Source organism: Ictidomys tridecemlineatus, chromosome 2 (assembly GCF_052094955.1).
Source record: "Ictidomys tridecemlineatus isolate mIctTri1 chromosome 2, mIctTri1.hap1, whole genome shotgun sequence".
Lineage (NCBI taxonomy): Eukaryota > Metazoa > Chordata > Mammalia > Rodentia > Sciuridae > Ictidomys > Ictidomys tridecemlineatus.
The window spans coordinates 187,816,151-188,052,502 of NC_135478.1; the positions used below are offsets into that span (position 1 = coordinate 187,816,151).

The following is a 236,352-nucleotide window of genomic DNA, read 5'->3' on the forward strand; positions in this document are numbered from 1 at the left end:
TTATGTCCACCAAAAAGTGAAAAATAAATATTAAAAAAATTCTCTCTCTCTCTTCTCTCTCTCTCTTTTCTCTCTTTCTCTCTTTAAAAAAATGAAGATGAAATAAATACCTTTCAGATAAATAAAAATTGAGAAAGCATGTTACTGTCTAAAGGGAAATTCAGAAATGTTCTGGTAAGTCTAGCAACTTTGGGGCCATGTCGCCCAAAAGTCTATTTGCAGGGAGAACTGACACATCCTTTGGTAAGAAAATGCATTTTAAGAAAAAAGGGAAAGGGATTGCTCCAGCAGTGAAGTTCAATGGTAATAGGAGCAAGGACAATATTATAGCTGTAGTATAGAGTCTTAAATTTTGCACAGGGCCAAGCCACCATGGGATTTATATCTAAAGTGACTAATGAAGACATAGAGCTGACTGTAATTAAAAACTGAAAAATAGATAATCTCAAAAGTTTTATGAGACTTTAGGGAGTAATCAAGACCATGTTGACATTCTTTTAACATGCAAAAAAGTTGAAAAATATTGTGTCCATGGAGGAGACTGAAAAAGTTTCCCCAAATGTTAAGGTTTTGTTTTGTTTTGTTTTGTTTTCTGTAGGGATGAAATCTTGTATCTGCTGAGGCAAAGGAGCTGGTAAAAGCACTTTATTTTTTAATATACTTTTGCAATGGAAGTAACAAAATCCACTGAATTCTCATTATTCAGAGTATTTCCTGTATCCTGTACCACCTCCTAGGATAGAGACCAGACACTTCTTCTAACCTTTCTTACAGCTAGTGTATAAATAGTCAGATATACTATCATAAAACTTTAATATACAAAGATGTGTATATGAAGAAGCAGGTACCAAACAGAATCCATTGTCTGGAAAAGGTGAGCATATCAACAGCTGTCTTGCAGAGATAGCAATTATGAAAAGTTCTAGAATGCAATATCTGTTATTGCATTTGTTTTGTTACTGGAATTTACAAACACATTTATATTCAGAAGATTTGAAAGGAGAGGAATTGTTCCTGTTTGATGGGTTGGTCTTGGTGTTAGGGAGTCATTCAGGTGACACATCTTGGAAAGGTAGAGAAGGAACTCATACTGATGATAAACACAGCACGTTTCTACCACATAACACTGCATCATGCAGCACACTTCACACATACAGTATGAGATGTTTACAAATACTGAGCTAGCTCTTATACAAAGAACATGCTTTTAAGGAACTACAGAAGCATCACAATGATCAGGAAGAAAACAAAACCCCTTATGGGTAGGAAAAGATTCAACTCCTCATTTTACAAATATTTATTGAACATCTGTGTGTAAGGTCCTAGACTAGGTGCTTGGATCCAACAGTACACAGGGTCAATAGCATCTTGTTCCTCCCAAAGCTAGCCTAATTATAAAGAGAATGAGAGCAGTTGATCTTGTTAGCAGCAAATGTTTAGACTTACATTTGCTTATTGCCCAGGCTGATTACTTGTACCACTCCTCTATTACCCACAACATTTCCATATTTGGCTAGTTTTATTATTCAGGTTTATTCTAACTTGTTTTGGGTCCTAGAAGGCACAGATGACACATTTTTATAACCACCATGTCACAACAAGGGAGGGAAAGGGAGGGTAATGTGTGAAAAATTCCTGGGATAGTTCTCTATAAAGGGAGTTGATGGCCATTGGATGAAATGTTAGTGTTGACCTCCCTAAATCACTGTGCCAGGCCCCACTGGAGTCATGTGTTTTCTTTGTGTAAAATGATTACCCAAAAAAATGTGGGGAGTTTAAACATTGAAAATGTGTTTGAATCTATCACAGCAATTTGAACAAAGCATTTGAGTAATTCATTCTATGTAGGCAAGATGTAGATCTCTCTGAGCTGCTACCTAAAGATATCCATATGTCTTTCTGTGGCCATTAGTGGTATAAAATACCTATACACCTGCATGTGTGGCTTTCTTTTCTCTGTATGAGGTGGTAGCAAATAGAGTCCAGGTGCACAGTCATAAGGTAGAGCCAACTGGCCTTCTGCATCTTCTTCTCTTTTCCATTGCCAGCATCTGTCATTATTGGTTACATTTAAATATTTGAGTTCTGCAAGCCTGTGTACATACCTTCTATGTGCCTGCAGCCATGGTTCTGGCCACTTTCCATAAAGAGCTTCTCGTCAATAAGGGAGAAAAGAGATTCCACACAACAGAGTACTCTGATAATTATTAACAAAATGGCACAGAGGCAGATGGAAAAGGAAGGAAATGTCAATAGTGGCAAATAAGTTGGGGAATTAATAGGCAAATGATTAATTTAAGTAGTATATATTTATTGTATAGTTTAGGAATTTGGGTAGTTTTTGGTGATACAAAAGAAAATAAAACAAGCTAAGTCTTTGCCCTGATAAAATTTAAATTCTAAAGGAAGAAACAAAAATTTAATAAGCTATGAAGCAACTAATGTCACACAGTACACCTTATTTTCAATGAACTCTAGCATGTACCCCATACTACAAGCCTCCTGACTTGTTTCCATCCTAAGTATAAGCCATCTTCATTCACATCTCTCAGCCATCATCTCCTAACATACAAAAATGTCCTCTGTTTTCTAGTCTTGGAAGGTTTTTGCATCTTCTTCAAGGCTCAGCTCAAAAGTCATCTCTCCCTTCAAGATAATCCCGGGAAAATGTAATGTTCTCTCCTCTGAGTTGCCATAATATAGTGTACCTTGGTTCTCAATTTCTTTATGTCAAGTATTTGTTATATATGTCTTTTCTCTCTGTGGATTAAGAGTTTTCAAGAGAGAGGACCATATCTGATTTGTGTTTTCCATATCCTTTGCCTAAAAGATTACCCATACCTAGAACCAAGCTATAATAAGAATACCAACCACAGTGATAAAAAATGCACAAACTCTGAGTATCAAGTCGGCACTAAGTACTGTGCTAATTGAGTGAATTTTAAATAATCCTCTGAGCTATCTATTTTATTATGATCTTTATTTTATAATGAGAAAACAGATCCATAGATGTCACGTGATTTGCTCAAGTTCTGAAAATTAGTAAGGGATAAATACTTGATAAATGAATAAATAAATTGATTTTTGTTTTATTGTAACAAAGAACTCTGTGCACAAGTGTTCATATTAAAAACTTGATATTCATAAGATGTAATCATCTGCTCAAAAGTTTTTTTAATTTGAAGAATATTGATAATGATTATTATCATAATTTACAAAATCCACTTATATATCAAGTTCCATGAGCCTAGGCAATGTATATAGTTTTATAGCTTAAAGAATAAATTTTCCACATAAAGTAACTCTTGATGAATATAATTCCTAAAGAAATATTTGAACACCTTAACCTTTATTTTATCCTGCACACATTTTTTTTTCCTTCAATTTCAAAGACAGCTGTTAGAAGGAAATGAGGCAAGGGATTTATGGGCAGTTGTGACAATTAAAAATAGAAAATTACATTATACAGTGCCGCAGTCTGGCTGCAGCAAAATAACCGGGGGTGGGGGGGTGACGAGGAACTTGTGTAGATTGATACAGCAGGAGTGGAAGCCGTTTATTGTAGGATAGGAGCGGTATTTATACATTCCACACAGCTTATCTTAATTAGCATAAACTAGATACATCAGTCAACCAATAAGAAATCTCCACACTTAATGGCTCGCTGGCCTTACTTCACAAACCATTCCCTCTGGCATTTTGCCAGGTGCCATCCTGACTTGTTTACAGACTCTAACAATACAGTATAGTATAATATAACAGAGAACAGGATACTACCTTTGTAACCACATAGATTACACTCATCAGATCTGAAACAATCATCATAGAAATGGTAACTTAATTTTGTAGTTAATATAGAAAAGTTGGACCAAAAATATTCACATTGGGTTGGGGATATCACTCAGTGGTAGAGCTGTTGTCAAGCCTGTGTGTTGCCCTGGGTTCAATACTCCATACTTAAAAAAATTGCATCATCTAACATATTCAATTTGCCTGTATTACAAAAATCCCAGGATTCATCAACTTATTGTGCATGACCGTGATTATTGAGCTTGAATACAAACTGTAAAGATAAAAACCTAAAGATGTTAATTCCCATTGTTTGAAGTACTATACTAAATTTCTTTGTCAAAGCCTCAATATCTATATAATAATATCATGAAAAGGTAGAGCACTGCCACGTTTCATTTTAACAATATCTGCTGAGATCCATTTCATTTCAGCAAAACTGATCTTTCCCTGTATAGAGATTGGGAGTAAAGCAAATTTTGACCATTCTCTCTAAGGTCATTTTAATCAGCTGACTGACTCAGCATTCAGGACAACAGCAGTATTCATTCTGGAAAGTTTCTTCTGGTCATCCTAAATAAATGAACTGTGAGAAATGCAATCAGTGATGATGAGCGTGGGTATTATAAACAGTCATGCTGTGAATATTGATATTCTTAAAATATTCACAGTATTGGGCTAGGAAAGTGTTGTTTACTAGCAATATTAAACTGATTATATTTTTAAATCCATATAATTTTGCCTGTCAGCTAAAAATGTGAGGAAATTGGGACTAAGCTATCTCTCAGCTAGGAAGAGGGATAGCCACACAAGACAAAGATGAATCCATTGCTCTGCTTCTTGTTAACCCTGAAATTAGTTAAAAAAAAAAAAAGCCTAGAGAATGGAAAAATTAATAGAGTGCATATTAGTGAGCCCCTCCCCTCTTAAATAAAGAAAATCCCCAAAGAATCCTAATTCTTTTATCAGTCAGAGCCAGGAGCTGTGAGTCAAGGACCAGGACTATTAAGGTTTTGTAACCTTCTGGGAACATTTGTAAAATCTATGTTAGCAGCATTTGTTATCCTCGGTTTGTCTTTTATTCTGAGTGGTAAAAACCTTACAACTAGGTGAGAGAGGCATAACTGGGAATAGAGGGATAGAGAGGAGCCTCAGAAAGAAAACAAGTGATGGCAGTTTCTGTTATTGCAAGAAAAGAACATAAACCAAAATCCATCAGGAAGGGAAGACTAAACACTCTTGAACAGGGCTGATGTTAAAATCCACAAGTAGATTTTCTTCTTCCAGAGAAGTCTTGGATCTGTGATGAAAGACTTTTAACTGACTATCAGGATCATATGGATCATTGAGGATAAAATCTCTACTTAGAGTCAATTGATTGTGCATGTTAGTCACATCAACAATACACCATCACAGATTCACCAACTTCAATATTTCAGTAAATGTTAAGTCGATAGCAGTAAAGTTGACCTACAACGGTGACCTTCCAGTCTACCCCTTGTCAACGTAGCACCAACACACACCTCTGAAAACCATACTTAATCCCCATAAAGACAACAACAAAGGTATATTTTTGCCTAACATGATACAGCTATCTTCTATAAAACTGAAAACACAACTTTTTCTCCAGAAGAGGATACAAAGTCCATAGGTGAAATTCACTCTTCTCCTTGATATCCTGTTACTTGGATATAAAGTTAACTTATTAGTATAACTTATTTTAGATGGTAAAAGGACAAAAGAGGGAAGAAAACAAAATATTTGCCTTTTGTTTTATATTTATATTTGTATGTCCCCTACTGACTATTTCTCTCATGGAATTGGATTTTCGTATCAAGAGTGGGATGCTGTATTTGAAATGCTATTAGGTTCCTATAACCTGAGTAAATATGTCTTTAATTTTTAATGTCTTAGAGGTTTAACTACTTCTTTAATTTTAGGCACTCATTTTAAAGATTATAACTACATTTAATTCAGAGTTCCTTGTGATTAAAACATTCAAGAAAAGACAGGAGCACTGATTTCAAAGGAGAGTTTTTATAGAGGGGATGGTATGAGGGTATTGCAGTAGATTGACACTATATGTTGCCACTGTTTATATGCTCATTTGTGTGCCTCATTGGATAGCAATGTCTCTCAAAGTTGATCAGTTGGAAAAGTATTTAAACCTATTTTTCTTAAAGGAAATTTGGTGATGCCATCAATAACTGGAAATGGTAAATGATCTTGTTTGTTGATGACTTGAGCTGTCTTTATTTTACCTTAAATGAATATATACTTTGAAAAATTCTGTAGGCATCTTTAACATAGATGAGAAAACCATGGTGTTGTTTAATGATAAATACATTGATATAGGAATGGAACAATACTTGCATATAATTTTAATATACAGGGATTTTGTGCTTTTTTAAAAAAGTAGAGTGTTTATTTTATTTTTTTGCCTTTAAAATGATACCCAAATCATGGAAGTGTCTTTGGTAGAGACTAGAAGAATTTTGAGAAAAATTATAGAATTTTGAGGACTATTAAATTAAACAGACTGCTAGAAAAATATGGTTTTTAAAGAAATATGGTTATCATGAAAGCTCAGAAGGAAATAAAGACATGGTAGAGGAAGCATTTATCATTTTAGAGAATACATAAATCACTATGAATGGGATATTGGTAGAAATATAAACCTTAAAAGCCCTTCTTATGTGAACTGTCAAGAAAATTAGGAATATATCATTAGAAAATTTGAGGGGAAAAAAAAACCATACATAGTCTCAGACACCCCAAGTCTGAATTATGTTCTACAGTTCTACAATTGTGTGGAAAGTAGAACTTGCAAGTGCTGAACTGGATGTTTAGATGAGATTTTCAAGAAATGTTTTGGGGGTGTGGTCTGATTCTTCTTGCAACTTATTGTAAAATGTTAGAGGAGGGAGGTAATTTGAGGCAGAAACTATTAAGTAAAAAGGAATAAGCATGTGATGATTTGGGAGATATTCAGCCTATTCAGATTTCAAACAAGTTAGAAATTTCACTAAAATTAGAAAATTCACTGTTCAAAATGCATACTCTGAAGGCAAATCTACAAGTTTGGCTAGATAATCTTTTGCTGAACAGATGAGGTATTCCACTCATGGATCTATTCAGCCATCTTAGCAAAATCCAGAAATTAGATCCAGGAAAGATTGGTGGATTAACTTCTTGACTAATGGTAGATTCTCTTGATATACATAGGAAACCTACATGCTCACACTGAAGAGGATAGACAGGATAAGTGAAAAAAGGATGCTGTACTCCCAAAATTGTATACACAGGAAATGGCCTGATAAAGTTACTCAGCTATAAACATGAACCCTCCAATAAAAAGGAGTAATGATTCTGGGAACAGCAGTACACGTACAGAAACAGAGACTAAAAGTGTAGAATAAGAAACTGGAACTGAGTGTATAAAGACCTGCAAAGCTACTGAAGGCCCAGAAGATAGAATCTTGAGCCACAGAAGCTGAACAGAATTGGTCTGCTAGGTTTCACACTTGTGTGGGGCTGATTATTTCTTATTCCTGGGAATACCAATGCTGTTCTATGTCTGGCCCACCAATGCACTATGAAAGCAGATAACTTGTATTCTAGTTTCACAGGTCCACAGGTGATTTGGGATTTGACTTCATGAACCAAAGTCCCACCCATACCTGAACTGTATGATTTAGATGAGATTTGAAACTTTTTTGAACTAATAATAATTAGATGCGATTTTCAATTTAGAGTAAATGTTTAATGGGTGAAGACATTTAGGGGCTATATTTCGCACATGAGACAGATATGAATTTGAGTAGAGAAGCATGTAGTGCAGTGGGTTGAATTGTGGTCCCCCAAAAGATATGTTCATATCCTGATACCTGTAGCCTGTCAATATAATTTTATTTGTAAAAGCATCTTTGCAGATGTAATTAAGGATCTTGAGATGAGATCATCCTGGATTATCTAACTAGATCCTAAATTTGCTGACAAGTATCCTTATAAAAGACACCCAGAGGAGAAACACCTAAAAAAGAAAAGGGTATGTGAGGATGAAGAAAAAGTAGATGATGCATCTATGAAGGCAGGACATCAACATCCACTAGAAGACACAGGAGCAAATGTTAGGCTCTCCTCTATAGACTCTGGAAGGATCAGGCCTGCTGACACTGCAACTTCAGCCTTCTTGCTTCCATAATTGTGAGAGCATAAATTTTGATTGTCTTAAGCCACCAAGTAAGTGGTAATTTGTTACAGCAGTAATTTGTTAGAAGCAAATATAGTCACTGCACAGTAGAAAATGTGTATGGAGTCCCCTGACAGAGTTTTTCAATAATCAGAAAGTGCCAGAATATACACAAAAAAGTGATCTCCTATTTTTAAAAGTCACCTTGGATCTCAAAAGCTTTATGCGAAGAAGCCAGGCTCATTTATGATGTTCTGTATGATTCCAAGCATAAAGCCTTCCACAATACCCTAGAGAAAGATAGAAAAACTATAGCCCAAGAAAACAGACTAGTGGTTATCAGTGGGTTGGGGAAGGAAGAGTGGATTCTCCACAAAGAGCTTCAAGGAGACTATTGGAGATGACCGATGTATTTTCATGATTTGTTGCAATTTTTACATCCATTTTTTATGGTACTTTAATATGAATTCACTTTCAAGAGACAATGACTTTTCCATCATTGAGGACATGCAACACACACAAACATTCTCTCTCTCTCTCTCTCTCTCTCCCCCCCCCCAATTCCTAAATAAGGTTTAAAAAAATGTTTTGCTAATTGAAATGAGTTTATAATGTCCAAAAGTGACTACTTTTAGTTTAACTTAACAAATTTTAATTTAGTGTTTTATGTAGGAGGTACTACACTAAGTACAGGACTGGAAATAGGAATAGTTACAGAGACAATTAAGAAACAACTCTTCTATACTTAGAAAGAAATACAAAATAAGCAAGTAACTAGTAAAAGACAGATTTAAGCAAAATCCTTTGGGGTCTTAGAAGAAAAGGCAATTATAACCAATGGGAAGTTTTCTTTCAAAGAGATGGGATGGAATTTAAAATGGATAATGGATGAGTGTAGATTTCAACAAAAGATGACCTTTCAGGAAGAAGAAACAATGGCATGGGTGAAAGTACACAAGTAGGAATGTAATCAGGGAGCAGTCATGGTCTCTGACCCAGAGGAGAATATATGTAAAAGAATGGGGGAAAAACAAGAAAAGTAATTTAAGATAGTTTTCTGTATGTCTCAGAGGTCAAGTTCAGAATTTACACTTAAGTGAATGGGCTCTATTAATCTAGTGCTTGAGAATTTTGAGACTCTTATAAAAGCTGTGGATACATTGCTCCAGAAAGGTACAGATATGTACAAATTGTTGTGAACCATTTCAGAAGGTTCGCAGACAATGAAGCTCCTTGAAAGAAATGAAGCTCCTTCCTTGCCTAGGAACCCCTGGATGTAAAATTTTTGAGAAGGAGCCCAATGTTAGGAAAACTTTATTTCGTATCATCTTATTTAAATCCTTCATCTATGATCAAAATGGAGATTAGAGAGAGTGATACAATTCATGAATTCAAGTGAATTTTCTTAAAATGTGATCCATATTAGAATTACCTAGAGGGCTTACCAAACATCCTGTTCCTAAGAAATATTCAAAGTGTCTAGAGTTGGGACCAAGAGAGAGAGATTTTTAACTATCAACTATCTGGTTGTAATACACTCTATTTTAAAAAAAAAAATATCTAATTTGGACTTTATTGAAATTTAAAATTTATTGAAGTTTAAAATTCCTTTTCAAGGGATACTTTTTAAGAAATGAAAGGCAAGCTAAAAATATTTGCAAAACACATCTTAGAATATATAAGGAATTCTTACAATACAATTATACAAAGATAAGTAATACAAATAAAAGTGGACAAAAGACTTACATGTCACAAAAAAAGAAAGAAAGAAAAAAGATAATTGAATGACAAAATATTAAATAAAAGAATGCCAACATCACTAGTTATTTAGGAACTACAAATTAAAATTACAATAAAATATGACTACATACTTACAGGAATCACTAAAATTTTAAAAGCTTGAAATTACAGATTGTTTGAAAGGACACGGAGTAATTGGAACTTTTGTCCTTTGCTGGTAGGAGTGCAAAACAGTATGAATACTTTGGAAAATTTGGACCATTTTTTTATAAATTACCCTACCACCAGGCTGCTGTGATGCACTCTTAACTGAGAGAACTGCTGATCAAACAATGGAGATGGGGGATGCAGTGGACAAGCTTTGCTTCTGACTTTCCAGCACCAAGGGGAAGACACTTGGAAAAAAATTGATGGAAAAAAAGAAAACTCCACCAATTATCAAGACATTCCCAATTTAAACCATGTTCAGGAATGTCTGCAGCTACAGTCTGTTAGAACTGCGTTTACTCTGGAGATAGCTGGCTTCTTTACATTAGCCAGAACACTTAAGAGGAACATTATCATATAGTCATAGCGTTGAAAGCTACTGATGGGTCCCAGCAGATTAAAATAAATAGTCATCATCCTTAACCTTAAAATGATCACCTGCCACAGCAGCCAGAGCAGCTTCTGTTCTGTGTCTCTATCTGAAAAGGATCTATGGTTTTAGTTACATATCAGTCAATCTTTCCAGGAAGGATTTTGTGAAATGACAGTAATTGGTGAGGCTCTGGAACCAGTAGGGTCTGTTGTTTATCAGAGTCTTACAGGATTCTGTCATCTTTTCATTGTGTAAACCAACTATCATGATTGTATACTTTAAAAAAAGGCTATTGGTCCCTGACAATCAGATTTTTTTTATTTAGACATTCCATACATTCATTCCCAGTTAGGAAAACAACATTGCATTTAATATTAAACTGCCAAATTAATGTATTGTGCATCCTGGTTATTATTTAACAAGGGAATAAAAATAAGTGTGAATAATGTATTGATTAATGAGCAATTCCTAAATGAAGCTATCATTTCATTTGCCTAATTTTGGAACCTGCTTACTAAGATATTTACATATGTAGCAGGCATACATATATACATACAGATATATATATATATATATATATGAGCATATTATTTGAATTCAAGTTCTCAGTTCATTCAAGAATAAGTAGTCACTGTATCTGCATAGTTAGCCATTTTTCCTTAGTTATGGTAATATGCATTTATTATTTTATGCACCTCTTTTTTATTCCAGTTCCTCCTTTTCTGGAGAGTCCTTCCTTCCTCACTGTAGCCATGAGGTTTTATTGGAAGAGGTCAATCACAGAATCCCACCTCCTATTCCAAGCTAACCAATCACATTATCTTGCCTAATCAACAAGCCACCTGACTGATGTGGAAAAGACACAGTATTTCTTCCACAAGATTTTTTTGCATAAGATCAAGGTTACTTATGAGAACCATGAGAGGGAGAAGAAGAAGAGTATTCTCCCCTCTGATGATAAAGCTAAGAATGTGTGAGTCCAGAAATGCTTGTGGCCACATGTCCAGAAACACTGGGAAAGCAGATTAGAAGTATATACACATGAAGCCATCATACAGGAGAGGTGGTTAGTTCAGTAACTCTTTCAATTCTGAGAGCCCCTCTAATGTAACCACTGGCCACATGTGGTATTGAGAAGTTGAAATGTGACTAGTCCACACTAAACTGCTCTGTATGTATAAAATAATACCAATTTCAAAGGTAGCCCGAAAAATATAAAATAGGGCAGTATAATTTTCAAAATGAATACATGTTGAAATTATATTCCATATTAGTTTGAACTAGACATTAAAATTGTCTATTTTTTTATTGCTTTTTCATGTGGCATCTGAAATGTTTGTATTATATATGAGTCTAAAATTATATTTATATTGAAACTGTACTGCTCCACAGTGAATCTATGCATTTGGTCAGTTTCTGTTTTGTTAAGCTGCTTGGGATGGGGTTTGTGCCACTGACAACCAACAGAGTCCTAACTGGTGCCAAAATTGGTAACTAGACCATAAGTATTACAAATGACAGATATAAAATGTGGAATTGGCTGTGTATGGGTCCAGAGGGGCAATGGGGTTTTCTCCAACTGATGTTAGCAACTGAGTAGCAAAACACTTAGTTGATCCTTTGAATCTTACTGATTTTCAGATCATATGCCTATTGTCACTGAGCTTAGAGCTTTATGGGACTTGATAGAAAGAAAGCAGGATTTTGGAGGTGTTAGCAATTTTTGGCAACTTCCAGTAAGGTGTTGCAAGAGGAAAAAAAAAATATGGTCCAAACAGAGCCATCTGAAAGTGGAGCCAGGAGCATAGCACAACTTCATAAGGAGAGGCTGTTCTCCCCCAGGTATGCTCTGGATTACAAAAGACAAAGTCACTATTCAAAAATTCTGTCATTATGCACACAAAATGGAAAAGCCAGATCCTCTAAATGTCCCCAAACCATTTCCACCTAACAAAGCACATTGGGAGCATCAGAGGCAGAGCCAAACTTAAACCCATTTCATCATGTAACTCACTATGCAGAGACCAAAGCAAGATCCAGCCAAACAAGGCCTTACCATGATGGGCAGAGCCTACAAGAGCTACCAAAAACATTGAAACTGTGAAGGGGCAGGGGCTCCACATTTAAACAGTTCAGTGAAAGGAATTACTAAGCAGGCAGTGCCCTAGAATTTTAAGAAGATTCTATTGTCACCACCAGCATCTCAAAGCAAATAAACAAAATGCAAAAACAAGCCTATCTGAAAAGGAATCCAAGATTACTCACTGCCTAGAGCCATTCTTCATCTTTGTATCAGGGCCACAAGGAAGTACATTGCTAAGGAGGTAGAGACCTGGGACAAAGACACCTGAGTGTCCATCAAAATTGGTTTCCATTTCTTGAGGTGAACAGCTAGACTCCTCTAGTGTTAGTTGTGGTATTTTGACAAGTTATTTCCAATGTCATATGAAAAGAAGACTTGTCTCCTTTTGGGTCCAAGTCCTCACACATGTGCCTCTCCATGCTCTTTCTTCCAACTGATAGAGCTGGAGAGGACTTCTCTGACAACTTTGAAGACTGTGTGTTGAAGATAGCCTTCTTATACTATTATATCTGTCAAAACCTTATTTCCAGGTATGTCTGTGAGGGGATTTCTAGACTAGATTAATATTTAAATCAGTAAACTGAATGAGGAAACTTTGCTCTCAATGTGGATCATTCAATGCCTTAAAGGCCCAAACAGAACAAATAGGCAAAGGAATGAGGAATATTTTTCTCTCTTTTCTTGGGCTGGGATATCCATCTTCTGCCCTTGGATATCAGAGCTTCTAGTTCCTGGGCCTTCAGATTCCTGAATTTATATCAGTCCCCTCCTCCTACTCTGGCTCTTATGCCTTTGGATTCAGACTTTCCTGATTCTCCAGCTTGTAAATGGTGTACTGTGGGACTTCTTAGTCACCATAATTATCTGAGCCAATTTCAGGGATAACATCCTCTCACGTAGCCTGTGTACTGTTTCTCTGGAGAACTCTGGTTAATAAACTACATGTCTTCCATTTGCATATTGGATAAGTTAGGGATTGCTAAATTTTCTTATTTGGAACAGAGATCACGAGAGACCGTATTAAAACCCTGATTGAAAATAATGAATGTTAAATGGGTATCATGGGCTTAGAGATGGCTGCATAAACTGGGCAGAAACATGAATGGTATCCCATTGGGGAGAAAGTGGGTATTTGTGAAATTATACAATTATAGGAATCATTGCTGAAATGTGTTAAAAGAAGGAATTTGAAGAATTATTTACAAATAATTGTATATTAGGCACTAAGCTACACAGAGTCCAATCTTAGTAGTAGAGCTGGGTCAAGATCCACATAAAAAATAAGAAGCTAAGAATAGTCAAAGCAATCCTCAGCAAGAAAAGTGAAGCAGGAGGCATCACAATATCAGACCTTAAGTTACAATGCAGAGCTATAGTAACAAAAGTGGTATGGCGCAGGCTCGAAAACAGACATGAAGAGCAATTATACAGAATAGAAGACACAGAGACAAACCCAGATGAATACAGTTATCTCACACTAGACAAAGGCACCATAAACACACATTGAAGAAAAGATAGACTCTTCAACAAATTGTGCAAGGAAAACTGGAAATCCATATATAACGAATTGAAATTAGGCCCTGTCTCTCACTCTGCACAAAAATCAATTCAAAGTGGATCAAAGACCTAGGCATTAGACCAGAGACCCTGTGCCTACAAGAAGAAAAAGTAGACTCAACTTTCCATCACGTCAGTTTGAGAACCAAATTCCTCAACAAGACTCCTAAAACACAAGTAGTAAAACTAAGAATCAATAAGTAGGATATGTCAAACTTAAAAGCTTCATCACAGCAAAGGAAAAACTCGCGATGTGAAGAAAGAGCCCGCAGAATGGGAGAAAATCTTTGCCACCTACACTTCAGAGCATTAATCTTCAGGATATATACCCAAAAACGTAACATTAAAAAAACAAAGAACCCAATCAATAAATAGGCTAAGGAGCTGAACAAACACTTCCCAGAAGAAATATGATCAGTCAACAAGTATATGAACAAATAAATGTTCAATATCACTAACAATTAGAGAAATCCAAATTAAAACTACATTGATATTCTGTCTCACCCCACTCAGAGTGGCAATTATCAAGAATATAAGCAACAATAAATGTTGGTGAAGATGTAGGAGAAAAGGTAAATACATAACACATACAGTGATGGTGAGAATGAAATTGGTATAACCATTCTGGAAAGTAATATGGAAATTCCACAGAAAACTTGGAATGGAACCACCATTTGATCCAGTTATTCCACTCCTTCCATATACCCAGAGGACTTAAAATCAACATACTATAGTGTTGTGGCCACATTAATATTTATAGTAGTTCAATTTACAATAGCTAAACTATGGAACCAGCCTAGGTGCCCTTCAACAGATGAATGGATAAAGAAAATGTGGTACCTATACACAACGGAATATTACTCAGCCATAAAGAAGAATGAAATTATGGCATTTGCCAGTAAATGTATGGAACTGAAGACTATCATGCTAAATGAAATAAGCTAATCCCCCCCAAAACAAATGTCAAATGTTCTCTCTGATATGCAGATGCTGACTCAATAGGTGGGGAGGAGGAGGGGAGGTTTGCCAGATTGGACAGGGCAGAGTGGGGGGCAAGAAAGGGAGGCTGAGAATAGAAAAGACAATAGAATGAATTGGACATAATTTTCCTATATTCATATATGAATACACAACCAGTTACACTGGTACCTCCACACATCATGTACAACCACAAAAATACTCCATGTATATAGGATATGTTAAAATATATTCTATAGCCATGTATAACTAAAAAAACCCACCCGGACAATTTGTAGGCATCATTAAGAAAATCAACTTATGGAATACATGAAAGGACTAATTAAATTTGGAAATAAAAATTTTAACCAAATCTATTTTTAAATGATATATACTATTGCCCTTCATTCAGTTATATTCCAAAGTCTCATAACACATGATAAATTAGTAGCAAATAAAATATAGATCTGCACCTATTAAACTGGCTCTTCAAGACATTAAAACATATTTTATGAATATGTTGGAAAAAATCACACTATCATTAAATCAACAAGAGATCATTGGATCTGCTTAATAATACTATTTTTCCTTTGCTTGGGTATTATATAGAAATTTTAAGGAAAAAATGTGTATACATTATTTTTATTTAAAAATAGGTTAATATAGTAGAATTATCAGAAATAGGAAAAGATAGTAATATCCATTTTATGAAAAAATATTAGAATAATGACTTACAAATCTTATTTTGAACATGAGTATCAACCAAAAAGCAGCCTTGAAGTAAATCCAGCATCATTCACTGATTGGTATTTCAGGATCAAAAGAAATCTCTGCAAATCTAATTCTTCTTCTCTAAAGTCTTTAAGGTTTTGAACACAATTATCAGGATGCCTGAACAAAGAAACTCCTATTTGAGACTAGCAAGCTAAATAAGAGATAATTCTTTCATAGTCAAGACTCTCCAATATTCCTTACTGAATGAATGTTCAATTAGCAGTAGAACAAGAAGCTGATGCAGATCTGTAAATCAGAAGCTCCAATATCAAGAAGCTACCTCAGCTTGAATTTGCCTGATTCTGCCATAGGATGTAATTTCTATTTGTTCACTCTGACTGCAACATGGCTGAAAAGAAGAACAATAGTTCTTCTATTGTTCGAATGGAACAATAGTTCTGATTTCACCTTGTTTATACTTTGGGCAATTTAAGTAAACCTCTGTGAGTTTACTCCCCGCTCTCCAAAATAGAGATGATAATTTTTGCCTTGCATTCCTCACACACACACACACACATGGGAAGAATATGAAAGTTACTTATAAGCTATAGATTATTATACAAATATGAAATATTTCTATTATATATAGAGAAAATGCTTGTCATATTTTATTCCTTAATACAATAAACAGAAGGCAAATAAAAATAGAAGGCAAGACAACATGAAATTTTAAAAAACCATAAACTCTATTTCTGGCAGATTGACAGACTAGATGCCCTTCAGCCCTCTGAACTGAAAGAACCAAAGTTCTGCATAAACTATTTAAGAATATGTCATTGGAAAGCATCTCTGAGCTGGCACAAAAGGAAAAATTTTGAAGAGGACATAAGTAAAGTAAAATTAGTAATGCTGGAAGGGAATTGTGACCATAACTTAATAATTTTACAAAAATTATTAACAAAATATTAGCATAATATTCTTCAGACTTAAGATGAAATGATGAGGAAAGTTGTTCCTTCAGAAACAAGAGAAGAAGATGGGTGCAGTGACACACGCCTGTAATCCCAGTGACTCAGGAGGCTGAGGCAGGAGGATGGCGAGTTCAAAGCCATCCTCAGCAACAGTGAGGCACTAAGCAACTCAGTGAGACCCTGTCTCTAAATAAAATACAAAATTTGGCTGGGATATGGCTCAGTGGTCAAGTGCCCCTGAGTTCAATCCCTGGTACATGCAGACCCTCCCCCACAAAGACAAATAAACAAGAGAAGAGTAATTGAAATAGTAAATATCTACATTTTTCTTATATTGTTTGAAACAGTTCAAACTGTTTAGATCAAATATTACAAGATCACCTGGAGGAATTTCAATATATACAGATACAGTATTTGTAAAAACTATAACTTAAAGAAACAGAAAGAAAAGGCCTTCTATGTTTTACTGAAATAACAAAATATTGACTCTGCACAGATAAGTATTTGTATTAAAATCCCTGGAGCAATCAGTAAATAAACACAAAGAAATGTAGTCAAAATACAGTGGGTAAGTTACACTGAATAGTATAAGTAAATAAATAAATAAATAAATATTCTCATAGTACAAAAGAATGCATACATGGGGAGTAGAAGAAAAAGAATACACAGGAAATAAACATTTATTTTTTAAAAAGAGATAAAATATGGTGAAAATTCAAAAATAAAACAGGAACAGTGGTATATGCCTATAATCCCAAGAACTAGGGAGGCTGAGGTAGGAGGCTCAGGAGTTCAAGAGCAGCCTCAGCAACTTAGTAAAGCCCTAAGCAATATGTCTCAAAAAAAAAAAAAAAGGCTGGGAGTGTAATTTAGTGGTAAAGTGCCACTGGGTTCAATTCCCAGTACCAAAAATTAATTAATTAATTAACTAATTAAAAAATAAAAAGAGGTAGATCTAAGCTGAGCTTATTGATAATTGCATTCAATGTAAATGGCATGTCCACACTAAATAAAAGACAAAGACTGTCATACTGAGAATTAAAAAAAAAAAAGATCAAGTATATGCTGTCTATGATATATAATGATACTGGACTAGAGATGTAGCTGAGTAGAAGAGCACTACACTAGTATGCACAAGGTTCTGGGTTTCATCTCCAACACCAGCAAAAATAAATAGTCCTGTATCTCTTAAAGAAATTTATTCCTAGTTGACAATATTACAAAAAATAAAAATAAATAATTCAGATCCAGATTGTGTTCCTGGTAAATTCTACTAAAAAAGACTATCAGCTCCACATAACAACTTCTAAAGAATAGAAAGGAGAAAAGGGTTCCCAACTTGTTTATGGAGCCTTATGTTCAACTCAGAAATCCCACTGCTGGATATTGACCCAGGTAAAATGAAAACCAATGTTCACTTTAAAACCCATATAGGAGCAGCTTCCTTTGTAATTGTCAGGAACTGGAGAAAAACACAAAATGCCCTTCATAATAAATAAATAGATAAATAAACTGTTACATTCATACAGCAATAACTCAGCAATAAAAAAAACAATTTATTGATACATGCAAGAATGTGGATGAACCCTAAATGCATTATGCTAAACAACAACAAAAAAAGTCAGATTCAGCAGGCTAGACATTGTCAGATTTCATTTATGAGATTTTGGTAAAGGCAGACCTATCGGGACAGAGTGCATATTGGTAGTTTCCAGGGAATAAGGGTGAGATTGATTTGACTAAAAAGAGTTATCACAAGGCTGAGGGGTATGAAGTGGCTGTGGGTAGGGAGAGTTGTAATTTGTATCTTCACTGTGATGGTGGATTTGATGTATTTGTCAAAATTCATTGGTCAGCACACACACAAAAAAAAGTGGAATTTTACTATATATAAATTGCATAAACCAAAAAGTGCATCACTTACTATATATAAATTTAAAATGTTTAAATTCAAATTCAAAAGCATCAATCAAGGTAATTCATCACATTTATACCTTAGAGAAGATTAGCCATGTGTTCATCTAATAGATGCAGAAAAAATTTACTAAAATTCAGAAAACCTTAAAATAATTGTTTTGCTTTTGCAAACTGGAAATAGGATTGCATTGATTTAAGAAAGGACATATACAAAAGCATATCACAAAAATCATACTTAGTCAAAATAATTTCTTTTAGAGCAGGAAAAATAATGGAAGATCGCTATCACCCCATTTAGTCAACTTCACACTGGAAGTTTTGTCAGAGAAAAATGTAAAAATGAGATAAATATGTAATAAATAAAAAGTGTGTGACAACAATGAAAATCCAAACGTAATTAGGGCTAATTACAATTAAAATTATGTTTGCTAAATAAAAGTATAAAATCAAATACATTTCTGATATATCATTAGCAATTAGTAAGAAAATTGTAATTTTTAAAAATATATCACTTACAATAGCAATAAAACATTAGGTATATATGGAAAACAGTGTAGTCAGAATTACAAGAGAAAGAAATTCCTTTCTGAGGGAAAATAGTAAAGCTTAAATGAAAAACATAAAATATCTGAACAGAGCTATGGATACCATCCTCTTTTGAATAGAAAGACGACATCCTCAAGGTGTTGCTTGTTCTGAAGTTTACATGCAATAGAATTCTTATTCAAATCTCTTTAGGACTATTCTGAAAATTGGTAAGCTTTTTAAAACATGTATTTAAAAGAGCAAAGGATGAATAATAGCTAAGAACTCCTAAGCAAGAAAAATGGAACAAGGTGGGAAGACTTACCTTTTGGATATAGGGAAGGATCATTAATTTTACCCATCATATAAAGCCTCAGTACAAAGGGTAGTAATTGTTACTATGATATTGCACCATCATTGTAAAAGAATAGAAAGGCTAGAAATAAACCTAAGACATAAGCCCTCCATTTGTGACAGAGCAGGCTTAGCACATCAGTGGTAACAACTGATTATTTAGTATTATAAGACAGGAACAACAAATTGTCCAAATGGAAAAACGAAATTAAATCCTCCTTTCATACTATAAATAAGAATCAACTCAGGGTTGGTTAAACACCTAGACACAAATATCAAGATGGTAAAACTTTCAAAATACTATTAAAAATAATTTTATTAACTTAAGGCAGGGAAAGATTTCTAATGATACCAAAAATGTGTTAAGTCTTTAGATTTATAAAGAACAATAAATCAAAAGGAAAATGATTGAAAAATTTGACGGCCTCATAATTAAGAACTCAGTTCATCAAAGGACACCAAGAAAGAGAGTGAAGACATAAGACAGACTATGGAAGATATTTTCAATATCTATAATCTGAAAAAGATTGTAATCCATAAGATATATATATTTAAAATTCTCAATAGGACAGTAAGTAAAAGACAAGTAATCAACTGGAGAAAAAATTTAAAAAGTTTTTTATGGGCTTGTCTCCTCCGAAGAAATATAAAACATTTTAAATGATGTAATATATGACATTTGCATCATATATGACATATATATATATATATCCAATTAAGGAATAAGAGAAATGCAAATTAAAACTACAATGAGAATCCATTTCAAACCCATACTCTTGAAAACATACTTTAAAATTTAATCAATCAAATATTAGAGAGGACACAGAGCCAGAAAAATTCTCATCAACTGCTGAGGGTAAATTGGTATGATTGTTAAAAAGAATATATTGCATCACCTAGTAAAATCCAAATGTGAGCCAGGAAACTCAGTACCTTTCTCTCTCTCTCTCTCTCTCTCTCTCTCCATACACACACACACACACACACACACACACACACACACACACACACACACATTCATACAACATGTTTCCTTTAAACAGAATACAAATTTGGTAAGTTAATATTCAAATTATTTTTAATGATACCAAAATGCCATAAGAAGAGAATTTCATTTTTTTTCCCTCCAGAGAAAGACTAGAGAAAAAGACTAACTGGGAACAAATGATAGCATGAGAAAGCTGTCCATGATCTGTTTATTTGAAATAGCTAAGTCTTTTTTTTGTGTGTGTGTGTGTGTGTATGTGTGTGTGTGTGTGTTAATAAGAAGTGAACCCAGGGGTGCTCTACTACAGAGCTACATATCCAGTCTTTTTTAAATTTTTATTTTTAGACTGAGTTGCCCAGTCTGGCCTTGAACTTGTGATCCTTCCAGTCATAGCCTTCCAAGTTGCTGGAAAGTGTGCTACCACAACTGGCTAAAGCCTTTTGACTTAGTATTCAAGTTAGTGTCAGAATTCAACATCCAGATTCAGTTTCCATTTTTAGTTTTACCAAAACAAAACCATTTATTAAGGAGGAAGAAATCAAGGGAAAGAGACATCTCATTTTTGCAAACATTTATTGAGAAGTTACCAGGCCTGTGACATAAAGTGTACAGAGAGATTTTAAGAAGTTGTACATGCATCTAAGAAGTGAGAGAACAGTTGCCAACTCAAAGCCTTCATTTCCACATAATTCTGCTGTTGGACATCTATCTAAAAATAACTAACAACATCTTAAAATTGGTTTGCCATTTTTTATATGAAGCAAAACTTTATAAAAAGCCATGAAATTGAAACTGGTATATAGGACTACAGTTTCCCTTGTATTTAATATTTTGGGATAAAAAAATTGCACTTTTTTTTCAGTTTGGACAAGGAAGTATTGCCTGGTTTTGCTTGTTGGTTTCACTGCACAGATTTATAGTGCCCATGTTTGCATTATCTGTATTTGAGTCTGAATCTAAATCTTCCCAACTAAGATTGCAATTCCAGATTGTATGAACACAGTTCCATAGCTGTCAAAAGCTTTTCTAAGCCTTCACAGTTTGATGCCATAAATTAGCAGACTGCTTGTAGAGTTTAAATAAATCAACTCCTTTTGAACTCTTCTAACATCTAGTTCAAATAGTGGGGTTATTGCTATGTAGCACAAAAATAGTCTTGATACTACAATGCTCTTGGTATTCTATAGTTTATCTACATTCTGATAATCATGTAGACAATTCCATACACATAGATTGCTAACAAAACGTAAGAAATATATCTGAATGCTTTAAAGCAGAGGTCAACAAATTATCACCAATGGATCAAATCAGGCCCTCCACCTTTTTTTTTCTAAATAAAGTTTTATTGGAACATAGCTATACTCATTTGTTTATATTTATATTGTCTGTGAATGCTTTCATGCTAAAACAGCAGAGTTGAATTCCAACAGACCACAAAGCATCTATAAATTCTGAAATGCTTACCAGTTTATCTGGTGAGAAAATTTTTGCCAATGTGCATTTACCTGAAATTTCCTAATTTCCTTGGAATTCATTTTCTTTTCTTTCTTAATAATGTGATAAGGAAGTAGAAAGCTCTGCTTTTTTTTTGTGCTTCGTTTTCTTTGGCACATGAACCAGTTATTAAGTCTCACAAACTATAATCAGCATTGCTAGTTGTAAACCTGCTTACTTTATAAAGTACACATAAAAGGCAATGGAATAATAATGGAGCACATGGAATTATTGTTAAGCAGAATGTGAGGAGGTTTGAAGGGAGTTAAGAGTCATTTTCTCTCATATACTCATGCTATGGATCAGAAGAATTACAGGCAAAGTTTTGGAATCAGGCCTGGGCTCAAGCCCTGACTTTACCAACTACAAGCTGTATGATTTATCTTCTGCCTCATCAGTTTCCTTTTCTGTTTCTTGGGAATGATAATAATATTATCCATTTCACTGGGCTGGGAAAAGGATTCAATTCTATTCAAATTACTATATTTAGCCTTGAGCCTGGCACATAGTAAGTCCTCACATTCTGCCACCTGCAACTTCAGAAGGTAATTAAAAAGACTTAATAAGGGAATGAAGGAAGAAGGGAAGAGACAGAATTGAACCCCCAAAAAGATGAGGGCATTTTTCTGCTTTATTGCCTCATGCTTCAATTTATGGAATTAAAAAGTATTTTTTCTCTTTAGAAACAAGAGCAAATGCTTCAAATATGAAGTATCTTTATAACTCAAATCATTTAGGAACTTAAGAATTTGCTTGTTAATTTGAGCAAATGGAATTTGTGGAGCTACAGATGTCTTGCTTTTACTCAGGGCTCATTTCAAACTTTATAGATCCTGAATGAGATGAGCACTCATCCTCAGTGTATGTGTACACATATGCAATTGCTGATTTCACGAGCTATGCAAGCATATTTACTTTCAACTAGAAATGAGCTCTTGCTTGGAAAATTGACCTAAAAACCCATTACTGCTGTGGACTCATTTTCATTTATTTCCCAACAGGTAATGGAGGTTATTTGGAGTATTGAGAGAAAGTGCTTCACTGAGGCCAGGCATTGTCTCATTTATATGCAAATATTTTTATCTTCATCTTAGATATGAATATAATCATACTCTATAAGGCTTGTCATGTATCCAGAATTTAATTAATGATGTGTCTGTGCAGAAGGAAGATAGGAAGAAACAGAAAAAGATGCATGCAAGTATTTTTGACATCATATAGCTTTAAAGCCTTTGACTATTTTAACAAATTTACTCATATATTCATTCAAGTTTTTAATCAATTTAGCAAATATTTACTGAGTTCTTATTATATGTTAGAAACTTGTGTGTAATACATACACATAGTTGGAAAAACAGCGTCTCCAAGAATATCACAAACTCATAGAAAGACAGGAAAATGCTGGGTAGACTGGCACACATGTATAGTCCCTGCATCTTTAGAGGCTGAGGCAGGAAGACCATGGGTTCAAAGATAGCCTCAGCAATTTAATGAAAACTCTATCTCAAAATAAAAAATAAAAATGGCTGGGGGTGTGACTCAGTAGTTAGGTGCCCCTGGGTTCAATCCCTGGCACGAAAGGAAGAAAGGAAAGAAAGGCAAACAGAAAGGGCTCTCTACTACGATGAAAGTAAGAGCTACGTACATCAGAAGCTTATGTACCAGGGAAAGCTTCACATATAGATGGTGCCTAACTAAGCCTTGAAAAATTAGCAGAAAAATGTGGCAGGCATGCCAGGCAAGGAACAGCATGTATCCAACCTAGCAGCGTACAAATCATGGGGTGTTTGGGGAACTAGAAGTTGTTTAGTATTCCCAGAATGTAAGCTGTTTAATGGGGAGAGGCACCGAAGGAACAAGAGCAGGTGGGAGGTGAAAGCTGGACAGGGTCCTGATCATGGAAAGTTTTGTTAAGCAAAACACTCTAGATCCTACCTGAAGGAAATCGTAGGCTCTTATAGAATTTGGTACTGGTGATTTTTACACTTGATCTGTGTGTGTGTGTGTGTGTGTGTGTGTGTGTGTGTGTGTGTGTGTATTCCTGCAAACACAATGAAGGTCCTTGTGCATGCCAGGAAAGTGCTGATTTTTACCCTTGAAATGTTGCTTCAGCAGTTGCAAGGAGGATAGTGAGATAGGGCTAAAAGTGGAGAAATCAGAAAATGGACAATTACAAGAGACATGCAAATTATGCCATTTTCATGGACATGAACCATACAAGTGAGTGTGGAAATGGACATGTAAAGCTGAAATAAAAATTATTCAGGAGGCAGGATCAATGGAAGATAGGGGCTGACAAGATATGGGCTTTAAAGGAGAAATTGTAAATTTCTGGCTTGGGCAGTTGGCTTAAGTGTCCCTTATAAGATAAGAAATTCAAAAGAGGGGGCAGGATTAATGTAAAAGATGATGAATTCTGGCTGAAACACTATCACTCTGGGTTATTTAGGTAGAGATAAGCAAATAGAAATGAAAGTTGGGAGTTCAAGAAAGAGGTCTGGACCACATCTATCAAATGTGGGAGTCAAAGATATTTAGGTGATGTTTGATGTTACAGACATGCATGAAAACATGCAAGGAAAATGTAGCGTAAGGACAGAAGAGGAAATAAAATGGAATCCCAAAAGTATTCAGGAAAAATAAAGCAAGCTTGAAAATTACCTGAAGGATATCATCTGGGAGACCATTGTTGGCTGTCTGGAAATGTGACAGGGAGCAGCTGCAGAAACTTGACTGAAGAGAAAGATATTTTGGAAAAAAAAAAAAAGAAAAGTAAATGAGCAGGGAGGGATTGAAGGCATGGAATAAATAAACAGCTATCAATTAGGTTAAGCGTTACCCATTAATTGTATTTAACTTAAAAAAAAAATAACAGACAAGCTCAACTTGAAAATCATCAATGTCATGGAAAAAATGATGGGTGCCTCAGCCTGATGTTAAATATATGTTAAAAATACAGAGACTTCTAAATGATAGTTTTTGCCTAGTATCTGTAGCATTTTAAAGTGTCATTTTTTTGTGAAAACGAAAGCATCTATTTGCCCAACAAACAAGTATTTGAATGGAGGAGTCCCTCTGAATTCAAAAGGGAGCAGATGTATTTTATCTGGAGCTCATAAACTCTTTTTATGTAACACAATATCCATCATGACCTTGTCAATGCATGACGAACTTGCTTTTGATTGAGGGTTACTCTTTAATGGAGCATGTTTTTTAATGAGTGTGGGGACGCTGGTCTAACTCTGGGGGCGAGGTACTAAAAAGATATGAGACAAGCCACAAAACTTCTAAAGGAAAGATTCTCAGGGAACCTGAGAATATATATATATATATATTTGTATTTCTATGGCTGCTGCTACTGCTGCTGCTGCTGCTCCACCCAGCTCAGTTCTAGTCTTACTCCTGAAGCAGAGGTGCTTGCAGTTCAGAAACAGGACAGAAACCATGGTGAAGGCCACTCTGGGGTCAAGTCATTAGTTTCATGTTCGTGAGGCAAGCTTGAGCCAACACCAAATGAGTTATGGCAGTTACCAGAAAGAGACAACAGGAGCAAAAGAGAGAAGAGCAAACCTATAATTTCTAGAATCAGGTAGAAAACAGGGATGCAGCTGAAAGATGGAAGCATGAAAGTTTAGGCAGAGCCCCTCATCAAGCAATAATCAGAAAACCATTGCAGTAAATCATTTGCCTAGTACCAAAAACCACCTAAGATATAGTTCTTAGCCCTTGGCATAACCAGTATATGCTAGGAAAATATGCCCCAAATTTGATGTAGCAATACATTTATTTGCCCAATATATGACATATACTATATGGCCAACTCAACAAAAACACAGATTTTTGTATTAAATAAAGGTCTATGTGATTTTTTAAATATTCTCTGTGAGCTTAATATTTAAATTAACACTTGTCTACATTAACTTATGCATTCTATTAGTCATTTCAAAAAGATTTCATTATAAACAATGGAATATGCTTCTATTTTAACTAAAATCAAATAAATATTTTCTACTAAAATCTCCATATATGTGAATATATGCTATTTATGAGAGATTCAGTAAAGATGGAAGGATTCTCAAGTGACAACCTAGTTGATACTATTCTTCATAGCAAGTTAAAAAAGGGTGTTTTTTTATGGCAAGCAACAAAAAAGAAAGTTATAGATCTAGGTAAAGATGATACTTTGTTTCTTTCCAAGCCTGATTAAATTCAATTTTTAAAAAACTGAATTCAAGGGTATGAGAAGAATATAAAGATCCTTAGATGTTAAGTCTGGTTCCTAAGCAATATAAAAATCAAATTTATACTCCAGTTATATGTATTTGGAGGACAGATAGCATATATTGTTTCAGGAGCTGAAAATGGAGAAGCAACTGAAATGCCACCGAGGTTTCCTAAAACTAATTTGAAATATTCACATCTATTCTTCTGAAAGCTTGGTCATGAAAACAGAAAAAAAAATACAAAAGGTCTTTTCTAACTATTCCTGAACATTTTGTGCTCTTGCAATAAATCATATTATTAAGACATTTTTTATTCATACAATTTGAGCATGTGGAGAAAATCACTCTAATTAATGGGAAAACTCAGAAAAATCACAATCATGTTAAGGGTAAAGATGTAGGCTACATATGCTTCTCTCTTCACACAGATTTATCAAACCAAGAAGAGAAAATGAAAAAGATCCAATTAGGGCTACATGTAGTATTTTAATTCTCATCAAAGGTCACTCAACTGATTGACAATGCCAGCGAGTCTTGTTTGCTAGATTACCTGGACACATTTGTAGTATGTCAAACAATATTTCTATCCTTTAGCATTTAACTTAGTGCTTCAAATGAAAAACTGCTCTGGCCCCATTTTTTCTTACCATAAATGCTTATTCTTTTCTCAAACATGTCCATATGTGCCCCTCTCTTTAGAGTACATGACCCTATAGTGTTCCAGGTCCATTATTAGATAATCTTCATTATTGGAGACCAGAATTTTAAGAACAAGTGATTCAACCAAAATATATCAAGTTGATCCCATACACTGGTTAATGCAGTAGATCTGGCTGAATGTGACAACTCTTCAGTTTTTCCTGGTCTTGGAAAGACAAAGAGCTGAATGTAAAAGAGAGATAGGGAAGAAGAGCAAAGAGGAGAGAGAAATAATAAAACAAAAGAAAGAATAAATGGAGAGAAGAAGGTCTATGCTCACAGAGAAATAATTCAAAGAAAAAATTGAAATTTAATTTGTAGCATGCATCCTGGCAGAGATCATTATGCAGCACAAAACATTTTGAGTTAGCATATTACTCATGCCATGTGCCATATTTTGTGCTACATTTAAATTACAACCCATGGAAAATTACTGGGTTGTCTTGGTCTAAAAGAAATTAGCTTCTGTGTAAAGAAACAGTCTTTTTTAGAAAAAAAAAAATGCCTAACTAATTATGATAGGAAGATCCCAATTCAACCTCAAGAAAACTTTTTCTTGGTCAGTTGTCCAAAATAGCCCACAGAGTTTTGAAATCTTATATATTTTACAACTATTCCAAGTGAGGTTTTTGTTGTTGTTGTTGTTGTTTTGCTTATACCTAGTGTCACTGCTAAAATTTTACATTATTATCAGTCTGTCGAAAATAATACTGATAAATAAGGTGTTTTCCAGTGACACCAATTATTGCAAGATATCTAAACCTCTTTTGACAAAAATGTTACCATATTTAGAAAGAAAAGAAAGACTGAATAACTTCAAGATTAGTGCAACAATTTTGGTTTTCCTTAATATCGGCAAACTGTATTTGTGTAATACTTTATAGCTTACACAGTAATTGCATGCATGACCTCATCTATGCCTTGCAGCAGCCTGGTAAGAAACATTATTACTCTCATTTTATTATATGGACATAGAGGTTCAAAAGTGTATACAAGCTTCCCAGGTTCATGAAATTTGTAAGCAGAAAAGCTTAAGTTCAAACTTACTGCTTCCGGTTGCCATTCCCACTCTTTTCTTTCTCCCAGTGGATTTGGCTTCACTGAATGCCCAAGTCAGATAACTAGGTAAGGCTTTTTCATGAGTCCTGTAAGTCTCTGAAGTCATGGAATACGTTCTGGTATGCTCAGTGTCTACCAATAGAGACACTGTACTTAAAATAACTACACCATTAAATATCTTTAAATATGGAATATCCACACCTGGATATCTTTCTACTTTCAACTTCATAAAAGGCCATTTTCCTCTGGGTCCCTCATTATGGCGTTTTCCTGTTCCATTGTACAATTTTGCCTTGCAGAGGCTGCAGGCAAAAATTTCCTGGTGAGAAATTTTTCAGATAGCACCTCGATTTGTCCTGGTCATTCATTTCTACTGTCTCGTTGACAACTCTGTATTCAGAAAGCACTCACCAGCATCAAGTAGGGAGAGGGAAAAGAGACATATGAGGCTGAAGGTCACAATGAGGTGGCATAGATCTCTTCCACGAAACTACTGCACGTGTGAAGGAATGTGGATTGGGGTGGGGGGTGCAGAAGTACGTGGGAAGCACAGCATGGAAGAGCAGGGAGCTGTGATATAGAGGACCCTTTTCAAATTTTAACATTCTGTACTATGTATTGTTCCTGTAAGCACAGAGCTACACCAACAATGCAGGTCCCCCTAGGGTCCCCAACTCTTGACATGAACACAAAAGCCACAAGAGCCCATTTTTTTCTTAATGTATATCATTTAACTTTTCAATCCGACTACAGTAAGTAGATGCCACAAAGGAATTTTCAAAGCCATGAGTGGGAGCCGTGAATACTAGAAACTAAAGAATCAATTCACACACTTAACAATTCTATTCTAAACAACCAAGAAGGTGGTTGAAAAGGAACACATAGCTCTGCTTTTAAATTGCCCAATCTTCTATAAACATACAATTTATTAATAGTCCACGTGGTTGGTTTGATATAGCAATGTCAACCACATGGCCTGACTCTGTCCCCCAATTGCATGCACTCATTGGGCAGAGGGCTCAGAGAAGAGGAAAAAGACTTCTCTGTGATTAATTAACTTCCATAAACATTTTATTCTTTCCAGGAGCCTCTCAGGGAATCAAGTAAGAGAATCATTATTATGCCATTTTCCTTAAGGTGGACCCAACATGCAAAATCATCCCAAGACTCTCCATCTTTTATCATGTACATGGCAAAGTCTCCAAGCTAGAGAAAGAGAACAAACATATGTAAGGCAAAATAAAGGCACTCATGGTAATCAGGACTTTTTTCAAAGAAGCTTGTCAATCAAAATTAGAAAATATGCATGTATATATCAGAGGAACTTATCATAATGAAGTAATGTTTTGTTAGTACAGAGTACCTTCTGTTGGCCCAAAGTCCTGTTTTTCTTTTTTTGAAAATCTGTTAGTCTAAATCTCTCTTATTATTACAAAGCACATTTGCAACTTTGTATTACCATTTTACTGACAGCAACCCTAAAGGACAAAAAGTTTCCTGCCTTAATTTTAGTTAAATCCTAACTGTTGCAGCCTTTAATTGTGTTGTCACCTGGGGAGTTGTTAAGGAGCAAGGCTCAAGGAGCTGCTCTCCTATGCATTCTGTCATGTCCACGTGGTTACTGATTATAACTCTGAGTCAGAAGGATACTGATATTTTCTCTCTGCCCTGGAGGATCTTCTCACTCCTCTAAATTAGGATTGTCAGATTCAGTTCACTGTTTGCTCTTCAATTTGCCAAGCATGCTGATGTGATTTGGTGGAGGGTCATGTGTTAAAGCTCTGAAATGAGATGGTCTGGTTCACAAACTCAGCTTTACTACTTGGAAGCTGTATAACCTTGAAATAGTTACACTTAACTTTTCTGAGCCTCAGTTTCTTAATCTTAAACATTAGGCAAACACTCTCTTGGGATGTTGAGGAAATTGAATGAGATGATCCATGCAATCCTGACATGGCCTACTGGGCCCTGTGTACCTGAGATTTGGTAAGAAGGATGATACCCCCAAAGACATCTACAGTCGATGCAGTTTGAATATGGTTTGTCCCCTTCAAAATCCATATTGAAGTTTAATCCCTTTGGTGAGGTATCAAGAAGGAAGAAATCAAATTCAGCTATGGTGTTCAGAGGTGGGGCCTTTAGGGATATGATTAAAGTTAACAGGAGGGAGTCCCCATGATTGAATTCTCAGTTTTGTAAAAAAAGGAAGAGACTCCAGAGGAGACATACACATCGTCCTTGTCTCTTGCCATGTGAGATCCTGAACCGCCTCAGAACACTGTTTGATATAGCAATGTCAACCACATGGCCTGAATTGTGAGCAAACATAAGCTTAGAAGCCCCTTTTCTTTTTAGCTTATCAAGTCCATGGTATTGAGTTATTATCAACAGAAAACAGACTAATACGACATCCTAACCCCTAAAATCTGGGAATATTTTAACTTACATGGCAAAATGGACTTTTCAGCTATGACTAAAATAAAGCTGTTGTGATGGGGAGAGTCTGCTGGCATATCCATGTGGTGCTAGTAACCACAGAGTCCTTATAAGGAGGAATGAGAGTGGACAGAGGAAGATTTGAAGATGTTACACCACTGACTTGAAATTAAAAAGATGAGGAAATGGATTCTCCTCTACAGTCTTCAGGAGATGAATGAAGCTGTACTGATCTATTTTCCACGTCTAATTTCTGAGACTATAAAATCATACATTTGTGTTGTTTTACATGACTAAGTTTGTGGCAACTTGTTGTAGCAGCAGTAGGAAACTGATAGAGTGTCCTCCTCTCTCTATGAAGTCACTGCCTTCTTTGCCCCAATTGCCTTTACTTCAGACCCCGCTCACCTTGCTGTGTTTACCTCCAGAGCACTCAATTGCCATATGACATTGTTTGTTCCTGCCTCCCACTTTACTAGAAAGTAACTTTTATGAGAAAGGGGTTCTAATTTTAGCTGGATTTTTTTTCTTTCTCTGAGAAAAGGGCCTGACTCATTGTAAGTGCTCAAAAATATTTCTGGGCCACCTATAGAATCTATCATGATGGAGGGACTGGGGATGTGGCACAGTAATGGAGCCAGTGCTCAGCATGAGCCATGCCCTGGCTTCCATCCCAACACCACCAAAAATTAAAAAGAATATAGCATGATGTAAGCTCTCCAATGCAGAGCTTCCAAAAGGGTAGGGAGAAGTGTAGGCTAAGCACTGCATCACAAACGCACTCCAGGTGACCTGATATATTGCCCTCTTCTGCCCTCAAGGAAGAAGGTGGAGCAGCCATGTCTGTTCATCCATGTGTACCACACAAATATTGTTATCTATGCCTGGCATGTTGTATCTGGCATGTACATGAAGATGTATTTGAGGGCATCAGCAATAACTAATCTATAAATATCAGTTACTTTACTTATTTACAGTGCTAGGATCAAACCCTGGGCTTCATGCATATTAGTCATTGGCTCTACCACTGAGCTATATCCCTAATCCAGAGTTCTTTTATTTTTGAGCATTAAAAACAGGGATGCTTGCCTATTGTAGGTACCCACAGTGGTCTAGTGAGCAAAATGCAGGTTTTAGTTGAAGGTAGGGGTGTCCACAGCTATCCCTCTTTTAATCTAGAATTTTTTCTAGAGTAGGAAACATGAACTCCAGGAATGGACTTCACTTCCACTGAGATATCCAGGTCACTGCCTCTCTTTAGGGGCATCCCCCTGTGTCTGCTGTCTTCTCACCAGATGTCCACAACTCTTGGGCTTGCAAAGTTGTCTATTTCACTGATTCTTAGCAGATTTTTCTATCAGGTTCTTAGTCATTGATGTATGGATTTTTTCCCCTTCTTCTTTGATTTTTTTCTTATTTTTTCAAGTGTCACAGGATTATTGCTCACTAGCCATTTCATTTGTTCTATTGTTATGAGTGCCACAGGAAGAGATGACTATTCTAATAAACTGGGCTTATTTTTTTCCTAGAATTTCCTGAATCAGATATCTAAGCTAATGGTGAGTATACTGCCGGGGAGACTAGGATCGTGAGATTAAACTCACCTAGTCCTGGCCTTCTATTTTGATCTAATAATTCAATAGTAGTTGTTAAGCATTTGCTACATGGTAAGGGAGGGGTATAAAAAATAAGAGGGACATGATGCCTGCCCTAATGAAAGACAGCCCAGAAAGAGATACTGGCAACAAATGACAAGCATGTTAAGCCAACAAAGGAGAACACAAGGATTCTAGATGAACATATATATCTATTCAGGATTTAGTAGTTATTTAATGAGTGACTACTATGTATGAAGGACTTTTTTTTTAAAGTACTGGAGATTCAACAGTGAATAAGACTAAAGCAGCTCCTGATCTTGTGGGAATTTTCCATCTATTGGGGGAAAGAGAAACAAAAAATAAACAGATAATGTCAGGGAATGATAAATGCTATGGGAAAAGATAAGAAAGAAGGATGAAGGAAATGGTGAGTGGGTAGTAATCTCCGCCCTGAGGAGATTACATCTGAGTTGGTCTCTTAATTATGGAACCAGCTTCTTTTACCAGGCTTCTTGGAAAGCCTCCTCAGGAGGAGGACAAACATTCAAAATGTCCCCAGATTTTCAGTTTGGCTAGCAATACTAATGTCATCATCAGTCTTCCATTGTGCAAATGCTCTTCATATTCCCATTAACACCAAGAACACGAGGACTCTTCTTATGCTCATACAATAAGCACATAATAATTCATCTTCTACAAAGAGCTAGGGAATACTTTTTTGAAAAAATCAATAGCTATCCAGTAAGAATAGAAAAATGAATTATGAGAAAAATTAAGAGTTGATTTGGGTATATGGAGTGCTTAAATGAGATACAAAGTGTCAGTCTATTAGTAACCTTCTGGCCCAGACAAATTTCTTCCATGCCTATCTGAGGATAATGCTAAAGGTGTAGAGTCATTGTCAAGAGACCACTACAATGAATGAACAGTGGGTTTGTGGTTGACCGTAGCTTGAGCACCTACTACATGAATGGCTACAGGCAAGGCAATAGAAACTGGAAGCAAGGGATTTTTTCTATTGTCACTTTTCCCCACCTGGAATGTACTTATACACTTGTACTCCTGGCTAGTTCTATTTATGCTTCCAATCCAAGGCAGATACCATCTCTTACATATGCCTTTCTCCGAGCAGTTCCTCCCCAACCCAGAGTAAGATTAATTACTTTCTCCTGTATGCTATATTATAGGTTTCTACACTTTGTAATTTTGCTTTACATCATGAATTGTAAGTATTTGATTATATGTTTCCCTTAGGAGATGAACTGTATAATATTCAGCTCTATGTTCCCCACGTCTTACCCAGCTTTCCCAAACTTCCCTAATGACAAGAATTACCTGGGGACGCTCGTTAAATATCTGAATTATCTGGCATCTCTCTGGAGATCTTGTTTTAGTTGTTCTGGGCTTGGGCCTATGAATCTGTTTTTCTAACAAGCATTCCAAGCGGTTCTTACCAGGCAAAATCAGGAAACATCAGTGCACAATAGCACTAAGGAGAAAATTGAGTGAATTTAAAACAAAACAAAACTATCAATGAACAGAACTTTCTCTCTTCTTTTAGAGTCATTATCCAATAAATGTAGTATTTCAAAAAGCTCTGGGTCAGATTTGGCTCCTAGTTTTAATGAAACTGGGAAAAGAAAAATATGAGGACTTGTTCTACTTCTTTAGCCACACTGGGGTAAATTAAGAAATGAACAAATAAACCAGTAATTGCTGCCGATAATGCCATTTATCAGCTTTGAGTATACTTAAACAATGTTTGTCAACTGGGTGATTTACCCCGAGGGAATATTAGGCAATGTCTGGAGACAGTTTGTTGCCACATCTAGAGAGCAGAAGCCAGAGATCCTGCAATGCAGAGGACAGCCTCAAAAAAGAGTTTTCTGTCCCCAAATATCAATGTATTGAAGCTGAAAACCTTTGCTTTAGACCCACCTGAAAGCTTTTAAATAACCTAGTCTCAGGCTGAAGATCTCAGAATGTCTGAGGGTGGAACCCAGGCATCAGTATTCCAGAAGCTCTCCCCTGATCTCCATGTGCAGCCAGGGCTGAGAACCACTGCAGAGCACATAGGGTGCTGGAAGAAAAAAGTGGACTCCAGAACTTAGTTTTAAGTCCGAGGTTGCTACCTATTAGCTGGGAAATGAGATATATATAACCTCTGAGTTTCTGTTTCTTCATCTGTAAAGTAAGAATAACACCTTCATCAGATGGTTATTATAAGGATTAAAGGGATAATGCATGAGGCGGTGCTTTGTAACTATGTGTACAAAAGGAAGGTATCATTACTGCTCCCTGTTTGGGCACTAATCCAAGTGGCAGAACTAGGTAGGTTACTTGTGCAACACCACAAATATGATCTTGCATGTAAATTTATTCTTGTATTTTTGCCTAAAATATGTTCTACATATGCCAAAGAAGCAAGAAAGCTCATGTTCTTGGGTGTTATTTGATTCTGTCTTTGTTTGTGTTTATTTTCATGAAAGGAATCAAACCCAATGGCCTCACACATGCTAGGTAAGTGCTCTACCACTGAGTTACATCCCTAGCTCTTTAGGGGCATTTTTTTTAAATCTCAAAATTTATTTCAGGGAATTTTTCTAAAGAAATATCTGGAGTTATGCACAACAATTTAGGTTTATAATAACTTTTTAAAAAAATAACAGAAATTTTTAAATAACATAAATGTTCAGCAATAGGAGACTGGTCACGTTATAAAATAATCTTGTGAATTAATATTATAAAGTTATCAAGATCATAATGAGAAAGGAGCATTTAAATGTGACTAACCATTCATATTATTTATTATTTTTTAAAGGGATACCAATGAGTATGGCAAATACAATGTATGGTTTGCATAAATAAAATAATGGTAAGGGTGGTTGTTTTGTGGGTTTTAATTATAGATGATTTTCATTTTTTATTTCCATTTTCTGTAATTTACAGGGGCTTTTTTAAATGTAATGAACAATCTCCTCCCAATCTTTCTATTTGCTCTGTTTAATATGTTTTAATTTGCATAAGGGTTTAGTTAAAAAATCCTTTAAAAAAAAAAAAACGGACGTGCAGTCCACCAACAACAGGTAAGCTAGTGTCTATACACACCCAGGAAGGCCATCCCTGATCTTATATGGCTAAAATTAGGGATCAGAGTAGAAGAGACAATATAATTGGAAAGACCCCATGTATTCAAGGAGAATGAAAGTTACAACATTCAAACATGTGCTAAGATTTGTGAGTTAAGGCTAAGCATCCTCTAGCACCATATTACTTCAGTGTATAGTCCATTAGACAGCAGCATTCACATCAACTGGGTGATTGTTGGAAACGCAGAATCTCAGGATTCATAAGATATAATGAATCAAGTTTTTTAACAATTTAATAAACTCCAAAGGCAATTTGTTGGAACATTACAAAAGCATTGCTCTAGCAAATCTACCTGAAAAGTCAGACCATTCTCCCAAACATCAAGCATGCAGTGATCCTGTGAATCCATATCAATTATAGTTTTTTGCCCTTCTCAAATGGAGATAGACTGCCACTGACTGCATCCTTAGGAATACTCCCGGTTTGCTAATTCTCACATCTTTTTCCCACTTGTAAGTTTTTAGCAGTCATTTTAGATTATTAGATAATGATCTTAGAGTTTCCAGCAAAGGTTTAACCAGAAAGTAAGTACTATTTATTTTTGCCCTCAACTCATTTAGAACACTTTATTTGTTTTCATTATCCTGAAAAGTTTATTTGGCAATTAAAGGGTTAACTCATGAGCTACAAAACTGGTTTCTTTTGTGCTGAGAGAAGGAGGTGGCTCATCCTTCTTGCAGAGAGTTAATCAGTATATAAAGACCTCTGATTGATGTGACATAACTTCAAAAGGTACTTGGTTTATTTCTCAATGCAAGAATCTACTCCCTGAGAAGCAGGCCAAGGGAGGGCTGGAGGGGGACTCTGTGTCGGACATATCTTTTTATTTCTTCCTCTGGCCTGCTTAGTTCCTTTAATGTAAAATCATCTATAACTATAGTCCTACAACTTCTGGCTTCAGATTCTCAATATCCTTTTAAAAATATGTTTGTGTTTATGGGATAGCTTGTTCTAAAATGAGGTTTCTACCTGTAAAAGAAAAAAAAAGTATTCATGAGCTTGTTGAAGATGGTGAGGACAAATAGATTCAAGGACATACTGTTATAATAGGTAAGGGATCATTGCAGGGGGGTCTTGTAGTAGAGGAGAGACATTGGGCCCAACTCTGAGTCCAACAAATATAAGGGAACATTTATAACTAAGGAGCAGTAGATAGAAAATTACTGAGAGGAAATGTGGGGGAGGGGGAATTCTGGCTAAACTGACCTAACAGGATTTTTGATGAGGGAAGGCCAGGGTGATCAGACATCCCCTGGGGGATGGTGGAGGATGAAGAACTGATCAGATAGCCAAGGATGATCAGATATGAAGGGTGGGAAATGCTGGCTAAACTGACTTAGCAGAATTCTTGTTAAAAAGGACAATTAAAAGGAGAACATGGAAGTCCAAAAGTCAAGTTCTAATTGGAAGTACTGAGTAGAGTTCAGTCAAGGAGTATGTTAGCTTTGTGTCACTGTGACAATACTGAGGAAAAGGTCTTGGAGGAGGAAAGATTTATTTTGGCTCATGGTTTCAGAGGTTCTGTCATAGTTGGCCAGCTCCATTGCTCTGGGCCTATGGTGAGACAGAACATCATGGCAGAAGAGTGTGGCAGAAGAAAGCTGATCAGCTCATGACAGCCAGGAAGCAGAGAGAGAGGGAGAAATAGTGCTAGAGACAAGATATACCCTTCTAGGGCACACCCTCAGTGAGGGAGGTCATATCTCCTACAGTTCTCATCACCTCCCAATAGTCCATTCAATTGTGAACCCATCAGTAGTTTCATCCATTGATGAAATCAGAACATTTATGATCCAATCACTTCCCAAAAGCCCCACCTCTGAATTTTGCTGCATTGGGGACGAAGGCTTCAGCACATGAGCCTTTGTTGAACATTTCAGATCCAAAATATAGCAAATGTCCTCCCAGCCTCCTTTGCACCTAGGAGTGGTCATACACTTAGTTTTGGGTGATAAGTCCTATGAAAAGAATTCTACTTGGAGCTTTTGGCAAAGCATTTGATTTCTTGATAAAAGGGATAGTTGTGGTTCACAATACTCTTTTCCTATTCTTTTTTCTTGCCTTGAATATGAATATGGTGGCAGGTGCTACAGTAGTCATCTTGTGGCCATGAAGGAGATGCCTAGACAATCAAAAGAATTCAAGCCTTGATACGGTTACTTACTAACTCAACCCAGCAGCCACTTACCTCTCAATTTCTTATTATGTTAGGAAAAAATAATCCTTATCCACTTAAGCCATCAGGGTCAGATTTTCTATTATATGGGGAAAAGGCAATTCTCCCTGATACAATATATGAGGAGTGAAATAATTCTGATTGACAGAAAAAATGTCATGAAGTAGTTAAAAAAAAAAAAAAAAGATTGTCTGGAAGAAATTGGTTAGATGGTGGGAAACAAGAATCTATTCTTAACCAAGGGCCATGAGAAGCAATTGACTACTATAAAAATGCATTGAATATAGTAAAAATCTACTTAATAGGAAGATATGGAAAGATCATTCTGACAATAACATGAAAGATAATTTGGAAGAACTGAAAACTGCATAGTCAATATTGAAGAAAAACTTGAGATACAATGAATTTAAACTACTTTTTGCTCCTCTGCTAACCAGGTTAGATGCTGTGATTTCCAAGACTATGCATGGTACAGGTTTTGAAATCAGTGTCTGCATAACATGAAATTTGCATGAGGAATGCCTTAGGATTCAAAGGACAAAACTTCTTGTGTTGTTTTGCATTTCTGTGGCGGTCTCCCTTTTCCTGGAGTAGTAGTTAGCAAAGTTTTCCCTATAAAGGGCCAGAGACTAAACATTTAGGCTTAGCAGACCATGTAGTCTCGGTTGCAACTAACCAACTCAGCTGTTATAAAGCAAAAGAAACCATAAATATACAAATATTAATGTATGACTATGTTCTGATAAAAGTTTATTTACAAAAAAGGCAGCAGCCTGGGTTTATCCTGCAATATATACTCTGATAATGCCCAATGTATACCACATTGGAAGCAATTTTCTTTAAAGTGGAAAAGAATTATGAAGAACTATGGAATACAATTAAGGATGGAGCCTATATAGTTTAGTTTATAAAATATGCATGTATACAAAATCAACACTACATTTTATAATGCAAATATTTTATGTATTTTCTGAAATTTTAGGGACTTATTGATGAATACAATCAATTCTACCTAGGATCATTATTTTTTAAAGCAAAAAAAACCTTAAATATTTCTTAAATGCAAGGTTTGGGCTCAGTGGTAGAGTTCATGTTTAGCATGTGCAAGGCCCTGATTTTGTTCCCTAGCACCACAAAAAAGAAAAAAAGTCCTTAAATTTGTTTGTAATTTCTAAAAATCTATTGTTTGGTACTTTTTGAGTAATCTAATAATATTGTGATTTTCATCATTAATGTAGTTCATTATCCTTCATAATGAACGTTATAGAATATAATAGAACTGGATTTCTTTAAAAATATTCCCTAATTCAAACTTTTAATTATATTTTATTTTTATGACTTTCCTCATCATTTAAAGATCAACTTTATTACTTTATTTTTAGAACCAATTTCCATATCAGAACAGTCTGCGTTATGCTATGGTAAAAAAATATTGCCCATATCTCAGTGGTATAACACAGTGAGCATTGTCTCTTCCTGGGGACAGTTCTCCAAGGCACTATTTATTCAGACAGTGACTCAGGGTTCAATTTGTACCTTTGCCATCAAAATTTTTTTTACTTCTTTATGTCTGAGCAAGAGAAGGGAGATCACTGTTGTTTTTTATGTTTTGGTTTGGAAATTACATATATATATATATATATATATATATATATATATATATATTACTTCTATTTACAACAAAGTCATTAGAACTAATCACATGGAACCAAATGGAACCAACTAGTAGCCTGGAAAATGCAGTCTTCCTATGTGATCAAATGGTACTTTATAGAACACATATGCCATACTTTGATTCTGTTGTAAATGAAGACCATAGAAAGGCCAATTTATGTGTTCGAATTGCAGTTTGAAATTAATATAAGCTAAAAATCCAACATAATCTATAAAATAGCACAGGGAAACATAAGAATAATATGTTAAAGTCTGAAGATTATTACCCAGTTTTGTGCCTGAGTTTAGAAAGTGATATTATAGAGCATTGATGAATCATCAAAAGGATAAATTGAGAATTAAAGAACCCATACTATGGCATACAATTTTTATTTTAGTATGATGCTACTGGACAACCACAAACAATATGTAGTGGGGAAGTAATATTTATTCTAATCTATTCCCTATAAGAATTTAGTGATCATCCTTACATAGGCATAGTTAAAAGAATACCCTTTGGTCTCTTAATTTTACCTTTCGGTTTTATTAACCCACTTGAGATGTTCATACCATTATTGTTACAACTGATGTGTAGTGTGGAGCTGTTTCTTTAGATGAGAAGCACTTATTGCTATTTGCTGGGTAACTTAAATCTTTGATCATGCACATACTCCGATCATTTTAAGCATCACATTTAGCAGGGATGCTAAGAATGTTTTACTTCCCTATAATCAACTATGTAAAGTTGGATTCCTGCTTTGGGTAAGACTCCAGAAGTAGCAGAATGTTACTATAATCTGTCCCTTCTCTCTAATCTGAGCTTTCTTTCTCTGTAAATTTACTTTGTATTTTCTGCCAGGTTTCTAGCTATATTCAGCATCTTTTGGCTCAGTAGTTCTCATAAGGGAGGCACAGACTTCTGGGTTTAGAGATGGGAATCAGAATCTCTGGAAGTTAGGGCAGTGGGTACAGGGATTTTATATAAAGAAAAACCACATTTAGTATAACAGTGCCATGAAACATTTTGAAAAAAACAATTGTTTTTATAATTTAAACCCCTGAAAGTGAAATTTAAGGATCTTGGCTGCTGGAAATACACAAATGTTAATCACTTTCACCAGGGTTGGGAGAATGCATAGCTGAATCAGCAGGGGTTTACTTAAAATGTAAAAGGTGTTTGTGGTAGTTGTTGTTTAGCTAATAGAGCTTCCACTAGTCAGAAAAAAGAAAATCATGACAAGAGGGTAAGTGGGTCAAAAGCATGAATTCAGAGTAGCAAATTAGGGAATAATATCAGGAAGTGAAAATACCTCTAGGAACTCTTTAAAAATGTAAAGAAGGATACAGAACATATCAGGGTTGTATAGGATAGGAGCTCAAATTAATTTGTTTGCACATTATCAGAAGGTTGATAGAATTTGGTTCACTAGTATTGAAATTCTGTTTGGAGAGATAACATGGAACTTGCTATTTTGACCTATAGCCAAAATAGCAAGCCTACCTGGACCTTGGTTACATCTATGAAATTAGAGGATGGATGAAAGCAAAGGTCTCTTCCATTCAAAAATGACTTCATCTTCTGAGGCTTTTCCCCCTACACCCAAAAAAACATTGAGCAATTATTTAATAGTCAATGAACAAACCTTCATCATCCCCAAATAATTGTCAAGACATTGTTGCTAAGTTCTATGTGTATTGCAAAAATAGAATATAGGCTTTCCTGTCGGCAAGGAATATAATTTGAAAAGACAAGATAAATAATAAAAAAAAACAGGGCCAGGCAAAATTAGGCTATTATAACAAATATAAATTAACACAAGTTTTTGTAAATAAAGGTTTATTAGAACACAGCCACATTCCTTCATTTACATTTGACTGTTTTCACATTGTAAGGGCAGAATTGAACAGAATATATACTACCTAAAATACCTATTACTTGGAATTTTATGGAAAAAAGTTTACCAACACTTGTAATAGAATACTCATATAATGTCACAAGGCAAAACATGTTCAGTTCTACAATGGTAATAGGATAAAGCCACTGGAGTTGAGAAGCCTCACTTGTGAGTCTTCATGGCCACATCCTAGACACAGAAAGGCAGTTCCAGGTATTTTCTGAAGAAAGAAGATGGTGAACAATGAAGATTTTTACTATAATTAATAAGAAAATGCTGACCATCATTGTTTTTATTTTATCTTTTTCTTAATGTTTTTACTATGCTATCAAAATAATTAATTTGGAAAAAAACTCAATTCTTTTAAATATTTTGTTTCCAGAATTAACATTGACTAAAAATCCAACCACTCCACCACTCCTGAGAAGCAATAAATATTGCTACATAGATATTTTTAATATATGAAATTTTGAGATTCACTCTAAAGAAATAGGAATATATGAATGAGTTGCAAGGAAAACTATGATAGGAAAATCTAGAGTTAGAATTAAAATATCAATACCTATTATATTTTTTTAGTACTAAGGATTGAGGCCAGAGGTGTTCTGCATACCCAGCCCATTTTATTTTATTTTATTTTATTTTACTTTATTTTATTTTATTTTATTGGGGGAGGGGTGGGTACCAGGGATTGAACTCAGGGGCACTCGACCACTGAGCCATATCCTCAGCCCTATTTTGTATTTTATTTAGAGACAGGGTCTCACTGAGTTGCTAAGTGCCTTGCTACTGCTGAGGCTGGCTTTGAACTCATGATCCTCCTGCCTCAGTCCCCTGAGTCGCTGGGATTACAGGTGTGCGCCACCATACTGGGCCCAATTTATTACATTTTGATTGAGAGATTTCTATTACTATTCATCATCAATGTATAGCTCACCATAATTCATAACCACCACAATTGTCACAAATGAAAAGATCTGATAATAAGTGTAATTGCTGTAGTTTCAGGGCATAATTATTTTCTGTTATATGAAAACTTGGTATTGTGTTGAAAGTTAAAATTTTTTGTGTGTCCTTAAATATTTTGCAGTATGTTAGAGCCCTCTGAATGCTGTGGGACTAGTTACATACTATAGGCCTCTCAGTCAGGCCTGCCTTCCTCATACAATGTCTGTCCCATCTTCTAGAATTTCCCTTGCTCTTCTTACCCATCCTAATCTAAATTTATTTTCCTGTATTTATGCAATATTTTGTATCTTGGGGGCCTTGCTATGTGAAGACAATGAGAAGAAAATGAGTTAATGCAAATAAATATTTGTGATACAACTCTAAAATGCAGAAGAATTAATTTACTCCTAAGCTTTCCATGTTTAATAATGTGCTCAGCCAAGGGGGAACAGAGATGCATAGCTTGTGAATAGCTTGTTGTCTTCAACAGTGTCACAATAGCCCCTGAGTGATCCCCAGGTGCTTATTAAAATATGCAGCTCTTTGCTCAGCATTCTGTTACATGCTTTTGATCCCAGATACTTGGAAGACTGAGGCAGGAGGATACAAGTTCAAGTCCAACCTGGGCAACTTAGTGAGACCCTGTCTGGAGAAATGTATAGCTCTTGAGGTTCCAAAATTACTTTACTCTATGTTTGTACCTGTGGAACTGAGAGAATATTTTAGCATTCTCTCATATTTCTGTATATTTGTGCTAGGGGGAGGATAGTTCTTGAATTTGAGGCATTCAGAGGTTGAAAACTGGAAGCTTTCTACAGATTTCACTGGCAATATATTTTTTAAATTGGCAAATTTCATATGAACATTCATATTTTTTGCTTTTATTGAAAAATTAGAAGCTCTGATATCACTGGGTCAGGTTGGGGACTATTTTCCCTTTATTGAACAGAGTCTATGTCCTATGTCCGCCTAATTAACTCAAGTCCCAAATCATTCCCTATAGTCTTACAACCTGGCCAGCATTATTCAGATATCCTATATACCTTGTCTTTATAATCATTTGCTTTAATGACTCTGACCTAAATTCAAGTGGATAATCATTTTTTTAAATGATGCAAAATGTTATACCACTTCATCTGTGTCCAAGGAAACATTAGGCTAGGATTTCATTGTATGCAAACCTCTGAAAAGCCTTACAAACTGGGTGCTTAATGTTCTGGGGCAGAAGGTAGTCAAGATATTTTGGGCAGATTGTCATTTTTCAGTCACATGGGTTTGTTTTAGGCTGTTGAACATAGATATCAGGAAACAGAATTGAAATCTTCTCATTTCTTTCTAAACCTAGCATTTCTATAGCAATTGTCACTATGGTATCTTGATGTGTTCTGACAGGAGAGATTACATTTTTAAAAAAAAATGTGGTAATGAAGGAAAGAGAAACTCCTTCCATGCTTTAATCTAGGACACATTTCCTCAATGAAGAGCTCATAAATGTGTGTATATAGAACAGACAATCCAGTGTGTTGCATTTCTTAATGACGAGTCTGCCCGTATCCTGCTGAAAGAATCCTTGACCATGACCATGAGGATTAGAAGGTAGCTCAAGTTCATAGCACTGCCTGTGTGGTTCTTTCCAACATTCAGGCACTTGTCCATATTAATCCCATCTAATACTCACAGCAACCTCATGAAGTATTGAAATGATCATTCCCATTTCATAGACACACACAGTATCAGACTCACTGAAAATCAGCAATTTGCTTCAGTCACAGAAAAATTACGCTCAAACAAAATTTTCAATATCACAATCCCCTGCACTTCAAACTACTTCTGTGTTTTGTTTGTTTTTAGTCTCCTTATTCAACCTCCACAGGCTCCGGTAGAATACAGGATGCCATTTACAGGGATCACCAGGAGTTGTACAGTGTGGGTGGTTCTGAGCCTTATGACATTGATGGAAAAGGTTTTCATGTGAGATACAATGCAGGCACAAATAAAACATATGACAAGCTTTGTGCAATTCATGGTGAGATGACTATAAATCTTTTTCTTTTTAAACTCATTAAAGTGTACTCAAAAATCAAGTGGAGGAGATGGTAGAGAAATGATCTTGATTCTCATCAAACTGTGTTCCTCCAAAATCCGTAAGTTGAAGCTTAAACTCCAAATGTGTTGGTATTTACAATCGTCTTTGGAAAGCAATTAGTGTTAAATTAGGTCATGAGGGTGGGTTCTCATGAGGAGATCAGTTGCTGAACAGGAAGAGATAGTATGTGTGTTTGTGTGTATGTGTGTGTGCACGCGCATGTGTGTGTGTGCATCTTTCTATATCTCTGTGCACATACTGAGGAAAGGCCATGTGAAGACACAAAGAAATTGGTCTACAAGTTAGGAAAAGGGCTCTTTTCTGAGAACCAAAGTCACCAGCATTTTGATCTTGGAGTTCTTAGCCGCTAGAACTATGAGAAATAAAATTCTGTTGTCTAAGCTGCCTGGTATGACCTTTTGTTTTAGCAGCCCATACTGACAAAAAAAAACAAAAAAAAAATCTGATCTCATTTCATTGGCTCCTCCCCTCCCCCCAAAGAAAGCATACTTCAGTACTATGACTTAGTGAAAAATTGCTTTTTATAAACTTCAGATTGCAGGTAACAAGTCAATATGTGGAAACACTTTTGAGAAGCACCAGGGCATCCCACACTGCTTCAAGTCTATAACCTCTTACACTGGAAATGAGCTGCATGATGTAAAATCACTTGTGGGACAGCAGAGGACAAAAGAATTCCTTTGGAACAGATGTTCGTCACAATCTTTTTCAGAGTACTTATAAATTTTTAGCATGTCTTTTGATGATGATTGTCAAGATACCTACACAACCAGGACTCAGAAGTGGTTTCAAGTCCAATTTTCTATCTTCTAGTTTTTTTAAAAACTAAAATAAATAAGATGCATTAAATCTTATTGGAATCACACAAACTACAATGTTTTCCATCACAATGTAAAAACTTGTGGAAGATAAGCAAGTAACTTGCTTATGTGAAGTAAGCAAGAAAAGTGAAATAAAACAGGACAGATGCAGATTCCAGCCAGCTGGTGAGATCCTGCTTCAGTCCTGGGGAATCAGTATGAGCCCAGTGGTATCCAATTTTCTAAATTTCCAAGGGGTTGGAAAGTTGAAGTTTTATATGAAATTTTCTAATGCCTAAGTGCTAGAAGTTTATTCATTTTCCAAAAATAAAATACTGTATATGACTTGCTCATTGGTTTACATAAGGCTATATTCAAATTTAAAATCCAACAGTAGATCTGAGTTTGCAACTTCAGATCTACATAATTCCTAGCAGTATTTTTTTAAAACAATACAATAGCTATTTAATTAAAACTTATTTCTTCATTTTATAAATATGCATGCCCTAATGGTAGTAACAACCAATTTGACTTTCATGTTTATATGACAGATCTCAACAACCTCTAGTTGCTAAGCAGTTATTGAGTTTTTAATATTTAATCTAGGATTATGGAATATTTGGATTAAAATTAAAAATTTATACAAATGGCCTAGTTAGGACTGTTGTATAGTTGTAGAATCATTTTATTAAATTCCATAAATTTTCTTCTGATACTCCATGTGTATTAGGCCAATTGTTAATTCTTTAATAGGTCTAGGAAAAAACATAAAAATAGTACTATGTTAGAACCTACTGGGAGCCTACTGAGGGTCAAAGCACTGTTTTAATTGCTTTAAATGAGTTAATTTAATCCTCTCAACAACACTGCAGAGGGACAGCCATTATGATTGCCACTTTACTGAAGAGATAACTAAATCATAACACTTCCCCAGGGTCACACAGCTAGGTAAAGATACTTACTCATGTTCCCTGCACTTCACTTATAGCATATGATCTGAGTTGTGTTGATTTTTTTTGGACAGATTAAGAATTTAGGGATTAGTCTTCCCTGCTTGGCCTATTACATCTAAATTTCAATCCCTCAAAATTAATAAATTTTGAGGGTAAATTAATAAATATTTAGTATATACTTAAAAACCATGAAAAAATTTTAAAACATGAACATTTAAAAAAAATTAATAATGAAAAGTAAATTACATCTGCATTTTCACTATGAATTTAGGAGTAAGCCACAACAGACCTAGCTATGCCTGAGATTATATCTCAGTAGGAATTATAGATATTTTAAAATCTCAATACAATTGTTACAGAGATTATAAAATAATATTTGCATTCATGGAAACTTCATAATTCTATTAATTATGGGATTTGCCATTTGATCTTACTATGTAATATGCTAACATTACAGATTTTTTTCCACCTGTGGTGGGTGTTGAACACAGGGCCTCACAGACACCAGGAAATTTATTCTACCACTGAACTATATCCCCAAGACACAAATTCATTTTTTAAGTGAAGAATTTTGATCACTGGATTTTAATATGTCTAGTTTCCTTTATGATCCTATTGGTATTCTGTTTGTTTGCCATGCTGAAGATCAAACCCAGGGCTTCACATTTGCTAGGCAAATGCTCTACCACTAAACTATCCCCACAGCTCATTCTATATGTTTTATTTTATGCACTTATCTTTTTCTGAGAAGGAATTCATAGGTTTTACCACAATGCCAAAGGGACCCATGACACAAAGTAAGGAAGCAGTAATATTTGTTTCATCCCTGTTCACATATCTTTCCATCTGTCCACATACTGATTTCATTCAGTATGGAATAAATATCATTGACTGCTTGTCATGTGCAAGGCTCACTGCAGATCCACCAAGCTTCACTAGACTTTAAAATCTAGAAAATTTACAAAAGAAAGTTTTCCCAAGTTTCCTATAACTGTAATATTTGAGATGCCCTAGTTCTTTGAAATGCATTCATTTAATCATTTGTCTCTTAACTAAAGGGAACTCAAAGGCCACTCTCACTCTACTTTTCCTCTACTCTTTTCAGTCTTGTTTTATGAAATCCATGCAGGCATGCCACTCCCTAGAAATAGGAGGAAAATCTTTCATTTTAAAAACTTGTAATAGAGTTTGTACCTCATGGTATTATACTCTTTTTTTTTTAGAGAGTGAGAGAGGAGAGAGAGAGAGAGAGAATTTTTAATATTTATTTTTTAGTTCTCTTTGTTGGTATGTGGTGCTGAGGATCCAACCCAGGCCGCACACATGCCAGGCGAGCGTGCTACCGCTTGAGCCACATCCCCAGCCCCATGGTATTATATTCTATAATTGCACTGATAAACTTTATTGCCAGTATGGGTTTTGGTATCAGACTAACGATTGCTGCCTGGATTTTATTTGACAATGGCAATTGAAGAATCTGAGCTAGATTCAATCCCAGGATAAGATAAAAACAAAAAAATAAACAAAACAAAATACAGTTCTGGGTACAATCCATGCAGGCAAGGAAATGTTATGAAAGTTTTGTTATTAAACACTATGTCTAAAAGTAAGCAGTTCCAGTAATGACAGAATCGCTAGTGTTGAACCAGTCTTCTTACTGAACCACAACAAAAAAATAAAACTCTTAGTAAATAATAGGTAAGTCATGAATTCAAGCAGGAATTTAGAAGATGGTTTTTAATGGAAAGGCTATGATTGGTTGGGGACAACTGAAGAATAAAAATGAGTTTTACTGGGCTAAAGAGACAGAAGTCAGATTTGGAGGATTATCCAAATGTCTGGGACTTGAAGGACAAAGTCTCAGAGAAGGAACTTTGGAGAAAGAGTCAAAGAAATCTTCATGGAGTTTCTTCTTTAATTTTAGGCTGAATTCTGAGCTGGGTATGTGCAGGATGAGACATCAAGAAAAGTATCAGAAAAAAAAAGTATATAGAAAGCTTAGGAATTGAGGAGAAAAAATCATAAACAGGACACAAAAACTAATCACACCAGAAAAAAGATTAATAAATTGGATTGTGTTAAAATCAACAACTTTTGTTCTGATTTATAAATTCATAAAAATATATTTCTTCTAGAAGCATTATTGCTTTACTTCTCATGTTTAAATCTATTATTTTGTTTTTGTTTGCTTATGTACCTCTAAATATAACTCTATAAATAAATCAGAACAATGTGGTTTCATATATGGAGTAACTGTACTCACTGCTCAAAGTCATGGATCTGGAGCAGGCTCTGTTCAACTCCTCCCCTGCCAACACCCCAGATCTTAAAATTTGGGAATGAGATTCTCCATCACCATTCCAGTGAGCATTTATGGCCTCATTGGGTGTGGATAGTCTTATCCAAGCAGAAAGTTGTCAAGCAAAGGTGTCTTGTGATGGCCTCCTGTCTTTTGGATGGTCAGTGGGTAGGCTGAAAGTCAACAAAGTGAGGTCTGGAGCAGATTTTGAAGGGAAGAAAATGTAGTGGTAAAATATATCTCAACTGATTCTTAAAAGGCTTATGATGAAACTGATGCATAATGAGAATTAAGTGATGATGTAATGATAAAATGGATGTTGACTCTGATAATAATGGCCAGTATGTGGCTATCTTGGTTTGTCCATGAGGAAAACATATTTATTATATTGCTAACCTTAAAACATGCCCCACAGTAAAAGGCTGATTGCCAGAATAAAACTTTCTAGAATGCTTAAACCTTACTGTTGATTTACCAGAAGTAATATTTTTTATTATTTTACAAGTGACTTCACTTCTCCAGAATGAAATAGCAATCCCAACACTTTTTTTTTCTTTCAGTTCTCTTTTTTGTTTTAAATATTTTTGGTTGTCAATGGACCTTTATTTTATTTATTTATATGCAGTGCTGAGAATCAAACCAGTGCCTCACACATGCTAGGCAAGCGCTTCACCAATGAGCCATACCCCAGGCCCTCCTTTCAGTTCTTGAATCATAAATATAATCAAGTCTTCAACTCTGGCCATGACATTGTTTTGTAAACACTGTGAATTAAATTGTACTTTGCATTTACTAATTATTCAACTTCAAATGTCATAAAAGATCTCGGTGATTTTAAATGAGTCCAGTTGACCTGAGTTAATCAAAAAGTGTCTTAACAGACACAAATAACTATCACCATTAAGTGAGAGTTGGGACAGCATAAGGTGAAATTTATGTCTCAAAAGGCCCTAAACATGTTTGAAATTCCAATAACTTAAGTATACATCAACTGATTATGTTTGTCAAAAGAATGTTGGTTTATTTCAGAGTTTTACATAGAACTATATAAATTTATATACTTATACCTTTTCTACTGCTTTTGTATCCTAAGTATACCCTCAATTATTCAAGCATAAATGCCATCTGTGTATGTATTAAGATTGAAAGCCATCATCTTTTAATTCCTTATTAATTCTTCAAACTGAATTTCCTTCTCTGTTGAGCAAAAATATATCCTAGGGTAAAAGAAAATCTCATCTATGGCTTTATAGATGGCTCTACACTCCTAAACTGAGGAAAAGGGGTCTAATGTCATGACCTATTTATATAGTTTTTAAACTTTTTAAGAAAAATAAAGCTCTGCTATAATTAATGCCTAATGAAATAAACACCCTGCCTTTGTGGTTGGTTGCCTGGTAACTGCATACTGCAGGCTTGTGGGGTAGCTAAAGAGGCTGAATAAACAGAAATGTTCAAATCCACTTCCAATTCAGGTGGATGAGGGGCAGCAGCAGGCTAGATTCTTTTCTTAAAATTGTTTTTCCATAATGGTTTTGCACTAAAACATCCTCTACACTGAAACTTACTCTTGTAAATGACTTCTGCAGATAAGAGTCCAAACCACCAAGTTATGATTTAAAATTTTAAAAACACTCAACAGTACTAAACTAACTCTACTTTGTTGTTCTGTATTAGCCCTAATGTCTGTTAGAGTGACTGGACTGGGGAAAAATGTTCTTACTGTACTTTCCTTTCCCACATTTTAAAACTTGGTGCATTATAACTGTACATAATGATGGGATTTGTTGTTATATATTCATACATACACACAATATAGAATACAATTTGGCCAACATCACTGCCCAGCACTTTCTTACTGTACCTTTAACCTTTCAATAAAAGCTGATATTTGCACATCACTTCAGCACTTGAGTGACCAGATATAGTTCCTGGTTAAAGGTGGTAATTGAATGGGCCAGGGGTGATGATAATGATCATTTACATTTAGTTTGGGCTTGGTTCCTCATAACAGATTTGATTTCCTAATTATGTTTTGCCTTAGCTTAGGTAAAAATAGCTTTCATTTCCTTGGCACATGCCAACCACAGTTGGTGGAGGAGGCTTTCCAAATCCATAGGTTGTTGACAAGAGTGTCTAACTAGATTAGATTTAAATTTACGGAATAAAATCCACAAAGGCCCTAAAGTACATGTAGATAATGACAAGTTGACTATAAGGAAATGTAGTTAGATCAGATGAAAACTCATTTCTGGCAATGTCTTGTTTTCAAAAGCATGTGTTAGGTACAGGGTACTGGGAGCTCATTTGCACTCTTTGTTATAGAATTTCTGATGCCAAGATTTGGGGCTTGCTAGGTTAGTCGCCCCCATGTATACAGGAATAAGCGTAGGCTGGAATATTTAAATTGTCTAACTATAGCCTTTTGGATATAGTCAGAAATGATTTGCTACTCAGTAGTTTTGTCATTTGGCAATACTAAAACATAATAACATATGGTTTGCTCTTTAGAATTAACATAAATGCTGTTGTTTGAAATAAAGGATTCTTATTCTCTGATGGAAACTGTTTTAGGGTACATGTTCCTTTATCTTTTCACATGGAAGGAAGCATCCCATTGCATCATTATGTTTAACTCTTGAGTTTTGGGTTTTGTGGTTGGAAGATGTGGCTGGTGAGGCCCAGGGCATAGTTTAATCAGAAAACCACTTGGCTCCACAACTATTGTCTGCATTCCTAGCTTAAAACAACTCATTTCTCTGGTCTTAAAAGAGACCCTTGAAGTATGAGCAATAGTTGACTCAAACACCTCTATTTCAGGGTTTGGAAAATAATTAGTTTCAAATTCTTTTGTCAATGGGACAGTAACATTATCATCTTTATGTTAAAAGGATAAAATAATGTAAATATTAATTTTCTCTATCTGCAATATATTCAATATCTCTCCTTCTATCTTATTGCCAAAATGTATTTACTTATTAATAATCACAATTCATTTTTTGTTATAAGGGTTTTTCTTTTTCAGTTATACTTCTTTGCCTCTTTTTTTATACCCTGCCATCTCACTCTAGCCCTAAGATGTCTTTCATTATTGTTACTATTATTAGTTATTTAATAAAGTTTCAAAAGATTTAGTTTTTGGAACCATCAAGTTACTACCTTTTCATAAGTATTTGGTTTAACTGTGATAGAAGCTGTCTTTGGAGGGGGGGGAATCTTTCAGAAAGAGTTAATTTGCATTAACAATCAGGATAATTCTCAGGAGAGAATTTAAACCAGCCAGTGTCTACTCTTGGAGAAGCAGCCCCAGGCCAGGCTACTGGTGAGGAAATTTACTCCTAGTGTGCTGCCTCTGTGCTGTATGTAGGCTGGATGCTCATCCATCCCTTAGCAGTGGCAGCTTTAAGATAGAAAAAAATGCTGTGGATTCACCTCCTGAGATCCTGAATTTTGATAGAAAATGTGCTGTCTAGTGATTTTTTTATGCTTGTCTCCATACACTCACTCATAGGTTGGTGAGAGGGGGAAAAAAATCACTCCTCTCTGATAGCATTTTGCTTTAATTGTATTTACACAAATACAAGCCATTTCTTCCCAATGATTTTAAAAAATTGAGTCACATGAACATAATACATGAGATTTGTTTCCAGAGGTATCATCACTTCATATACCTAGTTCTTAATTCTAAGAAGTGTGTTGTTTAATTTTTTTTCAGAAGTAAACCAATTAATTTCTTGAGTAGTAATTCAACATCAGTATTCAGAAAATTGAAAGCCTTGTGATGTAGGAATATGCATTTTGAAATATGAAAAAAAAGCAAAGGACAAGAAATGTTCTTGATTCTAACTTTAAATATTTACTATCACTTCCCTATCTTTTACTGTCAAATGCTTTTCATTTTTTCATATAAGGAGTCTAGATGTTCTAATATTGAGCAATTTTAGAGAGAATGTTTGATAAAAGAAAATGATGAATAACCATGGAAACCAAATGGCTGAGATAGGTAATAGTTATCTGTAAAGTCAAAGAAAACAAATAGTTGAGCCCTCTGCTCACAGAATTGCCTGCAGGTGATCTAAGACTCTGACCCTTAACCCCAGAGTTCCAGGTGAAAGTTCTTTCTTGACCTCTCTTTACTGTGAGGGAACTTTTTAGATTTTATCTATCAACCCTTTTTGGGGGTCTTCTCAGATTTTATCTGGTCTGGTTTGTGTCATATTTGGATCCATTTTGGAGAGTGGAACAATTAAAGTGTCCAAACCTTTCATTAGGAGTCTTCCATTTAAAAAACAAAGGAAGAAAGAAAGAAAAAGCTTTTGATCTGATCTCTAACCCTTGAACTAAACATTCCAGTCATTCATCTTCCAGAATTTCAAGTACAGGATTTCATTGTGGTTTGATTCTACTTCTTTAAGACCCAGCTTGAATGCCTCAATTTGATTTTGTGCTTTCAACACAGTTCCTGGGATCTGGAGATTTGGGAAGGGCTGTACCATATGGTCTTGATAAGGTGATAGATTTTCACATTCTGCAAATTGGCAAGAAAGGGTAGGCACTGAATCAGATGCAGGAAGGGAAAATTAATGTTTGGGCCTCACTCATTAAATTCTTGAGCCCTGTATTTCCCAAAGAATTTTTTTTCCCTTTTGCAATATTGAGGGAATGAAGCCAAGGCCTCTCTCGTGCTAGCCAGGCACTCTGCACTATAGAATCAAATTTAACAAAGGTGTGTGTGTGTGCATCCACGTGTCCTCACATGCAGGGGTGGGAGTCTTCTAACCTCTTTCATAAGGTTCTTCTAACCTTCCTTTAAAAAGCTATGGCATTTAACACTTAAGTTTTTCAGAAGAGACATCCGACTTAGGAGTTAAAGAACAAAAAAGGGCCTCTTCTTTGGGAGTCCATAGAACAAAAACAGGCCTCTTAGCTTTCTTTGAAAAGGAGACTGCATAGAAAGGTACCCGATGAGAGGCACTAAAAGATAACATGTCTTTTTCATCTGGGAGTTGATAGTTTGGGGAGAAGAACCACAGTCGATGACAGGATAAAACAAAGCCAGGTGTATGTGCACAGAGGGTAAAAGACACATGTAAAGGTGGTACAAATGTCCTGGAGGCAAGAAAATTTAAGAAAAAGAAATTTTAGAAGGGGTTCGTTAAGTAATTTCTAATTGGCGGACGGCGGAGTGGGTAGAGGGAGCTTAAGTGAAGGATTTCCCTTGATCTTAGAGAATTCAGAGTCAGGAGCCTGCCTTTGATTCGGGTCTATGCGGCGCTTTTGGCTTGGTGGAGGCTTGCTTGGAGATCGCCTTGTGGGCACTTTCTTTCCTTCATCTCTTCTAGCGCCGGTGTCCTTGGCTCCTCCAGCTGCGCGCTGGCCCACAGGGGTCCAGGTTGAGTCCCTCTTCTGGTCCCCTGGCGGGCGCGCGTGGGGACTGCGCAGGCCGGCGGCGGGGCGGGGCGGGCTGAGCGGCCCCGGCGCGCCGCGGGTTAAGTGGCGGGGGCGGCGGCGAGGGGCGGAGGGAGCGCCGCGGCCCGGCTCCGAGCGCCCGCGGCCCGCAGCGGGTTAAGCGCCACCCGCGCGGAGAGGGCTGAGCCCCGAGCCGCCGCTCCGAGCTCGCATTCGGATCCGCTAGAGCAGGAAGATGGCGACGGACGGCGCGAGCTGCGAGCCCGACTTGTCCCGCGCCCCCGAAGACGCAGCAGGGGCTACTGCGGAGGCGGCGGTAACCGAGTTCCCGGGGTGGGCGCGGGAGGTGTGTAGACGCGGGTCGCTGGATCCAGGTCCCCGTCCCGGAGACGCTCCTTAATCCCGAACACCTCGAGATGTCCCTTTCTTCGGGCGCCCCCAGGGCCAGAGACTGGTTTGAGTGGGACGAGGCGGCCACCTGGGTTAGGGATCCCTTCTGTCCTTTAGGGCTCCCTGTGCGTGTCCTGTGCAACCCTGACGCCCACTCCCTCCACCGGGGGGCATTTTGACCCGGAAAGAGGGCTGAGTGTGTTTCTTGTCGAATCTGACCCCCCATTGTTCACCTTTCGCTGCGCGCGTGGCTGTGAGCGAGTGTCCCCGGGGTGCCTGGCACCTCTCAGTGGACCCAGGAAAGCAGGGAGAAGGAGGCGGGCCATCGCCAAGCAGGTGTGGGGATGCCCCATTGTGTGTTTCTCTTCTTGTGCCTTTGGGAGGCCAGTTGGGAGAGGCCCGCGCCCAGCTGTGGGCGCTGCTGCAGCTGAGCGACAGCACTTTAGGTAGCTGCTTGCTGCTCCATCACTTGGTGGTGGTGGTGGTGGTGGGGTTGTTCTTCCAGAGGCGATGCCCTGGCAAGGTGGAGGTTCTGCACCTGGTTTCTGGATATTGTTTTCACCTGGGGTCTGGAAGCCAAATGGGCTGCTTCCCATGGCTCATTCTGTGGTTAGCACCATGAATATATCCATGTATTGACACTTGCTTGTTTTCCAGCCTTTTCCCTGATGAAGGCTGGACCCACATTTCCTGGGTGCAAAAACCTTATAGGGGCTTGAAAACCAGCTTCTCTGGAGCTGCAAAGATCTGCAAAGAAAGGCAGATCTGGGAGCACCTCCCACTCTTGGCGCGATCCCGCTGCTCTGGCTGAGGATTCGGGGTGGGATGGAGTGAGCCGGGCTTGGACGCCCCCTCGGTTCCTCCCACCACCTGAGAGAAGTCGTTGCGGGAGGCAGCAGAGGGCAGGGCAGGGCATAAACAGCTCGGGCTGTTTTAACTTCCTCCCACCTCTGGAGGTAGGGCTTTCTGGAGAGGGAGAGGAGAGATGTGGAGGAAGGCACTGTGGGTGAGAGGAGCTGTGCTTGAAAAGGAAAGGAGAAACGGAGGAGGAGGGCTGCTGATTTCCGCTTGTGAAACTGGCAAATTTGGAGCTCAAACTTTTGCGAAAATTGAATTTTCATCCCTAGTGTGGAAGTTTTAAAAGATTTATGGTGAAATCTTTTCACTCTCTGAGTTCTCCTCTCCAAGGTATAATAAGAAAGCTAGATGTTAAAACAACAAACCTCTCTGGGAAGCTGAAATGATTGGGTACTTATATACCCAAAAGATGGTGAGGGAAAGGCAATGAAAGGAAAAGGAGGTGGTATGTTGTAAACCAGCAAGGTTGGATTTGTTTGTTTAGCCTATGTAGAATGAGCTTCTTTCTATTCTCAATATTTTAATCACCTGACAATTAAACCAAGCCCAGACATCTGATTAGTGATGTGTAGCTGACATATAGTTTCGTTAGATTGTAAACACCACCTTGTTTACAAGAGGATTTTGGAATTAACAAGGTCAGCGTCCCCTCTCTGTTTTAAAAATTTAGGAGTCTGAATTTCACTGCTGATCATTGGGGATTTGATGATTTTAGGCTTGTCAATGGGAATAACCATGGAAATTCTGTGAAAATGAACCTCCTTTGTTATTTTCATAGAATCCTTTGGGGTTCTCGGATGCAGCAAAAGTCTCCATCTGATAGTTTTTTTAAAAAAACTCGATTTTTAAGATATTTTGCTGACTTATGCAGTACAACTGGGCATAATATTTTTCAAAATAAATTTGACTTAAAAATGCATGGTCCATTTTTATCATCCCTTTGAAGTACAGATAGATTACATTAAAGAAGAGGCAGAGAAATATCTGTCATAATTGCTTCTTATCTAATAGCTAAAAATCAAAGGCATATGTATGCATTCTGAGTTCTTTTAAAACAGAACTTTTTTTATTTTAGCAAGAAATTCTTTTTTGCATGTTAAAGATTTATTTCATTTCAAATTGGTTTACATATTGTGCATTTTTATATATACATTTGGCAGTAGTGAGCCAGCGGAGCCTCCAAAGCAGTAGGCTATTTTTGAAAGTGAGTGTTTTCACTAAGTTTTGACTATTTAGATTGTTGCTTAGGAACAAGTTTAATTTATAGTTTTCAGTTTAATATCATTTTCAGTGGAGTGTTTTAAATTTAGTTTGTGATCCTTGTTCTTAGCTGTTTGAATCCTGAAAGCATCCCAAGTGTAAAGCGGGCTAACAATTACATTATTCAATAGGATCGTATTAATAGTCTTTGCTGTGAACCATGCTGGGAGACATGGGTTATTTTCAGTGTCTTAGCCAAATGTGATGACTTTTATAGGCCATATTGCTATTTTAACTCCTAATGGATAAGGCAGTATGGAAAAAAAAATCTTCCTGCTTTTTATTGTCACCAAAGAATTTAGGAATGAAAGGAAAATGGAGATCTTTTAAAAGCTATATTTGGGATACCAACCAGCAGCCTTACCATTCTGAGCTTTCTTTAGCAGCTAATATGCAAAAAAAAAAAAAATAGGTATAAATTTTGTTGCCATGGTGATAGAGACAAAGAGAAACTTGGACAATATGTTTGTTTAAAAATGCACAACAGTGATTTTAAAACAACTTAATGGCTGGATTGTTGTTTTGGTGGCAATATTGAATGTAAACACAATGAGAGAATCTTAGTTGATTTTGCTAATTTTTAAAAGCTAAATTGTTGTCCTATGACAACTATAAATATTGAAAGTTTCACAAAATAAAATTTGCTGATTTATCACATATCATTGAACATTTACAAGTGGAAGCATCATGAGTAACATCTCTGCTGACCTAAAGTGACGTATCGCATTAATAGAAACTGACATACACCAAGAAATCATAGGAGAAATTGTGGTGTTATGAGAGGCACAAATAATTTGCAATAGAAGTATTGGGAGAAACAAGCAGAGAGAGGGTTCCTATTGGAAGGATCTGGAAATGCTGTACAGAATGAGGACATTTCACCTGGGGATTAATATAAAGTGGATGTGGACAGAGACTGCCTGAAGGAGTGTGCACCTGCGTCTGGTTCTTGGGGTTCTTTAAGTCATGGCACATATAAAAGACTTTCAAAAGTGAGTGCAGAGGTTTCCATTTTGACCTCAGCTGTATGCTTTAGAAAAAAAATAGTTTAAAATTTGAAAAAATTGAAATAAAATTTCCTCAGAGGTTAGAATATGACTGTTTTCAGTGTGATGCTTTTCATTCTTCTTAAATTATAAGCAGTATGTTTCTGTTTGCACCTGCTTTGTTTTCTTTGGACTTTATTATTGTCATTGCCTTTGCTCTCGTCATTGTTTTTCTTACAGGAGCAGTTTTATGTAGAGGAAAACGTTTGTATTATTTGTAATTGAATTCATGCCTAGACTGAATTGCCGGTTGGTTCTGTCCTCATGTGCGTCACATAAGTTTATGAGTTCAGAAATGTTTCATAGTCTTAGTACTCAGTCATTTGCAGATATCTGCTATTGGTCATATGTAATCAAGGATGTGACAAGGAGAGAACAGACTCAAAGAGGATTGTGTGAATTTATTTGCAGAAGAAATCAAAGGTTACTTATCCCAGTGCCAGTCACATGGTAAGCATTTTACAGATGTCTATTGAATGAAAAAAAAAAAGGAATGAAAATCCATTAAAAAACTATGACATCATAATTAATGTTGGTTGGCTAATTGGAAAAATTTTATTACCAGGTTATAATGAAATTATTGTCCTATGGTTTTTATTAACATTATAGATATTAGAGACCTTGAATCAAAAGATTTTCATTTTAACCCTTTCTAAACTGCTTTTCTCAATGAATTTGAAAAATGCTTCCAGATTTTTAGTTTAATTTTCAACACTATTAATTTTCTTTTTAGATTACCTCTCTTCCAAATGATTATTGAGGCTAGCGGTGTAGTGGTGGTGACTGTACCACTTCCATCCAGAAGACTTGTGACAGTAGAGTCAAGGCCATATTACCCATTTGGACTTGGAGGAGGGGATGATTGAGGATAAGGTGTAAATGTGGGAAAGTCTGGAGACAGAGAATGGGAATAAAAAGAAAGATTGGCCAGGAAGGAGCCAGTTAGGCAAGGTTTTTGAATAGACTACAGATGCACAAACCATGGGAATTCAACTTTAAATGCATCTAGGAAGGATGAAGCCATATCTCTTCCCAATTTACATGTACTTGCTGCCTAAACACATCTGAATGTGGCTTTAGAGAGAGCCTTTGTAAGAATCCTCTTGATTGGATCCTCTCTATGGGAGCTCTTAGAAAAGGAGATTTGTCTTTTCTCCTTGATGAATTGGTAAAGAAATAGAGAACAGACACCAGAGAGTGATGATGATGGCATTGACAGTAAAGATTGACAGAATTTTAGTCTGATCTTTTATAAATAACCTTTACAAAGATGACATCATGTTACTAATGCTGTGTGCACAATGGTGTCATCAATGCGGAACCTGATTTTAGGGAGGAGATTATCTCTGAATAAATTTTTAAGAAACAACTAATAACTTGAGGATCTATTTGCAAGGTTAGTATAGTAAATGAAGTATAATCAAGTCAACATTGTTTTGTGGAGTGAGTGCTTATTTGTAAATTATTTAGTTTTGACATTGCTATGTTTCATGGGAAAGACAACTGGAATGATTCCAAAAAGTCTGCTTGAGTTCTCCCACAAAAGGGCTTCATGGCTGCAAGAGTATAATTTAGCCTTCCATGCCCCAGCCTCTTCACTTTGAAAATCAGCATGCTGACATTTGCCACCTACAGATCAAGACAATATTCTTCAATGTATTGCAAGCTTCTTAAAGGACAATTATTAGGTGGAAATACTTTTATTTTTTCTGAGATGCAGCCTATTCTTTCCCTGAAGAGGAAATGGAGACTGAGAGGAGTTTTGAAAGAAGGAAAAGGGAGGTAGCTGGGCCTAATTATCAGATGCTGTCACCCCTGACTGAGTACTTTTCTGCTTTTCATTTCAGCTTTCTCTTAGTTAAAATTAGTTACATCCATTACCAGTTTTCCTTCCTGACATTGTTTCCTTGTCAGTATTACCGCCTCCCAATACACTGAAAGTGCCTTGTCTTGCAGGAAAGACAAAAGACCCCAGGCAGTGTGGTTGACTTGAGGACCCTTTGTTCTCTATATGTTGTTTTAAAGATTTCCCTAGTTTAGGTTACTCTAAATGATTTTTTAAACAATCAATGATTGATTGAATGCTCAGTTACTTAGTTGCTTCTAGAGTGGACTATAGCATTGTATCTTAGTTGCCTGTAGAATGTTGTACCTTAGTGAGCTACAACATTTCATGCTGTTTTATGCTGTAGGCAATAGGCACTTAATACCAAAAGTTGGGGGCAGGACACATTTGATAAAATCAGGTGAAGATGTGATATTCTTGCTATCCTGACACACCTAGTAAATGTGAGGGAATAAAGTTACCAGAGAATATAAATTTAGTACTGTAAGTAAATGTAACTGGCAGAATATGATTAGTTGATAGATAAGTTAATACAACAGACTCTAAGTCCAAATTGAGAGAAAAGATTTCTAGAGTCACAAAAATGGAAGCTATGCTTCTTGTTGAAGATAAATATCAGATGAATATGAAGAATAAGGACCAGGGAGAGCAGAATCAGAGGTATGAGATCCTCTCATGAAAACTCACTCTTCCATGTAGAGAGAGAAATCAGGAGGAATAATTTCAAGGCAAGAGGTAACGACAAATTTTAAAATGGTCTGAATTCATGAGAAACATTGTATGTTCTTCATGAACAGTATCATAATTGGCTAAATTCATATTCTATGTACTTAAAATTTGGACTTAGTTTTTTCATGTCAATAATTCAGTATTAAAATTGTGATCCTTTTGAAGTTTCAAATGTTTCATTGCTTTCTCTTCTTTATGGTCCTTATTTATCCCAAAGGAAAAAATCTTACTTTCTTAGGAAATTCTAAGTGCATTACTATTAGCATACACTATTAAATGAGGAGCAACCCACATTTCTGTAACTTCTAAGCAAAGAGGCAAAATCAATTTTCCTCAAGTATTTCTCATAGGCCTTCAGTCTTAGGGAATGACCTAAATTTTCTCAGTCCATCAATACAGTTACCCTAATGGTAAATGAAATTAGGATGTTTGGGGCTGGAGGAGTTTTTAGAGATCAATTAGCTCAATATCCATATTTACTGATGAGAAACCTGAGAACCAAACAAATGAAATGACTTGTCCTTCTTTGCTGATTGCTCATTAGCCACATCTCTTGTGCCTTTCAGGCCATCTGCTCTCTCAGACACCCTCACTCTTTCTTCCTTAAGAGAGATTGATCAAAAGTAGGCACAACTCACTGGGTTTTAAGCTGGGCAGAAGTAGAGAATGTGTTTTCCTAGTAGAACTGTTTCACCTAGCAGCCCGGATAAGACTGGTGTGTTTGGGTAGAGAACTGAGGGGCACTTAGCCACTGTGGTTCCACCATGTTCTGAAGGCTTTTTGGCCTCCCATCCATGTGCCAACCCCATTTATTCTTTAAGGTTATGGGCAAGGCCCTTTGGCCCCATTTGGCTGTGACTGTAGAATCCCCCTGAGTTTTAAATTTAGGGGTAGGAGAGTAAGGTATCCTTGGTGGTGACCTGTTTTCAGTTTTAGCAGTGTAAGATGACTCAATTCAGTCAGGTTCTGTTTTTATCTTCTCCTTCTCTCTCCTTCACTGAGCCTGAATGAGAAGATTGCCCTCTGTACACCTACCATAAGTAATTCACGGTGCAAAACTGCTGTTGAAAAAGGGTGTCTCTCCTTTTTCATTTATATATAAGCCTAAATATATTAATTATAACAAATTAATAATTAATATATGCTACATTAACAGGAAAAAATTAATATGCAATAAAAAAACAATGCATCAGTATAGCATACACCAATATACATGATTTGTTGTATCCCAAAGAGGATACAACAATAGGATCTTCTCTATTTGGTGAATAGACCTGGGTTAGATTACACTGCCATGACAGATTTTTTTTTTCCCCCGTATGAGATAAGATCCATGCCAGATGTTCGTACTGTATGCATTTACTGCATATACTGTCTGGTGCAATTCCTTAGTAGCACTTTCCCTGGCATATAGTACTTTTCCTGGCATATGGATCAGACCTTAAGAGCAGTCATTAGAGTTAAAATCCAACAGGTATGCTTTATTTTTTATTTTTGAGTTTCTTTCTGTTGCTATGAGAGCTAGGTGTAAGAAAGCTTAGACTGTTAGCATTTCCTTGGGGTAGAGGGGTTCATGTTTTTTTGAGTGCCCTGATGGACAGCTTAGTTTTTTATTTGGCATGTTTTGGATCTGTTCTTTTTTTTTTTTTTTTTTTAAATTAAATTACCAGGGTAGTATTTATCAACAGGAGATTTAAAACAATTCCTTTTGTTCTTGAATCAAGAATCATTAATGATTTTTCTCTATATCTAAGTATTTTTATCCCATACGTATATCAGATGAATGCCCATTCATATGAAACAAAAATGAAGGTTTTTATTGGAACTTTTGCTTCTAGGCTTGCTTATTTTTCTAAAATTACCAGAGTGCTTTATATTTATTTATAAAATATCTAGAACCTTAAGATCACCACCTATTTTCATGCACTTTTGTTTTTAAACCCTGCTTTGCCAGAATAGGGGATGGGAACATCAGATACGGAGAATAGCAAATTGAAAATATTATTATTATTGGAAATTGGGAATGAGTGGTGTTTTAGTGAGGAAGTATAGATGGAGGTATAGGGGAGAAGGAAGCAGACACACTACATACCTAAAATAATATATATCACCTATATTATGATATGAGATAGATTTCTAAAATATTCTGTGACAAAGTTTAGCAAGAACCCTATAAACAGTAATGGTGGTAGTGGTGGTGGTGGTGGTTATTATTATTATTTCCATTACTGGGAATTGAATCCAGGGGTGCTCTACCACTGAGTCACATCTGCAGCTCTTTTTATTTTTTTATTTTGAGACGGGTCTTGCTGAGTTCCCGAGGCTGGCCTTGAATTTGCCATTCTCCTGCCTCAGCCTTCCAAGCAGCTGGGATTACAGGCATGTGCAAATGCATTTTTTTAAAAAAAATGAATTTCCCTATCAATTGATGGTAATATATAGAAAAACAGAAGTGTTGTTTGCAGGTCACGGTTGTGATGTCAGTGATGATGGAAGCAGGGCAAACTCTCCTGACTCAACATGAATCAGAATCTTGGCAATGTCTTCTATAATTTATTAGTTTTTAAAAGGGAGTGCTTTGCTTATGAAGCTTCAGGGAAACAAGCACAATAAAACATACAATTAATTAAAATCTTTAGAACAACCAGCAGCAACATTAATAAAACATTACCTTTTAAAGCACATAAGAATTGCAGCTTATTCTCCCATCTCAGTAGGGGGGAAAGCAGAATAAAAGTCTGTCTTTCATCATTGTCAATAAACTGAGTTTATTGGACTTGTGCTGGTAGTTTTTCAAAGAATAGGCTCTTAGCCAGTGTCCCACTTCTCCCTACATAAAACATCTGGGATAGTAAAAACAATTGCCAGCCTTTATTTAGCACTTACTTCACTTATGTGTTCTTATTTAATCCTCACAAGAACTTTGCAGAGTAGATGCTAGTGTTACCATTGTATAGATGAGAAAGCAGAGACTCAACCAAGTTATTGAAATGCTTCTCAAAGTGTCATCCAGCTTGGACCAGCAGCACCAGAAAGAGCTTGCTTATTAGAAAGGCAAACTTACAGCCTCTCTAACAATCAAGAAATTCTGAATCAATTTCTAGAGGTAGAGAGAGACCTGCAGCCTGTTTTTTAAGTCAAAGTCTCCAGGAGATTCTTACATGCTAAAGTTTTAAATAATATAAGATATAATACTACAGTAGAGTTTGGGACCTGCTATATTGGATTTTACTAATGACAGGGGACATCTCTGAGTTGCCTTCTAAGCTGTGCTCTCCTTCAAACCTGCTATAGGTTTAGCTCTTCTCTTTTTCCATCTTTAGGCCCTGCCTTCCAAATAACTGCTCACTCTAGTGGGTATGTGTAAGAAGAAACAATTTACATAGGAAAATTCTTTTAAAATCTTTCTCAAGGGATCCATCTAGGTCTTGTCTCTTTCCCATTTATCATTGTGTCCCATTCCAGATGGCTCTTTTGAAGTGAGATATGACTAGCTCTGGTCAGGTCTTGTGAAAGCCCCTGAAGTTGTTCGTGGTCTCTGCTGTGTTTACTCCTGCTTATGCACAAAGACAATCTGGTGGTAGATGTAGGTGCTAAGCCAGTTGTTACTGCACTTACAGAACGCGTATTGGAATTATGATACTGTATGATACTGTATGGTCAAGTGTGTACACAAATTGGATGTCCTGGTTTTACCATTTACTGGTTACATGATCTGTGTATGTTATCTGACTTCTCTGAGTTGTGGTTTCCCTAACTAAAAAAACAGAGATGGTGATGTCATGTGGATTAGATGTCATGTCATTATTTCTTTGAGAATACTTTGAAAACTGTTGGGTGCTATACAAATGTGAAGTAATGTTCTGGAATGCACTGAAGAACAGCTTCTGAGGTTGGGTGTACCAAGAAATTTGGGGATAGATATGAGTTTCCTTCCAAGGATGGGATAGTCAAAGGAAAGTTTCCATAGAAGAGAGAAGCATATTGTGTGTTTTTGGAGGACTTCAGTCTTTGGACTCACCCAGACCCAGCTGAGAACACATTAACTGATCTTTTCTCCACTCTATCTGTAATATAGATGTTAGAAGACCTAATTGTAAAAGTTATTGTGAGGAAAGAAGTTGAAGATAAAAGAATTTGGATCCAGTGGTATATCAATGTTATTTAATGCTGTAAGATTGGATGTAGTCATGATGGAAGGAATGTGGAGAACATGATAGGGCTTGGAGAGTACTGTATGAGAAGTTATGACCCCCAGGGCCATTGTGCTGACTCCTCATAGTGCAACTGTGTCTCTGGCAGGCTGACTTGTTCTAGCCTCAGCTCCACACCTAGCCCTCCTCGTAGAATAAGAAGCTACAGGGAATTTGCCTAAGAAAGCACTTCAATAATTTAATTGTAGAGTTCCATAGGCCCAAATAACTATAAGTGGGTTGTGGTTCAGGCTTATTAAAAGCGAATCTGTCTGCAGTGAGCATGTGTATACATGTTGGTGGGGAAGGGTGGGCAGTATGCAGAACACGTTCCTTTGAAATGGGTAACTATTAGTTGGCTCTGTGGATTATTTCCTTTGGAAATGTGAATCTGGGTTTACCTAGTCATTCTACTTTTGAAGAGAAGCCACAATTCTAGAATTATGTATTTATTTATTTGGTGATATTTTCAAATTTCTTTTTTTTTCCTTTTCTTTTTTTTTTTAATGTAGTTTGAATGTAGGGGAAAGTTTTTCTGTGGCTCAAGTAACACACATCTGTGGGCCAGATTTGGTTGTAGGTTGCGCACTAGTGGCCTCTGCTGCAGAGTGTTCTATAAACATGACCTGTTATTATTGGGTCTCCTGGAATTTATAATAACCTCCCAGGAGCCTTTATGTTGGGACCCTTCTAAGAATACATCTGTGTTTTCTTTTCTGCCCTCCAACCAGCCCCCACCTCACCCTGACATATACCAGGCCTGTTTTGACATAACTCCAGGGACTCTAAATGTGTGCCACATAATTTGGAGAGATTCTGATTGAGGTGTGCAGGAAGTCTGGGGAACTATATCTCCTTAGAGGGGAGATTTGAGAAAGTGGCATCATGGCTTTTACCTCTCCTAAAAGATTAAAGTATAGATTGTCTTTAATTTCAACAGCATATTAGAGTCTTTTCTGAACCACTGGGATAAGAAGGACCTATCGTATATCTGTAGAATATATGTATCTTTCTTAAGAAATAGTTTTTTATTGCATTTTTAAATTTTGTGTTACAGAAAAAAGAGTTTGATGTGGACACCCTCAGTAAATCAGAGCTGCGGATGCTGCTAAGTGTGATGGAAGGGGAGCTGGAGGCCAGAGACCTCGTCATTGAGGCCCTGCGGGTAAGAACATTCTGGAGCAAGGTCTCCTTGTGTATCATTCTTTTCTCAAAGGGCTACTAGCAGAGCTGTTTTTAATTTTTAAATCAAATAGATTTGAAATGTTCCATCAGGATAAAATGTGCCCCTCACTCCGGACACCAACCCTTTATAAGCTTGTAAACAAACACTGAAGTCAAATGGCTCTTTACATGTTGGGGATTGGGAATAAACTGTTGACTATGGAAGGCTTGAGAATCAGTTGTATTATTCCAGCAATTTTTTTTGTTGTTTCACATACTTATTTGGTTAAAGACATATTTTTAGAAGACTGGTAATTTAGTTTCTTGCATTGGTTATGTTGGCAGTGAGGAAAAATAAAGAGTCATTTATAAAAAAAAAATGTTGCTGATACTAGATCATTTTTCTTCCTAGATAAATGACAAATAATTTTTTTATTTTCAGAAATTTAGTGTTTAAAAAGTCTATAAATATATCTATATTTACATAAACATATAAACACTTATAACTTTCAATAGGTTATTATTTTTATCTGATCTTACAATAATTTAAAACTATTTCCATAGTATTGCAAAGAATATGTTAAATGTCTTAATTTTTCTTTTTGCCTTCAGTATATTTTCACAGAATTGAAGTTGATACAGTAGATGTATGACGACCCCTCAATTTGGTGTCAGAAAAGTGGGGAGTATATTTGTACCATCTGCAGACCAATATTGAGCTGAAGGTGTTGCTTTTTGAATAAGTTTAAATAGGTGTTTGCAGTTTTGTTATGAGATATGACCATCCTGTTCCACATTAGGAATATACGTATTTTTTGTTTGTTTGTTTTTTAGTATTTTTTTCAGATGTCGATGAACCTTTATTTATTTATTTATTTATACATGGCACTAAGAATTGAACCCAGTGCCTCGCACATGCTAGGCAAGTACTCTACCACTGAGCTACAACCATAGCCCCAGGAACATACATATTCTTGAATGAACTTTTGGGAGAATTGCTGAGGCAGTACATCACTGAGATGTGTGAATTTCAGCTCTAGGACAGGATAAGGGCACAGTCACCAGCTAAGGCAAATAGTATAGCCTCTTAAGACCAAACAGAAGTGAAGAGTTCCACCTCCACCTTAGGGATTTTTCTAATCCTTTCTGTTTACATGTTAAAGGGGTCAACGTTGCACACAAAACGTTTGAAAATTTAGTGAAGTCTGTTTTTTTATGTTGCCTTAGAAACCATATCTATTTCTATTTTTATTTTCTTTGCATTATTATTTAATTTCTTTGCATTATCAAATGTAGGAATAGAGATAAAGGCTTAATAGTGACTTGCCAAAGAGAACATTTTTCATAGAATCAAGGAATGTCAGAATTACAAGAAGCCTCACTTGATATCATAGACCAGAGGTTTGCATCCCTATCAGATCTTCTGTCTCATTTTTTATAAAATATTATTTACTATGCTTCCCTGAAATTTATGGATAATTGTATGTGTAAGTGAATTATACTAAAAATTAAACCAAATACATGACACAATACACTATGATATAAAGAAAATAGGAAATTAATTATAATTGGATGTATTTCCAACATAAATACTAAAGTATAACTATACTGGAAGGCATGAAAAAGTAGATGGCCTTTTGAACTATGTATACACTAGTTATAAAAGAATTCTGATCCTAGTGTGCCATAACATTGACTCAGATGCAGTGAGGTGACTTTTTAAATCAGAGAATGACTTTAGGTAAAGTTTAGCAAAAGTGAACATTTATATAGGAGTTGAAACCCTGGAAGATTCAGTTTATTAAAACAACTTGTTAAGGTACATGGAATTACTCTCCTGGCTTGAATGTGTGAACTGAAGGTTCTAATGAAAGGAATGTGTAGAGGAACATTTCAAAGTTTGGGGGGACCTAGGACACTTTCGGGATCAGTGCCCAACCCTTCTCCCTACCCCATAAGGGCCAATTACTGTGAAAACTAAACATACTCTTGCTTGTATCCATAGCACCTTGGAGGGCACTTGTGGAGCACTGGCTAAGACCAGACTCCTTTGTTTATAGATTAAAACCAACCAAACAAAAAGGAAGCCCAAAGAGATGCTGATCTGTCTAAGATCACAATGTGATGTGCATGGGAGTCTTCTAGGTTCATTTTCACACAACCTCCCTTGGGGAACTCAGTGTATATGGAGATTTTCAAAAACTTTCTTTTTCTTTAATTATGATGATGTGATATATTTACATATTTATGACCCTGTTTTTAAGAATAGGTAATAATGTCATCTTCATATACCAATGGTAGCCAGCATAGACCCTCTGTGGTGATTTACTGATTGACTGTTTATTCCCTGGAGCATTCATCATAACTACTGAAATATTTACTTAGATCCACATGTGTCATTTAGTTGCCTTTCCCTCCCACATTTCTTTTTTATTTAATACAATATTTTTATTGAAGGGGAAATTGTATTTTAAAAAGTAATATTAATTACTTAAATTGAATTGCAAAACTCTGAACTGAAGTCCACCTTAATCTCATAGAAAACATTTTGTCAATGATTGCCTCTCATTCACATGAGATAGCAGTACATCTTTGAATAAGTATATATGTTCAAATGAAGCCCAGAAGGAAATATTTTGGAGTTTTATTAGAGGATGTATTAAAAGAGAAGCAGCAATAGCAAGATAGCCACAGAGCCTTTTGAGTTAAATTTAATTGAATATTCAAAATTCGAGTGCACAATTTTATCCAGAAATTAGCAATTCAAGGATAATTGTTCAGATTGCTGTCTTTTGGCCTGCATTTCTTATCCCCCCTCTTACTACAAGTATTTTTGTTAGTTTCTTAGTCAAAGGGAAACAAAGACAAGATGATGAAAATGATATAATTATAAAACTTTAAAATGACAAAATTATGTGTTTTAGCCTGCTATCATTAGCATGAGTTTGCATGAATATTTTTTCATTGAAATAGTGACTGTCTTCAGTGGTTACCTTCGGATTTCCTCCATACCTTTTATTTTCTTTTAGGTTAAATAAATGAGAAATGACTGTATTAAAGATATGGCAGTTCTTCCTCCTAACCTTCATTGATAGACTAACTGTATAGTCCAGACTTCCAATTATTGTTTGCATTGAATTTTTTTTAATTAGCCAGCTCAACAGTTCTTCAGATAGAATGAATTTATAGCTCTGATAACATTGAGGACTATCAGATCATAGAATTGCCTTGTACAAGCAACCGTAGCAAAGAAACCCAATACACCATAGAAATTGATTTCTCTCTCTCTCTCTCTCTCTCTCTCTCTCTCTCTGTCTCTCTCTCTCTCTCTCTCTCTCTCTCTCTGTCTCTCTCTCTCTCTCTCTCTCTCTCTCTCATGACATTCTGTAGTGAGTGATCCCAACTGGAGGGGCAGCTCTATGTTGAGTAGTCATTCAGCAGCCCAGGTTATTTCTGTGTCTTAACTCTCCTTAGGGAGTTATCCTCATCTGTGTGGTTGAAACTGGATCAAAGCCAGCTCCACATCTTAGTGTGTGGTTAGGAGAGAGAGGAAGTGGAAGGCAAGTAACTTCCCTTGAGCACAAGCTTTCTTCTATATAGGGCACTGAGGAGCATTAGAGAGAAATTGTGAACACATCTAGTTGCATAGAAGACTGGAAAATGGCACTGGCTTGCCACTCTGTAGAAGAAGAGGGGACTTTAGAGAACCTTAACAACCTATGAAAGACCAAGAAAGAGGGCTCTTATCCTGGTATAATCATATGAAGCATCCTAGATAGAGAGAAGGATATATATCGTACTTTCCCTCAGTAAGTATTTGTTCAGGACGAAGCACATGTAAGTGGAGGTGTATTATGCCAAAAATTGTGTCTCTTTAGAAAGTTGTATCCTGACTTAGTATGTTTTTAAAATAATCTGAATAATGTCATTTTGATCCTGCTGTTAACTTAGTATGTTCAGAGTTTGCCTGGAATCATCTTTTCAGAAACTTGATCTATTCTTTGAATTCAAAATTCAATGTTAAAGCTTTTAAATGATTTTTCTTTAAATTAAAATAGGTTTCTCAACTTCATTCCTGTTGATATGTGAGACTGGATATTTTTTATGGTAGAGGGAGCCGTCCTGTATGTCACAGATATTCAGAAGCATCCTACCATGGCCCCTTCACTCATGACAACCAAAGAAGGTCTCCTCATTAGGGAAAAAATGTTGCCCCAACATGTTGCCCTACTTGGGAAACACTGCTTTAAAGCAACACTGGTCAAAGAAATGCTGCTTTTAAAAATGTTTGCTAGAATGAATGTAAGAACTCAAAGTTGATTCAAATATGTCACATTATGATACAATGATTTTCTTGTGAAACTTTGACTCTTTGAAACTAAAAGTTAACCTGAAAATGTGCCTTTAACAAATTCCATGATCCTTTTGAAACATGCCTCATATTTTACTATTTAAAATTACGGCCTAGTTTTTTACGCAGAACTTATTTTTTTCCTTTTTCTTTCTTTCTTTCTTTTCTTTTTTTTTTCCATACAGTATTGAGGATTGAACCCTAAACCTCATGCATGCCATGCAAGTGCTCTATCATTAAGCAACAGTCCCAGCCGACTAAATGTCTTATTTTTCAAATTGAAAAGCCTTTTATGGTTCATGGCTCAGTGCTGGAATCTTGACATAAAACAGAGGCAGTCTATTTTTGCAGGGCAGGGGATTGAACCCAGAACTTCTTGGGTGCTAGGCAAGTGCTCTACCACTGAGCTACATCTCCAGCCCCAAAGGGATATCTCTTTAAGTAGAAGAATGCTTTCACTTTAATTTTCAAAGTAGCTACTGGATTGTGTATTTCTCATATGTCACGTCTGTTAAATATTGAGAAAAGAATGACAGTCTCACTTTTTATTCATTTCAACATGCAGCCTTTTGTATTTCAAAATTCTCCTAGGAATGCAGACAATTGATTGACCAAGACGTACACCTTCTTTATGCTGTTCATTTTAATGAATGAATGAATGAATGAATGAGTTTGCTGAGCTGAGCTCATGAAAACATAAATTAATTTGTTTCTTTCTCTGCCTGTTGAGATAACACTTTTGCCTGTCTAGGGAAAGGAAGAAGTGTGTTGACCAGATTTTGTGTTGTTTCTGCAGGCAAATCAGTTTTCATAATGTCCAAATAGCTCATGGTTTTAAAAATATCTTTCTTTTTTGTCCAGTAAGACAGACACAAGAACTATCAATTTTGATTTTTTTAAGAAATTGTATTTTCTCTGAACAGTTATCATTAGTGGAAAAAATAGATGACAATCAGGTAAAAATCCTATTTTTAAATACTGGAATGAAGGTGATATTGCAACAGATCAAAGTGTTTGTTATAATTTCTGGTCCATTTAATCAGCAATGGAAGTCAGCGAACGATGCTTCCTTACTGATTATTATCAATACGTTATTGATATATTTGTATCTATTGAATATAGACATTTATGATGTCATCATATATTCATGATGTTGTGAATATATAAGAAAAGCAAAGATGAGGCCTTCCCATTTCTGTGATGTACCACTTGATCCACATTGGTTGCAGGATAAAGCCAGGACTATAAATAGGGTGAAACTAGGAATATATTTTAAACACTTTGAAGATTATTACAGTTTGGGGGACTATCTAATGATCAGTTCAAAATTATTCCCATGTGACCTGAAAATTTCAGGTGTTCCCTTAAGGCATTCTGTTACAATTTAGCCACCTGGTCTTAACATTCAGAGTCTGAAGTACAAGCCTTGAGTTTTTGTGGAAATTTCCCTTATTACATTTATGATTAGTTATGTATCTTGATTGTAAGAGGAAATAAGGGTATAAAGCAGTACTCTTAAAATTCTGCTTTTCTTATCTATGGCATTTAAAAATATTTAAGATTTATGTTTCTAACTTTCCAATTTTCTGAGTCAAATGTAAATAGTTTTTTAATAAATAAAAAAAAGACAGAAAAAGTCATATCTCATGTCTCAAGTGGTACTTGAACTGAGTGGAAAAGTCTGTGCATTTGGTCAACTGATATTTATTGTCTTTGTTATGCTCTAGGCATGTTCTGGGCATCAAGGGTACAGTGGAGAACAAGAAGCATTATTTCTTTCCCGTGGATCTTAGACTCCAGTGGCAGAGATGGGTGTTAAAGTGATCAAAGAAAATCTTTAGACAAATTATATTTATACAGTTTGTTTGAACAAAGAATTGGGAAGTATACAGAATCAGAAAAGGTTTAGAGAACTCTGCTGGGCAGTGTGAGCAATGGTTGTAGACAGAACAAGGATTGGTTGCAGTTAGGCATTTGCCTTGTTTGGATGTGTCTGATCAGTTGGAAGTCTGTGATTGGATAAAACTCAGCTCCTTGTGATTGGCTGATTCTGAGCTGCTTTTAAAATATTTTTTTAACTTCTAAATTAGGTTTATATTTGTATACATATGGAGTTATGTGGTTGTTTGTTATATAGAAACCCAAAGTATGGAAACAGCTTCAAGCCAATGGACTTCCTGCTTATTTGATTTTAAAACAATAAACAAATTTATCTAAAATTTGGAAGAAAAAGAAGGAATACTGTGAGAGATAAGGAAAGGAGTGATATTTTAGAATGATTAGGAAAGGCTTACCTGAGGAGGAGACACCTCCTGAGACTTGGCAATGGAGAGAGATCATGAATTTAGGTGGAGAGTGGTTTGGGAAAAAGGGGGCAGCATGGGAGAGAATGGCACAAGATCAGATGAGGAGCTGGGGCCATATAGTGAAGGCCACAGTAAGGCTATATTTGACCCAATATCAGGTGGGGAGCCATTGGAGTGTTTCCACTTGAGAAAGACTTCAGTTTGATTTACATTTTCTAAAAAAAAGTCTTTTCTAAAAATTGCACAATTTTATTGCATTTTATTTTAGCCTCAAAATTTATTAAATGTAAATATTTAAAAAACACCGCCAGTATGGAGATAAAAGATATGCAGACCTCCCTAGCTGCTAAGCTGACACAGGACTGCTGAGTGGGAACAGAACACCATCAAGCAATCTGAGTTTTTAGTTGTTTCCCTCTCTCCAGGTGTGGAAAACTGGCTTCCTATCACTTTTGTTCCTTGCCAATGGACAGTGTTTTTCTCTAAATTGTTATGATTTAGCTGATTATGATTTTTTTAGTTAAGATTGGTTTAAATTAATATTGATGAAGTTCTCCACTTGACATTTTTTTTGAAAAGGCAAAATTGTATCTTCAGTTTTGTTTTCTCCAATCCACTTCACCTCAGTTCAGATACTTATTTAAAATTTTTTTCTGTTCAGATTTTTATATGGAATAAATTTTATTTTTAAAAGCCCTCTTCTCTCAGAATTGAAGACAACTGTATATTTCCAATGGTGTACTTAACTGCAAAATCAAATTCCTTCTTATTTCTTTCATCTGGATTTGGGTAAAATAGCAGAAGTTAGCTTCACATAGTGCTGAAAGGGAGTTGGCAAGAAAATATAGGATCTTTCAACAGTGTCTGAAATTTTTTCTGCTCTGATACATCCATGTTGGCCTGTTTTAAATGGGCCATTGCAGTTTTTATGGTCACCTAATGACTCCATACAAAATTGAGATGCTAGAGGGGACAACCTCTTTAACAGCCCTGAATCCCTCTCATGAAATTCTCTTATGGGAAATATAATGGGGTTCTCATTCAGTGTCTATATCAAATTATAATTGCACCTCATATGGGCATTACAATATTGTGGATAATAAACTCTTAGGAAGCTCTTAACTTACTACAGAGTACATCAGCCTAATTTTGTATATTTGAGTGGTAATTTTTATCCATGGTAAAGGTTGAGACTTGCCAAGTCAAGGGGAACAAACCTCCCATATGCTGACATCTGGGCATCCCAGCCATTCTGTCCTCAAGGGGGCCTTTAAATCTCTAGGCAGATGGGATGGGTAGGTACTTTAATATCACACCTCCTGGCCTCACATGCAGATGCATTTGTATTATGAGGAGTGGACAATGTAATATGCCACATGGCACTGCTCATAGTCTCTGTGCACCTTGAAAGTTATAGGACAGATCCTGTTCATTTGCTTCCTGTCTTCTGGAGTGGGTGTTAATGCTTCTTCCTCAGGGTGGAACTCACACTTCCTAAGTCACAGACTGCCAGTGCGACACAGGAACCAAAGCTAATCTACTCTGTTAATTTATCTTCACAGCAAGCCTATGGCAAGCTGGGAAACAAGTAGTCATGAAGTCAGAGGGGCATTCTGGATGGTCAGACCACATGCCAAAAGAGTTAGGAGCAGCATCATTTCTGTGGGCTTGAGTTACTACTGTCTGTGGTCCTGGTGGTCAGTTGTGAGAGCATCTTAGAGAAAGAGAAGTGACTTCTATCACTTGTTGCCAGCCAACATTTTTAAAAGCAAAACTTTCAAGTAGGAACTTCAGAAACTTTCAAAGTATATTGGAAATAGTATTATAAGCTCACAATCGTGGGCTCTCCACAGGGTTCCTGCTCTGCCTGAAGGTTGAAGTTTGAGCAAGGCATGGAGATGGAAAAGGAATTAACATTGTTTGGGTTTTGATATGTGTCAGGTACTAGATATGCATTGTCTCTTACAATCACTATGAAATCCTGTGAGGTCCACAATAGTACTCTCACTCTAGGAATGGAGACACTGAGGTACAGAGAATATAAACCAATTTCTGTCTGACTCCTAACCTCTGTTCTCCTCATTCTTTTTCTGCAAAGGCAGTGTTAATGAAGCTAAGCATTTTCTTAGAGCTGGGGTCATCGTCCATGGATTCTTTATTTTACTCTAAATGCTGCAAAATCCCAGACCATTTCCCACACACTTGTAATAAATTGTAAATATCAAAAGCTACCCAGAAATCAAAGCAACAAAAAAAATTGTCAATGTTCTGTGTTTAAACATTCATTCACTGCTCCCTTTCAGTTGATTGCAGGTAATTAAAAGCAGAAGTAAATCCTTCAAGACTTCTAAGATCTTACCCAATGACAATTATGATAATGTAGAAAAGCATCATTGATTATTAATGTTTTCTTTTTCTCATTAATTATCATACCAAAAGTTTGTACTCTTCTGTAATTAGAATGTGATTTTGTCATCTGATGAGAGAGAACATCTTTCATGCATGTGTGAATGCTGTAGGACCCAAGTTTGCAATAAGGAAATGCAGATTTCCGCATTGACAAAGACACAGTTGTTAAGCACCTGTTCTTTCCCATCCATTACTAAATCCCTTCTCCTGTAGATGCATTTCACTCACTTTTTTATTCCTTTAGACTTTGATCAACTTGTTTTTATTTCCTATCCGGAAAAAGAAAAGAACCAGCAGGTAGTAAATTGAGTCATTAAATAGGAATTCAGATTGTTTTCCATGAAAGACTCTTACTGACTTTCTTAAATATATATAATTCTTTGATTTTTCCAATCAGTAGAAGTTATAGTGAGGGCAGATTATGTAAGCCAGGGTTATGATACAGGCTCTGTGGATGCAAAGCTGAACATTTTAAGTAATTAGTATGTTCAAATGCAGATGTATCACTGGCCTTGTTAGGAAGTTCAGTTTCCTTTCCCAGAAACCAGTTTTAGATTATTTTAAACATATTTCTAAATAATCCCTGGAAGTTAACATAGTTGAGGATGATTTCCTGTTATGGAGTCTTCTTCCTGGACTGGCTGGGAATAAATTTTCCTAGGCACTGTCAAAAGTGCATTGAGCTTCCCACTGGAGTCTTGGTCAAACAGTGGAACTTCGCTGGTATAATGGAGAAGCCAACTTTCATCATTTCTTCTTGTCTATATCAGAGGGTTTCATGTGGTTTTGTGTCCAATGAGAAGGTAATTGGATGTGTTGGGGAATAAGGTGGAAGGAACAGTAGGACAATTAGTGGAAGAGCTTTAGAAACCCTTAATGAGTATTGTTAATATGTTAAACTCTCAATGTGTTTAAATTCAAACAGTTGACAATTGTGATTCACTGTAGGCTGTGGGGTAAGAAAAGAATATGATAAAAATAGTGTTTAAAGGAGATTATGTTAGCCACTTTGGGAAATAGATTGACAGAAAAAGGGAGAAGAGGGATCTGAGTCAGTAATTACCATAGACACTGTTAAAGTGTGTTTCTGTAAAGCTTTGAATTCTGGATGATGGTTCTAAATACAGGTGATATCTTGCGTGGGGGGCAGGGGTACTAGCAGGACGTGAAGAGACACGACTGTGAATAAAAATAACTCCTCTAGCATAAGTGTGTGTTATTTTCTAACTGGTGACAGCAAATATTTATTCCTAAAGCAATTTCATCATTAGGGTAGAAACTTTGTTTTCATTAGGACTTTATGTTTATGTATAAGTAATTCAGGCATCTGCTCCAGTTCTCCCCAAAGCCTTTTTAGTGCTAGTCATTCAACATTCATCCAACAAATATTTATTGAGGGTATACTGCCATGCCAGGTGTTGTATTGGGCACTAGGAAGAGTGTAAGCTAGAGAGTCCTGATACTCATGGGACTTGGTCTAATAAAGAACCCTAACCATTATTACAGGTTCCACTTCTACCAAGTGCAACAATTGAAAAGTACCCAGGCACCAAGATTATGTACCATAATCAATAGGGTATTTTTCTAAGATCTTTTATAAAAATAGATGAGAGTAAAAATACTAAAAACTAAGCAAAATAGGAAGATTTTAAATAAATTTAATAAAAAGAAAAACATGTTTCTTTGGTTTGATCTCTATTGGCTTATGTTTCCCTAGATTTTGTACAACTTCTGGAAGCTGTTTCTTTTTGTGTAGCCACAATGTCCTGTTTCCTTTTGCTCTCTCCTCTGCAGATGATGGCCTTTGGACTCCTTGCTTTCCAAAGTGGATATTAGTTTCCCCTATTTATCATTCATTGGGGTACTTCAGAATACAGAGCAGTATGGCTGTTTTTACCTTGGTGACTTACAGAGGTGTTTTTCTGTTTGTCATATATATATATATATATTTGATACTGGGGATTGAATCCAGGGGCACTATTGAGTCACATCTGTAGTTCTCTTGGAGTTTAGATAACTACACACTCCAGCTTCCTTGTCATACAGCCTGGGATACAATAGTGAGCACCCTAAGAGACAGGAAGGAGAATGTACCTGGTCCTTATTAAAGCCTAGATGACAGTCACTTTTCTTTATATTTTATTGGCCAAGTAGTCTCAGATTCAAGGTAGAGACAGAGACCTGACCAGATGTTTTAATACCTTTAGGGTACTGCTACTATTATTTGCTGAGCCCTTACTACCAAACATGGTATTTAGTATTTGATGTCAGTTATCTCATTTAATCCTCACAAGTGTCCTTGGAAGGAGATGCTATTGTTATCTCACTTTAAGGCTCATAGTTAACTACTGTGTTCTGTAACACATAGCTGATAAGTATCTAGCACAACTTGGGCCCAGGGCTTTTAATTCCAAGTGTGTCTTCTTAACCACTTTCTTATGTAATTTATGGAAGAAAGCTATCTAATAGTGACTGGATTATAAGACAAAGCAGGCTTGTGTGTTGCAGTAAAGCACATATGAAAGAATTCTGATGAAGGTAAATTATGGATGGTTTCTGGGAAAAGGTGGCATTCCAGGAGTCTTAAAGAAGGAGCACATTAGTGAACAGAGCAATGAGAGGTATACTTGAATTAAAGATAGCATAAGCTCAAGATTTGAGTGTTCTCTGAGTACAAAGATAACTGATACTGGAGCACAGGCTTAGACTGATGGAGTGGGACATAGAATGGGCTCTATCAAGGAGGTTTTCAGTGCCAACCTGAAGCATGCATATGCTTAGTATGATAGTATGAGTTGTTGAAAATTATTAAGGAAATAGGAACTTCATTGGTCCTGCAAGTGTGGTTCCAAACCAGCAGCAACACCTCACAACTTGTTAGAAATGCAGATTATTGGAACATATTACCCCAGACTCTGAGGATGGTGCAAAGCATTCTGTTTTCACAAGCCCTCCAGGTGACTCATGCAAGCCCAAGTTTGAGAACCACTCATCTGAGGGCCTGTTACTCATTGTAAATCAGGCACATTTTGTATAACCTTTGTCATAGTGCCGATTAGGTGTTAGGAATTGAAAGGCTTTCTGCTCTGTAATCAGCAGGGCAAGCAATTTGGTGACTAAAGCGGATCCCATCTCTCAAGAGTTACATCTGTAACTGGTCCACATAAGATTTGAAGGGGAATTAAAATAACAAAAATGGAAGAATATGAAACAAAGGGACTAGAACAATGGCTGACACATCTTTCAGTCATAAGATCTTTTTTCTTTTAATGAACTCTTACTTGAGGTCCAGAACGAAAACCAGAACTTGAACTGCTGAGTTGAAGCAAAAGTTTGGGATTTGATGCTTCCTGGTAGGGAAAATAAAATGAGAATAGGCCAAGTCACATGATTTGTGTTATATCTGAGTCGGGTGGAAACATTGCAATTATTGCCTCAGGAAAAGCAAACTCCTCTGGGGACAGGTCTGAAATTTCTTCTGTGCCTCTTCAATTTGGAGGTGTTAGTAAACTGGTCACCACTGTTTTTAGCAAAACCCACATAAAAATGTGATAGCTGGGTGTAAATGAGTGCTTTTGCATATTATTCATAGACGAAATGAAAGGAAGGTTAAGTGAAGGTAAGAGGTGGGCTATGAACTGGCACTTCCCTAGCTCCTCTAAGTCAACAGAGGGGCTGTGTGCCCTTCCAACCATTTGCCAGGATGGTCTGATACCATTTGCTAATGGTTCCTCATTTAACCATTTTTTGTTCCTCATTTCATTCTGAGCAAATATATCATTTCTATTCAAATGTGGTTAGGCAAAGCAGTATTTATGAAAAAAAAAATTTGAATGTGGAGCAAAACCATGAACAGAGTTATATCAATGTTCCTAAAAGAAAATGAGAGTTGATGTCAACTAATTGGGGCTTATGATAAGTTTTCCCCAGAATGTATGGTGACTGCCAGTAATGCAAATGTTTTTCTATTGTGAATTTATGAATATGCTTTAAGTACTATTGGTTGTCATTAGATGAACATTTCCTATATGCTGAAATAATTTTGTTGAGTATTACCTCTAATCAAACTTACTAGAATTTCATCAGTTTTTACATGCTTGCTTTTGGACTTGCCAACACCAGTTCATGGTTCTACTTTTTATTGCTTTGAAAATTTCTGCTACATTTTTTTTCTAGCACTCCTCAAATGACTTAGAATGTTATAAGCACTTTGGTAACCCTGTGATCTAAAATTTTGTTATTCAGCTCTTTCTTCCTACCAGAGAACTGTCTGTGGTCTTTTGTTGGGCCTGGTTGCTGTGTTTCTCTGGTGTCTCTAGAGTCTCAAATTGTCTCTAAGTCAATTTGTTTTTAAATCATAACTAACCAAGTGTAACTTTTGGTAAACTTTCACTAACATTTTTGCTTCATACCAAGTTAAGCTATCCTTTTAAAAAGAGACTTATGAGAGGATATTAAATTACACAAGTATTTGCTTAAAAAAAATCACAGTATTCAGGAAGCTAGCTTTTAAATTGTGATACTTTAGCTGAGGGATGAAGATTACCAGATAGCAATAATGGAAAGTTTTTAACATTTGCATTAGCAAAAATATTTATGGTAACTAAACCACATCAGCCTTGTAAATTGCAACAGTGGCTCCAATGGATGTTCAAAATGTTTCTTCATTAATTTTATTTTTAATTGGATTGATAATATTGTGTGAGATTTTATGTAGTCCATATCTCATTTTCTTTCCTTTTTTTTTTTTTTGTACGTGATCTCAGGGAACAAGGTGGGATTAGGCTTTCTCTGTGATCCCATTTTCCTAATAACTGAATTTTAATTCTTCATCTACCAGAAAGTTATACTTCCTTTTCTTCCTGGAAGCATGTATTCTTTGCTTGTTAAATTACTGACTTAAAATTTTGAAGCTGGTATGGTGGTACAAACCTGTGATCCCAGCTACGAGGGAGAATGAAACATGAAGATTGCAAGTTTTAGGCTGACTTGGACAACTTATTGAGACCCTGTCTCAAAAAATAAAAAGATGTAGGGATATGGCTCAGTGGTAAAGAGTCCTTGGGTTCAATCTCTTATACTGGGGGGAAGGACAGAAAAAAATAACCTCCAGTAATCTTACCACCATAACATAGTTAGAATCAGGTTATACAACACAGGTTTAGATTCTTCACATTTTAATCAAGCATTTTAAATATTTTCAGTCTTTCTTACATTCATAAATCATAGTGTATTTTATATGATTGAAGAATCAGAACCTTATTTATCCTGTGTATTTTCTTATTGGCTGTTTTCTGTTGGCTCTGAGCTGAGATGATACTTAAAATATTTAACAACAAAAACCATGCAGGCACCAGTGAATCAGGAAGGATGCCTAACTAATCACAACAGATTATGTCCATTACACCATCTAGATACATGCTGGTGAACAACAAGCCTTCAACATTCTACCTTAGAAAGTCCTTCATTGGTGAACACAACCCAATTGAATACATTTTTGCTTGTAAAAATGTTATCTTAATGAACATTGATAGAGCCTGTTTTGATTTTAGTCTACCTGAAACATGTAATTTAGATGAGTACAATTGTAAAGGACATAATTTGCAAGGATTTTTAACTGCTATTCTATTTAAAATATCGTTTTCTCTAATTATCAAAGTAATAAATGATCTCTGTAGATTATCTTCTACAGCACAAAAAAAGGAACTTCCTATCACTCAGAAGTAACCATATTCCTCTGCACTAATGAACACATCTCTCAAAAAAAAAAAAAAAGTGGGGGAACTATGGTCTATATAGTAACCTGCTTGCTTTCTCAATATATTGTAAGCATGTCCCTAGATATTCTTGAGCATTAAGGATCTTTAATTACTGAGTATCAGTTACTTAATAAAACCTCAATTGTCCTGACATTTCCTTACTCATTTAGATTGCTGCAATTCCTCTTTTGCATATGTCCCCAATTCTCTTGGCCTCTCTAGACAAAATCCTGGTGCTTGTTAAATTAAACTTTCTGCTTACCTCATGTTCACATGATACAGCTGTGCAAGGTTGCAGAGGCACCTCCCACCTTGCTGGCTGGTCTCACTTTAAACTCATGACCATACCCTCTTCATGGCCTTTTGTGCCGCTTGGGAATTGGATGACATTTCTTGGTGCTTTTACTTGCCTCTTTGATTCGTGTACACTTTCTTCCCTCTCTTGAGACCTTACATGCCACTTCCCTTTGCTTCACTCTCAGCTGCTTTCAGTTTCTCTGAGCAGAAATAAAGGATCCACCCTTTCCCATGGTCACAGAAACCAACTCCCTGTCACCCCTACTCACAAACTCTTCCTCCTCACACTCCGGGCAGACCACCCATGTTCATGGCTCCGGTGCAGCCAGCCATCATGTGCTTGGTTCTGTGTCCTCTCTCAGGAGCAGGGATACCTCTGTTTTGTATTATCAATTTTTTTCCTCAGATCTACCCTGCATACCCTCTAGCCATTATGGTATTTTGTTGTGTCCTTTTACAGTAAAATACCTTGCAATTGTTGCTACTAACTGACCACAATTTATTTTCTTCCATTCTGCTTTGAATCTATTCTAGTCAGGTTTCTGCGAACACTGTTCTAACTGAAAGTCAATTCATTTTTTGTAGTTGTGGGGACCAACTGTGGAGTAAGACTTGGTTCCTCTGTTTTTTTTCCCCATTCCCCTATCCCACCCCTAAATCTTGATGGCTCTAATTTAAACTCTAAATCGTGCTTCTCATATTCTCCCCTGATACAGCCCTAGTGTTCCTTTGCTGCTTTAAGAAATGATTACAAATTTTTTGCTTGAAAGCTACAAAAATTATCTCCTGAAGCTCAGAAGTCTAAAATGAGGTGTCAGGGCTGCATTTCTTCTGGTTCTATAGAAGAATCCACTTCCTTGTTTTAGGTGGAGGCTGCCTGCATTCCTTGACCAGTAGTCCCTCCTTTCATCTTCAAAGTCAGCAGGGTAGTGTGTTCCAAACTCTGTTTCTCTCTGACCTAAGCTTCCATGTCACATCTCTTTCCTCTGACTTGAAAGCTTCCTCTTACAAGAACCCTTGGAATTAGATCTGTCCCATCCAGAATAATCTGAGATAATCTTCCCATCTCAAGATCCTTAACTTGACTATATGTGCACAGCCCTTCTGCCTCGTTTGGTTAATCTGCTTGGTTTCGGGGGTTTTGTTGTTATTTGTTTTTGGTACTAAGGATGGAACACAGGGACTCACTTATGCTAAGCAAGTGCTCTACCTCTGAGCTATACCCCCAACCCTTTCCATTTTATCTTGAGACAGTGTATTGCCTTGGCTAAACTGCCCAAACTGGCATCAAACTTGCAATCCTTCTTCCTTAGTTTTCAGTGTAGCTGGGATTATGGGTGTGCACCATCACATCCACAAGATAATGTATTCACAGATTCCAGGGATTAGGGTGTTGACATCTTGGGGATCATCTTCCTGACTACCCCAACTCCTCCATCCATCTTGTTTTAATAGCCTTTTAATGGGTCTGCTGGCTGTGCAATTACCCCATTATAGTCCATTTCCATAGTAACCACAGTGATCCTGGTAAGACAGGTCATATCTTGTCACCCTTTAGCTCACAGCTGCCTTGGTTGGTCATTTTTCTCAGAGTAAAAGGCAGAGGCCTTCCAATGGCCTTGAAGTTGTCTTTTCCTTGAACAAGATCAGCTTCTTGTTCAAGGAAAAGACAACTTCAAGGCCACTGGAAGGCCTCTCCCTTTATTACCTTTCTCTTATTCTCTGAAGTCCTGTTGACCTTCGCCCTGCCTAGACTGAGGTTTTATGTGTGTTTTCTGTGGCTGGAGAGCTTCTCTCTGGGGCCCTGGACATGGAACTGCTTCCCCATCTGTTTAGGGGTCTGCTGAGATTTCCACTTAGGAAATATATATTTCTGTGAAGCCAGGAATACTTTACTTTGTTATCACCCACTTCTCCTTCACCCCCTTATCCTCTTCCTCCTCTCTCTTCCTTCTTCCCTCTTCCCTTCTCTCCCCTCACTTCTCTTTTCTCCCACTTCTTCCCATAGTATACACACAGTGGTTAGTGGTTAATGTGGTACCAGGAAGCCTAGAAGAGCTTCTGAGAAACTGTGGTCCTACCCAGGTGACTCCTTCCCCTGAGGTCTCCTGCTTGCTATCACTAGGGCCAGGGCAGCTGCTCTTTATTTTGTCTCTCAGTTCCAGTGCCCTTGTAGTTGCTACCCAGTGTGGATTCTAATGCCAACTACAGGATTGTCCCTGTTCTGTAGCCTCCCTCTCCTGGTCTTCTTCTTCCTCCTCCTCCTTGACTTTCTCTTCTTTTAATACCTCGTCATGTTTCACACTATGGAGAGAAAAGTGGTCATATTCATCAAGCCTTTTGTTTTTCCTGAATTCTCATGAATATAATTTCTGGTGGGGAGGAGGGGTTCAATCCGAAAGCCATAACTTTATATCTAGCCTGGTTTTATCTGTAGAAAGGTATGGGGCAAAGGTATTTGGGGTCCTGAGGCACCACATTGACATTTGATGTTTGGAGGGTGCTTTTCTCTCATGATCTTTCTGGAATAAATATAGATAGAGGATTCTTCATTCTCTGTAGCAAACCTGATTCAAGGTTGAAATGTTCCAGAAAGAATAATGAAAGAAAGGAAGGAGATGGAAGGGAAATAAAGACAACAAGGAGCAGAGTCTAGACCAGCAACTGTAAAGGTATGGTCAGGGTCTCCAGGACCATTGTAAGTAGTTCATGAAGTCAAAATATTTTTTTAAAATAATAGTAGATATTTTCTGTTTTCACTCTCTCTTTCTCCTGAGGATGCATTGGAGCTTTCCAATGGTGACAGTGGTGTATGATTTCACAACATATGGTATAGGAAGAAGCAGGTACGAGAATATTGCTATCTTTTATTAAGCCAGAAGCTAAAGAAATATGCAGGAGTACACAACAATGACTTTCTTCTCAATTAACTTTTTTAGGTTAGATAATATAGCAATTTTTAAAATAATATGTTCTTTTATGTTAACATGTTATCAATATATTATTGTTTTAAAATAAATTAATGAGTTAATTTTTTTTCAATTTTAATTTTTAAAAAGGTAATTAGAAGTAGCTGTAACTCTTGGAAACAAAAGTTCTTCGTGTCTTTAATAACTTTTATGAATGTAAAGGGTCCTGAAATTAAAAAGTTGGAGAAGCACTTGTCTGGAAATTTTGACTTTTGAAATACACTTGACTCACATTCAGCTGTGTCCTAGTCTCAAAGCCAGGGTGTGTGATTCCCTCAGTGAGGACAGGCACTTGATTTCTTGGTTACTTGGGGTTTGTCCTTTGCATTCAGATTTCTACTAGAGGACATAACTGGTAATAACAACCTGCAGGAGAATCCCAGACTCTATTAAAGAGATAAGAGCCATCCTCTATAGCCCCAGTCAGTGAACCAAATGAGCTGCTAGTGTGCCCTTCACCTGAGGCCTCTGTGTAGTTATAGTATGCAGTTACAGGGAAGGCATTGGAGAGACAGGGAAAGGGCTTTTGTTAAATCGTGTCATGAGCCTGTTCCTGACTTGATGCTGGGGATGCTGACAGGATCAGAACTATTCTTTGACTCTTTTTGATCAAAAGATTATTTGTGGCTAAAGGTTCTACTCTTCCACAAAAGATATATAAATTTTTCCCCTTCTGGGTTGTTTCTGGAACTAGAAAGTTTTCAAAAGCCTGTAGGTTCAGTAATGCTGGATGCTTAGTTATGGTTTTGCTTTTGCAGCCTTCAAAAGCCATTAAAATATGCCCTAAATATTTATGGATTGTCTGAAGGGGAGGGGCAGTGTGTATGTATGCATGTGGTAATGTTTGGATGTATATACACTCATGAGAACATATGCATATGCACCTCCTGTAAATCAGAAGAATTGAGTCATAGCTTTACAAATTTATGTTAATCAGATTTGATTATTTGGCAGTTTACTATCAATATTGTTATTAGAGAAGAAAATCTGACTGGCAGAACTGTTGTAAAAATCATTTTAGGGAGATTGAACAGAAGTAAACATATTTGACTCTGTGGCACCCAGAGGTAGTTGTACTGTAGATGGCAAAGCTGAGGCATACGGAGATAAGCAGTGTGACCAGAGTCTCACAGCAGGTTAAGACCAGAGCAGGAGGTAGAACTGTATGTTAATGAATTTTAAAAGTGTGTGTGTGTCTAAAGGGAAGAATTACCTGTGGTCTTTCTAAGTGACCTTCCAAAACAGGTGCCAGATAGGCACACTACACTCTTCAGTAGTCATAATGTTAATATCAGCGCCTTTGCTCATGTTTTGTGCTGGCATTTGTTACTAATAGGCCCACTGTCCTGTTTGGGAAGCTGCAACTCAGCAGCTTAACTCTCTGTTGGTCCTGGTGGCAGAATTCTGATCTTTAGGCTCAAAGTCTAGAGGTTGGTTTGTTTGTTTATCTCTCACATTACCCTGATGGTTGCTGACATCAGTGATGGGCTCTGCTGCTTGGGGGGAGGGCTTTGTAAAAGCCCTATTATTATGCAGTGCTGCCAAGCATCTTGTTAGATAATGCCCAGGTGGACTCTACCTTCCTGAGGCTAATGTTTCAGATGCCATGGCTGTATAACAAACTATACCAAAAATCTTGTGGTTTAAAGCAATGATGTACTAATTTTCAGATCTCTGTGGGTTGGCTCAGTTAGTGTGTGGGATAGGGAGTAGGAGATGAGGCTGAGAAGGCAGATGGAGGCAAGATGATGAGGGAGATTGTCTGGAGGCCGTAAGGTGGATGTCACTTTTCAGAGGCCCCTAGCTCATCCTTTTTAAATAGGTCATTGATATTTCCTTCACTGAGGGAAACTAGTTAGGACAAATGACAGGAAGAGTATAAGAGCAAAAAAGAATCCAGGATGTACTGAGAGACGGGAAGGGAAATCAGAAAAATTTGGAAAAGATGCTGCCAGTAAGAGTTGGTGAGAAGAGCAATTGTAGTTTATTATTAGGCTGGCAGATATTATCAAGTGAACATTTGGTTGTTATTGGTGGTAATGTTGGGCAGAATTCAGTGCCTTATTTTTAGGGAATTTTTTTTTTTATTGTGACAGAAACCAAATAACTCCCAAGGAACATATTGGCTCATGTAACTGAAATTTTTTAGGACTAAATCTAACTTTTAGGTATGGCCAGACCCAGAGATTATATGTCAATTAGAATTCAATCTTACTGTCTCCATTTCTCAACCATGATTTCTTTCAGTTAACTCTACTGAGGCAAAACAAAACAAAACAAAACAAACAAACAAACAAAAAACCCCAAAACAAACAATAACAAAAATGTCTGACCCTGTGAGCTCATTTTGCACAAGAGTGCATATTTATTAACCCTCTCAGTCCATATTCTTAAAGATCACTGTCAATCACTTTTATGAAGAGAACCTGGTGTGGAGGGAGAGCATGAAATAATACAAAGTTAACAGCAGTTCTTAGTTTGCTAATCCAAGAGCATGACTTCTGCTTGATCTTGAAAGCAGCATGAGAATGTGGAGAATTAGCCTTGTTAGCCAAGCCTCTTCTAACCCACCTCTAGCTCAGTCTGGGCAACTTTTTAAGTGGTATATCAATTATCCTCTCTTCTTGAGAATGACAGAATACGTTGTAACATGCTCCGCACTGATCATTGATTATCTCTCCATGCCTTACAGCAATCCTGTGATTTAGGCATTATTTATCTGTGTTTGGCACATAAGAAACTAAGATTTGGAGTGGTTAGCCATTTAGCACAGACTACAGCCAGGAAATTTTAGAGCCACAATTCAAATCCAGCCAATTGGAACCCAGAGCCCCCATACTGGACTGAGTTATGTGGCTGTGCATCCCTATGATCTCCAGTGTCTTTCCAGATGTTCAGTTACACCCCTCACCTTTTATTTGTTTTGTTTGTTTATTTATTTATTTACTTATTAAATACAGGGCAACAGTGGAATACATTACAATCCTTATTAGCTTTAAGCAAGATGAACATATGAATTTCTGTGCATACCTTTTATGTGGACAAGATGATGATAATTCACCGTGCTGTCCTTAGAGTGCAGAGAGAGGATCATTTCTACAAACTTTTAAATGCACTTTTGCACTGTCCCAGGCAGGAGGCTAGGTATTCAGAGTATCCATTCACATGTGGCAGCTGGCCTGCTCAGGCTTAGAGTTCCACTTGAGGATGGAGCAGCATAAGCTATTTTCCTTCTTATTGATGGGACGTCACTTGCTATCTCAAAGAACTGAATAGTCTGGGAGGGGCAGTCTCTTCCTCATCAGTGAGGCCTCATATGGAAAAACACGAAGAATATAGAAATAAGAAAATATAATTGATACAAAGCTCAGGAGGTGAAGAGGAGGTAGGTGGTAGTACGTAAGAAATGAGAGTAGAGAATAATGTACATCATACAATTCACATCATAGAAGGCCTTGAGAAATGCTTGGGCTTGATTATCAAGTCTTGAAGAGTTCTCATCAAAGGGAGAAATGCAGTCTCAGATCTGCGCGGTGGCGCAAGCTTTCTTATCCACAAGAAAGGAAAGTTGGTTGCAGGGACATCAGATCTGGAGATGTGGAGACCAAACAGGACTATTGTGAAAGATGAAAAGGACTAGAGTAACTCTTTGGTCACTGAGATAGAGAGGAAGGGAGAGAGAGAAGGAGGGAGATATACAAGCAGTATTTAGGATGCAGTAATTATATACCTTGATTGATTAGCCCTGGATTAGAGAGGAGGGCTTTTGGAAGCTGACATCTCAGTGACACTCTGGTTTCCATATGAAAACCATAACAAGGTCTGCAATAGATTGTATAGGAAAGTTGATGGAGAGTAGAAGATAAACTAGGGGGAATGAAGAGTAGTTATGATTAAATGCATGCACACAAGAATTTGTGTGGGGGGGCATCCTCCAGTGCAGGTTGTTGGAGACGATAATATTAAGGTATTGAGGTCTCTGGTTTTTTTCCTTATCTACATGATTTGGGCCTTCTGGATAATGATATTCTTCTCAGTGAATAGGAAAACTTAAGTCTTAGATAAACTATTTCTATGTTTCACCTAAGTGTTGTTATAATCGCTAATACATATTTCATCCACAGGTAGAATTATGACCTTTCTTACTCCTTTCATGTACCTGAAAAAAAAAGTATATGTAGAATAACAATGTTTTTATCCAATGAGATCTTTTGACTGGTAAGCAGTCTAGGCTGTTCTCCCCAAAGGGTAGTTCAAATATAAATTCCTGCTATGACCTTGTGAAACAAAAACAATCATTACTTTTTCAGTGAATTCAGACAGAGAGGTGTTTATCTTCTGGGAGGAGCAGGCAGCTTCCCGGAACAAGTAGCCGGGGAAGAGGGGAGCTCACTCCACAGAGGAGGCATTCATAAGGAAGGGAGAGCAGTCAGACACTGCAGCAAAGCCATCAGCTGTTCAGTGACTCCGATGCAGTCCTGGGTACCTTCTCCCTCCAGATAAGGTATCAGTTGTGAGAACAGTGACCTCCTAGGGACCTTCTTTGGCTTTCTAATTCTTCACTTGCACTTCTCGATGATTTCCAGCGACTTTAACATTCAGAGTGAGGGGAGGTGCATTGTCATGTTCCAATGTGTCTCTCCTTGTTCACTCAGACATGGGCTAACAGGTTTTTTGATTCTGGGATAGATTCTTAATGTATCATAGTGCTGATAAATTTCTTAACCTTAGAAGATCTCTTGTGATTGGCTCACCAGACTGATAGCAAAATCACTGTAACACAGATCAGCTTCATGGGTGCATTTATTCGATTATTATCCTCCTTGACTTAAAGAGAAATTGATTACCTGTTGTGTATTCTATAGAAGTGCTTGTGCCTGGTTAAAAATCCTGTGGTCATAGGGTTATTTTAACATTTAAAAAAGAAAAATAAATTAAGACTATTGCTAATACCAAATCAGTTTCAAATAATTGTCTCAGAAATAAGCTATTAAGATTTTTCCTTAGCTGAGCACAGTGGTGCATGCCTGTAATCCCAGCGGCTCAGGAGGCTGAGGCAAGAAGATTTTGAGTTCAAAGCTGGCCTCAGCAAAAGCAAGGTGCTAAGCAACTCAGACTCTGTCTCTAAATAAAATACAAAATAGGGCTGGAGATGTGGCTCAGTGGTCACGTGCCCCTGTGTTCAGACCTCAGTACCAAAAAAGAAAAAAGATTTTTCCTTGCATGAATTGATTTTTTTTGGTCATTTTTTCTGGATTATTCTATTACTACTGTAAAAATTATTTCTATGGGTGCCAGGTTTAATTCTCAAGTACATGTTATCCATTACTTCTCAAACATAGCTGCAAATATCCATGTGCCTGGCACCAATATTTAAAAATAGTCTACACAGGCAAAACAGCCTGTGCATTCACTGGCAAGTATGGTATTATTTTATTTTATTTATTTTTTTCCCCTCTCCTTTTTTTTATTGGTTGTTCACAACATTACAAAGCTCTTGACATATCATATTTCATACATTAGATTGTAGTGGGTTATGAACTCCCAATTTTACCCCAAATGCAGATTGCAGAATCACGTCGGTTACACATCCACAATTGGGGAATCTTCCAAATGCATGGCTGTACTGAGTCAGCTCAGTTATCAGAATACCTCATATGTGTTCTGACAGGTCCTCTTGCAAATTCTGATGTGCCTTTGGATCAGTCAGTTTGAGCATGGTGCTCTTGTGACCTTGGATGTGATTCCTGTTTGGTGCATTCACTGTAGCACAGAGGAGCTGAAATTACCGCCATATAATTTCCCACTGACTAGTCAGATGAAGAGACAGTGACTACCAGGAAGAAGATGAGAGCTTGTAGCGATGCTTCCTTTCCTAGTCCTGTGGTGTCCTGGGAAGGTCATCTTCTTTATGCAAAGAAAAGACCACAGACCTTCAATCTGAACTGGTATTTCTGTCCACTCTGCAGGGAGAGACTACCATCAGTATCTCAGTAGACTGAGTCCTACTTAAACTAACTTCCATGTGACTGACGAGTTTTAAGAACTGACATGTTTTAGGCAGACTCTGAGGACCTCAGTGCCATTTTGACTTAACTTGGTCATGCTTATAATCCTGTGTTGCCCAGGAATATTAATAAAAGACTGAGGATATAAAAGATAGAGACAGATGCCTTTGATGGATGCTTCACAATAGAGGGGGTGGGAATGACCAGGTCCTGATCTCTTTCCTGCAGCAAATTCCAGCAAGCCGTGTCATGTGCTGCCTACACAGAAGAACAGCATCATCAACTCTGAGGCCACCAAGGCTTACAGGCTCGAACTCCACTTTCAGGAAGAAAGTGGGTGGCATAGCTTAGAAAAGGGAAAATGGATTCGTACAAGAATAGATTTTAAAAACAAAGTTCAGGTTTACTCTGTTCAGAAATTGATCACAGCCACTCATAAACATGTGTGAGACTCTGGAAATGATTCCCTTTTGTTTTGGTCAGAACTTCTCTGGAGCAACTCCACATTTTACTGTTTTATCGTGTGCAGCACATGTTTACAGTACCTTCTCATTTATTCCTTATTAGAGAAGATTTAAGGTACACCACCCCTTTACCATTCAGCCCATGGATGTCCAGCAGAATAAAGAAGGCAAGGGAAGCTGGTTCCTGGAGAAAACAGATATGTACACAGATATTGTTTGATGAATTCTCACTGAATAAATGATGTAACATAAAATAAAATGTCTAGCAGAAATAGAAATACAGAAGCCAACACAAACAGGCCAGTGACAAGGAACTTGTTCAATTCAACATGAATAATAGTAACTAATCTATATGCTGTACTTGATGGTTTGTAAAGCATTTCTCATAGCTGTTATTGCATCACTTACAATGAAGGAAGACAGCATTACATGATCTGAAAAGGATTCATCCCAGTTCCTGCATATGACGTTTGTCCTGCTGAGATCTGTCTTTTCCTTGAACAAGATCAGCTTCTCTCCTCCCTTTTTGCCCAAGTCCCTGCACCTCTGACTTAAAGTTAGCAAGGAGTGTCTTACCCATGGTTTGCATATTTGACTCCTATCTGAGGGATGCACATTTACTTTATTTGCAAGTTCATGGTGATGTTCTCCTCAAAAAGTTTCCCCATGATCACTGCAGGGATCCTTTTCTGGCATCCTCTGAGGTTTTCTGGTTTGCTGCGGGGAGTAGCAGGAGGAATGTAATAGGAGGAATACATTCTCTCAGGACTGGGGAACATTTAATGGTGGTAAAATCACTGGCAGGGTGTGAATAAAGACTGCATTCAAACTGTTGGCATTCCTTTTCCCTTGATTGTTTTTGATATGGGGTGAGTCATCTTCAGCTGGTAGATGGTGAGACTGTTAAGAGCCTTCTGTTTATTTTCCCAGATGCTCAGCAGTTCTTGCAATTGGGGAGCTATTCCTCAGTGACCAGGGCTGGTCCTGTGGGGACTTGGGAATGGGATGCAGCAGCAAAAGCAAAACTTCTCTGCCATTCTGTCTTTATGTTCTAGGGAATTTGTATTTAACCAAGCCAACTTATGTTCCTTGGGGCTATAAAAAGGACCATATTTTAAATTTTTAATCACAACCTCTGCCCATAGAAATGATCTGTGATATTATCCTCAGTAGACAAGATACAGCCTTATTTCTGTTTTTTACTTTCTTTATTTTTCATGTGGGGATGCTTATGTTAACATTGTTTCCACACCCACCACTGTTTCCACACCCACCACTGTTTCCACATTTTTTTTAAGTCTCAAAAAAAGTAGGCATTCTGGAATTATACTGGCAAGTTCCTTATTCCTGAAATACTGAAATACCTCAAGGATGCTATATTGCATTCTCTTGAGGGTTTAATTTGCTTGTTTGTTTGGATAGCTGCTTACACTAATGTTCATTTTAGTAAGATGTTTAATATTTGTTTTTCCTTTTTTTGTTATGAGTCAAAATGTCCTAGATGATAAAACATGGTCAAAATAAATAAATAAATAAAACCAAATAGATGGAGTCAAATGATGTGAACAACATGCAAGTGTGGGCGAATTCACTTTGGAAAATTTCAGAGCAGTAATTTGGCCCAGCAAGCACAAAGGATATTCAATGTTAGTTTGCTTCATTATGCACTTTAAAACTATAGTCCAGAACCCTTATTTTTCAAATATTTATTTTGAAATCAATGATCAATCAAAATTTTAACTCTCCTTTTAATTATTAAACATCTATTTTCTTACAGATGTTCTAAGCCATTTCTATACAGGAGCTATTTTGCTAGTTCATTAAATGTCACAAACATAAGTTTTATGATGGAATTTTTTTGGAAAAGTTGTGCCAATTTACTTAGTATTTAGAGACTATAGGAAACATTACAGAGAGACTGTGATTTAGAATTTCAGAAAAAGAGTGACTTCCATTCATTTGTTATTTTAAGGCTAAATCTAATGCTTATTTTTAAATTTACCCGAAAAGCTAAAAAATACATCCATTAATAAGCAAAGATTATAAAGTGAATGAGTGGCATAGCAATATCTCTTTTCTCTAATTATTTTCTTTAGAGTATAGCAATTGACTTACAGTGGAGCTATTTCCCTGTCCATAGAGTGCCATATCTGTGCATGCTTCTCTTGGTATTAGATGATTATGAGTTCTTTCCTATCCATGGGCATGTTGAGTACATTTGACTTCATGAATAGCAGTAGTTCTTATTTTTGCTGGGGTTTGAAAATGCTTAGAACCATCATAGGCCAACTATTTGAGTGTTAGGCCAGCTCTGAATGTTTATAGAATCTCATGGGCCATTTTGATGAGCTGCCAAGATTGAGTCTTACTGCTTTAGCAATTTTATCAATTTAGGTAACTGAAAAGTAGGAAAGTGAGGATATTACCAAAGATATATAAATGCTTATTTTAATTTTGTATGTTGATTTGAGAATGTAAAACTTTTGTAAGATACAAAAGGCAAACTTTGATAAATGAGGCAAAAGATTTCTCCATTAACAAGACTTATGGAAAAGTCCTGTTCTTTCAAATGTAGTTCTAACCTATGTGTAACTCCAATTAAATTATAGTTGCTTGTTTTCAGAAGTTGATAAGAATACATCTAAATTTCATCTAGAATTAGCTGGTAGTATAGCAAAGAAAATTTTAGACATTAGTATTTTTAGGGAGGTTTGTCCTACTTATTTATAGCATTTAATAATACAAGTTTAAATATTTACATTGGTAATTATGAATAGAAATATAAAGAAACAAAAGATTCAAAGACAAACCCAGTATCACAAAAATAATACAGTTAATAATGACAAAAGGAGAGTTCATTGCAAAGGACAAATATTTGGCTCCTAACAGAGACAAATTGACAAAATCAAGAGAAGAAATAATCAGTCTAATATTTGTGGTAGCAAAAATAATTATGACTACCTTTTGATGATTGAATTATGAATAATTATTTTTCCTTTCATCCGTATTTTCCAAAGTTCAGTGAACATGTATTACATGAAATAAAAACAAAATATTTCAAGCATGTTTATAAATTAGAATAAGCAGATTTAGTTTATTAAGGTTGAATAATAGTGCTTCTCATACTATTTGAAATTGTTTCATTCTTCAATGTGAAACAGTCATGTATCATTAACAGTCATAGTGAATGATTAATCACAGTTATGGACACTATTACTATCAGCCGTAAACAGTAACTGGTATGTCTTGGGTATTCTGCTAGAAACTCTTTGAGTTACAAAGGTGAAAAAGAAATAGAGCAATAGCTAATTGTAGCAGGACACTGAAGGTGGGTTGGTTCATCCTTCTCCTATTTCTGGTTGATAGGTACTGCTGCCTGGAGCGATGCATTAAAATGAACTTTGGGACTGTTTCTAGGTTCACCTTAAAGTGTGCTGATCATCTAATAATATCTACTCTTGGCCATCGAGAAGAACAGTGCAGTATTTGTGTGCCATTCTCGACCTAGTTAGGGAATAAGGTAATCTTATTTCCTATAGAGAAGAATGTGTGTAAGGCAGCATAAGAGGTAAAAATAAAGAATTGGGAGATTTCACAGAAGCATGAAGTTACTTCTGGCTCTGGCTTCTGCAAAATCAAGCTGTTGCATGTGTTCTGTTAGAATGCTTTCTATTTCTGAAAGAAAATTCATGGTTTTCCTGAAGTATACTTTCCAGATTTTAGCCTCAGGAACCAAATAAATCTAAGCAAGTCTTGTTATATCATACAGAATATACATTATGTATATTTCTGGCATGACAGTTTTTGTACATCCAGACTATGATACCATGAGCAGGTGGGGCAGTAGAGGGGGCCAACAGGTTGGAAGATAAAGGTGAAAGGGACAGGGAAGAGGGAAACATGCCTCTTCTCTGACCACAGTCCCGTGCTGCAGATCATGTGGTACCACCATACTGCCTTTCACTCCTGTGGCCCATGTATGTCTTCACAATGTGAGCAGTGCCTGAGATGTCGTCACTGAAGTGAACTCTTCAGATTCTGTTACCATTTAACTCCAGAAGTTATTTTTCATTCCTGGCTAGTGAATTTCTAAAGCATTCTGACCACTGAAGGGCATTGACTATCATTTTCGGGAAGACTGTGATTTTTGTATTGCTGTTCTATTCTCTGGACTTACCCAACCACTGTGGGGGCAGGGGGGTGGGTGACGGTGAAGGTGAACCTGTGAACTCCTCCTGGGCACTTCACCTCTCTTGGAGTGAGAATGAGTTCTGCAGATCACAGCTGATCTCTGGCTTTCCTTTCCCATTTATTTATAATCAGGACCCCCACCCCACCCCACCCCAACCCCTGCTTTTTTTTTACAGGAGCTCACAGGTTTCCTTTTATTTAATTTTGAGATCATTACCACTAAGACAGAGATGTTGGACTGGTAGGTTAATTTTTATGTTAGTGTTTGGGAGAATCTCTCTGTATTTTTTATCCCTCTTAATTTTGAATCATTAGTGTTTTAAGGATGGACAGGAAGGAAGCAGTTTAGGTGCAAAGATATTCCTGAGTTTTGAGTCCCTGCAGTATGTTCCTACTTGCCTGTTTTCAGCCTGTGTTTGAAGCACAGCTGGAGACAGATTTCTTCAGTCTGGTGCAGCCTATTATCTTTGGAGCCGCTTTGACCACCTTTAAGACAAAATAGTTTCTTCTCCTTTTCTTTAGTCCTGTCTCAGTTTCTTTTGTTGGTGGTCATTCTTTTTTTGAGTACTGGGGCTTGAACTCAATTGCACTCAACCACTGAGGCACATCCCCAGCCCCTTTTTTATATTTTATTTAGAGACAGGGTCACACTGAGTTGCTTAGCACCTTGCTGATGCTGAGGCTGGCTTTGAATTCTCAATCCTCCTGCCTAAATCTCCCAAGCTGTTGGGATTACAAGCGTGCACCACCACACCTGGGTGCTATTGCTCATTCTTTAAAAACTTCAGCCAAAAGTGGGCCCAGGAATCCAGGTATTGTCTAGTTCAGACATCTGCTTTCTGTTGAATAATGAAGGCTAGAGCTGAGTTGTGGGTGTGGGAGGGGCATAGTTTCTGTTCTGTGGTTCACAAGGTGAGCATGCTGTTGTTTGAAACCACTAAGTATTTCTCACACTTGCTTCTGTGAACTGACCCATATGTGTTCCTGCAAAAGTCGATCTTGTCAGACTTGACTCATCATTTTAACCATCCCTGATGGCCCCATGTCCTTAGTACCCAAGATGGTGCCAATAGTGTTGGGGAAGACAGAGCTGGGGATGGGATCCTCAGCAGTTGCCTTGCAGTTAGATCTAGAGGTGCACTATGTTTTGTCGTTTAAATTTTAATGTAACAGTGGTTTGGGAAAAATATATCTCATACAGTTTTTATTGTTGATTAGTATTTTACATGTACATGATATTAGAATCTTAAGGACTTCATAATTCTGCTTAGGCCATGCTGGCACATGATCGATTGCACTGGCAGTGCATATATGGTGAGAAGAAAACTTTAACTTCTGGAGAACATTGTATGTTTTTTAAGACTTTATTTGTATGGTTTGTATTGTGTTGCAAACAGCACTTGTTTCTGAAGCCTTCTCTAGTCTTCCAAAATACTCTAATCATAATTACCTTTTAGTGCTCAGAAGTATAAGCTTTAGAGTAAGACTGTCCTGGTTGAAGACCAGCTCCTGTTGAAGCAACCTGGAGCAAGGAATTAAATCTAAGTCTTAGTATATTTGTCTATAAAATGTGAATTAAAGTAATGGCCACTTCCTGGACTTCTTGTCATGGCAAAATGAACATAAAGCACATAACATTAAACTATAAGCTCTCAATAAAAGTTCCTGAGTATTTTTAAAAATTGATTTGTGTTATGTTTTACAGTGTTTAACTACAATTTGTAATGGATGTTTTAATTTCTTTTCCTAGGAGGATCATATGTATGTTAGTCAGCTTTCCTTTACTGTAAGAGAATACCTGAGATAATCAGTTTATGAATAAGAAAGGTTTATTTTGGCTCATAGTTTTGGTGATTCATGACCATGATCAGGTGGACCCATTATTTTTAGGCCTCTGGTGAGAGCAGGTAGCACATAATTGTGGGAGTGTGCAGCATAGCGAACAGTTTACCTCATGGTTAGGAACATAAGAGAGAAAAGAAAAGATATGGACCCTACAGTGTCCTTTATGGGCCTGTTCGCCCTCAGTGATCTAAAACCTTCCACTAAGACCCACATCTTAAAGTTTCCACCATTTCCCAGTAATGCCAAGCTGGAGACTAAGCTTTAACCACATAGGCCTTTAGGGACTTCTCTGGGTCTGTACTGTAGCAACATAGAATATAGAAAATTCAATATTTTCAATATTCTTTTTTACTTATGAATCGCATCCAAACCAGTTCAGCTGATTGTTTCAAGCAATAAAAGCCAAATAAGTCGGTATGTGTCAGATCCTCCTGGAATAATGGCCATATTTTCACTTCTTGCTTGTGATTTTTCTCAAGATTTTATACAACTTCAGATTCTGATGAAATTTTATTTTTATTCATCGGTGTGACTAGGCTTGAGAGTTTTGAGTCTGTTTTTATAATTACAGCCAGCCTGTGTCTTCATAATGACTCATTTCCCTGAAATGCACTTCATTCTCAAGTAATTCTGATGCATAAACCAAGAAATTAACTGCACATTCAGCTTTTTCTTTTAGGGAAAGGCTTCTTCAAACCCAGCATGATACACATTTTAAGTTATTTTTTGTTACATGGTCTCCTGATATATTCAAATGTTCTATATTTTTGATCTGCCATTATTTATTGACTTTGCATTTTAAAAGACAGTCTCTCTTTGTTGCCCAGGCTGTCCCTTGCACTCCGCTAAACAACCCTCAGGCCTCAGCCTGTTGAGTAAGCTGCAACTTCAGACACATGCCACCTGGACCAGCTGTTGACTTACCCTTATGAAAAATAATGAAGTACATTTGAAATAAATACTTTGTTACAAAGTATGATGGCTTAAGGAAAGTAAATTTTCATACAAGAACGTTAAAAGGAATAAACGTGTTTATTGGAAAGTAGGTAACGGGATTTTGAATGGCCTAGAGTTATAGACGATTTGCTGAATCTAAATTAAGCTGAACTCTGAACTTTTGAGACGAGCAGCTGAGGAGGAGGTGGCAGTGAGGGCTGGTGTTCCATGGCGACTTCTTTGGGTGAGGAAGGGAAGCTTTCTCAGCAAGAGCATGAAATGGATGAAGGCATGGGGCAGAGGTGCTGCTGATGAGTGTTGAGGCCTGTAAGTAGAGTGGTGACCAGGAAATTTTCCATCTTAGAAAGGCTTCTCTGACACAGTGGCATACAGAGTGCCTACCATATACAATCCACATTGGGAGTGCAAAGAACAGGGACTGCAAAGAATTGTGAATCCTGGGAAACCAAAGGCCACCCTTTATCATCCTCCTGAATCGCCTGTCCTTGAATTTAGATTGCAGAGTTAGTGAAGTGTCCTTCCTGGGACCCTCCAGTTCAGTTTTGGGAAATGGGTGAACTGACTCTCAGCCACTATTTGCTCTAGAATTAGTTCTGCACGTAGGATTCTGACTTTGGTCTAGCTTCTGCCCCACATTCCTGGAAAGATTGTTCCATGGCAAAGAGACTGTACTTCCCTCCGACTGGGAAATGTGATGTGAGCTCCTTCCTCTGGATAGTCTGGGCTACATATTCTGTTTTCCTAAATCTGTTGGAGGCCACCTTTATCCATTCAGCTTGTATGCATTATGTACCTACTGTATACCCCTTTGATGAGTTGGAAGCAAAAGTGTCCCACTTGCAAACAGAATGTTTAGAGAAATATACAGTCTGCCTAGGCTGGCGGTGACAACTCTTCCCATAAGTCAGAGATTATGACTGGGCATCCTGAGGGCCAGACCAGGCCTGCCAGTTGTATTTTGTTTGACTGGCCATGTTGTAATTTTCTAAGACTCGAATGCCTTTTGTTAGAGCATATCAACCCCAGCTTACCAGAGATCTGTCATTCCACATTGATCTGTAGCATGCCAAACATGCACACTGAGCTAGCTGCCTGGACCTGGAAGGTACTTGAGTATGTTCCCACTGCCCACCATTCTGGTAATGAGATCTTGGAATTTCCAAGTTGCCAAAAATTCCTGGGTATATAATCAGATCTGCTGTGTGTTCTCCTTCTCCAATTAGGAAAACTCATCCATTTAGGATAGGATATGTGGCTGCGGAAAAAATAATTTTCTACTTCTCTCAATTAAGAATCAATGAAAGACTTCATATATTTCATGCTAATGCTAAATGTATAAAGGTATTTTTTCAATGTTATTGTTTAGTTGTTTAATGGATAATTTGCTGTATTCCATCTGAATAATGCACTAAGAATTGATATAACATCTTTTCTTTATGACATGTTCTCATTTAATCTGTGACATTTAACTCTAGAATCAAGATGAGCAACTATTTTCTTCTTTCTAAGTCTGATGCTAGAATATTGTAGAGCATTGTAAGTCTTAAGAGCACTTAATTCTAGAAACCCTGCTTATAAGATAGGGATATAAAAATATGACATATACATATGTATACATAACATATATAAACAAATTAGTATATAGTCATACAAAAACTTACTGCTTAACAACTCTGAAAACCATCTCCACAAGTTCAGGGGACATTTTAATTTTAGTGAAGTATGTGTTGTCTTTGTTCATTTTACCTGAGGTTCCTATACTTTTGGGAACTGAAAAAAAATAGAAATAAAATCAGATTTGTTGTCTAAACTCAAGGTGCCTTAGGAAACAAATGAGGCATGCTTCGTTTCTCTCATTTTGAACACTAAAGACATCAGGAACATAACCATGTAGCGAGTTGGCAGAAAATACAGAAAAAAAATGCCCAGAAAATACAGAGCCACCATTTCTTCCCTTAAGGGAATCTAACATACATATCTTGTACTTCACTGTAAAGGTTAACTTTCAGTCTATATTTGAGAAGCAAACTAATTGGTATTTCTGTGTTTATGATCCTGTATACATATAATTATACAACATTTTCAGCAAGAAAAAAAATTTTCCACATGTAATAAATGCCACACTGTGACTGTCAGTTAAAGCTAGTAACTTTTTTGACTCATAGTCATTGTATATATTTATGGGGAACAGCATGATAATTTGATACAGATATACAATGCAATGATTGAATCAACTCCTCTAAAACTCATCATTTCTTGGGGTTAGAAACCTTTGAACTCCTCTCTTCTGATTATGTTGAGACATACAATAAATCCTGAACTATGGTCAATCTTAAAACACTAGAGCTCATTCCTCTGATTTAATGTGTTTTGGTATTTGTTATCCAACCTCCCTCTCTACACCTTCTTCCTCACCTTTCTTAGTTTCTAGTGATCACTATTCTGTTTCTATTAGATCAGCATGTTTAGCTTCCACACATGAGTAGGAACATGCTTTGTCTTTTTGTGCCTGGCTTTCTTCACTTAACATAAGTTCTTCTAGTTTTATTCATGTTGCCACAAATGGCAGAATTCCAATATTCTGGTGTGTGTCTGTGTGTGTGTGAGTGTGTGTGTGTGTGTGTGTGTGTGTGTGTGTGTGTGTGTGTGTGAGAGAGAGAGAGAGAGAGAGAGAGAGAGATACACACCACAATTTCTTAATTCATTCATTGTCAGTGACACCTCATCTGATTCTATGTCTTGGCTATTATGAATAGTTAAAGCTTATAATTCTAAAACAAAATGAAACACGAGAAAAGCACACAAAACTACTTCATATTAGTGAAAAAAAATGATATTACATATTCCCAGACCATGAAATCTATTTGGAAAAATTGGAAGTAAGTTCATGATTAAAGTATTTACCTTTTAGATTTTGCCAAGGTTAATGTTAACTTGTCCGTCAATAGTTCACTCTGGCCAGGCATGGTGCCACATGTCTATAATCCCAGCAGCTCAGGAGGCTGAGGCAAGAGGATCATGAGTTCAAAGCCAGACTCGGCAACTTGGTGAGGCCCTAAGCAATTCAGTGAGACCTGATCTCTAAATAAAGTATATTTTATAAAGGACTGGGGATGGGGCTCAGTGGTTAAGCAATCCTGTGTTCAATACCCAGTTCAAAAAACAAAAAAGGAAAAGTTTGCTCTAAGAATAACCTCCATTTTATGGAATGGCTTGAGTTAGTGCTTTAATATGTTGGATGAGTGAGTAGACACAAAGTAATAAAAATGTGTCATTCAAGTGTAATTTCATTAAGGAGCCCATCCTGATAAATATAAAAACACTGAAGCGAAAACCAAGTCTCAAAATCTCAGAAATAATACTTAAAATCTACTTTTGGCTTTTAAACCTTCTACCTCCACTGAAAGGGCACATAAAAGAATCTAGCTGTTGAGACCAAAAAGGAAGGTTTTTATCAAAGAACATTTCCCTGTAGAGAATTGTGCCAGGAGTCTTGCCTCATCCAGTTAGGTCTCCCATCATCTCAAGTAAAAAAGGGCTTCAAGGAAACTAAAGACTTGGTATGTTTCTCCTGCAGTCTCCTAGGGATAAGTGAAAGTGGAGCTGGACAAGCAGCCATTCTGTGGAAGTGAGGAGGGGTAGAGGCCACAGTCATCTTGAGGAGACCAGCTTTTCTTTTGGATAGAGCTCCGAGTGTTTCTTATAGACCAGTTTGGGCCAGGAGCATCAAAGAGTAGGAATGAGAATGATTCAGGTCCTGTTACACAGGGCAGTCAGGAGAGAACACAGGACTTCAGCCAACAAAAGTTTTATCTCAGATGCTTCATGAAGAGCGTTTGCAGGGCTGGCTTCAGGGACTTGTAGCCTGTGGCATTGCAAAGGCCATGTGATTAAACACTGGGCTGTTGTCATCTTGAAATTTTATGTTTTGGGGAGTGTGGGGCCTCCAGATTTGCATTTTGCTCTGGGTCCTGAAGATTAGGTAGCCAGTACTAAATTTGTGACCTACGTAGAGAAAACAGGATGAAAGAGCCACAGCAGTGGTGAGGGAGAAGTCCTTGAAGGAAATCACCAAGGACACCATGGGATAAGAGTAGACCTTAAATATTTACCACACTCAATTGACAAAGATAGCAGATCAACTAATAAAAGGCATGTAGAGCTTTCCTACTTCCCTCACCTCTTTATCCTCCTACAGCACCTGTCAACAGAGAAGATGAAGCCAGCTTAGAAAGAGGAGAAGAGGCTTTGCTAAAGGAGAGAGGTTGTCATATGTACTCCCTTGCCAGGTGGGGGGTGTTGGCCTGCAGTAGATGCTAGCTGAGGAAGAGAGACAGCCACAGATTTTCAAATAACTAGAATGGGACTGTTCTGTGACTTAAAGTGACTACTATAGCACTTTCATTAAATGGAATTGCTTAGAAATACCATGGGGCTGTCCAAGTTTTCCTCCAGGAGTGTGGGGAGAATTACATTGAATGCATGTTAAGGGAAAGTGAAGTACAAAATGGAATTGCTTTTGAAATTGCATCTCTCAAGTGATACTTATTCAATATAGGTATTGATTACATAATTGAATTTGAAGAACTTAGAAGCACCAAATGCTTTTAACTCATAAATGTTGTTATCTTTTAAATTTAAGATAATTTTCTGAAAGGTAGCTTAAATTTAACAGTGAAACCGCACTTTTTGTGCGTTTTATTTCTTAATATTATTTGGTAGTAGGCAAAGAAATGTTAGAATTTTTTTTTTCCCATTTGTCCTAGCACTTGGGTTCATCTAGTTGGTGGCTTGTTGACAGTGTTCTAAAAATGTAATACTTGTTTAATGCAGTCACCTTTAAGGTGAGGAACCATATATAATATTTTTTTAGATAACATGTTTAACATTTGACAGAATTAAGCTTGATTTATTTTAACTTAGTTTTTCAATGGCAGTAGCATAGAATATCTTTTTTTTTTCCTAGTAACTATTCCAAAATGACCTCAATTAGGAAAAATGTTGATGGATTTCAACATATTTCTTCTGCTAGTGTTCCATTTTATGCAGATTGTTGTAGACTAATTATAGAAAATTGCATTTAGTGTGATTCATTGGTGTGAAATTAACTTTATTACCCATGAACTGACGTTTAGAGTAAAATGGGGTTATGTTCTTTCCTGGGATTCTGTGAACTATATTTTAATGATATTCAAACCACAAGGAGATAATTGCATTTAAAAAAAATCTGCTAAAGTCTTTTATAGTTGGTCAAACTTTACAAAATATGAATCCTGTGATTTTATTTTTGTACATAAAAAAATTTAGATATTTTTCTAGCAGATATTTTCATAATGTCATTCAGGCTAGAAAATTCCTTATAGGGGATTTATTTGTTGTGACTTACCTGATTATTATTTGAACTATAAATTATATCAGAGATAATTTTGTTTATTTTTGAAGTTTTGCTAAAAGTTATTTTGTCAATGTTTTTATTTTACTTTTTTCTTATTGTTTTAAATGTTAATTTTATAGATTTGAGGGGTACAATGTTACTATTTTGGGGGGGCACTTACTGAATTCAGGGGCACTTGACCATTGAGCCACACCCCAGCCCTGTTTTGTATTTTATTTAGAGACAGGGTTTCACCGAGTTGCTTAGCACCTTGAGTTTACCGAGACTGGCTTTGAACTCGCCATCCTCCTGCCCCAGCCTCTGAGTTGCTGGGTTTACAGGTGTGCACCACTGGGCCTGGCCACAATACAGTGATTTGATACATTTACATAGTGTGTAATGACCACTAATTTTGTTTTAAATTGGAAAAGACTATAAGTAGAATTTGGATCCCTGAAGGGACATCATGTGAAAAACTATATTTGGATCATTTGTAATATAAAAGACTATTATTTTCAGGGGGATACTAGGATTGTAAACCAGCAGCACTTTACTAAGATACATATGCAGCACTTTATATTTTTTTATTTTGAGATAGGGTCTCATTAAGTTGTTTGGGGCCTCATTAAGTTGCTGAGGCTGGCCTGGAACTTGTGATCCTCCTGTCTCAGCCTCCAAACCACTGGGATTAGAGGCGTGTGCCACTGTGCCTAGCTGAAAGACTGTTCTTAAGGGAAAGTGTTTAGCTTTCCATCACTGAACAGAATATCTGAGGTAATAAACTTAAAAGGTGGAAAGGTTTATTTGGTTCATAGTTTCAGAGTTTTTAGTCCAGGACCATATGGTGTATGGGAAGCAAAGTGAGAGAAAAAGGAGGGTCCAGGGTCCTACAGGGCATGATCCCTTGACCTAACTTCCTTACACTATACCCACTTCCTAAAGGTTCTCCTGGTAACACCACAGGCTGGGAATAACCCTCAAGATATGGGCTTTGGACGGGGGGGACATTAAAGTATTGCAGCTATAGCAGAAAGAAAAATTTTAAATGACCTGAATGGCATGCCAGGCTGGTCAAAATTGGGGTCACATTGGCCTTTTGCTCACCACCTGACCTCATGAGCCATTACTCAGAGCAGTTGCGAACACCATTTGGAAAGATAATCACAAAACCTTCTTCTAAATATCTTTCTGTATATTTGTATTTCTTTCTTCAATACATTCTTCTATTTTCATCCTAGGCTCGCAGGAAGGAGGTGTTTATCCAGGAAAGGTATGGGAGATTTAATCTAAACGACCCGTTCTTGGCACTCCAGAGAGACTATGAAGCAGGTGCTGGTGACAAAGAGAAGAAACCAGTTTGTACCAATCCCCTCTCCATCCTTGAAGCAGTCATGGCCCACTGCAGAAAAATGCAAGAAAGAATGTCCACACAGCTGGCTGCTGCTGAGAGCAGACAAAAGAAGGTAATGAGGCTTTCATTACTGATGTTTAATGGTCATTTCCCCATGATGCAGGATAAATGAAGAAACTATCATTGAGGTAGATGCTTGTTGCTAAATATTGTATTTTCAGGAGGAATTGGGATAAGTACTTTGATTGGCAAAATGCTACAGGTTCTGGTGTCCCTTTTAAAAATGCAACTTAAAATGCAACAGAAGGCTGGGGTTGTGTCTCAGTGATAGAATGCTTGCCTAGCATGTGTGAGGCACTGGGTTCAATTCTCAGCACAGCATATAAATAAATAAAGCCTGTTGACAACTAAATAAATATTTTTAAAAATAAAGCAATTTTTTAAATCATTTAAAAAATGCCATGGAAAGTAACAGTAAATCATAAGGGAAGTTTGACAAAGAAATTATGTTTCCCATGATGGTTACTTTGAAACTTTCTTTAAAAGATGTATTTTTGAATTTTTTTTGTTTTTGTTTTTGTGATGGGACTGGAGAGCCTTTATTTTCCCAGAGCAGTAAGACTTGCTTAGCTGCATGGTGGCTCAATCCAGCAGTGCAACCAGTACTCTCTGATCATATGGGAGCATCCCCAAGTTATTTTATCCAGCACCCATCTAAAATATTTGTTTGCAATCAGAAATAATTTTATTATTTTAGTCTTTGTTATTTCTTTGGGAAATGAAACGTCAAATAGAACAGAATGAAAGTTTGCATGGCTTATCCAGTGTCACAATGTGTTATAAAGTACTGGTGAGTGTCAAATTCACCTCTGGGATGCAATGACTGGCAGCTGCAGACCTCCTGCTCATACATGTCCATTTGAACCCACCTCCTTCCCCTTTCACATTCCTTGCACTGGAGTACATGCTTCAAAGAATACTAAGCCTGATTTAAAAAAAAATATTGCGATTTATCATAAGGGAATTGAAGTTTCAATTTTATCCTTCTAATGTGCTGCCAATACTGTTGATTTTATTAAATAAGAGAGGAGGTCAGAGAAGCTAATGCTGCCTGGTATGATTAAATTAAAATTAATGTTTTCCCCAATCATTATTAAAGTGCAAATTAAAATGTTTATCCTTTTCAGAGAATTCTTCATATCTCATATTTAACACCTGATGTACACACAACCTGAATGCAGTATGCTGTCAATATTTATGATAATATCATTGAACACGCATGTGTCTTTTCCTTGTAATTAGATCTTTAGTTAACATATGAATGCCAACATTCTGGTGTAGGTGTTGAATAAAGCAAACATTATCCTCAGTATGTTACATGGTAGAAAATGAAAGCACTAAGATAGTGAAGAATAGAATTGCCTTTATGATGTGAGGCAAAGTCACAGTTGTACTCTGGACTTTGCAAACCCTCCACCAAGCCCTGCAGTCAACCACACTTAGCAAACCCTCCACCAAGCCCTGCAGTCAACCACACTTAGCAAACTCTCCACCAAGCCCTGCAGACAACCACCAAGGTCTCTGGAGGGTATAAAAACTCCCCACAAACCGCACAAGCAGAAGCCAGTTTATTTCAGCTGATGTCACTGAAATTCATTTATATTTCTTGGATGGGTTACATTTTAATTATGTTCTTAACATGTCAAATGAGCTATGTAATAATAAATTATTTCTACTGCAATTTGTGCTGTATTATCAAAAATCAGGAGGATATTTTCTTTTCATTTAATATATAAATAATGCATACTTGCCTCAATTTTACTTCAGTCCTGCTTTTATTTATCCTCTCTCTTTTAGGAGAAAATAAAGAACCCATTTCTAGTTGAGTCAAAGATTTTATTATCTGGCTAATTTTTTTCTAAATCAACTTACATCCTGTTTGTTTCTGAATGACTGGGTCATTTCCAACCTGGCTGGGAGTGAAAGGAAATTGTTCCTGTCCTGTGAACCCTGAGAGGCTAATATAAGATGAGCCAGTGCATCTGCCTCCCATGTATATCAGGGATACAGGAGTCCTTTATGGCCAGATTCATTGGCTGTATAGTCTCAGTGAAGGGTTGTTTTTGACAGGGAATGCTGTTTTTTTTTATCCTTAAATAATACTCTATTCCAGTAGATTACAGTGTTTCAGAAGAGGTGCAGTTTATACTCTTACCCTGCATCTTTCAAGAAAATATCTCATCACCTGATAAAAGCAGAAACCCCAAAGTTATCTTTTTTAAAACAACAAAATTATCTGTCACTTTTAATCCTGACAATATATATATATATATATATATATATATATATATATATATATATATATATATATATATATATATTAGCCAAATGCCTTCAGTACCCTGGTATATAGAGTAAATTGCAGCTTTAGAAACCTAAAAGCAATAAGGAAAAAAAAAACAATTATTTTAAATGAGTTCAGTTCTTTAAATCATAGCCAGAGCAAAAGGCTGGGAAAGCAAAGCCCATTATCTGTAATTCAAGTATTTATTATCTAACACGGCATATCTTTTTTGGTAATACTAAGATATTTGGCCTCAGTGCTGCTCTGGTTGGCCTCTCAAGGCTAGAGAAGAAGCCCTGTGTTCATTCATGCATAAGTTCCTGCTGAGACTACTAATAGGAGGGTTAACTGTTTGGTAATTTGTGTGCCAGAGAAATTTGGGCAAGAGTCAGTTTGGCAAATGGGCTGAGCCTGTTAAACCACTTTGAATAAGCTAATGAGTAATCGTCATGGGGAACTTTGCCTCTGGTAATCTACTCCATGTTTTGAGCCAGGAACCCAGGGTGGAATGATATGTGGGTTTCTGGGTTTCTATTTTTCATCTTGTGCATCACCCTCTAATAGGGCTTCTATTCTAATGTATTTGAAGAATAGGGAGGACATCCATATATTTCCGCATTTTATTCATACTTAGAAAGCATTGTTTCTAGTCCCGAAATAGGAAATTCGAGCAAAGCCTTTAAAAATAAGAAGACACAATAATAATTAGGGAATTCAGAGGAAGAGCAGATCTTTTCACCAGTGAAACAGCTAATGATAGTACTGTGTGTTAGATATAGCTTTTTCCAGGTCACAGCTCTGTATAATTAGGCCAGTTGCATGACAGTAGTTGCCTCTGATAGGATTCTTAGTTTTAAGCAAGTGAAGCCAAAGCCCATTGATATTTGTTGACTGGCTTACAGAAATATCAGCTGTTTTATAGCATGGTTCATCATGGTTGGACCGCTAGGGGATCAGCTCTTACCATCCAGTATCATAGGCAGATGTTTCTTCCAAAGCTAGTTTCCAGCAGTTGGTGCTTCTGCTGATGAGAGCTGGAGGCTGCAGCTTGTCGCTCTTCCCTGATGATGCCAGACAGCCTTTCATCATCACTGCGTAGAATCCCGAGTGTGCCTCTACAGTCCTGTGTCTTTGCGTCATTTATTTTCTATTGGAAGCCCAAGGCAATATATGACTTGCCAACCTTAGGCCACAGGCTCCCTAGCTGCATGGAAGGCCAGAAAAGTAACCATTGAACATATTTATATTCTGTAGGGAATAATTATTATGTGGAGAATTCTATCAGGATCATATTCCAGAGTTACACAATGGGAGAAATGACAAGTGGGTCATAAAAGAACAAATTGTTTTGTTCATTTTATTTCATGTGACTTTTTCTTCTTGTTATAAATAACCACTTCATTCTGCCATCTGTATCCAGTGCTTTCTCTTTCACTGTGCAATGGTTCCCTTTATCACACATATGAATATATTTTAGTTTTAAATTACTTTCTAGAATTTAATCCCATAATAACATGGTAGAGAATCATCTATAATGACATTTTTAGGAAAAAATATTTAGCACATTTTTGTATGTGAATGCTTATTTTAGCTCATTTCTGTATTTTCTTCTGTACCTGAATGATTACTACAGCTCACTTTTGTATAATTCATTGTTAAACTTCAAAATGCATTCTAATTTCTCAGGAGCATTGCAGAACAATTACTAAAGGAGAGCTTCAGACTCGGGTCTGTGGCTGTGAGCTGGATTTTGAGGACAGAGCGTTTTGCCTGATCCATGTAAAGAGCAGGCAAACCACCTGCTCCCAGGGCTTATCTTTCTTCTCTTGATGCACTGGGTTAGGAGGAAGGGGAATATGAGAATTGAGGAGCCCAGATTGCTGACTGGTGTTAGAGATCTTGATAGGAAGAGGAATGGAAAATATATTTTAATACATTTTTTGTGATTTATTTGTTTACCAGGTTGAAAAGGTAAGTAGGGGTGACCAGGGGAAGAGGAAGACAAGGATGCCATGAGTAATGAGAGATCCGAGGAAGCAATAAGGAATGTAGTTATAGGAGAATTTTTTGTTGCGACAAACATGCGCTGTGCTTTTTCATTTTATAAATGACCATAATTACTTTCCTCTCTGTTTTTCACTTTGAATTAGAGCTAACTGCCTTTATATTGCTGCCCTGCTCTCACCTACGTAGTTTTCCCTTTCATTCTGTGAAAGTATGTTCCCCTTCATTCATGGCTCCCAGTCTTGTGCTATTCTGGGAGCCACCGCCTACTTTCTCACCACCCAACAAACTGTGTTAGCTCCTCTCAGCTCTTTCACGCAGTCCACTGCTCTTTGCAAGAATGTTTGGTGATACTACTCTGCAAAATTTCCTTTAGCCCCTACTTGAAAGCTACTGAGTAGATGATATAAACTGGACAGCAGTATTATAACAAAGAAAACTGGATTTCAGTGGCTTACATATACTGTGGTCCTTTTATTATAATTAGAGTTTTTTGGTTACTTTGGCTCCTTCTTAATTTAGATTATCTCTTTAAAATTTTCAGAGAGTCAGAGAATCAAATAAATGGAGATCATGGAGTTTTACATTCTTAGGAGTGTATAATGTGGTTCCTAGTACATAATAGGCAATTGAATGGATTTTTTTCTTCAAACATTACTTAAAACACTGCTTGCAATAAAGGGTATGAGCATAACCAATATTCAGATCATTCCAATTTAAACAAGTGCACATTTATCACTAGTAAATGTGAACTGAACAATTTTTATAAATTTGTTAGTAAAGATATTAAAATGAGGCTAATTTATTGATGATCAGAAAAATTAATATAGGACAGAATTAAGGACTCTTGGTGGGGACATTTTGAGATTATGTCAAATCTAGTGAGTTTACGGGACACACTTATATATATAATGTGCCAACAGGACATCTGTTTAGCGTATGCCGCTCTCCATCAAATTAACCCATAAGATCCTTAGGATATTATGTAATAGCTGTTATTATGCCCTCATTTTAGACATAAGCAGAATGAGGCCATAGATGATTTAAACAACTCCCTAATGATTTGAACATAGCCAGCAGCCTCCCGAGTTCACATACATCACCCCTGTGCTACACAGCTTTCAAAGTTGGGCAGCCACTTGGAGATATGCTTCCCAGACTTGGGCACTTCGTATTTAGTGTACTAAATGTTAGAAAAAATTAAAATTCTTAATAGTTTTTTTTTATTTTGCTATTTCTTCTGAGCATTTTTGATGGAAGGATACAGATTTTAACATACCTCTCCCAATAGTGCTGTGACCCCAATAAAATGCAAAAGTTAGAGGAGAAAAACAAAAACTTGCTCATGTGATATAAATAAAAGAACCAGCTATAATACCTTTACATGTGGAAGATTGATCTAGTTCTTGTCTCACAAAGATCCTATAATATTAAGGCTAAGTGAGAGAGGGTCAAAATATATCAGTAAAGATCAAACATCAAAACTGGAGGCTACAGAAAGGATTTTGCTGAAAATGAGCCATTTCCCCACGTATCATGGAGAATAAACATGAGGAAATATAAACCAATGAATTAAGATCTTTCAGTTTAATTATTAGCAGAATCAATCTATCTATCTATCTATATATATCTATATCTATCTATCTATCTATCTATCTATCTATCTATCTATCTATCTATCTATCTATATATATAGAGAGAGTGTGTTTGAGAAACTCTGTGAGCTCATACAGTTTAATGAAATTAGGACCAGGCTTTTGAGCAATGACAAAGAAGAATAATTTCACTATTAATTCACCATATTAAATTTTTAAAAACATGGCATCAATATTTACCTTTTTTTTTTTTTTTTTTTTTGGTGTGGTGCTGGGAATCGGACCAAGGACTTCCTACATGCTAGGCAAGCACTTCACCACATTCCCAGCACCACTTACTACATTTTTAATGAAATGTCTTTCTGTTTTCAGTGCCATTTGGTACCTATTTTTTTGGAAATTTTTATTGGCTATCTTTTCCCTGCTATAGCAATCTGTGCCTGCTTTTCCATGGGAATGCTTTAGACTTGTAAATCCCCTGCATCAAACTGATTTTTAGTGTCTCAGTAGGCTTTCGACTTGTCATTTTTCGATGAGTCAGAACTTTCTTAATGTATAACAAAGTCATTCTTCTTGATCCTCCTTAGTTTTTATCTTTGAGACTTAAGAGAGATTCTTCCTTATATTTAAAGGGTCACCATTTCTATTTCTTATGTGTTGTCTTTCTTCCAATATGTACCTTGTTTATTTCAAATTTTTTTCTGATATAATTTGGAGTTTATAGAACAAGTTGCAATAGTATAATAGTATTTTTATCTAGAATCTGTTATTTATATTTTGCCCCATTTACTTTATTATTTTCCCTTTCCTTCCTCTACACAAACACAAACACAAACACATGCTTTTTTTCTGAAATGTTGGGCAGAGTAAATTAGAGATGTAGTGTTTATCCCAAATGCAGGGATAATCTCTTATCTAATCACCATTCACTTTACAAAATCAGGATAATTATCGCTGATACCAGTATTTTATGTAATATAGCCACATTAATTTTTCATTAGTTGTTTTAGTAATGACCTTCATTTAATTTTTCTAATTCGAAGTCATGCATTACATTTAGATGTCATTTCTCTTTAATCTCCTTTAAGCTGCAACAGTTTCTCACCCATTTTTTTTTTTTTTTACTTTTTATTTTTATATGTCTGGAGAGCACAGGCTGTGTATTTTGTAAAACCTCAATAGCAGTTTGTCCAGTGCTTCCTAGTGATTAGATCAAGTTAGTGCATTTTGGGTGGAAATACCATGGAAGTGATGTTGAATTCTTTATCTTGTATCATGAGAGTTCAAAAGCATATGATTTTGGTGTTTCCTAAACTAAATCATCTGGTGATAACATTGATCACCTGGTTAAGGTGTTGTCTGCCAGCTTTTCCCATTGCTTAGTTATTGTTCTTTTTGCAATTAATAAGTAACTTAAGGGAAATACCTTGAGATTCTGCAGATATCCTCTTATTACATATTTATTCACCCACTAGTTTTAGAAATCATTGGTGATTTTCAACCCCACCAATCCTTCAACATTTATTGTTCACATTCTACTGTCCTCCTCCACCAGTCACTTGTTTATTATCTACCTAGGTTTAGAGTCATGAATTCTTGTTCAGTGAGTTAGAAAACCATCTGCTATCACTATTTTGTTGATCAAAATAATCCCAGATTAGCCATTGTCTCCTTTTGATATTTTCTCATCATTCTTTTAAGTACTTTTTAAATTTCTTGCATCAGAATACTCCAAACTCATATTTTCCCTAATGCAACCCAAGGAGTTAGCTATTTCTCCCAGTAGCACTACATTCTTTTTCTTTTTTACACTTTTTTTTGGTTCTTTTTAGTTATACATGACACTAGAATCCATTTTGACATAATTACATAGCATGGAATATATCTTGTTCTAACTCAGACCCCAGTACCTCTCCTTCCCTTCTCCTGACCCCTTCCCTCTGCTCTACTGGTCTTTCTGCCATTTACCCATTGTTATTTTTTTAAATTAATTTTGTGTGGATGTACAATGGTGAGATTCACTCTGGTATATTCATGTACATACATAGGAAAGTTATGTCAGATTCATTCCATTGTCTTGTCTTTTCCTATCTCCCCTCCCTTTGTCTACTCCACTGAATTTCTATTCCTGTTTTTACAATCTCATCACCTTCTACATTTTTGTGGATTAGCTTCCATATATCAGAGAAAACAATCAACCTTTGGTTTCTTAGGATTAACTTATTTCACTTAGCATTGATAGTCTCCAGATCCTTCCATTTACTGGCAAAAGTCATAAAGTCATTCTTCTTTAATTGCTGATTTGAAATGCTTTGGATATATACTGACGTGTGGGATAAATGGATCAAATAATGATTCCATTTCTAGGTTTTTGGGGAATCTCTATACTGCTTTCCAGAGTGTTTGCACCAATTTACAATCCCACCAACAATGTACGAGTATACCATTTCCCCACATCCTCACCAACATTTATTGTTACTTGTATTCTTGATAATTGCCATTCTGACTGGAGTGAAATGAAATCTCAGTATAGTTTTAATTTGCATTTTTCTTAATTTCTAGAGATATTGAACTTTTTTATATATTTGTTGACCATTCATATTTCTTTTTCTGTGAAGTGTTTGTTCTGTTCCTTAGCCCATTTATTGATTGGGTTATTTGTTATTTTGGTGTTAAGTTTTTCTGAGTTGTCTCTATATCCTAGATACTGATGCCCTGTCTGAGGAGTAGTTGGCAAGGATTTTCTCCCATTCTGTAGGCTTTATCTCTATGCTCTTGATTGTTTCCTTTGCTATGAAGAAGCTTTTTATTTTGATGCCATCTCATTTATTGATTATCAATTTTCCTTCATGTGCTTTAAGAGACTTGTTAAGGAAGTCAGTTCCTGAGCCAACATATTAGAGTGTTGAGCCTACATTTTCTTCTAGACAGTTCAGGGTTTCTGGTCTAATTCCTAGGTCTTTGATACAATTTTGAGTTTTGCGCAGGGGTTAAATTTCATTCTATAACTGATTGATTTCCAGTTTTTCCAGCACCATTTGTTTAAAAAGCTCTCTTTTCTTCAGTGTATGTTTTTGGCCCTTTTGTCAAGTATGAGATAAAAGTATTTATCTGGACTTGTCTCTGTGTCTTCCATTGTATTCCATTGGTCTTCATGCCTTTGGTGTGAATACCATGCTGTTCTTACTGCTGTAGCTCTCTAGTATATAATTTGAGACATAGTATTGAACTGCCTCCGGCTTCACTTTTCTCATTAAGGGTTGCTTTGGTTATTCAATGAGTCACATCCCCAGCCCTTTTTATTATTTTTAAAATAATGTTTAAAAGGGTCTCACTAAGTTACTGAAAGCCTCATTACATTGTTGAGGTTGGTCTTGAACTTATGATCTTCCTGTCTCATCCTCCTGAGTTTTGTTTACTAATTTTTAAGGAAAAAAAATTTACATATGTCTTAAGAGTACACATTGATGAGTTTTGAAAGCAATCCTCCTAATAAGACACAGAATCTTTCCTTCACCACAGAAAGTTTCCTGGAGAAGCTGGGCATAGTAGTGTACACCTGTAATCCCAGTGATTCATGAGACATGAGGATCTCAAGTATGAGACCAGCTTTAGCAACTTAGCAGAATAAGTTGCTGAAGAACTTCTCAGAATAAAAAGTGAAAAGAGCTGGGGACTGGGAATGTAACTCTGTGTTAGAATGTTCAATTCCCAGTACCAAGAGAGAAAGAATGTGAGGGAGGGAAGAAAAAAAAAAATTTCCTAAAGGGCTTACCTACTTACTCTCTGCCCCCAACTCAGGCAATCTCTAAAGACTAATTTTTCATCATAGGTTAGTTTTGCCTGTACTAGAACTCAGGGAAATGAGGACTGTAGTTTTAAAGTGAATTCTTAAGTGCAGGGGTCTTCTAACTTTTTTTCTTTCAATGTTGTTTTGACAATTCTAGGTCCTTTGTACTTTCATTAAAAAATAAAATTAATTTGCTGATTTCTCCAAAAATATGCAGAAATTGAAATTTTATTTAAACTTTACACTAATTTTGTGAGAATAGACATGATAAAAAAATTCAATCTTTCACCCCTCAAATATAGTATAAACTTCTTCATTTGCTTAGTTTTTAACTTCTCTTAGCAATCTGTTTTCTTATTTTCCAATGTAGTGGTCTTACAAGTCTTATTAGTTTTATTTCTATGTATTTTATTTTTTGAAGCTATTGTTCATCAAATTAAAAATAAAAAAAGCTCTTCCAGATGTTTGTCATCAGTACGCAGGTATTCTACTGATTTGTGTATATTTACATTGTATCCTATTGTCTTCTAAATTATTAATTCTAGCAATTATTTCACACATTATACATGATTTGCTAAGTGAATAATCATGATACATGTAAATAGAACACATTTTACTTCTTCCCTTCCAAATACTTGCCATCCTGCCTGCCTACCTTTGCCTGTGTGACTCCCATCATCACAACAACTAGAGCCTCCAGTACAATGTCAGAAGTAGTGAGTGCTGACCTCATTTTCTTCTTTCTTAGGGAGAAAATATTTGGCATTTCTTCATTAAATATAATGTTAGTTATGCTTTTTATAGATAACCATTTATATCCTTGACATTTCATTCTATTATTTGTAGAAAGGTTTTTATCATGGATGGATGGGGTTTGGATTTTTTAAAATGGTATATCTGCATCTTTTGACATAATCATGTTTTTTTATCTGTTAATTCTTTCAATACGATGAATTACATAGATTGATTTTTAAAAGTTAACACAACTTGTATTCCTGAAGTAAATCTTTCAGAGTTACCATTTCATTACCCTTCTTACATGTTTCTGGGTTTGGTTTGTTTGTTTTGCTAAGGGGTTTGAGTTTGTGTTCAGGAAGGTATTTTTATGTTAATTAAGAATATAAATTTTGGGGTTTTGTATGAAAAATACTTTTGGTTTATCAAATTAATTAAAAATATTTCTTCCCCCTTTTTTTGAAGGACTATGTACAAGTTTGGCTCCATTTCTCTTTAATATTTGGTAGACTTCACTAGTAAAGCCTTATAAGCTAGGAATTTTCTTTGGAGAAAAGTTTATAGTAGTAATTTCCATTTCTTTAAAAAACAAAGACAATTTCAATTTTCTGTCATTATATACTAATTCTGAAAGTTGTGTTTCAGAGAAATTTGATGTGTTTTAGATTTGTTGAATTTACTGGCACAAAGTTACATGTTATTATCCTTTTAATATTTGTTCATTCTGCTATGATATCCTCTCTGATTGCTGTTATTTGTAACTTGTGTTTTTTCTCTTTCTTGATGTGTTTTTTAAGCTTTGATGAGAAACAGCTTTTGACTGTTATTTTTATATCATCTCTCTTCTATTTCATTGATTTCTTTTTAAATTTTTTTCTAATTATTTTGGATTTAATTTGCTCATCTTTTCCTAGCTTCTTAAAGTGAAACTTGGCTGATGGATTTGAGGTAACTCTTTTCATGTAAGCATGTCCAGCTGCCTGTAGGTGCTGTTTTCACTGCATCCTCCAAATTTGGTATATTGTATGTTTATTTTCATGTAGCTTGCAGTATATTCCAGTCTCCTTTGTGATTTCCTCTTATACCTTGCACTATTTAGAAACAAGTTGTTTTACTTTTCAATCTTCAGTTTTCTTGATAGATTGTGCTTTATTTCTAATTCTGCTGTGGCCAGAGAACATATTCTGCAAGATGTTTACCTTTTGAAATTTACAGGTAGTTTTAAGAACTCAGCAAGTGCATTTAAAAAGACTGCATCTTCTATAGTTTTCATGTATTCTGATCCATAAAATTAATGGCCAGGTGACTTTTATAGAGTTATTCAGCTCTGTATAGACTTAGAAATTATTTCAACCTAAGCTTTTTATTCATAAGAGAAAATTGTTAAGATTTGCCCATTACTTTCTTTACTTCTGGAAGTATTTTAGAGTATTTTCCTTTTTATATTTATAAGTTCTTTTTATTTCTCAGACTGCTTTTAAGATTATTTTTATCTTTATTTGTAGCAGTTTTACTGTGCTGTACCTATGTATCCTTTTCTTGATATTTATCATGCTTTGGGATTGGTGAGCTTCCTGGATTTAATAGTTTGCCTTTTCACAAGATGTGTGAATTTGGGGGCCATTTTTCTTCTAAGATATTTCTTTTCCCATCCTATATTCTTTTTTGGAAACGGTAATTACTTAGAATTTAGATAACTTTATATTGCCCTAGAGATCACTGAGGTGCTAGAGATCACTGAGGTGCTATTCATTTTTTTTTAGATCATTTTTTCCCCTGTGTTCTTTAAATTAGATACTTTCTTTTGCAGTATTTTAAAATTATTTTCCTTTTTATTCTGTCCTCTCAAATCTGCTAAACCCATTTATTGAGTTATTTCATTTTAGATATTTTATGTTTTAGTTCTATATTTTTCCTTTTGGTGGTTTTATATTTCCTCTTCATCACTCATTTTGACCATTTTCTTCTTTCTTTCTTTCTTTCTTTCTTTCTTTCTTTCTTTCTTTCTTGGAATTTTAAGTCTGGAGGGAAACATTTTATTGTCTCATGATCATATGATTAGTTTCAAATACACTTCTCTTTCCCTTTTGGATTTTTCTTACATTCATATTTTATTTCTAATAATAATTCTTAATCTTCAACTTTATGATATGACTGTATTTTCTTTGAAAATGGCTGCTCCAAGTTTTTATCTGCTAATTCAGATATAAATCACTTTGGACCTGGCTTCTATTGACTGCTTTTCTCTAGACTAGATCACTGGGGCTTTTTCTTAATATCTTTGAATATCTGATGCTTCTTTTTATCATTTTTCAGACATTAAGAATGACATAATACAGATTCTGGATTCTGTTATCTTCTGTAAGATTTGCATTTTGTTCAAGTAAGCAGTTACCCTGATTAGATTCATAATTTTACACTCTGTCTCTCTGCAGCTTGTAACAGCCAAAATCTTTGCTCAGTTCCCTCGGCCATTCAGCAGCCACCTAGTCATTCTCTGTGTGGTCTGCACTGTTAATGTGTATTTCAAGAGTCAACCAAGGATGCTAGTGGACTTTACTGTGGCAGCCCTCCTTCCATTGTTGCATGTTCTCATTCCTCAGGTAGATACAGGTGGTGCTTTGTGCTTAAGCCTCCGATTCCAGCACTACCAGGATGGAGAATGGCCACCAGTTGAAAAGCTACACAAGGGCAAGTCTCACCCAATGCTATTGAGTTCTAATAGGAGGATTTACTCCTCTTACCATTTCCACTATGTTCATTACTTTCACAAGCCTTCAAATCATTATAGTTTGTTTCAAGGGCTAATAATTATTTTCTACAGGCAAATTATCTAGTAAACAATATTTTTCATTTTTGGGTAATGGAACGTTCTCTGATACATGTTGTAATTGTCGAATTATACTCCTAAACAGGAGAGTGCAGTTTTATAAACAGAGAAAGTCCAAAGAAAGAAGAAACAAAAGATCAAAAACTAGATTGGTTTTTTCAGAATTACTCTCCTTGTAAGGAGGGGGACAAGGGGACAGAACAACAGGAAAATACCTGGTTAGGTAATATCAGGTTGTTTCTTTTGTGTAGGAATTAAAGCAGAGTGATCTTCATGCCAATTGATACTGGCCTTTTGGAGAAATTTGGCTGTTATCTCTCCAAAACTATTTCTTGGAAAGTTAGATAAAGAGTTTCAGGTTAGTGATGTGGAGCTCTAGTGTGAGTGATTCCATTTTAGTATAGGAGCTAAGCCCCAAACAATGACTTCCTGCAGTTTTCTTTGGTACATGCATGCTCTCATTTACTATTACAAAGTAATTACTATTATGCTCTATTGTGTAAACAAGGGAGCTATACAGAACCAGTCTTTAGCGTGGTAATTTATCAAGGTCACACAACTAAGAAGTTTGGGATCAAAACTTGATTTTACATCTCTTAATCTCTTCAACACAAAATCTGTTTATTGCCAGAATAGTCAAGAAATATTTTATTATAATAATAATTTTTAAAGCATGGGAGTATAGTTTTATACCGAAGGAGCTTATAGAGAGCAGATATTTAATATTTATATAATACAATGTGATTACTGCTGGAGCAGATCCTAGATGTGGCAAGAAAAAATGAAGTTTATTGTTAAAGGAAAGTCTAGGGTTGAACAGATAGAAACTGTTGTCCCCAAGATTGAAGAGAAGAGCATAGAGATTAGTTTGGCTATTAAAAAAAAGAAGAAGAAGAAAAAAGAAAAGAAAAAAAGTGAGCTTATTTAAGGAAGGGCACAGGATGCAAAGAGGGAGTGAATTTGAATTGCCTTGATAAAGGACTCTGTAAAGGTAGACTGAGAGTCCTTTAAGTGGTCATTGGATAAAGTTTGGGGGAAAGTGGCAAAGGTTTGAAATGTCCCCCAGAGTAAATGGTAGAGGAAACTAAACAGGTAGAATGACTGATGGCCAAAAGAATTATGGTTGCTTCTATAGTTTTCTATATATCACAGATAAGTAGAATTACTTTCCAGTTTGAACTCTGTCTCGATTTGATTCTAAAATATAAGATACCAGGCACAGTGGCACATGCCTATAATTCTAGCAACTCAGGTGGTCAAGGCGGAGGATCACAAGTTTCGAGGTCAGCCTCAGAAACTTAGCAAGACCCTGTCTCAAAATAAAATTTACAAATGAGATCAGGGCCTAGGGATATAGCTCAGTAATAGAGAGCTTGCCTAGCTTGTATGAGTCCCTGGGTTCAATTTCCAGGACTTCAGGAAAAAAAAATGAAGTATGATGATCCATAGTGAAGAAATACCATTGGCAAAGTATGTGATATGGTGAGAAACACTTGAAGCAAGTAGAGTGATGAGGGATCACTCTGGTTCTAACATTAACTAGCTGGATGACATTAGGGAAATCACTAACTTGGCCTCTAGTTAGTTGTTTTGTTAAATAATCATAGCTCTTAAGATTCAACAACATATATATATATATATTTTCACCTTCAGAGACAAATTTTTATATTTCAAAAATAAGCATAAAATTGACTTGGTTTGTGCTTTTTCTTACATTGCCATAAGACTTTTTTGGTTGAGATTAACATAAATTATTGTTATTATTCTTTAATCATCAAATTTTTGATGTACCTATATGAATAAAATATGCATATAAATATGTTATGTGACTGCACTAACTGATTCCCAGATTCTACCTTATCTACTTATAAAGTCACCCCAGTATTTTATGAAGTAGAATAAACTGAATGTGTCATCATTCCTGAGAAATTATCTATATTTCTAATAATCTGTATGATATCTATTTGTCAATGCCATTCAGTAACTGCTTCAAAGCAGGAAGCACCCCAGCACATGTAAGTAATATCTCTCACCCCTAGTTTCTCAGTGAGACATTTTCTCCTTTTGATCCCACGACTGACCAAGGGGAATTGAGTAGAGGATTTTCATAGCAAATGTACATGCTCAGAAACTATGGATCATGGCAGTGTCCCCTTCCTCTATTATCGATGTTTATAATCTGACTTCAGTAAATACTGACTCTTTAGAGAACATGTTACAGATTCTGCCAGACCCCTGCAATAAAGTGAGGATTGAAATAAAGTCAGTTGTACAACTTCTGTATCTATAGAAATCACATTTACACTATCAGAAGTGTGTAATAGCATTGTATCTGAAAAAAAATGTATGAAATATAAAAACACTTCACTGCAAATAAATGCTAACAGTAATCTGAACTTTTGGAAGAATGGTGCCAATAGCCTAGTTCAGTGCTGAATTGCCACACACCTTCAATTTGTTAAAAAAAAAAAAACAGCTAAACAAACAAAAAACCTATCTGTGCAGCAGAGTACAATAAAAAATAAAATGGGGTCTCCCTGCATGTCTAGAGGAAAAAAAAAATTCTTCCCTCTCTTTAACCAGGTAGATCTACTTTAACATTTATGAATCGTAAAGCCTTTTGTGGACCACCAGTGGAAAGTGTTTTAGCTGGGCAGCTGAAGCATGTGGGCCAATATAATTACTGCATCTGGCTGGAGATGTGTCCTTTGTGGTTTGTAACCTCTTGATAGATGTGAGAACGCCATAAGCCATAAGACTGTGTTAGAACATAGCTGTAAGACTGTCCACGTGCCCAGAATATCTGATAGTGTTTGGACATTTGTTATTTCTGTGGAACTATGTTCTTTCATCTATTCAACAATTTAAGCACTGCTGAATGCCAGCCACTGTTCTAGGTCTTGGATACACACCAAAGAAGTCACAATCCCTGTTCCCCCAAAGTCACATTCTATGAGTCCAGGTAGGTAATGAATAGGGGTGATAGGTACATTGGGGGGCAGGGACTGCTCTTTTTACAAGAGGGAGGAGAAGAGGCCTCACTGTAAAGTTGAAAGTTGAGCAAAGTCCTGAGGGAAAGAAAGGAGCCAGGCTGTTATGCTATTACTTGCTTTTGTTAGTACTAGAAAACCTCATCTGGAGAGGGAAAGGTGTTTAAAAGCTCCCTAACTTCATCAATTAGAACTAGGATGTTTCTTTGCTGGAAGCAGAAAGCGTAGAGGTCTGTGGCTTGATGGATGGCTAGCACCTTTTTGTAAATGAAAAGGCAGATAGAGCCCCATGTGTGGGCAGCCTGATGAGTAGGGAAGGGCTGGATTTCTGCCCCACATCCTACTGCTCCTGTGTATAGTACACATCCTTAGTGTGGGACTGCCTCAGGCAGATGCATGGTGGGATTCTTAGTGGATTCTTAGAGGACAACAAGGTCAAAGACCCTAAGGCAGAACCTTGTTCAAGAATCACTAGGGAGGCCTTAGAGGTAGCTAAATAGCAGGAGTAAGTAAGACACAGGGTAAGACTTTAGGTTTACTCACATTGATTTCAGTGCTGATCAAATGATTCTTTAGCTCTCTATTGTTTTCAAAAACTCAATATATGATTTTATAAGATTTCTGCAATAACCTATCATAAGAATCTCATGTTAAATTACTTAGCTAAGTAATACAATTAATAAATACAAGGAGCTTATAATTTAACTGAAGTTCTCTGTTTTCAGCCTTTTTCACAATCAGTTCAGCCTCAAAGATTGGGTAGTCATTTTAAAGTATTGAATCTTGTTTAGTTTTTTTTAATATCATCAGTTCCTTCATAGAGCTCTGTTTTTAAAAAATAAAACTTTCTGAATTCTGCAATTCAAAGCATCTGATTATTCTTATTTTTCTATAGTTGACTTTAACAGGTTAAAACAATTCTATTGTAGCCCTAAATGTTTTTCATAGTCATTTATAGCTGTTTTCTCATTTTAATGGATTTTTAAAAGTGTTGTCTTTTTACAACAGCACATTTTGAAATTGTGGCATTTTTTACTAACACAAACCATCGAATAGTTAGAAAATCAATTAGTATCTCCTAAGATGCTCTTCTGTGATTAAAAGGTCTATCCCATTTATTAATCTGAGTTTCCCTATGAATATCTTCCAGCTCGAAATGGAAAAGCTTCAGCTGCAAGCCCTGGAGCAGGAGCACAAGAAGCTGACTGCCCGCCTTGAGGAGGAGCGGGGTAAGAACAAGCACGTGGTCCTGATGCTCCTGAAGGAGTGCAAGCAGCTCTCAGGCAAAGTCATAGAGGAGGCACAGAAGCTGGAAGAAGTCATGGCTAAACTGGAAGAGGAGAAGAAGAAAATGAACGAATTAGAAGAGGAACTCTCCACTGAGAAACGGAGAAGCACAGAAATGGAAGCTCAGATGGAAAAACAACTCTCTGAGTTTGATACAGAACGGGAACAGCTGCGTGCCAAGCTGAGCCGAGAAGAAGCACACACCACTGACCTCAAAGAGGAGATAGACAAGATGAAGAAGATGATTGAGCAACTGAAAAGGGGAAGTGACAGCAAACCAAGCCTCTCTCTCCCACGAAAGACAAAAGATAGGCGTTTGGTTTCCATATCTGTGGGAACAGAGGGACCTGTGACAAGGTCTGTTGCCTGCCAGACAGACCTAGTGACAGACAGCACTGACCACGTGAAGAAGTTGCCTTTGACTGTACCTGCAAAACCCTCCACAGTTTCTGCCAATGCAAAAGGGAATGTGTGTACCAATGCCACATTGGTCAGACCAGGTATTGACAGGCAGGCTTCCCATGGTGACTTGATGGGCTCCTCTCTGCCCACTCTTTCACCTCCAAGTGCAAGCAGAGTTGAGGAGAATGGACCGAGCACTGGCTCAACACCTGATCTAACAAGTAGCACACCCTCAGTTCCCAGTAGTGCTGCCCCTCTCACTGCTCAGACACCAGGCACAGCTCCTCAGAATTCCTCACAGACTCCACCTATGCACAGTTTACATTCACCATGTGCCAATGCATCTTTGCATCCAGGTCTCAACCCAAGAATCCAAGCAGCTAGATTTAGATTTCAGGGTAATGCTAATGACCCAGATCAAAATGGAAATACTACCCAAAGTCCTCCATCAAGAGATGTCTCTCCTACAAGTCGTGACAACCTAGTGGCCAAGCAACTAGCTCGGAATACCGTGACCCAAGCACTGTCAAGATTTACAAGCCCTCAAGCGGGTCCTCCCCCCAGACCTGGAATGTCCCCCACGGGGGATGGTGGCACCTACTCTGCTGTCGGTCGGACAGGTTTAAAGACTCCTGGTGTAGCACGAGTTGACAGAGGAAATCCTCCTCCTATCCCTCCAAAAAAGCCAGGGCTCTCCCAAACTCCTTCTCCGCCACACCCCCAACTCAAGGTTATTATGGATAGCAGCAGGGCCTCAAATGCAGGAGCCAAAGTTGATAACAAAATTGTGGCTTCATCTCCCTCCAGTTTAGCCCAAGGGAACAGGGTAATAAATGAGGAGAACCTCCCTAAATCATCCTCCCCTCAGCTGCCACCAAAACCATCCATAGATTTAACTGTGGCACCCGCAGGCTGTGCCGTCTCAGCCCTGGCCACGTCTCAGGTGGGTGCCTGGCCTGCTGAAACCCCTGGACAGAACCAACCTGCATGTTCCGACAGCTCCCTTGTCATTCCCACCACCACTGCCTCTTGCTCTTCCATAAACCCTGTTAGTGCTTCATCCTCAGACAGCCTCCTGGTAACAGCATCAGGTAAAGGGATTGACTATTCCAACCTCTTTTAAGAACATGGCCTGTCTTCTCTCTTGCCTTCATTTCCTTCATGTTGCCTTAAAACTTTTTTAATTTAATTTTTTTTCTTTCCTTTTTGTAATTTTCTTTGAAGGCTCCAGGGTATGGTGATTCATCTTGCTCTATGAATTGAGGTTTCGTTATGCACAGTGCTTTCTTCTTTTAAAATAACCTGAAAATAGTGGTTTGAAGCACAAGAAGGCCATTAATTTAGAGAGACTAAAACATTTCCATGGGAGGAAAGCATATCCCTTCTTATTAAATATTTATCTCACAGGATCTCAGTATTAATGGATCATCAGACAGTTCGTGTTCAATTCTGTCCCTTCTGGGATGACATTAAAAAATCCTTTTAAGTCCTTACTAACACTACTCGGATTATCAAATTGATTAGGTTTGTTCTGTAATTGGTACATTCTGAGTTTTAATATCAGTTTGGTATTAAGTTTTTTTTTTTTTCTTGTCCTCAAAAATGGAGTGTGAATGTTTTTAAAATCTCTGTTCTAAGTTTAGGTTATTTCAGAAGCCATTTACCCTGTTTGAAGCTATCATCTTCCAACACTAGAGCACAGATGGATAACAGCACGTGGGCATATTAGAGAAGCTTTCCATTACAGCTGGGGTTTGTGAAGTCACTGACTCTGGGAATGATGAACAAAGAAGAACTAGATTATTTCCCTTATGTTGTAGGTTGCTAGCTGAAGCATTGCTTTGTATTGGCATGACCAGATTAGTTTTGTTTATTTTTGTTTTTGTTTTTGCAGTGCTGGGGATGGAACCAGGGTCTTTCACATGCTAAGCAAGAGCTCTACCACTTCCTTAAGCTCCAGCCTGCATTAGTTCTTTGTTGGGTAAATGTGTGGTTCTACAACAATTTTACCATGTCGAAAAAGTATTTTTGAAAATACTTTTGAAAAGTATCTCATTTAAAACTTAAGAGTAAAAATTTGAGAAACAGGCACACTACACTTGTTGATTATCAGATAATGAAGTCAATACACCAGAACTTATTTATCACGTTATAAATAGTCTCCTTGAAATTAAAGTCTTTGACAGGCTACATCCACATTTCAAGGAGTACAATTGAAAATTGGAAACAGCATTTTAAGTTACTCAGATCTGTGTTGGCTCTGCCATTTAAACTGTATTTGGGGTGATTTTTTTCCACACTGAGCACATTTTCTCTTCCTTAATGTGATACTTATACTACTCATGAGGAGAGTGGTTGTTAGGAAGATCAGAAATGTCACAGAGCCTGACATTGAGCCTGGAAAAGCATAAGTGGTCAGTGAACAGAGGTGATCTTACTACCATGGTGGTGGTGGTATTTCCAGCATTTGAGAGAATTTGTTTTAGAATAGACATTAGTATTGTTTTGTGATGTCTTTTATAGACATTAAACATTCCATATTTTTCATCCAAAATAATATTGTTCCTCATGGACTGGAATAGTGTTGGCTACTTGTCACAAATTAAATCTAATCTCAGAACAAGGATTTTTCTACCATTCAGAAGAATTTCGACCAGAGAATGTGCTGTAAGATCTTTAGGTTGTTGTAAAATTCAAGTTCCAGAAACATTTGGAGCAGTGGCAGATCTTTATCATAACTGCACAGATTATGAACACATTCCAGATACATAAATTTTGCCAGTGTTTTGTTTTGTTTTGTTCTGGTACTGGGAATTTAACCCAGGGACATTGTCACTGAGTTGCATCCCCATTACTTTGTTTTTTTCATTTTGAGACAGTCTTGAGAAGTTGTTTAGGGCCTCACTAAGTGGCTAAGGTTGGCCTTGAACTTGAGATCCTCCTGTCTATTCTTTGATACTGTGAGGCTCTGCCAATTGTTGCCTATGCTCTTGGGCCTAACACTGAGGCCCTTTGTTTCCAGCAGAGAAGCCTTAAAACCAACATTTATGACTGAGGAGCATTTTGTCAGCAGGATTTTAAGTTTTCAAAGATGGAGAACTCTTATTAATTTATTGTATATTTGTGGAATTTGGGATAGAGTAAGCAGAACCACTCTGAAAAGTGTTCTTTGCTTGTGTTCAGAAAGCCAAAGAGAATATAAATAGTAGTTCCAATGAAATACCATTGAGGATATGTGAAACAGGTTCCTTGTTTTCTGTTTTCTTTGCAATTTGGCCAAGTATTCTCAGAACTTTGCAGGATTACCTTTGGTGGAATAACAGGTTTCTGCACCATTCAGTCACCAGATGTGGCTTCTTAGGGGAGAGGAAAGGCATTGGAGGTCTTCAGTCTTTCAGCCAAGTCTACACTGAGCACCTCCTGTTTGGGGGTTGAAAACAACGTTATTGCACTTAGATAATGGGGGTGTTTAACTGTGTACACTGTGGATGTAGGTCATCCTGAACTTTCCAAATGATATATAGGATTTCAACTCTGTATCCCATTTAGATTCTCCCACAACCATCCCTGTGGTGCTGGGGATCAAACCCAGGACCTTATGCATGCAAGGCGAGTTCTCTATCACTGAGCTACACCCCTAGACCAGTTGCCCCATTTCTTGCCACCACAACCATTGCAACTTAGAAGCACCCAAACTCTCTGCATCCTGCTTCTTAACCTGGCTGTGCCTGGGCGAGCTTGTGCCTCTCCAGGCCATAAGCCCGTTGGAGGGTATTAACCTTCTAAACATCCACTAATGCCATTGTAGTTGTGAGGAGCAGGGAATAGGGACAAAGGACCACTGCCAAATACCTGCCAGGTGTCTGTTCCCATTTCCATGATCAAACATGTACTTTATTGAGTATAAGAAGGCAGAATTAGTCCATTTCTACCCCTTTTTGGGTATCACTGGGCAGAGCAAATTCTCTCTGAAATATTAGCTTTGTCATCTAAAATTGAAAGCCACTAAGTCAAAAAATTATAGTACCAAAGGATGTCTTAAGCTTGCCTGATGAATTTTAAAACAACAGTTCACTGCCTCTCCCTCCTTGGAGAAATGCCAGATCCTATGATCTTTCAAACACTCAAATCCTGGGTGTCCTGTCCGCTTCTGCCTGTGACAGTTAAAACTAAGTTAAAGCCCAGAGGAGGACTGACTGGAATGACACAAATTACCATTTTAATGGATTGCATTGTAAAATACCCAAATTCTGTTGGCAACTTTTATGGCCAAATGTTAAATTTTAAAATAGCATTTTAAATTCTAAATGAATTAGAATGTCTTGTTCCTTCTGAACTTGTCAAATGAACACATTTGAGTTAGATGAACAGAAGCCTAAACTGGAAGGCACTCGAGGCAGCTGAGTTCCCATACCCTTGGAATTTTCTTTTCTGTTTTCTTTTTGTTATTACTGTTTATTTGGCACATTTTGTTGAATTTGGTTTAGATTTTTTTTTCTTTAAACATGTATCTTAAAAATTATTCTCATGTACGATTGGCTTGAAGGCTAAACCAGAATACAAGAAATGTCTAGGCTGTGACATTAACCTTCTCCACCCTCTGAAGCTGATGCCGGAAGCTGTTCTCAACATCTCTTTCACTCTGCCATTGCATGTTCTCTGTTCCCTCCATGATGTATTGTGCCCAGTGCTTACCCTCACTAACATCTGGGACACTGTAAAGCTGAATGCCTCTTTCTAACATCATTAGAGTAGCTGTGTGAATATAGGTCTGTCACTACTAAACCAGTTAACCAAGTATTACCATTTTTATCTTTGTTTGGAATTTTAGGCAATATAGTCTTGTGGTGGTTTTAATTTATTTTTCCCATATTTATAGCAGGATTTATAAAAATAAGTCTGTGCTAGAGAAAATTGGAGAGGATAGTGAGCATCTAACATTTAAAGTTTAAGAATACATGGTATTTATAAGGCATTTTTTTGTACAGATTTTTAAAATATCTTGCAGCTCTCTAAGAAAACAAAGATACTGATTTGTCTTCCATAGTTTCATAGGATAGAATAAGAACTTGAAGACTCTTGAGTGGTCTAAAGAATGAGAAAATTTCTCAACATATATTCTCTTTCAGTTAACATTAAAATAGGATTTCCCAGGAAAGTATGTCCATAATTGATTATTTCTATGTATATATAAGACAGTTGAAAAATATATTGTCTCCTCCCAAAGCCTAGAATTGTGGTGGGGAAAAAAAAAAGAAAAATGAAAGCAAAAATAATAGCGAACTGTTCAATATGTGCATGTCGGTGTTCATAAAAAGATAGCAATAACCATGACCCCATGGGTGAGATCTAGAGAGAGTGAGAATATGTGTGCATATGAATGTATGTGAGTCTGTGAGTCATTGTGAGAGTGTATGAGAGTGTATGTGTCGGAGAAGCAGATTGATGCTGAAAGTGTGAGCCATGTTCCCCCCTTTCTGCAGAAGACAGTGGTGCGATGCCTTGCTGTTGCCTGTATTTGCTTTACAAGGTTTCATTCCTTGGTGTTTATAATTTCTCTGTTTGTCATCCATTTCTAATAAGTACTGATTTAATTTTTGTGGGCCTGTTTTTTTTTGTTTGTTTGTTTTAAAGAAAATACAAAAGGTAAAATGTACCAGAGAAGAGCCTTCTTGTAAGTATGAAGTAAACATACTACTTTTGTAAGAAGACCTAATGAATGTCAATAGGAAAATAGCATTAAGTTTATATAAATATTTAATTGTATGAGCATTTTAATTTTGTCTGACACTACAGTCATAATAGGGTAAAATAATAAAGTTGTTATGGGCCCAAATAATTGATTATAAAGATATAATATCCAGCTTTTAATAAGCAGTGTAATATTGGTATGAATGGTTTTGTTTTATTTTATAAGGCTTTTTTAAAAAAAAACTGAGAACTTTCTTTGATATGTACTTTCTTTATATTTATTAAAATAATCAAAGGCCCATAATTTAGGTTTTAATCATAATAATTGAGTATTACACACAAATTAATGTAAAGCATGTACCTAGAAGGTTATCCTAATATTAATGCACAAGGGTAGAAAATATTCATCTATGTGTGTTTCCAAGTGGAATATAATTCTGCATATGTGGAAAGTCCACCTCGAGCAGTGGATATGTGCCCATGTCCACAACATTACTTAGAAAGGTACTGGGGTTCTATAAAGAGAAAACCAGAATGACTTATTTTGAAAATTCATTGTATTTAAGCCTAAAAGACACAAATACATAGATACCGCATTAAATAAACATTTTTACTGTTTTTACAGCCTTTTGATCAAGGAAGAATTCAGAAACTTTTCCATACTATATGTAGCCGACTTCATACACTTAACAGATTCTCTTCTAAAGCTGCTAAATACTGATTAGAAATATCTAACCATGATAACTCATGACTTTTGTTTAAACTATATGATAGAGTGTCCTGTTTTGTTGGCTGGTTAAACAAATTTGTTAAACCTGTTGTAAAGATGGTCAGATGATACAGTCTTCAGAACTGTTATTGAATATTTGTGCTGGTGTATTCTAGATCCACTCATACGTATATATTTCCGTTAGCTCTTAATAGTGAATAACAGCATCTGTTACTTTAATTCCCAACTAAGTGTACTCAAGGACTAAAAACAGACTCTTTGACAGTGTTAGGCCCATATTGTTGGTTTGAATAAAATTTATAAGAGTAAGTATAAATTGGAAACATGGTTAAAAAAGGAAAATCTGTTTCTTGCCATCATTTCTACCTTAAGCCTAAAATTATCCGTTTTAGTTTTTCAGACTGATGTTGAAATTGAGGAATTCTTTACATCATTTTAAAATTAAAATTCTTCTGAAATGCAGAAGAGGAATTTAAACTTTTAAAATGTGACAGCCATCTTAGTTTTCTAAAACCAGTCATGACTTTAACACTTAACTGTATAAGAATGATGACTTAAAATAATTCATCACCACATATGTTAATTTAATTAGCAGCAGATATAAGAGCTGAAATAACAGTACAGATTAGATTCATGCTAAGAAAATATTAACAGATTGATAATGTTAGAAACCACATAATCCTCTAGGAATACATGTTGCTATGTTTGTGTGTGTGATTCAGAAAGGAATGATAGTATCTGTATCCTGTCCTTGCTCCTACTCTCTAACGATGGTCACTTTAACCTGCAGGCTGGTCACCCTCCCTAACCCCTTTGCTAATGAGTGGTGGTCCTGCCCCCCTGGCTGGCAGGCCCACCCTTCTTCAGCAAGCTGCTGCCCAGGGAAATGTCACTTTATTATCAATGCTGCTTAATGAAGAAGGACTGGACATTAATTACTCCTGTGAAGATGGCCATTCTGCCTTGTATTCTGCTGCTAAGAATGGACATACAGGTAAAAATGATGAGAGATTTTCATACCACAACTCACGCTTGCAGAAGGATGGAATGCCAATATCACTGGGAACCACTGTTATGAGACAAATGCTCATTTTGGCTTCAATTTTCTCTTACAGGTAGTAATAGATTTTTTTTTACATGAGCTTTAATGTTTTAGAAACATTAAAGAATACAAATTGTAAGTTTCTTAATGTAAAGTTTTAACTGCAGCAGCTAATTAAAAGTAATCGTTGTTTTATATACACTGAAATGCACGTGTAGAAACTTGAGGTCAATTCATTTAAAAGCACATTTTAAAATAAAGTCATCCATCTGCAGTCACTTTGGTCAGAAATAAATGGCCCTAATTTGTCTGTTAGAAATACCTGATGTGGAAGAAAGTCAGAGCATCAGGGCTTTAGGGAATGCCACAGTGATGGAAAATTCTAGTAGTTAAGAAGAGTGATGGGTCTGAAATTGTTTAGTAGTAACAGTAGTTTATAGTTATTTGGACTTTTTTTCAGAGAACTGAGAAGTTATATAATTACAAATGACATATCCATGAAGACTGGGAATTATTCATGTTCTTTAAAATGCAAATCCTGTAGTTAAATATACTAAAACATATGGTAGTGCTGAAAAAGAAATAATTTGACTGCAAGTGCAAAAGTTAAAAGCGTTGCATATGTGAGCCATATGATTGTCGATTAATTCAGATAAATGGAAGATTCTGGTGAACCAATAGTTCACTAGTTTCAAAGTATTTTGAAATTATTCTTTGCTTCAAAAGCACTGTAGGAATTATTTTTAATCTAAAGAAATTAAATCTATATCATAACATAAGGAACATAACAGGTCTTCCAGGAGATACTCATTTCTAAGTTAAATGAAGTTCTCTAGGACTCTTATCCTCATTCATGTAGGTAAGTTGTAGGATGGCTACCATACAGAAACATTTTGATTAAATGAACATCATAAAGCAACAATTTTTGGCTATTTAAATGCAAAGTATGATATTTCAATTTGGTAAATACATTTGGTTCTCTCTTCAAAAACATTTCTGGGATAGGATGGTGGAAAAATCTGGTAAAGCTTTTTCTGGCACATGATATTCCTTTTACTCATCAGCAGCTCTTCATAAAGCAATGAAAGATCATGTCTTCATTGGTGAGTTTGGGGGCATCATCATTTTTGGGAAAGGAGGTCTGTGGAATCTCATATCTGTCAGGATAGAATTGTCAGATGAACTGTGTGAGAGAGGTCTTTTGAGTTTAGAATCTGTTTGCAGCTTGCATTGAATCTGTCTCATCATGACTCTAAATGAGGAATTTAAATGACTTCCTATTAAAATCCATAGACTGTGTGAGATTGCTGCTGAATGCAGAAGCCCAAGTCGATGCTGCTGATAAAAATGGCTTCACACCCTTGTGTGCTGCAGCTGCTCAGGGACATTTTGAGTAAGTGATGCTCTTGATTCTTTTTTTTTCTTTTCTATGAAAATCACTTCTCTTTGTATTTTGCTCACCTATTTTAGGTCCAGCTAAATGTGTAAACTAGTACTTGAAATCCATTGGCAAATAGATTCACTAAACATATTTGAATGCAAAGTAGGATCCTAATTTTTTTCTTCTTGATAATAGTTAAATAGTTGCAAATGAGGGAAGTGACAAAGGAAATTATGCTGTGTCCAGGTTGCATGTTGAAGAGCATCCATGGCACATCAACCTGCAGTGAGATAAGGGGCTGTGGAGAAAGTATTAGTTCACCATTTCCTGACAGTCTAGAAAAAAAGAGAAAAGTAAAAACAACCAGACAAAACACAATTTTTGTACTTATGATGGCATTAAAAAAAGAAAAAAAACCATAGAATTATATTATTTGTAATAATTGTTACTACTGACAATTTATTTGTTATTAAATACCAAGTGTTCATCTTGTTTTGCCGTGTTAAGAAAAAAAAAATTGAAGCAGGAATCTCATGTAGCAAAAATAGTTCAAGTATAAACTGAAAGCCTATTAATTAAAAATGCACATATCTTGAGCAGTGATTTCCTCAGGAGCTTACTAAGTCAGATAGGTACAAAATATGAATAGGTACTTCTTAAAAGGTCATATTTTAATAATTGAATAAGCTAAGTTGCTTTCTCTTCCTGAGCTGAAAAGGCAGATTGTAGAAAATGCAAGCTACTTTTACTATTTTAATCCAATTTTCCTGATAGAAATGTTCTTTAACAAGTTATAGAATTCTTAAAATATGAGTTTTAAGAATAAATATATTAATAAATATATCACATAAATATTATTAAGCATAAATTTAAATATCATAATATTCAAAATGTATCAGTTTGAGGTATGGTGTTGTATTTTTTTCTGCATATCTAATATATCTCATCACCCTGAGTTTATTATTAACAATCATAAAAACTGATTTTGTTGTTACTGTTTGAATGTACCCCCCATCCTGCAAAAGGAATTTCTCCTGAGCTATATGCTTCTCCCTTCTCACCAGGCAATCTGTGGGGCCACTTGCTTGCAGGGCATAATAGTCACAGTACAGGAGGTTCCCTTTGTAAAAGGGAAGAACACTATAGAAATCCAGGAATAAGTTAATAAATATGTATGATACACACATATATAAATAACAGTGACTTGTTTTGAAAATAGATATAAACAAACCAGATGATGCAAAGGAAAACCAAAACAACAAACCATGCATCTGTGTTAACAAAATATGAAGTGAATTACTTTTTCATTGGATTATGATTTAGAGTGTCACCAAGTCTTGACTTTACTTCTTGGTTTCCTTCTTGATTCTCAGGGCAGTGAGTATCTGCTTGGAGGCAGGATAACTTCTCTGCTGTCATTTCTGTCTAAGGCAGCCCTTTTCTCAGCCTCCCTGTTACTTTTTATAGAGGAGGTACATGGTGCCCTACTGTCTATGCGACTTGCAAATATTTTCTCAAGTGAAAATTTTCAGAATGACTCAGCCTAACTTTTTGCAAGGTTAAAACTATTTTGCACCACAAATTGTATTTTTATTATATAAATACATATATGTTATTTATGTATTTATATATATACACACAGAGAGTATATTTAAAGCATTCATTCTAACAAGCTAAACCTGTTCCAAGGATTCCACTTTCAGAAGTTGATTGAAGAGAAGTGACACAAACCATATTTTAGGACTTGATCAAATGTACTATTTTAAATTTTTGTGCAAGTAATTTAGTTGTGACTAAAGGTATTAGTTCACCATTTTCTGACACTCTAGAAAAAAAGAAAATAAAAACAAATAAAATAGATTTTCTAGATTTGTGAGGAAAATATAAGACCCACAATAACCAATACATAGAAATAATAGATGTGTATGAAGATGCAGAATTGCTTTTTAGCATCATTGTGTGTGTATATTTAGTATCTTGGTAGGTGATGCTTTAGGGGTCAAACTCAATTTTTATGTAATTAATCCTTACTTTGTGGTTAGGTGTGTAGAATTATTAATTGCATATGATGCTCACATTAATCATGCTGCTGCTGGAGGACAGACACCTCTATACCTGGCCTGTAAAAATGGAAATAAAGAATGTGTTAAACTCTTGTTGGAAGCTGGCACTGACCGAAGTGTAAAAACCCAAGTAAGTATCAGTTTTCTTCCCCTCATGTATATACTGTTTATTCAGACTCTACATCTAGAAAAGCAAAATACAGGTGACTATCCGTAACTTGGGATTTCATATCTATGGATTCAACCAAACATGGATTAAAAATATTTTTGAAAAATCACAAATATACAGAACATTTTTAATTAGCAGAGAAGAGAATCAAATAGAAGTCAGACATTTTCCAAATACAAAGCCTTGTCCATTAGCCTAACCAGTCCTTCAACCCCTGAGCCTCAGATGATTTATCTTTAAAACAGGAAAACAAATATTTGTGTCTTACTTTCAGAATCGGGCAAGACAATGGAGGTGTAAGTTTATATTCATTCAACAAATAATAATCTTAGATTTGAGTTTTCTTATGTAATTTCACCAACAAGAACCAAAAATTAATGATACCAGCAGAGATATAATAATACAGGTATAAACATTTTTCACTGAACCTCATTGCTAAAGCTTTTTAAAAGTTGTTTTTAAACCCTCTACTTTGTATTTATATCATTAATCTAAGAAAATAGTTATTTTTCCAATTCTTTATTATTTTATGTGTTTTACCTAAGAAGCCTATGGTGTTTACACAATATATTTATTCATTATTAAAATTCTAACTTATAGATAAAAGTAAATGAATTTTATATAAGCAGATTGAATGAAAAATAAATAGTGTAACGTAAAAATTGAAGTGATGTTCTGTGCAAGAGGACACAGAAGCAAAGCTCTAAAGGTAGTTATTGAGGAGCTGGACAAAATCTTTAGAGCTAAGGCAATGAACAGTATAATTGTCAGGAGATCTTCAGGGAATAATTGTGTCTTTTGCTTTTTAATAAGAAAGTAACAGAGGAGAATGGAAGTCTGAAAAGTGTTTTTCAGAAAAGGCTGTGTTGGCTTTGTAATGTAAATCAGGGAAGGTCAAGAACACTTATACTCTAGGGCCTAAGTCAAACTGCTACCAAGGTGTTGGTGCCCACAATCCTGTGAAGAAGGAGCCATGAAATTGCTTTACCTGGCTGGTGACTAAGGGTTTAGTATTCTAGATACTGCCCAGCTGGGGTCTTGTCTTAGCCAAGTGGGCTTTATTGGTGTGAGATCCAGAAAAAGAGGAAAGGCCCATCATCCAGGATCAGCTTCAATAAGTGACCGTTTGCAGCCTAAATTGAGATAGCTTCCATTTATTGTCTGTTTTTCTATCTTCTACCTTATTTTTTAAAGTTATAGCTCCCTGAAATACCTGTAATACAGTAATATGAAATATTACATGACAAAATCAGGTCAAGGAGAATACAAAGGTAGTAAAATAAAATAAGCCAAAATAAAAATAGTGTTTTTTTAATTAAAAAGTTTAAAAAACAATGAAAATGGGTGCTTTGTAGTTGGCAGACCAATTTCTATATAGAAATGAGATACTCTAGATGGATTCAAGATTTTTCCCTAGATAGTGCATGTCCAACTTCAGTACATTTTAATAACCTTAGAACAGGTTGGTGGCCCAACTTTCCCCAGAATTTCTGATCCTAGGGTAAAGATTAAGGATCCATATTTCTAGAAAGTTCTGAGGGGATACTGATGCTACTGGTCTGGGAATTCCACCTGAGAAAGTGTTCTAGGAAAAGAGTACCATGACTGCTCTACCAACCAGCTGAATGAGCTTATAGGGGCTCCATAGTCACAAGTTCTCAGATATGGACCCAGTAATTTTTGGAACATTTCTTAAGTTCATATGCATCAGTATCCTTCTGCAATCATGGAACACTCAGAAGAGGCCCATCCATATCCAATGAAGTTATTCGACTTTGTTTTTCCTGTATGTCTACCTTTTCCCCTATTATTTAGAATATTTGCTTCTTGAATGGTTTGCATAAACTTTTAAGATTAGAGTTAAGCCACTGCCCTTTAAGTAAAACTGGTTTATAACAGCATTCTTTTAGTATATTACTAATAATATTATTCTTGAATATATTTTTAAAATTCTCTTTAAAGTTTGTTTTCTTTTAAAATAGTAAATTGAGATTTCTGGGTTATCATATATTATATTCAGTTATAGACCTGGGCACTGCCTGCTCACTCCAGATGGTTAACTATTAGGTGGAAACAGTTAGAAAACAGCAAACATGAGTCATAGCAGTGGGAATTACAGCAGCTGGCACAAGCAAAGAACATAGCTCATCGGTGGTAGGATTGGAATGCCTGTTTTCCCCAGCTCAGTGGTCCATGCCCAAGAACATTTAGAGATAGACTTTAAATAATACTGTTCTCAACATTAATGTTGTTATGACCCCTTCCCCCTCCCTGGTCATTTATTTTCAGGATGGTTGGACACCAGTTCATGCAGCTGTGGATGCTGGTAATGTGGATAGCCTCAAGCTTCTCATGTACCATAGAGCACCAGCTCCTGGAGACTGTTTGAGTGAGGAGGTGCCTGAGCCAGGCTTCTTTGCCTTGGATGGGGGAGAAGACTGTCTTGAAGGCACGTCGAAGCCTGCTGTTCCTGCAGACCTCATTAACCACGCTGACAGAGAAGGCTGGACTGCTGCCCATATTGCTGCTTCAAAAGGTTTTAAGGTGTGTCCTGAAGCAGCTGGCTTCATTGCAGTCATAATTTGATAAGTGGCAATATTGTTTGTTATCGATTGAGTGTATTTAAGTCAAATAATGGAAGACCCAAATGATACCCCTGCAGTTGATGGTGAGCTACTGGTACAAATTGACAATTTTTGCCTACCCAGCTGATATATATCACCAAGGGTATAAGACTTTTTATAAAATTTAAATGTACAAGAGACTTTCATGAAATTTAAAAAATCATTGTATTCAAAAGCTATTAATAAGAATATGAAAGTAATTTTGAACATTTTATGTCATCTATAATAGGAGAAAAAGATTGATATTATCTTAGTCCATTGGGTTGTTTGTTTCCAAGACTGTGCAACTAGTTAGAAGTGGGGTCAGGGTTCCCACCTGTACTGCAGGGTTTTTGATCTTGCCCAGTTTCCTCAGTTGTCAAATTTTTGCACTACCTGTGCTTTCTGACTGATATCTAAGAGAGAGCTCTAGATTTCACCCAGAGTATAAAAAGTACTGATTATTTTTTTTAAAGTATGCTTTGTCTAGTTAAATCATGCTTTTTCTAAATCATTTTAGCAATAATAATAGTAAGCCATTAGAAAGCTCCTGAATGTTTGTCAGTGTGCACAATAATGTTTACTGTGCTTATTTCTGCTCCTAGTCTAGTGGCAAGTGTGCAGGTTATAAGACAAGTATATAATAAAAGAAACACAAAATTAACACAAGGATAATAGGCATGCTATTGAAATAGTATAAAAATTGAACAATTGTGAAAAATAGAAGATCATACATACTTCAAAGAATAGTTGTAGCAATGTTAGACTTAGGGATGGTTCATTCTGGAGGAGATGGAAATTATTGGGGGATTTGCCAAATGGGTTAAATGTACCACTCACCATTGAGAAAGCAGAGTAGTTCAGGTGGAGGGAGAAGTAAAAATGGAGACATGGAGATAAGGAGGTAGAAAAAAGCTTCAACTGAGTTAAGGAAGAGTCGCGAGAAATAAAATCAGACTGGGAGTTTCATTGTAGGCATGAGGCCTTCAGTGACATTAAGGAGTTTATTCTGAATTTACTAGTGCAAGTAAAGTCAATGAAAAGTTTTAGAAAAAGGGGAAAGATAATCTGCTTCACAGTTTAAATTCATGAATTTAGCAATAACATTTAGAAGTTGGAATTTTGGACAAATTGGAAACACAGGGAGAGACTAAATGGTGCAAGATGATGTGAATCAGGAAAATATTGAGAGACATTGTAGACAAGAAGTGTCCAGAGATGGAACACAGAGCAGACATAGGAATGGAAGAAGCCGGATAGAAAGACAATGATGTTCCAGGAAAAAGCAAAGAAAAGCCAGCACCCTAATCAGAAAAATAGAATGTAGCTTTAGATATGCTGAATCTAAGTGTTTTGTTCATTCCAGATAGAAGTACCTAGAGATGTGTATTTGGAGCTCCTGGATGGGTAATTTCCTGTTAGGATCTCCTGCAAAGGCCTTTCATTTTGACTTTGGTTTTTAAGAAGTGAGAAAAAGGCAAGATATGGTTCAATACTTTTGGGCAGTAGTTCCCCCAACACACACCATATCCTTTAACAAAAGAAAAAGAATTCTGAGAACTTGATATACATACATAGATTTAAATGGAATGCAGCAGCATTTGACATAAAATTTTTAGGAGGCAAAAATGGGAAACATGAATAGTTTAAATTTGAAAATGCACAGTTAATCTAAGACTGTGACTCTCATTTGATGGTGAAGAGGTACATAGAAAGAGTACATTGAAACCTACTGACATCCCTAAAAGAAAACTTCTATACTGCAAGATGTTACTGAAAGGAGTAGGTTGTGCATGCATCCAACCTGTAGGTAAAAATAAAAGAAAACTCGAGCATCTCTGACTTGGAATATTGGGCTACTGAGCCCTTCCTGCTAGGCAGAGAATTTTTCCCAAGGAGTTACCCTTTTTTGGTGGAGAGTATTGCTCAGTTCCTTCATTATGAGCTCTTTACCAATCCTGGGGTTTTGATGATCAAAGATAGTATCTACATTGATTCCCAAGATCCTGGCAAGCAGTGGATGCTCTGTTACTACTGTGTAAAGGACAATATGACCTCTTTCTCCCATAGAATATGACTCTTTTGTATTATTACTTTAAGAAGTGTTAGATGAATTTTTTTTATAAGGAAAGAGATTTTTAAAGGCACGTGATTGAAAATATTCCCATATTTCTAAGCTATTAAAATAATAGGTTTGGTTTTGGTAGCCCTGGAATGGACATTTAATCTTCCAGTCTAATCTGTTTATCTTATAATTAGGATATTTCAATCCTAGAGGGTTTAATAGATAGAGGTTGGGAATAAAGCCAGATTGCCTGGTTCCACTACTTTTTTCATTGTGCATTCTTCCTTTCCAGTCAAAAGTATTCAAAGATATTTTTCCATCATTTGTCTTAAAAGAATTTTTCTATTTTGATTGGGATAACTCTTTAGGACTATCTAGTCACAACTAAGTTACTAAGGCTAGTTTTCTGAAAAATAGAAATTACAGTTACGAATTAATGTGTTGGTAGAGAGAGAGTCTGTTCTTACCACAGAGCATAAAAAAACAGGATTTTTTTCTCTCTCTCTACAGCAATCTATGCATGTCCAGCCTTCACAGGTAGTAGTAGCATCATTATCCAAGAAGCAACTTTCTTTCCATATGAATTTTAGAGCTCAAAGGCCCATAACTGATCCAGTCCAACCCCCTCATGTTGTAAATGAGGAAACTTAAGTCTTGGGAAATGGTGAAACATTTCCCAAGGCCAGTTCATAGACAATCCCCCATAAGTGCTTGTTCCATTTTAGTAGTTGGTCTCTTTTCTAATGGTTAAGAAATTAATACAAATCACCATGCAGTGTTTAGCAATACAAGCACCTCTCTCAAGCTGGCCTATGTCTACTTCAGAGAGAAAGCTGAACCAAGGATAAACCTTTCTTTGTTTCAATCACTTTGTGTGAATCGAAAAAGGAATTCTACTTGAAGCTCTCTGCTCTGCCATGAGATCTTCAGCAAGTCCAGTTCCTGTACCAGAAACAAATTCAGGAGATTATCTGAATTTGAGCATCACTGAATAAAACTCAAATGCTCAAATAAAACTCAATTTTTTTTAAATTTAGGGGATAGCATGAGTTTTTGATTATGGAAATAGATTATATTTCTAGCTTATCAATTGCCAAAACCTGTGGTTTCTTATCACTCATTTTTCTGTTCTGTCTCTCTGAATATATTTAATATGTTGACTATTTAATGCAAATTCTTTTCTCCCTGGGCTTCCAGAACATTGCCCTTTCCCCACTTCTCCCTTGACATCACTCCTAAGCTCCATTCTCAGCTACCTCCTCCTATTCTTTAAAAGAGTTTATTCAGATTTTCAGCTTTAACTGTAGCAGTGATAGCTACTCCCAAATGTATACCTGACATCTGACTTTTACCTGTCTTCTAGACACTTATTTTCAGCATCCTAGAGGTCATTTCTGGGCAGGCCCACTGTCCTCTGGTAGCCCTTTTATTGCCATCCTAAAATCATTGCTACATTGTATTAGGATTGCATTCTGATATGCATTATTAGCTTTTAGCTCTATAGGAATCTGACACTCTCTCACCCCATTGCAGCCACACTCGTTCTCCTGGTGGCCTGGATAGGTTAAGTATGTGCCAGGATTTACATGGAGCCCCCAAATTTGGATTCTTTATTTCTCTGTCTTTGCTTCAAAGAGAACAAGATAACAGGACTTACTACAGTTTTTCCTTGTCACACAAAATTGTATAACTTGTTTAAATAAAAGAAAGATAAGGTATCTTCAAAGTACCAAGTCACAGGATCTAGATGTTAATCAGGATAAATAGGAAACTTTCTTATTCTAAATGACTATTTCCTGTTTTTAGTCAAATTATTTTTGAAAATGTTAGGCTGTATGTAAACAAAGGGAAAGGTTTTAAAAAAACAAAACACTTATTCTAGAATATTCAGTGAAGAGTAATTGCATTGTTGCTTCCTTTGGGCCACATTGATTATCTGGAGGAACCCTAGAGGGGACATAAACTAGCTACCGAGAGTCATTCTCCCTGCCTTGCTAAGACATGGACTTTCTGGTGTCTGCTGCTTACAACTTTAATAGATGTAGTTTAGACCCTTTCTCTCCTCTCATTCTGTATTTCCTCCCTGTTGATCCCCAGAATATATCTCAAGGAATTCCAGAATCTTCTCTTTAGCCCTAATAAGCATTTCCTGAGTCCATCCAGGAAGCTCCTTTCCAGGAAGCTCACAGGTTACAGGGCATCTCCTAGATAACTAGGGAATGAACTTGCCAGTGTACCCAGTACAGTCCTGTTTATGCCTTGGTAGAACTGCTCAGTGCCAACTTTTACTCTTTAAGATGTCCCATTTAGAACATTATATGATAAACTATTGATGACCATTTTCACTTTCGCTCCCACCAGGCAGTTCCATGTGGTTTGTCCCCAGACCCCAATGCATATGTCCCTTAGCCCGTCAGTTGGCTACGTCTTACATTTCCTCTCTTCATCCAGTAACATCACCTGGCATTTGTTTTTACGTGTACCAACTTCCTAACTTAATGAACTTGAATGATTGATACAACTCTAGATTTTATTTTTATAAATGAACTTCGAATATATTGCCTCCTCCATTGACTGCAGAGCCTTCATCATCTGCTGTCTCGATGCTCCTACCGTGGTATCCCAGTCTCTAGGTTTCACTCCTTCACAATGACACACGAGGGACCTTTCCAGCAGGTGACCATGGTGATGTAACATAACCACTTCATGCCTTTCCACAGGGTAAGGGCCAGCCCCTTCCTGCTGGCCTCAGTCACCTCCACAGGTGCGTTTCTGTCACCTTCCACAGTGCATTCTGTGCTCTAACCATGTATGACCAGTAGCCATGGATACATCCTGTGCTTTCTCTCCTCTCCCTGGCTTTGCATCTGCTGTTCCCATTGCCTCAAATAGCCTCTTCTCCTGATCTGAACTTTTTCTGCCTGGAAAACATCTCAGCTGAAGTCTTGGCTCTAGGAGTTAGGTATTCCCAGGGCACCTCTCTGCACTTTACTTAGGGCTTCTACTTTATTGTAATTGTTTATGTGCCTCTCTCTGTTTCCACCTCCTCTGAAAAAAACACTTTTTTCATCTTTGTGTATATTGTTCTCAGCAGTCTCTGGCCCAGAAGCACTAATAGCTTATTGAATCAATAAATGATTGGGCTGTTATGGTTCTTTCATAACCGGTCCCTTTCTCATCATCCTCTTCCTTTCCAACATGACTCCTACATGCAACATTTGTCTTTTTAGAAAAGACACTCATGGCAGTTGGGCCTGGAACACATCCCTGTACTTACAGAAAAGCACTGAACACCAGTTCTCAGCCCTTCATAGTCAATTCCAGTCAGTTTCATCTTTGGCCACTCAAACCTCCATGTACCTTCTCACTAATGCCCTTACTTCCCATGTTAACAGTGTGCATCTCCCCTGCCTTTCAAGGAAGCCTACCCTGCAAAGCCCTGAATACACCCGCAACCCCAGGTTGTTCTCACTTTTCTGCACATTTCAAAACTCTTTCTGCTTTCTCTCTCCTCTGCCCAATCCCAAACTCTTGGCTCCCTGCCTTGACTTTGATTTTCTCTCTTACTCCTTGAACCTGGGGCTTCTGTTTAATCTCATTGGTCCTGGTTCCTTGCTTATAAGCTCTCATTAAAAGACCATAGCAAAGATTGCTTAATATCTTAATATACTTCAATATCTCTTCTGCCCTTCACTGGAATAATGGACCCCTTCACTTGTTTTCTGAGCTAGTGGTCACCCAAAACTAGGTTGTAAATGTGAGTGGAAGGGAAAACTGAAGCCTAAGTCACTACTTTAAAGTCTGTTACAGCAAGGGTTTCTCTATTGGACTTAATAGGACTTGAGCTTAAACTCATCCTTCTAGATTCCGGGGTAGCACACCCTACCCAGTTTTGCCCCCCTGGAAATTCATTCCCAGTGACTAGTCCTGCAGCATTTCTCCTCTTCATACAATCCCACGCAGCAGGAGAGAGCATAAAGTATTTTTCTCCCTCTGTCCCTACTCCTATTCCTCCATAAAGTAAAAGCTTACTTTCATATCCAAAGGCCCATATGTTAAAGGCTTGGTCCCTAGCTCATGACACTTTGGGGAGGTGATGAAACCTTTGAGAGGTAGGGCCTAATCCAGCATCTCCCAACCTTTTGGGGTTATGCCTTTGAAGTGAGTATTAGGATGTTGGCTATTCCTCTTTCTCCTTTTGCTTCCTATCCACTCTGAGGTGAGCATCATTTACTCTACTGTGTGCCCCAAACCATGGTTTCGTGTCTCGTCACATGTCTAGAAGCAACAGTGCCAGCTGGCTACAGACTGAAACCTCTGAAACTCTGAACCACAATAAACCTTACTTCTTTTTAAGTTGATCATCTCAAGTGTTTGTTATTGTAATAGAAAGCTAATGCATCCCTTCATTTTTTGTATTTTCTCCATGTCCAACTATTTAAGACACTTTGACACTCTGTGGGACATGGAATCTTGTTCTTAAGGACCTGAACAGCCTTAACATAGTGGCTGGCACAGAGGTGCTTAGTACCTGTTCCATGAAGTTGTAATCTGGAGTAAATAAGCATTAAACAACAAAATGTCATTTTAGTAACCAGCTGACTAAAATCTATATGATGGTTGTTCTTTAAGATTATATTGCCTAGTGATAACATAGCCATAGGAGTTTGTTGAAGTACTCCTTGTGGTATTTTCACAACATGAAATTGCCTCACAACACATTCTCTGAATGTATCCCCATCCTTAAGCCATGCATGTCTCTACTTGCAAAGTGCCAGAACAGTGCCTAGAACTTGTGCTCAAATCATTGCTGTAGCTGCTGCTATTAAGTGCCACCTGAGTCAAAATTTTTTTTTTAAAGAGAGAGTGAGAGAGGAGAGAGAGAGAGAATATTTTAATATTTATTTATTTTTAGTTGGCGGACACAACATCTTTGTTGGTATGTGGTGCTGAGGATCGAACCCGGGCCGCACACATGCCAGGCGAGCGCGCTACCGCTTGAGCCACATCCCCAGCCCCATGAGTCAAAATTTTTATCTCCCTTATGTTCCCTACAGAATCAGCATAGCATTGTAGAGTTCCCCCTTGTAGCTAGCTGTGTTTGGATATGCATTACCCTTGAGCACTGACATTTCACGTTTCCTTTAAGAGAATGTCACTGCTTATATTATTGCCCACTGCCCTACCTGAGTGTGACAAAAATTAGAAACCACCCACTTTGAAAGTCAGAAATCAAAGAACCTTAATTCAGGAGAATTGCAAATGTATATTGCACCTTTTGTCATTGCTGTTTGTAATGTGAAGTAACATCATTTAGAATCATCTTGAGACTAGTGATATTTGTCATGTGCTTGTAACATAAAATCAGCTAACTAATAGTACTGTTAGTACTTGTTTTCCAATTAGTGGTTATGATGTTGATTTTAATAAATTAGGGCTGGTGGTAAATACCATGAGTTTTAATATGTGCCAAAAACACAAGAGCTTTATATACATCTTTTCATTTAAGCCATATAACAATCCTATAAAATACAGATATTTGAAACACAGATAAAGAAACTACAGCAGAAAATGTCAAAAGATTTACCATTGGCTATAGGTATTATCATTTGTAGTGTTAGGATTAGTATCTAGGTCTGCTTTGACTCTTATACTCTTGCTACTAATACTAACTTGTGTAACGAATGTGTTATTTTTATCTCTTCTCATCTTGGGAATTAACAAAGTTTAGTTCTCAGATTGTATTCTGTTTAAGTCTCTTAGAATTAATTTCTCAATCAATATTGTGTGTCTTTTGCAGGAACTACCTTATTCATTTGCTGGTTTTATATAATTAGTAATAACAGCTTGATAAGAACTGTTATTTATACATTTGACTGAATTCAGCTAATTTACAAACAGTGATTTCTTAAATCTAAACCATAGATAGATTCATGAAAGCCAAAATTTGATGACAAGTCTCAGAGATCCCTCCAATCTGAGTAGGAGCAGGCAATAAGAAACAAATGCTCTAGTAAGTTCCCTTTTCAGACAGGCTGATTTTTTTTACAGTCTCTCTGATTGAGTCCCTTTTTTTACATGTAGGTACCAATGCTCTTGTCCAAAAAAGGTTCTGTGTATCAGCTCTGCTGTAGACCAGCACTGGCTTTCTGTTCAAATTTCATTTTATTATTATTATTGTGTGTGATACTTAGAGATTTCTTATATTTTTCTGTGAACTCAGTATTGCATCTAAAAGTATGTTTTGGAGGTAATATGAAGCAACTGGAACTCACACATACTCATGGGTGTACCAATGTACAGTCACTTTCAAAAGCTCTTGCGGATGCCACAACCTACACCCTAGTGATTCAGCACAAGTACATATACCCAATATTTGTGGACCACAGGATATGTATTGCAGTGTTCATAGTGGACCCAAATCTCCCTCAACAAGAGAATGGATACGTATTCATGTAATGAAATACCATTTAGTAATGATTTTTTTTAAAAAAAGCAAGATGAATTATGACCACTCCTAACGCATGAATAAATCTTAAAGACATTATGTTGAATTAAAGAAGCCAAATATAAAAGTATACCTAAATTACAATTCTATTTATATGGAATTCAAAAACAGGTTAAACCAATCGCTGATTTAGACATCAGAACAGAAGTTATGGGGATGAGAGGCTAGAGGTTGAAAGGAACAAAGTGCTCCTTCCACAGGTTTGTTCCCTTTAGATAGTGCTTCAACCTGTGCACTTAGGTAGTTGTCTATGTGAATATTATACTTCAAGAAAAACATTTTATATTAGAAAAGAAAAAATTCATTTTACTCAGCAGAAAAAAGGGTGCTCAGGAAGATTAGAGAAGGCTTTGCAGACTGCCTGATTTACTGTGTTGTCTGAAGTGTCAGTCCCATCCATGCCCATATATGCACAACTCTGAGAGAGAGAGAGAGAGAAGGAGGAGGAGGACATTACTTGGTTCGGTTTTTAGCTCCTTCTCATTGTTTCTGTTTTATTCAGTTTTCTACATATTCTTGTGGAAAATCAGTATACAAATTATGAATTAGTAACAGTTGCTCCAGTAGAACTATTTTTTTTTGTTAAATACCCTGATATAATATCCTGCTGTGAAATTCTTTTTTTAAATTAATTTAAAAAAATAAATGACTGCATAATACATTACAATTCTTATTACACATATACAACACAATTTTTCATATCTCTGGTTGTATATAAAGTATGAAACTTACATCTATATGTATATTGTCTTTTAATTTGCCTTTGAAGAATTATGAGGAGTAAGACCTTTCACGTAATAGTTACTGATAGTTTTTGAAGGAAGATTTTCTTAAGCAGCTTAGTAGGACAAAAAGCTGAAAAAAGGAACATAATTTTAATTAATATCTATTGGGAATGATTTTTTTTTAACTCAACCACGATGTTCATGTTTTTAAAATAAGTAAGTAGGGCGGCATAAGTTCTCAAATTACAAATGTGCTTATGGGAACTCTGGGAAAGAATTATTGGAGCCCTGCACTTTAGGAAGGCAGTTTGTAGTCTAGAAGGCAATAGGGAGCATCCAATGATAGCAGTGTTTTTGCTTCATATTATCAAATTACCATGAAAGGGTACTTGAAAAGTCAGTTTCATTCTTAATTTCACTCTGCAAACCCAGCAATTAATGAGCTAGTCATTTTTTAGTCATCAATGGATTTTTTATTTTTTTACTTGAGGTGCTGAGGATCAAACCCAGGGTCTCACACATGCCAGGCAAGCACTCTACCACTGAGCCACAACCCCAGCCTAAGCATTTTTTTTTTGGTTGTTGTTGGTGTTCTTAAAACCTAAGAGCCTTCCCTGAGAGCAATGACTCCCATTTAAAAGAAGGGCTCTTTGGGATGAGAATATACACAGTGGTAGAGCACTTGCTCAACCTGTGCACTTATGTAGTTGTCTATGTGACAGGCTCAAGGTCCTAGATTCCATCGTCAGCACAGATTGAAAAAAAAAAAAAAAAACCAAAAAAAAACTTACGTAAATGAAGCATTCTTTGCTTTTCAGTTCTAGACACTATTTAGATTAATCTGAGACCAGTTTGGTTATTTGGGTTGCTGGAATTGAAATAAGATTTCTAGCTGTGAATTCTTGATTGGCTTGCCACAAGCAACTGGCTTTTCCTTTGGGTTTTGCACTCAAGTTAATTCATTTTGACGTGAAGGTAATAGAGGTCTTGTCTTTGCAGAACTGCCTAGAAATCTTGTGTAGGCATGGAGGGCTCGAGCCAGAAAAGAGAGACAAGTGCAATCGGACTGTGCATGATGTTGCCACAGATGACTGCAAGCATTTGCTGGAGAATCTGAGTGAGTGGCATTAAAAGCTGGTTGCTCATCCTCCCTCTACGCCTCAGGGGCCTTTGGGATAATGGGAAATACATTATTGCAAGTACAATTTTCTCATTCCCTTGTTAACTTCTTTTGAACCCTTGCTAATGCAAAAACATTTTATTGATGATAGATGTAGCAATTATTTTTTCCTTCCATGTAGAATGACATTACAGAACAACTTGCCATTCAGATAATGCTAGATCTTTATCGTATTCTACTGACGAATCCAGGAGAGCTCTCTAAATATGAATTGCTTTTTTTCTTCTCACTTAGATTGTTGTTCTAGACGTTAGATTTGCCAGGGTGGGTGAAATCCCACTGGGTACTCTGCATCAGCTGATCCTCTGAGAGAGGCACGTGGGTTCTCTCCTGATGCCTGGTTGCCTATGAATCTATGTATAATTGATAATCTCTTGGGTCCCTTCAGCTCCAAAAGTATAGTCTCCTTAACACCTTTCATGAAAGGCTCACTAGTGGGTTTATGAATATGGAATGCCAGGTCAAATAAAATATTATGACTTATATCAAGATTATTGCCCAGCCCATCCATTTTACCAGCTGTTTTAATAACTCAAGGATGAACAGAATTTTAAAAGTTAAAATAATGTTTTAACCTTCAATCTTATACATAGATTTGCATTATTTTATCTCACAAGGAAAACTTAAAATAGTAAGGAAAAAATACATGAACTGTAAAAATACAATAATATAGAGGCAGGCATGTGGTGCACACCTGTAATCCCAGCAAGGGTGGCTAAGGCAGGAAGATCACAAGTTCGAGGTCAGCTTCAGCAACTAAGGACCTAAGCAACTTAGTAAGACCCTGTCTTAAAAAATAAAAAGGGTTAACTTAGTGTTAAAGTGTCCTTGGGTTCAATCTAGAGTCGGGTCATAAAAGGCCTTATATTCCTTGTGACTCAGTCCTGTGGGTAAGTTTTGACTTAATGCTGTGAATTCTGAAGAATGATTATAAGCAAGTAAGTGAGTGAGAGATTAGAAATGTAGAAATAACATCTTATGTAGGATGCTGTAGGAGGAGGGGGCACATGACTGGTACCAAGTCAGAAAGAACACAGGCTAGAATTAGCTAGTGGGAGCAGGGTTGGAGGAGAGGGTCATGGTTATCAAGTCATAGGTGTGCTGTTAGATGGGGCAAAGTGTAGGGTGAGGAGAAAGGGGGATTAAAGGCCATGCCCAGAGGAACCCCCAATTTTAAAAGCTGAATAGAAGGGAAAACTGACTCAAAAGGAAGACTGAGCAAGATTAGAAAAGAAGTTAGGAGACTTATCTCTGAGAGGAAGAAGTGATTCAGTACTATCAAATTCTCTAAGGTATAAGGGTTAAAAAGAGAAACAGCCGCATTTGGCAAATAGGAAGTTGCTGCTCATAGGGAGACAAGTTTCATGCAGTTCAGAATCCAGAAACTCATTATTTTAAACAATGAATAATATGGAGAGACAGTGGGAAAAAAAACAAATTCAGATTTCTGCCCTTTATTCATTCATTCAGTATTGAGCTCCTCAAGTGCCAGTCACTCTCCTGACCATATGGGGTAAGTCAGAGTTTAAAAAACGATTGTTATCCACAGGGTATAGTGCAGGCCTGTAATTCCAGTGGCTTGGTAGGCAGGAGGATCTCAAGTTGAAAGCCAGCCTCAGCAAAAGTGAGATGCTAAGCAACTCAGTGACACCTGTGTCTAAATAAAATACAATAGGTCTGGGGCTATAGCTCAGTTGTCAAATGCCCCTGAGTTTAATCCCCAATACTCCCCCACTCTGTCCCCCAAATCATGAAGGCTCTATTCTAACATTAAGGGACAGGAAATGTGCAATAAACATCATTCATTACATGGTAATATGAGGTAGTGAGATGTGCCATTGAAGACCAAGGGGGATTGGGAGTGGATTTTGATTTTTAAAAAGGTCATAAAGGTAGCCTTCCTGGTAAAACATTTAAGCAAGGATTTGGAAGAGGTGAAGATATATAGATATCTCAGGTAAAGATTTTCAGGCAGATCCTCAAATGGTGCGAGGTAACTGGTAATTTCTGAAGAACTGCAAGAAGGACAAGGTGACTGGGTTAGAATAATGAGAGAAAATCAGGAAACAGGTTGGAGAAAGTATAGAATAGGTTGGAGGCCTGATCTTGTTGGAATTTATAGGTCATGATAAGGACTTAAGATAGCCATCGGGGTGACAGATCTAATGTATGTTTTAATTGTCATTGGCTGCTTTGTTGCAAATAAACCATACAGAGTCATGGGTAAAATCAGGGCCATCATTTAGGATGTGACTCTAGTAGTTCCACATGAGGGACAGTAATGGTGGCTCAACCTAGGATGGGAGCAGATGAGGTAGTGAGAAGTACTTGGTTGGGTTCTGGAGGTGTGGGATATCAAAGTGGCAGAACATACTAATGGATTGAATGTGGAGTGTTGAGAGAGGGAACTCATGGGTTAATTCTAAGTTGTTCAACCTCAGAGATTGGCAGGATGGACTTGCTGTCAAAAGAAGGAAGGTTGTCAGAGGTTGAAGCAGATTTTTCTGATGAGGATATGGAGTTTAGTTTTTCGTGTGTGAATCTGAAATGTCTGGGAGGCTCTCTGTGTCAAGCCAGCAGGAATTTTGGAAGATGAGTTATGAGTTGCATATGTAAGTTTGAGAGTCAGCAGTCTACCCATGATATTTTCAGTCATAGGACTACATGAGATCACTAAGTAAGTGTGTTAGTCAGCTTTTTGTTGCTGTGATAAAATACCTGCCATAAACAACTTAAGGGAAGAAAGATTTATTTCGGCTCAAGGTTTGAGAGGTTTTAGTCCATATTATTTGACTCCATTGCTTTGGGTTTGAGGTGATGAAGAACATCATGGCAGCAGAAAGCTGCTCAGCTCAGCTCATGGTGGCCAGGAAGCAGAAAGAGAGAGGGAGCAATCAGGGAGAAGATACCATCTTCCAGGGCACACTTCCTCCAAATAGGTCCTTTCTCCTATAGTTTCCATCACTTCCTGATTATGCCATCAAACTATAAATCCTTCAGTGGACTCAGTCACTCATGACATCAAAGCCCTTGTGATCAAAGCCTTCAGGATTTTCCAGATTGCTCTCACCCCTGAACACTGTTGCATTGAGGACCAAGCCTTCAACACATGAGCTTTTGGGGAAACATTTCAGATGCATATAATAGGAAGTGAATGTAGAAGATTTTAAAATAAAAATCTCTGAATCACTCTGTCATTAAGAAGTCTGGAAAAAGTGGAGAGATAGTGAAGAAAGAACATCAAGAAAAAGAACAACCAATGAGCAATGAGGAAAGCTAGTAGGAGTCTGTCACGGAGCAGAGAGAGGTCACTTACATCAAATGCTGCTGATAAGAAAGATAAATAAGAACTGACAGTTGGAAGATAAAATAATCCTCTGATAGCTGGTCAGCTAATGAAAGCCAGTTTTAGAAAAGGATCATAAAAATATACACTTTAAATAAAGCATTGTAATGTTAAATCTTGCAAAGTAATTCTTTCACTGAGTTTTAGTCTTTAGTATTGTTCTTCTGAGTTTTACCTATTCTTGTTAGATCAAAATGTACATTTAATGTATCATCTTATGATTTTTAGTGTTAGAGTACTCGAACACATTTGTAAAGTAAACCAAAGATACTGTCTGTCCAGAGATTATTACATTTTATCTAACTGCATATAGTTTTCTCATTTATACCTCATTAAATGACATTTTTAGTAATTCCATTAAGTGTCTCTAAAGCATTCAGCCTAGTTTTCATAATAATAGTAACTCATATGTCGTCAGTTTATGGACTATTAAATTTACTAATTTCAGTAATGAGTTGAACAGGCATAGAAGATCTGGGAACAGACACAAATGACTCTTAGTAAACATATAATTTAAATCAAAAACAAGTGCACAGGGATGGCACCCACTGTGGTAGAGCCTCAGTCAAGTGCTGTCAGAGAAATTGAAAGATCACTTAAGAAGTTCCTGTTGCATTTTTATCATTTATCCAATATTTACTAGTGTTTTCCATGTAACAAATAATGTATTGAATCCATTTCAAACAGAAGTTCACTTAGTTTAAAGAATAAATTGAGGTATAGCAGTTTCAAGGCAATTCACCAAATATATGCAGGTAGGAAAAGGCCAAACCTGAGGCTCAGACCAAGCTCTGTAGAATTCTCAAGCTGCCATCATGAACTTTCTGGCCTGTATAACTATTGCCTGATTTGATCATCATATTATCTATAAAGATAAGGAGAGTATATAGAATTCTGGATCAAGGAGGAGCTCTAGTTTTCTTAGATTTTTTTTAAATGATTTGAGACTCAAAGGGAGTCAATGGAGTACAAAAGGTTAAAGGTACAAGGAAAGATAAACAGTTCATACAGGATACCTCCAAAGAGACTGTGAAGAGATTGGGAGACCAGACTTTATTCCAGTATAAGACTATTCAATTTAATGTCTTTAAAGAAAAAAGTTTCATATCTGCTTATTTTATGTAATACTTTTGCTGTTTTTTTTTCCTGTCAAGTTTGGTTTTTGTTTTATTTTTGTTGTTGTTGTTGTTGTTTTGTTTTTGACTTCTAATTCTTTAATCTTCTAACAGATGCTCTTAAAATACCCTTAAGGATTTCCTTGGGTGAGATTCAACCAGGCAACTGTGGTTCTGATGACTTTGAATGTGAAAACACAATATGTGCTTTAAATATCCGCAAACAGACATCATGGGATGATTTTTCAAAAGCAGTGAATCAAGCCCTGACGAATCATTTCCAAGCAATCTCTTCTGATGGATGGTGCCGTCTGGAAGACATGACATTTAATAACACTACAGACTCCGACATTGGCCTCAGTGCAAACAGTGTACGATCCATCACGCTAGGTATCAACAGACCTAAAGTGGAGACACAGTTAAATTGCTGGCTTTATTTATGTTTATGGACATCATAACCTGATACTCAGTTCATTGATTCAGCACAGTTAGTGCTCTTTTATGGCAACTTCCAGTGCTGAGAATCTTGAATATTCACAATGTAGCCATTACATAATGTAGCCTGTTAATATAAAAAAAAAATGCTTTTATGCCCCAAATAACACCAGAGAGTAAAGAACATGAAAGCCTTTGATGAGGCTTTGTGATTACACTTGTATTCTAGATAAATGCAAGAAATCAACCACACCACAGCTGCTCGCTAAAACACGAATTCTGAACACAGCCCCTAATTTCCCTAGCTGTGCCAGGAGCACTGGGGTACATTAACACCTTACCTCCAAAACAAGTGTCCTGATGAAGTCAAGGGTTGGAAATGCTTTAATGAAGATACGTTCCAAGCTCCCACATGGGATGAGTCAAAGTGGTAGCTTGTTGTTTCTATTTGAGAGACACAGCAAGAGACTCTGAAGGACTTAGAAGATGAGATTTTCTTTCTGCTAAGCATAGTAGGTGCCCTAAAAATGTTGCAATCTCTGATTAGTTTCTTATCTTCTGGGCCAGAAGAACTAACATCCATGGGAAGCCTCTTTTTCAAGAACTATTTTAGACGATTTATGAATGTTTTTTACAGTAGCCTGATTGTGCAACTAACTAGGTATTAGATGATTTGCCTCAGGTCACACAACTAAGGAGCAAAAAAAGATTCAAATCAGTCTGTCTGATTCTTTTCCACGTTAGCATAGAATGGTCAAGGCTGAGGGAAGGGTGAACTTTTAAATGCCTATTAATATTATATCATAAAGAATATTGTTCTTGTTATAGCAGAAAGTATATTATTCTGTGCACTAATATATGCCAATTCACTTTCAAAATATACATTAGCACTAGGTTTTAGAATAGATTATTTGTGATAACTTGAGTTTATGGGTCTTTGGCATGATCATTAAGATGATTATTAGTATAGCATTGTTATTCAATTAAAAATTTTATTAAAAAATAAGTCATAGATGATGGTTAAGAACACATTTAATCAACAGAACAATGGATGCTAAGGCCAGATTGTTTCAGTGTTCATGCTTGTCACAGAAATGTAGCATATTGTAATAGTATTTCAAATGTAAAAAGCATTGAGTGTTGTGGGAGAAGTGCTTACGGCTGGCTGGCTGTAGACACTTGATAATTGGTAATGATAATATTATCATCATTAATATGTGTTTACAGGTGATTTTAATGTATCCATAGCATAAGCTAGACTAAAGGAACATCAGGCTAACAGAATTCTTGATGGGGTATATGCATGAATATGCTGAAAATAGACTTTTGAAAGAAGTGGTCTGTGGAAGGGTAGAGATGAAAAAATACTCAATGCTAATCCCTCCCTAGAAAAGACATGCATGAAGTAGAACCCCTTCCGAGCAGAAGTAAGCAGAGGATTGAATCTGAGAAAGCTAGCCCTTTTCTGAGCATCTGAAATTATCTTTTTATTTTTTCCTGGAATCCCTTTTTGCTGGAAAGGGATTCAGGGACAAATCATAAAGGATTTGATATCTCATCCACAGTGCTTGGACTTTGTGAATCAGACACTGGAAGAATCAAGAAATGGTTTTTATGTTATGAGCATCTTTGCTTTTGAGAACTTGATTCTAGAAATATGTGTCTATAGTTTTGCTCTCTAGATACCCTTTTCAGTCCCTTCTCAGGATGACTTTTAAGAAGTCTGTCAATTGAACACCTTCCTTTTGACTTTCAAAACATTTACTCTTAGGGAGTTCACCCCTTGTGTGGCCTGTAACATGTACTGTATGTGCCTTGTACAACATAAGCTCTGGATTCCTTTGAGTTCTCACAGAGGATGTGTGTTTACCATTATGAGAACATTATTTTTAAAGTAATTCTTGACATTTTATTTTGTTTATTTAAACTAGGAAATATGCCGTGGTCCACTGGTCAGAGCTTCACCCAGTCCCCATGGGACTTCATAAAGAAGAACAAGGCAGAGCAGGTCACTGTGCTTCTGTCAGGTAACAATGTTCCAAGTTGAGGTGACATTCAAGGAGTGTTTGCTTCATGACTGGTTCACAGTCTGCATGTTGTCCTACCTCCTCTAGTCATGCATGTGACACTCCCACTGTGAGGCAATTAAATGTTGGGTGTTTGGTTTTTTTTTTTGAAACATTTGATTAAGAGAAGGAAAAATGAAAAGCCATGTCTCTGAATTCTCAGGGGATGTCGCACTGACCATTGGCTCTGCTAATGTCATTGTACCTTTTATTAGAAAAACCCAGAGACAACCAAAAGTGGTGGGGCAAACCCATAATCCCAGAGACTTGCAACACTGAGACAGGAGGATTGTAATTTTGAGGCCAGCCTTGGCAATTTAGTGAGACCATGTCTCAGAATAAAAAAAAAATAAATAAAAAGTGGGGTGAGGATATAGCTGAGTGATAGAGTGCCCTAGATTTGATCCCTTGTACCCTCCCCTCCAAAAAAAGGTTCCCGGAGGACCCCACCAATTAGTCCTTCCCCTATCTCAGGCAACCTCCAAAGAGTACTCTTGATTTTTTTTCATCATGGGTTACTGTCACCTAGGAGACGTTCAGGGAAATGATGGCGCATTGGTGTTTCTTGACCAAATGTCAGCTCTGCCTACAGATGTCCACAAATATGTTCTTTCTTTGATGATAGGTTCTGTTGCATTTTGACCATCTCTACTTAACAAGGAAGAGCTAATTTTCCTTCTCTATATTTGTTTCTTATACAGGTCCCCAAGAAGGCTGTCTCAGTAGTGTGACTTATGCATCCATGATCCCTCTTCAGATGCTACAGAACTACCTCAGACTGGTAGGTGGACACTGTCAGTGGAGGCCTCTACTTCCATCTGGCTTCTTCAAAACCTGGTGGTCCATTATTATGTTTATAGGAGTGAAAGCCCTAGCTCTTTCCCTGGCAGGCTGCAACCAGTTCATCTGGAGTTAGTTGTTATCCAAGTATCCATTTCCTGGACCCAGAGACCACCAGTGACTGGTGTTATAATTTGGGCAGCAGGAGGTTGTCTTCCCTTAACAAGGATTTAGCATCAAATGAATGATCATCAGTATGGACGGGAATGGTCATGCATATCAAGATGCTTGACTATATGCATTTATGAGTTAAAATTCAGTAAACATATTAGTTACAATGTTGATTTGGCCACTTTTGCTTTTTTGAGTGGTTACTGGGATTGAATATAGGAATGCTTTTACACTGAACCACATCACCAGTCTTTTTTTTTTTTTTTTTTTTTTGTATTTTGAGAGAGGATCTCCCTATGTTGCTGAGGCTAGCCTTGAACTTGCAGTTCTTCTGCTTCAGCCCCTGAAGTAGCTGGGATTACAGTCAGGCTATGTTCAACTGATATTGTCACTTTAACAGAAATCAAGTCATTCTAGCTTAAATAGAGCGTTTATTTTTCTTGAGCCTGCTGGTAAAAGTCCCTGAGTGCCTGCCGATAAAAGATCTGGAGAGGAGGAAAGTGCATGTCAACTATTCCAGCATCACAGCACCTTCTTCTCTGCTCCACTATTCCCTAGGGTGGTGTTTGTGTCACTTGTTAAAAAATATTCACATCCACATCCTAGCCTGAGAGAAGAGAGCCTGGAGGGCAGGATTCTTTCTTTCAGAGGAGTCTCACACCACACTCCTGCTCATATCCCATGGAATGGAATTTAGAATTATGTCCATTCCTAGCTGGCAAGTGTGGCCTTTGGTGGAGTAACCATGCATCTACCTGAAACTGGATAGTCTGTTACTAAAAAGAGAAAAGGGAATATGTTTATCAAAAGAAATTCTAGAAAATTCTAGATACAGAATGGATAAAGGTAATGCTTTGTTTTCATTAAATACTTAAAACATGCTAGGTAATATGCTAAGTGTTTTCTTGTGTCTTATATATTCTTCCAAACATCCTTATGCAGTATTTCACCCATTTATTTATTGATTAATCGATTTTAATAGAGAAACTGAAAAAAAGAAGTCATTTGCTCAAAGCCACATACCTAGTGATAAGTCCATTGTGCAAGTCCCTGAGACATTGTATCTGCATGTGAGAGATTTATCCAAAACTAATGCTAATGGTATAAAACATTAAGTGAATAATAATTTTACTTGCTGCCTTAATTTAGGTAGCCGTTTTTTTTTTTTTTTTTTTTTTAAGAGTCAGACATGGCTTCGTTTTCACTCCTGATGAAAAAAGGATTCAGAACCATTTCATTGATCTAGCCAGGCTCAAAGTTGGGACTGACCTTTGTACCAGCTGCATATATACATTCAGAAGCCTCACAGTGTGGCAGAGGTGGTGTCACTTTCACTTTATTTTCTTTACTATTTGCTCCATTTCCCCAATATGCCTGGCAGAAGGAGATAAGTTTCATTCCTTTGCTTGAGTAAAAGTTGAAGGAACTGTTCAGGAATGTGAGCGTCAGGCTCTGATGGAACCGTTTCCTTCTCTTCTCACAGCATGTTTGTACCTGTTCAGATGATGAAATTGGTTAAAAAAAAAAAAAGGCAAATTTAAAGATCTTGATTGGTTTTGTTTTCCAGCACTTCATTCCATTAAATAGTATATAAGTACTCCAGTGGGCTGGTCAGTGAGGAGTTATAAAAGCAGAGAAGGGTGGAAGAAAGCAGAAATGAAGAACATGAAGTAAATTGGTCATCTCAAAGTTACTTTTTTTGTAAGGCAAAGACAGAGAGATAGAAAATAGAAGAATAAGTAATTGGTTAACACCAGGTTACTTCAGGTTACTTTTGTTTTTGTGGTTTTTTGTTTTTGTTTTTGTTTTGCTAAGTTGGCCTGTTTAGGAAACAGGCTCTGCTTGCTTGCTCTCTCCCTCTTTCTTTCCTGTCTCCTCCCCTCCCGTCTCCACCCTTCCCCTCCCCTCCCCTCCCCTCTGGGTTTTCAGAAGAGATAATTTGTTTGTTTGTTGATATGGCTTGTAAGCCTCTGTGACTCCATTTTGATTTTTAGTCTGACCTGTTGAGTTTCAATGCAGGAACCTGGTTCAAAGCAGTGTCTTCTTGAAAAATTTTTTAAGTTATTCTTTTTAGATAAACATGACAGTAGAGTGTATTTTGACATATTATACATACATGGAGTATAACTTACTCTAATTAGGATCCCTTATTAATTTTTATGAAATAAAAGTAATAGAAAAGCCATGCAACTAAATTAGATTTGTACATTTCACTGACTAGCAAATCTATAAAATGAAACGTCTACTAATCACATTATATATAGCATATTCTTAGTATTCTTTCTAAGTGTCTCCTGATTCACAAGACATAATTTGACTTCCAGTGACCAAAAAATCAAGTTGAATTAACAGTTTTTAGTCCTGTTCTCAGCTTAGTGAATATACACAAAGGGCTTTTGAAATCTACCAATTAACTCTTGACTGAATATAATAAAATGTATCACTCATTTCAACAGCCACTTTAAAACTTAGTGACTGAGGCAATTGTGTGTTTAATGGTTGTGAATGTCTTCTTCCATGCATGTTTATAAGCCTCTAAAAGTAATATACCAAGTGTTATACAGTTTGTATCATGTGAGTCATTTACTTCAGCTGTTTGACAACCATTGAGAGGCTCCTAATGCATTCAGTGGTTTAGAGACAGATTGAATTTATGTATAAGACACATTCCCTGGCCTCATGGAGCCTATACTATATTCCAGTTGAAAAGGCAAATTTAAAAATAAATGATTAAATACTTAGGTTATGTACAGACTATAATAAATACAAGTATAAAGACAAAGCAGATAAGAAGGTAAAGAACACATGGAACAGGAAGCAGAAAACTCTTCTTACTTTTTTTTTTTTATATTTTTATGAGTCCACCATAATTATACATGATAGTGGGATTCATTATGACATATTCATACGTGCACATAAAAGTTTGCTGCATTTCATTTCCCAGTGCTTCCTCTTTTTCTCTTCTCCTTTTGCCTGATCCCCCTCTCCTGTACACTACTAGTCTCCCTGCTACTTATTTATTTATTTTAATTGGGGCATTTTAATTATACATAAAATGGAATTCGTTGTGTTCTGTTTGTACATGCACATAGCATAATTTGCCAGTTTCATTCCTCAGTACCTTCTTCCCTTTCCCATTTCTATTCCCTCCTTCTTGATCCCCAAACTTTCCTTTAGTCTGCTTCTTGTTCTCCCATATGCTTTCCTGAGATTCCTTTTGTTTATTTCTTATTTCTCTCTAGCTTCTGCATATGGGAAAACATTCAACCTTTGACTTTCTGTTCTGTTTATTTCATTTAGCTTGATATTCTCCTTTTCTATCCATTTACCAGCAAATAACATAATTTCACTCTCCTCTATGATGAATAAAACTCCACTGTGTATATATACCATATTTTCTTTATCAACTTTTGTTGAAAGATACCAAGGATGACTCCGTAACTTGGCTGTTGTGAATTTTGCTGCCATAAACATTGGAATGCAGGTATCACTATAGCATGCTGATTTTAGTTCTTTTGGATAAATACCAAGCAGTGGGATAGCTGGGTCATATGGCAGTTCCATTTTGAGTCCTTTGAGGGAACTCCTACTGATTTCCATTGTGCTTGTATTAAATTGCAATCCCACCAACAAAGTATAAGTGTTTATTTTTCCCCACATCCTCACCAGCATTTCTTGTTATAGTCTTGATGCTTGCCATTTTGACTGGGATGAGATGAAATCTCAGTGTAGTTTTTGATTTACGTTTCTCTGATTGCTAAATATGTAGAAGGTTTTTCATATATTTGCCCACGTATTGACTATTTACTTGCTTATTTGGTGTTAAGATTTTTGATATTATTTCTGTCAGAAAGGTAGATGTGAAAGACTTTCTCCCAATTTTTTGGTTCTCTCACTCTCTCACTCTCTCTCCCCTCCCCTCCCCTCCCCTCCTCCTCTTGTCTCCTCTGCTCTCTCTCTCTCTCTCTCTCTCTCTCTCTCTCTCTCTCTCTCTCTCTCTCTCTCTCTCTCTCTCTTGTTTTTTTGTTGGCAGGGGGAGTTAGTGGGAATCACACTCAGGGGCACTGGACCACTGAGCCACAACCCCAGCCCATTTTTTTTTTTTTTTTGCATTTTATTTAAAGAAAGGTTCTCACTGAGTTGTGTAGTATCTTTCTTGCTTTTGCTGAGGATGGCTTTGAACTCACAGTCCTCTTGCTTCAGTCTCCTGAGCTGCTGCGATTACAGGTGTGTGCCACCTCACCTGGCTCGGCTCTGTTTTTATGCTCTTGTTTCCTTTACTGTGCAAAAGCTTTTTAATTTGATGATGCTCCATTTTCTGATTCTTAGTTTTATTTCTTGAACTTTAGGAATCTTACTAAAGAACTCAATGCCTATGCCTAAATATTAGAATATTGACTTGTGTTTTCTTCTATGAGTTTGCAAAATTTCTGATCTAATTCCTATGTCTTTGATCCACTTTGAGTTGTGGAAGATTTTAGAGGAAACTCCTAGATAGATAGCAATCTATCTAGTTTCATTCTTTCACATTTGGATATCCAGTTTTCCCAGCACCATTACTTAAAAAAGGCTATATTTTCTCCAGTGTATGTTTTTGGCACCTTTGTCAAAGATCAGATGACTGTATCTGTAGGGGTTTTCCTCTGTTTTCTATTCTCTTTCATTGATCTTCAGGTTTGTGTTTATGCCAATACCAAGCTGCTTTTGTCATATAACTCTGTAGTAAAATTTGAGAATAGGTATTGAAATGCCTCCTGCTTCACTCTTCTTGCTCATAATTCCTTTGGTTATTTATTCTGGGTCTCGTATTCTTTAAAATTAATTTGGTCTTGTGAAGTATGTTATTGGTATTTTGATAGGGATTGCACTGAATCAATATTGCTTTGGGTAGTATAGCCATTTTGACAATATTAATTGACTGCCTATCCCAGAACATGAGAGGTGTTTCCATTTGCTAAGATCTTCTTCAGTTTCTTCCTTCAGTATTCTATAATTTTCATCGTAGAGTGCTTTCACCTCCTTGATTAGATTTATTCCCAGGGGTTTATATTGTTGTTAAAGCTAGTGTGAATTGAATTGTTTTACTGATTCTTTTTCACTGGGTTCGTGATTGAGTATATAGAAAAGCTATAGATTTTTATATGTTGATCTTGTATCCTGGTACTTTACTGGACTTGTTTATCAGTCCTAGAAGTCTTTTAGTGTGGTGTTTTTTCTTTTATTTCTTTGTGTGTGTGGGGGGGGAAAGATCTTCTAAATATAGGATCATATCATCTGCAAACAGAAATTATTTGACTCTTCTTATATTTGAATTCCCTTCACTTACTTTACACACCTGATAGCTCTGGCTAAATTTAAAAACTATAAGAATAGGAGTGGTGAGAGTGGACAGCTTGTGTTGTTCCTCATTTTAGAGCAAGGGCTTTCAGTTTTTCCCCATTCAGTAAAATGTTAGCTTTGGATTTGTCATCTATAGTATTTATGATGTTGAGGTAAGTTACTTCTGCCTTTAGTTTCTTCAGTATTTTTTAACATGAATGGGTACTGAATTTTGTTGAAGGCTTTTTCTATATCTCTTGATGATCCTGTAATTTTGTCCTCAATTGTCCTTATGTGATGAATTACATTTGTTGATTTGCATACTTGAACCAACATTATATCACTTCAGTGAAATGTAACTTGATTATTTTGTACAATCTTCCATTTAGGTTTTTTATATCATCTTGGTTCAACTTGGGTGGATGATATGTGTGTAAAAATTTGCCAATATTTTCTACCTTATTGATATATAAGTTTTCAGAAGTCCCTAATGATCCCCTGGAATTCAGAAATGTCTGTGGTGACATCTCCTTTTTCATCTCTAATTATACTGACTTGGGTCTTCATGTTTTGGTTGGTTTGGCTCAGAATTAATTTTGTTGATCTTTTCAGAGAAGCAACTTTTTGTTGCATTGATTCTTTGTATTAAGATACCTTTTTTTAGATGAAGTTTTATTGAAAAATCTGTCAAGTGGCATTTGAACTGAAAAACCAAAGGAAGTGAAGGAGGTAGCCTTGCAGAGGATGTTTGAGGCAGTTGGAATGGTAGCTATAAAGTTGTATAAACTGTCAATGAAATCTGAGAAATGACCAGAAACTGGATTATGTAGGACAAATCAAGAACTTCAAATTTTATTCCCAATAGGATAAGAAACCACTGGGGAAATTTGAGCCAGAGAGTAGCATTTTATTCAGTGCCACAAGTAACTATAGGCATATTGATCTGTATTGAATTGTTGAAAATCTCTATAATCAATATACATAGTAAAATAGCTGACTTTTATTGAGCTGTATTATACATACCAAGTTCTGTTCTAAGTATGTGCATAGTCGCATTTAATTATTCTAGGAATAGCTACTTGCATCAGTTGTCACAATTTACTGATAAATAAATAGTGTTTAAAGTAATTTGCTCAAGTCCTTCAGGAATAACTGGTGTGACCTGCAGAATTGAACTAAGCTATTTTAGTCATGCATGTCATTACAGTTTATTAAGAATTGCAGAAACCCAGATTGGGATTATAGCTCAGTGGTAGAGCACTTGCCTAGCATGGGAGTCACTGGGTTTCATCCTCAGCACCACATAAAAATAAATATGAAAGATGATATATCATGAGCTCTGTAATGTTTTGAACAATCAATAAAAAAATGAAAATTAAAAAAAAAGAAAAATAAAAGTTAAATTCTAAAAGAAATTGCAGAAATAAGTTTTTAATCATATATGAATTTACTAAGTTAAAATGCATGTGTTAAACCCTTTATGCAGAAAACCTCATGGATAGAGACATTGTTAAGTCAGGCATTTTACTTCTGTTCTATCTTTTAAAATGTTAGTTTTATTTGTTTTTTCAGTTCTAGGGCTTTACCTCAGGGGCACTCTTCCAGGGACCTAAATCTCTAGTCCTTTTTATTTATTTGTTTGTTTAAAATTTGGGACAAAGACAATAAATTGCACAGGCTGGCCTTAAACATGCAACCTTTGCCTCAGCTTTCTGAGTAAATGTGATTACAGGCATGAGCCACTATGCAAGGCTAGAATGGTGCTATTTTTAAATACTTTCTTTGCATTGTTAAATAATTGAAATAAATTTTAGATATCTACCTATGAGTTATTAAGGGAAATGTTTAACCTTATGGAATATTTAATCACTAAAAGTTTATTCAATTTATTTGCAATAGTTGAACTTTTTACTTCATTAACTGAACTCAAAACATTACTCTTAGCCAGTTTGGTTTTTTTAGCTTACTTTCAAACTTGTATTTCAGTAACTCAGTGAGTACTTAATATGTTAGAAGAATACTTGAGTAGATCATTCTAATCCAAGCCCAATGTTAAAATGAAGGACTCTGAATCCTTGAGATTCTTCCACTTGTTGGCCATCCACTGCAATATGTGCTGTGCTAATAATCCTAAAGATTCATGACTAGGAGAGTCTACACGTTCTTCATACATCATCCAAATAAATTTGCTATTTTCCATAAAAATAATGTTGTGATAGCTTTGTATCTAAGACAGACCACAAAAGCTCCATCAGCCCCTTTAGCTGATGGCCTGTTCTAGCCTGGTCTTTATCATCAAGGAGAAGAAGAATGAGTCTGGGTGAGGTCCTCACAGAATAAGAAAGCAGTTCCCTAGTTTGAGCAAAAAAGAAGTGGTTCCAGTACCAGTGCTAGATCCTTGGGCTCTCAGGACAACAATGGGAGAAGATTCCAGGCAGTAGGTCAGACAGCAGCCCAAAGATCATCTTTAGCATATAGAGTTCCTGAGGGCTTGAGGCTGGCAGGCAAGGCAACAAGAGTTCAAGAGTTAGTGTATAGCTTTATTGTTTAAATAAGTGCAATAATGTCCAAATTATTATTTCTGTGTCAATAAATGAGGACTTGTCTTTATTTGAAGTTAATAATCAAAACTGATATTGACTTCTAAAGTTTCAATAAGCTAATTTAAAAAATATATCTCTACTACAGTGTGTCTCTTTATGTATAAACTGTAATTACTCTTGAATTCTGGTTATTCCCTTATACCTGTTCTGTAAAGAGGCTCTCGGCAATGTTTAAAATTATCTCTAATGTGAAGAAGTCCAATTTCTTATTTCTGAATGCTGGGTATAGATGTACAGATGGGCAGATTACTCATACATTCTAATGTACACATTCCATTAGATTTCATTTCAGATATTGCCAATCTTTTGTTAAAGGTTTTCATTCCATATCATCAAATCATGTGTGGTTGTATTGGTTACCGTTTAAAATATGACCAAAAAAGTTTATCACTGGGAGTAAATTACTATCACCCTATTGAGACTAGCATAAACAACAGATGTTGTTTGGGGAATTTTATATGAGTGAATCAATAATAACTATCTTTCATAGCTCTAAAATTGAAAATAACTTAGTTCTTTAAAATTCAGTGTCAGAAAAGGTTGGGATGAAATTCCTAGATATAAAGCATATATGGCTTTAAGTGAATACCTATCCCAGTTTTATTTGTTCAGCTAAAGCCCTTTTATTTTTCATTCCGTTTTGAGTTTTGTCTTTCAGCACAAGCTATCCTAAAACTATCTCTGGACAGCAGAAGCTTTTTCTCAGATTCTGCATGAGTGAAACACTGAGCAAAAGATGAGGGTTACTGCTCCAAATGCCACAAATCTAAGGACACATTACAACTTCCACTTGGACAGTAGTAGAGACCACAGTTCCTCTAGTAAACTCTATTCTGCAGAAAAACACTGTAGAGAAAAATAAATAAAAGGGTGATGGCCCATTGTTTAGGTCACTTGTTTCCAGAATCCCTTTGTCTCACAAAGCACTAACTGACATGTGATGAGCTTCCTGAATAGGCTGTGAAGACACAAGAATAAAAGGCATTGGTACCAATTGTGATAATGAGGCCAGTGTCCCTTACTAATAAGCAGAAATGTCGCACTGTAAAGGAAATAATTCTGATGACTCTGATTTAGACCATAATTGTAAAAGTTGGATTTAATTTGATTTTTTTCAAAGAACAGATCTCCTTTAAACACAATGAGGACAGTTCTAATCCCCACTCCCCCCAAAGTCAGCCTATAGCTCCATCTACCCATCCATCTATTCATCTGTTTATCTTTAGAGCCCTCTGCTGGAAGCACGGAGCATGCATTTTTATCATATCCAAGATTTCTATATTCAAAGAAATGTAATGTAGCTCTGAAATAGATAAATGCATTACTTTGACCAAGTTTTTTCATGTTTGCACCAGTATCAATAGAGTAACAGTAATTTACTCACAGTAATTAATTTTTTGTTCAGATTTTAAATGGTAACCAACATAATTATACTTCATTGATCCAATATTACAAAAAAATTTATCGAAAAATTGTGCAATACCTGAAATAAGAGACTCATAGTGTATTAGAATGTATTAATGATCTGAAAATGTGCACGCTTGTTTTTCCCTTTACCTATATAATTTATTTATTTATTTATATTCCACCATATCCTACGAGTGATATTAGACTAACTAAATACAAAGGGTTTATTTCTACCAAATGGCCTTTTCAATGAAATTTTATGTTTTCAATGAATGTTTTCTGTTTTTCCCTTTAAAAACTCCTGCAATCTGAGGACTGATGAGGTGTTGAAATTGAAGACAGATTATTATGAAGTTGGGTTTTTGCTGTTGTATGATTTCAAAATCAATCTTTAGGAAGTATAGGCAGTTTGGCAGGATGGCTGTAATGAATAGAGCACTCTTGTCTTTGGGAGTGAAACAAGATTAAATTGCAATACTAGTTTAAAATCTCAGGGATAGACTTTCAGTAAATCTTGAAAATCTGTATCCTGTTTCACTGGTATGAAACAATTCATTCCTTGTGAGAGAAGCTCTACCTAACAATCCATAGCCATTTGGATTAATTTGGTGAGCTCAAGGGTTCTGGCTTAAAACTGCACCTGGCTACCAGTACCTACTATATTATTTCCCACTAAAGTACTTTTGAAGTATGAAAAAAAACTTAAAATACCAGAAAAAAAAAATAGAACTGAGTCTTTCTTTGTTAAGAATTTGGAAAATTATTCCCTTACCTTCAGGGTCAATACAGTGTTAGGCCCACTTATAGGAGGCATTCCTGAAATTAGGTAGAAAACACTATCATCCTTCTCTTACTGTCTTCCAAATGATTACAAAAGTAAGATTTATACCAGTTATAAAATTATGGGGGAAAAAATTGAGGTATTTAGACTCTGCTTTTGCAGCACATAAGATTTTCCTCTGCTCCCTGCTCTTATGTAGCCATTTAGAGAATGCAGCTAGAAATATATGAGCAAGAAGTTGTTGCTGATTGGTGAGACTGCAATCCAGGTGGAGATGGACATAGGAAGAGCCTGGTGCAGTTTATCCTCATGCATTTGTCTACTGTGTTGGATGGGAGAAGTCCATTCCACTTCAGCTATTCTTAGATCCTGGAGTTTAACTAGCAAGTATAGACATCAGCTTGTCCTCCACTCAGTGGACCCCTTAAAGAAGGGGTCCAGAAAAAAAACCGGTAGCAAGTAAAGGCAGTAGAGGTTTGCACCTTCTGCTTCATTACAAAATTCTTTCTCCGGTTTCACACCATATAACAATAATAAAAAATTAACATGTCTTGGGCAGGGGATGTGGCTCAAGAGGTAGTGCACTTGCCTGGCATGCGTGCGGCCCCGGGTTCGATCCTCAGCACCACATACAAACAAAGATGTTGTGTCCGCCGAAAACTAAAAAATAATAAATATTAAAATTCTCATTCTCTCTCTCTCTCTCTCTCTCAAAAAAAATTAAAAAATTAACTTGTCTATGAAAGAAAACCACAGAACAGTTGTCATTCCAAGAACCTAGGGAAAATTATTTACTAGTGTCTTAGTCCTTTCAGATGGCTACAACAAATGGCATAGACTGGGTGGCTTATAAACAAATTTATTTCTCACAATTCTAGAACCTAGGAAGTTCAAGATCTAAGGATCAGTCGATTCAATATCTGGAGAGGACCCGTTTCCTAGTTCACAGTGTTTTGCTGGGTTTTTATGTGGTGGAAGGCACAAGGGGTCTTGTAGGCCTCTCTTATAAGGGCACTAATTACTTTCTAAGGCCCCACTTACTAATGCCATCCATCTTACAAGCCAGGGTTTTAACATATGGATTGAGGGATGGGGAACATGAACATGAGACCACAGCAACTAGAAAAATATGTACAAAATATTTGGAAATTCATATTCTCTGTAGAATGTGAGTGGACAGACTGAAGAAAACTGTAGAGTCTGAGCTAAGATTAAACAGAACAGTGTTGGAAAGGACGTAGACATATAAGGAACAACTAAAAATGCAATGGCATGAAGTTGTACTCGCAACAAGAGCAGAAATGAAATGGTAAATATTCTATTCGATACCATGCAAGACTAAAGTTTAGGAGCTCTCCCAGAATGTGCAGGAGAAGAACAGTGTTATAATAATGATGAGTTAAGAGGACAAATGTCCTTACAGAGAGTAGAGAGGCAGAACTTAAAACATTACAGATGTTCCTCAGAAATAGAACCAGAAAAGGAGACATTCTGAAAAGCATAATGGAAGAAAAATTGCATAAGCCCTGGAAGCCTAATGACCCATATTCCACTTAAGATTGGGAGAAAGAGGCCCAAGCTACACAAATTGGGCAATTTTTTTGTTGTTGTTCTACACCTGGGATTGAACCTAGGGGTGCCTAACCCAGGGGTGCCAAATTCCCAGCCCTATTTTAAGATTTTATTTAGAAACAGGGTATCACCAAGTTGCTGAGGGTGACTTTGAACTTGTGATCCTTCTGCCTCAGTCTCCAGAGCTGCTGCTATTATAAGCATGAGCCACCATGCCTGGTTTGGGTGACATTTTTTTTAAATGACAAATATAAACATATATTCCCCAGACTTTCCATTCTCACCAATACAAATTAGAGAAGATGATTATTTAATAATAATTCTTTTGGTATGAGGGATTGAACCCAGGAGTACCTTACCACTCAACAATGATAAGTTGCTAAGGGTCTTGCTAATTTTCTGAGTCTCTGATCCTTTGGGATCACAGGTGTGTGCTACCATATCTGACAATAGTAATTCTTTAATAATAATTTATCCCTAAAGTCTCATGGAGCCATAACCCTATAGACTAGAGGTCAACCTTAGTTGGATTTTCTAGGATATTCTCTCTCCTGTGTCTTTGGAGAAGTTCTCACCCAAGTCTTGGTCCTTGCCTATACCTCCACGTTTCTTGGCTCACAAACCACCAATACCACAGAGAATAGTCCAGGCAAATGCCAAGTTCATCCTGTGGCTGTGGGATCTAACATCCTTGGGAAGCTCCAGTCACTGTCTTTGCAGGCATTGGTAAGGCTTTTATTTAAGGCTTACCAAAGTATAGGATTTAATTTCAAAGAATATCACTGGTGTCTAGCAAATATGTTGTCTTTCAGACCCTAAAACACAGCCCTAAATGAAGGAACCTCTCCTTGATGGACCCTTCTCTACTTACCTCACCATCCATCCGACAATTGGTAGTGAAACCTGAATTTCCCCCTTTGAAAGAAGTCATTCAAGCATGTCTTGGTTTCCCTGGATGACAAAGTTTAAGTCTTAAAGTCCCCAGATATAGGAGGAGTTCCCTCTTTAGCACATGCTAAGGGTTTCCCCTGAAGCCTCCCTTTTATATCCCAGAATTTTTCTCTTTCTGTAACGAAGAACCCAGGGCCACATTTAGGACATACCATCAAGGTTGTGGCCGTTCCCTGTGATGTGAAAGGGGCAACTTCATGAGAGTGAAATAGAGGAATAATAATAGTAGAAAGACACATGTCTTTACACTGTCCCAAGTTTTAGAGAGAGCAGACCTTTCCAGGCTTAACACTTCCCTAAGTCCTGGTGGCTCAATCTTCACACGCGTAAGCAGTATCAACTGTATTGATTAAGTTGGAACTTCGACAGTCTGGGATTTGATTTGATTTGTTTTGTTGATGCAAGACCTTTCAAAGAAGAAAACTTCTATGAAGTCTGTGTGCTAGGAATGGGGCACAGACCTGGAATGACTGAAGTGGAAAGCTGACCTCCCACATTTGGCTGCAGACTTACCTGTCTCTGCCCTGGGTAGATGATAATTGGCTCTCTGTCCAATGGCATGCTGAATCTCCACATGTTCTCTTGATATTCCTAAATATGATGATAAAGTTTAAAATATCCTAGAGGCATCCAGGCAGGATGTTTTGTTGTTTAAAAGTAAAAGTGATCCATCTCTACCTAGATGTAATCAAAACACTGAATTTCAGGATGAAATAATATATAAAGTTGACCCAGGAGTTTTATACCCATCAAGTAGTATTTTACCCAAGACATCTGCATAAAGATATTCTTTGACATACAACAGCTGTAAAATGATCTCACTCATATATCCTCCCCCCCACACAAGTACGTAAACTAAAACCTGAAAAGAAAAAGGTTTAACAGTTTTTGCTTCTCAGTGTTGACACTATCAGAGATTTTTAATCTACGTTCTATTTTCCAAAATTTCCTTAATGAAATGCATTGCTGCTCTAACTATTAAAAAATAAAATAAGCATTGGGAAATTCAAAGTAATGAGCATCTGCAAGAGATAAAATCCTCTAGTAAATTTCTCAGCCACCATGCTGAACCTTCTGTAGAAAATGGTAGGAAGCAAATAAATGTTTGCTTTTCATTAAAATGTCAGCTGTTGCTAAAGATTCTTTGCCCATGTTTCACATTAAATGAAAAACTTCAAGTGCCCAGTGAATAAAATGATCCCTAAGACATTTTAAACTTTACAACCAGACAATCTGAGGATAACTAGAGAAAGGGAATTCCATCCCTACATACCCCCCCCCCTTTTTTTTCCTCTTTTCAATGTAGCATCTTCACCTAAGGGCTTTTCTTGGTTTGTTAACAGGTTGAGCAATATCATAATGTCATTTTCCATGGCCCAGAAGGAAGCCTGCAAGAATACATAGCACATCAGCTTGCACTCTGCATGAAGGTATTGATTTATTTCATACCATCCCCTTTTACTTGAAAATTGGAAAGTGTGTAGAACTAATCATTCTGTTTTGTTATTATAGCACAGACAACTGGCTGCAGGATTCTCCTGTGAAATAGTGAGAGCTGAAGTGGATGCTAGTTTCTCCAAGGAACAGCTAGTAGATCTGTTCATCAGTATCGGTAAGACAATTTCAGCAAGCTTGATGGTGATAACTCAAAGGCATGCCCTTCAATGATGCTATTAAAAGGAAATAAACTTTGTTGCTTAGAAAAAGGTTTAAGTCAACTTTTTAGTTATTTGGTAGATGTGGGGTGAAAGCTGAGAACCCAGATGAATGCTTGCAAAAAAATTATTTTTATGTGCATATTATTGCATTTGTTGAGCACCTTGCATTCTCTTCTTTTTAAATCCTTTTTATAAATCAGTAATTTCTGTGAGCACACTTATAACTGGCACCAGTAGTATACTAAGGGTATCAGGGGGAGTGGAAGCAGTTCATCCTTGTGGGACTGGACATTGTCTTTGGTGCTGTCTAGAATTGCTGGTGCATGGTGATGTTAAAAAAAAATTATTTTTTAGTAAATTTGGTTATTCACAAATTCTCTACATTCAATACACCCCTTAATTGCCTTTTTTATCTCACTGGTATGCCATTGATTGGCTGTTTGGAAAATGCATTGTGTACACTAATCAATCTCCACAACAGCACCATGCAAGTAGGTGTCATTGTTTCTACTCATTTATGGACTTTTCATCCTTGTCCATAGCCTGACTGTGGTCATATCCCATTGACCTTTTTTTATCCATTCCCATTGGCACACCTATTTTCCTGTAATTGACTTCTTGCCTGTGGCTTCTCTTCTCGGAACACTCATCACTAGCCTACAGACCTCTGACTGGAAGTTGTTTGTGGTTCCTGCAACCTACCCCTCCACTGCCCTTGCACTGAGTCCGTGCTATTCAAGGTCTTCCATTCTGGAGCATAGATCTACCTGATTTTCTTTTAAACCAATGGTCTGTACTTCAGCAAGATGTGGCATTTCTTTCTTCTTTGTGTGTCCTTTGCATTTCCACTCCATGTCTTTGTGAAGACTACAGCTGCCACTAAATAGCATTACAGCATAAACACGTGAACTCCCTCACCCTTCCCACACACACTGTGACTACCACATGGCAGGGACTATGTTGAACACTAGCGATAAAGTAGACATCATCCTCTGTCCCACTAGAAACTAGGGGAAAGCCTCTGTTAAAATGCTTTACAGGCACCTCAAGTGGAGGCTTCTCTGATCCCTCCATATCCCCTTAGGGAACATCTGGAGATATCTTTTTTACCCCCATATTGACTGACTATACCTGAAGGCAGTGAAGGTATTGATTTGGTTTCTGCTTTGCCCCGTGTGTGTGTGTGTGTGTGTGTGTGTGTGTTCTATTCTGAGGCCCTTGAAGGCTAGTACTATAGCTTATTCTGTTTAGCCTGTGTATTAATCACCAATATTTATGGAGTGAATGGGTGAATTTTCTGATGCAAGAAACACTGTAAGCAGAAAAACAAAAAGGCCAGATGGGGAATTCCTTTTCAGGTATCAGAAAGTGGGAGAACCGGCTTAAAGGTAGAAAGCAATACATGCAGAGAGGACAGGAGTTGATAAGGAAGTTATTGATGACAAAGCATAATGATAAAATGCTTTGGACTTGGAAAGAAAAGTTTTTGTTTGTTATTTTTTCTTCAATTATTTTTAGTTTTCAGTGGACCATTATTTTATTTATTTTAGGTGTGGCTGAGAATCAGACCTAGTGCCTCACACATGCTAGGCGAGCACTCTGCCACAGAGCTGCAATGCAGCCTCTGGAAAGAAAAATTTTTGAGCAATAGACTAAAACAGATAAAAACTACTGTAAGGAGAGGAGTAGGAAATGCCATGTCTTTGGATACAGAAGGATTTTTATTTCTATATTTGACTTACACATTTATTAAATATTTATTAAATCTTCCTTCACTTTTAATAACAAAACTAAAGCATTAGTATAAAATTCACCTGGTAAGAGCTTGACTGCAACCTGCCATGTGAGCAGCTGGAACATTCTAGATCCCTTAGTTTGCCTTCCTCCCCCTGGAAGCAGTCTGTGTGTCCTGTTGAATCCATTCCCTTTGTCTCACCTCCTGCTCTTGCTCTCCATCTCCCCTGCCACCCACAGTAAGGAGACTGTGGAGGCCTCTGTTGCTCTTCTTATTTCCCCAGGCCTCACTCCCACCAAGAACCCTATGGAGGACTTCAGGAGGCTTACTCTAGGATACAAAACCACTCATGAGTGTCCCCACTATTACACTCCAGAGGCTCCAAGAATGAAATCTAAAGTTCTCGGAATGTTATGTCTTGAGCATTATGTTGTCAAGCCTCTCATCTTGCCCCCACTAATGTCACTCTTCATATTCTAAAACACCCTTCACCACCGCCACCATCTTCTCCATAGGGCCCAAGCTGTTCACTGATGACCTGGGAAGAAATGGGGAACTCTTCAGTTTTGAATTTAAAGGTTTAACCAGACTCTGATCAGAATTTATGTAGACATAAAAGAAGGCTACTTGCCGCACTTTGTATGTGTAGATTCCTTTTGACCTGTGGCCAAAAAGCCATTTGGATGCCCAGCCCGAATTCTCCCTTGTGTTTCCATCCTCATGATGTCCGACCCACTGCTAGGTATCTCAGAGAGGATGCTTCACTTATCAGACACACCAGTCCTAAAAGAGCCATCACTATCATCCCCTTTTCCAACCATACTCTTGGTTATGTGCTCTCTGTCTCCAATAACTGCACACCCTCTTCCTCTCTGTCCCTTTCTGTAAGTCAAACACCATGCCTTATTGAGTCTCTCTCAAAAATGCCTTTGTATTCTGTACCTTGGTTCTGGGAGAGGTTCTCTTCACCTCGTGCCTTCATCACAGTTGTAAGAACTGAGTAGAAATGTTCTCTTATTTCTTTTCCCACCAGTTGATGTCTTCACCCAGAGTAAGGACCTCAGAGCAGGTGTCTAGTCCTGTTTATGCCCCTCTGTAAATAATTCACTGATTCCCTGGTTGATCCCCCAAAGTCTCATTCTGGATCTTCCACTTTGCAGTTTTGGCTGGATTTTGAGACTTCAGAAGAGCAAGTCTGATGAAATTCCAGTCATGGGGAGCTTTACAAAATGCCAGTGCACCATACCCCATAGAGACTGATTAATCAGAGTCACTGAGAATTTCAGGGGAGGATCCCAGGTGATTCTAATGTGCAGCACCCTGCTACTCTGATGCTGCCCACGGTGGTGACTCTCTGATCCTATTCCATTCATGTGGCACCACCCCAATCCCCCAGCCCAGTCCTGGCTTGAGGTATGTATCAGCTCTGAGCTCTTAGTCAGTGCACCTTGATTTGTTGCCCCATTTTTTGTGTGTTGGAGCTGTGAACTGCTTCGTTTAGAAAAACCTCTCTTAAATCTAGGAGGCCTTCCTCTGACCTGTCCATCTGTTAGGATTCCATTCCTCAGAATAGGGCTAATAAAAATCTACTTTTCCCCTAGTTAGAATCCCTCACCTCCAGCATGCCATAACACTTAGCACATAGCACATGTAGCAAGGAGGTATAGATAAACATTTTTTTGATGCAGTTAATTATTCCCTCTAACACTTTTAATTAGTTGGAACAGCTTCAAAGGCACTTGAACTAGCAAATAAGGGAAAACCTGGAGGCTTTCAGTTTTAAATTATATAAAAATATATACAAACCATTAACCTGGTGTTTTGAGTTTTTTAAATCATTGAGTAGAAAAGGTTTGTAATGGTTGTTTAAACCAAGTATGCATTTATTATATGTCCACAATACACTTATTTTGAATAATATTTGAACTCTGGGAAGCATAAGATTCTAGCATTCTTATTGCTAGCTGTGTTAAAGAGAATCCAGCACACACCCCATTGCAATAGCCACCTACAAGTACAACTAAAATTGAAAGGTGGCTGTTATTGTTTCTAGTCTTCTGGTTTTCAAAGCTTTGTGGCATCCAGGAAATCTTTTTCAGTCTAAGAAGAGAGCCATTTATAATGTTCAAGGATTCTTTGGAAATTTGAATGCGTTCTGTATGAATAACAAGAAGGAATAGAGTATCTTCTCCAAGTATTTGTGAAAAGCAGAATACTTGAAAATATTATTCTTCAATACTTAAAATTGTTTCTTTTTTCAAGGTTAATTTGAATAAGACTGGAAAGTTTTAGAATTCATCTAAAAAATTGAAATTTAATTTTTAAATGGTATATAGGAAGGACTACATAGATTAAAATCTATATAGTAAATCTATACAGTAAAATATTAATAAAATTTGAGTACTTCATAATGCTAGCACTGTTTAACTCTTTTGTGCAGGGACTTATTCATTTCCTAAATACAATAATAATAGCCCATTACTTTGCATCTTTTAATTTGAGTTGATAGGAAAGCAGTCCCTCCCATCCCAAGTAGAAGGAATGCTCAAATAAGACTTATAAGTCCTAGATGTTTTTCCTTCCTTACTATTGTTGTTCCTAACACCTTAGTCCAATCACTTCAAGCTCTGTGAGATTGTGAAATGACAGGAGGGATCTGCTTTTCTCTCTGAGGACCCATTCACATAATTTTATGAATATTTTATGTATGTGTAATTTAAGCATTTTAATCTTTTGTATTATGAAAGAGACATATAAAACACTACTTATACTTACAGATCAATGAACAATCTTTTGCAATAATCATTTTTTAGTTTTGGTTTATAGTTTGACTACCTCTATGTAAGTGCCTAAATTATATTTTTAGTGTTTCCTGTTTTGAATTTTACATGTTGAAATAATAGATTTTATGGATAATATTAGCACATATTTATGGGATACATTATGGTAATCTAGTATATGTAAACAGTGTGTAATAATATAATCAAGAGAGTAAGCATTTCTACCTCTTCAAACATTTATCATTTTTTATGTGCTGGGAATTTTGTATTCTCCTTTTCATTTTGAAATATAGGTTGTTTTAGCCAATTGTTACCCTACTGTGTTAAAGGAGAACCAGAAATAATTCCTCTACTCTTAATTATGCCTTGTTGTCTCTTATTAGGCTTCTTTTAATCCCCTTTATCCCCAACCATTCCTAGTCTCTAGTGACCACTTCATTCCATTTTGTTTTTCTACCAGATTGACTTAGAAATAATATTCTTTGGTGGTTTGCTTAATATATTGTTTGTAATAGTCTTCTATTCCATTATTTAGAGTTGTAATTTGTTCACTTTCATATCCATTGCATGAATATATTCCTATTTACTTATCATCCTATTATTGATGGCCATTGGGTTGGTTCCATTTGAAATCTGTTAGGGAGCCAGGAATCTCATGTGCACTTCCAACAGCAGTAAGGAATGTCAGACTCTCTTCCAGAGTCATACTCCCTTAGCAATTTCAGAGTATGCCCATCATACCACTTTTGGATAACACTTTATATCTTCCTTCTTTTAAATTTTTCTCAGCAAAATATCTGATAACTCTATATACATATCTACCTATTCAAGAGCAAAGTTATCTATCTTCTAAGGTCTTCTTTAATTTCTTTCTATATAGATGTATATAGAGTATGTTCATGCCAATTCGTGCCTTTATACATGTGCTTTGTTTTGGGGTGTTTTTTTTTTTGCATTACAATTCTTATTACACATGTATACCACAATTTTTCATATCTCTGTTTATATATAAAGTATGTTGACACCCAATTTGAGTCTTTATACATGTACTTTGGATAATGATGTCCATCACAATCTACTACCCTTGCTGACCCCCAAAACAAATAACCCAATCAATAATGGGCCAAGGAACTGAACAGACACTTCTCAGAAGATGATACACAGTTAATCAACAAATATATGAAAAAATGTTCAACATCTCAAGCAATTAGAGAAATGCAAATCAAAACTAAGATTTCATCTCACTCTAATCAGAAAGGCAGCCATTAAGAATATATACAACAATTAGTGTTAATGAGGATGTGGGGGAAAGGCACACTCATACATTGCTGATGGGATTGCAAATTTGTACAACCAATCTGGAAAGCAGTATGGAGATTCCTTGGAAATGGAACCACCATTTGACTCAGCTATCCCAGTCCTCGGACTATACCCAAAGCACTTAAAAATAGCATACTATAGGGACACAGGCACAATTCACAAACCAAACTGTGAAACCAACCTAGATGCCCTTCAGTAGATGAATAGATAAGGAAAATGTGGTACATATACACAATGGAATATTACTCAGCAATAAAAGTGAATAAAATCATGACATTTGCAGTAAATTGATGGAGTTGGAGAATATCATGCTAAATGAAGTAAGCCAATCCCCCAAAACCAAATGCTGAATGTTTTCTCTGCTCTAAGGATGCTGATTCATAATGGGGATGGTGCTGGGGGTGTAGGGGTGGCACACATTGAAGGAATAGATGAACTCTAGATAGGGCAAAGGGGAGGGAGGGTTAGGGGGAGCATAGGGGTTGGAAAGGCAGTGAATGAGATGGACATCATTACTCTACATGTATGAAGACACAAATGGTGTGACTCTTTATATACAATCAGAGATATAAAAAATTGTTCTGTTTATATGTAATATGAATCGAAACGCATTCTGTTGTCATATATAACAAATCAGAATAAATTATTTACAAGATCATCAAAGCAAAAAAAAATGCCAGTTTATATAGGTTCTTGTAAAAGCTTTAATCCCTAATTTGCTTTTTGATCACAGCTTGTCTGATTCCAATGAAACAATCTCCAGTTAAGAAGAAAATCATCATCATCTTAGAGAATTTGGAAAAATCTTCATTGTCTGAGTTGTTGGGGGACTTTTTGGCACCTCTTGAGAATCGCAGCACTGAAAGCCCATGTACTTTCCAAAAAGGTAAAGGTAGTAGACAGTCCACTCTACCAGCTCTGTGATACCCGCTAGCCCTTCTGTTCCCCAGAATACCAGTTAGGCTTCTCATTTCTCTTTATTTAACTTAACTTTAATTTGGACTTATCCCATACTATGACTTGCTTTTGGCTTGTTTTAGGAAATGGAATGTCTGAATGTTATTACTTTCATGAGAACTGCTTTCTGATGGGAACCATTGCCAAGGCCTGTCTCCAGGGCTCCGATTTGCTGGTACAACAACATTTCCGCTGGGTTCAGCTGCGATGGGATTGCGAGCCCATGCAAGGACTGCTACAGAGGTTCTTAAGAAGGAAAGTCATGAATAAGGTAACAAACAGCAGCTGCATCCTGGTGCGGGAGGTTAGTTACTAGGAGATTCGGGCTGGAGTTCCTCTTATTGTGTGTCCTCAGGCAGATGCAGTCTGTGGAAATTCAGGGGAAAAATAAGATAATGAATTTAGAACTTATAACAGTTTCTGGACTATATTAAGAATAAGAAAATTTAAAAAGATTTTACTGTTGTTAGTGGTAGATAGTACATGGAAAACACATAGCAGTCTTTGGAGCATATTAAGTATAAGAAAAGGTTAATATATTTTACTGTAATTAACTGTTCTCAAGGAATCTTACCAAGTGTAAATGCTGTAGAAGTCTAGACTGGAAAGTTAATCACTCTTCTTATGGAAAACTCACTGCTTCCTATGAGCCTTGCAAGCATTTTCCATCCATTTGGATAAGATTTAATATAGGATTATTATCCTGTTCTGTGGTAAACAAATGAAAAGTAAAAATTGTCTGTCTTTTGACACATTTTCAAGAATAGTAGTAATAACTTCTAGTGATTTTTTTTCATAGAATAATAAGTATTATAGTCTCCCAAATAAAAATAATGCTGTGTTGATTGAAAATAACACATTCTTCAACTTAATTGTCTTAAATTGGACCAATAACTGAGTTTCAGGGAAGATTTGAAGTAATGAAGCTCAATTTAGTAGGATTTTCTCATTTACTATTGCACCATAGACCATTTGGAGGACAGTGTCATCATTTTATCAGTATGTTATTTTAAGCTGCACATACTAGAACCCCCTCATGTAAGCAGGTGGCTTGTGGTAGGTGTTTAGCAACGCCAAATCATCAGGGCCTGGATTGGGGGGTGGGGGGGTAGGGTGTCTCAGAACCATCCATTCAAGACTGAAGCTCATCCTCAGGACTTTAGCCTTCACTGTTCAAAGGCAGAAAGTGGGGTACAGTGAAGAATAAAGAGCTTCCTTGTTTTCCTTCTTACCAGAGAGGAAAGTATCTTTTCAGAAACTCCCAGAAACCTAAGACTTCTCTTTAATGTTTCAAGTGCTTTCTTTCCCACCCCCTCAGTCCTACACGGTGGCAAGAGCTACCTTTCCAGGACTCAAGGTCTCCATCAAGTACTTGAGCAAAAGTCTGTTTCTGTTGATATTAGAGTGGGTCGGTATGCATTGCAGAGGGGTACAGAAGAGTATGGAATGGGAGTGGCTATTGGTAATTTAGTGGACACTGTCTGCCACAGTCTGATTTGAATTAATATCTGAAATTCTGAATTTAATCAGAGAAATCTACCCCCAAATTACACTAATGTTAATTGTCTGGTTTTAAATACGTTCTCTTGGCCAAAGCACTGCCATTGTAGGACCTCAATGAGTAGGAAGAAGAGTGGGGTAAAGACCAAGTAGGGATATAGCCTTTCAAATCACTGATGCTTCCGTTAACTTTATAAATGTTAATACTTAAATCTTATCACCAAAGTCAATCACATAATCACAAAAGATACCAAGTTGTCTTCTGTAGAATTGGCACCCTCTTTCCCTAGCTTTCTGTTTGAAATGGAGCTCTACTTTTTTGTATTGTATTTGAGAGTGGGGTGTATTATGGAGAATAGAAGCAGGGAGGATAATGCCTTTCATTTATCCAGAATCACTTCAATGTAGGTAAATAAAATGAATCCCCTGGGGTAAGTGCACAGTGGGACGACCAAACATCAGAAATCTTGTAGCATCCAAAACCCAAATTCTTATAGTCATTTAAAAGCACACTGGCACTTGATTGTAGTTTTTTTTTTAATTCTTTAAATGATACAAGAAAATAGATCTTTCAGTATAATACTAGGCTTCCTACTAGTGTTTAATAAAAAATAATTATACATTTTTAGTGGGAAGTTAATATTTAGCTATCTTTAATTACAATGCTGAACTCAAAATTCTTGCTGGAAGAATATCAGAGAAAGTAGGGGATTTATAATGATTATTTCTCTTTTGAAGAGAAGGAAGTTATTGTAACAAAGCCTTATGAAACACGGGATATCAATTTAGGGGAGTTGGAACTATCACTGAACAACTCTTGTTTTTTCTTGGCTAAATCATTTCTTTATTTCCTACATGTATATGACATACCAGTGTTCACAGTTGTCACCACTCTCAATATCCTAATATGTAGTAAAGGAAGATTTACGTGAATAAGATGAATGTTAATTACTATATCTGACATCTAAATGATTGAGGAATGTTCCTCCTAATAGTAAATAAATCTGTGTCCTTTTGTGAACCCTCTGTACCACCAAGAAAGGAGTTGGTTTTATCAAATACAGTTCTAGAAAGAATTGCTCCCATTAAATCAAATGTGTTATACAGTATTATTTAAAATTTGCACATTTTAAGTTTTGAAAACAAATTTCTTTATGTCTACAGTGCTCTGTACATTTTGGTGATGTTAGCATTTTAGCTGAGACCTTTCTTTTAGGAAAAGTATTTTAAAAACATTTTGAAGTATAATGCAAGGTGAGCATGCCACAGATTCAGATACACCATCATCACTTACCCAAAATAGGAAATATTTAACGTCATTCCTGTTTGATTAATTCGAAAACCTATTCTGAACACCTGTTATCTGCAAGGCCCTGTGAGGTTACTCTGTATACATGCAAAGGATGATTTCTTCCAGAACTGATGTTTAAGAATTCATTCAAGTTTCTTTCTAGAGTGCATATTGTTCTGTGTCATGTTTGTTTCATGTCATCAGGTTCAAAAGGATGTGCTAGCATCTACCTCAAGCTCACGTATAACCAGAGCAAATGTGTCCTGCCTGCTTCAAACTGACTTCCAGTTTCCCCTTCTGATCCAGTCATCCAGACTTAGAACTTCTTGCCTATTCATGAAGTCAGTCAAGCTTAGCGTTTTTTTTTTTTTTTCTTCTTAAGTCCTCACTCTTTGGCAGACCAAGAAAGACCCAGTAACAGGGTTGATGGACCTTTAGCTGTGGAAACTGATCAGAATACATTGTGATAAGCATAACCATGGACAGCTATTTGGAGGTGCATCTGAACAGTGTTCCCAACTTACTCAGTAGACATTCACCCCTGACCCAGAACTGTAGGGTGTGTCAGGGCATCCTCCCCACCCTTCTGGAGTTCACATTCTCATGGAAAGACAGGCCTATAAAAAGGAGCCATCATCTGGGGTGAGGGCCTTGTTGCATAGTTTTTATTGGGAAAGATTATTTAAATGCTATTTTTTAAAAAAGACACATCCAAATACCCAGATTTTCCTCCAGCTCTTCTGTTCAGTATTCTAGTTTTATTTTTATGTGTTAAAGCTAGCAGGATTTAATAATCACCTTTAAAGGAGCATTTATACTTAGTCAATTAAATTTCAGGAAATTACTTAATTAGCCTTTAAAACTTAAATATATTTTAATCTCTCTTTTTAAGAACTTTTAATAAATCTTTCCTAAGTACTTAATTAACTCTCTTAAAACCAGAAAATTAAATTTTTAAACCCAGCAATTTAAGTGTTTTCCTGCTTCTTGTACTGTTTACATAAACTTAGTGAGATTCTCTTATCCCTTTTAACTTAGAAATGACATGCTGAATCAATAACTCAGTTACCATTTTAAAGGGTTAATATGAGACCATCCTAATATGTAACATTCAAATAAAGAAGTTCTTGAAAACACCAAATATATGATTATCTCTTACCCAGAAAATAGCAACAACATAGATATTATGATATTTAATTCTGAATATTCATGAGGATAAAAATGTCACCATCTCAAGAAACTTGGGTTATTTCTCAATGTAGGGTTATTTTCTTGACTGGCTGACATTGTGTATCAGCAAGAGAGTTTGGTGAGGACTCATGACCAGGGCTCAGATTTATCTCAGTACCAGGAGGAGCCAGGAGAGTTTCTTCCACCAGCATTATGGGCATAGTGTCTATTTATTGGAAAGACACCAGCTTCTAATGTTCTGTCAGTGGGGTGGGTTCAGTGGACAGATAATCTAATTCACAGGCTGGATTTGAGTATAACCCCACTTTTGTTATTTACTCCTGGACTAGAGTCACCTAATTAAGCCTTGTCTCTTCCTGAGAAGCAGGGCCATGAATTTGATATGACATCAGATTATACTGTATTCTCAATTCTGATTCTCTGTGGCTTCATAGGCACAACACAGACATCATGCTACTTTCAGGGAACAGGTGACTAATAAGCTCTGTGACAAAAACAGATGAGGGGGTACTGCTATAGAAAGTAGGGTAGGACCATGGAAGAGTATTTATTTTAGGAATTATGGGAAGGAGGGCCTTTCTATGGTCACATGTAAGGCCTTTTAGTGGGAAAGGATCCGCTGAGAAGAGTGGGAAAGGGGTACAGGCAGATACAGTTGCAAGAAATCAGGAACATAAGGGAGAAGAGCATGTTGTGTTTGGAACTGGAAGACAGTGGTGCAGTGACTTCTTCCTTTGATGATGTGCTGGGCAAAGGGATCAGATCTAGTACTTGAATCAGTAACAGTAAATGAGGTGATTTACCTGTACAAGCTTCTCATTTTCCACCCCTTTTATTATATGCAAACATCAGCATCTATTTGTATCCCTCTACCCCTGTTACCTCTCCATCATGTCTGGGATGCTCTTTCTTACCTCCCCTCACCAGCCAAAGTGTCTCTCACATCCTGGGAGATCAGTTGAAGTCCCACTGAATCTCCTTGTTTTCCCTGACCTGCAGTTATATATTGACTTAATCCTTGTAAATTACCCTAGAGGCTTGTATCTGTACTTAAAGATTGCCAGTTTGGAAGGGATCTTGAGGATATTGTATACCAACATTTTCATTTTACAGATGTTAAAGTTTAACCATAGAGAGACACTTGTGTACCTCCTTCAGACCTCCCATCCCCTGGAGCTGGCTCTGAGTTCCAGAGTCCCAGGACACTTCTTTTGTCCTCCTCTGTAGTTATAAAGGACACACACTTTGCCCTGTGCCCAAGTGGTAGAAGACATGTTAGCATGCATGTGGTCCTGGGTTCAATCCCCAGCAACAATTTAAAACAAACATGTTTCAATGTGTTTTTTTTTCCCTCTTCACAGTGTAGTTAGTGCTGTACATAGTAGACATACAATAAATACAAAGGCCTCTAAGCATCTCTATGAAATTGTATTTATGCTAAAGTAATAAAATTAAGGAAATAAAACATGGAGTACTGGAAGTTCTATTTATTGGATAGACACCAGCTTCTAATGTTCTGTCACATGATAACCACTGTTACCATAAAACAACCAACTTGCAGGATGAGAAATTTCATGTAAGCAAAATTTGTACTTTAGAGGGAAGGGGTGCCCACCTGTTTTTCAGGACCTCAGGGTATGCAGATTTCATCCCACCTTTGGGAATTATGAAATGTCTTTCTCCGTCAGGCTACCTAACAGTTCTTTGGAAGTAGTTCATGGATAGTCATTAAGAAACAATCTTTCTGGAAAAAATGATGATTCCACGGGGACTCTATTAAAACCAAGAGCTCTGCCCTGCTCTCCCTTACTTAGCGTGTGGTCTTGACGAGGCAGTTGGGAGACTCCTCTTTCTCTGCCAGCTGCCCACACAGCCAAATCTCTTCCTCTGCCCTGACTGACCCCAGGGATGATGCTTGAACAGAGATCATCAGAAAGTTAAACTTGAATTGAAGAAGAAAAAGGTGTCATTTAGTCTGATCATTATTACTAACATTATTTTAAATGTGAGTACTCTTTATTATTTCAGCCAAATGCTATATTCAAATGTTGTTATTCTTCTAAAAACCAGCTATATATAGTTAATAATGTATAGTAGAAAATTGCTGGTCAGTAGGTCTTCAATGTTCCCAATGTAAAAACAACAACAAAAAAAGGGGTGTGTATATAAAGTAAGGAATATGTTAAGTTGCTTGATTTAATTATTTCACAATGAATACATTTATAAAAAAATCATGTTGTATACTGTAACTATACTTTTTATTTGCCAATTATTCTTTAATGTAAAAATAAATAAGCTATAGCTCTCACTTTATCAACTATTACCTTTATGACCTTGGGCAAGTTATTATTTCCTTCTGTCTCATTCTTCTGATGTGTAAAATGGAGTGAAAATGCCTTCCTCAGGCTTGCAAAGAATTAAATGAGAAAAGCTTTTATCACTCTAATGTGTGAATATACCTAATTGTGTATTTTAAGCTTTCTCTCCTTCAACCACTCCAGGCAAAGGTAAAGTCAGATTCAGCTAGATTTTTGTTTCATCATTTCAAATACTTACGTTTTTATTTTTGGACTTTTAAAAGCAAAGGGAAAATGAGCATTGTTCTAAGCCCAGCCTCTGTGTCCATCCCTCTTTCTAGTTCAGAGGTCAGGTGCCCTCACCCTGTGATCCTGTGTGCAAGACCGTTGACTGGGCTCTGTCTGTCTGGCGACAGCTCAACTCCTGCCTGGCCCGCTTGGGCACACCTGAAGCACTTCTAGGGCCAAAGTATTTCCTGTCTTGTCCTGTAGTCCCGGGACATGCCCAAGCAACCGTGAAGTAAGTGTGTTCTCCTTATTTTCCTACTTGAAAATAGGACATTAGCACATTTTGGATGTCAGATAGTGAAAATGTTGACCAAACTGCTATGCCACCTTCTGTCTTTAACACAGAATGTACATGGTGACCAGGGCTTCTCATGTAGTTACTAAGATAACTATTTTTGCTAAAAACTAGTAGCAGTTCTTTCTCTGTCACAAAACTCTCGTCATAACCATGTTTGGCTTGCTGTGTGGTGTCCTGGGCAAGGTCTCATGAGAACTTTTATGCCCTCTACCCCTGCAAAAACAAAACCACTACCAACTTTGATAAGTTGAAAAACTTCCTCCTTTATTGATACTATGCACTTACTATGTTTTCATTTGAAGCAACTTAGGAGACATGCATACAATAAAGTCAATGAATTAGAAAATCAAAAACAAGTGGAAAGGAGGGAAGTTTGTCACTGTGTGACTTAGTAAGGATCCTGCGATTAACTACAGGATTTGTTCTTGAATTTTCTGTCATCCTGGGCAGAAATCTGTTTTAGAAAGCAGAGGTGGCAAATAATATTTTCCTTCTTGGAGGATAAACCACCAAATTAATAACAGCTAACTTCAGGGAAAGGAAGAAATGTTAAAGACAGCATGTTCTTACTGTAAAACAAATGCATTTATGAATATAGAGACTGCTGCCTTCATATCTCTCACAATTAAGTCAAAACTTTTTTTTTTTTAACCTCCAGAGTCTCAGAAACTAAGTCTCAGAAACTACCCATACAGAGTATAGTGTTTGACATGAACTGTAGGAGATGTTGAGGTTTTTACCCTGTTGGCCTATATTCAAGCTGGGGCATTTCCCTGCCATGGTTTCTGGATCGGAAACAAAGAACTTTACCTACATAGGTTCTTTTCACTTAGCTCTCAAGTGCCACAGTGGCCTCTCAAGTGGGTGATCTTGGTGGCCCAGGTAATACTGGATTTGCATCACAGGTGTGCACCTTCAACCTTCAGTCTTCCAAAGAAGAATGCTGGCAAGAGCTAACACAGGATGGGCAGAAATGCCAGGGTCAGTTGTTTTCCCATAGCCATGTTAAGGAGCTGCCTTTAAGGAAAACAAATGAATGAAAACAAACAAACACATAAAGCTTATGTTCTATGTATGTTTAATGCTTTTAGAATACCAGAATTTTCATTTCTATTCCCTATTGTAGTTTTATTTTTTTTACTTGCATTATGCATCACTAGACATTAACAGAGAAACTCACATTAGGTTAATGCTTAATACCTCGCAATACTTAAAACTTTCCTGCCAATATCTGATATCTTTGCAGACTTTCCCATCTTTAATTACTTAAATGTTTTTTAGTGCTACAACAAAGTACAATGTCTTTTGAAGGAATTTTGTGTGGCATCAAGTGCTCCAAATTTGGGCTAAACTCCTGTAGCTTACAGCTGTGGGTGCATAGAGTCCACCGGAGGCCATGACTTGTTAACCCTGTCCTCTCTCTGCAGGACTGAGCCCACCCATCTTGCAACCATGAGCTCTTTCCTTGGGGTAGACAGATTTAATTTGCCAGTGATTATAAAATTGATCCCAACTTCAGAAATATTCAGATACAGTATTATGTGTCTTATTAAAAATATGTAGCAAATAAGTTTAAATTATTTAGGTAGGAACTTTCAGAAAATCTTCATTTTCCAGATTCCTTCACTATTTAAATTCTTTCCATGTGTTTATTTGTTCATTTATTCAGACAAAACACTCAGGCATTGATTTCAAGATTCAGAGAACGATGTTAAAGAATTTCTCTTATTGAAATGTATTTTTGAGTCCAAATTGGGTAATTTCACTTATTCCAAATCTACCCAGATAAGGTAGCAAATCTATGGAAGCGTTTGTTTTTTCTCCTTGGTCTTCACACCTGTCCTTTGTGGAGTTGTGAGTAATTGGTGAGAGGCCTGATGCTAACTGGTGAATCAATCTCTCTTGCAAGGTGGATGTCTAAGCTGTGGAATGCTATCATCGCACCCAGAGTTCAAGAAGCAATACTGTCAAGAGCCTCTGTGAAAAGACAGCCTGGCCTTGGGCAGACTGCTGCTAAAAAGCACCCTAGCCAAGGACAGCAGGCTGTGGTTAAAGCTGCTCTCAGCATCTTGCTTAACAAAGCTGTTCTGCGTGGCTGTCCCCTCCCCAGGGCAGGTATGTGTGTTCCTGTAGGGAAGAGAGGAAATTCACCCTCATATAATACATGTTGGAATTTGTTTTTAAGGAGTTCTGTTTTGTCTTTTTGTAAGAAAAAAACAATTAATAGGCACTTCACAACATTGCAATGTACTTATTAAAAGAGAGTTCTGGAGCAAATGACATAATTTCATTCTTCATAATGGCTGAATAAAAGTCATTGTGTATATATTTTTCTTTATTGTTTTTATTGATGGACATCTAAGCTAGTCAGAACTCTGTTTTCAATTACTGGCTCATGTTGGAATCCTAGAACTCCAAGTAAGATGTGCACCAGTCCACAAAGATCCACCTTGGGAATTAAGCAGAACTGTGATTTTTCATGAGTCCCTCTCTGAGAATTGGAGGTGGATTTTGCTTTATCCTATGAAACTTCATCACTACCTTCCCTTTGGCAAACTGGAATTTGTTGTTGCAGAGCTAGACCAGCATACAGCTGATTTCAAAGGAGGAAGCTTCCCTTTGTCCATAGTTTCAAGTTATAGCAAGAAAAAAGGAGAGAGCAGTTCCTGGAGAAAAGTGAACACCAGTCCTCGCAAGAAACCTGGCCGCTTCTCCTCACCCTCCTGGAATAAGCCAGACCTGAGCCATGAAGGTAAGTGGGTAGGTCTGCTGCTCAAAGGAAGTTGGGCCCTCATGATCCAGTTTATGGATGCAAATGGGGTTTAATTTTTATCACTGTGCATGCCACAAAGAAAAATACCTGAGTACTTCAATGCATGTTTCCATAGACTACACAGAATATTTAATAGCTACAATTCCAAAAGTCTATGGGAGCCCTCTACCTGAAAAATAATCTTTTCATGCTTGAAGTTTTATTTACCTTGTCAATGGTCTTTATTGAAATTAATTTTTTTTGTAGTATCCACAATTAATGTAATAAGATCATTACACTTTGGCAGATTTCACTCTTTTTACATATCATTACTTTGCCAATCTTACATTTTAACAGTATGTGTAGAGGTGTATTTTATACCAGTATAAGGCCTTTATGAGTGAATCAGTTTTATTTTAATTTGGAGACAAGATCTGGTTCGGTTACCCAGGCTTGCCTTAAGCGTGTAATCCTCCTGCCTCAGCCTCCTGAGTAACTGAGATTAAAGGCTTTCACCACTATGCCCAGCTGATAGCAAATGATATTTTTTGAAACATGAAAACTTCTTTGAAAGATTAATAAAACTACCATATTTATTGATGCTGACTTTGGCAGACATCAGATCTGTTAATTTTACCAAGTACATACATAATTCGTGAGCCAAGAGTTTGTTATCTTTTAATGAGACTTTATTTTACAGTTATTACATTGGATATAGAATTAGTACAGTTGAGTTGAGTTTTGACACAATTGTTGAAATACCACATGGACAGGGGATATAGCTCAGTGGGAGAGCACTTGCCTACTATGTTGGAGGGCTTTACATGGATCCCTAACACCGCCAAAAAACAAAATATAACACCACAACATGAATCCTTTACATGCAGATCACTATGGACATTCATAAAACTTGATAAAAAACACAGCTTATTTCCTTTCTTACCTAAAACAGAGAGGCAGATGATGTTGGCACAGGCTTCCCAAGGGCAGAGTCCAAGCCCGGGCACTTCTTTAGTAAGTAGGGGTGCAGTGGGACATGCCTGTATTTCCAGCCATGTGTGAGGCTAAGGCAGAAGAATGGGAGAATCAAGAGTTTGAAGCAAGCCTGGGCAACACAGGGACCCCTATCTCAAAAAAAAAAAAAAGTAATTAGGGAAAAGCCACTAGTCAGTACTTTCAGATAATGAAAAAATATGAGCAAATAGTACATAATTGTCTTTGATGATCTACTTTTAATGAGAATATCTTAAATTCAGTTTATTTTTCAAAGACATTCTGTAGGGAATATTTTGTGGAGCAATATTCATACAACTTTAGAATTCATTGAGAAGCAACTAAATGCTCAAGTGTGTTTACAGATTTGAAGTGAACATTACAGAAACAGATATTTTAGTGGCATTTAAAATGGTTTAACAGTGTTTCTCCAATGTTTTTGATTATAGGCCAGTCAGATATATCTTGCATCAATCATGTCCAATATCCATAGACCAATGTGTTGGCTTAAGTATATATAACTGATACAAATCAAATTTATGCGTGCAGTACAGACTGTTTTCTGTTCTTCAGTATATCAGTTTGCAGTTTGAAAAAACGTTATAATTTCCATGCTTCTTTGTATGCTGTTCCTATTTCCTAAATGATGTATAACTATTAAAAGTGAAATTTCTACGAGTACATTGCTAATGCCACATGTACTGTAGCACATGAACACGCCCACACATCCAACACTGCACTTGATTACAGAGTCAATGATGCTGGAAAACAGACAAGGGTAGACAAGAGGAGCATTCAGTAGCAGATGGTAAATTCTTCTTTTGATTCTTTGGAAATAAAGAAATGTAGATTAGTGAAAAGAGGAGGCCCTGATAAAAGTGAAGTTCAGTATTCCTGAATTGAGCTCCAGATGGTACTCTTTTGCCGAGTTCAGTCATCACTGTACATCAGGACGTTAGTTATTCCCTGGCCTTGTGGCAGTGTTACATAGGAGGCTGTTCCTGGGGGACTCTCACAAGGTAGATGTTAGTCCAACAACAGTATTAAAGTATTGCAGGGTCCAGAGTCTGTTTCTTTTAAATATAGAGTTCAGTATGCACAGGGATGATTCATTCTATTGAAAATGATTATAATTTTTTTAACAGGTATAAAAAGTAAGACTATATCGCAGTTGAATTGTAACAGAAGTGCCTGTCTGTCAAAGCAAAAGTAAGTTCTCCTTTCAGATTTAACTTGTAGCTAACAGATAAATCAGTTTGTGCAACTATTAAGCTATTAATATGATGAAATAGATGTTCTAATACTGGCATTAAATTGAAATATAATGAATGAAATCTAAAAAATATTTATATTAAGTTTAATAAACACTTAATGTTAATATTTTGCTTTTAGTTTAAATAAGGCTAGAAATATTAAACTTCATTTACATCAAACTTGATCATTGCTAATGCATTTGACAAACATATGGTAAACTCCTGCATTTATAAACTTTCGGTTAGTCTTAGGATGATTTTTTTAAATTTCAGGTTTATACAGTATAGCATGACTTATGTACCTTTAAGTTATCTGTTTATAGTGATAATTTCAATTATTTTTATGTTTTCCCTAGGGAACTGTTGCCAATTTCAGCTTATAGATTGAGATGTTAAGGACGATTGAGTTACTCAGACTAGAAAATTTGGGGCAGTTTGCATTAGGTCTCATAGGAGCCTAGCGAGTCATGTACCAACCATTAGTTCCATCACATACCACCACCTACATAATTTCTGCAATAATCCTATGAAATAGGTATAAGGATTTCTTATAGAGAAGGAAACTCAGAAATTAAGGGGCAAAGGGAAAAAGGAAATCCTGTCTCAGTGCCAAGTTTTATATTTGTTCCACTGTATCATATTGTCTGCCGTAACATGGTACTTCTTGGCATCTTTATTTTATCTGGTTTGAAAGAAAAGAAAAAAGGGGAGAGAAAGGTTGAAATGTTGTCAGTCCAAGTAGATGTCTTTGTTGAATAAAATTTTATTCTATAAAGAAATTCGAGTGGGAGTTAACAAAATCCTGTGGAGATTTATTACTGAAGTGTTCTAATCTTTCAGGGTATGGAAGTGGGTTGTTGCGTTAAATGACACTTATGAAATACTTGAAAGGATAATAAAAACTCTTTCCCTAACCCACACCAAATCCCCCAAAAAGGTACCAGTGCCTAGATTTCCATATTGGGGATTGGGTAATTGTTCTCACATGAAAAATTCATTTCTGAAATTTTGCATTAGGTCCTTGGAGAATGATCTGTCATTAACCTTGACTTTGGATCAGAGACTCTCTCTGGGTTCAGATGATGAAGCAGATCTCGTCAAAGAACTTCAGAGTATGTGCTCCAGCAAATCTGAATCTGATATAAGCAAGGTAAGTAGTCCAAATAGGTGACATCAGTGACTGGAAATAGCAGAAAAACCTACCTTTATAAAAGGACCCTTGAATTCCATCATTTTGTATAATTATAATGCACCAATAACAAATATGGGGGAAGGACACTTGGAGCCACATGATAATACTTGTTTTGTAAAAGAATTGTTTATTGAAGAGTATAGTTATTGGTCTAAATGAAACTATTCCTCACTTTGCTTAGAAAAGACATTTTCCCAAAATGTTTATATAAAATTTTCTTTTTCCAAACATTCTTCTCAAAGACCTGAAGTTTAAATTGTATCTTAACTGCATTAGCACAAATCACACCAACATATTTGGTCAGCTTTTTATAAAATCATAAATTTGACTTTCATCAAGCTATTCCTTATTTCTAATTTTGGTACATAAGTCATGTATCAAAATTATAACAAGTTTCACAGTAAGTTCAGGTTATATGCAGAACTTTAGCAATTCCTGTACAAAAAATAATTCACATCATTATGGTCTTTAAACTGTGAACTTTCCAAATATGGAAAGAGCATCAAGTTCAACCTGTCTTGGCCTCTCATCTGTAGACAGTTTGACCAAACTTCTCAACAGATGCCTTTTAGTTGGAAGAGAGCCTATGAAGATAGTTTTAACTTGCACAGGTTCCATTGAAAGACTCAACTATTATACCTGAACACTCATACTCTCCAGGACCAAGTAGAATTGGCTTTTATTTAATTTTGCTGGAAATGAATTGAAATTCTTATCCATTAGAAAAATAAGGTAATGATTAAAATCTGGCAAATTTTACCCTTTCTTTACTTGACAAATGACTTTGTCTTCCTATAGAATTATTTTGCTCTTTTTTTGACCTATTTAATACTCTTTTCCCTTCCAGGATATTTCTCGTGTACTTGGTGTTGGTTTAACATGCAGCCCTCAAGTCTTTCATATGAACAATGCAGGATTTGGGGGTGGGGGGCATGTTGTACGGAAGTCCCCAGCGTCAGGGAAGACGACAGTACTTCTGGGGGTTTCCTGATGTGATATTTAGCTGTGCTTTGAGTGTAACTGTTGAGACATGACTTGATAAATTCTCTATCTTCCAGATTGCTGATTCCAGGGATGACTTAAGGAGGCTTGATAGTTCAGGAAACAACCCTGCATTTTCAGCAGTTGTTAATAATACCAGAATGCCAGTGTCACAAAAGGTGAGTGTCCCCTTCTCCCAAAAATGGGACCCAAAAGAGTTATTGCAGAATTGAGTTTATAAATTTTTCAGTGTGAATCACAACTAGGAAATGAGAAATTGGTTAATAAGAACTTTTATGTTTATTCTATCAAGATAGGAAAGACTGAATAGTATCTTGAATACTATTTCTTGACATAAGAAAACATTCCTATTTTCCTTCTGTTTGATATTCTAATTTCAGTCGAGTATTTGAGGTGTCATTTGAGAAGATCACCCTTTGCTTTCATTCTTGTATGCCAAACTAAAACTAATTTCTGTTGTCTTGGTTGTTCTATTTTTAAATTTTTTTTCCATTTAAGAATTCTTGCATTCTAGAAAATTCGAGTTACAGCAAAGGGCTAAGTGATAGCATAAAGATCTTATACATGTTTAAATCTTAATTTCCTCACCTGCATTATGCTTCAGTGAGAAACTTTCCTTTTAAAATAAACCAGAGTGACAAGTACAGCCAAGACTATGATAGATTGCACTAACCTGTTGAAATTGCTTTCAGAACTGTGGCACTGGACCATTATTGATTAGTTAATAAGTGGCAGGAGACAGTACAGCATGTATTCCTGGGTAAACAATAAAACTACTTCTTACCCTTTCATTATTTTATGAGGATGCAGATTTCATAGAGGCACTTAGGAGTGTGTGGTTTGTTCACCCAGCCATGTCATTTGCTATCACATCCTGTTCTTGTCTAGTCCCATGGCAGCTTACAAAGACCTGTGTGTGTGAGGGCAGGATCATACAGTGGGCACAGTGTAACTATTAAATTATAAATCCTTATCTGACCACTGGCAGCCCTGGACTGCACAGCCACTGCTTCATTAGACTTCAGTTCTGGTGATATGTGGAACCTGATGAACTGTTCATTGAAGGAAGGAGAGAATTTTCAGGGGTGGGTCCCTAATAAAATGCATACATGTTGACCTGTGAAGAAGAATAAGGCTTTTAAGCTCACACTATCATAATGTTACCCCCCCACACAAAAAAAAATGGGATCAGTTTAGAAATTTAGAGAATATTTAAGGTCACTACTGACTGAGCATTTTGGTTGGAGAGTACTTCGCTCAGGGTGCATCTACGTGTGTAGTACTGGGACTTGAACCCAGAACTTCACATATGGTAGGCAAGTGCTCTACCACTGAGCTGCACCCTCAGCCCCCTTTGTCATCTTTAGAGTCTCGATTTGCTGTCCATATATGATGGCCTGCCCTGAGCTTTGGTTGATTGGAGACAAGAGCTCATTTCTTAGGACTCCTTGTGGAACAGGCACAGGAAGGGCCTGTGAGTACAATGATGAGCCACTTTCTCCATAGAGCTGTCACTTTCCTGTATAAAATTGTTGTGTGGTAGAGACTTGCTCCTGTTATTTAAATGACTGATGGTGAAATGTTTTTGTATCCTTTCTCTGTCACATGACCATATTGCATTACTACAATAAGGTTCTGTCCATAACAAATAGTACTGAAAGTGATTAAGCTCTGGACAGCTCAGAACAATTTTGTCTTGAAAGAGTGATTTTTCTTTTGAATGGGTCATCTTATCTGGGCTCGTAAAAAGAATGGTGTGGTTTAAATGTGCAGTGTGATGGGAAATGAGGAACACCTTTGCCCCCTGAAGAGTCTTGGAGGGGCGCTTTCCTGATAGCTAGGTGTTTTTCTCAGATCTGGCCAGCAGAGGGCGAAGGACACTCATTCAGCAGCCTTCTGAAAGCTGCAGACTGGATTCCTTTTCTATCCTCCTGATAACTAGCTTTCCTTGGTTCCATGCCCAGTTTCTTCTGTTATCAGGAAGTAACTCCCCTTTGAGGTAAGAGCTTTGGGTTAGTTGAAAGCTTTTTCTCCTTCACGGCCAGAAGACTAGCTCTGCCTCTGTAAGAAAACAAAAATAAGTAACTTCTTTGTCCTCATTATGCAACACAATGTAACCCCTTACTACTCTAACAGTAAAGGCCTGTAATTGGGTTTATTAATTGAGAGTCATGATAACCAGCCGCCCTTAGTTAAAATTAAATAATTAAATCAGCAAGAACAATTAATAAATGTTTTATGTAAATGTAAACTAATCTTCTTAAAGCAAAAGTTCTCACCTTTCAGGATAAAATCCACTTGAAGTTTTCTTTTCCCTTCATCCCCAGTGCCCAAATGCTGCCCCCTAGAGGCTCTGATGTAACTGTCTGAGATGGGGCCTGGACACTGCATGTTTTAAAGCCAGGGCTTTAAGCCACTTCTCTAAAATATAGTTCTGATCTGTCATCCTCATTTTACACCCCCGTTTCTTTCTTTCCAAATGTCTCTTTACAGGTGTTGATATACCTGCACATAACTTTTTTTTTTAAGCAGTGCTGGAGATTGAACCACTGAGCTATATCCCAGCTCCCCTTCATGAAACTTTCTATACACTTCTCCACTGTCTGATCTTTAAAGATGTACAGGACTGTAAAAGGACAATCTCTGTTTTCCTGCCCCCTATTTTCTGATATAGATTATAGTATCTTCTTGACTTCAGATGTTTCATAATGAATGGCTTTAATTTAACAATCACTCCTTAAGGCTAATTGAAATGTTAGGGTAGTACACTTCTATTCAAATTGGAGTTTTTCTTTGAGTTTCATATGCTTGACAACATTGAGAGTAACCTGTAATGCATAATATGAAGAACTTTAGAGCTCAGGAAACATTAACCACCCTTAACTTTCCTATGTGAAGGAGCTGGTGGTGGATATTAGCTTTGAGAAAAAGACCCAGAAAGCTGTACTTGGGTGTCAGTAACATTGCTCTTTCCTCCAGGACACTGTCAGGCATTTGATCTCCCAGACTTAGACTGCTGTGGCCCAGTGATGCCTTATGTTCTCCTCATACCTCCTCCTATCCTATCCTCACACCTCCAGAGGCTGATTCAGCCAGAGTCTCCTCTGCTGTGGGTGCTTCTTGGTGTTTCATGTTTCATGATTTTCTGCCGAGGGAACTTTTGTCCTAAAGTCATCACCTTCCTCAGTCGCAGTTTGGCAATCTGGACTTCTTTCTCTCCCTTCCCCTACAAATGTCCTAGACCCATATCCATACCCTTCCTAGAGTTGCACAGTTGTCTTACCATTGAAGATCAGCTAGAGCCAAGAATCTGGCACCTCTGTTCACTTCCGTGATTTAATATACATGTGATAGGGTTTATTAGGACTTTACTAGGGGGAGGCAGAAGGAAAGCGATTGGAATCAAGACCATTAGTGACATGCCTAGATGTTTAGGACTTCTGCAGTTAATTCTTATTAAGCCATCCGCTTGTTTTCTGTTAACATAGCCATAATTTTCTGTCAACACAGGATTAAGTGGAAGAGGGGAGACTGAAGTCTCTTGTTAAACTGAGAGAACAGCATATTTAGCCAATAAGAAAGACTTTAGAAATGGTTGGGATTGAGAATAAATATAAATTTGGCTTTAGCGAATTTGAAATGCAGGCTGGAGATAGGTGAATTTTGTTGATTAATGGGTAGAAATGCCATTCTCAAGCTCACAACATAAAGGAGGGCCAGATTATGGGAGTTATACATAATGAAAATTGAAACATTCAGATGGGCAGAAACAAAAGATCACCAACAATCTGAGGTGAACACAGGGCTAAGAACAATGTCAGTGGAGATCAAAGACACTGAGGAGTCAAGTGAGGGTTCTCAACTTTGCACATTAGAATCATGGAGATGATTTTGGTAAGCCATGTGTCCATGCCACCACACCCCAAACAATATGAATCTATGGGCATCAGACCAGTCAATCTTTACGTGATTCCAGTGTTTTGAACAATACCAAGAACCACCAACTTAGGACATCCAGGAGAAAGCAGCTGATACTTTTTCCCCGTTACATTCTGGTTTTCAATCAAGTCATCTTGTCATTTGTTTGTATTGTTACTGTCAAAGAGGGAAAATAATCAATGTTAGCTGTTTCACAAGTGCACAGAGCAGTTCACTTAGTAGGTCTCCTGTGTTGTTTGCAGAACTTAATGCAGTGTAGGGGAAAACACCCAGATGAAAGTTCCAGCTTCCTCACTCTTAGAGTGTAAGTGAATCATCTTGTGAGTCTAACTCTCAGATTCCTCATGGGAAAAATGGAAGACATGGGCCTGGTGTTCATAAGGATTCTGAAACTCTAGAAAGGATGATAACATGTGACTTTACGGAAGGTTTTGAGCCACTTAGTCACAGAATTGCTGAGTAGGACCCTTACTTCTCCAGAACATAAGTTCCCTTAGGCAGGTAGGTTTCTCATAAGTGTTAAACAACTAGAACAACACTTAACTCAGTGAAGGCTCTAAAAGTATTGTTGAAAAATGTAAAAGTTGACTGACCCTAGGTGACATAATTTGTGGAGCTGCCTACAAGTACTTGATTGTTCTAGTATAGCTTAGTGTTTTTGAAGTTCCTGTTGGTAAGGAGATCCTAGAGTGATTAGCATTTGCCTCACTGACCCCTGTAGTTAATTTGGTGACACTAGGAAGGGCCTAATAAAAATCAAGAATGTTTACTGCAGTGAATCATTCAGCTCTATTATATTTTGTTTAGTTTTTCATGAAAACCTATGTCAAGAGGGAATTTCTATGTTTGCTCAGACAGGAGCATGAGGACAACCATTAAAGTCAGTGATAAGTGTGTTTGGTTTCTCTTCTCTTGCAGGAAGTCAGTCCTCTCAGCAGCCATCAAACTACCGAACGCAGCAACAGTAAATCAAAGACCGAGTCGGGTGTCTCCAGAGTTAAATCTTTCCTTCCTGTTCCTAGAAGTAAAGTCACCCAGTGTTCCCAGAACACCAAAAAAAGCAGCAGCAGCAGTAATACAAGGCAACTAGAAATCAACAACAATTCCAGAGAAGAGAATTGGAACCCACACCAACACGAACAAAGTAGAAAAACCTAACCAACAGGCCTGCCTACAACATTCTCACTACTAACTCCTGTATATTTCTCTCAAACACCAAGGACAAGATGTAAATACCTTCAAACACTGTAATATAAAGTATGAGTGCGGGACCACTATTCAATCTTTTGTAAAGAATGTATTTATAACTAACTCTTCTTTTTTAAATTCTGTAGGATTGAACTTCAATATAAAGAAGTTATGCCAACTTTTCAAGTAGTTTTTTAATAGAAACATTGTAATAGTTTTAATCAAGATGTTCAGGGGTATTAGAACTCTGTACTGTATATTGCTCTCTGTACATATGTACATATGTATATTTAAGGAATCATTGCATATGTTACAAAGTATGTATAACATTGGCTTAGATGATATGTATCATTTTAAATGCAGATCATAATTTTATGTTCACTTGATGGAGAATGACTAGAATGGGGCAATAAATAACAAATCATTTCTAAGCAGTTATTTTCCATTACAAGCCATATTAAGTATTTTGCCTGTTAAATTCTAGTTTTACATTTTTGAATACTTTATTGGCTACATTGCCATTTGGTTGCATCATGTATATATTTATGCTTATGAGTTTGCATTATAACTCCTGTAAAATATGAAACTATAATGCAATAAAAGTGTTATCTTTCTTAAAAAAAAAAAGTTTTGTACCTAAGTGGATATAAGAGATACCTGCATAAAGACTTCAATAAATTAATTTGGAGTTAATCCCCTCTTAAGTATTATTTCTATTAGCACAACTGATATTAAAATTGATATTTTCTAGAAGTGATTTTCTAAAAGTATTGATGAAATTACTTATTCAACTCAGTTAAGATGCTTTGACACAAAATAAAACATTGAATTAGTGAAATAGTTTTGCTGTATTTTCTATCTCTAGCTCTCAATTTGTGTTCAATTTAGGAATGTTCTTAAAACTTCCACTGTACTGTTATTTCATTAGTTATTCGCAGACTCACCCTTACTAGAAAGTGTTGGTTGAATTAAAAATGTAGCAAACACTTAAGTGGAGCTCCAGCAATAAAACAACTCCCCCCCCCATAGGTACCAACAAAGTACAATTTTAATTTAAGAAACATTTGCTTGTTGAAAGCCCTTTGGGGGCCAGAATTGGTTTTTATATTAAAGCACCTACACCTGCACTGATACTGTTAAACATCTGCATGCATCAAATAAGAAAACATGTAGTGAAGATGTCACTTGGGGTGAAATAGGGGAAGACCTTTTCATCAAGGCAAAACTGCATTTCATTCTTTCTGGGCTTTACCTTGACCAGGCCAACCCTGGAGGTGCATAGTTCTGACCTCATGCACAGAGAAGGGTTCAGCAGGGAGGGAAGACTAGAACAAGGGCCCAGGTGTAGGAAGGAGGGAGACTAGGAAACAGGCTTAGACTGGAATGCAATGACTCCTTTGAGCTGGACCCAAGTTCTGGGTGCCCTAGCAGTAGCTGGTACTCTCTAGTGTCTACAAAAAGACATCCTGGGAACCAAACTGAATACACTCAATCATAGACCAACATATCTACATTCAAGTAGCCCATTGTATTTTTCTCCTGCTTAAGGACAAAATTAGATTATATCTCATTTGAGTAGTTAGGGCATTATATTTATATGATCAGCCTATCTAAAGACAAGGATTCTGTTAGCATACTCAAGGAACAAAGGAGAAAACAAAATCAAATTTGGAATACATTATTAAGATGACCTGTGGTAACTGACCCATGTTTCTTTGACTTAATAAAATTCAATGTGTACCATTTTTATAATTGGATAGATGGCAGGATGTCCAAAAGGGGCATTGTAATAGAGGCTTTCAAAATACAGATGGAAACCTAAGGGGTCATTATATCAATTTAGGAGTTATAACTGGCATTAAAAAAAATCAATACAAAATATCATCACAGTCAATAAAAGTAAAAACTGAAGTTTGTTCCCATTATGTGAATGTACGGATATATTTCCATCTCATTTAAGGTGTAACTGTCATAATCAAGTGTCTTTGAATGTCAATACCATATAATAGAACCTAGTGTTGGGGTGGGGCTGCGTTGGGGGCAAGCAAATTGGTCTTTGTGGCAAACAGCCTTGATGTGGAAGTAAGCCATTTACTTATTAGCTCTCCTGTGAAGTGAAACAAGCTACTTAACCTAACGCAGTTTTCTCAGTAAAATAAGGATCACAACAACCCTTCAGGTTGTCCATGGTGTTAGATGAGAGTACAGTGAGGCATTGCTAGGGGCCTCATTCATTCATAAAATAAGTATTAAATCAGGAGCTCAAATTATTGTGGCATCCCACATAAAGGAAATATTAACAGATCTGATGGGAGAGGAATGGTAAATAGTGCAGTTCTTTGATATTCCACTTTCAACAATGGACAGATTCTCCAGACAGAAAATTAACAAGGAAGTATCAGACAAACTACACTTTACGCTAGACAGACATAACAGATGTATAGAACATTCCACCCAACAGCAACAAAATATGTGTTCTTTCCCAGCTCACACAAGACACGCTCTACAATAGATCATTATTAGGCCACAAAGCAAGAGTCTCAAATGTAAGAAAAATTAAAATCATATCAAATATTTTTCCAGCTACAATGGTATGAAACAACCTGGTCCTGAGCAATCAATGAGTCAATGAAACTTAAAGGGAAATTAAAATCTTGAGACAAAAACAGAAACAACATACCCAAATATGGATGCAATAAAAACAGTTATAAGAGGGAAGTTCATAGCCATGAACATCTATATCACAAAGATCCAGAAAAACAACCTAGCATTTTACCTCAAGGAACTAGAAAAACAAAAGCAAACTAAGCCCAAGGCTAGTAGAAAGGATAAAGAGTAGAGCAGAAATTAAAAAAAAAAAAAATCACCATTGTGATTCCAACATCTTTTTGAATTATAATAATTCAAAAATAAATGCTGACAACTACATTATGATCCTCACATATTAAGCTATGGGTGTATGAAACAAGGTACAGACATGTCTAATTGAAAATAACTAAAACACATCAGCCATTTCCATTTTCATATTATTTCAGCTTAAACATGAGTCTCTTCCAAAGTAGACTGATACATTTTATAATTACTTTTATGTTAATAAGAAAACTTTATATAAAAGTTGATTAAAAGTAGCCAATGTTAGTATATAAATTCAGTTAATGCTTAATGAGAATTAAATTCATCTGAATAGCCCTGGCCATACTTTCAGTTAGGCACCTTTCTTAACAAGAATGGCCCATTTACAGAAAAGTCACTTTCTGAAGTTATGTGATGTTTTTTGTATTCTCTGTAGGATCATTTCTGCACCCCCCAAATATTCTATAGGTTTCAAAGGACTATATTAGTGAGTAGATAACCTTTATTAGTCTAGTTTTTTTGTTTTTTTGTTTTTTAAAAATATGTATTTTTTAATTATAGTTGGGCACAACACCTCTATTTCACTTTTTTATTTTTGTATGTGGTGCTGAGGTGAGCGCTCTATTGCTGAGCCACAATCCCAAACCTATTAGTCTGGTTTTGTCTGTGAAGAACATCTTTAATCACTGACCAAGATGCCAGTTGAGGGTTGAGTAAAAGGACTAGAAAATCCACTGAGAAGTCACCTGTGGTTACATACCATAGCAGGACTTTCTTTCAATAATGAGGTAGCAAATATCACCAGTCAGGAGTTCAGAACTCTGCTACAAACCTGACACTGAACATATCTGGGCTTCTATGTATACATGTGGAAAATTAGAGGATTTTTTTTGCTTTCCAGGAAGAAAAATACAATAAAAAAGCAAATTCTAAGAGTTGTTCCTATTCATACTGACACTTTCATTAGGGAATCAGCTAAACATATCATGACAGTTATGTATTTTAAGAAAATCAGTGCATTTCTGCAGGTCTAATTCAGTATTTGTTCACTAAAGTAATATTGTGCTGCATCCAGGAATAAAGCCTTAAGATATACCAGGCTCCTCCCATCTTAGAGCTTAGAGATTATTGGGGTCAGACTGTGAGTAAATGAAAATACAAATAAAGTGAGAAAAAAATGTCATTATGCATGTCCTATAAAGGGAATTAGTGATGTGATAGAACTTGTTAACACCATGCAAGGAGAATTACTTTTGGATAGAAGGTATCTCTAAGGACCTGACATTTTCTCTGGTATCTGAAGAATGAAATGGACTAAGAAATGTAGGAAGGTGGGGGATGTACTGGAAATTGCTCTTAAGCAAAAATAGACAAAATGGGATTATATAAAATTCAAAGTTTTTTGCATAGTAAAAGGAATCCATCCACAGAGTAAAGGGCTAACTCAGACTAGAAGAAAATTTTTACATACCACCATGTGATACTATCTAAAATACATAAGAAACTCAACTCAATAGAAGGAAAACAATTAACCTGACTTAAAACAACTGGGGAAATGATCTGAATAGACACTTCTCAAACTAAGACTGAAGTATATGGGAAAAATGCTCAATACCACTCATTCTCAAGGAAATGCAATTTAAACTCACAATGAGATATCACCTCAGATCTTTTAGAATAGCTATTATCAAAAAGACAAATGATTATAAGTGTTGGTGAAGGCACACCCTGTGGGAGGAAATATAAATTAGAACAGGCATTTTAGTATGGAGAATGCTCAAAAATTTTTAAAAGTACAGCTTCCATGTGATCCATCAATTCCAATCCTGGGTACATACCCAAAGCAAACAAAATCAACCTGTTAAAGAGACAACTGACCTCCAATGTTCATTGCAGCACTGTCCACAAGAGCCAAGAAAGGAATTCATCCTAAGTGTCCAGCAATAAATGAAGAGGCAAAGGAAATGGGGTACAGATACACAATAGAGTATCTTTTTTTTAATTTTTTTTTAAGATAAACCCTATTATTTGTGACAACATGGATGAACCTAGAGGATATTAAACTTTAAAAAAATAAAGAAAAATACCACATGATCATACTTATATGTAGAATCTAAAAAAAAGGCAAACATACAGAAGGAGAGAGTTGACTGACATGTTTGGGAAAATATTAATCAAAGTGTTAAAGTTTTCAATGAGATAGAAAAAAATAGCTCAAGAGACCTATTTTGCAGAATGATGCCTTTAGTTAATAACAATGTGTCTGTCCTTGAAAATCCTTAAATCTATACATTTAAAGCAATTCTAGCCAAAATCCAAGTCAATTTTTTAAAGCAATCAACATGCTCTATGAATACAACTTCTCCTTTAATTCAGAAGTTTTGCTGTATCTTCTTTGCCTTCTGATCTGGGAATAGCATACACATTCAAATAACTCTGATTAGAGCTGAATTTGTTTCTCTGCTGACTATCCATTAATTTGAGATTTTAAATTTTTACCTTTTTAGGAAAACAGACTGACCACATTTGTTTGATGTCTAGGTCTCCGTGTTATCGGGCCTAAAGCATCAATGTTTTATTTTCTTCCTGACAAATCTTTCAAAGGGTGTTTAAGCCCAAATATAATAATATTTTCACTAAAAATCATTTTAAGCAAAAGCAGCATGAGTTGGTTCTGTCAAACCAGTTTGTTCAGACCTTTCTGACAATTTGCTTTACCCTGGCATTTTCAAGATTGACCTTGTAAGTATTGAAATAGGAACTAGTCTCATGTGCAGCAACTGTGTGGTGTAATCTGAGAGGCGAGATGATCCTGCCCCAGTATCCCTCTCTTCCTTATTTCTGAATCATCCTATTAATACGTGATATTGTGGTAGTTTATGATATGGTAAATAGAGCATAGCAAATGAAATAATAAAATTCTGTTTTGTCATTGATCATGTGACACGACCTTCCTGGAACTAGGCTTTTAATTTGGAATAAATTGAAACTTTCAACTCCAGAAATTCTTGCTTCTGTAATTCATCAGGCACCTCAAACAGTCCAGATAATTTTTTTTTTATTACCCAAATGCTCAGGGAATAGAATTAGAATCTCTCAGTTAGAAGGAAAGACTCTGATGTGGTCCAGGGAGCAGGACCCTTCCTCCAGGGGCCATCCCCGCTGCATACTGCTGAGAAAGGAGCAGTGAAAGAACATGCTGGAACAGGCAGTGGGAGCACCAAGCCCAGGAGAAGATGGGGAAAAAGATAAAATAGTGGACTAGAGGGGGAAAAAAATAAAAAGGCAACCAGGCTGAAGACTAGAGTTTGGGTGAAGGGACATTTCACCCAGCTAGTCCAGGAACATTAAGAAGAAAAAGTTACAAATGTTGTATAGCAACCAAACAGGAGGTAAATTATTCACTACTTGAAGGCTAAGCCCATTCGTGCCTTGCTCATTTCTTTTTGACTCCAATACTTCGTACTTCTATATACTAGTATTATAATAAATGATTGACAATAAACTATAAAAATGATGATTGATAAACAATATAATGATGGTGTCTTGGCCTAACCAGGATGTTGAGTTCAAGTTCCTCACAAGTGAAGCTGAAAGAGTGTCCATCACCACCACCACCACCACCACAGCAGATGGTGCCTTGTGTGCAGGCTTTCAGAACCCCCGAGTCATCACGTGGAGTAGTGGATGATAGGAGGGCAAAAGCCAAAGAAACAAAATGGAAACTGAGGGCAGTGTGAGGCATCACTTCCAAACATTTAATCCATCATGGGTTCCCAAACACCTAGAGAATGGCCTTCTTCCCTAGCCACTGGCCAGTGCCCTAGTAGCAGCTTAACTCTTGACCATGCTTCCTAATGACCCCTCTGTCCTTGGGCTCTGCATTTCTCCAAATCTCAAACACAGCTCTGTCACTTCTTTCTCCTTACCCACATCTGCACAGTCTGACATGAAGGCTGGTATGCCCCTCCTCCAGCCCACACAGAAGGACCAGAACTCTGCATCCAGCCCAAAACTCAGAAAACCACCATAGCAGCTCAAGTCAGCTGGCTCTCCCTACACTCTCAGTCCACTCCCAGCCTTGCTTGGGAGCCTAGTTTGCTTTCCCCAGATGACCTTATATGAGAAATAAACCTTTAGTAAATCTTTTCATACCTTCTTGGGTGTGTGCATGCATGCAAGCATCGGTTTTGATATCTGATAAGTTCTAAGTTCCACTGGGGGGTGAGCATAATACTATCTTCCTTCTCATCCTTTGAGGTGTTAAATATTAAAATATGCCTTACTTAATCCTGTAAATAATCATACATTAAGTATCTTCACCTTTAAACCTAATATTTACCCAATGTACTTGAGCATTACTGTACCAACTAATCCTTTATACAATATTCATGTCTGGAAGGTCACGTCAATCTCAGAAGTCTTATGGTTTGCATTTTTTTTTAATTTTCAGAATAAGCCTACACCCTATTAAGCTCCCATCTAACAACTTCCCCATGTGTTAGAGCATTTGTGCTACCAAGATGAATCACTGTTTGATTCCTTCTCCTACTTGCCTTGACAGATGAACTTCATCACCTCTCTTGCTTTCTCAAAAATTAAGCCCAGATTCACAGAATCACACAGCACTTTGGGGAAAGACAGTCATTTGAATGTCTGCCTTGAGAAATGAATTACAATAGATGGGGTAGAGAGAGAAGATGGGAGGGGAGAGGAGGGGAGGGGGATAGTAAAGGATAGGAAAGGCAGCAGAATACAACAGACACTAGTATGGCAGTAAGTAAAAACGTGGATGTATAACCGATGTGATTCTGCAATCTGTATACGGGGGGGGGGGGAAATGGGAGTTCATAACCCACTTGAATCAAATGTATGAAATATGATATTTCAAGAGCTATGTAATGTTTTGAACAACTAATAATAAAAAATATGAATGTCTGCCTTGTATTTCAAGTCAAATCATATTCCCCTCTGGGAATAGCCAATTTGTACATTGTAGTCTAACCAGCATCATCTGTTTTAAAGAGACATTGACATATTTATGCTTAGGAGACATCACTTCCATAGAATTTCATGTGAATGGTGCTTACATTGTACTGGGGAAAATGTTTACCTTTCCAGGGTATCTGCCATTCATATCCAAGCTAAGAGAAATCCTGCCCTAAATTAAAGAGGTGCTGCTATAAAACCTCAGAGGAGTGATAGATCACACCAAAGCCAAAAGCCAAAACGTGCATTGTCGAAATCACAAACAGATGAAGTATAAATGATTTGGTGGAAAATCAATAAACAGAATTCTTGATCTTGAAATGATACCAAAGTGTCCACAATCTGTGGGGAACTCATATTTGCCTTTTTATTAGACACTTGAAAAAAATAACATTCAACACCAAAAGCAAGAATCTCCAGTTAAGGAAAGTCCTCTGCTACTCCAAAGATAAAGAATCCTTTCCTTCATCCAATGCCTCATTTTCCCAAATCATCTGAATCACCTTGAGCTAGCCCAACAGCCTACGTGACCTACTCATCATGGGACAAATCCATCTTCTTAACCTTTCAGCAGGACCCATTCATTTCCCACATCAAGGCCATAGTTCCTGATTTGAGATGATAACTTTTTATTTTTTCTAAGGATATCAAAGGGTTAATTATTCTATCTCATCTCCACCCTCTCCCCCCATGGGTTCCTATCTCCAGGAATTCATTGTTCTCTAACACTACATAGGTTAACATAAAAATAAATAACATGATGAAATCAACTTGATTTTGTAAAACAAAACAAAAAGCCACTACACTGAGTCCTGGGTTCAATCCCAGCACCATAAAAACAACAACAAAAAAAAATGCTTTTAAACTTTTGTGAACATCCAAGATATCTCAAAAATAAATGATAAACCTTGCCCTCACCTGCCTCTCCTGGCAGGTACACTCAGTATCAAAAGGACACACTCATGACTCCAGACAGTTAGCTGTCTTGCTGTGGGACACAGTGCTGACTTCTGTCAAAGTAATGGTATTGATTGCATCAAAGAAAAGCAGGATTAGCCATGTCTTCTCAATACCAAAATATCTAGCCAGTTTAATCACTAGATTAGAATTTTAAAGTAGCAGAAACCTTTGTGGACTTCTGCCAGTCTGTAGTTTCACTGAATTGGGAATCAAGACTAATGGAGATTAAGTGATTGGCTTCAAGTAAGGAAACTACGTAGTGACCACATTAAACTGAAGTGCAGATTGTATGACTCATGCTGCAACACTCCTGAATCATGATCCTTTGCTTTTGCCTGCTCCAAATCCATCCTTTGTACCCACCTTGATTTTCCTAGGGGAAATAATTCCTTTCTTTCTAGACAAGCAGACCCGGTAGAGCAAACTCCCCCTTGAGCATCAAGAGTTGGTATATGACCCAGACCAGGCCCATCAGAGCCAGTGACACTCAATTCTAGGACTGCTTCAGGCCCAGCATGAGGCCTTTCCCCACTACTAATGTGGTTGAGAGGAAATATTCATGCTGCTGGCCCGGTCTTTCATGTCACGGGACAAGCCTGCCTGCAGTAGAGTCAGCACAGGAAAAACAAAAAGAAAGCAAGATCAAGCCTTAATGGCAGGGTCAGAGCACCTACTACCATAGGAACCCTAGGCTCATCCCATGAGCAATACATCCCATTTTGTTCAAGCCAGTTTCATCAGTCTTTTGCCTCCTGTGATTGAAGTCCTGAGCAACACAGCTCAGCTATACTATGCCACATTTGATTAAGTTTTATGAAATGGAAAGAAACTCAATCTCAAATCCAAAGACATTCTCCAAGCACAGTGCAGATGAGATATTTCCCTTTTCGATGGTGTCCTTCGTTTAAGGAAATAAATGCCTAGTATATTATACTTTGTTCTGCCTAATTTTGAAGGAAATGGTGTGTTTAGTTATAGACACTAGACCAAATGGAATGTGCAGAGAATAGGATCCAAGGCCTGTTTTGGAAACAGGGGCATCCAAGCTAGGGAATCTGTTAAGAAAATTTTAAAAACTTTCCCACTGCATGCTCTTTCACAAATACTCAGAGAAAAAAAAAATGTAGATTAGGTATTACTCAGGACTGGGACTGAAACAGAAAGGCCAGAGGTGTACCCAGTGTGGTGGCATACACCTGTAATCCCAGCAACTAGGAAGCTGAGGCAGGAAGATCACAAGTTCAAAGCCTACTCAGGCAACTTGACTTCTTATTAAAAAATAAAAAATTAAAAATGGGTGGGCATGTAGTTCAGTGGTAGAGCTCATGCCTATCATGTGGGAGGTCTTGGGTTCAATTTTCAGTATAAAGGGAGAGAGAAAAAGAGGAGAAAAGTTACAGTACAAGAGTTAAAAGTCATGAAGTTTCTTTTTTCTCTTTTTTTTATTGTTCTAGTTAGTTGTACATGACAGCAGAATGCATTTCGGTTCATTGTACACAAGTGGAGCACAGCTTTTGATTTCTCTGGTAGTGTATGATATAGAGTTGCACCATATGTTTTTTGTGGTGATGCCAATGCTCAAAAATTGTGGTGCTGGTTGTACCACTCGGAATATACAAAAAATCATGGAATTGGGCGCTGTAAATGGACAAATTATATGACATCCTTCTTATGTGTTCCTTTTCTCTAAGTAACGAGCTTAAAGGGGGAAAAAAACCTACCAAAAAATTGTATTCTAGAAATTGTAATGTATTTTTCATAGACTACACATAACTATTTTCTTCCTAATACAGCAATGATGTTGTAAAAGTAGATAATTCAACCTTGTCTCTAGTAGAGTTGTTCAAACTTTCTTTTGATTTTTAGTAGTATAGAAAGGATTTCTCAAGCTTCAATTGTTGAGCCCCACCTGTCAATTTCTTGCTAATATGGTGCTTCTTGTTGTGGACAAGGTGGGCCCTATGGTCAAATAGACTGAGTCCAAGTAGTCTGGATCAGAGACCAAAATCCGATTCATTCTAATTTTTCTCCTTTGAGCAAAAGATATGGTTTGTTTCTGGATGAGGCCTACCAGGACCGAGCTGTAGTGGTGAGGAAGCAGAGCCAGCCTGGCACCTTAGAGGCTTCTGAAAAGTGTCCCATGTCTCTAGTATGTACTGTGGCCACTGTCTTATCCCACAGCCTCTGAGGACAATGCTTGGAAACTAGAGGTCCAGGAACTTGAGCTTCATTGTAAATTCCTTTGGAAGATTCTTAACTCTAGACCAGAGAACTGGATAATTATCTAAATTGATTTTGAGAGTCTTCCTAGAGAGAAAGGGGAAAGGAAGATGATCAAGTTATCTAAGGCTGGTGCTATGAGGAATTTCAAAACTAACTTGGGGATAAGGTAGCCCATGTGCTTCAAAAGTCCACAGAGTGGCCGCTTTGAGAAATAACTCAGGTAACCTTTTTTTTTTTTTTTCCCTTGTTTGGTAGGTAAGAAGGAAGCCTACAGATAGGACATCAGCCCAATGTCACATGTGTTTTTACAATCACAAGCAAACTTAAGACGTGATTGAATACTGCTCTGTGAACTTCCTACAACCATGGGTCAATCAATTACTCATGTTTTAGATGTTTCCTTGCCAAGGCGGCATGGAAAGTGTTTTGCCATGTTTATTCACCTGGCACTTACCTAGCTGTAGGCACCATTTGAAAAATATTTTGGAAAGGACTGCCAAATCCTGGTTCTAGAGGATTACTGGATCAAAATGCAATTGCTTGTTGAAATGGATCTCTGAATGACCTCTGTGTATGGATTTGGACAGCCAGAAACTTGGAGAATTGCAAGCTTAAAAAAAAAACAAAAAACTGAGAATCTTACCTCAAAAGAGGGACAGCTCACCTCCCCAACCCTTAGAGAATAAATTGAATTGCAAAGAAAAACTGTGATTAAATACACAAAGAATGGAAAAGAGCTCTGGTATGAGTTGGAGAAGCTTCTCCCATACAAGACTCTACCACATCTGAAAGAAAAGAGTAAATTCCCTCAGTACCCGCTCCCTAGAAACTCTTCCTGCTGCATGACATGAGGTTTCCTGCCTACTGTCCAGTGTTAACACACCACATACTTTTTTTTTTTTTTTTTTTTTTTTTTTGCCCCAAATGGCAACAACTCAGCCTGCTGCCAGGGAGGACAAATACATCTTCATAATCCTAAAAGTAAATACTGTTAATACAAAAGGATTACTAAAGTAATCCACTGTGTTCTGTTGACCTTGATAAAGTTTCCTAAAAGATGATATCTGTTTCTGTAAAGGAAAAGTTCCTTGAGAGACCAATGGCAGAGACTTAAGTAGAGATTAGATTTGGCAGCCCTGTGCCCAAGTTTACCTCTAAATAGGGAGCAGAACCTCCCACCCCATAAAGGATGCTAAATGCTAATTATGAAACAACTAAGCATCGACTATGTGAGGAAACTTTACAAAAAGAGTTTTTAGGAGGATTTATAGTGTTGGACAGAGTTTCATGACTTTAATTTCATTCATAACTTTACTGATACCTCTGAACAACATTGTAAAGTCTGGAGCAAGTCATCTGTAAAACATTTTAAATGAGTTTTCTTGACTGAAGTTCACTGTGTGGCATTAGTAATAAGGGTCATAAAATTAGGCATAGTTATTTGATGGACTGTGGTGAGCTATATCTAAAAACCTTAGTAATAGCTTTGAGTAACCTCCTTACTGTACAATAGGTGCATGTCCCCCAAAATTAGTAAATCATTTTTACTTTATAAGAGAGACGCCGTGACTATGCAATGTTAAACTTTTTGTACCTTCTCGTTGTTTTCAATCACACGTTACTGAAAAGGTATAAGAGGAACTCATTATAGATTAATCACCAAGGTGGTGAAAATGTCATTTAAATAATTCATTTGAAAACAAGGATCCAAATGAAAAATCAACATTCAGGATTAGCTTGTTTACTGATAAAGGAGGATTAGATAATATATCAGGGCCTTCTCTGCCCCCTCTCTAAACTGAGACCTTGACTGTGAATTACAGACTCACTGGACTGTGAGAAAAACTGAGTACCTAGACCTTGCACCAACACTTTTGCATTTCAAGCATGTGTAATGTCCTGCTCAAGATTATGACCCAATAAATGTACGCATCTAGTGGAGGGAAACATTTTAGTGCAACAGACAGTGTACAAATGTGCAAGATTTGTGGGTGTGACAAAAGGACATGATGTGGTAGTGTCCTCTGGGGGGAAGAGATCTCCAAAGCTTCTAGAGTATATGATCATAATTATTCAGCTGTTTGTAATCAAGCATATGAGAGAGTGTAGAGTGAGCAGTTCATTAGCAATCTGGTTATGAGGTGGCTACCATGCAGCCCAGATGAAGACCATGAATAGGAAGATTGAAAAGGGGGGTGGTGGTAACAGCTGGTACCTAGAACTATACCAGACAGGGAAGAGAACAAACCTGTCACAGTTATCTCCTCTCTACATCCCAAACCAAAGTCCCCTCAACGAAGGCCCCTTGATTCTCTCCTCCCCTTCACCTCCCACTCAGGTATCTGCATCTCTTCTAAAGTCCTCTAGACCTTCCTTATACCTCTCTGATGTTACCTGCTACAGTCTGCCTTGCAATCTAGACATTGCTGTTATCAAGTTACAAGTTCTCCCACTGCAGAAACCCATCCTTCTAACTCTCTGTGCTCTATACAATGGCAAAGTTCGAAAATGCATATTTTTACATTCAATTAAAGGAAGGACAAGTGACTGAAAACTTCAGAATTATAAAATACAGGCAGCCTTGGAAGCAAGGGTGCTATTAACAGTGAAGGGAGGAGTCCTAAAGTCTGCCACCTTTATTGCCATTAGATCTCTCTGGAAGAGAGGCATAAGCTCACCTGGCTTGTGCCACTACACATCCCTGTCCACTGCCCTGAATCCTTTTCAGTTTCTGCTACTCCAAACCCTCCGCCCCCTCAAGTCCTTCCCCCAGTTTTTTTATCTTTTTTTTTCTCTCATTCTAACCAGACCAAATAATAATGCTTCATACTTCAAAGATAAATGCCGCCACCAGCTGGGAAATTCCTTATCTTCCTGTTCCTCTTACTCGTTGATGGCCAGATGCAGCCGCGTGGGAAAATATACTGCTCAAATTTCCTGGTATGTTAAGTGTAATGGCGGGTGACTCCAGCTGCTGCCCTCTTCTGGGTCCATCTCTCAGATGCTTTGAAGTCAGGCCTCACACACGCTGTTTCCAGCCATCAACCAAGCGTGGGGACCTGACTTTCAAGTCCCTTACAATGAGATATGAAACTTCTTTACCCAGGGACTGTTGCATAGGCCCTGCCAAAACTTGCTTGGATCTGTGTTCCCCTCGAAACACTTTCTGCCTGACCCTTCCACAGATTTCAGACCTCCACTGAGGTCTGAAGTGTCTCCCCACTTTCTCTTTCTCTTCCTCTTTATCCTTCATAAATTTTTTCCCCAGTAAGTCTCTTACACAGCAAATCACATCTTGGTATTTACTTCTTAGAGAACACAAATGAAAACACTTCTTATCACAAAATACAGCTTTCCCTTTCAGTTAACTACTTTAAGACTTTGCCCCTTCAATATGTTGCTCAGTCTCCGATATCTTCCTTCAGTGTGTGTGTGTGTGTGTGTGTGTTTCCCTTAAGCCTGCATGTAAGCTCAAAAGCCCCTGCCCCCCCCCCAAAAAAAAGGACATCTCTCTCCATGTCACTTCATCTAGGCTTTTCTATTTTTTAAATCAACTAAAACATTCTCTGTGCCCACTCTATTGGCCAATAGAGCACCAAAATATGCCCTATAGAGCTTACAATTAAAATTGGTCACTCTTCTGTTTTTAGGCAGTATGGGAAACGCATCAAAACTCCTTAATTTAAAGATGTATAATATAGAGATGTATAATTTGGACCCAGAGTGATAAATTCGAGGTCACCCAGCAGATCTGTTGTAAAAGGAAATGAAGACCCAGAATTCTGTTTTCTTGGTCCTCATGCTACATGGACAGAGTAATGCAAGGAAACTGGGACCTGCAGCAGAAGCCGCCCTGCCATGTGGGGAGCCAGAGACATCCTTCAGAGTTCCTTCTCTCTCCGTGCATCTCTGAGCTCAGGGCTAAATGCAAACATCTTGTGACTGTGTAGCATCTGCATAAACAGATCAAAGGGAAACTTAACCTCATCTGCTTGCCACCTGAAACAATACCGTCTCCCTAGATGATAACCAGCCACACTACCACTAAGTCTGAGAGGTCTTCTGGGACGAGTCATCTTCCTAACATCTGTGAACATTCTCCAGAGCAACTTTACTGCTGCAGAGAAGTCCTGGAGTAGTGGTTGTCTCAACTCAGCACACAAAAGCTCAGAGAATTATGCATTAAACATGATAATGATTCCACTGGGATGCTGGGGAGCATGCTGAAGTCATAGGTTCAATTTTTAAGAGCTTAACAAATCATAACAGTACCATACAGTGAGCTTGTAGCAGAGTCTCAATGTGGACTTCTTGAACACAACATCTAGACTAGTCATGCAGATGAGCACACTTAGTTCAGCAATATTCAAAAAAAAAAAAAAAAAAGAATTTCCAACCTTTTCTCCCCACAGTGGATAATATCATGTGCTGCCATTCTGTCACATTCCATCTGATTTAATCTTTATTGCAACCTTATAGGGATCATTTTTGCCTTGGAGGAAAATAAAGACCACAGAGATTCTATTAATTTTCCAAAGTCACATCCAACTTGCTCTATCAGGAAAGGTAAAGGTTGAAATTAAAACTCAGGTATTTCTGACCTCAATGATCTTAATCTTCTGCTATCTTCTAAGATAGGCTATAAAAGGAAGTGACCTTTTTATTGCTGACCTAATCTGTGGCTTAATTTTAACATTCATGTATGAACTAAAATGTCACCTTCTCAGGGAGGTCTTAGCTCCTGAAGGAACTGGTTTCCTTCCTATCATTCCCTCCATCCTGTGTGTCTGCTTTGCAACCCTTTCCACTATCCAAATCCCATTGCTTCTGCAATCAAAATCCAACCCACGCTTGATCCCTTGTGCACTGATGGCCCCTACATGTGTGAGACCAGCACTCACACAGTAGCCAGGTGCCCCTTTAAAATTCATGTACATCCATGTTCCTCTACTGCTGAAAACCCTCCAGGCCCTTGGAATGATAGCTGTCCTTGTGGCTTTCAGGTCTCTGAGCCTGAGGCTACTGCTCAATCCCTTTCTTTTCTGGTTTATACCAAGAAGCCACAAGGACCTCCTGCTACACCTTAATACTCCAGCAGAGTGCTCTCCTCCTGGTCTTTGTCCCTGCAGTTCCTCCCCAAAATGCTACACCCAGACAAGGACCATGCCTTGGCTTCCTTCATGGCATAGATCAAAAGATGCATATGTCAGGCATGTACAACCTGTACTTTCTTAATAAGACTCCTGAAGCATAAGAAGTAAAAATCAAGAATCAATAAATGGGATGGAGTCGGACTAAGAAGTTTCTTCTCAGCAAAAGAAACAGTCAAAAGCATAAAGACAGAGCCTACAGAATGAAAAATACTTACCACATATATCAAAGATAAAGCACTACTCTATATAAAGAACTCAAAAAACTTAACACCAAAAAAAAGCAAATAACCCAATCAATAAATAGGCTAAGGAACTGAACAGACACTTCTAAGAAATGCAGTCAATCAACAAATATATGAAAACAGGTTCAACATCTCCAGGAAGTAGACAAATACAAATCAAAACTACTCTGATTTCATCTCACTCTACACAGAATGACAATTATCAAGAATACAAGCAACAATAAATGTTGGAGAGGATGGGAGGAAAAGTGCACTCATACATCCCTGGTGGGACTGCAAATTAGTTCAACCGTTATGGAAAGCAATATGGAGATTCCTCAGAAAACCTAAAATGGAATCACCATTTGACCCAGCTATCCCACTCCTTGGTTTATACCCAAAAGACTTAAAACCAGCATACTATAGTGACATAGCCACATCCATATTTATAGCAGCTCAACTCACAATAGCTAAACTATGGGACCAATCTGGATGTCCTTCAACAGATGAATGAATAAAGAAAATGTGGTATATAGACACAATCCAATACTACTCAGCCTTAAAGAAGAAGGAAATTATGGCATTTGTAGGTAAATAGATGGAGCTGGAGAATATCATGCTAAGTGAAATAAGGCCAAATGTTTTATCTGATATGCAGATGTTACTTCACAATAAAGGAGATCAGGGCTAGGGAAAAATAGTGGTACTTTGGATTAGGCAGAGGAGAGTGAAGGGAGGGGAAGAGGCATGGGAGTAGGAAGAATAGTAGAATGAATCGGACTTTATTACCCTATGTGCATATATGATTACATGACCAGTGTGATTCTATATCATGTACAACCAGAATAATGAGAAGTTATACTCCATTTGTGTATGATGTGTCAAAATGCATTCTACTATCATGTATAACTATTTAGAATAACTAAAAAGATATACATAGTTCCTCAACCCTGCCTTTATATTTCTTCATAGTGGTTTATCACTATCCAAAACTATTTGTGTTCTTATTTACTTATTTGTGCACTTCCTGGACCAATAGAATATAAGTTCTATGAGGGCAAAGACCTTGCTCTTTTCTCATCCTCAGGGAACAATACCTACTCAGTTTTCAGTATGTGGTGCTTGAGAGCATAAATGAAATTATACTTGTTTAGCTCTCTCTCAAGTAGAAAGTAAGCTCCTTATAAACAAGGACCTTGCATCTCTGTCCCTTACCAAGTCCTCAGCACCCAGCACTCCTCAAGAAATATATTTGTTAAATGAACCTGAGAATAAACATAAACATGGAACCAGTGGAGCTCGGGACATAGGGGACATGGTGGTGACTGTTTATATTCATATAAATATTTGTTTGAATATTTAATTTTGTTTACAGGAATTTAGTATGTTTAGAATAAAATATTAATGACTACTTGTAAGTTGAATAATGTCCCCTCAAAATGCATATCTACCCAAACTTGTGAATGTGACTTATTTGGAAACAGGGCATTTGTGAATGTAATTGCATTAAGATGAGGTCATGTTGGGTGGAGATATCCTTAAAGAAGAAGGAAACAGGTCCACAGGGATGAGGGGTATGTGATAGAGGAGGGAGGGATTGGAGTGATGCTTTTATAAGCCAAGACACACCAAGGATTGCCATCAACCACCAGAAGCAAGAAAGAAGTTAGAAAGAGCCTTCATAGAGAATATGGCCTCATCAATACCTTGATTTTTGAACTTTGTGAAGGAATAACTTTCTGCCATTTTCATCTGCTCAGTTTGTGATACTGTACTTGTTAAAACAGCCCCAGGAAACGAACACCCTACCTCTCATTAAAAGTAAAATGTTGTTAAAAGATATAATGGGGGGCAAAAAAAAACAGACGTTATAATGGCATCAATGTTGAAAAGATGCTTAAGTGTTTGTTATTGATCTGTAAGCTCCTTCATTAGGAATGTTGAAGGTTTTATAAATGACAGCATTGTTCAGGGTAAAAACTGACCTGAACTGGTCTTGCCTCTTGGGTGTTGGCCTGAAGAAATTAAATATTATTTCCCCATGTCGGAGAATAAGTCCTCGGTGAATACCAGATCAGGTGAGCAAGCACACTTTGCTGCTACCTTTCCTGACAGAAAGCCAGGAATATGTAAGTAATGGAGCTATGTGACTATATTCTGAGACAGCCTTTAAGAAATCTAAAATTTATGTAAGTGTAACATGTAACACACCTATACAGGTAAAACACATCAATCCACATTCTGTAAAGGATGATGCTTACTCGGCCTACGCCCACTGGGTACCAAACCTTAATTGAAATAAGTTGAGGTCATAGATACCTATCAACAACAACACCTGAAGGAGTTCTTCAATCCAAGATACTATGAAACGAGAATAAATAAACACCTTATGAACAATTAATTTTATATATATATATACACACATTATAAGCACCCCTACCTCATCCCCATCTTCCCTTTGTTCCAGTAAACTTTGGAGCTTAATTAGGAGGGAATGTTGGGGTGGAGAAGCCTGGATCCCAGGAGAGAGCAGGCATAATATTGAAGTCGCATGGGAAACTCCAAGATATTTCTTGATACTATAGAAGGATAGGGGAAGAGAAAATAATGTCCTGTCTGAGACAGAAAGTCAGGTTTACTCCCTGCTGGGAATTTCTGCTCAGGCACAGGAAAAAGAAAAATAAGAAAGGTCAAAGCCTCCCTTAGAAGGAAGAGTTACTAATTCTATTGTGTTGATCAGTAAGAAATGGATGTTTATATGGGGCCAAATGATCAAATATCAGCTCTTTCATCTTGTACATTCTGCATGGAATTTTCTGGTAGGTGGGTTCCTTCTCTACTCTTTTTGGTAGAAGGAGTAACTTACACATTGAGTCAAAAGTGAGAAGAATTCTCCCAGTATGCAGAACACTATTCAACCAGTCCCTTGACTTCGACTCTGGGGGTATGACTCTTACCTGGGAGTCACATGAGCAGAATTTAATAGTTAATTCTATGAATGAAGATCCTTAAATCAAACCTAGATGGTGATGGTATTGCTTTATATAATTTTCTCTAATTTGTATATGTATCTATTTTTAATGCAAATTTTTAGTTTATTGTGCTATTTTCATTAAAATAACCCTTTAGGTTTTAGGAACACAATAGATTATGCTCTTTTTTTTTGAAGACAGAGAGAGAATTTTTTAATATTTATCTTTTAGTTTTCGGTGGACACCACATCTTTATTTTATTTTTATGTGGTGCTGAGGATGGAACCCAGTGCCCCGTGCATGCCAAGCGAGCATGTTACCTCTTGAGCCACACCCCCAGCCCCATCCCTCTCTTTTTTAACTAAAGTAAGTCAAAACAGGTGCCACCATTCACCTGTGGCAGCACTGTGGGATGGGAGCTCCTGTGGCTGGTACATCTGGTTACACACAATAACCTCATCCAGAGATGTATAGTTTCACTGGTCACAACTGCTCATGAGAGGAAATAAAACATCACAGAAAAAACATGCAGTTGACATAGGTATTTCTATTATTCTTGTTTTCATAGCAAAAAAGCTCGACAGCAATAACCCATCTGACCCTGAGGGAGAAAGAAGGCAACTTCCTATACTCTGAAAAGATGTAGATGGAAATCAGAAGGGTAAGTGGCACCCAAGAAGTACCAGTGCATAGCTTCACATTTATTAATAAATTCAGCCAGCCCCTCAGCTTGGTATCTATCTGTCCCTGAGCTCGTTTACATGGCTACTCTGAAGAAAAATCTGTTCCTTCTGAGAAACCCTGTGCAGGCCAATCCACCCTCTCCCTGCTGCCTTCCCAAAGGCAAGGATTCACAAGATCCTGGGCAGTGAACTTTCAAGAAGACGCAGCGCACATTCTTTGGGGGACTGTTTGCTGTGGGTTCTCCTAACCCAGAAAGCAAAACAGTGAAAAGACAATTTAGCAGGAGTTGACAAGATAACTTAAAGGAAGTTCTTCTAACAAATGGGATACAGGCTCAAAGAAAATGAATAAAACCAAGCCCCTCTGAAAACAAATAGAACATAAAAAAGACCAAGGAAAAGGCAGAGTGAAAAAGTTAAAATCCAAATGCGAAGATAATCGTGTCACCAGTTGCTTGAGCTGTGTCCTTGGTCCTGGCAGTACTGTCTTCTTAGAGCTGCAGTGAAAACATTCTTCCAAGCTCTTCAACTCCAGAGTAAAGTAAAATATAATCACCAAGCCTCATGTGCCTTTCCTGGCTTCTATTCCATGTTTCTATGTAAACTTTATTTAAGACTTTTATAAAGCATATTATAGAATTTTGTCTTTATTTTTACCCTCCAAGGAAAAAATATTATAATAAAAGACTTTGATAAACATAGGAAAACAAACCTCTAAAACAAGTGCAGAAATTACACATAAAAGCATTAAATACCCTTTTGATAAAAATTTATTTTCATTCCCCTTTTAAAAAAAGCTCAGCTTTCTCCAGGGAAGAAAACTAAGTATAATTTCCTACAAATTGTACTGATCTTTACACAATTTCACTGGCATTTCTCATGCAATGTCACACGTGTTCTCAACATTTTTTTTTCCAAAAATTGTGAGCCCCTTGTGATATATGCATGTTATCAAGTCTCAGAAGTCTTTTGGTGTCAGTGAACTGGAAACTTTGGTGAATAATTTCTCTTTCCTGATCAACTGGTAACTGCTACAGAACTGACGAAAGCTAACAAAATGAGGTTTAGTCTGAACTACGTATTGCAAACAGCACCCAACTCTCCTGTTTTCTCTAACTCAGCACAGAAACCCAGACAGTCCCCCAGCTGGGAAGGTCAGTCATTACAATGAAAGGTAAGTGACTCTGACTTAGAAAATCTGACTTTAAAAAACAACACGAGGCATGTCACTTGAGTCAAATCAGTGATTTGAGAAGGGCATTTGGATTTTCCTTTCAGACTTGACATTGTTTTAATATTGCTGCTGATTGGGATTAAGTTAATGCTGGAAGTAGTGAAAACCCTTTTGGAAATAGTTAAAAACATACCATAGAGATTTCTGTTTGGATTGACTGGAATTCTTGAAGTTTTTATATGCCATTGTAGAATATTTGTTATTGAAGTGTGGAAGATTAACATTTAAACTGTCTGCTTTCTACAAAGTAAAAATCCTGGAATAACTTTTATTTTAACCTCAGTCCCTTGGAATAAAAACAGGATGCAAAATGCCACACTATGGAACCCATTGGTAAGGGTCTATTTGAAGAGCATGAAGGAACTTATTTGGTCATGGAACACATAAGAAATCCTGTCTACATTCTGCCACTAAGTCAGAGATATTGTGCAAGGGCTTGGAGACAACTAGAGGAGGATGAGGGAATTTTTGAGATGAACAGGAGGACTGGAAAGAGGTATAGAAATCAGTGTAGGGAAATGAGAGTCACTTCACACAATGTTCAGACATGTGATCAAGTGCCACAGCTGTCGTCAACCTTTAGTTCAAAAGTCTCCAGCATATGCATCCCTTTTTATGACAGTTCCTGCCTCCATTGTCTTGGGGCATGATTAAAATACAGATATGCTACACTAGCCACAGTGAATTGCTGCAAGGACAGAGGTGTCTCTAGATGTGCTGATATCGTCTTGTAAGGAAATACCCATAAGGAAATGGCATATCATTCTGGAGGACTTGATGCATCCTCCAAGCTTCAAGTTAAAACTCTTTTTGCTAGAGAAGCTGACCATCACTGGGGTGGTTTTGGGCAACCATTTCCAGTTGAAGAGCACCATAGTGAGGAGCTGAAATTTGACTCAAATACATACTCTCCCATGTGTGAGGGAAATGAAAAGAAGACACCCTACTTCTCTGTTCTTTGACCTTGGTTGAGAAACCTGTTGTGTACCCTCCCAGCTCTGAAGTCCTGGGAATAGGAGGAATGCACAGCTGATGAGGCTATTTCCCATGCTACTATTTTTTTAAAATATATTCTTCAGCTAAAATAGCAGAAGGGGTGATTTATTGTACATGCATTACACTGGCCGCAACTGAGAAACTAATTAGTCCAGAACACCCAAGGTCCTGGGCAAAGGACCAACAGAAGCTGTTAAGAGCAAGGCGGGGGGGTCTTCTCTCAGTAGTGTTCTTGGCAACAGGATGTTCATGTAAGTCCTAAATCCACCAAGACAAAAGCTGGACAGTAGCAGGCTGTCCAACAACTTGTACCAAAGTCCCTGGCCTCTGTCATTTCTTATTCCTCTCCTTTGGCCTCCATTGTGGACAAGCTAGTTTACTTAGATTTCTGCCTCATCTTTCTTCTTTTGTGCATCAACCTGTGCATTCCATTCACTTCTCCCTCTACTTGGCTGTCATGGAACAGAGGTTTCCAAGAAGATGGCGCTAAGGCTGAGAGACCCATGATACCACTCTTATTGTTAAGAGTAAATTCCTATCACTGACAGTGTTACATATAGGACTCCTTATGACCTTGAAGAGCTCAACTGTTTCAACTGTTGAATGTAAGATCGGGCATCCTCCCTGGGGTCACCAACAGCCTCTGAGAAAGCTGGCGTCTCTCCTCCCTTTTCTCGGTAGCTTCATAGCAAAGATAAGACCAGCCCATGTTTTATCCTAGATTCTGATAGTCTTTGTTGGGTAAACCTCTTATAGGCATGAAAGTGGGCAGTTTCTCGGCAAGTGAACTCTGAGTAAGTGATCTGGTAACTTGGAAAACAAGTGCCAACAAAAGTTGTCTAATACAAGGTTATAAAGGAAGGGGATCACATCTCAGAACTTGGATAGAATCCTGGAATTTTCTAGCTGTCCTTCAGTGCACAGTGTTTTTGAAATGAATATTTGTCCAGATGAGTCACAACCCAAAATCATACGGGTCACTGGAAATAGAAATATTATGAAGAGCCACGAAGACCAATCTGTCATATCTAAAGGACAATCAGGATGCCACCAGGCCACCCACCTATACCCTCACATCCATAGCAAAGATTTGTGCCCTGTTATGTAAGATTAAGATGGACTGAGGGGGCTGGGGATATGGCTCAAGCGGTAGCGCGCTCGCCAGGCATGTGTGGGTTCGATCCTCAGCACCACATAAAAATAAAATAAAGATGTTCTGTCCACAGAAAACTAAAAAACAAAAAAATCTATAAAAAAAGATAGACTGAGGGCTGCTTATGATTTGTATCAATATTCAAATCAGAGACAAGATTCAATGAAAAGCTTTTAAAGACAGTGCCTCAAGGAAAATGAAAAATCATTTTTTCTGGATGAGTTATCTTTTTTTGGCAGGGGAGACCAGGAATTGAACTCAGGGGCACTTAACCACTAAGCCACATCCCCAGTCTTATTTTGTATTTTATTTAGAGACGGGGTCTCACTGATTACTTAGCACCTCACTTTTGCCGAAGTTGGCTTTGAACTTGTGATCCTACTGCCTCAGCCTCCTGAGCTGCTGGGAAGAATGACTTATCTTAAGATAGAGAATTAGGACAAGATTTTCATATCCCTCACTTCTGGATGTGGTTATTTTGTGAAAGGTTTCCAGAAAAGATTGATTTAAGGAAAGTCTAAGTGGTTTTCTAAGTAGTTTACAGGGAAAATATTTTCTGCCAAGATATGCTCTCTGAAAATTATATCAGATAATCCAAAATTACTTAGGCAGGAAACTGAATCTGTCTGGAGTTGTCTGCTCACAAGTAACCACAGCACAGCAACAGTAACAAGAACCTCACCATCTTGAGCTGGGCCTCATTCCAACATTTCACCCCGTTAATCCGCATGTACCCCAGTCGTATTCCCTCTTTAAAACAACTCAACTCCCCAGCTCTTCCCTCCTGTTGTGTCCTCCAGAGTCATAGCCCTTTCAACAAAATCTCCTGCATCTTCAAACACAGGGCTGACTCTTCTCTTCACCTTGTCCTGATGAAGACCCAACTCCCACTAAGGACACTTTGTTCCTGGGAACCCTCTCCAGTGGGCTGAGTTCTTCCTCACACATGGTACCTCCACACCTAGAGGCACAGGATGATGTCCTCCTCGCTCCTCGGTCACTTCCACTTATTTGGCTCTTCCTCCCCTACAAATGCCCCTCTTTAAAGTTCAGATATTAGACTCAATCATCAGACCACATTAGTCCTCCTTTCCATTGTCATGTTCTGTGTAATCATTGGGGGTTATTCTTTCATTTGTTGAAGAGTTTATTTTCAGGTTCACTGCCATGCTATGGTACTATTTCTGATTTGTTTCATGAATGGAAATAATTCCTTTAATACATTGAAAAGAGTTCATTAACCTCTCTTCTCCCACCATCTCTCAGCTTCCCACACCCTTTCAGTGGCTATCACTAACCTGCATTCCATCCATGACGTCAAATTCAAGAATTTGAATTTATCCAATTATCTTCCTCCTTCTGATATCCCAACTCCAAAAAAGCAGGGAGATCCCACCATGATCCATTGAAGGACAGGTCTTTCCAGTATTTCCTTCCTATTTCACATCCTTATTCCCCACCCAGTTTAGATTCCACGATCTTATCACTCTTTTGCATCTCTCTACTTCCTCCTCCCCTCTGTTTTCTGTTGTGTTTGCTAGTCCTGTCCCCAAACCTAGGTAAATCCAGTTCCTCACCCATTACATGACTGTACCTGTGTAGCTGAAGATGGGTAAATGTACAAAGCTATTTCCTATGCTATTTGGGGATGAGAATGAAGAGGAATTATTAAGGGTTAAAGAGAAGGAGGTATGAATTATCTTCAAAGAAAATTTCCTCCAATCTTTATAAGTCATGATGCATAAAAAATGAGAATATTTGGGTGGCAATTGTCCTTGAAGTCCTGGACAAGGGACAGGAGGCATCTGGCCTGACTTGGCTCTCTCCAGATACATGAACTCTACTGACATGAAGAACTTCCTGCTACCTGCATATCTTCCTTCCCGTCTCTTATTACAAATATCCCCAAGTAATGTGCCAAACAGAGCCAGGATTCCAGAAGATGTAACTTTCTTCAACTGCATAGACATGTAGTTATGGTCTATGACAATGAGAATCTTGAGCCAGATGCCTCCTGTCCCTTGTCCAGGACTTCAAGGACAATTGTCAACCAAATATCTTCACTTTTTATGCATCATGACTTATAAAGATTGCAGGAAACCATCTTTGAAGATAATTCATACCTCCTTCTCTTTAATCCTTAGTGTTTATTCTTTATTCTCATCCCAACTGATTACTTTCTAATTACTCCATCAAAAGAAAGTCATCCAAAATAAAGTGTATTTATAGTCAGAAAAAAAACCTCATAATTTCCCAACCCCACATCTATCAACCTGCCCTTTCTCCTACCTATTACTGTAACTGTCCATCATCCACACTTAAGTTGTTCCCTCCTCTTGTTCTCCATGTCTCTTCCCTCTCACCCACTCAAGGCATTCTTGGACACTCTTCAATTCTTCCCAGTTCCACCAACTTCCCTCTCCTGGTAACTGATTATCCTCATATTCACTATGCCAGCCAATGTTATCTCTCCCTTTTTACAAACAAACTTCACCCTAGACCTCACTTTCCCATCCAATTACCACTCATTTCTCACCTTTCTTTTAGATAAAATTCATGAAAAGCAACACTGTCTCTAGCGTGTCTCTTCTCAGCAATGTGGGATCCCATTAAAATGCTTTTATAAAAATAACCAATGGCAGGCTTATTGCAAAATCCAGTAGACGGCTTTTCTCAACTCCTCTTTTTAATTGACCCATATAGTGTTTGCCCAAGTTGATTACTCCACTCTTCTCAAAGCTTCCTGGCTTGGACTAGAACACAACCCTGTCTGAATTTTTATTTTCTATATTGTCTCAGTCTTCATTCCTTTCAGCAAGACCTCCAAGTCAGATTTTCTCAGGCTGTCAGTCCTTCTCTTCTATGTATTCATGCAGAACCTAAGTTATCTAATTTATGCACCTCAGAATTTAAAGTGCCTGTAGATCTCCTGGGGATCACGATAAAAATGCCAACACTAAGTCAAGAGTTCTGGAGTAGAGCCTGAGATTCTGCATTTTTAATGAGCCCCCAAGTGATGTTGATGATAAAAAAAAATAACCCAGTTTACTCTGGTGATGTTGGGCATCATATATTATAGAGAGCAGGTTGTGTTCTGCTGGGAATTACTCCTTGATCTATACAAGAGTAGTTTTCAGGCTGTGCCTAGCCCTTAATTACTCCATTTTATAAAGCAGCAGTTTGACATGAGTTACTCCATTTTGATTATAATTGCTTAGACAGAATGACTCTATGCCCTGATTGTATAATGTAAGCAACCACCATCTGCCTAGCACAACCATAGGCTCAAACTGGTAAATTAATCATGCTAATAAAAATGGCTACCTGTGAATTTATTGAATTAATCAGAAGCACATAGATGCATGGACATATTCAATATATGGTGAGAACTAGGTTCATGAGCTTATCAAACCAACCACCAATGAAGCAAATCCCTCACCTAAGACTCATAAAAGGAGGAGCATCCCAAGGCTGGACCCCCACTATGGCACAATGACCCCGTTACCTGGTTACTTGTCATAAGTCCCACCCAGAAAATACACCACAGAAACCAGCAATGAACCTCTGAATCTGTTCCTTTGGTTTTCAGCATAGTGCAATTTCTCTTGCCCATGATGACCACACACAGTCCACTCTAAGCTGACACTCTGAAACTGTCTTCTGCCACATCCCTGGCTCAGGGTCTGTGCTTTGACAACTCTGTAGCCTGAACAAGTTCAGCTGGTAATCTTATCTGATCACCTGCAGTTACTCTCATTATAATTATCATTATTATCTGCTCTGTCTTTTCTCTCAGTTCAGCCTTCTGAAACCCAGCCTTAACCCTTTCTTAGCCTTTCATAGCCTTTTATTCACTTATATGAATAAATTACAATTATAGATATTAGTAGTTGAGACTGAATAAAAAAAAAAACTGATTGCTTAATTTATGACCAGTAGGTAATCACCAGTATTCCATGAACTATAACAGCTGAAAGTGATATAACCTATTAGAATTTACTGAACAATAAACTAACATTGTAATTGAACACAAATGTGTTTAGTCTATGTTAATGGCATTGCTCACTCACCACATCTACATTTTGAGGATTTCTGTATTTCTGTCTTTAACTCTTCAACTCTTTCTCTTGAATATCAGACTTGTATGATAAACAGCTCACTTGCCATTCCTCTTGGATGTCTCAACCTTAACATGTATCAAACATTGCTGAATCCTGACCCCCAGCCCCAATTTCCCCTCCACTCTTTCCAGTCTCCGTAAAGAATCTCAGACCAAAATCTTCAGCAGCATCCTTTCCTACCCTATATCCAATTCATCAGCAAACTTTGTCTCTCTGTTCTCAAAATACATGCAGACTCCGGCCACCTCTCTGACCCACCACTGTCACTGCCTAGGTTCAAGCAGCTTGCTCTCTCACTAGGACTATTGCAATGGACTCCCAACTGGTCTCCCTGCTTCCACACTCCCCCCTTGCAGCCTGGTCTCAACATCAGAGTGACTCTGCTCAAATATGCCCAATCACATCACTTATCTCAAAACACAGCAGGGGTCCAGGGGTCTCCGGTATTATTCCCAGTAAAAGCCTCTTACAGAGACCCTTTCCGCCCATGATTGTGTTTCGCTCTCTGAGCTCCACACAGCATCTCCTTGCTGTTCCTCCAACCTACCAAGCACATCTCTACCTTTGCTGTTTGGTCTTCCCTTTGCTTCAGGCACTCACCAGGACACCCACAGGATGGACTTTCTCACTTTCTTAAGGTCTCTGATCAATGTCAACTCACTAACAAGGACTTTAGTGACGCACCACTAAGTCAAATATCTCTCTACTTCTCAATTTTTCTCCATCACAATTATATATGTTAACCACTGATTTTCTGCACCCACCCACTAGAACCTAAGCCTCTGTTCTCAAAATACATGCAGACTCTGGCCACCTCTCTGACCTACCACCATCACTGCCTAGGTTCAAGCAGCTTGCTCTCTCACTAGGACTATTGCAATGGACTTCCAACTGGTCTCCCTGCTTCCACAGAGACTGAGGACTCTGCCTCCTGGCTGGTTGCTGTACCTGAACACCTAGAACACACAGGCAGCAATCAGTTTTCAAAGGTCTAGTTAAGAACTTTCAACTGATATCACCGCCCCTCTTTTAAATGAACACCCCTGAAGTGCCCTCAGGTGCCAAGCACTAACCTACTGTCCTGGTCCTCCGCTGACAGATGTCCATCTCCCGGCTCAAACTCCTGCTGCTTTGCATCAGTTTCCAAGTACCCCACTCTCAACGCACTTTAAAGACCCGACCTTGATCAGGAAAATGGTTTGCAACTGGCTCAGCCTTGGAATCACCTGGGGATTCTTTTACCCTATCAAAATCTTCACTCTGTCCTCCCGAGAGTCTTCTTCAATTGGTTTGGGATGGGGCCTTTATCAGTGTTCCTTCAAGATTTCCCTGATGCTCATCTAAATTTCTGAATGACTTTGACCTCAAAAGGAGAATCCAATTCACTGTTTGTTTGTTTATTTTTTTAATTAATGTGAATAAGAATGCCTAGAGAATTTGTCCAAAAATACTTCCCTGGGCAAAGCTGCAGAATTTGATTCAGGAGTTTGGGGGAAGAAGAGCATGAACTTCCAACAAGGTCATAGGTGCTGCTGAGAATACTCTTCTAGTTCTTTCAGGTTGACTGATACCTCCTCTGGGTGGAGGAACTTCTGGCAAAACCCCAGCCCCAGGGTCTAGGATTAGGACATCTTCCAAAGTGTTGGGTAGGGCGACATCCCCAGCCCTCATGCTAGTTTTTAATATTTTTAAAATTTCCTTATCTATTTACAATCAATAGTAAGAGAGTTTAATACTTAATATTTTTAAGGTTATGGAACAATAATTTTTCCCATTTACTATTTAAACTATTTTGCATGGTTACTTTTACAAGTCTTATGCAAAGTAGCCATTAGCATTTATACAATGAGTAAATATTTGAGGATGTTGGATACCTTATATTTTTTAGTAATGATAATGTGGATGTGTGCTTTAAAAGACCAAGAGAAAAAGCTTTGGCTTTTAGAAACACATACATTTAAAATAATACATTGTTTGGATTTATTCCAAATAATATACAAGGGAACATGGATGAAATAGACAGCCATGAGTTTATGACTGCTGGAGTTCAGCAAAAGAAACATAAATCTGTTATCTATGTCTACTATTGCATATACTCGAAATTTTTCAAAAAATAAAATTTTAATTGAATGAAGAATGTAAAATAATATAATAGGCATCTCAGGCTCACTTGGAATGTTTAATTTTTCTTTTGTGGCACAACAGCTACCTTGCTTGGCTCAAATGCACGTGCCTGGTATAGCTTCCCAAATAGAAGGAAGTTGTGTCTGTATAGGACACTCTGCCTCCTACTTTGGATCCCTACTAGGAGAAAAGAGAAACAAAATAAAAATTTCCTCCCTACAACAGGATCACTCATGAGCATAAATTTGCCCACACAACTCCTTTTTTTAAGATAGTAATACCCCCCTGGCACCTATTTTATATAAAAGCCAAAAATAGTCTTGTTGGTTTTGTTTAGGTTATAGAACCTTGGTGATAATGATGGCCAAACAACTATGGCCAAATATATCCACTTTTTTTTAAAAAAATGAAACAAAGAAAGCTTACTTTATTATAATATAATTTCTGATAAATTATTACTTTATTTCATAGGAATTAGTTCCAGAGTAGATTTGTGTCTTTCAGGTTTTAAAAGTATTTGTGTCAATATTTGTCAATCAAAAAACAATTCAGTTTTAGTTCCATTGATCAGAATACCTATCATTGTGGTAGTTAAAAGCCATTTCTTCTATTACTATATCCGTGACAAGGATGGATGATAAAGAACACAGTTAAAGAACTACATGCATCACCAAGCTATTCAGGCTTAATTTTTAATAATAAAAATGGCTTAAGGCTAAAATGTCATGGCAATTCATTTAAGTTGGAGTGTGAGATCTGTATGTACTCATTTCTATGGTTGGATTGTGCTTATTTGGGAAATTGACTCCCCTAACAATACAACCAAATCTCCACAAGGGGGCAGTTCTTGAAGGGAGAGTTACACTTTTTATACAGCTTTTGTACTTTGATCAATGGGCCATGTATTGGAATTGTATCAAAACTTTCAATCTAAGCAACTATTTAGAATTATTGCTGCATTTATTTATTTTGCTACATGGAATTAAAGATCAGTAGCAGTGTATCCATTTAAAGATTTTTAACCACATTTCAACATACATTATGCCATTTTACACCTAGAGAAAATGAGTTATTAAAAAGTAAATGAGTGTTTCCATTATGATGAATCAAAGATAAACTGAAAAATTTTCCTGAGAAATTTTCTTTCCTTGAGAAAGTACACAGGAGTTGGTTCTCTAGCCCTGCCAATTGACAGTGACTCAGGTCCCAGACTTTATACACAGCACTAGCTTATAATTCCCAACCTATTGATTTGGAGTTCTTATGCCCCAAAGTATTTGTCTTGCATTTATAGTTTTTTTTTTCATAACAGCTTTTAATAGGGAATTGTGATTGTCCACACCTATTTTAACAGGTCAAACAGGTTTTTGTGCTCTTTATAAACCTCATTCTAAATTGTCTTCCACATAGTATTTGAGGATCTTTTTTTAGCCAACTACTAAAATATTTACTTTGGGGATTTTATTAGTCTTTCACTCTAATAAGTAGCAGTTTCCCAACCCTGGAAGGCCCCTGGTTACTGAGGGAAATGAACCAGTTTCAAACTTTTGCTTTTGGCATACAATGAGGATCCACAGAGTAAAAGGACTGAGAACTACATTATGAAAATGTGTGTCAGAAGGGACTGACCACAGACTGATCAAGGAAAGCCTAAAATTCAGGACTTGAATGGAGATGGCAATAGAAAGTCTGGGGTTAAAATCATTCTTTTTTTTTTTTTTTAATGGAAAATCTTCTTATTCCAGTATGGTCTTTGAGTGGGTTTTCATTATTTGGGCTTTCTTTGTCCCACTCAGTTTGCACTTGATTCCTTTTTTTCAACTAAAAATGAATGAAAAGGACTTGCAGTTTCCAGTGCAGAACTTAAGGAGTTCAGAGAAGTCATGCCTCCAGTCTAACAAGTAGAAACCTGGACAAACTGAAAAACAACTCTTCTGAGAGCCATCAGAGCTCTGAGGTCACAGGACAAACCACTGCCCACAAAACTGGAGAGGCAGACAAGTGGATAAAGAGAATCACAAGTTTCCAGAGTGGAAACCACTGAGCAAAAGAAAATCTCCATAGGAGCCAGTGCCGCAGTAGGAAAGCATTCACCATAATTGCTAAATTGCTGGAGGCTCAGCTGGACAAGGCTTAGAGTTAAAGACACTAGAGTTAAATGCGCTAGTAGAGGGGCACACTTTCATGGGTATTGGCTCTAGAAGGTCTGCCAGGAATATTGGAGAAAAATCCCCTCTTACTTTTTCAAGGCAAGAGGAGAAGTACTCATGTAGAAATACCCCACAGCACTCTGCTTGAGGCCTTCCCTCAAGACAAACTATTATGCCAGAGGCTAAGCTGCCAAGGTTTAATCAGATCATGTCGACGCAAAGAAAGGGAAATAGCAAATGCCAGCACCTTCTAGCCATCCTGCCCTACCTAAGTGGAGGAAAACCTCTGAAAATCGCTGGTGAAATTTGGTCCAGGAGCACCAAAGACCAAGGCCCATTCATGTGACTATAGAGCATCACCCCAAGTTACCACTGCAGGATGAAAGGCCTTTTTTGCCACAGTTCCTTTTTCCAGCAAATAGGAGCCTCCTCTCCACCACAACTACAAAAATTGCAAGTCTTACTAAAAGGAAAAAAAGACAATTTGAGCAATGAGCACACATCAGAGCCAGAGTCAGATTTGGCAAGAATGTTGCCATCATCAAACCAGGAATTTAAAACAACTCTGATAAATGTGCTGTAGCTCTCATGGAAGGAGGAGACACCATGGAAAGAACAGGTGGATAACATAGGCAGAGAGATGGGATTATTTTTTTTATTTTTTTTTTAAGTTATAGGTGGGCACAATATCTTTGTTTTATCTTTATGTGGTGCTGAGGATTAAACCCAGTGCCTCAAGCATTCGAGGTGAGCGCTCTCCTTCTGAGCCACAATCCTAGCCCAGAGAGGTGGGATTCTAAGAAAGAATCAAAAAGAAAATCTGCAGACCCCCCCAAAAAAAATTTCACAAAGATGAAAAAATGTCTTTGCTTGGCTTACTCACGCACTGGAAATGACTGAGAAAGAATCTCTGAGCTTCAAGATTTGAGAACAGAAATCTAAAGAACCGAATAATAAAGAGAAAAGAGAATGAAAAACAACATCAGAATAAAATAGCTCTTTTCAGAGTTGTCCTAGATTTTGTGTTTGTAAGTAGCTTATGTCACCTTTAATAACACTGTATCCCTTCACAGATAGTGTAAGTACATTAAAAAATGAAGTATTTCTAGTTTAAAGAAATGACTGAGATTTTGCGTCAAATTTCTACCCAACAATCTCTGGGCAATGTGTATCAGGACTTGTTCATTAGGCTGGCAGTAGAGGGGCAGAGGGAAACACAGGGAAAGATGGGAGCAAGTGCTCAAAGATTTACATTTTGATGTGAGCCACTGGTGTGTGTGCATCTTCTGGCTGTACTATTGGAATATTTTAATTCACTGAGAACATGCATTCTTGCTAATATTTTAGTAGTAGAAATCTGGTAATGAAACAAGCTTGGTGTATTCTGTTGCTGTTTCATTTTAAATTGAGCATTAAGGGAATGAATTGTTTTAGTTGTAACTCTGCCAATATGTCTATCTAGAGGCCTGTTGCCATTTCTGTCTTCAGTGAAATTTTTGTCCCCAAGAAAGGATAACAGATTGAGTTGGTGTAGTGTATTCTTGGTTATCAAAAAATACTCATGTAGCTTTGGGATTTTGAATTGGTGAATATTCATGATGTGTGGAAAAGCATGATACACACCACAATCTCAATCACACAAAATTGGATATTGTGTATATATGCACACAATCTAGAGGGACACGTCCAACTAAGCTTCTTGTGACTGGATGACTTTGTTCTTTGCTTGTGTTTTTTTTTTTTTTCTGTAATGTACAATTTACTTTTAAAAAATAAAAATTATTTTAAAAACCTGAAAAAATAATTTATGTCCAACACCAAAATACAGATACAGCAAGATCAAAGAACAGAAAGCTGGACAAAGGCCCCAAACTAACACCTAGGCCTTCTATATTTAAACTGCAGAAAATCAAAGTAAAGACAAAATCTTGAAAGACACCAGAGAAAAAACAGTTTATCCATAAAAGACCAAGGTAAGAATTATATCTAACTTCTCAGAAACCATGCAAATAAGAAAAGAGTGGAACAAAATATGTAAAGTGTTGGGGAGGAAAAAGCTACCAACCTAGAATTCTGAACCTTATGAAATTATCCTTCAAGAGTAAAAGAGAACAAATTTTATTAGACAAACAAAAATTGAAGGAACTTATTGTCAGTAGCTCTACCTTGTAGGTAATGTTAAAAGAAGTTATGAAATTAATCTACATATAAAAGAGCAAACATAAGGGAATTAATAGTCAAGGAAAAATAATAAATATAATTTTCTTACTCTTAATTAATCTGATAGATAAGTTTGTTCAAAATAATAATCATAATAGTATATTCATATGTATATATGCACATATATAAATGAAATTGATAATAGCAATGATAAAGGAAACAGGAGGGAAGGTTTAGGAATCTTTCTTTTTTAAGGTACTTACACTATCTGTGAAGTGATATAGTGTTAAGGTGACGAAGATTAATTAAAAATACAAAACCTAGGGCAACTCTAAAAAGAAATAAAAAGTAAATAGAATTGTCATGCCAAGAAAGGAGAGAAAATAAAATCATATAAAATCCTAACAGAACCTCAAACTGACCCCCACCCCAAAAGGGGGGTGGTGGTGGAAACAAAAACAGGAACAAATATGGCCAAAAATAGTAAGTTTATCAATAATCACTTTAAATGTCAATGGTCTGCATATACCAATTAGAAGATGTATGGAAGTAGGAGAAAAAGAGGGAAAAGGGAAAAACTGGGGAGTGACATTTGCCAAATTATATTATTATATTGTGTGCAGGTACAAATATGTAACAATGAATTGTACCATTATATACAATTCTAATGCACCAATAAAATATGGAAATAAATAAAAAGAGATTGTCAGGGTGGATTCAGAATCAAGGCCTAGATACATGTTGTCTATGAGAAGACCACTTACATTAAAAGCCACATATAGATTAATCAAGGAATGAATGTAATTGTACCATGTTAACAGTCATCAAGAGAAATGGAAGTAGCTATATTAATTTCAAACACAGCAGACTCAAATCAAGAAAGTCATTAGAGATGAAGGGGAGCATTACACAATAAAAATTGAATTAACAGTCCATGAAGACAACAATTTTAATGAGTATGCACATAACAACAGTACCAAAAATCCTTAGGCAAAAACTGACAGAACTGTAAAGAAAATAGACAACTCTTACTATTAGTTTACAATTAGAGATTTAATCGAAGGAGAACAAAGTCAGAGGATTGACATACCTGACTGACTTCCATGTCTGTGGCTTAAAAGATTGAGGGAGATTATGGCATTTGCTGGTAGGTGGATGGATATGGAGACTATTGTGCTAAGTGAAATAGGCCAAACACAGAAACTCAAAGGTGGAATGTTTGCTTGAATGAATGCAGAACCCAGAGTAAAATAAAGAAAAGCAGGAGGGAAAGATACATAAAGAACCCATCAAATACAATTTAATAGACAAGAGAAAGGAAGCCTAGTAGAGTTGAGTAAGGAGAAGGCATGGGGAGGATGGGAGGGAAAGGGAGTAGGGAAAAGGGGTGATCATGAACCAAAATTGGTTTCCATGCAAGTCCAAGGTTTTCAGGATGAAATAAAGTGCTATGTATAACCATAAAGATCTAATAATTTTTTTTTAATTTTAAAGAAAAGAATTTAACAATTAAAGAACAAAAAGGTTGAGGCACCATCAGAACTTTAGTTGGCAAGTTCAGTCTCCCAACTCTGCGCTTTGCTCAAAAATTCTCCCTGACTCCACTCCTTTCCTTTCCTGCAGTCTCAGAGGAAATCATTCCTCCTTGGTGTGGAGGCAAATGCCTTCAGATTGCATTTTATCCCACCATCCCCTCAGACCAGTGTTCTTGTCTTGTTTCCCACCACTAACATTCTACAGAGCTTCTCACTTTCGTACTCAGCCCTCCATTGACTCCTACCAGCTGAATTCTATGCTCACTCCTCTACACCAAGAGACTCTCAGTCAGGGTTCTTACAGTTGGACAGGAATGCATCAGCGTCACCTGTGAGGGTCCTAAAACAGACCACTGTCTCACAAGTGGCATTTGTGATTCAGTAGGTCAGGACAGGGTTCAAAACATACAATTCATACAAGTTCTCCAGAAAGGCAGACTATACTGGTCTGGGAACCACATTTTGAGATCCATTGCTCTTGATGATGACCAAAGACTACTTAGTAGCAAACCCTACCAGGATTTTTGTGGTGTTTAACTCCCCACATTGCTTTGACTTTCAAAATTCATAATCTCTATTATCTTGATCCAGTCTTATCTCCTTTTACTTCTTCTAGTTATTCTCCAAACTGATTTAACCAATCATTGCTTTATTTACATGCTAATGCCTTATGTTATATTCTTTGTCTGGAGCACCCTTGTTCATCCCCTATTCATTCAGATATACAGTTCAAGTCTCAAAGTCTCATTCTAAATGCTACTTCCTATATAAAACTTTTCCTGAATAGCCCAATTTCTACCAAGTGATACTAACTACTTCCTCCTCTAATTCCTATGGCATTTTACTGGTATATATCTTCTTCAAGGGCTTACCAAGGATTTTTTGAGCCTGAACTTTATACATGAGAAAGGTAACTCTTTTCAAAGATTATAAAATTACAAGTACAAAATTACTCCCACAGTCTTGGAAAGTACTAAGGACAGAGAAGTTCTTTGAAATATTAGCTTGTGAGCCTCACAGTAAATCCATCTCTGGTCTCACTGCATCTTCCATTCCCCATTTTAGATTGCCCTTTACTGACATAGATATGTTTTTGCCTGACTATCTCTTTATCTCTGTCTCTATTTCTTTTTTTTTAATTGGTTGTTCAAAACATTACAAAGCTTTTGACATATCATATTTCATACATTAGATTCAAGTGGGTTATGAACTCCCATTTTTACCCCAAATACGGATTGCAGAATCACATCGGTTACACATCCACATTTTTACATAATGCCATATTAGTATCTGTTGTATTCTGCTACCTTTCCTATCCTCTATTATCCCCCCTCCCCTCCCCTTCCATCTTCTCTCTCTACCCCATCTACTGTAATTCAATTCTCTCCTTGTTTTTTTCCCCATTCCTCTCACAACCTCTTATATGTAATTTTGTATGACAATGAGGGTCTCCTTCCATTTCCATGCAATTTCCCTTTTCTCTCCCTTTCCCTCCCACCTCATGTCTCTGTTCAATGTTAATCTTTTCCTCCTGCTCTTCCTCCCTGCTCTGTTCTTAGTTGCTCTCATTATATCAAAGAAGACATTTGGCATTTGTTTTTTAGGGATTGGCTAGCTTCACTTAGCATAATCTGCTCTAATGCCATCCATTTCCCTTCAAATTCCATGATTTTGTCATTTTATAGTTCTGTGTAATACTCCATTGTGTATAAATGCCACATTTTTTTTATCCATTCATCTATTGAAGGGCATCTGGGTTGGTTCCACAGTCTAGCTATTGTGAATTGTGATGCTATGAATATCAATGTGGCAGTATCCCTGTAGTACGCTCTTTTAAGGTCTTCAGGGAATAGTCCGAGAAGGGCAATAGCTGGGTCAAATGGTGGTTCCATTCCCAGCTTTCCCAGAAATCTCCATACGGCTTTCCAGATTGGCTGCACCAATTTGCAGTCCCACAAGCAATGTAGAAGAGTACCCCTTTCCCCACATCCTCGCCAGCACTTGTTGTTGTTTGACTTCATAATGGCTGCCAATCTTACTGGAGTGAGATGGTATCTTAGGGTGGTTTGATTTGCATTTCTCTGACTGCTAGAGATGGTGAGCATTTTTTCATGTACTTGTTGATTGATTATATGTCCTCCTCTGAGAAGTGTCTGTTCTGGTCCTTGGCCCATTTGTTGATTGGGTTATTTGTTATCTTATTGTTTAATTTTTTGAGTTCTTTGTATACTCTGGATATTAGGGATCTATCTGAAGTGTGAGGAATAAAAATTTGTTCCCATGATGTAGGCTCCCTATTTACCTCTCTTATTGTTTCTCTTGATGAGAAAAAAACTTTTTAGTTTGAGTAAGTCCCATTTGTAGATTCTTATTATTAACTCTTGTGCTATGGGTGTCCTATTAAGGAATTTGCCATATTACCAAAAGTTCTCTATAGGTTTAATGCAATGCCAATCAAAATCCCAATGGCATTTCTTGTAGAAATAGATAAAGCAATCATGAAATTCATATGGAAAAATAAAAGACCCAGAATAGCAAAAGCAACTCTAAGCAGGAAGTGTGAATCAGGCGGCATAGCGATACCAGATTTCAAACTATATTACAGAGCAATAGTAACAAAAACAGCATGATACTGGTACCAAAACAGGCAGGTGGACCAATGGTACAGAATAGAGGACACAGAGACTAATCCACAAAGTTACAACTATCTTATATTTGATAAAGGGGCTAAACGCATGCAATGGAGGAAGGATAGCATCTTCAACAAATGGTGCTGGGAAAACTGGAAATCCATATGCAACAAAATGAAACTGAATCCCCTTCTCTTGCCATGCACAAAAGTTAACTCAAAACGGATCAAGGAGCTTGATATCAAATCAGAGACTCTGCATCTGATAGAAGAAAAAGTTGGCTCTGATCTACATATTGTGGGGTCAGGCTCCAAATGTCTCTATTTCTGTTTCCCTCTACCTCTCCCCACCCCTTCTCTCTGATTCCATTCCTAACTGATACTACCTATTAATATTTGGATATGAGGTGTCTCCCATAGAGCCTGTGTGAATGTGGGAGGTGAGATGACTGAACTGAGAGCTGTAACCTCATTAGTAGATTAATACATTTGATGATTTAATAATTTGAATGAATCACTAGGTGGTAATTTTAGGCAGGTGGGGCATGGCCAGAGAGGGTGGATCACTGTGAATCTCTGGGGATTATATCTTGTCCTCTGGCTCCTCCTTTTTTGTCTCTGCTTCTCAGCTTCTGTGAACTGTGTAGCTTTCCTCTCCCTCATCCTTTTTTTTTAAATTTTTTTTTATTGTTGGTCGTTCAAAACATTACACAGTTCTTAATACATCATCTTTCACAGTTTGATTCAAGCGGGTTATGAACTCCCAACTTTACCCCGTATACAGATTGCTGTATCACATCAGTTACCCTTCCATTGATTGACATATTGCTTTTCTAGTGTCTGATGTATTCTGCTGTCAGTCCTATTCTCTACTATCCCCCCTCCCCTCCCCTCCCCTCCCCTTTTCTCTCTCTACCCCTTCTACTGTAAATCATTTCTTCCATTTGTATTATCTTGTCTTACCCCTCCTTTCCTCTTATATATCATTCTCACTCCCTTTCCCTCCCCCTCTCCCTCATCCTTTTGCAGGGAAAGTATTGTAGCACCTTGGGCCCAAAGCAATGCAGTCAGCCAATCATAGACTGAGACCTCTGAATCTGTGAGCCCCAAATAAAATGTTCTTCTTTTCAGTTATTCTGTTTGGGTATTTTGGTGACATCAACAAAAAGCTGACTAACACAGACGTTGGTGTGGAGAAGTAGGGTCATTGCTATGAATAACCTGACCATGTGTTGCAGAAGGTTTTGAAACTCTTTTCCAGGGAAGCCTGGAGGTTTGTAGATGCAGGCTAGAGAAGACTTACAATACCATAAGCAGAGCTTAATGAGTGATTCTGGTGTAAACTCAGAAGACCAAAATGCTGATAGGATGTGGACAGTAAAAATTGTGCTCCTGAGATTTCAGAGAGAAATGAGGACTCTATTGGATTAGAATAGAGGTCATTCATGTGATATCCTGTCTTGCGACTTTGTGTCATGGATTAATTGATATGACAGAGGAAATTTCAAAGGAGCACAACATTCATGCAGTGGTATGGATATTGCTGGCAGCTTTTAGTTAGGTTTACTGTGAGAACTGGAAGAAGATAGCAGAGAATAAGAATTTTTAAAACTTGCAATTTGGCCAGAAAAGTGCACGTAAAATGGACCAAGGAAGGTGTGGTTGTTGAAGACATCACCATTTCTCTTTAAGAGAAGTTAAGTACTTTGCACAAAAATAATAGGAAAAAATCTCTTAAGGGCAACTCAGGAATCAGCAAGACCACACACATTGCAGACTCAAGGGCATATAAGAGGAAATTCCTTTAAAAAGAGACCCTGGAATTTGTTTGCCCAGAATTAATCTCACCATTCTTAGATACCCACACACTCAAAGGCCACTACAGCCATAGTCCAAGTGGGCTCGGCTACTGCTCAATCTGGTGGCAGGTCTTGGTGTCATATACATGTCACTGGTTTTGCAGAAATGCAGGATGCTGCAGTTAAGGTGTCATGGAGGCTTCCACTGAGATTTCAAAGGAAGACCTGGAAGGCCAGGCAAAGTGCAGCAGGGTCAGAATACCAGCAGGCAGCTCCTGAGGGGGCAATGCATAAAGTTTTGAAAAGGAAGCCAAATTTGTAATGGAGACTCCAAAGATTAAGAGATGTCAGTAATGTGGAAGGTCTGCCAAAGAAAGCTGCTGGATAAGGACAGAGCCAGCCTAAGAGAGAGGCCACGTGGGCTGCAACTGGCAAGACCAAAGGGAAGAATTGCCCGAGAACTTTGGAAATCACATCTCATGACTTTGTGCCCAGAGGCTAGACATGGAGCTATGGGACTTGTTTGCCCAGATGAAGTTCAGTCTTGCTTTGGTCCCATTCTTTCTTTCTCTGCCACTATTTATCCCTTTTTGAATGGGAATGTTTACTCTGCCATTTTATTTATTGAATAAATGTAACTTGCTTTTGATTTTTTTATGGGGGCTCACAGCCAAAATTGTACCTGGATTCTCTGAAGAGACTTCAGAATTGTACTTTGGGGCAATGCTGGAACTGTTAAAACTATGGGAATTCTTGGAGATGAACTAAATGCATTTTTGCATCGTGAAATGGACCTAAACTTTTGGGAGCCAGGGGTGGAATGTTATGATTTGGATATGAGGTGTTGCCCAAAACTCCTGTGTTAATGTGGGAGGTAAAATTGTTGGATCATGAGAGCTGTAACTTTATCCATGGATTCATTCATTTGTGGTTTACTAATTTGAGTGGATCACTGGGGGGTAACTGTAGTCAGCTGGGGCATGGCTGGAGGAGCTGAACCACTGGGCATGCTATGGGGGTTATATTGTGCCTCCCTGGCTCCTCCCACTCTCTTTCTGCTTCTCCATCACCCTGAACTGAGCAGCTTTCCCCACCTCACCCTTCCATTCTGCTGTGCTGCCTCACCTCAGGTCCAGAGTAATGGAGTTGGCCAACCATGAGCTGAGACCTCTGAAACTGTGAGTCCAAAATAAACTTTTCTTATTTTAAGTTATTCTGGTTCCATATTTTGGTCACACATTGATGAAGAGGTAACCAACACACTGCCTGATCTGACTTCAAGACTTACTATAAAAATATAGTACTAAAGACATTATGGTACCAGGAAAAAAATGACAAATAGATTAATGGAACCAAACAACAGTCCAGAAATAGATTTGCACGAACATAATCACCTGATCTTTGACAAAGAAATAAAGATAATACCGTGATGAAAAGATGATTTTTTTTCACTAAATGATGCTAAATAACCTGAACATCATAAACCAATGAGTCTAGATATAGACCTTAAGTCCTTCATGGAAATTTAAAAAATGAACCATTGATCAAAATACAAAATGCATGAGTATAAATTTTCTGGAAGACAATGGAAGAGAATCACTACATGACCTTTGGTATGGCAATAAATTCTTAGATAAAATATCACAGCCACATTCCTGGAAAGAAATAATGAATAAACTGTGATTCGTTAAAATTAAAATTTTGTTTTGCAAAAGACAAAGTCAAGAGGATGAAAAAACAGGTCATATACTGAGAAAATATTTCCAAAACACTTATCTGATAAAGAGCTGTTATCCAAAATATACAAAGAACTCTTCAACTTCAACAATAAGAAAACAAACAACCCAATTGTAACATGGGCCAAGAAACCTTAATGGGCACCTCACCAAAAAAGATAAACAGCAGGCAAATAAGCACAAGAAGACGCTCCAGATCACATGTCATCAGGAAAATGCAAATTAAAACAACAATGAGATACCATTACACACCTATATCCAGGTTAGATTCCAAAAACATTAACAGTGCCAAATACTAGCAAAGATATGAAGCAATAGAAACTCTCACTCATTATTGGTGGGAATGCAAAATGGTAAGCCACTCACAAAAAGCTAAACATATTTATATTATATGATTTATAAACATGCTCCTTGTTAGTTAGCCAAAGTTGAAACTTACATTTACATAAAAACCCAAACATAGTTGTTTTGGCAGCTTTTTTAAAATTGCCAAAATGAATAAGAATAAACTAAGACAAACCAAGATGCCCTTCAGTAGGTGAATGGATGAACTGTGGTATAGCCAAACAATGGAATATTATTTAGCAGGAATAATAAATGAGCTATCAGGTCACAAAACAACATGGAGGTAGATTAAATGCATATTACTAGGTGAAAGAAGACACTCAGAAGAGGCCACACACTGCATTTCTGAATGTCTAGATGACACTCTAGAAAAGGCAAAGGCATTAAGGTAGTGAAAACATCAGAAGTTGTTAGGAGTTAGGTCGGGGGAAGGGAGGGATGAATAGTGATGGCACAGAGGATTTTTAAGCCAGCAAAATCACTCTATAAGACGCTACACAAAAAGTAAAAGCGTGACAATGCACATTATTAGAAATTTGTCAAAACTCATAAAAAAGTACAACACCAAGAAGGAAGTCTACATGTAAACCATGGGTGATAATGATGTATCAATATAGATTTACTAAATGAAAAAATTGTAACACACTGGTGTGGGAAGTATTAACAGTTGGTTCTATAAATCATTTGCATTCTATAAGCTTCCATTATAAAACAAAATTAACTTCAAAAGTGTCATAAGTCATTAAAATAGGGACATGAAAAGATACTCATATACCATGTTCATAGAATTAGTATTCACTGTATCCAAAAGGTAGAAGCATCTCAAGTGTCCATCTACACAGAATGCATAAGCAAAATATGATATGTATATTGTATAAAATGATATGTATAATGAATATTATTCAGGTTTTAAAAGAATAATAAGTTCTGTCATATAAAATAATAGGGATGATCCTTGAAGACATTATG

The 236,352-nt window shown here is 37.1% G+C and overlaps 1 protein-coding gene across 6 annotated transcripts; it reads left to right on the forward strand.

Annotated features, from left to right (window-relative positions):
* The first annotated feature begins 53,381 nt into the window (after positions 1 to 53,381).
* Positions 53,382 to 194,185, forward strand: Cttnbp2 (cortactin binding protein 2). Of its 6 annotated transcripts, XM_078040318.1 has the most exons (24): positions 53,383 to 53,612; positions 64,646 to 64,753; positions 102,921 to 103,145; positions 120,472 to 121,953; positions 126,645 to 126,684; positions 128,222 to 128,425; positions 129,767 to 129,866; positions 131,897 to 132,047; positions 134,376 to 134,630; positions 144,987 to 145,104; positions 149,743 to 150,018; positions 151,995 to 152,090; positions 152,831 to 152,910; positions 167,057 to 167,143; positions 167,226 to 167,325; positions 173,940 to 174,092; positions 174,247 to 174,434; positions 180,784 to 180,962; positions 182,938 to 183,143; positions 183,604 to 183,780; positions 185,919 to 185,982; positions 187,044 to 187,176; positions 188,277 to 188,378; positions 193,078 to 194,185. In XM_078040318.1, the coding sequence occupies exons 1-24, from the start codon at positions 53,502 to 53,504 to the stop codon at positions 193,315 to 193,317; spliced, it is 4,875 nt and encodes a 1,624-aa protein (XP_077896444.1). In that variant the 5' UTR covers positions 53,383 to 53,501; the 3' UTR covers positions 193,318 to 194,185. The 6 variants fall into 6 exon arrangements, with proteins under 6 accessions (XP_077896446.1, XP_077896444.1, XP_077896442.1 ...); XM_078040316.1 differs by lacking the exon at positions 126,645 to 126,684 and having other exon boundaries at positions 120,472 to 122,101; XM_078040319.1 differs by lacking the exons at positions 53,383 to 53,612; positions 126,645 to 126,684 and adding an exon at positions 53,913 to 53,992 and having other exon boundaries at positions 120,472 to 122,101.
* Positions 194,186 to 236,352: the final 42,167 nt, after the last annotated feature.

What these genes read in the sequence shown, in the direction of transcription:
- Cttnbp2 (XM_078040316.1), top strand. Translation starts at nt 53,502, where the DNA reads ATGGCGACGGACGGCGCGAGCTGCGAGCCCGACTTGTCCCGCGCCCCC. An exon ending in CTGCTTCAAAAGGTTTTAAG is followed by an intron (nt 134,631 to 144,986) that starts GTGTGTCCTGAA and finishes TTGTCTTTGCAG; the next exon opens with AACTGCCTAGAAATCTTGTG. An exon ending in GAAGGAAAGTCATGAATAAG is followed by an intron (nt 174,435 to 180,783) that starts GTAACAAACAGC and finishes CCCTCTTTCTAG; the next exon opens with TTCAGAGGTCAGGTGCCCTC.